Genomic DNA, 238,735 nt, shown 5'->3' with positions numbered 1-238,735 from the left:
CCAGGCCAAGTTAGGCCACAGTCTGGAAGGTGATACTTACAGGAAACACCCTATAAGTACAATTCTGGACATGCCATCCCTACCTGTGTGATGGTCATTTGATCTACATGTCTGCAGTGATCCCTGCTCTGTGTGTGGTGGCTCCAGTCTTATCACACGTGTGATGAAGAGCCCTGACAATATAAGCTATCCAGATTCAGGCTTCTCCAGTTCTTAAGACATGGCTGATTTGGGGCACCTACGTCAGTAATCGTGTGGCTTTCAAGTCGCCTGAGCAAGGACACTAATCACAACAGTGAAGGAAGGAAATTTTAGGAAGACATCTAAAATAGGTGGTGTTGTAAAAACATGAACACTTGAATAGGTGACTGAATGTCAGGCTTTTTAAAGCTCAGCCATGTTAGCCATCCAAATATGGTAGCACCCCCAACAACCAGCCTTAAAAAAACTGCAGCTGCTCAAAAATCACTTGTGAACATAGAGCAAGCCTACAAATACAGGTGGCTTACCTAAACCCAGCTAGGATTGCATCATTCTTCTACTTCTCAAGTCAGGAATGATATGTATAGAAGCAGGGGACATAGCTGAGACACCTGTCTGCAGCTTCTAGGCCAGGTGACACAGGATGAAGGGCAAGTTGTAGTCTGAGGACCCAGGCAGAAATAGGTTTCCCTCCTGTTTCAGGTGTTTCTTAGACCCATTTCTGTTCTACAAGGCTGTATCTTAAGGTTACAAATGTTTCTGATAAACAAGTTAAGACATCTGGTTTGCAGAACGGGCACATTTTTTTTGCATACCATGATCTTGGTTTTCTGAAGGTTCATGAGAGACCTCCTGAGAGTCATGCTAGATGACTTCTCTGCACAGCAGGATTTCTCTTGCTATGTCTTGCCATTTAATTATCCAATAAATTAATAAAGAGAAGGGGATAAGAAAGAAATTATTGACTATCTCAGTGAGACCTATGCATACAAAAAACTTATTGAATCATTATTTTCCTCTACTAACCCCTCCATGAGAGACAGCAGAGGGATAAGCAATTCATAGTCCATTCAGGCTACTCTTGATCCTACTTAATCCTTTGGTGCAACTTTCTGATATACCAGGGGTTGTTTTCTGAGGACAGGATACATTCAGACTCTTCAGAAGGGACAACAGTTTCTCTACTCTTGAGGAGGATCTTAACTCAGAGGCACACTTCATATTGGATACTCTTGGGCTCAAACATTTCTCAGAGCTCTTTGTGCTTCAGTGACTGTCCTGGGTCACGCCCTGTTGGGGATAGTATTGATATGATTATTACTTCTCTGTCTAGGTTCGATTTTTCTGTCTCAGTGAACTCCCCTTGGATTTGGTTTTACAAAACAGGAGGAGCTCTTGGCTGTGGTCAGCACTTGGGCCTGTTGCCTGGACTATGCAAATCAGGATTTGTAAATACATTGTTCAAAATAGCTCTGCAGCTGTCTTTGGAGGGTGGAAGAAGGATTTTCACTTCCTTTATTAAAATGGTTTAACCTTATGGGTTTTGGTAATATCAGTAGATGGAGTCAAATCAAGACCACATGCCATATCCTCCCACATTTAACACCTGATGTAATATGATGGTGAAACGTAATGAGTCTTCTTAGTTGAATTACAGAGAGGGAACAGCTCCAGCAAAGGTATTAACAAGCATGGTAGCTGGAAGGCTTACCATGCTTTCTTGCTCTGTTAGTCCCTACAATAAGCAGTTTATTGTTATAGAGATTCTCGATGGCAGGGTAGGTTCAGCAGTCTGAGGCATTTTGACTCAAGAAGATTATTTACTTCGGCATTTCCTTGTCCATAATATCCATAGCAGAGTGTATAACTATGTCTGCACTGACCTGCTACAGTCATGAAGGTCTCCTGAGAAAGACTCACTTCAATTCAGCCATAGTGTCAGAGGAGAGGGGGGGAAGGTGAGAGTTGGCTGCAAGTGGGACCATCTCACCCGACACGGGCAGCACCACAGCTCTGGCTGCTGTGGAAGGGGACAGGGGTGGACAGGGAGGCATAACTCCATTTCCACCCTTCCCACTTAAGGGAGCCTGTATGCAAAGCATGCATGCATGGGCTGGAGTATGGATATCAGAACTTTTTCCTTGGTCAAGTTTTCATTTATTAGCAAAAGCTTGTAAGAGGCAAGAGGCAAAGTATTTCCAAAGGATCCACAGCTTCATGACCTTCAAAGTTTAGAATACGTACTAACTGCTTTCACCCAAGTTTGTGCTTTAGGAATTGCTCTATAAAGGTACATTTCTAATTACAGTTATGTGTAAGAATGAGTTTGATTGATGCTGATTTGTTTTACTTATAAGTTTTAAGATTACTTTTTTGTTTAGTCAATCAATCTACAAAGAGCAAAGAAAGATGCACAAGCAGTTTTTAAGGAGTTCCAGTTCACTGTGAGCCACAGTAGGACTTTCTGAGATGCTTCTTTTTCCAAAGTTCTGGAGAAGACACTGTTTAAACAAGACCTGCTGATCTCTTACCCGAGTTCTTAGTGAAATATAAATGTCTGATTCTTTTGTTTCAGCCTACTACTGAAAGTAACTGCTATTTTGCATACCTTGGAAATCATGAACTTTTATATAAATCTTTTATAGTAAATGGCAAAAATATCTTAGGAAATGAGATGATGAAGATTCTCTTTCACAAGAGGTACTTTATGGGGGAAGATGAATAACCGTTGTTACAACTGAAACTAGTAGCATGAGGAGTAACCTATAAACTCCGTCTGGAGGAACATGAGTCATCAATCAAAACTCTCTTCAGTAACACTCAGAGCAATTTTATTTTGCCCTCCTCAGCTTTCTCTTTGAAACCTCTGACAGATTCACACATCAGGGAAGGGAAAAAGAATACTATTTAACTTCTTGTTCCCAAAGTATACCTTTCTTTTATTTTCAAAATGTGACTGAATTTCATAAGCAAAAGGGAGAATTGCAAATGAATGAGGCTAGTTTGTCATTTCCTTCAGATGCTTTCTTGTAACAATTTTTCAAGTAACAGCAGGGTGGGCAGCAGAAGCAGCAGTTGAGCAGTCTTCCCATTGGTAGGGACAGAATGCACATTCTTCCCATCTACCTGCTACTGAACTGAACAGCAAGACCAGCGCCCCTTGGTCACACCAGGAAAACCTAGTAGCCTGTGCCTAAGTTTTAAGCTGGCTGGCAGAATGGAGATTCACAGCACAGTGATGATGAGTATGCAGAGGAGGTTGCAAACATGAAAGGCATAAAGCTATACATTATCAGGACACAAGCAGCCCAATCTAACCCTATATCAATGGTTAAACCAAAAAAAAACCCACCCTATGGCTGTAAGGTAGTTGACATTCAGGGATATATACAAGGCCCACGGGTCTGTTCCTATAGAGAGCACAAAATACAAACAATATATTTCGTAGTTCTACCTGTGGATTTCAAAAGATAAGCCTGATAGCATCTTTTCATACTTTCAAGCACTTTTCCATATGCATTCCACTGAAGAATACTAAGCTGCCACTGTTTTATCAAATTAATGCAAAGGAAAAAATTTCCTGAAATGTTTTCTGAGCAACAGCACAAGTTTGTCTTTTTCCTGTACAGTTTAAACATTGGCCAGGGCAGCCTCCCTGCATGCTTAATTATAACCATTGAAATATTTCCATAGAAAGATCAGTTTTGCAAGGCTGGATTGGATGGTGGCCACATCTCTGAACTTTCCCGTTCCTTCCTAACGCTCACATTGTTCTTTATTAATACATTCAGCAATGTCTGATGCTATCTGCATTGAAACACAGCTTTTATTTACACTCCTGAGTTACACTCCTGAAGCGTAGGCTCTCATTTCTGAGGCAATCACTCTTTTTGTTGTGGGGAGGAAAAGTCACAGAAAAGTTTTTGTCTTGGCTGTTCAGCAGGCACAGATTCGGGGGGGGGGGGGCTGGGGGCGGGGGGGTGTGCATCAGCAGCCTGGTGCTCTACTCTTCTGTTTTGTCCAAACAAGCTTTTTATTTTTATTGCTTGCGGACAGTGAACGTGATCTGCAGTGATATCTGTGCATCCATCTACCTCGCTTTTCATCTGGTAGCACACCCACTTGTAGTCACCGCCCAAGCGCAGTCAATAGATCACCATCAGCTGGCATAAACACAAGGCCAGACGCTGCATGCCTCATGCCTCACTCGGGCAGGTTTCTAATGGAGACAGCAGCAACCTGGGCTGAGAGAGGACCGTAAGATTAAAGGCAGCGTGGAAGCCAAAAGCTGTGTGTATTACATGCATACCTGTGCACTGTTCCGTAAAAGAAACATCTTTCTTAGAAACGTGAGCACGGCTCGGAATGAGAGGGAGGTTGCTGAAAAGCACAACTGAGACCTGACTGCGGTGGCATCTCTCACAGTCAGGGAAAGGGGGAAGACAAAAAAAAAAGGACCCTTTCAGGCCCAGGCCATGATGTATTGAGGGGTAACACCCTTAACCCTGTTGTGCTCAGCACTTCCTCCCTCCTGCTGGGCTTCTGGGGCTAAGGAGGTCAGGTGGAGAAGCAAAGAAACACCCTAAGCCTGCCAGCAAGTTCCTAGGAGAAACAAGCAGCTACTCAACACCCATCACACACCATTTTATCGGCAAAGATCATTATCTCTCTCCCATGTTTGTTTGACAAAGGTGGGAGCTAATCCTGGCATCATCCCATAGCCCCAACAACTAAACAGGAGCATAAATCAACATATGTAGGATTGGAGGGGGTTGCAAAATTAATAATTAAAATTAATCCTAAATGGACTTCTGGCTTTTCCCATTGTGTAACTAACTTAACTTCTTGAACAATTATAATAAAATAAAAATATTTGACCAAGCCAGGGTTTTAGCCACTTTAGATAGTTGTTAAATTTTGCTCTTAGCCACTCCCTTCTACAATCGGTCTGGAGTAAATCTGTAGAAGTTAAGGGCCAATCCAAATTTACTTTCATGTAACCCGAGAGAGACATTGTCCCGATAAAATTAGTTAGAATCTTCTATCACTGATTTGTTATGTATGTCTTTTATTTTAGAAAACAAAGAGGAAGAAAAAGACCTACTTAAAATGGAAACAGAGCTCCACTTTCATGGGTGATGAAGGCAGTCAGAGGTGACAGCAGAGCATATGCCAAACGCGGACTAGGAGCAAAGATACACAAATACTTTTTTTTTTTTTTTAAGAAAAAAGGGAAATTGGAAAAGGAGGACACTGAAACTGAGGGACTAGTTTCACTCTTTGTAACACTGACAGATTTTAACCACTTGTGACAGGATTTCCAGTCTAGAAACCAGGCTGAAGGCTTCCTCAGGCTTTAAGCCAAGTCAGCCGGGACATTTCCAAGAGCAAGGCTAGAGGAATAAAAATCACTCCCCCCCACTGCTGCTTAAAACAGCAACAATGTTTATCCACAAAAAGTTTCATCTGAATGTGGGAAAACTTCCAGCACCAAAAAGCAGTGTGCATGCCCTCTCAGCACAGTACTTTTTCCGTTCCCATGCTGACCATCGTTTTGAACTGAATCGATATGCAGCAGTTGGGTATCAGCTCTTGTTTGTAGAAGAGCTGGAGGAAGAGGAAGGGAATGGCAGGGCAGTAGCTGGTGGTGAAAGGACTGAGAAACTGAAAACTGACAAATGTGTGAGTGGAAGGGAGCAAAACAACCATGAGGACAACAAATAGGTCTGTTGGCAGGAAAGGACCTGGCAGGGTCCGCCTGCGGGAAGGAGAAGGGTCCTTATCACGGCAGTTTCAAATTCTAGATCCTCCCTAGGCATTCAGTCTGTAAGCACCCCATGTGCACAACACCCTTTCGGGTTCTCTCACCTCCTCCTGCTCTCACTGAGAGTGGCACCGGGCAGCTCCACACAGACTCAGTGAGAGCAGGAAATTTCTCATAGCATGTTATTTCTCATACTTCCAGTGCCACTGAGGTGGGAGTGCACCTCTAGTCCAACCAGGGCCAGATAAAGCAGGGTGCTCAGCTCTGTGATCAGTTGGATTTTGAGTATCTCCAGGGATGGAGACTCCATAGCCTCTCTCCGTATTCAAATGCACTATTTAATGCAAAGTAATGGGAAAAACCAGACAACCACATGTCTAAAGGTGTAGCGTGGCGGCCTTCAGCTTCCTCTGGGAGAAAAAAAGGGGGGTACAACGTCTCAGGGTGGTTTCGAGGGAGAGTTACTCCTTGCAAAGCGCCGCGGGGTGCGACAGAAAGCAGCCCTCGGACTGGGGACGGCGCCGCGGCGGGAAGACAGGGGCAGCGGCAGCGCTCCCCACCCGGCCGAGACCCGCCACCCCCGCGCTGCCCCCGCCTGCCTCCACGGGCCCCCGCGGGGAGCCCCTCCGCCCCCGCGCAGCTCTGCGCTGCCCGCCCGGCTCCTCCTCCCGAACCCTGCGCGCCCCACCCGCCGGCGGTCGGCTCCTTCCACCTGCGCGGCGGCGGCGCCGGGGAAGCGGGGCGCCCGCGGGCCGGGAGATGTGATCCCCCATGGGCGCCGGCCAGCCGCGGCGGGGGGCGGCCTGGCTGCTGGTGCTGCCGCTGCTCCTGCCGCCCCCCGCGGCGCACACAGGTAGGTGTCGGCGCTGATCGCCGGTCTCGCTGCCAGCTCTTGCGGCGCGTCCCCGGCACCGCGGGGATGCGCATCTCTCCCCGGGACGGGGCAGGTGGGAGCCGAGTCCCCCGCGCTGAGGGTCCTCCGGGCCGTCACGGTTATCGTGGCTCGGCGGCCGGCAGAGGCAGAGGCAGGGGCAGGCGGGGCGGGCTCGTCTCGCCGGGCCGTGTCGGGCCGCGCTCCCCCTGCCTGCGGGCGGCCGGAGCCCGTGCGGGCGGCCGGAGCCCGTGCGGCGGCTTCTGTCGGGGTGCTGTGTGCCGTTCAGCGCCGCGGCTGGACGTGCGTGGCTCGGGCCTCCCGTGCTTAACTGGACGGAGAGGGCTGGTGTTTCTGTGATGTTGCTTTGCGTTTTCTTTTCTCTGTATCTACGCTGGAGTTCGGTTTTAGAAGCTGTACGTTAATTTACGTCTGTGTGTAAGTTGATAGGGTGCTCTTGAGATAGTCCTTGTTACATGCATCAGGGTATCCCCCAGATATCTTTGGTGTTTCCAGCTTTGTGCCGGATAGTTGCCAAAGCCCCCAGTCCTACCTAAGGTGGTCAAGGGACAGATTAAAGCAAAAAGCACGCTGGGGTTTTGGCAGAGGTGTTCAGCTCATGTGCCAGCGTCTGGAGGGGCTCTGATTCCCTTCTGCCCCCCGCAGACCAAAGCATTCCTCTGATGACAGCCAGGCATCCAAGCACAAGGAGTCAGAGGGAGCAGAGAAGGTGGCAGCTGGAGTGGGCTCTGGGAGCTCTAATAGCGAATAGTCTAGGGCACGAGCAAGGATGTTACCAAGTGGGACTGAGCACATGAACCATAGCTGTTGACTGTGTGTGCATGGTGGGTCCCCTGCTGCTGTTGAAAGCATCACACAGGTTTTTTTTTAGAATATCCCTCGAGTATAAAACTGGGCAAGACATTGCAGAGATTAGCAGACCTTCTGAGAAACCTACTCTGTCTTCGTGCTCTTGTTCTCTGCTGCAAACGTTGCCTCCAGAACTAAATACGTAAAGACAGTCTGCTCCCATTTAAATCCATAGCAAACCTTCCAGATCCCCTGAGAGCTGGATGGTAGTGAGGACTGTTCTTCATCTCCTGAATGCTCTTGAGGAAGCACTAAGTCCTGTGTCTCAGTTAACTCTTTTGACAAACTACTTGGTTATGCATCAGTAGAGTGGCTTTCACAGGTACCCATGCCAGCTCATTTTATGTAACTGACCACGTAATCTTTGCCTTATTTAAGTCTGCTGATCATCATTGCAAGTGTTTTGGAAAATCTGTGTAACAGACAATCAGTTGCCCTTTAAAAAAATTCAAAAACTGGAGGTTTTTCAAAAAAGGAGGTTTAGAAAAATATCAAGGGAGCTAGGTTGTTTTTGTCTAATGGCTGTTCAAGGGAGAAGGGAATCTGTTTGTGCATTCCTGAGGTTTTAGCTGGACGGCATTTCAGGGTTTTGTTGATAGCAATACTAGCACGGAAGGGAGAGCTGTGCTTTTCACTAAAGGCTTAGAGCTCCAATTGCCATCTCTTCAACCTGAGACAGTAAGAATTACTTTAATTCAGCCTATCAGTATTTTGGTAACAATGGAAAAAAATTCTATGAGGTGCAGACCTGTGACAGCAGCGCTCCTGCTCTTTGGAGAAAGTTAAGTAGAAGAGGAAAGTGGAGGAGGCTCTTTTGGGTACTTGATTCCAACAGAAGCAGCCTGGGTTGCCAGTTCTGAGTTGATGCAGTCCTGAAAATATTACAGTTGTCCTGAGGGATACAGGACAAGAACGGGCTGTGCAGGACCCCACGTGCTGTGGAAAGCAGTTTCACAGCAGGACTTCATGGGCTCAGGCTCTTGAATCTTAACGGGATCTGTGCTGTGCCCGTCCCTTTGGGCTCTCTCGTTGAGTTCCCATCTGAATGCTGTGGCAGCAGCACTTAAGTACTAACTTACAGTCAGACCTTTGCAAAACACCTTCTGTTTTCACTGTGGTGTGTTAGTGCGTACGGTCTTCCTCTGACAGGCTATCTGATCCTTACCTAGCTTTGCACAGGACAAAAATGTTACTTGCCACTGCACTGCAGTGATTTTTGTAAATTCATGTTTCACTCACTGTTTAAAAATCCGTACTCTTGAGTAAATGGAAAAGCATGAGAAATGCAAAAGGGGAAAAAATGGAAAATCCATTGTTTGATCAACAGGATCGAGAAATGTGTTGTGTTCCCCTTTACCACATGAGAGAGTTTAGCAATATTTGCATGCAACTCATAAATAGGAAGGAGCATAAATAGGAAGGAACAGCCTGAATTTTGGAAGCAGCAGAATCATTATCTATTAATTTACCAAACTCCATCTTAAATCCTTTCCCATACTCCTAATGGAGATTTCCCTAACCTCATTAATCTGAAATTAGAGAAATCTTTCAATTTCTACCCCACAGAGTCCAGTCTCTGCCTTGTGGATCTATACAGAAAGAAAAAAATAAAAGGCAACAGATACTACAGTATATACTTAATCAGAGGAAAGGGAAATGAGCCTGAATGCTGCGCTGCAAAAATAGAAGCTTTTTTTGTATATTTAAGGCATGCTTCCTAGTTCTGTTCAGGTACAGCATATGATTTTGAAGCAAATCTCTCAATCATTTCACTTTGCTGTGCTTTTGTCTGCCTTTGTGATGCAGTCTTGGGACCAGATTCCTTCTGGATGAAGCTGGCCTGGAAGGTGTGTGCCCTCGGCACGTCTAATGCAAGTAGAGCTAGTCCAGTGTTAAAAAGAAAAAAAAACCAAATTGTGTATAATGTAGCCCAGATTTTCTCAATGCCAACATGATTTTCTTGTCACAGACCTGCTCATACTGGATTGCATTAGCCACTAACATAGACATAGCCTTAGATCCCACTGGAACTGGTGTGTGGCTATACCAACTAAGTTTCTTATGATAGGACCTTGAAAGCTTCCCATTTTTAATGTTTTCAAACAGTTGCATAAGTTGCTTGGTCTGCATTGAAACACACAATTTAATTTACTGGTCTTTCATCTTCCACTTCATTGTACTGTTACTAATAAATAGATGTAGACTTTGAGAAGCAGCTTCAGGCCTCCCTTTCAGTGAACTTCAGTGTGTTTTCTTTCGTAGTTACCAGAGCATCAAAATGTATAAAACATCCCTTTTGACAGTGATGCTGTTCTGGTGAATACACAGTGAAAGGGTAAAAGGGGTCATGGGCTCCGTAGTTAAGCCACTGAGCTGGAATTCGGGTGCCACATTGATGCCCAGCCATATTTTCCTGTGTTAAAACCATCCAGAAGGCAGGCAGTATTTCAGGGGAAAGACTAGTTGCAATTCACTCCCTCCTGCTGCACAACACCCCCCCGCCCCCAAATGTGGGACAGCAGAAGTGACTTGCTCACCTTTTTTTTATAGAAACCAATGCTGAACACTCTTTTTTCCTTTTTTCCCTGCACTGAATACACCACCTTTGAGTGCCAGTTGTCATTTGTGAGGGACACGAGTGAAATGCTCAGCTCCAAGTTGAGCAGCACCAAGATGTTTAGGTATTGCCACAGGGTGATTTAAGGTACGTTTTGGATCTGAGAAGAGGCTGATTTGTTGCATTGGCACAGCCAGTATTAGCTGAAGTATTAAATAGCACACTGAAACGTCTGATTACTTCATATATAAGGCATACAGCGTGCATATAGGCTAATTGCCCTGTGGATATACTCTGTGATACTTGTGTCCTGGGAATTTTGTAGGTTGCACTTGATGGCTCTATGTTACCCAAGCACAGTAAGAACTCAGAGGAAATTTTCTTCTTTGATTAGTCAAATGTTTCAAAGAAAAAAAAAATATGTTTACACAATAGCAGAGATGAGAAAAGCAGTGGGGGAAATACCATAAAGTACAATTATTTTTGAACCTCAGAAACTGTGACCATTTTTTGTGCATGTGGTTTTTTTTTTTTAGCTATTACATGTCTGTATATTCAGCAGGACTGAGCTGTGTTTGTGGAGGTGGTAATCTTTGCTGGAGAGGACACTAAGCTTCCATAATAAGAGTGGAAGTACATGGGAGGGATGAGTTTGTGGTTTTAGGTGGTATTTCCAGGCTCTCGCCGGTGAGAAGGACAGAAGAACAAATGTAACATGCATGAAGAGGGATAATGGCATAAGGAAAACTACAGTACATGAAGGAGGAGTCCCACATTCATATCATCAAAAGGCTCGTCCTTATCTCTGCTTCTCCAACTCCCACTCTCATGCCAGGCTGTTTCAGCCAGTGCTGTGATCTGTGCCTTGGTGACTGGCTGTGCTTATGATTTCCCCAACTTGGCAAATTCCTATTGCCATAGGAATGGAAATGGTTAAAGGGGGTAGTTCGTCAATAGAGGAACTTTGTACGCTGTTGGGATTTGTGATTCAAGTTCAAAACTTCAATGTGCACCACAGTTCTCCATCTGAATGTTCAGGTTCACCATTCTAGCTGATAACCATACCCTTCCATGGCTGTTGGTCTCTCGTGGCCTGTATAGTCTTAATTCCAAGAGAAGCAAGTGGTTAGAATTACTCAAGTCATTGTGCGTGTGTGGTTCCATTTTATCTTTGTTTTTATAGTTGTGGCTTCTACAGATTGATTTCTGCTGATTGATTTCTGTCCAAGAAGTGGTGTTGGTTATTTATAACTACAGGATTATTAGCTGAGAGAAAGAAAAGTCACCCTTTAGAAGCCAAACGCAAGCTCCCACATTTTAACCAGCTTAGCTATGTAAGAGCCTGAATTCTGGAAGCCAGGTCCGTCTCTAGACAAAAAGTGAGGTTATTAGAGGTGTTAAAATGTGTGTTTAAAATATGTAGAGATCTGTTTGCCCTTTATACTTGGTGTACCAGTGACTTACAGGTTTTTATACACTGAAAAAAGTACATTAAAACTAGATAAAGCCGAAAGAAATGGAAACAAATTGTAGGACTGGAGGTATGGGTTAGTTTACATATGAAGATCAAGGGGCAGGAGGAAGACTGCAGTTCCTTCTTCCCTTTTTTATACATCAGCACATTGAGTTAAATTTCACCCTTCCATTTTCCACTCCTGTTTCTGTGATGGGAGCAGAAATGTGTCCAAAGGAAGTGCAATGATCTTACATGCTCTTTCCAAGTGTCCTGGTTTTGGCAGGGATAGAGTTAATTTTTTTTTTCTGGTAGCTGGTGCAGTGCCATGTTTGGGAGTCAGGATGAGAGCAGCGCTGATAACACTCTGAGGTTTTTAGGTTTTGCCAAAGAGTCAAGGACTTCCAGGCTTTTCATGCTGCCCTGCCATCAAGAAGGCGGGGGGGTCACCCAGGAAGCCTGGAAGGGACACAGGACAGGTGATCCAAACTGGCCAAAGGGATGTTTGATACTATACGATATCATATTCCATTTTTAACTGGGGGGAGGGCTGAGAGGCTGGGCAGCAGGGGTCTACCTCAGCATCAACTTTGGGTGGTGAGAAATTGTGCTGTTCATTACTTATTTTGTGTTTGTTGTTGTTATTGTTGTTCTCATCACCATCATCCTCAACCTTCCTTTTCTGTTTGTCCTATTAAGCTGTTTTAACTCAAGTCACAAGTTTTCTCACTTTTACTCTTCCAATTCTCTCCCCCATCCCGCTGGGGTGGGAATGAGCAAGCTTCTGCATGGGGCTTAGCTGCCAGCTGGAGTTAAAACCACAACACCAAGATTTATGTGCTTGAGTTTCATCACACTCCATGCATAAAAACACACAAGTGAGTATTGCAGCTCTGAGATGAAAGCCTTATTTCCAACTGGTTTCTTAAAGGCTGGAGAGGGTAGTTGAGCTAGTGTCTGCTTTGCAGAAGGCTTCACTTCTCTTGGCTTTCCTTGTCTTTTCCAAAAGCACATCAATACCCTGCTCTTAGGAGGTACTGTAGTCAAAATAGTGAAGCACAGGATGTGGCTCAGAAGCACTGAAAACTGACTGAGGTACATGTAGTTGCTGACAGGGCTTTTTCCCCACTCTAAGAAGGTAGCAGACAGACACAGAAATAGACCTGTTCAGCTCTCAGAGTCCAACCAACCTGCAGTAGGGTGAAACCATGACACTCAAACACGTCCAAGAGCTAGCTTCTCCATCAGGGTCCTCTCGAGCTCAAAGTGTGTTGGCCCTTGAACACCAGCAACACTGCGCTGTCCCTTGGATCCAGCTGCGAGTGCTGCCACCTTGAACTCCCTTTCTGAGGCAGTCTTTCATAACTTATCTGTAAAAGATGTAGGCGATTATGCCAAGTAACTTCCTCTGTGCAGCAAAATCACGTTAAATCTATGTGGGTAAATGAGTCTGAAAATCACGACTGGCGGTTTTAATAAAAAAATGCTTGTTGAGTACTGGAAAGATAGTAAAAATATTACTATACCTATAATTAGATACTGACTTATTCATGTCTGAAATTACTGTGGGACACGCTGCCTCAAAACACACCAGCCCGCACCTGCCAGGAGACCAACAGAAATGGGTGGGTATCGCAGGAAACCTTCATTTCTTGAGCGTTCTCTGCATCCAGTTGCTTCCCAAAGACACTTAAGTCCTTGCTCTTCTGGGGTCTCCAGCACTGTGCAAGTGACCAAACCTAGAGCTGTGCTGGCCGTTCCGCGGGGTGAACTTGAAATTGCCTCTCGCCATTTGCAAGCACTGGTTAGGGAGTGGAAACGGGCTGTTTATGGACAGGGGTAGCTGTGTGGCCCCATCAGCCGATTGCCTGTGAGAGATGAGGCATTGTAAGCTTCAAAAAACCCCCCACCAAACCAAACCCAAAACGCCTCTGATGGATTATGACTCTGAAAGAACGTTCTCCTGTTGGAATGCATCAAGGAATGTTTTTTGCAGCAGGACATGATTAGGTAGTATGAACTCTACTCTTGCACTTGCAATTCTTCAATGTGGTGGAAAGAAAATTCAGTTTATTCTGTTTCTGCATACAAGTTAGCAAAAAAGAATGGATGTGAGCTGCCATGGCACTCTCCAGCTGTCTCCTAGCAAGCCTGCAAGGGACTGGGAAGACTTTCTCCTCCTTTCAGAGGTTGGGTCTTTGTGGACTGATGTTCTCTGTAGGGATGTTTTACTAAGGTCCGATGTGGTTTGGATAGACAAGCACAAGGCTTCACATGGGTGGAGAGCATGTCAGGGATAGCCACAGCTTCACCCCCCTTCTGCATCTCTCCCATTCTTCAGGCTGTATTTCCTCGCACACTCTTCCCCCACATCACTACCTCAGGTTCATCTGATCCCACTGGGAGCCCATTTATCTCTTCAGAAACAAACTCTGCATGCCTCAGTCTCACCCTTATCTCACTTTTCCCCACCTCTTCTCTCATGCTTTCCTATCTGCTCCACCACATGGTTTTCATCTAGTCTCACAACTCTGTTCCTGTCCCTGTCTTTCTCTCCCCTGTGCCCCTTCTGAACAGGGAGTGACAGGCTCCTCTTCTGGGAGGGCAAGAGTGTATTTTGTGGTTAGCTCTCAGGCGCTGTTATGACTCGAACAGGAAATCACCTCCGTGCTCCTCCCCACATTCCCACCAGCTCTGCTTGAGTCAAAGGGTTTTGCTAGCCCAGCTTCGTACCCAGCAGTCCCAGAGCTTCAGCAACCCAGCAGGAGAAGGGCAGCAAGGCTGCAATCACTCCAACTCCTCTTCGTTATTCAGCCTGTTGAGTTCAAGTCAAAAAGAACCAGCGTAGAGAAAAACATTCAAGGCCACTTAGTTTAAATAAAGTCATCTAATTTGTTTAAATTGTTGCTAAGATGACTGACAGCAGGTTAGACATTTGCTAACGTGTATTCCTGGCTTTGCTGGGTTTCCCTTCCTTTCTTTAACTTCTGATCTCCAGTTTTGGCTCTGCTCCTGTGTTTACCACTTGGTGTACTCCCTTGCATTCCTGCATGGCTAGTGCCAGCTTGTTCATGGCTGCAGATGTGCCAGAAAAGCCAGCCCTGTCCTCTGCTAGCAAGTGCCACCATACACACTGCTAAACGGACATTTGTTCTGCCTGAATATGACCACTTTGATGTTATACTTAGGCACGGGATTGAGGGGATGTTTTTCACTGGGAACAATGTAACCATTGAAACAGATGAGACAGAGGAAGAAAAGTAAGCAAAAATTCCTCAAAAAATGAAGAGCACTAGCATAGAAGGCATCTGAGGTTGCTCCCAAGTTGCCTGATGCTTCACTGGTGGGTCTAAGCTCGCAGTGGGTAAAGGTGAACTGGGGACTCAGCCTGTGTGAGAGGCTGCCCTACCTCAACGAGTTGTGCGAGCATGGCTTAGATCCCTGACCTTGAAGTGGCGAGTGGTGAGGCGCAGGGAGTGTCCTGAGTCGCCTGTAAATCCAGTGCCCAGCACAAAGGAGCCACTTCCATCAGAGGTGCTCCCAAGGGCCGCTTTCATATAAGAAAAACACAGCAGTAATTGAGGCTAACATCTCTGTCATTGTCAGAAAAGGAGTTCCTCATTTAAATGCCGAGGTGATTGCAGGGGAGGAGTCCCTAGGTTTTACTGCCGCGGCTATTAGGAAAAGCTGCGTTGCAGTAAGGCTCACCGTTCTGTCTTAATGCTTTCCACATCACTCACTGTCTTAAATTATATCTTACAGCTGTCTAGAGAAGCCCTGTGACCTTCTTTGTTGTTTCATTTGATTGGATGATGTGCTGTTTGCACCCTTGTAGCCATGCCACCAGAAAGTACAGCAGACGATCGCTCTGCTTGAGAGCGGGGCCGGCACCAGCAGTGCTTGTACAGGAGGCATTTCTGTGCCAGTGGGTCAGCTTCCATTCAGTGGGTCCTCCGCCTTCTCCCCACCCCAGAACTACAGCCAGCACTCATTAAAAAAGTAAATCTATGTTTTTGTGTGTTATCTTTCCACTTTGCAGCTGCTAGGTTACCGAACTCAAGTGCAAAGCCAACACATCTGTTCATAGGGAGAGCGCACAGGTCGCTGCGACTGCGTGTGTTCCGCAGCGCTGTGATTTAACCGTGAGTTTGGAAGTGGTGCCTCCTAGCAGAGAGACAGCAGATACACCGATCCGCTGATAGCTGTAACATGGAAATGATGTGTGTGTGTATTTTTGTTTGTATGTGTGTGCATGTGTGGGTAACAGACCAGAGCAAGGCACCTCCCCTGGCAGGGAGCTCTGCACAATAAAAACTGACTGTGGTGTTAAGCCCGGCAGACGCTTTCGCAAAGGGAAGATGAGGCACCTGCCATGCAGTCTTTTACTCATGTGAATAATTTCACTGACGTCAGTGGGATTTTTTGCTCACACGTGAAGGTGTTTTCAGGCTAAGTCATGTCTATTTTGGAGAGTCTCGCAATAGCTTATTCTAAGATCAGGACTTGGCTCTTTGTTGCGGTGGCGAAGCTTGCAAGCCTGTATTATTACTTTCTTTCCAGTCCAGGTGTGTAGTGTCATGAAGATGTAAAGAATGATATTACTCAAGGTTTGATTTACAGTGTTTCCAAAGACAGTCATAAGGGCTCCAGGTTTTTCCATGCAGTAGATAAACTAAGTGACTTGGTTATACTGGGAAGTGATGACAGCCAATGCAGACTATTGATGAGACAGGCTAAGCCTAGCAAAGCAATGTGTGTGACTGATTTCTGCTCTCATATAGACCAGTACAAACACAAAATACTCCATGTGACACCCACGCCATTAATCCTGGTGAATGGGAATAAAATCAGAGTATAACTGGATGTATTGTGTTTAAAGACAAGATGTTGAAATAAGCAGCAGATGCACATACTCGAGTCCTTTCCTGACTGATAACCATGGTACATACAAGCTGTATGTATGTTGTGTTTTCTGCACGTGCTTCCTGATAGTGCTGAGCGTGGAATAGATATTGAACAAGTTTATTCTTATTTTTTCCTGGAGAAACAGCAGAGTTTTGTGGGTTTAGTCTTGTTTTACAGGTGCAGAATGGGAGAATAAAAAACTTGCATGATTTGCTTTTAAAGCCAACAGAAGCCTTTACTGAAGGGGCAAGACCAGAAATAAAAACCCAATCTCTGCTTTTGCAGCAAATGGAAAGTTAACGGCCTCAGTCTGTCTGCCTTCCAAGTCACAGTGAGCTGGGGGCAGGTGGGAGCGTGCCGGCAGGGTTGTAGTGCTTCAGATCTTGTAGAGATACAGCCTGTGGGTTCTGCATGCTGAGGTTGGCTCGTCTTCTGCAGCCAGTGTTTCTGTTTTGAAACTTAATTTACCACAGCAGAAACCACACTGGGAGGGAAATTTTTAAAAAAAGTCTACAGAAAACCTCCTTTACATGTTACTGGCTTAAAATATGTTGATGTAACAGCACGAGTCATGCTACTGTAAAATGTGATTGAGGAATATAAATGGTTGTATGCAAGGATGGGCAAATGTTGAAAGGTACAGGCAATCAAAAACTATTCAGAAAACCAATGGAAGTAATTTCCCTTGTCAGTGATGAGCTAGTTGCCTCTGGCCAGCTGAATTCAGTGATTACAGGTTAGCCAGATAAGCGGAACACATTTTAAAAGCTTTTAAAGAAAAACGGTATGAAAGGTGAGCTCTCAGGGACATTTTTGGCTGTCCTGTACCTGATTCAGTGGTACCTCTGCCAAATTTATTACCTGAGTCAACAGTTGCCCTGCAAAGCCAGATTTATCATATAAGACTTATCTTATAAGATTTATCTTATAAGAAGGCTTACCAAAATGGGGCTGGCGGTGACCTTAAGAGATCACCCACTCTGCCCCACTACCCCTAGGTAGAATCAGCTAAGTTAGTGTCAATTTTAGCAGATGTTTCCTCTATCTGCCCCACAAACCATCCAGAAACCCTCCCAGGTGACCCATCCTCACGTGCTGCTCCTCTTCATGCAAAGGGTCATTCCCTGTGCCTCCTCTCTTGATGAGACTGAGTTCTGTTCCTTTTCTTCCTTGTTTGGCAGACATGAGGGATAGATGATCCTTCTCATGTAAAGACTTAAGAGTGTTTCCTGCCACTCCTTCCTGGACAAGGTGCGTCTCTGATAAGTTTAACTGCTGAGGAACAGAGATCAAGGTTGATGGGCTTGACTACCATCTACACTGGAGGGAGAGAGGTGCTCCCAATCTGGTCCATCCTAACTAGAGAGATGTACCAACCTGTAGAAGAGTTTATCTTCTTCTGTCAGCTCTTTGTGACCGCTGCAAAGTATGTGCCTCGCTGAGAGCTCAAGTTACCGGAGACAAATCTCCTTCTCATCTACTGCTGTTTAAGAGCTAGAATGTTTTTAATCTTTCCTCTGAAGGACCATGAAGTGTATACTGTATTCTCCTCCAGACTTTGTTTTATTCTTAATTCTCTCCTTGTTGGGCTTTTTAGGTTTTTCCTTGTTGTTTTTTAATGAGAAGCCTTTTATGGCTTTGATTCTCATCAGTCTCAGAAAATAACTATGTTGTATTTCCTCTTACCTGGGAACTGCAGCAGAAAGTTTGTTTGTGCCTGCCTCCCTCCCTTCCTACATGGATTTCCACATTGCCTTTCTCTTGGCTTGGGCAGGATTGTGTGACTTATGTTTTGTTTGTTCTTTTTTTTTGTTTCATCTCTTATTCCTGGTTGTTGATTATGAGGTTGATGGGTTTCCAGAAGTCTCATACACTTCAGTGCTGGGATGTGGTACAAAGAATGAAATGATGCATGGATGATTTCTTGTAATCCATGTAATGCTGACTTTGGTTTGCTGTTAGCAGCATGAACATCAATGGTTTAGGAGCTTCTCTATTTACTGAACAGATGTTGCAAATTTTAGGCTGTTTTCATTGCTCCCTCTGGCAGGTCCATCTTTACCTTTGGATTAGTTTCACCTAAAGCCGTTGCAGAGGACATTTATTTGGGGGAAAACAAAACCTTTTGTTTTCTAGGTTCTGTATCTCCCTCTTAGAAGCAAATGTTGCAGTAAGACAGATTCATAGAGGTCTCTTTTTGCTGCTTTCTCATCTCCTGGCATCCTGAAACTTTTTTTTTATTTCATTATAATTGAGTCTATAGCTTGAGCTCTTGCAAGATGCCTGCCACTGGGCGTATCTGTGTCCAAGTGTTCAAAGAATGGCACTTTCTACGTACTTTTTGTAAATAAATAAGCTTGCCCTAAGGACTTTACCTGATGAAAATGGTTCTCTGACTAGAAAAAATTTGAAAGCCACTGAACACTAGCTTACCAATAGAGGTAGAAGACAGCAACATTGGAAATGCCTCCCATAAACAGCATTATGATCTGAAGATACAGATGCAGGCATATACTGGGCTTTCTGTCAAACATTAAGGTATAACCCACAGTTTCCACCAAGACAGTTTAAAGTAATTGGCTTCTAAAGAATAGCAAGATTTTTTCAATAGATATATTGAAAAGCTTTTACTGTTTGGCTCACAGATAGCTAGATGTCATCAAGTTAATCAAGAAAATGATGGTGACTTTGCCTTACAGTGGCAACTGTACATTACATATGCAGAAGGTTGAACACTGTTACTTTAGTAATAGTGAAATATTCTATAAAAAGCCCTGAAGGTCTGCTTGAGGAAGTAACAAGGGTCAAGGATTATTGATTCAGACAGGTTCCCACTGTTTGTGTTTCTTTGTCTCTTTTTCTTATCTTAACAACTAGAATTGCATCCCTAGAGGAAGAGCTTAAAGAGTTTTGAAAAAAGTCCTGAAGAGCCACAGATTCGCTTTTTCTCTTCCCCATTATGCTCTCGTGGCCACTCGCACTGAGAAGTTCCTTCCCAGCAGCTGCAGCTTCAGGACTGGTCTCCAGGTTGCTCCCATGGGTGCAGCTCCCATGGCAAGAGGTGCTGGGGATTGAGTCACAAAGTGGAGCTTGGGATTCTGCCCCTGGGCCCACGGGCCTTCATTTTGCAAGCACTTCAGCAACGTGAGCATCTCCATTAAATTTATTAGATCAGGAGTATTAGGAGACATGAAACTGAGTTTGTAAGAGCCCCAGTCTTACTTGTTTACTCATTCCAAAAGCTGGCACAATGAACAACAGTTCAGATGAGTGACCTGACAGTAGGTGTTCACTTTTGACTTTGTGGAGAATCGACATGGATGATCAAATGATACTGGGGCTATCATGATCATCCAGTCTGGTTCTCCAGTGTGAAGTCGTACTCCTGTTTGTAAAGCTGTGTTTGCAGTAGATTCCATGTGTCTTTTTGGTTTGATTTTTAAAAGCCCACTCAGCTACACTAAGAATTCTACTGAAGCATCATGGATATTTTTACAATTTCCAGTGTTAAATTGTTCTAATTTTTAAATACCTTCTAGGCCAAACTTTTCTAGCTTTAGCTTCCAGCCCCTGGATATTTCCATGCCAATGTCTGTCATAAATGACAAAGCCATTTTTGCTAGAGAATTTATAGGGATGAACTTCAGGACTGCACTACCAAGGGACACTTTTGAAAAAAAGGAATTTCCATGGCCAACAACCTTGTGCTTTTAATAATAAGAGAGGCAACGTGTAGAATTTTGTGGCTTACTTAAGAATAAGTATTTTTTTTGGAAGCATATGTATTTGAAGATTCTTAGTGTATGCTGTTCCCTTCTTATTTTCTTTCTCAGGAGAGTTGTATTGTTCTTTGCCCAACCCTAGGAATGTCCACTTTGAATCTATAAACATGAAGAATGTCCTTCACTGGTCAGCACCTGAAGGCACAGGAGAGGGAGTACTCTACAAGGTGAAGTATTCAGTGTAAGTTGGCTTGTTTATTTTATCCCCCTCGACTTTTGTATTAGCATTTTAAATAATAATTAAAAAAAAACCCAAAACCAAACCAAAAAAAAAAAATTATACCAGATAGGTCTGCTAAAAAAGTAAAGAAAGGAGAACAAAAATGTGGGTTAGACTTGAGCAATATGTGTTTTAACTATTACTTCTGGTACTCCTTGCTTCAGTTTCAGTTAAAAAAAAAAAGGAGACTTTCTTCCTACTAAAGAAATTTAGGATGCAACATGAAGCTTTCAGGGGCATTGCTGAGAAATGAGACAGAGGAATGAAGAAGGGCTGTGCTGTGGATTGGCATCTGTATATATCAGCCTTCTGTATGCTTTTAAATAGATCTGGAGATGCAGTATGTAATTCCTGAATTTTCCTGTAACCTGTACTGATATCGAAAAGCTTCTGATTACTTCTGCAATCAGAGACTGCAACCTCTTTTGCCCAGATCTTGCTCACTTTGCTACCAGGGGAGTGACATAGTCCACCTCCTAGAAAAGGGGAGAGTGCTGAATAATTGTGGAATGAACAATAACTGTGTAGAAGGTAAAATGAAGTCAGCACAAGTCATGCAGACTCTTCAGGGTCAGCTGGTCTGTGGAAGAGTCTATAGCCGTAGGTATGGCCACCTCTCACACTGAAGACAAAAATACTCATAGGTGCTGCTGCCCACCTAGGAGATCAAGGCCTTGAGCTAGGTGGAAAATGCTGGTGAATGATACTGTCCTGTAGTCACGTAGAAGCTGCCACATGCCCTTACTAATTGGAAGGGGGAATTCTTTTCAGAATAATGTGAATTTGAGGACCAAGAGCTTCTGTACAAATCCAAGCAGGAATTTTCTAAACCTTCATTTCTTCTATTAATGTATGAATTGGTCATTCCTGAGACATCATTGGTCGCATGTACATGCCCCCTTTTTAACTGGAAGGATTTTGAAGTTCATTGTATTCCAATGGAGCCTTTCTTTCAAACAAGAAAAAAGTGGTAACAGTCAGCAATGAGTAGTCTCCTGTCCACTCATCTTGGAGGCCCTGAGCATCATCTGGTTCCATACGCCAGGATGAACCCCTGACCATTCTGGCAGAACACTTTGTTTCTATATAGTTATCCTGGCTCTGTTATCCTGTGTTTAGAGTTTACCCTAAAGCTGTGGAGGCTGAAATTGAAGGATCTCTGGTTTGTGTAAGCAAAACTGGGCTAAGATTGGTATTGGCAACGTCCCAATTAGTTCCATGTGGCCTCTTCTGGATAGGCCCTACCCTGACTTATTTGACATTAAAAACTTGTGGATTTGTCCTTGAAATTTCAAATTGCAAAGCAAGCAAACTGTTTCATCAGCCATGGCATCAGTTTCTGTGCTGTATTATCAGATGACTAAAATCATGGCAAGAGCTTTTTTACAGCTCCTTTCTCTTTCTTTTTCAATGTAGGTATGGTGTTGGCAAATGGATTAGAAAGCCAGAATGCAGGAATATCAACAGAACATGGTGTGACCTCTCCATTGAGACCTCTGACTATGAAGAACAGTACTATGCGAGCGTTAAAGCGTTCCTAAATGGGAAGTGCTCTGACTGGATGGAGACCACACGATTCAACCCCCTCACAGACAGTAAGGAAAGCTAATCACACAGCCAGATGTTCAATGGCCTTGATTAATACCATGTGCTCAGACTGCATGTGCCCTCATAGTGTATAATATTTGAATTGTAAAGCAAGGTTAGATTTTTCTTGCAATTGTTTCACATTTATGCTTTTGGTGGAAAGAACTGAAATGATTGTATTAGAATTTGCCTATATGTATTTTATGTCTATGGTCTTACACTGAATACTCACAACTAATAGCTGTGGCCCATCCATATTATAAAGAACTCTGATTTTGAACAGCCTTTATTAAATCAAGCAGTAATCATACTTTAGAGCACAGTATGTCTTATCTGTGCCAGATAATCTGAGAACATACTGGTAATTTAGCTTGTTCTGGCAAATTGAGTTTCAAGGTTGTTTATCCCATGAAGTCTCAGGAATTCCTGGGCAAAACTCCAAGTCACTGTTCATCTTCTCACTGTATAATTCCCCTTAGTTATCTGATAAAATGATTTTCTACCAATATAAATTGTTTGAAGTCCTACTTAGTCTCCCTAAAATGTTACAAAAATTTAGTATCATTGACTTTAGGTAACTGTATGTTCAAATCAGTGTGCCTCTACTGTGTTTGACTGCTTTCTGTACTTGTTCATTTTTCCAGCTAAAATTGATCCACCCATGGTAAGTGTGTCTTCTACTGAGAAATCTATTTCAATCATTCTGACTGCTCCTGAGAAGTGGAAGAGAAGTCCTGAGGGAGAATCTGTGTCCCTGCTTCAAGTGTACCCTGGCCTGCGATACAACGTGTCTGTCCTCAACAAAAAAACGAAGAAGCGGGTGAGCTTTGTCAGGGCAGTAGCGCTGTGCTGGTTAAAGCTGTGCTCTGTGCTTACTGAAATGCACTTTGTCTGTAACAGCAAGGATTGAAATAGGATTCATACCCTAAGAGGAATTGGATCATTCAGGTTGGAAGGGAGCTCAGGAGGTCTCTAGTCCAAAGCCCTGTTCAGAGAGGAATGAGCTGCGAGCTCAGACCGGGTTGCTCAGGGATTGTCCAGGTGCATCCTGAAAACCTGCATGGATGGAGACTGCAGAACCTGTTCCACTGCCTGACTTTAGTCTTAGGGAAAAAAAGTGTTTATTTATATCCAGTCTGAGCCTCTCTTTCTGAACTCACGTCCCTTGTCTCTCATCCTTCCACCATTCCACACTGTATTGGGGGGAACAAAGCTGGACACTGTTCACTGGAACAGGCTCCCCAGGGAAGTGGTCACACCACCGAGCTAGGCTGAGTTCAAGAAGCGTCTGGACGATGCACTCAGTGACATGCTCTGACTTGGCTGGCCTGGTGTGGAGCCAGGAGTGGGACTCGATGATCCTTATGGGTCCCTTCCCACTCAAGAGATTCTATGATTCTGTGATTTTTCTAGATGTGGTCTGATGAGCACCAAGTTATGGGTTATGATCCCTCCCCTCCATCTGCTGCCTCTTCTCCTGTTAGCATGGCCCAGGACACTGTTGGCTTCCTTTGCTGTGAGGGCATGTTGGTGGCTCATGCTCAGCTTGCTGCCTGGCCCCAGCCCTTTTCATCAGAGCTGCTCCCCAGCCAGCCAGTCTACTGGCAATGCTTGACATACATCATGACATAGTCACCTTTGTCACCACATCTGCACACCTTCATTTGTCTGTCTCTACAGAGTTACGTTTCATTATCAAGTAGTAGTCCCCAGTATAAGGACAGTAGATGAGAAAGAGTTCAGGGATCAGTCACAAAAACATTAATTCTTCCATTCCCATCCTCCAGACACAACCTCTGTCTGGCACACCTCTGAATTTCCTGAAAAGAGACAGAAAACTTTGGTCCAAAAAGGTCCTCTGATGTGAAAGGGAATATTAAAATGCCAAGATTAGCAATTAGAGCATACAAAATGGGGTTTTGGTTAGTTTGTGTTGTTTTTCACTAAACATACTTGGCATAGGGCAATTTACTTTACCTTGAATTCCAAGGTCTACATAACACCCGTTATTCTGTCTCCTGCCTTTACCAGAAGATCCCAGTTTAAAAGCTTCTATGGAACTGTGGCTTGTACCTGTTATTGGCCCAGGTGCCAGGACAGGGCTGAAGTCATGCTTTAGCAAAATTGCAACATCAGCATGGGAATGTGGGCTAGTACATGGTCTACTTCATATAAAACATGGAATTGTTCAGTGGTGATAGAAGAACAATCGGATGGGAGATAAAATATTCAAAGAGGATGGGACAACTGTATTTGGAAGAAAAAAAGGATGAAGCTGCAGTATCATTATTCTTTCCAGAAAATTTGTATGCTTGTGATGTATTTTGTATTCAAGATCTTTACCATTCAGTAAGTAAGGAATTAAAGGGGAAACAAATTCCTTTATTATGTCTTCCAGTGGTTCTTCTCCGTCAGCAACAGCACCTTGGTTGTGCCCCGGTTAGAACCTGGAACAGCTTACTGTGTCAGCGCACAGATACACGTCACCACACCATTTCTGCACAGTGGGTTCTCTAAAGAATATTGCATTGCAACTTTGAAAGGTATGTGTGAGATGGCAAAGAAAAGACCATGCATGTTAGAAAACATCCCATGGTGATTAAGTTTGTAAGGCCTTTATCTATCCACTCGGAGAGTGAAAAGCTAACGTTGTTTCTCTCCTCTCTGCACGTTTGTATTGATGAGAAAAAACCTTTACTGTTAATAAAAGGTAGCTGGGGTCTACTGACTGGAAGGTAGGGCAGTACCTCTGAAGAAAAGGATCTGCATTCTTTGAATCTTTGAGAATACTTTTTTCTCCTTGAATGATGTTTGGAAGTGGCAGAGCTGGGCCAGTCTCAGGGAGCAGAAGTTAGCAACAGGAGAAACCAAGGGAGGGATTGTTCCTTCTTCTTAGAATTTAATGTATAGTTTAGATAATAATAAAAATTAATCCTTTAGCTCAATTTTTTTTTAATATTTCCTGCAAATTCCTTGTTTATCTAAAACATTTGCATCCCGTATCCCCCAAACAATACAGTGAATGCACATTACTCTCTGAATATATTAAAATATTGCTCTCTACAATGAAAACTTTTCTTTTGTTAACAGATAAAACGGCAGATGAGACTATGACAATTGTATTTGGCTATGTTCTGCCTATCGTGCTTGCCGTCCTTTTTATTTCAATGCCATGCTATTGTGTGCACAGGTATCTTCACGTCAGCAAACAGAAACATCCAACCAACCTGGTAAGTGTAGTCTGTTGCAGGAGGTTGCTGCCAGCCTTGGCACTGGCAGGAGAGCTGTGTGTTTTTCAGGGCTCACTGTCAGCTAGGAGGGAACCATGGCTAGCTGCAGGTAAAAGCTCTGGTTACCACTCAGATTAAGAAAAGAACATCACATTGAGGGTTATTAAATGCAAGAAAAACTGAGTATTAACTCAAGTTAGCAACTATGTCTCAAAAGATGTCCAGATCTGAAAACATGGCCAGAGCTAGTGAGGATTACAACAGAACTGTTGGGTTTTGGAGGAGTCATTGCTATAAGTAGGGTCTGAGGTGCACTGAGACAAGTTCTGTTAGGAAGTCAGCACTCCCTAAACTGATCTAGGAAGAAGGTCTCTAGATGAAGATTCAACAATAACAGAAGTTATTAATTGATTTAAATAATAAAAAAGAAAAGATGGATAATTAAGCAGTGCAGAACCCCTGTGATGTTTTCTTGGAGTATTACTGGGTATTATCACATTTTACCATTTAATGGTGATTGTGAAGGATTTAGCATGTGTGCATCACACAGATAATTTAATCTGGATTTCAAGAATACTTTCAAATACTACACCATTTCCTGAGACCCAAAACTGTGCCAACAAACACATTTACACAACCCAAATACACTTTATATGTAAAAATGCTTGCAGGATTCTTGGAGCTGCAAAGTTTGTTAATTTTTAGAAAGCACACATGAAGTCGAAGAAACACTGTTGGTTTCCAGCTCATGAACTCAGTAGAATTTTCTCACAGTTATCTCTAAACGTGTTGCTCAAGTATAAACATGCAATTACAACAACACTCTGATATTAATCCAGTCTGTATGACACCATGGGATGGGACATATAAGGGAGATGGTTTCAACATGCTGATCTTTCTGAAGAAATCTAGAGCAGCACAGAGGTGATAGAAGAAATGTTCACTTCGGGATTGCAGGTTTAGAAGGGTTCAGAAGAAGTAGAACAACTACTGCTGTTGTGTGTCCAAATGTGCAGACACCCCCTGCACTTGACGAGCTTTATCACAGAACTGAGGAATCACAGAGTGCTTTGGGTTAGAAGGGATCTTAAAGATCATCTAGTCCAACCACCTGCCATTGGCAGAGACATCTGTCACTAGACCACAGTGCCTAAAGCCCCATCCAACCTGACTTTCAACATTTACAATGATAGGGCAGCCACAGCTTCTCTGGGTGACCTGTTCCAGGGCCTCACCATGCTCAGAGGGAAGAATTTCTTCCTTCTATCCAATCTAAATCTACCCTCTTAGAATTTAAAACCATTGCCTGTTGACACCACAGACCCTGGTAAAAAGTCTTTCTCCATCTTTCTTAATCTTTACTCTTCATCCTGGGACACAGGGCACAGTAGGCAGAGATAGCTTAGTCTCCGTTGGAGGGTTAGCAGGACAGAGCTCCTTACAGTCCAAGAGCATGAAGGGCTACTTAGTGAAAAATTCCTACTCTGTAGCAGACTAAATTCCAACTCCAGTTTTTCCACTAATAAATGTATAATTTATGGTTTGATGGGGTTGGATTTTGTAATGGCCACTGCACTTTCTTTATGACCACCTTGAAGCTTCAATTTTCTCTCTCCACCTCTGGATTCAGTTGATATTAAGGTAACAAATTAATATAGAGCTGGTATTTTAATGATGCTGCCTGGCTTTCCTGACCTACGGACTATTCCACATGGGCACCCCATGCGGTCAGGGGGAGGTGGAATAAGCAGTTTGTTTTGGTCCAGCACTTCTGACCTGGGGGAGCTTTTAGATTACCTGCTACATCAACTAGTAGACTTAGTCTTCCAATCAAGCTTGAGAGCACTGAAATGCAGCTTCTGGTTGTCGCTTTCCTATTGCGTTTCCATTTAGCGACTGTGCATACAGGATTTGTTCCTGTTAGAAATGTTACTGGTTTCAGAAAGATTCCTCTTATTTAACTAGATGGTTTATCACCGAGTCACAAAAGCAGCCTGTGATGGATCACAGTACAGACTCCATGCACTGCATTCCAACCTTCTCTATAGCTTCCTTTCTGAAAAAAACCCTGATGTTATTTAATTCTCTGTAAGCTCTGCCTTAACATGGTACCTGACTCTGTGCTTGTGGGACGTGGTTTTGACTGCACTTCCCCTTCACTGGTTAAAAATAGTGGAATAGATTCTGTAGTCTGTGACACCAGGACAATTTTGATGTTTTCTCCAGTCACCCAAGTTTTTCCTGGTGGAAACAAAACCAGAATTTGATGAAACTGATCTGACCATTATCTTGACATGAGAAAGATGAGAAAATGGATATTAGAGCAATTTATAAATCAGTTTTACTTCAGGTAGAATGGAAAAAGTGGAGCATATTAATACTTCTGAAGGTTTTATATGATGAGCTTCCTTCTTCCCTAAATTGAAATAACCTCTTAATAAGGCCTCAGCTAGCCTTATATTTTAAAAATGTATGACAGTATAATAAGCAACAAGATGGTGCTTTTGTTATACTTCACTCAAAATGTGTTTTTGCTTTCCAGGTATGGCACTACACTGACAAATGCAAGGAAAGGGTTTTTGTACCATGTGAAAAAGTAGTGATCAACATTATTGCTCTTAACATGGAAGAGTACGTGCCATCTCAGAAATCCAGTCATCTATCAGAAAGGAAGAGTCCCCGTTACGACACTGTAGGGAAGGATCTGCCTTCAAAAGAAGTGCTGGAAAAAAGCCACTTGCTTGATATTTCACACGAAGAGGATATTTTAGTGGAAGGGGACCAAACTGGTAACTGGCCATCTTACGGCCAGCCTGGAACAAAGAATACTTTGAGACAGAAAAACGCAGGGACTGTAGAGTATGAGCATGATGTAAGGGCTGAGGACTTCAGTCCTGGTCAGAAACTAGAAGACTTCAGTTGGAAAGAGAAGACCTCTTCCCTCAAGGGATTACTGGGTGAGACACAGATTGCTTTGGAGGACTTTATTAATATGAAAACAGGACAGCCATATTTCCCCCAACTAGAGGTGAGGGCAACAGACCCTTGTTTGGGACAGGATATAGAGGAACTTAATTTGAAGATGGTTGATGCAGCAGATGAATTGCTGGGTGACACCCGTATCAACTTGGTGGATTTGGATACTGAAAAATCTGGGCAGACACCTTCTCCTCAGCTGGAAGAAATAGTACAGGGCCTCATGGAGAAAGAGGGTGAACAGACCATATTAGTAGATTGGGATCCTTGCACTGGAAGATTGTATATTCCTACTTTGTGCAGTCTTGAAAATCAGGTGTGTGAAGGAGTCCTCAAGCGTGAGGATCCTGGAAAAGAGGTAATTTTGTCTGGACTGTATGAGAAAGAGCTATCTGATAAATCCTCAGAGGACCAAGAAATTTGTCTCTTGCAGTTCAAGGAACAGTGGGAACTCCATGTAGAAATGGAAGACTGAACAGTAACTTTCTAAAATGTTCTAAAATGCAAAATGTTCTTTCCTTTGCCAGAAGAGAGTGATGGACTCAGTGGAGCGAACAGGTCTTAATGTATTGAAGTTTTCAAAACCATCACAGTTGAACAAGTTATGTTATTTATAACAGTTTCACGATGCAAGTGATTTCAACTCCCATCACAAACTCCTCCAGTAAAATATGATGGTTACGAGATTATCTACTTTTTAAAAAAATACCTATTTTTACAGAGGATGCTATTAGGATTTTCACATTGTAATTTTTACAAAAAAAAAAAAGATCAGCATTTGAAAGCCGTTATTTTTATCAAATAAAAAGCAACAATACAACATTTTGCTGGACTGTTTCATGTATCTTGACACAATGCAGTCTTTTCTAGGTCTCACTCCTGCTGCAGGTTTGAGCTGACTTTTGTGAAAGTTAAGGGCATTCCGGTGTAATTTTTCTCCATGGTTTATAAACATTCTTCTACTTTATAAAGTTCTTATGTATTTCTCTTGAAAGACTTTGTGTGAGGTGCGGGTTCCCATCCATAGTGTGCCACACAAATACACAGCCAGCAATGATTCTTTGAGCAGATGTGCCTACAGGCTCAGCAGGTGTAAAGGAGAAGAAAGGAAGCATTTTAAAATGTGGGGGAAGTACAGCCCAGAGGGAAACAGTGAAACCCCTATACTCTTACTGGACAGACCATGTCTCACTCAGCCTTAGACACTCATAGAATCATTCCTTTTGATCTGAGTTTGTGTTAAATTCAGAACTGATACATGATTATGCAAATAGTTCTTCTTCATATTTACTAGATATACTTTCACATAAAAAAAAAATGGCAGGGGAAGGAAAGTAAGCAAAGCTAAGAATTTGATGGGGCAGAAGAAATGGTGCCATTTGCTATCGGTATAATACCAATAAACTGTTGATGGTGGTTTCAATATCCTCAAAATTACTTATGTTTTTCCTTAAAATCTTGTCATTTTATTAAACAAATGAAACTAATTAGACATCATACCTTCAGCAAGCTAATCAGTCAGCAAGGAGCAATGTAAAACTGTAATTCTACCTCCAAGTTTTCAGACAAGTGACAGCTGTTAATTATGCATTAATTAATTAATTAAATTTAATGCAAGAAATAAGAGAACTGACATGTTTCGAGTCTTTATTACACGTAACTTTGGCTAGCCACATGTAATAGACTTGACAAAGCCAGAAACAAGGTCATGGATCTAGAAGCAAAGGCAACAAACTGTACTCAAACATAAGGCTACTTGTAGCCTTGAAATCTATTATTTTGAAAATTATGTGGGAGAGTGATAATGCTAAGTAGGGGTATGTTGAGGACAAAAGGATGTGTGTCTCTTGAAAACAGAATTTCACCTGTGTCTGCAGGCCTGATGTGCCAACCACTGGAAAAACAGCATCCAGTTTACAAAATCAGCCAAGCCATAAAAAGGGCAAATGCTACTGCAAAGGGATAAAATGGTCTTCTAAGCTTGAAAAACAGGAAGCTTAGCTATCAAAATGAGATCTAATGGTGATGAAACTGATAGCTTGGTGTGGGCACACACAGTTTTGGAAAAGGAACTATATTTTGTAAGTGTGGTTTTGCTGCCTACAACTTAGAGAGAGTGACAGGGTTCTTGAAGCAGATACTGAAATGGGCAGATACCCGTGGTCTGTCCTAGAGAGGTCCTAGAAAAGCTACAGCATGATGAGAATGAGCAGATGGAAAAGTCCAAAGACAGCAGGCAAAAATGCAGCATGAGCTGTGTGCCTGGCATGGTAAAGGCTGCAGATTGTGCCTGCTCTGTGTGTGAAGTTAGACAGGGGAGGAGTACCTGGTAACTGCCTGTTACGTAGAATCATAGAATGTGTTACGTTGGAAGGGACCTTTAAAGGTCATCTAGTCCAATCCCCCTGCGGTAAGCAGGGACATCTTCACTAGATCAGAGCCCCATCAAGCCTGAAGCTGAATATCTCCAGGAAGGGGACCTCCACTACCTCTCTGGGCAACTTGTTCCAGTGATCCACCATCCTCATACTGAAGAATTTTTTCCTAATATCCAACTTAAATCTCCCCTTTTCAAGTTTACAACCATTACCCCTTGTCCTATTGCTACATGCCCTTGGAAACAGATCTTACCCAGCTTGCTTATAGGCATCTTTCAGGTATTTATTGGAAGGCTGCTATAAGGTCCCCCCGGAGCCTTCTCTTCTCCAGGCTGAAAAAACCCAGCCTATCTTCATAGGAGAGGTGAGGTGTTCTCCAGGACCTTTTCCTTCACAGCCCCCAAAAGCTGCTGGTAGGGGCTGAGGGCACCCCTCACGCCTCTAACCCTTTCCTTCCCCAGGAGGGACTGGGGGGCCTGTTGTGGCAGGGCAGAACATAATGCAAGATAACCTGTAATGTGAAGCACAAGGGAAGTGATTAAACTGTTAGATGGAAAACCAAATTACACAGCCATTGGATGCACCAATCATCACCAGATGACCACTAAAGGAACGTGGGTGGCTGGACAAGGCTGAGATGACGGTGTTCTCTGCAATGCTGGGATCAGAAAGATTTCTTGGAGTGACTCGCTCTTAGTAGAGGGTAAGTGGGTATGTTTTGGAGATGCCAGCAATGTGCTAGAATCAATGATGGTCCAGTAATTTGCAACACACTGGTAATGCAGGTTAGAGGGAGAGGTGGTCTCTGGAAAAAGTAACTAACACTGCTGATCATCGCAGATATTATGGATATTAAGGTAGGTCCAGCAAGAGCTCTGAGAAACATTCTCAGGTTCTAGAAAATGCATAATATTAATATATCCTGAGCAAGAAATTATTTCAAATTACATTATTAAAAAGTGAATGCATAGAAATATGCTGAATTTCTACTGGTTTCAGATTAATTTTTAAGTTAAACTTATGCTTTAGCACTTCCCTAAAGAGCAATGAATTCCTCAATTTAGGACTGACAAAATCTATCAAAGTTTATCAGAAGACAGCCATGACTTCTGTAAGGTCTAACCTGCAAATGCAGGCTTAGCCAGACAAAATGATTGGAATGTGAAGCAAGGGAAACTTAAAACAGAGTGATAGTATGGTTCAAACATTTTAGAACATGGACAGTTAACTATATTACCAAGGGCTGTGAAAATTCTGCAGTGCCTATAGCTCACTCAAACAAGCTTTTCCTTCTTCAACAACAATGCTAACAGACAGATGATGTTTCTTGCTTAGAATATGCTGGATGGTCTAATGATGCTCATATGCTGCCAAGTCTTAAAACAGATTAATCTTTTTTCCTCCCCTTAAATAAGACATGTTGGTTCATCTATACAGTAGAGTTAAAAACAATTATTCCAAGTACTATGTTTTTTAACAAATCCAGCATCAATTTCTGACTGAATTAATTCTTGCAAACTCAAAGATTTAAACCTGTGCAGCTATCTCCCACTGTCCATTCAAAATACCAATTTTCTCCATAAAAGGAAGGCACAGCAACAAGTAAAAATTTTTCTACTTTCTTTTTGCATACGGGTTTCAAGCTTCATCAGCCCTGCATCACATAGCAGTAAGTGTAGGAAGTAATTTTCATGTTTAGCATCACCTAGAAACCATAAAGATTTTTGGTGATTTGTACTGGCAATAAGACTAAGCCAGTCTCCTTAATTTCTCACAGTCTTTTCCCTTTCTGGTAAACCAAAAAGAAAAAAAAAAAGAGAAGAAGAGAGAACAAAAAGTACAGACTTCTGGTTTTTTAAAGCCTCCAGAATCGGTTTAGCTAAGACAGATTTTCCTGCACTAATTTAGGTTTTAAGAAGAGGACCTGCCTCTTAGCACCATATAGCTATGAAAACACTCAGTTGCTGAGAGAAGACAGTTCTTAATCCTGGATCACTTGCAAGACAGACTCCGAGCTCTCACTCTGCCTTACTTGTTACCCTGTCAAATTTACAAGAGTTATTCAGCCAAGTAGAAAGCTGGCACCACTCATCTCTGACAGCAGCTTCAGCAACAGCAAATGCTGTCTACTGGCATCTGAAATTGCTGCAGTGGCTCCTGTAGTGCCAGAAGCCATCCCTGTTTCACAGGTACTGGCTGCAAGAGCAGCAGCCTGTGCCATAAACATGCATTGTCAGCCCTGCCTTCCAAAAACTGGCATTAAGAAACATCTTCCAGCTGTCCAAAGTAAGTCAGCTGGCTGACAGCAGCGTGGGCCAGCAACGGGGCAGAAAATTGCTTTGGGTTTCTAAATTCTCAAAGATCATGTTGATGCAGACCGCGAGTGGAGGAAAACATTCAGCAGGACCCTCTATTGAAATCAACAGGGAACAGGAACAAATACCTGGACTCTTTCAGTGCAACAGAAAGGGATCAAAAGATTTAAGCATTTTTGACTGTTATGGAATAGGAAAGTTAGCAATTCAATAAATAATTTGTGTATTTTAATTTTGGACTTGGCTTTTATTTCTGCTCATCTTTCAGTCCCTCCAAGCACTTCACAGTCATTAAATACAAAGAAAGAGAAGTTGCTATTCCAGATTTACAGACATGGAAACTGATACAAAAAATATACAGACATGGAAACTGGCTTTAAAAACCATCATACAGTGAGTGTGGGAGGTAGGACAGGAGAGGACAAAACACCAGTGCCATGTATTAACCACTAAGATTACTCTCCTTACCAGGAACCTTCCTCTCCTTACTAGTATGTCACCATAGTGCAGGTTACTTTGAGTTGTTGGATGTATAAGGCTATACATATCCACAGTTTGGCTTTCATTAAAAAAGTGAGTTTAAGGTGAAAATTTAGTATGTGAACCAGGTGTGGAATCCAGAGGTCTGGCAAACCCAAGCCACAGGACAAAGTCAGCCGAAGTAATCTAGGAACACTACTCTCTAGGACAAGGGAACAAGTGATGCTGTGCAGCCATCTTAGTGTGGCATTAACCTCTGCTGTGCTGAGTGGGATGAGCTCCTCACTGACCCCAGTGCAGGGCCATTCTGTCCCACCACCTTATTAATGCAGACATTAACGGTCTTTTGCTGGGTGCAGTTTGTTTTCTTGTTTGTTTTGTGGCACTTCTTGGAAGCAAGGAGGACAATCACCAGTGGAGTAGCCAGCCTGGGAGCAGTGGGCTTTTTAAAAAAAACAGAGAAAAATCAGTCAGGGGTGGTTTAGATACAGTTGATCTTGCCAGGGAGGAGGGTAAGAATCAAATGAACTGTTCTTCTTTTATATCAGCGAGTGTTGTGAAACAACACAACACTCTATAGCGAGCTGCATCAACCCAAGCAGCCAAGAAAAATCCCACTATGCAGTCAAGCTATCGAGTGAGAGGTGTTGCTTCACCTCTCCTTCAGTCTTGGCGTTGGATGATCCATGGGTTGAGGGAAGCCGTACTCTTCATGCAACCCCCCCCTCCCCCCCCCCCCCCCCGCCTGAACTGGGAGGGGAACCCTCTCCACTAGCATTCATTTTTAGCAGTCATGCCCTTCACTACCTGAATCAGCTTCCAGGCTTCTGGTCTTTAAGCCCTGAGTAACCATTTCATACTTAGGGCAGTGCTCCCCATCCTGTCTTTGGGAAATCATGTTCCTTACACTACCCCATGTTCCTTGTAATGCAACCACAAGATCCTAGGGACTCAGCTTGTGCAATGTAATTTAGAGACTGTTTACCCTTCTTCCACTGGACTTTAAAATGCAGTATGGTCACTTTGTCTCCAGACTTATACAGACATCCCAAAATAATTCTCATTCTAAACTGAACGCGCTTGTTTCCCTGTGTAGTCATAAAAATATTTGACTTTTTAAGCAGTTACCACAGGTTATGTGCATCCTAACAGAAAACAAAACTGTTTCTATGATTAAATAGGTTGTAAAGACAGATCTTAAAAAGGCTTGGAGTAAACTTTTCCCTGGTGTACAAGAGTGAACTTGCATAGGTCACAGACTGATAGAATCAGATGTTTGTTATATACCCAGCTCCACAAAGCCATAATACAACTTTTAGTGAGCTTTCATGGTCATTCATAAATTTTAATACACACATGCATGCACACACCCCCACCCACCCGCCTCATATATTTTTTAGCTGTGGATAAACATGGGTAACAGTCTGTTCTGCTGCTCAATGTTATCATCTCTTTTCCTTCCACACCTCATTTTCCCAGGCCTCACATTTTTATGCTGTAGCCAAGAAGTAGCCCAAGACTAAGGCAGCAGTTACCAGTCAGAAAGGGACAGTCAGCAATTGTACAGGGGGAAGTAGCAAAATTAATGTCAGGCAGTGCAGTAAGTTGTGGTGAAGATGGTATGCATTGCCAAACGGCAATGGAAAATAGTAAAAGCTATTTAAGGGTTGTTTTCTGTTCTACTGAATCAGAAATTTAATCATGCTGGAGATGAGCAGAGAAGCTCTGTGCCTGCCCTGGGGCAAAGGCAGGAGCTTTCTACCCTCTTCTTTTTGGCAGGGCTGGAAATAGGAATGCCTACATCCCAGCACGGACCTACTGGGATTCTCAATACACAGTAATGAAAGCATTTGGCAGAGGGCTCCAAATTAATTATAGCTACAAATTTAGCCTCTGAAGCTGGCACTCAAGCTGTTTCTGTAAGGATTACAAGCAAAGATACTTCCAGGGAACAATAGGGGTAGTGATGATACTACCTGAAAGGGGCCTACAAGAGATCTGAAGAGGGACTGTTTACAAGGGCATAGGGTGACAGGTCAAGGGGTTATGGCTTAAGCTGAAAGGAGATAGATTTAGGTTAGATTTGACACAGGAATTCTTTACTGTGAGGGTGGTGAGGCACTGGAACATGTTGTCCAGAGAGGTTGTGTCTGCCCTATCACTGCAAGTGTTCATGGCCAGGTTGGTGGGGCTTTGGGCAACCTGATCTAGTGGTTGGTGTCCATGCCCATAGCAGGGGAGTTGGAACTAGATAGGCTTTGAGGTCCGTTCCAACCCAAACCAGTCTGTGATTCAATGACAGTAAATCTGATTTCTGCTCCTTCCTTTCAGTCTCCTGCTCACTAAGGGACATTATTGTTGCTGCTGAAAAAGGGCCTGAAGCCCTGTCCACTGCAGCTATGTCACCTGCAGCAATGTCACCTGCCTTGCTGAGCTTCTGCAAACAGCAGTAAACTGGTCTGTAAGCCCCTCTCCTACTAAGGATGCAGAGGTTTTTCAGCAAACTGATCCCGTGGCTTTTAAAACATGAATGTGAGCATGAACCTAAAAAACCCTTCCAAACCATGTGCTGTATTAATTGATGAGTAGTCCACAATACCTTCAGTGTACCTTACACCACTTGTTAAACATTTGTGTCCTTTCTATATTTGGAACATTCTTAATTTCACATTATCATCCTTCAATTCTCATCCCAAATATTTCATCAGGATCTTTTTGGCCAATTGTACTTTTAGTTTATCAAAAACCTGGGTGTCAGAACTATCCAACCTCTGCCCTTGTCAAAACAGCCTCAGGTCTCTGTAAACACATTCCAGTCCAGCACACCAAGGTGCAGCAAGACTATCACCTTTTACCCAATTAGTAAACACAATTGATTTGTGTGGCAAAGAGAAGACACTTACTTCCATCATGCCAACTAATAAATTTCTCGTAAACAGGTCTCTCAGGAGGGACCAGTTCTACCCCACTTACACCATTATCTTTAACACGAACCTTCCCATAATCCACAAGTCCAATCTAAGCATGCTTCTCAAAGCCTGTTATTTTTCAAAATGCAGGCTATGCTTATGGAGCAAAAAATAACTCCTGTTTTCCCAGATTGTATCAATGCCATTAATACAAGCAAGCTGACCCAAGATAGAGTGATGCAGAGCCACCAACCCACCACCTCCCTCAAGGGGAGAATGGCTGTGCAACATTATGCTGCAGCTGTAGTACTATACTATAGGGTACTATTTTTTCCATTCTCCTGGCAGTGGTACACTATTCTAGCTGTAGATGTTCTATCGTGCTCCTTGTGCCATGCTGTGTTCCATCAGTTCTGTTAATACCAGTTTTCTTTTCCTAGCTAACTTCAAAGGAAACCTCAGCAAAATCTTAACATTTTGTTGTTTCTCTCAGATCCAGTGTGCACCCTGGCCAGTGAAGCAAGGACACTCAGAAGCCATTGTCAAATCATCAGCTTCCTTTTCATCACCAGTTGAAAAGTAAGAGAGAGATATCCATCACTTCTGCCAGGACATGAGAGTCTGAAAAGCAGCGTAGGTAGCACGCAAATCCTGAGATTGCACCGAGCACTGGACGCTCCTGCCAGGAATTGGAGTATTTGGAAGAAAAACTCCAGCTTCTCCCATGAAAGGAGGCTCAGTCCTATGTTTGATGGAAGATGCAGTGAAGATAGAAAATGGGAACTGCAGATTTTATTCCAAATGCCTGGAGCACTCTCTAACACCAGATAATTTCCTGACATTTCTGTGACATTCAGCAATGCAGAATCTCCCATTACTAGATGTCTTCCTAATACCTGTGATTGTTTTTCACCCTGTAAAATTAAACCATTCCACCTACCAACCATAGCTCATGCAGTGATCTGGTCATGTTACTACTGGCTCCCTTAAAAATAAGCGCTTCAAGTGCCCAACAGAGATGAGACATGCATCTTCAAGGCTCCTGACTGATCCAAAGCCAAATATTCCAGTAAATGGCAATAATCAAAATTCATTAAGTGGATGAACCAGTTGTGGCTTGCTTTCTCTAGCTTTTTACTCTTATGTTTTTCGTTAGTTAGAAGACAGATCTGTTCTTTGTAACTTTGTTAGCATTTATCAGAAAGCTATCTGCTATAGTGAGCCCATCAGGGGTCACGGGAGATACATATAAAGACCAAAACAAGCAACCTCACTGAGACTAGGTTTGTAAATTTGCTTATCTTCTAACTTCTGGTCACCATGACATAGGGCAGATGGCTAGATTTCTTTCAGTCTGATTTGATTACTACTTGTTTTTGTCTCTTCTGCAAGAGAGCACATGAGACTCCACACGGAGTTGGCTGGGAAGGACCCCATCCTGGCAGTCTCACCAAAGTAATCTTGTTACTCCATGATCCAGTGCTCTCTCCAGTGCTCCTAGTAGTAAAGAAACATCAAAACCCAGTGTAGCAGGTGAAATTCAATTAAACTGAACACCTGAACTAGGTAGTCTGAATTTATCTATTTAAAGTAGGAATCTCATAGCAACAAGCACATTAGAAATACCAACAAGGACAAGTAACTTCAGCTGGGGATGGAAAACTGTTAGCAGTTCAGATCCAGGACAGGGATTTAGCATTTAATCCTCAGGCTTGCAACAGACTTCATTAGGGCTTCAGACAAACCAAATGATTTCTTCCTGTTTTCTATTTCTGTTTCTGTTACTCTGTGTTTGTTATTTAGAAACTTTCCCAAACCTCTCCTAGCTTTTGTCTGCCTAGTGCAAAACATGCAAAGACTCAATTTCTGCCTCAGGCAGTTCTCATCCAACTGGAGCAGAACTGAAGGGAACAGGAGTGTTTTGGCTGCCGAGACATATTGCAACTTCTTACAGCAAACACCAGGAGCTGCAGGGGAAATCCTTTGATTCATTCTCTAAACCACGGAAGCTGCTTGGCAGAAATGTGTCACACTCCCGAGCGGGGAGGCCAGGGCAGTGCCTTAGAGCCTGGCTCCAGGTCTGTGAACATCCTGTGCTAACGAGACATCCCCACTTTTCCAAAGCCCTCACTTTCGCAGAGAGTGGGAGGGAGGATGCACAAGCGCTTTGTACGTTGAGGAAATGAAGGAGGCTTGAGTCGTCCAACATGACAGCTGCTGAGCAGTGCTAGCACACCCAGAAAGAATGAAAAGCTTTTCACAAACAGAATAAGAAAATCACAAAACGCATCGACTACATGGATGGACTAAATCTGCTGCAGCTTTTTTGACATTTACAGCTGTTGCCAGCAGTGCAGGAGGAAGTAGAGAGTGAGACACTTGACAGTCACAGAGTTTGTCATGACCGAGAATTTTGTCACACTGGCTTATGACAAACTCCACTGTTTGTCATCTCAGCTACTCCACTTCTGTATTATTTGTACAGATTGTAAGAGCTTTAGAGCATGGTTCAGACCCATCTCATCTCTTCTGCATCGTTTCAGTAAGATAAAAAGGCCAAAAATGGCAGAGTAGCAGACGCACCGTGAACCTTCCGGTGTGTCATGAGCACAGGTAGAAAGCCAAAAACTTGCAGTGGGTGAAATTCATGTGCTATTTCGATATCTAAAAATGTAAATCATGTGGATGTCTCCCAGTGGATATCTCCCAGATTAAAATATTACAATGTACAGTAATGTCAGAAGGCTAAACCAGACAGGCTGCTCTCAAGGAGCATGAGTGGGACACGTAAGTGAGGCTAGTGCATAAACCTGGGGCAGTCTTGGCTCTGTAACTAACCAGAAATGAGCGCCGACTCTGCTTGGACTCACTTTGATCCCTACATTTGTATTCATTTCCAAATGAGACCTCTTTGGGAAGGTTAGGTCACGTTTTTGCATCTAATGTCAACGATTGTTTCTAAACTTGTCTAATACTCCATCCATCAAAATTAGTGTCTCTAGCTAGTTCAACTAGCTGGATAGTTTTTTCTATGAGGTGTCCAACATTCCCAGGAATTTTTGTCTGCAGGAAACGTCTCCTCAGCAAATCTCAGACACATTCATCCAGCTGTATATCTGGCCATTCACCTATCCAGAAGCAGACCAGCAGAAACCGGAGCCTGAAGACAGGTGTTTGTATTCATTGAGGAGAGTCATCTTTTGGCAAAGTGGGTGGAAGAGAAGTGTAGAAGCACCTGCCAGTTCAGCCACAGTCCTGAGCTGGGGGCCCTTGGTCACGCTGCCACATTCAGAACAAGGATAGTCTTGGAACTCAGGGGAGGTGAAGGTAAAGGAAAGATTTGTTTCTCAACTGCTCTGTGTTTCAGTATTTCAAAAGCAGAAAGCTGAGCACCCAAGACATGCTCTGTGCCATTTTCCTAAATATATTTGTTCCTATCATTTCAGGGTTTTTTCCCTTTTTATTTCTTTCTCCGTGCCATCTGAGGTTTTCTGCTTATGAGACCTTACTTTGGGTGAACCCCTGCCAGCAGCTCAGCCTCACCCAGCTGCACACTCAGCACCCCCCAACAGGATCGGGAGACAACCCAAAGGGTAAAAGTGAAAAAACTTATGAGCCTAGAAAAAGACAGTTTAGCAGGAAAAGTAAAGCTCTCAAAACCAGGAACTGATTCCCCACTCCCCATGGACAGGAAGGCATCCAGCAGCCCCAGGAAAGGCAGGGGCCCATCACACGTAAGGGTTACTTGGGAAGACAAACATCATAAGCATGACTGTCCCCACTTCCTCCTCCTTTCTGTGAGCTTGTCTGATGCTGCTCAGCAAGAACTACAATACCCCTGTGTTACCAACACTGTTTTGGTCACAAATCCAAAACACAGCACTGCCTGAGCTACTGTGAAGAAATTTAACCCCATCCCAGCCAAAACCAGCACAGACCTGCTGGAAACTCCTCCAGGGACAAACACCAAACAGCACAGCTCGAAGCATGGTTGCAGACCCAGGACAAACAGCTCACCTGCCCTACCTGCACCCTTTCTGCAAGACTGACCAGCCCAGCATCTTGCTACAACAATACTTCTAATGGTCCTAGTCACCAACCACTCATGTCTTTGGCATGGGTATCCCTGAAATGCATTTTGGTTTGTAACTTATCAATTCAGAACCAGCAGGACTATTTCTGTACTTGCAGAATAGGTGATAGCCAGGGACTGAAAGACGGGCCTCTCTGCACACCAGCTTTTATACCTTTCCCTAATCTGCTCATCAGTGTAATAAAGATGTGACCTCAGCTACAAAACGTCCCCTTGGTGTAAAGGCAAATCATGTCACCCAGGACTTCTTGTAGAGATTTTTTAATGAGAAATGCCTGCTAAGTGTGGCATAGCACACAGAGAGGTGCAGATCAAGGATTCTGGAAAGTTTCAGGACTCAGTACTGCTGTATTAGCAGTTTTACAGGAAAGCCTGAAGACCTCAGAAGAACACATATGTCTAATATACACCTGGACTCAAATACCTTCACAGACCTGGCATATATGACCACAGGGCTCCACAAGAACTCCTCACAAACCTTCTTCCCTCTTCTTTTTGGTCCCTAGGTGAGGTGAGAAGCTGCTTCCAGGCTTGTCAGCACCTTTCTCCACCACATCCACGGGGAGTTTTAAATCAGGTAATTGGCAGCTACACTGTTCTTGGGATCCACACACTGCATGCCAGGCTGTCAACAAGCTTTTAGGTGATGAGACAGCTTTTTCCATTGCAGTACTCTGTGTGTGCCAGTTATTTTGAAGTGAGGTATAGCACTGAAACCCATTGGGCTCCTGGAGCTTGTTGTCCCCTCCACGCCTCAGCCATGACGTGCAGAAACGCCTGTTGGGTGGCTCCTTTGGTGCTGTGCTTGCAGAGCTCCTGAAGATGGGTGGGAAATGATCAGGAGTTTCCTAAGGCCTTTTAAGACATCTGCAAAAGCTTCAATATATTTTCTGCTGAAGTACTTGGTGCCTATTTGTAGAATGTTATCCTTGATCAACTTTTGAAAATTTACAGTGATACTTTAGCATTTACCTAAAATTTGCTTATATTTAGCTTGTTTAGGATGCCCAAGCAGAGACAACCACAGCCTCCAGTGCCTGTCTAAAACATTTGCCATTGACAACTCTTTGCCACAAGACAGTATTCTACTCTGAACTTAAGCCAGTAGGTTTTCTTATTCCTCTACATTCTTAAAATGCAAGGATTTTGATAAAGATCATTCCACCCAGAAACGAGGATTTCCTTGAACAGCCCAGGGTACATCCTTTTGTCACACATCCCTGAGAGGCCAATTATTGGCATTTGGCACCCCCAGCCCAGCCCCTGGCCTGGCTCACCACACTGGTGATGCACAAGGAGCTCGGAGAGGACACAGCTGACCCTGGCTGACTAAAGGAATATCCAAGACTATATGGTGCAATGCTCAGCATATAAAGCTGGGGAAAGAGGAAGGAAAGGGGTGGGATGTTTGGAGTGATGGCATTTGTCTTCCCAAGTCACCGTTAAGCATGATGGAGCCCTGCTTTCTTGGGGATACTAAACACTCCCCATGGGGAGTGGGGAATCAATTCCTGGTTTTGATTTGCTTGTACATGTGGCTTTTTCTTTGCTTGTTAAACTGTCTTTATCTCAACTTATGATTTTTCTCACTTTCACTCTTCTGAGTCTCTCCCCCATGCTGTTGGGGGGAGTGAGCAAGTGGCTGCGTGGTTGTTTCAGCTTCCTGTTAGGTTAAACCACAAGAGCTGCCTACTGTGGAAAGGATGGCAACTTCTCTAGATGTCCTGTAGGAGAACACAGCAGCCATCACACAGTTTGTGGGGAGACGAGACTGGTCAGTGTCTATGAGACATTCTCAGAACAGACAAATTGATAAATCCTTTAAGGAAATTTATGGGAAAAAATATTTTAAATTTGATTTCTGGATCTCAGTCAGGCTGAGCTATAATTGAAGAATATTTCCTGCCAAGACACAGATGTTTCCAAATCTGAACCTATCTATCTTTTTCACCATTGCAGTACCCCAGTTCCACACACCCTGTACCTCAAGCCACCAAAGAAATATTTTCAACAACCTTTTTTTCTTTCAACAAAGGAATTGGAACCACAGAAGACAGGGACATTCCATAACAAAAGTTTTTTTCCGGGAAGAGCAGAATTTGTAGCAACCATGTAAGAAAAGAATCCCATACTATTACAGTTTGAGAGAGTAGAAGGACTTGAACAACCAGGCGTAAACTCAGGGATAATCCAAGGATGGTAGAAAACCTTTTCTTCAGCTGTTAGTAGTGAGGATGATACAGAACATGATCAGTAGGAGGACATAGCCAAAATGGCTCAGGGAGATGGATATGCTAAACCGTAAATTGCTATCCATGATTTGGAAACGGAGCATATAATCACAGAGAGAAAAATTGGCTAGAAATGAGAACAAAGGTTTTCATTATTGGAGAATTAAAGCTCTGGAAAGGCCTTTCAGTAGCAGCAAAGGGCCCAAACCTGGCCATTTTCAAGAGCTTCATAAATAAGCAAAAGGGATTGTATTAAAGACTGTGCCAAAATGACCTTAAGCATCCTGAGTTTAGGTTCATGTTTATAAACCAGAGAACAGAGACTCAACAAAGCCCCTGACAGGATAATCACAACCACCTTTCTGTGGGGTCAAAAATACTGTTAGAACAGAGAAGAAGTTAAGCCAGATCAAATGATAGTGAAGACAAAGCCAATTTTTGCTTCCAGTTCTTCAGAGTTTACATTATGTATGAGTGAAGTTCCCATTCTTTGCTGTGGTCTGTAATTGATACATTTCGTGCAAATTTTGGACCGTCTCCATATATCCTCTCCTGAGTGGTCACATGCAGGCACAAGTCCTCAAAATGAGCAGGATCATTTTGTTGCCATCATGCTGAAAAATGGATGCTGACAGCAATCTTCCACAGAACATTAGGGACACTAGGAATTGGAAGGGACCTCAAAAGATCATCTAGTCCAACCCCCCTGCCAGAGAAGGATCACCCTGACTAAATAACACAAGAAAGCATCCAGGTGGGATTTGAATGTCCCCAGAGAAGGAGACTCTTCTGCCTCTCTAGGCAGTCTGTTCCAGTGCTCCATCACCCTCACAGTGAAACAGTTCTTCCTTACATTCATATGGATCTTCCTATGCTCCAGCTTGCACCCGTTGCCTCTTCTCCTATTGCTGGCCATTGTTGAGAAGAGCCTGACTCCGTCCTACTGACTCTCGCCCTTTACGTATTTATAAACATTAATAAGGTCACCCCTCAGCCTCCTCTTCTCCAGGCTAAATGTCCTGCTGCCCTTACCACAAGGAGAGCACAGTGCCAGCCCTTGTGGCTGTGATGCTGTGGAAGCAGCAGCAATGCCTTACCAGGTGATGTGTAGGGCACCTCTTCTACAGCAAACATTTCCCCCTTCTGCTAGAGCAATGCTAGTGAATTTGCAGCCCAGGAACAGTGTTCACTTTGCACTAGCACTTAGCCAGGTAGCCACAATACAGTCCTCTTGATTTCTCTGCCAGTGCATTAGAAAGATCAAATAATGGTGCTTCCATCATGGAGGAGCTGCTAGAAAATGGGGGCTCTGTTCCTGGAAGGACAAGCTACAAACAAGTGCCCTGGAAAATAAAGCTGATGTTGCCCAGGCTCCCTAGAATGATTTCAGATTGCTGCAAAGAGTCTGATTTTACTTTAAATCGATGTGTAAAGATTGACAAATTTTTAGAAGGCATGGACACCATAGGTAGGCTGAGGATGTGGACCTGGTAGCAATCCTGCAGAGATAATCATGCCAGCAATTTGGATTTTGCTTTACGTTTACTTTCTTTTTACGACTTCCTTAAGTAAAAGCAATCCCCTCTACAGAGAAAGCCAAATAATCAAGAGATCTGTCAAGCCTTCTCAATTGGTTTTCCCTTTGAAGATAAACCGTGTGCTTTTATGTTCATAAGCAGAACCTTCTGCTACGTAACTTCAGCCCATCGGAGACGCTGACAGTCTCTGAAAAACAACCAAAGGGCCAGCAGGCCAGCTTTAATCATTCGTAGCTAATACACTGTGCATCACAGAGAGGCTGGGGAGAATAATTCTACATAGGAAGTCAAAAGTACTGTATTCCTTACAATTACCCATCTTCAAAGGAAAGAAAGGCTTTGGTGGTATAAAAAAATAGCAGCGGTGCTGTAGTTATGCCATATTTGCTGCATCCTGTGTGAATTAGTTTCATTCAAGTATGAACTGTTGTGGTGGCTTTCTAATTTACATTATGCCTCTGAACGGTTTTCTATAACGCCTTTTGAGAAGAAAGTGGGGGTTTAGACAAATTGAATATTGTTCTCTCTTTCATGTAGATCATCCGGATCCAGTCAATGACTCAGGTTTTTTATAGCCCTTTTAAAAATTCACTTTATTTTTAGAGTGCAGAACTTTTTTTGCTTTGCTGGAGCCTATTCTTTTGCAGCGACTCACTGTTTGAGAAATCACAAGTGGCTTCACATAAACACTCAGGAAGGATTGGAGACTGGAAAAGCTGAGGCTGGAGCACAGCACTGTAATGCCATGCAATATATTACAGAGAATATCAGATAAAGCAGAAGAGCTACTTGCTGTTCAACATATTTGCCACGCTTGTTACTGTGGGAAGCGATGGGGGGAGCAGGGACCTACATTTGCTGCACAACTCAGCAGTGACAGCATGATCAGAAGAAAAGAATTTGCTATGCTTGGCTGTGACAGAGCAATGCTGCTGCTGCTGCTTTCCCAGGCCAGCCATCTGCTGCCTCTCACAAAATGCAAGGCCTCCCATGTGGGCTCCAGCTCCAAACTTCAAATTCTCAAACCCTCCAGGACAGGAAAATGGCAGCCTGATGCCTGAAGCTGTGACCCCGCTGAGGGCTTCTTCCTCTCTCATGGACACCCCCAGACTGAGGACCACATAGGGAGCCTCTGGGGAAGACAAACTCATTCTTTTGCAACTTTCTGATGGTCACTACCCCATCACTCTCTATCTACAGCACATGGTGCTCACATCCATTTTCACTTGCCTCTGGAGGCTACGTTGATCCCCATTGTAGAAGCAGTTTTCTGTCACAAGGACAACAGGTACACTGTCACAGATGTCTGGGTAGCCACTTACAGAGGCCCCATAGAATGCTCTCTGTTATCAGGAGCAGAAGACAGACAGCCTGGTTTAAAAAAAAAAAAACAAAGGAAAAATTAAAAAAAAACCCAAGATAAAACATTACAGAGGCCCTCAAAGCTGCCTTGCCAGGTCTTTTGGGGCCAGGCCTGTGTGTGAGCTGCGCAGCTCTGAAGCAGCACAGCTCTGTTCACATGGTGCTACACCCATGTAAATCAGCCCAATTAATCCCATACTGTCACACAGAGCTACCTCAGTTCTCTCTGCACCTCAGGCAATCTGTGCCTTAGATAATCTTCCCAGGAATAATAAGGAGTTATTGAGAGTAATTCATACACTAATCCCCAGAGCGGACCAACCCAGGAGTGTCACAACCCAATTTACAGAGGACGAATGAGAACTTCAAAGCCCTATGAGCAGCTTTGGGAATGGTAGTGCTGGGTTTCGAGGCTCCCTGTTGCTTGGTGGAGTCCTCTGGAGTCCTTGCCCCTGAGGAGTGACACGGGCTTGCAGGTGGCTCAGGGCACGGATGGGTGCCAGCACGTGGGTGTCTGAAGGATCACGCTGCCAACCAGGATCTGCTAGCATAGGAAATGCTAAATGAGGCAGCGCATCTGAAGATGACTGTTGGCAAGGTATTTCACTTCTTTTGTTCCCTCGGTGCCCATGGTAATTTGTCTAAAGCTTGAAGTTTGCCATTTGGTAATTTGTGCATAGCTAATGAGGACTAACCTGCATCTTCTACATCCTGTAACTGCTCTGTCTCTGCTATGTTCCCACAGAAAAAACGTCTTCAAAAGGTAGCTAGTAGAGAGCCTCCAAAACACAAGAGATTCATAGTGCAGAAGAATAGCACAGACATGCCCAATTCTGTGTGATCAGTAACTCGACAGGCAGGAGGATCACTTTGAAGCAAGAAACTGTTAGAAAAACCCTCCACTTCCCTCTGTCTTACTGAGGTTTACAGTCAGCAGCAGATTTTTTTTTTCTTTTTCTCCTACCAAAGGCTGCAAAGTGTTGTCAGAGGTAGCAGCAACATTTTCCATCTGCAATATATATGCTCAGCTCGCTGCTACGGAACTGCAGACAGTACAAACCCAAGTGACAGCTTGGCTGAGCCTTTCACCGTGAACAATACACCTTGGGCTCAGAGAACTTTTCTATCAAGAGGGAAAGAGCAGCTGGGCCACTGCCGTGCAGGACGACTCGCTGCACCTTCTTTATCTCGCTTCTGCACCTGTGAGCTGTTCATTAGTTCATCTTCCTCTCTTCAGATACAAGCTATTATGAATTGTTAAAGAATATTGCATAATATATTTTACTAATAAGCGGTTACCCACAGATACAAACCCATATTAGATGAGGTAATACTGTCTATCTGCCCTGACAGGTTTGTGAACTGTGAGCAATTTCATTCTGCACTTGATGCAGTTTTATCTTCTAGTGGCACATACGACCGCAGTGTATCACTCAATGTTTTATTCTAATTGCAAAGTCTTTGGGCAGGGACCATCTCTTGTATAAGCAGGGCCTAACACAATAGGGACCTGAATTTGTCTGTGTCCTTCAGATACTTCTGGGATGCAAATTCTAAATATTATCAGTCCACAAGACTGAATTATTCCTGCATCCTTCCACTGCATAAAGTTGGTATAATCCACTTGGTGTTGTGTCTGTTGCTTTACAGAATTAAATCTTTGAGTGGTTACTGCAAAAGCACAAGGGCAAAAATTGAAGCTAAATCCCCAAGGAGAAACACACACACATAAGTCAGGTGTTTGTATAAATGCTTCTCAGCCGCTGCCATTGAATCTTCTGCCACTGGCCCAACACAAAGCCACTTCAGTCAAATTGCCAACCACCTACAGCACTTTGGTTCTATGAGTTTCCACCTTCACATCCAACCATTGCCAGCAAGACCCAGACCAGGGACACCCATTAGTAGACATGGAGAGATGAGAAGCTGAACCAGCTAAGATTCTTGGCTGGATGAAAAGAACCAGAATGAAGGGTTCCAGCAGGACCAGGGATCTATTCAACTGCTGAAACAACCTACAGTCCTTCCTGCTCCTGGCACCACCGAGGGAGCATGTGCTGGCATGCTCTTGGATGGGCTCTGGTCTCCCTGCTGAAGCAGCTAGAAAATTCCCATGGTGAATGCAACAGTTTCAGCTCTCTCCAAGGCATGAGATAACCAGTGAGCTCTGAGCTGACTAGCACAGCCAGAGGGTGCAAGGTTAAGCTCCTGAGATCAAGCCTTAGGTGCAACACATGACTGCCCCCATCCTGCCTTTTGCAGCCCTGTTGGCTACCCATAGCTCAGGAAAGCCTACACCTCATCTACCCAGCGCCTATACAGGTACATACCTTTGGTCCCTGGGAGGGGGCTGGTCACCTTAATGTAGAGGTGGAGAGCTCGAGTAATTATAAGCAGGATTTGCCATTCGTGGCCACATGTCTTTGTACTGCTGTTTGTTTTGTGCCTTTGGAAAGTTCAGCCCTGCACGTGCCCAGCTTTTAGTGCTTTAACAGATCTTCCAGCCACGTGAATCAAATTGTCATTGAATCCAGTCATTTCAAATCAGATCAAATGTTAGTCTTCAAATTAAAATGTTAAATACAAAAATCAATGGAAGCATTTTACTACTGCACCCTTGGGATTGCTTTAGAGATGCAGTTGCAGATTTCAGTCAGCTGTGGTTGACTGCAGAGCCCAGCAGTATCCATCAATCTAGAGCCATGCCTCTGCTTAGCTTCTGCACACAGACAGCGTGCAGTTGCTCAGCTGGATGACATACTGCTGGACTGAGCACACACAGCAGAAATTTGATGCCTGAACATCCAGCTGCAGCCCGTGTTCTGTACTGATTCTCTGCTGCTGGGTCAGCAAACAGGCCTCACCAGCTGGGAAATTTTTAGAAAAAAAAAGTACTTGTAGATTGGTACTGGGCTGGGTGTGTCTTACTGGATACCAAACCATCCCTGAGTCATCAGGTGTAGGTTCATCACTAGGGAAAAACAGAGCAGAAGGACAATGATGGAGATGATTTAGTGCAGCCTGAAGCCTGGCTAGATTGAGATTCTTCTCCACTGACTTTAGGCCTTCAGAGAGGTCTAGGTATCAGCACTTACAGAGCGTTGGAGGGGTTTGGGTCTGGGCAGTGCTGTCATTAAAAGCTAATGGATGTAAAAATTGCTATAGGACTGGGCTGGTTTAATACTGTCCTCTGCTACCACATGTAAGCAAGATCTATCATCCAGAGCATGAGTTTGAGCATCTTTTGAGTATTATTTGTGCCCTGAAGCCCAAGCACATCTTTTCCATCCTGCGGTGTGAAGGGTTGGTGCCTGCAAAGGTCATGGGAGAAGAAAGCAAATGACGGATACAACACAGTGGAAGCAAGTAAGACTGTTCCCACTTACAGCTGCAAGCCACTGCTCACTGTTGCACAGCAAGTCATGAGCTCAATGCCAGTGAAGTGTTTTGTAGGCATGATGGGTGGAAGCAGTAAAATGAAGGTTTTGATGATTGTCTATTGACACAGCTCTGTGTTGTGCTTGTAAACTGGGTATTGTCTAGTAGCTCCTTGAGGAGGCTGGAGCAGGTACATCACTCACAGGGTATTCTTTCAGCAACATGGTGTAAGTGGGCAGTGCCCATCATAATTACAAATATTATAAGTCTGTTTGTGATTACTATGGTGTTTAATAGCTGAGGTGGCAGGGGATTCCAGTAAGGAATACACTCGAAAGCAGTCAGTGCTAGGTGTAGTTTTTCACCAGAACTCAATGGTCTTTGCAAGGACCTTTCTTTACTTCTAACCACACTGAGTTGCTATTATGGCACTGGAGAGGATTAAAACCAAGCCAGAGAGTGCAACAAAGACATTAACTGCAGGTAAGCACAGTTGTTAAAATAAGGATGGGGGCAGAAGGGAGTAAATAAATCTCTGAAGGACAGGTTTTCTAAGACCTTTGAAGATGGAGGGTATCTTGAGGAAACATTTACAGGTTTTCTTCCTAGAGAAGTCTTCATAGAAAACATACAAATGACAATACTGGGTTAAACCAAAGGTCCATCTTTCTTGGTGTCCCATCCTAAGCAGTGCATAAGTAGGTGCCCAGGATGAGGACAGGTGGCTGTGCTCCCCCAGACTCAACATATTTCCACCTCAAAGGACTTCCTTTTTTGATGTGTGGTTTTCTATATTTATTAACCCTCTGTGGAGTTCTCTTCCATGCGTGGAGTTAGTGGCTGCACACAGGGAATAGGGTGAAAACATTAACTAATGGCAAAATGACAGCAAGCTGTAGCACTTAGAGAAACCAGAGTAAAAGGGGCTCCATTTAACATCCCTAAATGCAAGTAGACAACAATTCCCACAGGAAACTGCTCCACAACATGGGAAATTGCAACAAGACAAAAAAACAGCACACTTCCTCAGCAGCCCCTGTGGCAGGTATATCAAATCTCCTCACAGCAGCAGCTTTGTTACCCTCCTTACTGCTGCCACAGCAGAGAACACTGCAGCTTTATGCTCATCATTTCCTGACCAGGAGAGTTGCTCTAAGCTCATGGGGGACCCATTTGTCCTGACACAACTTCTTCCCAATCCAGTTCATCGGCATTATGGGACCATGCCAGTGCAGCAGAATGGAATGGGCTCTTTATGTTTTTTGAAGCCCATCGATCTTACCAAACCTACAGAGTCAACCCACAGTAAATCAATGGGTGAAGCCCCTGAATACAGGTGCCTCCTCTCGCAAAAGCAAGTGACAGCACCATTTGGGAGGGAGTGCAGTACTGTTTAGAGCTGAGAAGAGCCAAGCAGTGAAAGTCCTGGCCATAATCCAAGCTTGACGGACTTCATTTAAACATAGAAAACCAGCCCTGGGGCACAGCAACTCCCACCACAGCTGGTGTGACAAAAAAAGTTGGCTTTGCTGGACCTTTATCTCATGTGTCAAACAGACCAAAAGTGAACAGAGCAGTTCAGCCAAACCCTCTCCAGTCTTTAAGAAAGCAAGTTAGCAGACACAAAGATGACTAAATTAGTCTGAAGGCTGTGGTTCAAAAAACCCCCAAACTTCTGGCTTGCTTTTTGTATTATTCCCTCCTGGCAATACTACAGTGTGAATGCCAGTTTTAAGCATCGTCAGAAAAAAATATCTGGGTGGGGAGGGGTTTGCCCCTGAAGGAAAGAGGGCAGCAAAGAAGACAGTTGACCTGAAATAGTTATGAAGTTTTAAATTTTGTCTGGATTCACAAAGGCATCCTAGGACAGAAAGAGGCAACATATTGATTCATTTCCAGCCTCCCAGGTCTCTGCATGCCATGGATGGGGGCTGCTCCAGCAAGCTGTAGGCTCCTAAAAGTGCTGCGGTGCGCTAGGGTTTTAATGGTTCAGACCCAGGTAGCTCCTGATGGCGCACCTCATGGGCTCCCTGCACCTACATTTAGATCAGATAGTGATTCTGGAGTTAAAATAATCCAAATTGTCTGTGTCTATCTCATTACTACTGAAATATTTATTCACTGGTCACACTGAAAAATGCAGAGGAACAGTGCTGTAAATCTTTGGACATGTGTCCATAGGATTCTATTGACTTTTTTTTTTATTTGCTTCCCTTGGTTTTTTCTCTTTCTCAATAGATTGTAAGACTTCCATATTATTACTTGAGTGTAGCATTTTAGTTAAAATGAGAGCAGTTTGCTGTGTGAATCTGCAGAATTGATCTTGTGTGTCTCTACTGGCAGCCACCCGCAGTCAGAACTCATGTTCCCTGACACTGGACATGCACTTACCTAAATTAGATATCCCATCACAGCAGAGTGCACCGATAGCAGGGGCACATCGGTGCTGCCTGCGCCCTGGGAATCAGCTGGCTACTCCTTATCTTGTGGGAGATCGAATTTATGGCATTTTGCGTTCTAGGCTCAACTGTAAAGATGCCAGATTTGTTTGTCAAGTCAGCTCGAGAATAACACCAAATCCCTGGCGTTCTCAAATGGGTCTGAAGGTTTGCTGTAGCAAAGCCACTTAACAGAGCTTTATTACCTTCACATCTTCGCTTTCCCAGCCACTTCTGAGGCAATGAAAATAAGGCAGCCACCAATCTAATCCATTCCATACACTGAATTATTTTGCAAGCTCAGCTGGTGCGGTATTGCCTGCAGGAACTTGCTTCTTATATAAAGCTTTTCTTCTATGAAGACTGTTAGTGGATTTGCATTTTTCCTTTCTGAAATACAGAGAAAGCTCTGATTAGTTTAAAGGAAAAAAAAAGTAATAAAGGAAGAAGCTCTGCCTGGATTGCACAGGTAAAATTTGTTCTGTTCCTCTCCCTTGCCAGCTCCAGAACGCCTGAGCTGACCTGTTACCCTGCATGGGGAGGCCACCAAGCTCCCTCTGAGATGTTTTGGGAAAGGGGCAAACCCCTGACCCCACAGAAGAGCGCTCACCCGTGCAACATTGGTGGCAAGAGCTGCCCCCAAAGCTGGCCCCAAAGCCGGCCCCAAAGCCTCTGCAGTTACCGATGTGCTTCTTCGAGAGTGCCGGCACACCCAAATGTTTTTGTAATGAGGGAGGGCTAACGAATGGGCAGGCATCAGTGATGGCAAACCAGGAAGATGTTCCAGTGACTGCTCTATATTGCCACCTAGGAATCTACGTTCACACAGCAGCCCGAGGCTTCAAGGCTTGTCACTTTACATGCCGTCACTTTGGGTCTATAAAACGCACCAAGAGGAGCCCAGTTTCAACTCTTGCTTTAGATGCAGGGGTGCAGTGAAGCCTCCTTGGCTCTGAAGACCTTACTCACTGTGTTCGTGATCGGTATAAACCAGTATAAATCAGTATAAATCAGTAATGAAGCTCAATCACACAACAGTGTGTCCTTGTCTCTGGCCAGGAGAGTGCAACCTGCAGCTGGCTGCGGCTCTGATTTCCCTGAAGGTGACTCACAAGGTGCATGCCAGGCCCAGGACCACAGTGTGCCCAGCCTGACCAGCCATGGGGACAGGCAGAGGTGACGTCTGCAGAAAGGGAACACAAGAAGAAAGGTACCAAAGCTCACTCAAGAACAAAATTTGGAAGTTTGGAGGAGAGGCACTGAGGCACATAAAGCTAGGAAAAGCCTAGAGCTTGGGGAGCAAATAACCCAAACACCTCCTGAAGAATCTTTTGCCAAAAAGCCAGTTCTAGGTCCCATTTTCATTTTCCACACCTGAAGGGAAATCACGATAAACTAGAGGGAATGAATTTCACCTGAAGCCAAGACTGTCATACAGTAGCTGTTGCGTAGTATCTTTCCTAAACTGTAGCACTGAATACTCAGAACAGCTGATTCTGCTTTAGACCTTCATGAGCACACAGGTATATATAATCACTGTTAAACAGATCCCTCAAACAGAAGAAGAAACTGTGCTGGCTGTGGTGGATGACAGGGCTGGATGCAGAACAATTAGCCCTGGTCTAATCAAGCCAGGGCAACATTCAATTGGTTCAGAGGAAATCAGCACCCAGAAGGCACTGCAGGACGTGATCATTCTGCTCGTGCTGAACTGATATTAACAAAAAACTCCAGCAACTCAAACAGAACAGTTGAGCAATCCTGCCCTGTGCCAGGAGTCTTTGACATGTGTTGCTGGCTTGGCAGTGATGCTTCTTTGGAGGGGAGCTCTTCACAGAGACCTGCACCCCAATTTGCAGTATTTTTTTTAGTTTACAAACTATTGTGAATCCCAGGGCCAAAACTGTGTGACTGTTGTGGTGTTGTGTTTGCATCAGCCTCCTGGTGCTCAATGAATACTCCGACCTGGCAGCCTGGCAATGGCTATGCCTAAGGAAATGCAATTTTCTTCCTGTAAAATTGTGGTAAGGATGTATTTATCCACTTTTTGCATGGTCGTAATAACGTGCGTTGTGGGACCTCTCCTGTGCAACTGAATGGTCACTCTCTCAAGAAGGAGCATTGACAGAGGGAACCCCTCTCCCCCTTGGAGCCTGGGTTGGCTAGCAATGTGATCACCAGATGGGAAAATCCACATTTTACATTTTAATCACGTGTACACAGTTTGGAATTGGCCAGACCATACGGACGGATTTGCAGAGACACTCTGAGGACCAATAATTCAGCAAAGAGAACTAAGCTGATGCAAGATGCAAGGAGTAAACGGTGCCATACACAGAGCCCTGTAGCTGGTTTTATTTATTGATGACACTCAATATTTACAGCAGCTGGTAAACCTGACTGCTCCTGACCTGTTTCAGCTCATTATTCTTTCTCATTTGGCCCCCTCCCACATCAGGCAAGAAACAGTCTGTGACTTTACCGGTTATCGCTCCTTTTCAGAGAAATCATGTATTCTGTTAAGAACTTGTTGAAATCTGTCTTGTTTTGTCAGGAACAAAATCAATAGAGCCTAATTAAAAAAAATGGTACCGTTTTGAGAACAGAATTGACATCGCTTTTATTTGATAAGGGACAAACTTATCAATCAAAATTAATGTGCCCAGGGCAGAATTTCCTACATCTGCCTGGTAAGAAAACATCACAAGACCACAAAGAGCAAATCCATTTGTCCACTGCCCAGCCAGGTCATTCACTCTGCCACTTTCCTTCACATGTATCGCTTTTCCAGGGCCTGAAATTCAAGCGCAGTCACTGTTGATTCCCTGTGCTGCTTGGCCCTGGGCTGCTGATGGATGACCTCACTATTTCTTTCTGTGTAAAAACAGCGAGAAACGGCAGTTTGGTAGAGGGGCTGTCTTCCAGCCTCACTGGGATGTGGGTCTAGGAGAAGGATACGAATGGAAACATTTTGCCTTTTTTGCAAACTCTCTTATTTTCCCCATCTGTCCTAATTTGTAACTCTCATATTTTTCCCATCTGTCCTAATCCCAATTTCATGTACCTCTTTCAGCAGGGTTTTCATGCTCTCTACTCTGACTTTCATCCCAGGCACAGTCTCTCTCCTATTCACACTCAGTGTTTAGCATTTAAGTGTGCCTGGCTTTCCTAGTCTCCACCTATAACAACAATTACCCTGGCTTACCAGGCATAATGATGACAACCCCTTTCCAGGTATAAAGCTTCATTACTCAAACCCTTCTTACTGTGAAAAAAAATTCTCCTTCTGGTTTTACATGTATAATAAATGTCTGCGCTGGCGTGTTTGACCTGTAGATTTCAGTGCTGGCTGGCTCAATCCTGCGCCCATCCTGCCCACAGCCCAGCTCCGCAGGATCCTGGTACGCAGCCCTGGCCCAGCTCCACAAGAAGCTGGTACGCAGCCATGGCTGAGCTGTACAGGGACCTGGTACGCAGGGAGCCGTGTGTGTGCAGAAGCATACACGAAGGTAGGAAGAAGCAATCTGGACATGCAAGATCCTGCTGATCCACCCCTTCCCTGCCCTTCTAGACAAGAGAAGAGAAAAAAATAGGAAAAAAAATAATGGAAGAAGCTTGTGTGGCAAGTCCTCCACCACTGGCAGGAGTTTTCAGGCTGGACACTGGAAGTAAGATTTGGGAAACGCAGAGGGAATGAGGGAAAAGAGGGCATGGGCATGCCCATCAGCTCCCAGCAGGAGCGAGGTTGAAGCGAAAAGCTTCCTGATGACCTCCAACAAGCTGCTGAAGCATGAACACAGCAGCTAATTGAGAAGCTGAGCTGATTGCCTGCACTGCACTTCAGGTTAAAAAAACCCCATACACAGAAGAAACCACAAAGCGGTATGTGAAATTACCCAGGGCGCAGGCAGAGAGGGCAAGGAGGCAGGAGTCTGTGGTGCCAAACCTTAGCCACTGCAAGCAGCAAAATGTTCAAATGTTAATTTAGAGCCCAGAGCTGGGGGGCTCACACCTTTATCCACCTGCTGGAACCGTTGCCTGAAGTAAACGGATGCAATCAAATTACTGCAGGCTGTAAAGCGCTGGCAATAAACTATCCCTGGACATACACAGGGCTGCAGAGTGTTGCTTAATAAACCACCAGATTTCTTTCACCTGTTTTTTTGTAGGCTGCTGCTAATTTTCCTTCTGGAAATAATGGTAAGTGCAGGATCAGTTTGTCAGTGACGTATGCAGATTTATCATTTATCTTTTGAAATTTTAGCTGTCTCTGCCTCCAAATATTCTTGAGAACACTATATATATTTGAGGAAAGATAGCCTGTCTGGCTTTCATTCTCCTGTTGCGTGTGTACTTGCGTGCGTGCGTGTAGATGTGCGTGCGTATATAGCGGTGCCAGGGCAGGTGTTACTCGATGATGTGCTGACACTGAAATTAATGTTTATTCTCAAAGAAGTCATTGTGTACCAGGTTCATTCATTATCCTGGAACAAGGACAGTTTCTTTCTCTAAACTGTCCTGCAGGCACATCTGTGTGGAGCAATAATCACCAGCCCCAGTGTCTGGCACAGCCCAGTTTCAGCCATGGGCACATTACATACCTTTCACCTGAAGAAAATAGGCAAAAATTAACATTTAAGTCATCACCTAGGGTTGCCATGTGACACAGATGGCAATACAAATATTTAACATTATAAAAAGAAATTAAAAGTAAAAAAAAAACCCCAAAATCAACCAGTATTAAGTCCTTCAATAAATGCAATGATTTTATATATAACAAAACCATTAATAACAAGCATCATCTTATGCATTCCATAGTTACAGCGGTTACACGTGTGATACTAAATCATCTTATATATGTGACCAAAGAAATCACTGCTGAGAACCACAGATGCTTCAAGCTGCAGCCAGTTCGGATTCTTGTGCTCCTTTGCCTGTCCTCAGTCCCTCTGTCCGTGACAGTATTTATAGTGTGTGGTCACATGTTGAGGAAACTTGGACAGCAGGAAGGCACAGGAATAACTATAAATGAACCAAAAATGAGCACCCCAGAGTAGCAACAATAAGAAAACCAGAAGGCTTTTGGAAAGCAGTGCATTTTATTCCCACATCTCATTCTGCAGTCTTCCGCTGATGCTATTAAAATACCTCAGGACGAGGCAGTATTTTTATTTTATTGTGCAACAGTCTCTGTTACTGAAAAAAGAGGATTGCATTTGCCAAATTCCCATTTTAATTTAGGGAATTCACAGGTATAAATAGAACACAATATCATCACATCTCGACTATACATGCAAATGTACAACATAGTAACAGCAGCTTTTTTCACAGTCAAAACTGTCTGAATTTCTGCAAGTTTCTACTAATACTTCAACAACATTAAGCAGCAAAACACTGAACCCCCCCCAGGGAAAAGTCCTGCAACCAGAGTCTGGTGGGAGAGCTTTCTACAGCAGGTGCCAAACACGGGGACTACGCCACAGGGTCTAAGACAGGCATCCGGGTGGTAAAAAGTTCCACCTTTCTCATGGACAGGAAACACTGAGCACGGTGAGGACAGATCAGAAACATGGGGGTTTTTTTCTTCAGCCATCATCAGTATAATTGCAACAGAGTTCAGTATCATAATGAGTTCGGTAACACGGCAACTATAACTCATAGGCACAAACTTCTTGAGACTAGGACAGATTTGAAAAACTAACAATCCCCCCTACTGTATGAGCCTATAAGCAACAAATAGTGCTTTTATTGAAAAAAGATGCCATATGGAGCTTGAACAGAAAGTAAATGTCTTTTGGTACACAGCCAGCATCTCCCAACTCGTAAACACAACTGCAAGGTACAGATCTCCATGCCCTGTCCCCCAGCTGAGCCTGCATGTCTTTACAGCTGCCTCTTTCAACATCCACAGGTGATGCCAGGTCACCCAACTTCTGCACTCATTCAAATAAACCCACCCCGTCACACCCACCATTTCTGCCTGCATTTACTGATGAGCATCTAAAGCTCCCCCAGAGATCAGTTTTGCAAATATTCCCTGCTGGGTAAATTGCTCATTTCAGATTTCAGCGCTGAATGCACTGTGAGACTAATGCTGCCTTGCCTGACTTGAGAAGGCATTGGGCTAGGCACTCATTTATTAGGGCTGTGGTAATAATTGCTTTTCAGTTCAGTGGCTTTAATAATAATAATAATAATAATAATAACAACAACAACAACAATAATGATATAACTACAGCAAACTTGGTTCATTTTTTCAGGCGCTGATAACAACTTGTTTCAGCCTGTGGTCAAGATGGCCTCATGGCTGGGGAACCCTTTCTGGCATGAGGAAGATTCAGATCCCTTCTCAGCCTGGTCCTGAGCAAATGTTTGACCCATGGACTTCTGCCTCCCAAAAGGGTACCCCAGGCTAAGAAATGTTTCCCTGGCCTCTTCCAGTAAATGCATGTTGGACAGAGGCCTGCTTCCTGCTTCCCACAGGAGCGGTGGAAGGGCCAGGGGGGAGAGGCAGCGCTGCCCCTCGCAGCCCATGGGGAGGGGTCAGGCACAGCTTCCACCAAATGCACGGAGCATCCTGGCCCATGAGCGAGTGCCTGGACATGTTACGTGCCGGGGCACACCACAGCTCCCGCCTGCATCCCACCCCTGGGGACAGCGAGGGCTGATCCGCAAGAAGCCGTGTCCCAGTACGTGGCCAGGATACAGCAGAATGGTCCTGCAGAAGCACCCCTGGGAACCCCAGCAGAGGCCGTGTCCCCATTTCTCCTACCATCGTTGTCCTTCTGAGAGAGGGAGATGGAGAGGACACATGGGTTCCAGCCTAGGCTCCGATTCACCCAAATTTAGGGTACAAGCTGGGGACAGCACAAGGCACACACTGTCTCCCTACTTTTTTATAGCCCTCCCAAACCAAATCAATATGGTCCAGCATTCCCAACCCCTTTTATTTGGGTCAAACTAATGTTCCCGATGCTACATATAGTTAAAGCTTATAGGAAAACATCCTCCTGTTGCCAACCACAGCTTCTCCAAAGCTCAGACCTGGTCCTGCTCTCTTGTACACCACAAGACAAAAGTATTTTGCCTTTCTACTGAAGACACAAACTGCCCAATGTAAATCAGATCCAAGGCACAGCCTGGTCACAGGGAGACCTTCAATTCTTCAGCTAAGAGGGTGATTTCACACCGATGTAATTGGAGTGGCACGACCTCTAGCTCTGTTAACAATTGTGTTGACACAGAGGAGCACATAAAAGTACAGTTAGTAGGAGTTTATATATTGCAGGAATATATTTATATTGAGTACCTATAATCAGAGGGATACAGTTACGGAAGCACATCAACAGAGCCTCCGAGTGCTGTTAAAATCAGAAGGCTCCAGACACAAGCTAAGCTACGGGCCACTGTCATGTCACTGGCACTGCCAACCCCATTGGTACTGGTGTCCCCCATGGCCCAGGCTGCTGGGCAAGCGCCCCGTGACTTGCTGTTGCCCAACTCTCTCTGTATCCACAGCAGAGGACTTGGCACCATTAGCTGTGGTGGGTGTAAACTGATGTACTGAAAGCAGCTGAAAGCAAGCCCAAAGCATGAGCAAATTCTGACCTTTTGCTCTTTGACAATGAGGTAAAGTCATCCTACATGATTTGGCTTTGTCAGGGTTGATGTGGAAATGTATGCTCTGCCTTTCCCCCTGTACAGAGAACCAGGTGTCTGTCCTCAAGCAACAGGTTTTCAATTATGCTTTTTAAGGGTTTGGTAGCTCTTCATTTTCTATCAAATAATCCTTCTTTATGTAATTAGCACCCCTCACCAACCTCCATACTCCAAGATAGGTATCCTTCAGCAAGCTCTTGTTCACTTCTTGTGTGCCAGTGGCTTTTCCCTGGACCGCTGGTCCCTTGTCAGGTTTCCCAGTGCCGTCCTTCTCTTCCTCTCTGCACTGGCTGTCCTCCACGGCTGATCCTTCCACTGCTGCTTCCTCAGCCCCCTTCTCCTGGGAAATTGCCTCCATCGCAAACAATGCTTGGTCCCCAGCCTGCTTGCTCCCTTCCTCTTCTCTAGCTTCTTTCTCCAGGTCCTCATAATTGCTCTGCCGTCTGGTCTCAATGTACTTGGCCACGCAGTAAATGACAGACCCCAAGGTGTTAACCACAACACCAGCTATAAACAACTTTGTGGGCTCCACATCATTGAACGCCACCATGCCCACCGTGATGGTTGCTATGCTCTTCACCACCCCTACAAAGCTGGTGGTCACGGCCGAGTTAATGTAAGTGCAGTGAAGGGTGGTAAAGTTCATGGCACAGCTAATCAGGACGCAAGCAATGAAGATGCATACCATGGCAGGGTCCTTCCACCCTGGGAATGACCAGACGTTGATGGAGTCCATGCTAGCAAAGGAGCAGATGATGAGGAAAGGGGTGGCCGAAACGGCGATGGCGTACTGAGCTGTCAGGGGTCCATATTCACTATCTACACTGGTCTTCTGAATGAGCACCAGGTAGGCGGCGTGTATCAGCACGGCCAGCACTCCTGTCACATAGCCCATAGCATCCCCAGTCAGGTCACCAGCTCCTGTCGGGACAGTCACAGGAAGAAAGAAGCATGGTTTTTTTGCACATGAGACAGAAAGAGAGCACCAGTTTGGGCTGGGAGGATATTTAGGAAATAGGCACCAGTGCCCTTTCCTTAAATCCTAAGATTTGTCATGCTTTTCCCAAGGCTGGACACATTGACCTCCCAACAGATAGCATTGTGTGTGTGCTGCAAACCTATTGAATATCATCTACTCCCCCTAAATCACACAGCCAAAATCAGAATGCGTTCCTCTGTTTGTAAAGATGCTGTGGGAGATTTGCCGCTGAAACTGCACATATACACGGCAACGCTTGGCATCCTCCTGCCAGTGCGGGCACACCAGCTCCTGCTGGCCAGGCTGCCTGGCCTCCAGCTCTCCTGGTCCCCCTGCCCTCCTGCTCCCCGTAGCAAAGCCGAGCTGCATGGGGCCCTCACAGCGAGAACCTCCCTGCTGAGCCCCCTGTCAGGCTTCCTTCAGATTAAGCTATTCCCCATGCGTGCACTCCCTGTTCCCTGGGGTGCCATGCAGAGCCAGCTTTGCCTCCCACCCCACCTACACCTCGATTGGAAATCACCTCAGGTAGGTCTCACAGGGTTGCTGCTGACCCCCGAGGTTGCACCTACCCCTGTAAGATTGCACTTACTCGAGCAGGGCTTGCAGCTACCCCGGATGACTACATGTACCCCTGTGAGGTTGCACCTAACCTCCCCCTCCCCACCTCCCGCCTCGTAAGAGCACACCTTCCCCTACAGGGTTGCACCTTCTCCAAAAAACGGTGCAGTAAGGTTGCAGGTACCCCCATCAGGTCGCACCTACTCCCATAGGTTTAAACCGGCGCCTGGGGGGCTGCACCATAAGGACGCACCTACTTCCCTAAGATGGGGCTGAGCCCTGTAAGATCCCACCTGTCACAGCGGGGCTCCAGCCCCGAAAGGTCCAGAGACCGAAAGGTCGCACCTGCCCCCGGTAAGGTTCGCCTGCCACAGCGGGGTTGCAGCCGCCTCCCCGGGGTTCCACGCCCGCACCTTTCCCCCCGGGTTGCCGCTGTCCGTCCGGAGAGGCAGGAGCTGTCGGTGCAGAGGCGGCACCGCCGTCGGGGGTCCCCGCGGCGCAGCACGGCCGCCCGCCCCGTCCCGTCCCGCCCCGTCCCGTCCCGTCGCTCCGATGCGGTCGCGGTCGCACTCACCGGCCAGCGCGGCACCGCAGGTAGTGATGAGGACGGCGATGAGGACGCCGGGCGAGGGCATGCCGTCGCGGAGCACCAGGGCGCCGGTGAGGAGGGTGACGAGGGGCAGGCAGCGCTTGAAGACGACGTACATGGGGAGGCTGAGGCCGCGCAGGGACCAGAGGGTGAGGGTGGACTGCAGCGTGGCCAGGGCAGCCACGGCGGCGAAGGGGCGCGCCAGGCGGGGCCCGAAGGGCGGCAGCGCCGCCAGCCCCCGCCGCCGCAGCGCCTCCAGCCCCAGCGCCGCCGCCGCGCTGCTGAGGCACTGCAGCAGCGTCAGGAAGGCGAAGTGGTAGCGGGCCAGCAGGAACTTCAGCAGGATGTTCAGCGAGCCCGAGCACAGCCCGTGCGCCACAGCCACCGCGACGCCCCGCGCCCGGCCCCGCCACCGGCCCATCCTCCCCGCGCACGGCCCCGCCGCCGGGGCCCGCGGCACTGCCGCCTGCCCGGCCACCCGCCGCGGCGGCGGCGGCGGCGGCGGCGGGGGGGTGACACAGGGACGGGCGGAGGCAGGAGGCGGGCGGAGGCAGGACGCGCTCCCGGCAGGGCGACCGCCGTCCCCGACGTGTCCCCCCCCACCGCCCGCGACGTGTACCCCCTCCTCCCGTGCCCCCGCCCCTCTGTCCCCTCCCCGCTGTCGTCCTCGGCGTGTCCCCCCGCCATCCTCAACGTGTCTCCGCCGCCGCTTTCGGGGTCCCCCAAGCCCGCCGCCCCCGGCGTCCCTCCAGCCTCGCCCCGCGGTGTCCCCCGGAGCGCGCCCCGGCTCAGAGAGGGCAAGGGGGGGAAAGTCGCTCCCGCCGCCCGCAAGTCCTCTCAGACCCCACCGGGGCTAATCGCAGGGCGCCCGCAGCATCGCGACCGGCCCGACAATAACAGGGGAGACCCGTAAGGAAGAAACCCCACGTCTCCCGCAGCGGGGAGCTCAGCGCAAGCCCACTCCCTCCGGCGCGCACAAGCAGCGATGAACAGCTTTCCTCTCCCAGAAAGCGTACGGCCTCGCGGGGAAAAGCATCTGTCGAGCCTACCGGCAGCATCCATCCTGCTCTGCTGTCTCTCTGCTTCCTCGCGTTGGGGTCCCGGCCTCCCTCCCCCCGGGTTCGCCCCTGCCCTGCTCGCTAAAGGGAGCCCCGGGAACTGCTGCTAAGAAAGCAGGGAGAGACTATGTCTTGCAGGAGGATTTTCCTTGAAAAGTCAGTAAAAATCGGAACCACAGTGTTTTTGAAAGCAATGTTTTAAAGCCCGGTAAAGTTTAGGTAAGCTCATCCCTTCCCTGTACTCCTAGGGCTTAATAGGAGACTGCAATAGATCACTTCGGCTCAGGAGAAGCAAGAGCAGTTCTCTTGGACAGCCGGGTCCTCTGTCGGTCTTTGCAGCGTCAGGCAATGCAACGGAGTGAAAAACTGCACTTCTCTTGGGAGCTGCCTCGAGTCTTCTTTTAACATACATCCATGTTAAGTCTCTCCCATAAGACTACCTTTCACCCATCAGTACGAGATTAGCAACGTTATTCTTTAGTTTAACAGAACCAGCCTGCCCCCTCTCCCCAGGAACAGTACTAGAAAGCACCAGCCCTGGGGAAGGCAGCAGGCTGGACACCCAAAGCTCGGTTTTGAAAGACTTACCGCAAAAAGAGTGCACCAGATCCTGCTAAGGCTTGCTAGTTCTGGTGGGCTTGTATGGCCTTTAGCACAAGCACAGGATGCATATCAGTGGTACTGAAAAGACACAACTATTTTTGGTGAGTTTTCTGCAGAAAAAAGTGTTACATTTCACTCTGAGTTCAGTTCAGGGAGCTTACCAGCCACAGCCACCTTCCAAAGCCCCTTCCCACCGGTTACGCTCCATGTGCTTGTACAGCTCCATGTTCGGGGGCGACCCGTGGCAACTGCAGGGAAGGGGTGCTGACGCCAACAGCTCTCAACAAGAGGAAGGCAGGTGTTCAGACTGCCAGGGGAGCGAGTGTGCCCGAAATGACCACGCGGGTGTGGAGGGGTGCAGGGAAAACACACCGTGACCCCAGCACTGGGCTCTTCACTGAACCCAGAGGAGCTGCATGCACCCATGGTTATTGCTGGGACCAGTAAGGGGCTCTTGGTGGTCGTGGGGATCAGTCACACCAGAGGATGTCTTATAAATTTCCTGGGCTACAACTAGCAGTGGAGCTGGCAGGAGCAGGGAAAGGAGGCAGGGCAAGGTTCATAAAATGCAACGGCAGAGGTACACATTAAGGTATGAGCATCTGAAGCTGAAAACTGTCAGCGAGGGAAAGGAAGCCATGGGCACCATTGAAATGAGACATGAACCACAACAGAAGTTAGTATTTGCTAAGCAAAAACTAAGTGAAGTTCTTTTTCTTCAGCCTTCAGGGTAAATGTGGATGGAGACAGAAATGATGTTGGGAAACCCACCCTGCAGGCAGCTTCCAAAAGCCAGGAGCTGAGTGGAAGTCCACCTTGCACGTTAGTGCAGTCAGCCGTGCTTGTGTCACAGACTGTGACTGACACAGACATAACAGTGCTCCCTTCTGCTTTCTGACACGTGCTCCAGGATAAGTATTCTTTCTCACCAGAGCCTGTCTTTGGCTTGCCTGTGTCTTATTTTTCAATCTTTAATTGATTTATATTTTATCAAGCTACTGTTCTCACTCCCTCCCTATTGCCCGGCATTTTCTCACCTTCCTTCCTTTCCCCATTCCCATCACAGAGCCTGGGAATAATGGAAGGACAAGACTGACTTTGGGAGGACCACTGTTGTACTCACCTGACTCAAAACTGCAGCCTCTCTTTTCCTTCTTTGTCTCCTCTCTTTTTCATCTTTACAGAATCCATGGGAGAATCCTCCTGATATCTGTCCTTTTGAATTGGCTTTTTCCCTTTTGGGTCAAAGTGTTCTCCAATTACTTTCCTCAACAGTAACAGTTTATTTTCCATTTCGTTCTGTTTCTTACCGAGGCAGTTGTATTTTCATCTTCTTTTTACATGCAAATTTTTACTTTTAATGGTATTTGAGTGCTTGCTATTCTATTGATTAACAACTCCACTGATTGCAATATTGAAACAGTGGGGAAAAAAGCCCAACCCAGGACTCTGTGTCTATGCCTCCTTTTGAAAGGTGAGAGTAATACCTATCTGTATTCCTCAGGTCACCTCAGTCACTAAAGCCATGGATGCAATCAGGGTACTTGGAAATTTAATCTTTGCTAACTCAGGGTGGCAAGAAAGTATGCACCAAACCCCAGAAATTTTCAGGCAAAATGACGTGTCAGTTGTGGTCAGCTCCCTGGTATCGTGGGGTGTTCCACTTCGGGGGCCTTCACCTACTTCCACAGCTGCACTGCAGCATAAAATGTAAAGGTATATAAAGGTTGAAACTTCCATTTAAACTGGAGACCAAGTTTGGCTTCAAAACCCAGTGAAGAGCTGTGCCAAAGCATTTACATCAGCCTTCACTTGGACTCATCCCAAGTCCACACACAGCACAATTTAAAGGAACGTGTGGATCATTGTTGGTGTTTGCACATGGGAGAAAAAAACCAGCTCCTTCTGCCCAGTAAATGAAGATGGGAAAAAAAATATTTGTGCTTTCTGGAAGTATTGTAGGAATTGGGACTTGACTTAAGCATAACCTCTGGAAGAAACAATTTTGTTCCCTCGTCAGTGAAATTATCCCTAGAAAAGTGTCTGACAAGGATCAGGCTGCAAGCCTGTACTGGGGGCTAAATACTCCCCTATTGATGTAAGCGTTCAGAAGGATAAACATTTAGAACAGGGCTGACCGAAAGCATGTTGTTGAGGGAGTTTTCCAAATGCCTCAAACACTGACAGACTTTGGGCATCAATCACCTCTAGGAAGTCTGTTCTAGGGTTTGGCTACACTCTCAGTAAAGAAATACTTCCTAATGCCCAGTCTGAACTTCCCTCACACAGCTTGGAACCATCCACATGCATCCTATCACTGGATCCCAGGGAGAAGTGCTTAGCACCTCCCTCTGCTTTCTCTCCTTAGGAAGCTGTAGAAAGTGGAAGTTGCCCCTCAGCCACCTACTCTCCAAACTAGACAAACCCAGAGTTCCCTGCTGCTCCTCAGAGGACATTCCTTCCAGCCCTTTCACTAGATGTATTGTCCTCTTCTGGACACATTTGAGTACCTTCACATCCTTCTGGGGCCCAGAACCACATATAGTACTCAAGGTCAAGTTGCACTAATGCTAAATTGGGAACTCAAGCACCCATGCCCCAAGTACCATATCCTATCTCTTGGGTCTCACCAGCTTCTCTGGCAACATCTCTCATATGGCGGTCCTATTGTTGTCTATACACAGCAAGGTGGGGCGGAGGGGAAGCTGCTGTCCCTTGCCAAACCACTCCTTTCTCAACAGAGATTCAGGCCAGGCTGGGTGCTGAGCTCCCACTGCCTCCCTACCACTCCACACTCAGAAAAGATGAGTTCTCCTGCACTTCTACTGGGACGGAATTGGACAAAGCAACAGAAGAACATCACTTGAGGTAGCACCGCAGTGAAGGTCCTTCCCTCACACTAGCTGTTCCCGTGCCCAGAGTGGGTGCTCAGTTTGGAAGCTGTTAGAAAATGTTGACCCAGCAGTGGGGCACAGATGATAGTCATGAATAGCTCTGTGAGTCCTTACAGTAGTGAGATGATTAAGATGCCTTAACTCTAATCCTTTGATGCAAATTGTGTTCAGCTCTGCATTTTCACCTAGATACAATGACTTGGGTGAGAAAAGAAAAATACATGTGGAGCAAACTGGTGTAAAATTCCTATGGGCATTTTTTTTTTATTAAACAGTTTCTTGGATGAAAATGGTAAAGATCAATATAAAATGTTTAATGTGCAGTTTGCTTTAATTAGGGTCTAATGTAGCCATGAGTTATATAGGGGAAGCGCTATGCAGAGCTGTGCCCATTCCCCATCATATGACCCAGGGCAGATTCAGAATGGAGCAGCACTGCTGAAAGGCTTCGTACGCCCATGCCTATGCAGCAGAAGTGGAGAAGAGCATGGTGCTGGGCTAGAAGAAAGAGACCACTTCATCACTGACATGAAGTCTGCACAAGAACACATGGAGAGTCATTTAAAATAGCTTTCCTTTATCAAAATGCAGACCTGATGGGGCACACAGATAGACAAAGCTGCATAGGGTACGATCTCTGAAAGTAGAGAGGAAAAATGCAACTGTAAACCAGTATTGATACAAGACATAAATCACAATTACAATACCCTCTACTTAGAAGACACTCTCTGTCTTTCTGTAGAAGACACTCTCTGTATCTTTCAATTTACTGCTTGATCAACACTTCTTAATTGGGAATCGAATACAATAGTATAGCCAAAGATACTGTGTGCAATTAATTTAATAGTACTGTAGAACAGCAAATCCACTCCTTCAGAACATAATTAATCGCTGTGTTTCTTGAACCAAGGAGAAACCTACGGTGTCCCATAAAACAAAACCTTCCACAGCAGCAAATTTGAAGTAGAATACATTACATCTTTAAGATTGTTGTCATTAAAGGGTAAAAAAAGCTCAGAAGCTAGTAGTATGGTCATAAAATAAGAAGTCTTTCTTTAAAACAATCATAGCAAGCGTTCCCTGAGAATCAGGACTCAGCAACACCTACTGCCAGTTGGCTTTTCTGTTTCAGTGCAGAAACATTACAGTGCAGAAACGTTCAGCACATTCTCTCCATCCGAAGGCCACACGGGAAGATTAAAGGCCACATTGTTTATTTACTATGTGTATCTTCTGGTGGTTTTTCAAGGGGATGAAGTCTGGATGCAGCAACCCTCAGCACTGAAGCTCACGAGGGCATGAGAGGGCAGTTAAGAAAGAGTTTAATCCACATGTTGAGTGTGTGTGTGTGTGTGTATTCAGAATTACAGACACGCAGAGACATGCCCCCCCAATCACCCCATCATCCCCCCCCCCCCCCCGCCATTTCCTAACTTTGCCCTTCCAACTGATACACTATGGCAGCATTCTGGGAGATCCCCTATGCCTTCCCCCAGAAACACATGTATGAAATACATACCCACCACCAGAATGTTCCACTCAGACAAGCAACTTGAAGTCTGAGCGTAAAAGGGAGATAAAGCAGGAGAATGGAGGAACTATTGAGGTTGATATAATCAATTTTAATGCCTAAAATTAGATTTGATGGCCCATGGTATTGCTGAAAGCTGTATGCAGCACAGCTTTATCATTGCATCATTCCCCAGCAAAGTGCAGTAAATATCTGGAATTTGGTGCCACACATTGTCACCAAAAAGATTTTTTGTTATTAATTAAGCCTAAGATGGCATTCCAGGGTCAGTATGCACTGACCCAGAAAAATGTATTATCCTACCTGAATCCAAATTCTCAGGCTGCAGAAAAGGGATTCTTTCTGTCTTGCTCTAACACCAAATCAATATATGCCTACCACCCCACACCTACCTGCAAGTTCCCTGGCTTGTTCCCAAGACAGCACAATCATTCTTTCCTTGCAACCTGAAAGTCTTAGCTCCACTGAATTCTTTCTCTCATTTCTCTGAAGCATCCAGCAGATCTGGCAGTGCCTGCTCCTGCTTGATATATGAGTGGTGCAACCCAGAAATGTACAGCATTCATTAATAGGAGACTGTGAAAACCCGACTGCAGAGTGTGTTGATGGTAAAGACTGATGATGTGGGGTAACAGCAGAAGGGAGACAGCTTTAAGAAAAAAAAGGCCAGCAGGAAACCAGGAGAGGAGCCTCACATGCACCAATGAACACTGCAGGAGTATCATAGCCGGATCCTCAAAGAGAGGATTCAGGAAGAATTTCTTTACCAAAAGGGCTGTCAGGCATTGGAACAGGCTGCCCAGAGAGGTGGTGGAGTCACCATTCCTGGAGGTATTTAAAAGACATGTAGATGAAGCCCTTAAGGACATGATCTAGAGGTGGACTAGTCAGGGTTAGGCTGTGGTTGGACATGATGATCTAAAGGGTCTTTTCCAACCCAGGTGATTCTATGATTCAAAGGAGATTCTGAAATTCTGTGAGACTAGAGAAGCATACAAACTGAACATCTCTACTTGCCCCAGAAAAACTCAGATGAAAATATCAGCATGTGGGCTGAGGAGTCAAAGTGGCATGCAAAGTACCCAACATACAGATAACATGCTGGCAATGTTCTTCTAATTATAATAGCTTGGCCACACAGAACCTGCTATGTTTATGTTACGTGGTTAATCCACATGTATGTCAGCTCACAGAATCACAGAACATTAGGAGTTGGAAGGGACCTCTGGAGATCATCTAGTCCAACCCTCCTGCCAGAGCAGGATCACCTGGAGCAGGCTGCACAGGGCAGGGTCCAGGAAGGTTTTGAGTATCTCCAGAGAAGGAGACTCCATAGCCTCTCTGGGCAGCCTGTGCCAGTGCTCTGCCACCCTCCAAGTGAGGAAGTTCTTCCTCATGTTGAGAGATGGAACTTCCTGTGTTCCAGTTTGTGTTTGTTGCCCCTTGTTGCTGGGCACCAAGGGCCCGACCCCTTCCTCTTGACTGGTCTGGACATCAGCTCCCACTTTGGCCAGGCTGTTGGGGGTCCAGAAACACTGAATTTATGACCACATTTCTCTTCTATCTCTTGGAAAAAACTTTCTAAGTGAAAATAGAAGACAGATCTAATAAAAGAGATGGTTGTCCTGTTCATAAATCTTCAGGATCGTGATCCAATTAGTGTCATATATATTTCATTTTTTCCTAAGTGTTTTCTCTATTATCAGAGTATCTTTCTGCATGACTTCATCAACTCTTCTACTCAAGGAGATCTAACAGAAAAAACGTATGAAAATAATCTTTACCATCTCTGTGAAGGAGCAATCAGAAAGGTCAAATAGCTGGCTATAAACTATGACATTTACTGTCTATCAGGAGCACTTGTCATATTGCATAAGATAATAATGCAATGTGAGTCACAGCAAAACACGTTAAGTATAAATGCATCTGAGTGATACAAACCTCAGGTTGACATTACAGTGCTCTACAGCAAAGAAAAGCTGCTCTTTTAATCTTTTCTTTCCTTTTCCTATCTTCTCTTTCTTCTTTTCTTTTCTACAGTGACATCATCTCAAAACAACACTGACAGTTACTTTAATTTTTTCTAAGGATCAAGAAGATTCAGGCCTCTGCTCTCATCATTAGCTGGACAGATCACAAAACTGTACTGGTGATTCTGGTCAGAAGACACCGGCTCACATGTGCTACGGCCACTCTTTGGCACATTTTGCTGTACTACCTGTACAGTAAACCCTGCCCTGAAATCTCCACATGCTCTAGTGCACAGCACTCCATTCAAGTACAGTTTCACTTAAAAAGAAATGCTAAGGTCAGTGACACAGTTGACACTTTCAGCACAAGTCTGGCTGCAAGGAAGAGAGAAAGGTTCCTGGTCTGCCAGATGTTCTTCGCTCTTTCTCTAGACAGCAACTGCCAGGCATGATGGAGTATAGATCTTGACCAGTTCATCCCAAGCACAGTCCACCACCTACAAAGCAAATAAAATCTGTTTAGAACCTTCATGTCATTTTAACCAAAAATGTGACTTAGAAGAAATTAATGCATATTGTGGAGTCAATGCTGGTCGGTACTCTGATTTACTATGCTTCAGGATTATACAATAATGCATGTGGTTTTGGTTTATTAAAACTTTGGTTTTACTGAGATGCATGAAATTAACAATCTCCTATTTTCGATACTCCCCATGAGGAAAGTGGGAAAACCTTTGGGTTTCAACTGACTGTTCCAAATAGGCTAAAGAACATAACTGAGAATGAAATGATGGAAGGACACACGAAAGTCCAGACCTCGTGGTGTTTCTTCTCTTTCCAGGGTCTCGCAATCCTTTTACCATGGTATCTAAACACTCTACAATCAAATCTGAATGACTTCCTGATACTTGCAGGTGTGTAAAATTGTTATAGCCATTTTCCTAATGGTGAGCCAATGAATGGAAAAAACAAAGTTGACCAAAACAACGTGGGAAGTTACTTAAAGAATTAAGCCAGAACTCCAGTCTTGCACTGATAAGCTATGACATCAATGTATTGTCTTTTGTTGGGAAGAAAGATGTCTATTTGCTGTGCATTGACAAGTGGGGGGTGGTGTTGCTTCAAGCATTACCTAGACCCCATTGGTCTGATGATAGGTGATGCCGCTGGTGCCAGTGGCATTTTATAAACACAGTGACCGATTCCAATGTGACTAAAACTTTTCTGAACTGCAAGTCCCAAGATCAAACCTACAAACAGGCTTGAACCTAAAATCACAAAACCAGAAGGTTAAGCTAAGTCTATATAGCATTAAAGATTTTAATAAATAACAGCATTCCACAGAATAAGACTACAGAATACTTTAGGTTTCAAATTTGACAATGCACTTTAGAGCCTGTAACAAAGTGAAAGAGTTAACCACCCTAGCAATTACTCACATGGATGACCCATAATATACATTCACAAAATACTGTGGAAGGCAAGAACTAAGGCAAAGGGAAGGATAAAGAGGAGAGCTAAAGGAAAAACGCTGATGATCCCCACAAATCTGTGCCAGTAAATCTGGCTGAATCCATCCTGCATTATCTGTACGATGTTCTTTCCAGTTGGGATCACAAAGGATACAGTATTGGATCATCTGCACAACAAGCTTCCTTCTGCTGCAGACTGCAATTCCTGTTCTCTTCTAGAGCCAGAATGAACAGCTGCACACTAAAAATTTGGAAATCCAACTTCAATATTTGATTTCAGACTATAATTAGCCCATTTTGTGTTTACTATACTGCACTATTATTCATTTTTATTGCTTCCTTAGCTGGTTCTACTTAGTTATTTGAAGTGCTTTCCATATACATCTAAATGGATCAAAAATCTCTTGACAACGTGTCTTTCTATTCACAGGACATAATAGAGCTTTGTGTAATATAATGTTCTGCTGCATTGCGGTCCCTCAAATCAATCCAAAAAGAAAATTTGAGTTCTCCACTAAACACTATGTAGGAACTAGCAATCAGATAAAAACACTGGGTTTTTTAACATTCTCCACAGCTCTGGATCAAAATCTGTATTTCTATAGGCAACACTTTCTACTTTCATAAAGAAACAAGAAACAGAGATAACATTTGGAAAAAATCCCATGAGAATTCCCACCTGTTACCAATGCAATTAGCATCCTTCACGTAGCCTCTGAACAAATATAGTTACAGAGCCATTTAATCTAGAAACACTAAAAATAAACAGGGGATATTAAAAGGGAGTTTGAAAAGGATCACTTGCAGTAATTTACTGAACTCATTGACTTAATGATAGCACATGAAAGATGAAAACATACCCAGCAAACAAAAGGAAAATAAAAGTTACAGCAAATAACAGTGTATCAAGTTCTCCTGTGCAGCAGGAAGTCTATAATGGAATACTGGCATCAGAAACCTGGATTGAAAATCCACATGTAAAGAACAACAAGCGGGTATGTATGGGAAACCAGGACACTACAGCATGGAACAGCATTACAAAATGCAGTGGTGCTTCCATTTCTCTGTTATACTTTCTCCAAAATACAGCCAAGACCGTAAGAGAAAGGGGACAAATGTAAGCTAACAGCATGAACTGATGGACAGCTGCTACATGCCCCTTTGTGATGTCTCAGAGATTATCACTGCCGCAAATACAAATGACTAAAATGAATCCTAGGACAGAGAGAGTGCCTGTTCATGCAGCTGCTGCACCAGTTTACAAAATGCTTTCTCCTTCCAATTTGCCTTTTTTCTTGTTGCCATTGTTTACCTCTCCTCAGAAGCGGGGAACATAGGATACTGAATTTAAGTGCTTTAACATCATTTAGGTATGCCAGTTCACATGTAACGTATGAACAGTTTCATATATACCTTAAAGTAATTTATACATTTAAAAAACAATAAAACAAATACTACTTCATATTAAAACAGCAGCAGGAATTCCATTGGGATCAGGGCTGATCCAGCACACCACAGGAAATAAATATGGCAGAAAACTCCCTGCAAGTCCCAGTAGTTTATATGTTATCAGTGAGATCATGGTACTAACAGGCGGACAAAATCTTCCTGTGGTATGATGAAGGACAAAAGCAAATTGAAAGTGGACTGACATGTATTTTCATCCTTGATAAAAGCTGTTGCCATTAGGAAAACGAAGGCATGGAGCTTTGTGCAAAAAGGTCCACTTTTGGGGACAAATTTTATTCTCAGACTGAAACAAATCCCACTGATTTCAGTATCTAGATGGTGCAGGATTTACATTTTTTTTAAATTAAGCTGACACATAAACATAGTAGAAAACAGTTAATTTCAGTTGTAAAGAACTATATAAATTATAATATCCTTATGAATGCTAAATTGTACTTCTAACTACAGAATGAAATTCTACTGTAGCAAATTTAACCATCAGAAATTGCAGGGAAAGGGAAAAAAACTAGAACTTAATTGTTAAACATCAATATTCTACCTTACACTGACTGGTAAATTACATTAAGAAATAATGTGAATGGAAAAGACATTCTAAATGTGGAAATTTTAATTATAACCAAAGTACATTTACTACTTGTCTCTAATGCTTTTATTTCGGTATCAATGTAGCAGTACTGGTACATATGCTGGGGTATTGTACTGTTATTACTGCAGAATAAACATTATGTCAAGTTATCTGCCAGTAGAGACTTAAGCAAGTGTGTCTGAAGAACATAAACTAGGGATCGCTGCATTTCCTTCAAGTAATGTCAAAAAGCAAGCAAACAAATGAAAATCTGCAGTCATCACAGGAAGCTGAAACTAGAAATTGTAGTTTAATTCAAATGAAACAGCTATCTTGTGCTTTATTCAAAGTGTTTATCCTTGTCTCACAGTAAAACAATGTTTCCCAACAACTGATTTAATACTGACATCCATTCATTTATCAAAGCCATTTCCACCTGCTCACTCACTTAGAATCACAGATTGGTTTGGGTTGGAAGAGACCCCAAAGACCGTCTAGTCTCCCCTCTCTGCTGTGGGCAGGGATACCCTTCACTAGACCGGGCTGCTCAAAGCGCCATCCATCCTGGCCTTGAACACTGCCAGGGATGGTGGAGCCACAGCTGCTCTGGAAAACCTCATAGTAAAGAATTTCTGTCTAATATCTAATATAAATTACCCTATTTTAGTTTAAGCCCTCTCTGTCTTTCCTGTAGCCCCCCCTTTACGTACTAGAAGGCTGCTATTAGGTCTCCCTAGAGTCATCTCCAGGCTGAACAAGCCCAACTGTCTCAGCCTGTCTTCATAAAGAGGTGCTCCAGCCCTCTCTCTCATCACCTCCGTGGTCCTTCTCTGAACTTCCTCCAACAGCTCCAAGTCTTTCTTGTACTGGGGACCCCAGAGCTGGATTCAGTACTCCAGGTGGGGTCCCACCAGAGCAGAGTAGAGAGTGAGAATCACCTCCCTTGACCTGCTTGTCACACTGGTTTTGATTCAGTCCAGGATACGTTTGGCTAACACTTCTCAGCTTCTCACACCCCCCACCAGCAAGTAGCCTCGAGGTGCAGAAGCTGGGAGGGGAAACAGCAAGGGCAACTGTCCCCAACTGGCCAAAGATAATATTCCATCCCATATGACATCGTGTTCTGTATATAAATTGGGGGAAGCTGGGCAGAGGGTGGGACTACAGCTTAGGAACTAGCTGGGAAGTGGTGGTCTGCAGATGGTGAGCAACTGTTCTGTGCATCACTTCTTCTGTGTATTCTTCTATTATTATTACTACTATTATTCTTCTCTTCCTTTTCTGCAATATTGAATTGTCTTTATCTCATCCCACAAGTTTTTACCTTTTTTCCCCCCTCTTTCTCTCCCTCATCCCAGTGCAGGGGACTGAGTGAACGACTGTTTGGTTGTTTTATCTGCCTGCTGGGTTAAACCACAACACTCACTGATTTACTCCTCTGACAGGCCCTCTGTTTCCTATTCATCACAATCATCTTACTTTTCAATAAACTTAGACCTTTTTGAGCACTCAGGAGCAGTCCATTTAGTCTAGTGTAATTACATACATGACATTCTGCCTCTCTATAGTTCAGAAGAAGTAAGAAAACAAGAGCAATCTCCCCAGTTGGTAGCTAACTTTTTTCCTGCATTTGAAGGCATAATAAAACCACATTCAAAAGAATAACTAAAAGCTTTAAGTTCAGTAACCTCTTTTTGAGGGGGCTTAATCACAAGAAAGTACAGCCCTCTCTAGACGACTATTTCCAGAAGTAGCTTCGTGCCATTCGGCTTCCAAAGTGCTCATGGTAAATCACAGGATAATATGCACATGCCTCTGAGAGGGACCCATTTTTCCTCTCAGCTCTTCTCCACCCCATCCCATTTTCAATAAAGCTAAGACCTGTCTTTTTTCTGTGGAAGAGACAGCGGAAAAAGTATTCAGTTCTTTGCTTCCATTAACGCCGCTTCCCTTCCTCTCTTAGTCCCTTATCTTCTGTGTCTTTTCATACAGAATTTAATAGTCTATTTATGTAATTATTACATATATTTGAGGGGCCCTGAGCATCCTCTGTAAGTGTGTGGGATGGAGATTAAGGGGAGATAAAGCAAGCTATTAGGTTTGCTACTCATCAAATTACTTCCACAGGTGATCATTAAAACTGGCTGGCTGACTGCATAAGGGATCATGCTATGAGTTTAAATACATTCAATGGCTATTTTGTAATAGAAAATCAAAACCACTTGCATGGCCTTTTGTTTGGTCAACAGTTGTCAGAGTGAACTGTAAATGAAAGCCTTTTATTTTCAATGTGCAATAACACCAATCATTTTTTAGTTTACTTTTGAATAAATACACACTGATTTATTTACTATTTCCAGCAAAGACAATAAAACAAACCTTGAACCACAAGTTCTGATAACCACAGGAAAAAAAGATGCTCCAAATACTGTTGAAGAAATCCATTTGTTTCTCAAGGAAAGAACAAAGACTTTGGGGGCATTATTTTTCAGACTGCAAAGGTATGTCACAAAGACCTGATCTAAAAAATAGGAAGCTGTGTAAATATGAGTTTCATTGCTCTGGCATGGGTGACAGAAAGATGACCTGGTAGTTGTGATACGCATTTCTAAATGCAAGTCTTCCCAGCGCGCATTACAGCAGTAAGGTGTAAAGGAAACTGAGATACAAGTTGCAGGTTAGAGAGAAAACCTTGGAATTTCCACAGGATCTGTAACAATTCTTCTGAACTCTACATATAAGGGGAAGGACATCTCCCCAGTCCTTCAAGAACTAGTTTTAATTGGGAAATTCTAAGTTCTGTAGAAGAAACACTGGACCTGCAAAATGCCTTTCTGTGCTTACGCTAACCATAGTCACCCCAAATGCAGTCAATTTACATGCAGTGAAACTGCATTTTCTAATGATCCTATCAAATCTTCAAATTCATCCTTCAGCTCAGTGTTAAGCTTCCTTTTGGGATAGAACCACAGACAATCGTAAGCCCAACAATATTTTCTGTAACAGCTGCAAAGTCCCGATGTCCTCCATTGAGTGTCACTAATGCAATTCACTGAGACTTCTCAGATTGATCATGCAGAAAAGAAACAAAATGTCTGCTACACTGACCACATGATGTTCACAGAAGTGGAAAGTATTTGTAAGCCCCTGAAACAAGTACAGTGCACAATCAACCCATCTGAGTATGAAACTCCTGCCTCCCATGTCTTCCCAGTCCTTCAGAAACAAAACTGAAGTGCATTTTCCTCTCCTTACTCTTGCAGCTTGTACAGAATCGCGATGCCTGACAGCAACCCTTCCAAACACCTTAGGATGAGACTTGGGGGCCTTGGTCGACAGCAGGGTAAACATGAGCCAGCAGTGTGCCCAGGCAGCCAGGAGGGCCAACTGTGTCCTGGGGTGCATCAAGCGCGGCACTGCCAGCCAGTCCAGGGAGGGGATTGTCCCGCTCTGCACTGCGCTGGTGTGGCCTCACCTCAAGCACTGTGTGCAGTTTTGGGTGCCACAGTACAAGAGGACACAAAAATATTGGAGAGTGTCCAGAGGAGAGCAACGAGGATGGTGAATGGTCTAGAGGGGAGGTCTTATGAGGAGAGGCTGAAGTCCCTTGGTTTGCTCAGTCTGGAGAAAAGGAGACTGAGGGGAGACCTGATCAGGGTCTGTGGCTTCCTGATGAGGGGGAACAAAGGGGCAGGTGCCAATCTCCTCTCTTTGGTAGCCAGTGATAGAACCCAAGGGAATGGCATGAAGCTGTGACAGGGGAGGTTTAGGTTGGATATTAGAAAGAGGTTCTTTACTCAGAGGGTGGTTGGGCACTGGAACAGGCTCCCCAGGAAAGTGGTCACAGCACCGAGCTTGGCTGAGTTCAAGAAGCATCCAGATAAAGCTCTTAGTCCCATGCTCTGTCTTGGCTGTCCCTGTGTGGAGCCAGGGGTTGACCTTGATGATCTTTATGGATCCCTTCCAACTCAGAAGATTTTATGATGCTGATGATAAGAAGAGTGACCATTACTCATGAATGGCTAGCTTTGACTTACACAGTGAAAGTTGAGTTTTAATGGGAAGACATACATCGGGGACCAGCAAGAAATGTCACCTCATTTCTCCCCCTCCAATTCAGTGAAGGAGTTCAAATTGGTTTAACATTTGCAGCTGGTTAAATTTGATCTTTCCATGCAAAAATCCACTCTGAAATTAAGTAAAAGACCAGATGCTGTAGATCTTTTTATCTCAAAGGATCACTAACTGCATAACTTTAGTAGCATCCTGGAGAAGGACCATAAGGAGAGATTAAAATGAAGTACAGATAGTGCTATAATTATAGCAGTGTGATAGCCACAACAGCTGGGTGGAAGCTATCAGTTCCTTGGCAATTAAGTGTAAAAGATAAGAGCAAGCGATCAAAAGAAAAAGCAGAGAAAGTCTCTGTTTTTCTGTACATTTTCACAAGCCATAACTCCACTTTAATACAAAACAGTCAACATCTCTGGGCCTGTTGAGGGTGCACAATTAATTTAAACAGCAAAACGCACAGCAAAACAGCCTCACTACTGACATCTTCTGCATTTATATACGGTTACACTGCTTAAAAGCCAACTTAGCCCCTCTCCTGTCCATCCTCCTGTTCCTGTTCTGATCAACAGACTGATGCTATAAAGCAGACACCTCTGCTCAGTCCTAACTGCCTCTGGCAAGGTGGAAGGAAGGAGCAGACTACGGTACAGCACAACCCCACAACTTGGGGGAGAAGAAAATGGAGGTTCAGGGAAGCTGGATCACAAGGACGGCGTAACACAGAACACAAGACCAGTTACAGGGGTACTGCACTGGTATTGTCACTGGTTCTGTGTGTGCATTGCCATATCACCCCTCACCATCTCCAAATGCAACACAAATTGTGGCCAGGCTCCTTCTTGCATCAATGCATCTCAGAGGTCCAGGTGCTTTGAACAAATGAGAGACACCAGTTTTATGTGAATTAATATCTGGGGGAATATTTACACAAGGAGGTACAGTCACATGGAGGGTTACAGAATACAAGTTTGCCACCCAAACTATATTGACACAAACAGCTACTTAGCCAACTGCTCATTTGTAGTATAATTACCGAACACACACAACCACAGTAAAAGAAAATTGTAAGTGATCACAATTTGTGTTGTACATATGTTATTCTAAAACCTAGACTTTACCATGCATTCAGATAAACAGATGCTGTTGGACTAGAAAAATGACATTTGGTTTATCCTCATTTGGTGCAGAAAAATTTTAATATTCAAAGGGAGCACCTCAGTATCATGTATCACTGAAGTCCTGTCCTGATTTGGCGTGTCACAGATGTCTAATGGGTTCTAAGCCACTACATCACTTCCCATCACTTCCACTGAAAATCACATAGGAATGTCATTGTTCACAGCGTAGAAGTACAGAGAAATTGAAAGATTCCTCTCCTGTTCCCATTAGATACTTAATCCTGTTCTCTCCAGCAAGATAAAAAGCCTGGCTCAGTGGAAAACATTAATTTATACTTTCCACTGGCTGCTTTACAGATGTGAGATGTAGACTGAGAAAGGTTTTCAGACAAAATTTGGAGCTTCGTTTTTCTCTTAAATTTGTGTGAAGCAAAAAACAGCTTTAGCACTACAACAAAAAGAGCTTGTAGTTCTAAAGCTATATTTTAGAAATACAGGTTTCTGTATTTCTAAATACAGAAGAGGCTGGGTATTTTTTTATACATCATTTAAAGAAATTCATGTCACATGCATTTTCCATTGTTTACATACTTATTGAAATTATTTCAGAATCAAGACATCAGGGTTCATAGTATCTGTACTTTTTATCTGTCATTGATGGATTGCCTAAAAACATTTAAAATTCATTTATAACTTCCATATCACATTAAACTTGTAACAGAAATAAAAGGCTGCCTTTAAGTAAAGCTGCAGAGATAATACCAGAAGTTACATTCATGCTTACGTGCCGTAGGTAAGCACAGCAAAGGAGTACTATATTTTAATTCAACAGAGCATTCACAGATCACATGCAGGGAAAGTAAACATCAGGAGAGAAATAATAAATCAAATGAGCTATAGAGTGCAATTCCAGTATGTGGTCTAACATTATCAGGCCCTAGTGAGGAACAGTACACAGCTGATAACCCTTTTCATGTTCTCTACATATACATCCTATGCCTATCTAGTGCATATAGGAAGGAGTAAGCTTTCATTTGATTTTCTTATCCCTGAACTTTGCAAAGAACTATCACATCTGATTTAAAAAACTGCACACTCTGAATACTGCTGACAAGGTAAATGGATTTGTTCAGTTCTCTTACAAATTTAAAAGACTTTTTTGTGCTTACAATCTTGTCGCTGTTCTCGTGCGTGCCAAAGCTACTTTGGCTGAACCCTAGATTTGGGGGTATTTTCTCCTGGACAGCATGCCTTGCAAGCTCTCACATCAGTGCTTGTTCTTCTCTTGAACTGCACTCAGAATATTGTGAGGATCATTTCTGTTATTGCTTTGTGCTGTAAAATGCACGGTTTTCTATGCACCTGAGAGTTTGTTGGTCAGCTGTCTGAAATTGCGATGAACTTGACACCACCATTATGGTGGGAAAAAGATCCCAAACTCTCAACAAATGCTTACTTTCTGTAGATACCCCAAAATACACATCAGAATCTTACTTAAGCACAAAGGAGTATTCTGGTTCATCTCGTCAATAATAATTACCCTCATAACCTGGGACCCAGCCCTTACGACCAGATCTCTCTTCCCCTTAGCAGGAGACTGTTCAAGAACCAGTTTGTCTGCATGTACTTATTCACTGCCTGTGGATTCTATGCAAAGCTCCATCACTTCCACAGGAATGTTCTGTAATTCCTAGATTGGATACTTATTCACAGTACAAATTTTTAACACTTTTTTCAAAAGTACACATTGAAATGTAAAGTATACTTCAAAAATGCTGAAGTTCATTGGACAAAGCCAAGGAAAACATCATCTGCCTATCATTAAGAATGAAAGAAAAGGTTAATGACCAGAATGGTACTTAATTTGACTATAAATGAATAGCTTGTCCATTATGAATAAAATACCCTGCATGCATGGAGAAGCAGTTCAAATCTCAAGTCGTAACTCCTTATAAAGCACACAGTGAAAATCACAAATCATACAAATGCACGAACAACAACAATGAATGGGGCTCATTATCAGGTCTTGATAGAGAGCAGACTTGAAGGCAACTGACATATTGGGAACAGCAGCATAAATTTAAGCAAATAAACTTTGTTGGATTGATGCAGAAGCCAGAGAAAGGCTGCAAGTGCTTGTACTGGAAGCAACTATGAGCAACTGGAAGTGTTTGTTCTTTATATCTTGGAGCTACAGTTTAATTCTATCACAGGTTTTTAAACTTCTTTTAAAAACCAGAATGTTTCCATTTTGCATAGCTGTGATACCCAGCCCTAAAACCACATTAAGTCGACTCAATAGGAAAAAAACCACCAGAATATCAAAGCTGTTGCAGATGCCAACCTTCCGTTTGCAAGGCAGGCTGGCACACAATGTATGCAGATATGTATCCCAGATACTGTGCATTAAGTCCAAAACTGGACTTGTAGAATTTCTGTGTGGATCAATAATACCTGGATGCACGAATGCCCGAATATAGATTGGTATGCACACCATCGTTCTCCTTTTTCCAGTGTCAAAGTGCATGTGCAGCTGTTTGCTTTCAATTCATTATCTAACATCAATGAGCATTTCCTTGGCTTTGTTTCAAGAAGGCTATTCCTTACATTGCAGTTACAAAAGAAAGAACATAAACATAGCAGCAACTCCAAGTTTGATGGATAAATCATACAGAAATAAGTCATATGTAGTCAGACAGTCAGAAACCCCGTCCACTGAGACCCATTCTGTAACACACAGGGCACTTAGGGACAGGGTTAGAATCAACATATAATCACAGCATCGATACAAAATGGAAACATCTTCTTGCCTCATTCAGATACAGGGCATAACCCACACCAACTTCACGGCAAGCTGAACCGGGCTCAGAACACGCAGTGACGCAGCACCACCGTAAGGCCCTAACATACCATGCTATGCTTGCTGCTCCCTCTGGCCCCAGTTCAGCCAGGCTTGTACCTATGCACTCACTTGGGATGGAGTTTTCATTCCCAGGAACTGGCCTTCCAGGTATTCTTACCCTGCTCTGATGAAAAATAACCTGAAACTTGAGAGGCTTTTTTCAGCCTTACAAATTCCCCTACGTGGTTCACAGCAAGGCCTTATGAGGTTACTGCAGCACCTCTGAGGCAACAATTAAAAGAACCAACCAGGCAGGAAACTCTTCCTGCTAGCATTTGGCTAGAGTGGTTCCACATACATTACACTAAAACTTTTGTTAAACTTACACCTCTAACCTGTGTCCCTTTGTCAGTAGCAGAAATTATGATGGTTGTATTTGATCTGTCCAATCAAAATTTCAAAGGCAGATGTTACATGTAATTTTTTATCTGGGGTAAAAAATTAATTTCACTGTGAATTAGAAAGGAATCTAGATGGAAATGATATCTGTGGCACATTAAATAGTGCATTAGTTACAGTTAACTCAGTGGCAGTAATTTCTGTGTGAAATCTACAGGCTTTCTTCTTTAAAAGCAAATCATTAGCTTTAGTTTTTCTGCCTTTCTTGGCTGAAAAAACCAGTTCATACTACAAACAACAATCCCCTGTTTACAGAACAGAAACCAGAAGCAGGGGAGAATCCTACCACAATCAGTACATACATAAGTGCCCCTGATAAAATGTGAAATTATGACAAATTATTAAGCCTAGAGGAGGCTTAATACGGAGTTAGAATGCTAAAACCCGCAGCTATCGACATGAGTGTGGGGAACACATATTACGGCAAACCAGGTCTAGGTATTATATGTGGCACTACCAATGTTTAACTTGACATTCTCAGCAGATGGAGGAAAGTGATGTATCTCAGCTTGGCATTCTAGGTGCTTCTCCATTTCTCTTCCTTCATTTTCCCTGTACTCACTGTGGCTTTCAGCTATCTGATTTTGCAGTTCTGTCTGTCCTACCCAATGTAAGTAACTGCTTTATAAATAAAAATGGACCTGAAGTGAGGTTTATTAAATAAGCATTCAGCCAGACTCACTTCCAGAAGCTTTCTGAATCTGGTGACTCTTATTTAGGATCTGAGTCCTGCAGTCCAGCTATGACCACAGTGGCTATAAAAGGCATGTGAAAAGTACACTCATCCCAGCTCTTACCTGACCACGATTGTGAAGGCTTAGATCCAGTCCACATGTAAATTCCGTATGATGCTCCACTGTTTCCAGCAAAGGGTTAGGCTTGGAAAAGTCCCAGAATCTATAGAGAGGGAAGGGGGGAGGGAGATGGGGAAAAAAAAAGAAAATAATAGGAAAAAATTCAAACAAACCACAATTAAAGTAATTGAAAGGCCATTTCAAAAATATAATGCAAGATATTGACAAATCTGTTGCTGCCAGGGTATTTAAAAAAGCAAACTCATCCACTTAGGAAACATAACAAATCATATTCCTGCAAAGCCATCTGCTGGTTTGCATAAATTAAACCCCACTGGGCAAAACCATCTTTCTCTCCAGTTACAGAAACTGAGATCAAAGTTGGCACCAAAGAGCAGCCGTTGGGACATTATTAAAACAGAACAAAATGTAGGCTAGAATACTCTTGTATTTCTTGATGGCTGGGGAATTTTATGCCTGAAAGACATCATCATGATTTATGATTTTTTCAAGTTTTGGTATCATGCATTAAAGGGTCTTTATTTACTGAAAATGACATGTTCATTTGGAGATTGTGGTCATTCCCAATCTCAAGTTTGAGACTCTGTTCCTGTAAAACAGAATTTAATGTTGTAATTTAATAACAAATTTGTTCTACAAAGATCAGTTGCATTACACTGTTAATTCCAGCAATTCATATTTCAAAAAGGAATTTTTCTTTCCAGCCTTGGTTGACATAAATGCTTAGAAAACAGATTTCAGAAGTGCTCTACTACTCCTATTAGATGCAGTGTCCATCACTGCAGCTGATAGCAAGGATAAGAGAAGTAGAAGAGAAGGTGGGATGAAAGTATAGGCACAAGAAATCTCAGTCATGAAAACAGGCTGCAGGAATAGAACTATCAGATAATAACATGCTGACAAGACACGATACGATGGCACAAAAGAAAGATCAGTTTTTCCTTTTGTGTTGTATATACTGCTTAGCAAAGGCCATAGGCTGCAAAGGACAGCACGTTTTGTGGGTTGGCAGTTGTAATCGAATTTTCTCCAGCTTGAATTTTCTCACAGTGGTCAATCATATGCTTTACTACTTCTCTAACAGTTACAGAGGTGTCTCTACCTTGCTCCAATTGAAGAAAGTGACAATACTTCATAAGAACAGTTCATTATCAGACCAACTACACTGAAAGCACTGCATGTTCAAACCAATTCAGGTAAAATAGCAAACACTGGAGCCAGCAGGGTCAGTTTGTTTAATGTGTAGATGTTATTTCCTTCATAAATGAGCAGAGTGGTATCAGCACAATGGCTATGCCATAGCAACAACCCTCTTCACATTTTCCTAGTACCTGAGATGTAAGATAAACAACTTATTTTGCAGGAGAGAAGAGCACAAGACTATCTCAGCACTTTCATCCTCCACATTTATTTGTAAGAATGTAAGGAAACAAATCTTGTTGGTACTAAGTAATAGTGGTAGCTCTCCTTACCACATTAACACTCCACAGACTCCTGACAGACAGATGCTCGTAACTGAAAACTTAAGATTAAAGGAGACAACTTCAGATTTACATGGACAAATACTTGGAAAAGGCTTTCTGAGTAATTTTTAAAATAGTATGACAATTCCATGTTTTGTTGTATGGAGTCATGCTTGCAAAAAGTCAGAAGCAGTACTGAGTTAAGAGTACTGCAACTTGGTTCAAGTTTCAAAGCCTGGAATCTTTGGGGTTTTTGATATAAAAATGACTACAAGTCAAAGTCAAAAAAATGTAGAGTCTCAGGACTGAGAACCACTGATGACCAGTCAATAATGGCTCTCATAACAACTTTGCATTCCAAAGTGAAAACCCCTATCTATAGTCCAGCTTCTAAAACTAGCATGGTGGCAACAGTATTTTGTTCAGTTTGAACTTCCATCATGTTCTGAAGACCTAAAGCACAAGGCAGGTTTTCGAAGGCAGTGTTAACCCCAGCAGGATGGCTGTAGCTGTACAGCCAAATGGAGATGCATTCACAGCACAAATAGGTGTGCTTGCATTACTGCAATTGTAGGTGCATCCACGTGGTTGGCAGCATGAACTTCAGCTGTGGGCCAGACAACCACATATGGCTTTAGGGTCCACTAAGGCTTGTGCAGCCCGTACACCACAACGGAACTGCCATTTTTACACACATTATGTACATTAAAACTAGCAGTCACAACTGCAGCCACATCTGCACCAACTGTAAGCACCCTGCAACCCACAAGAGTGCATCTCCTTAAACTGTTTTTCACAGGAACTGGTGAAGGTATACCTTTTCCCCCATTTCTTGATAGCCTGTTTTACACGTAACTTCATGTGCAATTCATAAACTGCACGTGCATTACAACTGAAGAGAAAAAAGCCTGTCATCCCATGGATTTTGTACTTTGTGCCACTCATAGCAGTATCACAGAGATCTATCTTCCTACATACAGCTCCTGTGCTCCCCCACCCTTCACCACTGGCTGGGAAAAAAAAGGCAGCAAGCACCATGCCAGTGTCTGTACAAGTCAATACAGTGCATGTGTTGTGGCAGCTGTTCCTCCACGCTGAAAAGCTAGCAGATTACCAAGAAGATTACAGCACTGGTGAGTGCCTGCTATGTCCTTTGCCTTCATTAAGGTAATACTTTGGATTTCCCCCTCTTGTAATCTAAATTTACTAAACTCATGAGCATACAATTCTCCTGTCTAATTTAAGGTTCTGAAGTTACTTCAAGAATGATGCAGGGAAAATGAACAGATGGAAGCACAAAGACAACAACTCCTCAAGCCCATTTCCTTCTGAGGAACAGCAACAAAATTATTATTAATACTTATGCACGGGAACTTTACTATTTCTCTTAGGTTTCAAACAGAAGATGTCTTTATATTTTTAGGTGGGTGTGAATCAGCTATTTATAGTCTGATTTCCATAACAGCCCACTCAACAACTCATGCCACCATGCACATGCGACCACATCAGACAGACATCACAGTAGCACACAGATATATACAACCAAGACATTTTCAAGAGCAACCCAGAACACCTGTATCACACCATTTTGCCCCCATTCTCTAATCCCTGTGCAAAGATAGCTACCTGCAAAAGTTCTTGTGAAATAGAAAAAACTTCTGTCCAAACTTAGTGTCGAGCTACTTTTGGATACAGGCCAATCAGGGCAATGTTGTTACTTCAGGCATTAGCTGGGGACATCTAACTATTTCCACAATGATATTCTTAAGAGATTATTTCATTACAGTTCCAGTAAAGTATCAGTGTTATGAAGGAGCTCAGGTATAGAAGAAAGCCTTTATTTGAAGTATTATCTTCCACAAGCATGACAGAAAAGAGGAGAATTGAGAGCCAAATCAAATGGAAGAGGATCCAAAAAAGTAATTCTGAAATAGGTTTTACTTTTGAGCTTGCTCCAGTAGCGTAGTTCTTCCCTAAGGACTTGCACCCTTATTTCAATGTAATCCTCGCTGAATTACTAAATTCTTAGTTTATTTCCTATGTCCTATATGGGAAACCAAAGCACACCACTTACGACCCTACTCTAATAGAGCTGCATAAGCAACATACTTTTTTCTCGTTACATGAGCTGATGTCCTGACAATGAAATCCCACACACTTTTCTATAAGGTAAAATGGCAGCTTGCAAATGATGCTTGCTTCAATTCTTCTGCCACAGAAGAACAGAGTAGCTTTTATGAACAACTAGTTACTAGCTTTGCTAATATCCCTTCTGCTTCTGAAAATCTTAAAATTCACAAAACTACCAGTAACCTTAGTATTTTCCTTCAGACAAAATTTGAGAATAACCCTTGTGATCATCATCACGGGCTTAAAGCCGGCCTGAGAATGCAGTTGTATCATCATTCCACTGAGGTATCAACTGAAGATCCTAAACCAGAAACAGAGTGCCCTGAAACAAAGGGCATGCCCACAAAATGAAGATATTTCTTGGCAATAGGAAGTTCAATCTGATTTAAGAAATGCAAGTGGGAAACGCCATTTAGGTAATTACATGGCTTCTCTAGTACTTCTAGCTCTAATCAGTACATGGTGCAGCCCAAGACATAGCATCACGTGCTGCTCTGATCCTCAAGGATGGGCAGGTTGGTGTACAAGAGCAGCAACTTCACTGCTGCTGACACACAGTGTAGTTAAGAGAGTGGAGTTACCCCAGCTGATTATTTGTTCCCTGATTTCCCCCCAGAACACAAACTAAAGGGCATGCAAACCCCCCACTTAGGGACATACATAAGAACTTCCAGGTATTCCCTGTCCTTTAGTATCATAACTCTAGACCGGAGCTTCACTTCACTTTGACACATGCTCCACTCTTCACCAAGCAATGGGAAAGATCAGTTGGCTAAAAATGGCAAGTCCAATGCCTGAGAAATACGGAAGTGTCTGGCACAAACATACAGATAATGTACGTTAGTGTGTAGGTATGTGTGGACTCATCATCTGTCCACATAAAGAAAACCCCTAAGTTTGCCGTTCAGACAGAGAGAATACATTTTGTGTGGAAAGATTTAAATATATTCATTACCAAAAATTTAAAAAGTATTTTTTTAGAAGAAAAAATACGCACTTTCTATAAGAAAAAATATTTAGATGCTGCCATAGTTAAATATTCAAGCATAAATACCTGAAGGTTTTAATTACAAATATTTAATACTTATACAGACCTGTTTATTAAGAGAAATGGAAAAAATCACAGATATCGCTTTACTGAATTGAATTCTTCAGCAACATTATAGTGCTATTCATAGTGTCAGAAAATTTGGGTTCCTAGCTGAAAGATATTAATCTATTTATGAGTTTGCATCATTCGATGATTAGCTCCTGCAGCCAACACTTTCCTAGTTTTAAGAGAAATTCCATCTCATAATATTTATTTCAAAGCAAAGCATGCAGGCAGGAAAATTCAGCTTTGAATTTTCTTAGTTTCATCAGATGTAATGCCTACAGCTCTGACTATCACTATCAGCTCTGCTATCAAGGAGACTTTTATAATGATGCAGGAGCCACCATCAAGCAAGACGTTCTAATTAACAGGTTCTTCTACTGCAGTTTTCAGTGTCACACTGGGAACCACCAGTGACAGCAAATGGCAAACACTCACCTTTTCACCTTGAAGAAAAGCAAACAAACAACAGGATAATAAACAAGTCAAAAATTTATTTTATAAGCAGAATTTCTTGAGAAATTCTTGCACACAGTGATGGAGAGCTGGAGATAATTCACAGAATCACAGAACTGTGGGGGTTGGAAGGGACCTCCATAGATCATGGAGTCCAATCCCCTTATTGGTGAACCGATAATGGTTCACCTTATAGTGCCTTGCAGAGATGATGTCCAACTTTCAACCAAAATCACCTTTTTGCCTTGGACGCAAACTTCTGTGAATACATTTCAAGATCTGGCCTGATATCAGCTTAATGAAGTTCTGCAATTTATCAGATCTTCTCTTTAGATTTTGGTGAGCACTGTCTGTGCCTAATGCATCAAGATTTTTTTTTAATACTGAAGTCTAAAACAGCGATTCCAGTAAGGGATGACACTGATGTTCTTTCAAACTGAATTTTGATAGAGATAAGGCTTAAGAACATGCATGCAGACCTAAATAAGTCCTGGAAATGTTACAGTACTTTGTGCATTTCCTGGCATTTTAATGATTCATTTGTATTAAAACTGCTCTTTAATTAACCTACATTTTTCTTGAACTCTTCCAAAGGGTAAGGAAGTGGCACAGAAAAAAAAAAAGTCTCAATGAGACATTTACTTCTCAGACAGTGGTAAAATCCAAATCATTACACTAAAGTATGTAAAAACTCAAGTTCAAATCTACACTCTCTTTTTCCTAGCTCCCAGCATGAAGTTGGCAAGTGAACTAGTTTTCTGTAGCTTGACTATAGTGCACAGAAATAATCATTATACTCTTTGCAAAGGAGGAAGCTAAGCATTGTTAACTCTGCTTTCAACCCACTATTTTTTGCTTTTAGATAGCCACTTGTGATTATGTGCCAAACTAGCTTTTCTAACTGAAACAAACAAAACCCCTGCCTCTTACATGGCAGTTTGTAAATAATTTTATCTGAGATTTGTGTTTGAACTGTAAATGTTCAGTAAAATTTAAAATTACAGAACTTAAAACAGTAAGCTATGCTGTATCTAGTTATCTACTATATGCTCATGTTTATGGACAACCCTGAGCTTGAAAGAGACATGTTAAAGAAAAGAACAATATCATAACTAAGTTGCTATTAAAATAGCACTGCTTGAATCAATGAATCTGATTTTAAAGGGCTGCCACAGCACACCATTCTCTGAATTATTACCAAATGTGGCTAAGTAGTCGTGGGTCTTGAGCTGATTCAACAAGATCCAAAATTAATAAAATGTACTAGAATCCCTGCTTCTCTTCCTCCTTTCATATATTTACCAAGTTTTTCTGTTCTTAATTCAAATGTTTTTGTTCTTAATTCAAATGTATCTACATGTAGCCATCTACATGTGGACACACATGTGTGTGGAGCATATGGTGTGAACACTCCTGAGTGAACTCTACTTCTGTTGTGGTGCTACACGGCTGGCTTCTGGTGGAGATGGGGGGGCTGCGGGGGTGACTGCTGCAAGAAGCAGCTAGAAGCTTTCCCTAGACCTGAGAGAGTAACCACCAGCCAACTCAAGGCCAGAGTCATTGCTGACCAAGGCCGAGCCCATCAGCGATGGTCACAGCACCTCTGGGAATCACATTTAGGAGAAAAAAACCCTGCAAGCAGCTGCTTTTTGCCACCAGAGAAGGGAGTGAGAAGATGTAAGAAACTGTGCAGACACCAAAGCCAGTGAAGGAGGAGGGGGAAGGAGGTTCCCCAGGTGCCAGAGAGAAAGATGCCCCTGCAGCCCATGGGGAAACCCATAGTGGAGCAGCTGTCTCCCTGCAGCCCGTGGAAGAGGATGGGGAGCAGAGATCCCATCTTCAGCCTGTAGAGAGGCCCCATGCCGAAGCAGGTGGAGACATACAGAAGATGCTGTGACCTGCATTGGAACAAGCCTCTGCCAGCACTTGCAGCCAGTAGAGAGAGACAGAGACACAGATGAGACACAGAGAGAGAGATCTGTGACGGAACAGGTTTGCTGAGAGAGGAGGCTTGTGGCTCCGTGGGGGACCAGGTTGGAGCAGTCTGGGCCTGAGAGACTGAGACATGCTATGATTTTATGACTGCACCCTATAGAAGTGACCCACACTGGGGCAGCTGGTGAAGTGCTGAAGACCCGTGGGGAAGGACTCATGTTGAAGTTTGTGGAGGACTGTTTCCTGTTTTCCCCAGCTAGTAGGAAAACAACTTGTGAGGAACTGACTAAAACCCCCATTCCCTGTCCCTCCCCATGCCACAGTTGAGTGTGGGGGACAAGGGAGTGAAATCATGAATAAATAAATCTGCTAAGAATGGAGGGGTGGGGGGAGGTGCTTTAAGATCTGGTCGCACTTCTCATTACCTGACTCTGGTGTCACTGGGTGTGCAGTGCAGTGTCATAAATTAGAGTGTTTCCTTTATTCTGTGTTGAGTCTGTTTTGCCCAGGACACTAATTGTGGAATGATCTCTCCCTGTCCTTATCTCAACTTCTAAGCCTCTCAATATATATTTTCTCCCCTGTCCAGCTGAAAAGGTGAGTGACAGAGCGGCTTTGGCAAGTGTCTGGCCTCCAGCCAGGGTCAAACCACCACAACTTCTTACCATGAGCTACATTCCTTCCTGCAAATGGTAGTACAGGATACGTGGTAGAGGTACAGCGGTTATCATATTACATTCTTCAAAAGAAACATTCCCAAAGAGCTGTGGTAATGAGTTTCCTCCATTATACAGAATATCTTGCTTGCAACTCCTTTTCCGAAGGCTTTCACCTGGACTTCTTGTTTGTTGACTCATACCAAACCCAGCAACTAATAGTTTTAGAAAATTGCTAAAAATGTGTATTTTATGTCTTCAACCCTGCCTCTCAGTTTCTAGTCACAACAGGTAATTGTTTGGACAGAAAAAAATTATGCTTGGAGTGGTATTTTGTGGAAAGGTCCCCAAGCTCTGCATTTACAGACAGCCTGGTATATGAGCTAGGAGCTCTCTTCATCTTTACTGACAGCTTCCACATAGCAACATGTCAGAGCTGAAATTGCACTAGATTTCAGTACTGCAAGAAGCACTTTAGTGCCCAACCTGAGGATATATAGTTGGTGTCAAAAATGGGAAGAGTGTGACAACACAATCAAGTCACTTCCACGCATCAGCATGCTGATTATTAATCTTATTCTCAGGCAGGGCCACTGGAAGAAACCATTTACCACTTTTTATTTTAGATCTAGAAGCCTGTGGAGAAATGATATGCTGCAAACTGTCTGGCACTACATCACTAAAGGATGTTAAGTAAGATCCCATAAATAACCTTCCACTGAACACTGCGCCATGTTCTATGAGAAGTTCATCTTAAACATAAATAAAATTAAGTACTTTATATAGAGACAGAATGCTGGTACAGCAGTCTAGAAAGTTATATACGTATGGACATCACAGCACTCACACTGTCAGGCTCTTGGCACCAGCCAGACAGCAGTGGGTACCACTGGCAAGGCACTACCCCTTATTACTGTAACCAAAAGAGTAACAGCTAACATAAACTTAGGGAAGGTTCTCAAGCACCTAAGTCCTTTACTGAAATAGTGACATGCCTATGGGGACAGGAGTATTATAACAGCTCACCATACAGTTCTGATCTATAAGGGGAAGGAACAAGCACATATAGGGACAGAAAATTTCAGGGAGTGGCTAGACTGCTAAACTCACAGATTTAGCACTACCACCACATCACCTTCCTACCCTTCCTTTCTTCCTTTCTTCCTTTCCTAAGGAGCCTTTATCCATTGCAGCACTCCAGTCTTGTGAGCGGTCCTACCATCTGTCCTATCACCTATAATCCTCAAGAGGCCACAGCTCTGCTGCTGCACAGGGATTTCTAATTGTCTATGAAATTCTCAGCAGTATCAAATGTACTGGGCAGGCAGGAGAGCTTGCAGAAGTACTGTCAGAACTTCAGCATACACACTTCCTCAGATACCGGTAGGACAAAACCTTTGTGCTTAAAGATATGCCACAGGAACACATGAAATCACCCACCTACATTCATTTAAGAGGTTATTACCTTCTTATCAGACACTATCACAGCTAGATGCAATTCAGCAGAACGATGTGAAAAGGATTATAGAAAGCATCTGTCAGAGCAGACATCATTTAAAAGAGTAACTGAACTAGCCTTTAAGTGAAGAACCCATATGCATTTTCAATGTCACTTATGGAGAGAAAACATCCAATGGCAATATTAACTGACTTCACTATGCCCACTCTAAAACAGCATTCTATCACAAGCCACATTGAAATAGATTCTATTTCCATTTTTATCCAATAAAAATGTAAATACTGTACCTCACAGTAAAATCATAGGAGCAGGAGGCCAATAGGGTTGCATGGAATGGTGAAAACTGGAACAAAACAAAACAGAACAACTTTTAAAATAAAAAAATTAAGGGTACACACAGACTTACTCCATGTACAAAGTTACCAAACTTTTAACTATTTACACTGTATTGGTCATCATGCTGCAACACAACAGGCTACCCCAACAAATTTCCCTGACATACTTCTAGATAGAAGGAATGCTGTATGAGATCCTGTTTTGGTTTTATTTCATTATGGAAGTGCTGAACAACTCTGCTATAAAGTTAAGAAGTTTCAGAAGAGTCATATGAAGAGTCATTAAATTCTCATGGCTGACAAGCTGACTACCACCTCGTTATATACAGTAAATTTCAAAAAAGCTATGTGATCAGCTTATTATTTTCAGAAAGAGAAAATTTGTGCCCTACTGCAGAGAATGTAAGATATATTAGTCATCAATTCCATGTCCTAAAACTTTGAAATTACTTACAGAAATGGGAGTATTTGAGATTAGTCGAAAAACTGAAGGTAGTATAACATCACTTCATAACTTTCCCCTCTCCTACAGGGTATTTTACAAGACACAGTCTTCTACGGACTCTTGCAGACAGGTCTAGGAACAGCAACAATAAGGAACTTGTTCACCTCAACATCCACTTTTTGGCAACCCTGTTTCCAACTATTTTAAGGTCTACATTTCTCAACAGGAAGTACCCAAGTCATTGACATAACTTCAGTTTGAAAAGCAGGCCACCCCACATCATGGTTCATAGGTAAGATTCCTCCTGCAATACTTCCAATTATTCACAGCTACTAAAAAGTCAGAAGTTAAGCCCAGGCTATTGCCATAACTGCCCAAGTTGTCAGGAGAGCAGCGTATGCTGCTGCCTGCTGAGCTCTGCTGACAGAGTTCTCTTTACTACAGCGTAATGCTGCTATGTGCATGCTTGAACTTTATCCTCCCCAGATTTCCTACAATTTCTCTGGAGGGGAAAAAAATAAAAATCAGATCAAAACATCTTCTGGACTTCGGGAATGTGAATAATAAAGGGGAAGAAGCCTGATGGGCAGCAAAAAACGATGACACTCTTCTTGCATGCTCCCTTTGCATCATCATCCACAGATTTTCGGGTTAAGCAAATCCACCTTGCCAAGGCTGAAAAACTTTATCATTAATGTTAAATATTCCAGAAATTTACCTAAGCAAATGCTATCAAAATACTTAACAAGAGTGCTACATATGGAAGTTGAAAGAATTTGCGCAATGTCTTTCTGCTAGAAAGACACTTCTAAAATTCTGTTCCACTTAACTGTAAGATGCTACAATTTTGTCCTTTGACCAGTTGTATATAGACAGAAGAGACCAACATATCATTCAACCTAACCTCTGATATTTCACAGATGATTCATTCAAATATCTCTTCAGTTTAACTCAAAAACCATAACTACATTTCAGTGTAAGAGATTAAAGCCAGTTATGAGAAAGCCAATGTCAGCACCTATGTCAAAATCTCCTGAAAAGGGCTCCAGATGACCTCAGTGTGCTGCTAATGCCCTGTACTGCAGTGAAAGACCACAAGAAATCCACAGGAATCCTAACAGCATCATGCTGGGTAGAGTTCCTTGCCAGCTTCAGATCTGATCACCAACACAACCCTTGAACAAGTAACAGAATACAAAAGACAGGCAACTGAAGACTCTGATTTCATGGTTGGTTTAAGCTAATTTAAAAGTGCACTGCTGTCAAGACTTGTGGACTTCCCTTTCTTTTACACTTCAGGTCGCATGGTCTTGCCCCCCTCCTTTGTGTTAGGGTTTGCAATGGTGCGGTTCAGTGACAAATCGAGACAGCTTAGTGATCCAGACAGAAACTGGTCACTTTTAGTGACAGGATTTTCAGTCAGAGTAATCAGCTGAGCCAGCCTGCTACACAGCTTTATAACTGCTAGTGTCAGTACAATGGAGGGGAAGGGACCCTGGTAGGGAGAGGGGCCTCTGCAAACTGGTCTTTCCATTTAGCGTGACTGGTGTGTTACACCATACCAGTGTAGATATTCTGTACCACCTCTAAGTGCTGGCTCATATTCTCACACCTTATGTCGACAGGGACCACATCTATCATAAAAACCTGCTGTGACAGAACAGAAGCCACATACTGTCACACACCTCTCCTCTGCACATGTATGCATTTACAGCCTCCCCACCACCTCCTTAGAGCAACTTAGTGAACTGATCTTGGAAGTTGGTGGAAAGAAAGTTCTACTGCTGGCCCACTCTTAATAATCACTTCAAGACATTTTAAGAAAACAGGGGAGCATGATGGGCCATAAAACAGAAACTTAAATGAGACAGTATAAGATCACGGAACATACCCTACCAGGTCAGGCTCACAGTTTTGAGCCCAGTGCTCTATGCTTACATGGCATTGTCTGTATTTTCATTCGTACCAGTCACCTCTGGTCCTCTCACTAGATACCACTGAGAAGTGTCAGGCTTTGTCTTCTCTATTTCCCTCAATCATTCAGTGATAAGATCCTCCCTAAGCCCCTTTCTCACATCCCAGCTCTCTCAGCCTCTCCTGGTAGGACAGAGGCTCCAGCTGCTTAATCTTCTTTGTGGCCTTTCAATGGATTTACTCCAGTATGTCCATGTCTCCCTTGTATTGGGAAGCCCAGAACTGGACCCCGCACTCCACAAGTGGTCTCACGGTGAGTACTGGGGAAGGATCACTTCCCCCAACTTGCTGGCAACATTCTTCCTAACGCAGCCCAGGATGATAGAGAGCAGAAAAATGACACTGCCTGCCTATGTAACCTCTTGTGCAGAAAGCTCATTCAAGAAGTCTATCATCTGATGTGTAGAAGAAGTGCTTCCATCTGTTTGTAAACCCATCTACTAGTTTCATGAAGTGTCCTTTACTTCTATTATCACCGGTTACAGTAACAATTCTGCATTAACTTTCTCCAGTTTATTATTAAGACAATGTGCTATGAATACTGTAGTGGCAGAGCTGTTTTTAACATATCCCACTAACTGTCAAAGAGTAAGAATAAGTCTGTATTGATTGCTACCGTATTGATTCATCTGTCTTAATGGCTGTCAAATTGGAGTTGCCAAATGATCTTGTTTAAAAAATAAGAAGAAACAAACCAACTCAAACATCATTGATAAATGTTCTGTAATAAAGAACATTTCCCAGAGCCAGATTAGTGCATGGTGAAGCAGGAATTTAATTAGGAAAAAAAAAGACTGGGCAGCCACCACCAGTGGGGACAGCAGACAAGGGTAGCTGGGAAAAGGAGCAGCAGGAGCTTCTCAGGCTGTCTGGCCACAAACAGGATTTGTGGTATGGAAGCACTCCCTGAGTCACATCCTTTTCTGATAAATTATAACCCAAGTGCAGTAACTTCTGAAGTTGTTAGAAACACATAAAAAATTACAAGGCCAGGTGAAGCAAAATACTGAATAATTTTTTTCTGCCCACTCAGACTTCCTACCAAATATTAATAAACATACCTGTTCCTGAAAGACTTTTAAAGGATCGGGTATTATCTGGCTAATATGAAAAAAAAAAAACAAACCCCAAGTACTAATATGAAAAAAAAATTCATTGTGCATCTAGGTCATCCACTGATAAGAATCCACTATAGTCATGGGTAGCCTTTCATGCACAAAGTCTGAACATCTCTGAATTTACTAACATTTATTTTGTATACACAATGAGTTCTATACCTTGCCTTAAGTGAATATCAACCCTTTGTATAGAAAAAGGTACAGCATCAATAAAAAAAAATATTAATAAGGGAAGCCATGTAACTTAGCTGAAGTAAACTTCCCAGACTTCTCTCAAGCTCTCAAACACTCCTCATGGAAATATACTGACTTTGAATATGTTGCTTACTTTGAAATCCCAGCAGTTTGCTAAACATCAAAATATTTTACAGTGTTAAACTGAAGGTTTCAAAGAACAGTTGCTGTAGCACCTAAAATCTTAATACAAAATATGACTGCTTTCCAGAAGAAATAATGTCTAGTGATTCAGTGGTGGTCAATAGGGAAGAAAACACAACCTACTTTTACTCTTCTGATAGCGTAGGTGTGACCAAGCAAGGCGAATACCGGTTGCCGGATGTTCCGCAAATCCCAGCCTTTCAAGCTGCAGTCAACTGCACCAGTCACCAGCAAGTTCTGATGATTGGATAAAACACAGATATACCAGGCAAATTTAATTATTACACTGCAGTGATGCATATGTTGGCTACAGAAGTTTGATAAATCAAACAATACAGAAGAATAAATCATAATTGAGGTCTCCAGTGTGTAAAGAAAGAGAACAGAGAAATACAAACTGTTTCTCCACTATGGACCATTCTGTCTACTATACAAAAGAATAAGCAAAACCTCTGACCTACTTGGGTTGTCTCTCTGTTGGAACAATTTTCTTCTGAAGATACAGCAGCTAATGAGAGCAACAGAGCAGCTAGGCATGTTTTTATAAAGAGAAGATGCGTAAGGTTGCAGTAAAAAAACCCCACAACCCACTATTTCATGAGTGGTTCAATTAAGAAAACAACCGGATGAACAAGTTTATACCTCATCATATTTGCACCAGTCACAGCTCAAGATCTCAGCCTGGTGGGCAGGTATCACAAGTTTGACTCCTGGGGCTTTCACATCCCAAACTCTTAAAGTCTGATCACCTGAAACAGAGAAATTGATTCAACATTGTTGTATCAGTTATGGGATACAGTTAATCCGGAAGTGTTTAGTAGGCAACTGCCCCTCGGCTGTATGAAATACCAACTATTACATGAGGACACTCATGCCAAATAAAGCAAACACATTATAGACACAGAGGTCAGGTTGATGCAGAAAAGGAATCAGAACTTACTACTGCTTTCACCAGGGAAAAAAGCTCAACACCTTCATTTTATTACTAATGCTTTCATTATAAACTCTTATTTGAGTAAAAGGAAATAGTGTAAATTAAATAACATTAGTTAAAGTGGGAGCTTAAAGTCCATTGGAAAATAAGACTTTGAAAACCAGAATCATGAAAAAATTTTTCTCTTCAAGCCAGCTGAGAAGTACCTAGACACATCCTTTCGGCACGCAAGAAAGCAAAGAGTTAAAATGCAACTTATCTCCAAATTCTTTCAATGGAAGAAAAATTTAGGCACATTCCTTGCACTTAACATGTGCAAAAAGTCTCATTTATTGAAATATCAGAAGATAAAGTCATTCTGCTGTAACTGTTACACATATTAAAGGCAATGTCTGCTTTAACCTCCAAGGACTTAACACACACCTGCCTATGTGTGTGCACACACAGAGACACGCAGCGCTCTTCAGAGACCAATGAAGGGAGTCCAGCTGAATGTATAAGCTGTGAATCACCTGAACCTCTCTCTTTACCTCCAGCCATACATTGCCTTCTAGCCCTAAAGACCTTCAGCATTTGTATACACCGTTCTTACAAATTCAATTCCTAAGTGGCTTACAAAGACATGAAAAACAGCACCAGCTGACAAGATAACCATGATTTTCAATTTTTTTAAAAAATTTGAATATTTAGCTTTGTATAAGCAAAAATAAATTCTCCACCTCATTTGTTTACAGGAAAAAAAAATCAGAATTCATTACTATGCATGTGTTTGCTCAAGACACATGAAATCACTAGAATCTGTATCCAAACACGCAAGCTTTCCACTGAAAGCATACATCAATACTACCTAAATGAAACAACCACTGTTTTACCTTGCTACTGAAGAAATGACTACTGTTTCTTTACCAGAAACACTTCTGAAAATCCTCAAATTGGTTATCATCAATAATGATGATTTTTATGCTGTTTAGATACAAGCATTTTGATGGGTTTAGTGCCCACTTGGTCAGTGGTCTTAAAATAAACAGCTGGGCACACAAAATCACAGCTCTTTTCAAGAAACTGGCTTCAGTTCAAACACAACCATCCCTAGAGCCACAACAATACTCCTATTGCACAAGCTGCTAGGCCTTGCTTTTCAAAAAGAGATAAAACATTTGGAAAGTTTGAATACAAAGACTGAAGCTAGAGAGAGCTTGGTTCTGCTCCATGACACAAGACTGGCCTTATGACTATGGTACCACACAGATCACGGGAACCTTTGTTCTGATGGTCAATTTGCTTTTCCTCAAACTCTGTGATTGTGAGAGATGCTGTCCTCTCTCTGGATAAATTCCCTACCTGTAAGGTGGAAACACCATGGGATTTCTCACGGTTTTCACTCCTCCTTGCCTATTTTAATACTGTCAAGAGCAAGACTGATGCTCAGTATATGTATAGCACTCCTGGGTAGGACACCCTGCAGTCAGCTGAGGCCCCAAACATGCACACTGCTTATAAAAACAGGGCAACATATGGAGAGGAAGGAACAGAACCAGCAGGGGCTTGGCTAAAAAAGGAAAAAAAGAAAAGAAAAAGAAAAAGAAGGTAGGAATACTCACCCACCATTAGTTTTGCTAATCTGCCAGTCTGCAGAGGACAGATTTCAGTGCGAGTCTTACATCTTTCAGAGATACTAGAATGGACTTCTTAAAAAGCTTTTCTTTTAATTTCATCAGATAACATAGATTTGAAAGGGAAACATATTTCACTACAGACAGGGACATTTTCGGCCAAGCAAATAAATACATAAAACCAGGTGAACTAGAAGGAACTGCTATAGAGATGGGCCACAGTACCATTATGTGGGGCCAAAAACATTTTGAAAAGTAAGTTCCTCAGCCAATAGCAATTTTGACACTAAATATGCAATTGCCCCAATTATTTCCTTTTTAATAGAAAATGCTGATGCACAAGAAAAAGAGTTATTTTCCCACTTTTTTTTTTTTTTTTGCTTTAATTTCTTTGAAAATGCTAGACTTAGCTGTTATTAATTCTGGTTGGCACTGTTTGTGAAATGTTGTTTTTTTTAATGGAGTAACATAACATACAAGCAAACCTTACTGTGAATAGAACAGACTGAATTAAAGCCAAAGGCAAATCCAATTTTTCCATTTCAGCTGTAAGTGGAAGAATGAGATTAATAAAAAAAAAAGCACTGATAAACAGTGCAATCCTGGCACACTGCACATTTTAACAAACTTCTTTTTTTAACCTCACCGTGGTCTCATAAAATTGATTCTTTTTTACATTTCATTTCAATAACAACTGCTGTTAAAAATGTTAGAATTTCCACATTTCCACGATTCCTTCAAATCTGCATTATGAAGATGTATTTCTTCCATATGGTAAAGCAGAAGTAGGATAATAAAGTACAAGTAAAGCACACCTAGTACAATCATACTCACTAACAATCGCTTCCAGTTGGCACCCCAGACTAAGCAACCACAGAAGTGGCCAACATTTCTCCCACAAAATCTTTCTATTTTTGCAAAAAGCAATTTTTCTATGGCAACAGATTTTTGCTGGGCTGTTAGATAATTATGATTCCAGATTTGTTTGCATATTGTACTTGCTTTCTTTCATTTTAATGAATATTTGTGAAATCTTGGACGAATCAATAGGGCTACACAATACATACTCATCTATTCAAAATTTTTGAAAGAGATGCTAATCTACAAGTAGATCATCCCTATACATGGGATAAAGACTGCTAATGTGAATGACAATGTATGATAGTGAAAAGATAGTTTACTTAAGATTTAAGTTTCATGTAGGTTTCCTACTGGCTTTTTACTCACAGATGCATTTTACCCAAATCCATAAATCATAGTCTCCTGAGTCCTGTGACAACAACTAGCTAAGCAATCATTGCCTGATCGTGCAGTGGTACAACATTAACTATAAGTATTTAAAATATTAATAAAGCCCCAAGAAACCTTAAACACTGATCTGAAGGCCAGAAGGATTCTAACCAGGACAGATGAGTATTTTTCAAGAACCAAACTACCATTACTGTAAAAGTTTACTTAAAAAAAAAAAAGCAGGAAATTTGATCTTCTGACCCTGTTCTCTTGCTAAAACAGCACACACAGAAATCTTAAAAATATTTTGCAGTGCCACTAAGCGATTACAAGTTGACACTACTTGCTTACTTTTCAAATCATAGACTACCAGGTTAGATGTGACCTCAAGGATCATCGGGTCCAAACCTTTCATGGCAAAAGCTCCATCTAGACAAGATGGCCCAGCACCCCATCCCAGCTGAACACTCAAAGTGCCCCATGTAAGGGGGGAATCGACCGCTTTCTATTGTTCTCAGTGTGAAAAATGTTGCTCTGGTGTCCAACTGGAATCTCCCCAGGAGGAAACTGCACCCCTTACCCCATCTCTTTTCCACATGACTGACTTCTTGTAGAAAGGGAGTCTCCACCTTCTCTGCAGCCACCCTTTAGGTATGGAAACATGGTGATAAAGTCTCCCCATGGCCTTCTTTTCTCAAGGCAAAAACCAAACCAAATTCTGTCAGCCTTTCCTCACATGGTAGGTTTCCCAGACCTTTGATTGTCTTTGTGCCTTTCTCTGGACCCTCTCCAGCCTGTCCACATCTTTTTTGTACAGCAGGGCTGTAAAAAAACTGAACAGTAAAAAAAACTGAACAGAGCACTCCAGGTGTGGCTTGACAAGTGCCCAGTAGAGCGGGATAATGACAGCTCTGCCAGTGATGTCCTTGTTGATGCAGCCCAGCACACTGCTGGCTTTCTCTGCCACTGCAGCACACAGCTTGCTCATACTGCTTATATTGCTTGTCCACCAGGACCTCTAGGTCCCTTTCTACAGAGCTGCTCCCCAGCTGGGTGGATCCCAGCCTGTGCTGTGCTCCTGGATCATGTTTTCCCAGGTACAAGACATTTCACTTGTCCTTGCTGAACGTCCTAAGGTTCTCATTAACCCACTCTTCCACCCTATCCAGGTCTTCCTGAAGGGTGTCTCTCCTTTCTGAACTGTCTACTTCCTTACTCGGTCTGGTATCATCTGTAGACTTCATAAGGGTGCATTTGATCCTGTCATCCAGATCTTGGACATGTTTTTTAAATACTGAACCAGACTAAATTATTTAGCCAGAATCAGATAAAAAATCTGTGGGAGAATAAAGAGCAGAACCCAAATCTAATGAGTCTTAAAAACAATCTTTTTAGACATGTTAAAATGATCATCACATAAATAGTGGAAGCAAACCTAGACCAGGATGAATAAACCTCATGAGATTTCACTCAAAGAGATAGAAATAGAGTGATACAAATAGCAGCTTTATTTCAGTTGCTCAACAGAGACTCTACGGAATGCACAAAGTCTATTTCCATGTAACAAAACCCAGATATCAAGTAAACATAATTACTAGTGGAAACATACTTTCCAACTGGAAATCTCTTGGTCTGATACAAAATGCTAAAAAACTACAGAAATAAAAATTGAAAGAGCTGTAAGTTATTTCAGAGAAGACCTCAGAGTCACTCTCTGAACAGAGTAAATAGTTTAAAAAAAAAAACCCAAAAACAGTGAAAACTTCTCTTATCTCAAACACCAAAAAGATGTGCTAAGACTACACACCAGCCTGATTTGTGAAACTACAGCTTGAAAACCCCTTGACTACACATATTTGTCACTAAGAGACCAGCAGGCAAGGAAACAAACCTTCTCAAAGGCAGCTATGTCAGAGCTAGCAGCAAAACAGAATATGAAATAAACGTTTTTAAATTTTAACCTTAAAGTCTAACACTGAATGCAAAGGCTTACAAAGCATGGAGGCTGTACTTAAAAATTCATGTGTAAATCAGAAAAGCAAGAGTTCCCCAACATTTCTGTCAACTTAATGAAAATGTCTGAGAAATAATCACACCTTGTGGCATAAGAAAAATTTTTGCTCTGAGCTTTCAGTCTGAAAAGTTATGTCTTTGAGTGAAGAATATAATTAATTGACCTAAATACTGATGAATACCAACACGATCTTGCGGATTTAAGAAACACCTTTTCCCTTATTCATGATTCAAGATGGAATGAAAAACATGTATCTGCTCTGATCAGTAAACTTAAGGAGCATATTAAGGATTTAAAAATTAATGTAGTATTATAACTGAGGTCCCAGCAGCTAAGATAAAAGCTAGCAGTCATTCTCAATCTGGGCTTTGTTGAATCCAAACTATTCATATTTTTATTTGCCTGTGTCATATCTGTATCAAACTACACTACAGTTATGCAGATAAAGGCAGACTGGTACTCATTACTTCCCACTGCTAAATTTAAAGGGCAATAAAACCAGTTGATACTATAAAGGATGCTTTCCTTATAAAGCACAGGACTGAGCAAGGCCCATCACTCCACAGTTACGGCAAATCATGTAGTAGAACTGATTTACACTTGTCTATATGCTAACGTTGCATGCATTTGGCTCTTCCTTTACGTGCTTCTCCACAGTTTGCTTTCTGGGGAACATAAAAAGAAATCCCAAACAAAAAAACCTCCTTCTGGGCAAATGACACAATGACTCATTAAACCCTTTTAGTCTTGAAGATGCTGTTGAACATCTATGTCACTTCATTAATGATATTTTCCACATCACTGTTTTTCAGTGTAAAGCAGACATTTACCAGGGCTCTGGTTTGGTGCCACACGTACACCTGAATATCCTGCTTATTTTATCAGCTCAGAAATTGTTACTGACATCACAACAGCAGTTATTTACATATACAGAATTTGCAGTTTGTTCTGTTACTCTTAACTCACAATTAAAAAAAAAAAAAGCCATTTACTTGCTTTTTTAGAGTACAATACAGTTGTCTTCATACACAATCATTTGTAAAGTACCTCACACATCCCTCTAAATGTTAAATAGAAGTGTATTAGATGCTGAATAAAAGCTAATTTAATTGAAACATCAGACACATTTATCTTCTGAAATTCAATTGGATTTTATTGTCTACTGCCGACTGACTTAGTTTTCCTGTATATGTTCAGATCAGACACCTAATGAAGCAAAATAACCACACTTGGTGTCAAATTCTTTTTCAATTGCTCTATACTGTAGTCTTACTTTTCTCACTTTCTTCACTCATATTAATTTCTTAGTCTCATAACAGTTTGAGAAAAAATCAGATTTAACCTCATTCGCTTCAGGCAAAAGTTGTCCAAGCACATAACAGTTCTTCTGAGCAGCTATTTTTTTTGTGGCTTGTAGTTGCATTTGGCTTTCTGTTTTCAGTTTTCATAAACTAGTTAAGTGTAAATTAAACTTCTGCTGGCAGCTATGTGGATTCAAATAAAGGCAGAAAAGGGGCAGAGATGAAGCATGCAAAACATTCCTAAACCTTTTTCTCTATTGTTTACTTTCTTTAAAATAAAATTTTAAAACATCACATTGCTTTACTTAAATCTTCTTAATTCAGAAGCCAAGCTCTTTTCCTATCAATGGTTAACAACATACCTAACAATTTCAACACCCTTGAAAACGCTTCTTTTAAAAAGTTAAAGAAACCCAAGGGAGATGAAAGACGGTACAAAAGGTTTCCACCCATACACATACTCAGCTACTGATTTTCACGACAACACAAAGCTGCAAAAGATCACAAAACTTAAGGTCAACTCTTCCAGCAAGAGTATCAAAGAAGAAACCAGCTGTAAAGTCAATGTAGTACCAACATGTTATTCTCCAGCTCCAACTGGAGTCATCTTCTATTGAGCTCATCAGTGCAATTAAGCTTTCTGTCCCATAATTTTCTGTCATCCTTACAAAGTGTGTGGATCATAGCAAATTTCAAACAAGGAGGCCCAGCCTCCTGAACAGTTCTACTTGACGTTTATCGCCTATTTTGACTGACAGACTAGAATGCCATTAAACACTGAACAGTGAAGTAAATCCTCTCAACATAAACTGTTTGATATGTCTTTCTTACAATAAGGAAATGGCATTTAATCCCACAGCTAGAGGGTCATGAGTACTTTTATTACCCACAGTCCTGCTGATCAAAGGAAAACCTCCCAATAAGTATTTTCTGTAGCGAAGTAACCTAATCAAATCATGGGAAAAATCCCAGTGCAAACTGAACATAAACACAAATAAAGAAACCTTTTCCACATTGGCATGTCATGACTTCAATACAGGATCTTTGCTTTCAAGTTATTTAATTCAGAAGCACACTGGGTGTTTTATTCTGGAAACCATAAGAAAGTTCACCTCACCATCATTCTGAAGACTTCATTCTCTTACCTAATGATCTTCTCTTACCTAATGATCTAGGTAATAAAACCCAGCATTACATGGTAAGATTTTTACTTTACCCCTGAGTAATACTTATAAAAATAAATATACTGTGTCTTTTGTATATGTTGTTTTTCCTATAAAATACTATCGAGTCATCAATTGGTGAAAACTGACTGCATTTAGACTCAGGCTCCAGCAGGATGTTAGTCCTTCTCAAGAGTCAAAGTTCACAGAAGAAGAGGAACTCTTTAGCTTTCTAGTCAAAACTTCTAACATCTTCCCAAGGAACAGATCAATGTATGTTGCTGTATCCGCTTTACTTATCACCACATACAGCACCGAATAATCAATGTTTCCCAAAACTGTTCAAGTGGCAATGTATTAGAAAGGAGTTTGGCTTCACAGCCTAAAGACTCAATTTTGAAATAACTAGTTGGATCAGTAAAGCCCATTTGTACATCTAGAATGTCAGAAATTTTGTATGAATGAAGCTACCATGGAGGGGAGGCTTCTGAGTAGGGCTTTAGAGAGATCCTAACTTCCCCCAGAAGTTGCAAAAAAACACTAAGCACTGTTTTCTCCACTTACCTTTGATGGAATGGTACTTAACTAGTATCCTGTAGTATACAGCTGCATTTAAGAAGAACTGTTCATACAGCATACAGGGCTCAATCCTGTAAGTTTCTGCACATCCTATTGCACAGGTACCTGATTGTTACCTCAATGAATCTTCAAATAAGGTGGAAGTATCTGTGCACGAACATCTGGCTTTCAAGTACCACTATGTTAGAACAAATACATGTAACTTCTTAAGTCATTCTAGTTCAACTCCACAAGCCAAGTCAGATGGAACTACTCAGATTGAAATTTTATTAAAGCCATGTGCACTTTTTCATCAAACTCTCCACAGAATAGGGAAGACAAGTACCTGTGTGTACTTACTTCAGTAACAGGAAAACATATTTATACTTGCCTACCCTCTCAATCTAAGAGCTGAACAATTTCCATTTAAATCAGTACAGAAGTTCAACAGACCTGAAATCAGAGAAATTTCAGCCACTGGAGTTAATATACCAATATTTGTACTAAGGCAGTGTCCTACTGCCCCTCTATTTCCCAAGCAAACTGTGAGACTCAGCATCCCTGGCCCCGTCAGTCACCAGCGAGGCTCTGGGTCTCACTCCAGAGCTCTCCCTGTGCCTCTGGAGCAGGACTAGTGTTTGGAAAACTGCTGCCTCACCACACAGTCTCTGTGCCTCTAGGTACACCCGACTCAATTATGATTACATTGACCAACAAGATTCACAGCACTGGCCAAGGCAGAGAAGTAAACTCAATGATTACCCTTCCCAAAGATCAAGGCACCGAGATCTCCAGCAGTACTTGAAGCAGTTCAACGGGAACTGACTGTGTATCTCTCAGAGCTGATGGTCTACTGACACTTGAGATAATTCAAACAAAAATGTAAACCAGAACACAACATGAAGCATGTAACATGATTTAATGGTCAGTAACAAGAGGGAGATGAACGGAAGAGAGCTACATAAAGTAACAGAAAAAACCTCCACAAGGTCACTGAAGTGAGTGCTAGAAAACTGCTGATCCTTGTTTAAATGGCCAAGAGGATGATTTACAGATCGCAACAAAACCTACAAATTCAGCAGCAATGATACATTTATCTTTCCTTCCTCCTGTTTTATGTATGACACACACTACCACCTGCTGGACAAAGTGCAGAACTAATCCACTAACACAGAGGGTTTGTTTTGCTGTGAGCACCCCTTCACCATCAATCATGTTTACCTGAGGCAGATGCAAAACAACCTGGGATGTGTGGAGACCATATAGTGCTGTAAACGACCCCTTCGTGGCCTTTAAAAGTGCATAATGACTTCCCCACAGCTGGATCCCACTGAATGAAGTAAAAAGAAAACTGTTGAAGTACACATTCAATAAGGAGGGAAAGGCTTTCATACATAAAAAAGCTTTATACATACAGAAAGGAGTAATTAACTTCTTTTTACTATGCATCATGAAAAGCATTTGTATACTTAAACTGACATCAACTGAGGGATAAAGCAACATCTCAGTTAAAACAGGATTTCAGCCTCGTTGTAAAAATAAAGAATAAAAATGAATTAATGCAGTTTCTTAACACAAGGAACTATTAGATCCAAAACAAATGATATTTTTCACCTTTATATCAACATACCAGCTTGGCTGTTTGATCCCATGAACCAGACACCACTAGCTGCTCTCCTCTAGTTTGGCTCCAATCAACACTATATGCCTATAAACAAAGTAAAAGCCTAGTTTAGAAAGAGCATTAGAACACAAACTGAGATTTTAGCTAGCCAAAGCTTCAGAAAATAGACTTGGATTTGCAGATTGCATTATAATCAGCCGAAAACCCACACCAGTCAAGCACCACAAAGCTGTCAACAATACCATTCACCTGAACAAAAATTAAATTTAACATCTCAGTCTGGCACTAAAGGTACATACATGCTCAGAAAAGTATCCAAAAAAGTAAAGATGGGCCAAGTTGAAGGAAGGGGGAGAAGAAGAAAAATGAAGAATCGTAAAATAATCCCATAGACCTACCACAAGCAGAAGTTTCTATCACTGTAAAAAGCCATAATTCAGACTGAGCCAATCTTATTCAATCTCTGAGCCAATTTTATTCAAGTATCTACAGTTTCTAATTGCTAGCAATGTTAATCTCTCTTCAGACCTCATTATGTGAATTGACTTCGATGTTCTAGCTGACTAACAATAAATGCTTATCATCTCTAAATCTCCTAAGAAATGTGTGCCATGAAATACTCCTGGGTTTCACATTTTCCAGGCGTATGACACTTTTTTTTTATCATACATATCCTCAAACAAATATCTTCCCCCCCTGAATCTGTATGATGTCCTGTGTTCTACTACTAAGCTGTTGCTGTTTGGAAAAGCCCCTAAACGTACTGCTACATAGAACGCCTCTTCTTCCACACAAACAACAGTCAGCTCAGTTGAAGTGTGTGCTGCCATTGTTCATCTCCAAGGTTTCCCAGGAAGAAATGTGTCTCTGAGAAATGCACACCCATGTCACACAATTCACTTAGCCCCACGTATTTGGGATGTATTGGAATGCCTGCACAGGTCAGGCGAAGGGTGTGTATGCCTGGCCGCTCGCTTGCGAGCTCTCAGCGCACCGATGCGCTGGACAGGTGCTGTGACAACCTGGGCACAGGCAGGAGAAGTGGCTGGGGCTGCCCAGCACGCAGCAGCTGCACTGGAAGCAACGGGACACCAGCAAATCCTCCTTCGGACAAGAACTACACACAGAACTGACAACAGGCACAGAAACAGCAAGAGCTATTTTCCATTTGGCACGGGATGAGTCCAGGTAACGGGAAGAGAATGAAAAGAAAAAGGTGTGGAGAACCCATCAAGGTTCACTTTTATTCTTCTTTCCTATCCATGCTGTCACCCAACATAAATTTACAGGCGCTTCAATAGAAGCTGCATTAGGCAACTGGGAGAGACTAACAGCACAGCATAAACCCTAGTTGTTAATCTTGTAGTGCTTTACCTTCAATCATAAAATACATTAATACCAGTTTATGCCTAAAGAGCAGCAAGAAATGCCTTGGGCAAGATGAAAATATGATGGGGGGAAAAATAATATGTAAACCCCATAAAAATAGTTCAAATAACTGTTCAGGCTCACTTTACAAGACAAATTTAATTCAAGCATTCTATTGTCTCACATTCCAGTGAGACTTCATCAAAACCAAAGTAAATTACACTAATTTATTCATGAGATTCAGCAGTTGGTTAGTGCTGAAATAAAACTCATTGTCCTTCGATAGTAAAGATGTGCTTTTAAATTTAAAACGCACATTCTTTTTGACGAGGGACAATGATCTCATTTAGGAAACAAGAAACAGATCCTCCTTGTCAATCTTGCAGCAGAAATAGCATAAAATGCAGTGACAAAATTGACATTAGAAATGTCAGACAGGGATTAAGGATTAGGAAGGTAGTCAGTAATTTTTAAAGAGCACTGTCTGCCAGTGTTTATGACAAACTATTAGGTATGTTCCCTCTGAGATCTATTCTCTAAATGCATATTTATAAAGAATCAATATAACCTTTTTGTATGTCACAATAAACACTTGGCCCATGTTTCCTATACTGTCTTTCTCACTCATGGTTGAATGCATCCACCTCCCCGTGGTACCTGCTAAACTAAAACTTGGACACAGAAATGTTTCCTTCACAAACAACAGATGGTACAGGAGAACCAAAATAAACTTATGGACAGAATGCCTATGAGAAAATGATAGACACACACACACAAAGGTATTACGCTTTGGCTACATCTTTCTGTTACTGCCACAAGCCCTTAACTCTATCATAAAAACCTGATCACAACTACAAACTCGTCTTTCAAAATTCTTCACGTAGCATATATATTAAACCACAGTAGCAAAATTATAAAGAAATACAGTACAGAAGATTGACTATCATGTTGCTGCAATCACTCAGTTTTTAGCTTTGTGCTTTGTATCTGAAAAAATCTTCAGGTCTTTATGAATACAAAACTGGATTTACTCCATCATTTTCACTGACCACATATCCACTAGGTTATTTCATTCAGATTTATGTTATTTAGACAACATGTCAGTAGTTCAGCCTAAAACTGATAGCATCTAAAGTTCAAAGACTTGACAGAAGCAAGCAGAACGTTAGAAGAAAAGCGGGGGGGGATGGGGGGGAAACTGAGTAGAAAATTCACTTGGGGGAAGATAAATATACTAAAGCATAAATGTCTTCAAAATATGCCAATACATTTATGATCATGATTATAGTATTTTTCTCCACCCATACTGCACTGCATAAAGAAACCAAGTCCAACAAAACCTAACACAACGCTATCAAAGCAAGGCTAAAAAAAAAGATTGCTGTCCCAAGATCTGACTACTGTTATTTCAGTAGGATCTCACAGGTGTTAGCATGGAAAAGGATAAGCAGTTCCCAGGTACAACAGAAGTCCTAACGATCCACATAATGCATATCACTCTATATCCCCAGGATAACACTGTTGTATATAGATCAGCTGTCTGATTTAGCAATCATGCTCTCTAAAAATCACGGAATGATTGCATTACTTTCATGCAACACAATGATTACCTAGCCTGTAAGAAACAACAAACACTATTTCTGGACATAGTGTGACTTCAGTAATTAAGCTGTATCTACTACAGTGTAGGAATGTACAGACGAATATGTACAACAGGTAATTCACTTTATATTCAGAATAATGTTGTAAATTCAAACCACGGACCCAAAGTTAAAAACAAGACAACAAAACACAGCTTTGGTTATAGTCCATAAGTAAGTCTTTCCATAATTCAAACATTAAATTGTCCATTAAATTTTTAAAGTTTGCCTGGTTTACCTCCTGAGTGTGTTCTTTATAGACTTGCAGTGGACCTTTAGTTTTAGCTGTATCCCAGATCTGCAGAGATCCATCTCCACTACAAGTGATCAACACATGTTCGTTGTTCTCACTCCAGGTCACGTCAAACAGGCCATCATTCCAGTCAAAACTAAACCAGAACAATGAAGATGCTTGTCCGTGAGAAAGCACAACACAGAAGTCTGGACTGGTGACAGGCAAAGACAGTATTTCTTTAAATCAGCCTCTTTACCATTCTAAACAGCACTTTTATATATTTCAATTTCTAGTAAAGCTGCTTACAAATTAAATACTTGTTATAATGTCAACTTTTACAGTTGTATGCCAGAATAAGTTAATTAAGCTAAAGCATAAATGAGCCAAGGACCTTCCACACACAGAACGAGAGAGAATGAAATCTGATTGCAGTCTTAAACTTGCCAGGCAATCAGAAACAGGGTTACCACATTCAGCCTCATCTACAGTTTCTCCAGGATGTTGCTACAGAGGTAGGAGCCCTCTGTCTTTAACAACTATGGTAAACAAAGAAATAAAACTATTTGTATTGGGAGAGCTCTATCCAATTCACACCACCATTAGCAAGCTGAGTCACAATGAAAAAACGACAGAAAGACAGTGATGAACACATTAAAGACCTCTACACTCCCTTAAAAGGGCTTTCAACACACCAACAATTCATCATATGGGATCTGGTACCATGTATTAGTTGCTCTGCAACAACTATCAATGACCATGCTGTTATCTGATGGCAAATATGAATTTATTTACCCCCTTTCCACTGAAGGTTCAGCTAAGCTAAGGTTAAACTTCATGGCACCCTGGAGTAATGATGAGGGAAAGACACACAGAGAAAGTTTCAGTAGAGAAAGTGACACAGTTTATGGCTCTGGAAGTTACAGACTTTCTACCACAAAATAAGCGGAGTCACTGGAAATGTAGAAATGAGCAGTGCTAGAACAGAGCGCTTAGCAGAACTAAGCATGTTGAACAGCTTCAAAGAGCCTTGCTTAGTAATTATGAATTAAAAACAATGTACCTGAATATGATTAACTATTTGTTAAGCATGTCTACTTCGGTCTTCTTAACCTAAACAAATGCTGCTTCAAAACTTTATTTTTAAAAAAAATAAGTCAATGACAGTCAGGTACTAAACCTCCTCCTTCCTAACCTTATTCCTCCTTCCATCCAGAACACAAACCAAAATTCTCTCAAGCTTCTAGAATTTTAGATCTCTTAGGAAAGACCTCTATGACTTTATGCTGCTTCCTGCTCTATTTTCAGTCAAGCATAAGGGCATAAAGTTAGGTGGCAATGTGCTGCTTGTAAAAAGCTAAACCTCTTAATTTTAAGCAAGGGCAGAGAGGCTGCCTTTAATTTACATGTCATTTTTCTATAAAATGTTTTACGCTACTGAAAGGATGCAATCCGGATTACTTCCTATAATAAAGTCTATATATTTGTACATAAACACAATGATATGTACTTAGTAGATACTTATAGCAGAGATTCAATATTGTTTATTGCTAATAATTTATTTCTAATGATAACCCTAAATATTTGGGTTGTGTCTTGTACTCTCAGATACCTAAGTTTTTCTCTTGAAAAAAAAACAACCCAAAAACAAAGCATAAACTTACGTTACCTCCGGAGCAGAACAATCCCAGCTTCATTTTGTTCCAGCACTGCCAGAGTTCCACAACCTAAACCAGCAAAACAAAACATCACAACTAGCTCCCCTATGCCAAAGGGAACTACTGTTATTCTGTGTGAAAACACAAAGGGCATCTGAACAACTAAGAGGCCAAACAATTAACTGCATAAATAAATACTTTCTTGTCTGGTGTTCTCTAAAACAGTAATTAATTTACACCAGATTTTTTTGTGGATTTTTTTAGGGTTTTTTTTTTAACTCCAGTAAGTGAGGTTGAAGAACATAAAACTCACAAATCTTGAAAGCATGTTTTCCACACAAGGCTTGTGTTACAGACATACTAGTAGTGGGTTTCTTTTTATGTTTGTAATAACATAGGAGACATAACACTCCCTGTCCCCTTTGTATTATTAATCTAGTAATACAAACATAACTCACCAGAACAACAGAAATTAAACAAGTAATTCAGTTCTGAGGAAACACACATGAATACTGCTCTCCCATACAACTGGGATACTGCTTAAGTAATTCAGTGTTTAGAAACTTTATTGAAAAGGGAACCTTTCAGGAGCAGTAGACAGACTGGAAGGGGAAAGATGCCTACCCTAGGGGAGGGCAGCTCAGCTGGTCTCCTCAGCCAGTTGCCAAGGGCCTGCCCAAGCACCCAGGAACTGAGATTACATACAAGTCCCACTTTAAGGAGAAAACATTTTCAGACATCTCAGTCACAATGTGTATTTCTCTGCCATTATATTTATTCCCAGCTCTATTAAGATCAGTACTTCTCTGAGAATACAAGCAGTGAGTTTGTATTTTTGCCAGCAGGGTGCCCCTGGGGCAAGCACCGGGCTTGCAGCCTGCTCTGACAATAACCCCAGCCCGGCTGCAGAAAACACAGCATCACTAGGTTGGAAAAGACCTTTGAGATCATCGAGTCCAACTGGTCCTGGCCTCTAATAAACCCGAGCCCCTCACCTACCCATACTTTAAATATACCCAGGGATGGTGACTGAACGGCCTCCCTGGGCAGCCTGTTCCAGTGCCCGACAACCCTTTCAGAGAAGAAATGTCTTATGTTGTTCCCAATGTCTAATCTGAATCTGCCCTGGTGCAGAGCTTGAGCTCACTGCCCCTCGTTCTATCACCTGTCTGAAGAGACTAACACCCATCTCTCTACAACCTCCTCTCAGGCAGTTGTAGGTGGTGATAAGGTCTCCCCTCAGCCTCCTCTTTTCCAGGCTATACACCCCCAGCTCCCTCAGCCGCTCCTCGTACGGTTTACTCTCCAGCCCCCTCACCAGCCTGGCTGCCCTTCTCTGGACCAGCACCTCAGTGTCCTTCTTGCAGTGAGGGGCCCAGAACTGAACGCCGCACTGGAGGGGCAGCCGCGCCGGAACAGAGCCAAGCGGAAGGGAAATCCCGCAAGGCTTTTACGGACGCAGGATAGCGCTGCGGGCACCCAGGCTTCCAGCCGCAAGCAGAGCCCCCACGACACGCCGCCACCGGGAACGTACGCTACCGGTTGTGTGTGACCCCCCCCCCTCCCCGCCCCTCCGCCGCGGAAGCCCCGCCCGCACCTGCGATGCCATAGTACTGCGCGGCCGCGCAGGCCACGCGCCCTGGCCAGTACGGCGAGAATTCCGCCGCGTAGCCGTGCAGCCCCGGCAGCCGCAGGACGCCGCGGCCGCCTCTCGCCGTGCCCATAACCCCCGCCGGCGTGGAGGAACCGCGGCGGAACCGCCGCGCGCGCGGCCCCACCGGAAACGCCCCGCCCGGCGGGCGGGGCCGAAGCTGTAGTGTCGCCGCCATCTTTGATGGTGGCGGGGGGGCGGCGCGGTGTGTTGTTGAGGTAGCGGGCAGTGCTGAGCCCCTACCTCTGGTCTGCACCGGCGGGTGCGGCTGGAGAGGGTGTTGCTGCCGCCTTAGCTACCCCCTCCAGATCCAGGGGAACTGCTGCTGGCCCTGGGTGCCTGTCCAGCTGACTCTGCTTTCGGCCTCTCTGGGCTGGTGCGGCCTTGTCCTCTGACCCCTGGAGAGGAAAGCTGCAGGAGGCTTCGGAAGGCCTACTGGGAGATGTATGGTGTGGTACTGCAAGGCCTTTGAATTGTAATTATAAAGGTCTTACGGCCTAGACCAGGCTTCTGACCTCTCGCTGCCCTTGACTCATGATAAACAATTAGCAAATTCACCTTCCAGTGAGGGGATTGCTTCCAACTCCCACAGACATAGCGTACTCTTACGTGCCATGTTAGTCATGTGCTGCGTGTGCCCAGCTTGCACATGAGATGTTTCAATTGTTTTATGTTACCTGCTGGTTATCCTTTCAAAAAAGTATTCCAGTTTCATAATGTGATTTCTTCAATAGATCTAGGTATGATTCTTCTTTTGATGCAATTATGCTTTATGGAGGTCCCTTTATGAACAAACAAAACCAAGTTTTCTTACACCCTTGACAGCTTCTTTGTAAGTCCATGTGAATTTTGCCTTTGAAAGGAAGCATGCAAGGGGTTCAGGCTTAGGAAATTATTTTTGCAGAGCAGCAGCTGCAACTTTTGTTACAATCTATTCTGTGTGGATATACAGGACACAGGGACTACCCTTCATACCCGATGACACGTATATGTGTGTAGAGAGAAAAATACAAAAGTATTATTTTATACATTAGGAAGGTAGAGTAAAGGCAAATTATTTAAATAAGGTAATATCAAGGAGCTTGGAGGATAGTTACATACTCCTACTACTCAGCCTTGACTAAACCTTGACTACAAAATCTATTGTAAAATAGTATTAGTTGCTTAAACTGGCACTCAAATGCAGATCACTGGATTAGACGGTCCTAGTAATTCTTTGATCTCATGGTAAAAATGGAAACAAATACATTTATCAAACACCCTCCAGGATTTTAGAATAAAGTAAATCCAAATTCAGTGCAAGTGGAGCTCAATTTGATGTATCCTTTGCAGTATCACAGCAGCTCACAAAGCCTCATAAGTGGCAAGGTAAGGGCTTATTGACAGACATAATGTGAAATCAGATTCTTTAGCCATGGGGCAATGAGTTAAAAGCCTTACTGAATCCAGGCTAAATTCTGCCAGTTTTAGGCTCTGTGGAATCTTTTTAAATCGACGCATCTTCCCAAAATGCAAGTTCCGAGGTAGTTTCCTGAGGGAGGGTTGTTAAAGTCATTGCCCCTTGTGACTGGGATGCCAATAGCAACACAGCGGTGGGGAAAGTACATTTGGACACAGCTATTTGTGAGGTGGTGTTTGGGAGTCAAGGGCTTGATGGTGTCAAGTCCAGCTATTCCACGGACCATCTGTCACTGATATTTCTGAGTATGGGGGAAGTTTCATGAAGTGCCTTTTCAGCTCTGGTTGATCTTTTGTAATGAGTGAAATTCCGCCAAGAGCTTACGCAAGCAGGAAGCAGCTCTTATCACTGGCCCAGCTTTGTTTTAAAGATGGATTAAAATAATTTTCATACACATAAAGATCAAGAAGCGGATAAAAGGTTACAAGGAAGTCCTGTGAGAAGAGCTAGTTCACAAAACATTTTGGGTTTTTGGTTGTTGGTGTTTTTTTTGTTTGTTTTTTTTTTTTTTTTTTTTCCTGCAGAGGAGCTTGTGAATTCAGGTTTTGAAGATCCTTTGAAGCAGGAGGCAAAAATAACACTGAGTGGAAGTATTTACATAGGAATATTTTGAGGCAGAAACAATAGCAACTAAAGAAGCAAAAGCTATTTTACAAGCAAAGAGAGAAAGCCTCAACAAAGCAGCTAAACGTGACTGTTTTACCTCCTCAGCCCCTGGGTAGCCGAGTAAGTTCAAGAAACTCAAAGGATCATCGATCGTAGTGGCGTTTTCTAGGCAGCTGTTGAAACCCGCCAGCCAGCTCTTTCACTAAGCAGGCGTACCTCACACCGAGCTGTAGATGGCACCCACGTTCCACGCAAAAAGTGAGCGTCCTCCTTTAGGAAAAAAAATCTCCAACTACAATGTGATGAGTCGTTTCCTAACCCGGTATCACTTCGGTGACATTTAAATAAATAAATAAATAAATACATAAATAAGTAAGTAAAGCTGCTTAGTAATGTAACTTTTAGGCTATATTTATGCTGCGGTCACCTCTCTGAGCTCTACTCACAGTCGTTAGTATTGCGATTGGTGACTGAGATGCTTACAGCAGTCCCTCCACACCCAGTTCTCTACCCTTTCTGTCCAGCGAGCTCTGCTCTGTTAAAAACACGTCCCTCATTTCCCCAGCTCACAAGCTGGCAGCTAGCTTAGGTGTGAGTTGAGCTGGTAACCATCGCTGCTCTTTACACCAATCATGAAAAAAAAGAGCCAAACCAAAATCTGACAGGTCAGCAGAAATAAATGTCAGTCCAAATATTTAAAGAAGTTATGAAAAAAGCTTTTCTACTAGAGAAAGTAGGTTGTGAGCTATTCCCTCACGTGCAAGGGCAGTTGGCTTAAAACCCTGAAAATACTCAGCATAGTGAATGTTTACTGACTGAAAGAAACGGAGAGTTGTTTCCAGCTGAAATACCCACGCAGTCGTAAAGCTGTGTGAGTTGAAGCTTTAAGAAAAGCACTGAGTGTCCCAAGGCTCAGATTGCAAAACTGCCAACGACTGAAAATAAACAAAATCGAAGTAACCGAGGGAGCTGCAGGAATGAATGCAAAGGGGAAAGGCTCCCCTCCTCTCATGAGGAAAGTCAGGGCTGTGGAGGTTGGAAGGGAGACACAGGACAGAGAGGTTTCTAGCAGTTTAAAAGAACAAAGGAAGTAAGAGGGAAAGACGCTTGAGCAGAGGAAGATTTCTATGAGGACATTTAGCAAGAAGCATGAGAATTGTTGTGGGCAAAAGGGGTATGGAGCAAGAACAGTGCTCATTCTTCATCATCCTCCAGCGACGGTCCAGGCTGATGAAATATCCGTCCCCCATGATGTATCCACACTGCTGCGTCAGTTTTTGCTCACTGCTCTATGTGTGCACCATGCCACAGTTTGGTAAGCGGCTTCCTCAGGTTATTACTGATCAGTGGCATCCCTACACAATGGCCACCAGTCTCTACTTGCCCCTTTGTACTGAAATATTGCTTTAAATGTTCAGTGTAATCAAAGATTTACCTCATCTTAAACATTGGCAGCTGACTGCCTCATAAGAAAATATTGCCCTCTCTCTGTGGAATGTAAGGGCTACTTCTGATTGTCCACAGTGATATGCTTAGGCTAACATTTTAGGACAATTTTCAGAAACAAGTTTTTTATTTCAGTTTATAATTTCTACTGCATATGAGAGTTTTGGTCTCAAGCTTATAGAAATTGCATCAGTTTGTGTACTTTCAAGATCTCATTTGGATGTTTGTGTTTGTAAATTTTGTGTTTGTGTTTTGTGTTTGTAAATTTCTTTTTTTATTATTTTTACACCTCTAATTGAAGCCCATTTGACTTTACTCCTGTAAACCTCTTTGTCTTGCTCATGTCCAAGCTCTTAGTTCTATGTACGATCCTGTAGTTAAATAAGAGGGCCTTAAAGTATTGATGGATGAAATTTAGCATCCATTTTAAAACCAGCATCCCTAGTTATGTATTTTAATCCCTTCTATGACTTCCATCAGGACCACCAGATTTCAAAATGCAGATTAGTTTAGAATAATTTTTCTCCCTCTGCTGGACACTGATGGCCATAATATATAAAAAATGTAATTTGTCAAATGCACATATGTTTAAATTTAACCTCTATAAATCAGGATACATTAGAACTACCTTTTTTTGAAGTTGGCATCTTGTTTGCACTAGTTTGAGAGGCTAAATCAAGCCTATGGCATCTGCCATATGCAGTTTGTCACTCATCAAAAATTACATTTAGATTTGCAACTAATTAAGATGGCAAATTATCAGGTGTTAAAATTATAATTATGACTAAGTCTAGAGGCCAGTGGTATATAGCTGTAAAAACATAATTGAAGAGAGGGTTGATATTTCAACAAATTTACAGCTACCTGCTTTTTACAAGTTTTTGTCTTAAAAAACCCCATCCACAACAGGGCTGGAACAAGGTGATAATGAATAGTGATTATATGCAAACAACCTGGTGCTAAAGATGTTAATTTTACAGCACTTGAGAAACAAGTGGACAAGTGTACTTCTGATAACAAATGGGGTGTTACTTTGTTTTTTTAAAAAATCCTTGGAATTATTATCTCCTAATGAAACATTAAGGCACAAGAGCTTCTAAATGTCTGTTCATTCACTTCAAAGAGTTAACAGATTAAAAGATACGTTTTAATTTTATGAAAAAGTGAGCAATTTGTGTTTATTATTTCAGATTCAACAGCATTGTGGTTCTTTTTTTTTTTCTCTCCCCCCCCCCCCAGTTTAGGGCCCAACCTCACTCCCAGCTAAACCTATAGAAAAACTCACTTGCACTTGGAATAGACACAGTGCTAATAATGAAGGAAGCCTCCCAATTCAGTAATGCTAAGTGGAATAGCATGCTGCTTCCCTCTCCTTTCAGCCCATGACTTCCTTCTGCACTTGACAAACACGGGCTGTTCTCGAGAACAACAGAGACATATTGTTCTTGCTTCCTGTAAGGTGATGTAACTGCAGTGCTGAGTGGATTAACACCGATTCTGCATTTTGTGGAAAATGACATTATTTAGAAAAACACTGATTGCCAGTCAGACTGTAGCAAGAAACAATAACCTACTGTATCTGGCAGATTAGCAAATATTAACTTTTCCCTATAAATTAGTCTTCAGTTTGCTTGTCATCTTCCCACCCCATTTACCCGTTTCTTATCAGCAGAAGCAAATGCCAGGCGTATCTCATCGAGAAAAGGGGACTGCTCAACACAAAAGCAAACAGAGCTACTGAAGGGACTGCTGTGACTAATTTTTTTAATTATTCCAGAATTGATCCTCTGTCTACAGAAGTAATGGAAAACAATGATACAGGAGCAGGCTTTGTGCCAACAAGTTGATTAGTCCTAACAAGATCAATTTTAACAGGATGGGCATATAAACTTAACTATAAATATGTAGAGTACTGATTTCCTCCTTTTCTCCTGTACTTAACAGAAAACCCTAATAAAATTGAGAAAGAAAAAACCAGTTTCACAGCATTTATGTTCAAAAACAGACTGCAGAACCTCTCAACGTCGTTTCGTTTTCAACTCCATTTTGAATTAGAGATTCACTCTTGGCCTGCAAATACTCTGAGAGTTTGGGGTGTTCACACTTCACATTATGTATTATCTCAAATGTCACGGGATTTTCCCTTGACTGTGTGGCCCACCACAGGGAGTTAGCACAGCTTTTGGCTGTAAACTAGCTATCCCAACCAGTTTCCTTTTCTGTGAAGGGCCACTTTTGCTGTCAAGCGTTCGAGTGTTCTCCACTGGTCATTTCCAGGTGAATGTGAAGAACCGACGTCGTCAGTCCGCATGCAGGGGGGTAGTTCCCCGGTTTCCAGGCGGAGCACTTGAAAGGCAGGAGGCTGGTGGTCCTGAGAGCAGCCACAAACCCTCCTTCTGCGGACTTGGAGCTGCTTGGGAGCACAGAGCGGCTGCAGGAATGGTCACGAACAGCTAGTTAGATCACGTAGATCACTTAAAGAGAAAAATAAAATAAAATAAAGGCAGTGAACGGTAAAAGTCCCTTTAACAGGACCAGGCTTCACGCCGAGTCGTTGCACGCGAGAGCGCCGTCTCTTCACAGGGCGCGCCGGGGCTGAGGGCAGGGGGCTCGGGAGCAGCCCCGCGGGGACGCGCCTTGACTTCCCCCCCTCTGACTCCCCCACCGAGGGCTCCCGCTTGGACGCGAGGCAGCCGGGGGTGGGTGCCTCTGCCCGGAGGCGGGGCCGGAGGGAGGCGCCCGGCGCTGGGGCCGCCTCAGCCCGCGCCGACAGGGGATTCGCAGCTGTCGCTGGGCTAAAGCGGGGGCGCCGAAGAGCGATCCCACAAGTGGTTTCTCCCCGCGGCCGACCAATTTTGCTCCGGGAGCGAAGCGGCCGCAGGAAGAGCGAGGTCCCGGGGGCGGCAGCAGGAAAAGGAGTCTGAGCTGCCGCAGGTCGGCTGGCCGGGTAGTTCCCGCAGGTGCGGGGGAGAAGGGAGCGGCGCGTCATGGTGCTGGCGGCAGACGCCGAAGGAGGCTTTGCTTGTCTCCCCGCCTACGGCAGCCTTCGCTAGCGCCCGAGGGAGAGACCCTTGCTTCAGCCCGGCCGCCTCTCCCCTCCAGCAGCTCGGCGGGACCGTTCCGGGGCGGGCGGCGCAGTATGGCATCCGCCTAACCTCGGCCAGCGCAGCAGATCCCGGGACGCGCCGCGGCGGCGGCGGCGGCTGCTCCTCCGCCGGGATGAGTGACAGTAGCGAGGGGATCATCAGCTTGCCGGTGCCCAGCCCTCCCGGCGGCGCCCCCCCCTGCGAGGAGGTTCTCGGCAGGCGGGCGCAAGGGGCCGACGCTGGCGCCCGCAGCCTCCTGCCCGACTTGGCCGCGCCGTCGCCCGGCAGCATCTGGGCTGAGGACGGCGCCGCCGCCGCCGGCTCGGGCATCGCGGCGCGGACCAAGGGTGGCGGCAGGCGGACCGCCGTCACCTACGTGATCAACGAGGCGAGCCAGGGGCCGCTGCTGGCGGCGGAGAGCGGCGCCCTGCAGAGCCTGCGGGAGGCGTGCGAGGTGGTGGGGGCCGCGCTGGAGACCCTGCACTTCGGCAAGCTGGACTTCGGCGAGACGGCGGTGCTGGACCGCTTCTACAACGCAGGTGAGAGCGGCCCGCCGGGGCGGATCGCTGGGGCGGGAGCGGCGCGTCCCGGGTTCACAGTCACCTCCCTGGCCCGGGCCGCCCTGGGTTCACGGCGGGGCGGCGGGAGCAGGCGCGGCCCTCCCCCGCGGCGGGGTCATCTCCGGCTCCGGAGCCCTCCGGGGGCTCCGCTCCGGGGTGCGCCCGCTGACCCCGGCTTGTGGTGACACCCTTCGGGCGGCCGCGGTACTAACGTGGAGAGGCAGAAGTGCGTCTGGACCTGTTTTTGTCCCGCACCAGCGTGTTTTGGAGAAGCAGCTCTGTCAGCAAGCGTGCCGGTGAATCAGCGCTTCTGACTGGTTATTTTTTTACCTGTGGGTTAAACGCGACCTGGCTGGCGTCTCCCAATATCCCGCCAAAGTGCAGGGGTGCAAGTTCCTCCTAACACGCTGAGCTCTGGCTGGAATAGGCAGGAGCTGTGAGGCCCTGGGAGCTCCGAAAAGCAGCTTTGGTACCAGCCAGGTAGCTCCACAATTCCTCTGTGCTGACCTGGTGCCTGGGACGCTCCATGTGTGGGTGCCTGGGAGCCTGTGCTGCAGGCACTGGTTGCATTAAACGTTTGTGGTGGACGGGCTTGAAAAGTTGTGTGCCCTGATGCAGCAGTTGGTGGGAATACCCTGTGCTGCATCCTCTGACCCCAGTTTGCCGGCTTTCCCAGTCTTGTAACAGCTTCATCTGAAGCTGTGGTGACCCGAGATTGTGTGTTATGATTTAATTGCCCCCATTTTTAAAAACAGTAACAGAAAACTTCCCCATCTTTGTTTTTTTTTTTATATTATCAACAGATATGTAGTGTGAATGTAGACTAAAAAGACCTGCTTGCTCGACACTTAAAGACTTTGTAACACTAAAATTATTGTAACAAATGTCTCTTTGTCTTAAAGTGGAAGCAGGAAGGCGCCCTGACCTACAATGTTAAGCTTGTTGTGTGGTATGGTTTTTGTGTGTGTGAAATACGTGTAAAAAAGTTTTGTCTGAAACTGTAGTTTCCCTCTCCCCTGGAAAGGGGGAGAGAAAGGTAACAAAACTGAAACCCTAACCAAAAAACCCCCACCCTAATGGTACAGTAGCCAGTTTCCACAAAAGACTCTTCAGCATGGACATGCTTTCAGGGCTTCTCTTCCTAAGGTGGCAAGCTTTGCCTCATGGGCCGCTGCTTTCAGTTCAGCGAGTGGGTGACCCTGGAGCATGCAGTCACAGCTTCTTCCCTGTGCCTCTTGCAGAGCTGTGTCTTTAAAGGTAACGCTCTCTGAAGTCAGAGGAGCTGTCCTCGCAGGTGGAAATAAAAAAGCCATAAAGCTTCATTGTAAATCCTCTATTCCCCATATACTTAAAATTTCAAGCACTCTCAGATTTCAGTGTTCCAGAGTGGGTAAAACTATTGCTTCTTTTGTGGAAGCTGTCGCATAGCCAGGCTTAAGGTGTTGAATCATCTGTGATGTTTTTGTGCCTCTTACATTTTTAGAGTCTGAAGTGGGGGTCCTGATAGTTCACAAAGGTAGTTCTTGTAATGGGAGATTTGTCTTGAAATGGGCCCCTTTTAATTCTGGCAGTAGGCGTCTGGCATATAGTGCTACATAACTGCACACTTATGTAATATGACTTGCTTATTTCAATGGCTTTTGAGCAAACTGTGTAAATGCAAAAGCTTTTTCTTTCAGTACTGTTTAGCTGTGGGAACTTAATCAAAATATTGCAAAACAGGAAAAATACTTTGCTGTTCTGATTCAGTAGCAAAGCCCATGAGCACATAAAGAACTGGGAGAGATGATTGTCTCATCCCACACCTGGGCTGAATAGGGCAAGATGTCAAAGTTTGTGTCTGCTCCACTTATATTCTGTAACATCGAGTCAGAAGCCATCTGCAATGCCCAAACTGTGGTATGCTGTTAAGGCTGAACTCAGGTCTAGAAGGATCTGTGAGTTTTTCATACTGGTTTTGTTTTTTGTTCCTGTTGCATTTTTGACATGCTGTCTCTATATATAAACTTTTGAGAAGTAGTGGTTTCCCAGAAACTTTAAGCTAGTGAAAAAATGCCCCTCTGTTTAGGAACAGAGCAACATTAAAGAATAGATGCTGTGTAAGCTGAAGAATGCAAATGGGGAGCAGCGTAGGGAAACAAAACCAAAATGGTCATGGAGGGTATAACTATTGCACAGATTATTTGTTTTTAACTGCTTAACAGGGTGGTGGGGTGGAGCATCTGCAGGTGACTTAAACTCCTTCCCTATCCCCCTTCTTGTCCTTTTTCTTGATGTGTGCTTTCAGTGATCAGAGATGATACTAGCAATATAGATAGAGAGTGCCTTGGCAGTATATTATTCAAAAAAACCCAAACCCTAGTACACCATGACTGAATGTCAAATAAGAATTCAGCAGCAAGAGTACTTCCAAATTAAGAAATAGTTAATTGGCTTTACTCAGGGTGTCAAGTCTTACTGGACTCATTGCAAAGTCTAGCTAAGTTACAAGTGTAAGGAATGGTGTAATTTCATGAAGGGTTGGAACTGTTTGAAATAAAATAATACACCTCAACTCTTGTAATGTGTATAAATTCACTCTGATTTTGGGGGTGGTGGGAGAGCTACAGTGTAACGTATCTGTCTATCATCAAGCCTTGCCTTCTTAATATCTTGTTCCTGCTTTGTATAACATAGTCTGAACTCTTGGTGATCTCTGTAGGTTCACTTCGTGCCTTTCACTGCTTCAAACAGAACTTCAAGGGGTATTAAATAAAATCTAATCTCACATGTAAATACTCATCATCCGCTCTAAATGTAGATTAGCCTACTAATAATCTTCTTCTGTCAGCTTCAGTCAACTGATGGTCTTTAAATGCTGAGACATAATTAGCAGCACGTATGATTAGTGAGTAGCTCTCAGCTATGTATATTTGAACCATTCAGGCACCCAATATTAAGAATGAGCTTATTCTGGTGTTTCTGCTTCCATGGTTTAAATTCTGCTTGGTTTCAGGCAAAAAAGAGGCGGGGGGGGGGGGGGGCGGGGGGGAAGCTTATTGAGAAGCAAGTGTCAAATCAACCCTAGAAACTGTTGGAAAAGTGTCTGACACAAATAGAGATTTTGACATTTATCACATTTTCCTCCAATTAAAGAGAGAGTAGGGTGAGGAGAGGAAGATCAAGTCCGGTTTCCTGCAGAACAAAATGTATCTGAGTTTGATCAGCCATCTCAAAGCCTTTTCCCCTTCATGAAGAGGGCACTTAGAGTTTATGGTTTGGCAGTTTTTCTGTTTTATTTTGTTGAGTTGTTTTTTTTCCACTCCAGTTGGATTAAGCTGCTGCAGGTGAATTTCATGTTTCTCTTAAACTCATCTTAATTTCTAAACGGTTCAGAAATGTTCAGAGTCAAGCAATTAGAGACATGCCAAAACATAGCAGGGAAACCTTTCTACTATGCAGTAGATACTCATAGTGTTTTAAAAGTTACCATAGCCTTTGCTATCTCTAATTAGATGGTATTTTCTGTACATAACAGGATCTGCAGATCCAGTCATTGTAGACTTTTTTTTTTAAATTGTTTAGTTCCTTTTGAAAACTGAGCCTTAAATGAGTATAGAGTACCCAAGAGTCTGGTTTAGAAATAAAATGAATGCTTACCTATCTCTTTCAGGCAATTGAAATTAGGATGATGTGCTATCTGTGCAGATTTTTACATGGTCATTATGTATTGTACAAATACATAAATTACACAAATGCTGAACAGAGTGTTTTAGGAAAAAAAAAGGTAAAAGTAATATAAATGAAAAAAAATAGCATGAATCAGTAATCTGGGTCATCTCATCGAGGGAGGGAAGTGCTTTGTGTCAGGGTAACTTCTTCATACCAGCTTTTAGGATTGGGCATATTTTTGTTGATTATAGAAATGTCTTGTTTGACTTGTAACTGGTGTTTACTTTTTAAATTGTATTGATTTTAAAGGGTGGAGTAGATGAGAGGTGGCTGGTAAGTTTACTAGCAAGACAAGTGGTGTGCAGGTGTCAAAACCAGGGAAATTAATAAGGTTTTTGGAGTGACCTGTAGAGTACAGACTGTAAAGGTGAAAGTGATGCTCCTCCTTGAAGAGGTTCGCAATATTTTGAGGGTGATAAACCTTAAAGTTACAGAGAAGCCTCATGAGAAATTTGTCTTATTCTGGAGTATTTTGCACCTTCTTTTGGAGAAACTTGTGTTTGACTTAGTGTGTGGATAGAAGGATCATTTGTTTAGTTTTCAGATGTGTGTTCCTTCTGTTCATATGCCTTGCAGGATTAAGCTACAGAAATTAATTTTTTTGAGGAATTAACGTCCTTTTAGAAACACAGTATCGAGTGTTCTGGCTTCTGTGTGAAACCTTGGAGAGACTGGTTGGAGACTGAGGATGATCTAGGTTTTCTAATCTGTACAGTCACTTGTTTCAGGATGGTTCTCAAGCTAAAGAGCTTGACTGATGTGCTTCTCCTGTAAATCCTGCCTTGTAACTTTAATGTTGTCTTTTATATTTGGGAATTTCCTTTCCTTCGGTTTCTTATGCTCAAGTTTCATGAATCAATGGCTCTTGTTTTATGGGTCTATTGAGAGAATTCCCCAGAACACCAATGATCACCTAAAACAGAGTTCATAGGATAACAAAATAGGTTTAGCCTCTCACCTTTGTTTCAGGAATTCAGCATCATTGCTTTTAGGATTCATTTAGGCTTGGACTAGAAATTGTCAGTGTCAGTTTACTGGGCTTAGAAGCATACTGTGCAGTGTGCTTGAGGAGAACCTTGGCATGCAAAGTGACAGGATCTTCAGAGAGCCAGTACAGCCACTTGTAGATTGTGCAGTTATGCACACTGACAGGCACATAGAAATGTGTAAAGCAGTACCAGGGTTCAACTGCATTACTACAGTTTCTTCCTAATTTCCTCCAAATGTGCATAATTCTAGGATGCTAAATTGTTTTTTGAAGTATTTTAAGCCTTTACAGAAGTTTCCTGGAAGTTCTGTGATTGTGATGCGTTATTGCAGACTCTTCTCTTAAACCCCAAAGAGGTGATGACCATTTCAAAGCTGATGCTCTTGATTCTAGCAGCTGGCATAAATGTTATCCCTATTGTGGGTTTTTTTTGGGGGGGGAAGGGAGTGGTGTTTTGAATTTTTTTTTTAAATGCCTCCTACCACATTACCTGTTTATAGGAGCAAAAAACCCTGCTACTATAGAGTAACTAGCACCTTTAGTCTGTTCCACATTGTCTCTCAGAACAATTAGGGGTGTGTTACCACCTTTTTCTCTGTATTTCTTTACTGTTAGTGAAATAATTAAAAAAAAGGCTTGTCAGACATTTGCAATTCTGTACATGCTTTCTGTGATTACACAGCACTTGCATCCCTCAGTTGCTTTGTTTTTTTGACACAACACCCTACCCCCCATTCCCTCAGGTGCTGCTGAATCACCTCTACTGCTTCTGTAGCATCATGACTGGAGAATCCCTGTTCCAAATTATAGTTCTTGTTATGTAGCAGAAGAAATTATTCTGATGTGTCATTCTTGTCCAAATTCAAGGGCAAATACTTAAAGAAAAGTCTGGTTTCAATGTCAGTGGGACCTGTGTTGAAAGAGCTGTGCATTTCAGCAGTTGTATGTTGCAAGTGATGAGCTGGAGCAAGAAATGCTGAGTAATTTAGTAACGCAGGTAGTGTGCAAAGTAGAGTTGATGGTTATAACTGTGCTCTCAAGATAGACATGTCAGTGATGTGAAGTATTATGAGTACAGACTCTTTATGTCTGGATGCTTAGTAATGTTTAAATGGGGTGGGTTATATAGCTCCTATTGACTCTGGATATTGATTCTTGACTCTATTAGAAGGCAGCATTAGAAACCTTAAAAAAAAAAAGCATAACACATCTTCACCATAAACCAGTATTTCATTCTGAAGCACAGGAACGTGGTCTACATCTACAACTAAAATGACGGTGATGAGTCTGGAAAAAACCAAAATAGCCCGGAGATCAGGTTTCTTCTGTCTGTTCATGGTTTGTGCTAGTGGAGAGTTTCTGAGTTTATGAGGAAATGATGGGATTTGAAACAATGTATCAGTGTATTCACAAATACTTTCATTGGTAGGCCAGCAGTATGTCTATATAACCAGATTGCATGATTGGTAGTGTACCCATAACTTCCATTAGAAGTCAGTTGCAAGTCAAGAGACTTGGGTCTAAGAGACTTAGTCACCAGCTCATCCCAGTGGTTTGTAGTTCTGCTGGGGAGCAGGAGCTTCCCTGGGGCTCTGCCACAGCCGAGAGGCTTGTAGAGCTTCTAGCTTGGGTGCCCTAGGCACAGGAGCCCTGATCCCCGTGTAAATTTCCATCCATTTCTATAATGTAAATGACATTAAGGGATGTTTTTACAGGACTTATTTGCTAAATCTTCCAGCAGTATCAGTGAAATACCTGGATAGATAGTAGGCATCCAGGCATTATTGGGTTTAAGAAGCTACGGGCTTTTAAAATGCTACCTTCCCTGTTCAGTGCACCAGAGTGTTAGAGTTGGCTTTCAAATACTGTATGCTACATAGTATTTGAAGTGGCAGGAGAAATGTGGGTTATGAAATTATTAGGATCTCTTAAAATACAGCAGAGGTACAAAACTCATCATGAGGCATCTATATGAGCAGACATTATGCAGATGTATTCCCCAGTGGAGAAATCAATGAAGCTAGATAAATGCTTTTTGGGAGTAATGCAGAAGGCCTGTGACTGATTTTTCTACAGTTTGCATTTCTGTAGCTCTGAACAGGATGTGTCATACAGAAATGACTCCTGAATTCACCACAGCCATGATAAGAATTTAACTTCTCTTTTTAGTTGCTCTTTAAAGTATATAAGCACAACACACAAACCAGTATGTATGGCAAGTGACAACAAAATGCAACAAATTGTGTCAAAGCCTAAAGGATCAAGTGAAAAATAAAGGCTTTAACATATCATTTAACACCATTATCCTCAGTAAATTTTCCTGTCTTAGTCTTAAATAAAATTAAAGGAGTAAAGGGAGTAACAGTTTCTGATCTATGGCAGTTAATTTTCTTTTGCCTCCAGTAGAGAAAGGCTGAGTTTAAAGCCTGTTCTGTAGTGCTAGTAATTTTAAACTTGTTCCTTTTTTTCTCTCCAGCCTTTTGGAGCAATATGTCTGCATAGGAGCCTGCAAGTTGTATTTCTAAGTTATACCCAAAGAAACTAAAAAACTCAATGGCTTAACAATAATGATAATTTTGCACATTTGTGGTTAAGTTATTGCTGGGATTCTCATCTTTCATCATATGTTCCCAGCTTGAGATGGTCCCCTGACATCCACTGCACAGATTAGTCTCCTACCACTTACTGCGTATGGCTTCTTTCTGGGGGGTTGTATTCAGTGATACAGGCACACTCAGAAGTACAGCATTTTGTTAGAATGAGAGAGACATATGAAGCAGTCAGTGAAGTCATCTTGCACAGCAGAATGTGTTTGTGACACACGACAGCAGAATCTGTTTTGACAATTGGGGAATTTTCTGCTAATCACTGATGGGTAAATTTCAGTAAGAAATTTGTAATTGTTTGTATTCCAAGAGAAAATTAACCTCAGGCTGAGCTTGACACACAAGCACAGGCTGCATTTTTTTTTTATAGTATATATTACTTTTTTTCCTCCTCTGAGACCAAATTTATTCTTTGACTGGAGCAGATGTAATACTTCTTTCAGCTATTAAGAGCTGCTGATGAACTACTAACAATGGCATGCTGGAGTTGAATTCTCTTCTAAATAGTGTCTGCCTTTATTCATGACCTTTGGGATGCATTTAGGTGCAGCATAGCGCTTAAAGATTTCCCACAGACTGACTCATTTGAAGTCAGTGGGAATCAGCATTCTTTCAAATCCCACAAGCAATGTACGTTTTGATTTAGGAACTAGATACCCTTGTAAAAATTTGGCTCTGTGTTTCTTCCTTACTGTAATAAAGTAAATGGGTTGCACTGGGACTTGCTGATGGCATCGGTGAATGTCTCTTGCAGAGGGTGCGCTCTGGGTGACTAACCAGCTGATGCTTTCAGTGGTGAAGACAGCTTTTCAGTGATGTCTTCACAGAAGAGTTATCCACAGCTTTTGCAGAGAGCTTTATCTGATCATCTCTCCCTTTGCACAGTACCTGTCTGACAATGGTACAGTAATGCTGCCTTTCAAGCTTCCAGGGGACTATAGACTGAAACCTGCAGTCTGTGAAGTGTGAAGATGCAGGTTAAATAATTATCAAGAGTTGAAAGTCCTCCAGCACCTTCCCAGGGACCGGTTGCTTGACCGTAGCAGGGGGGCTCTGGGTGTGTGCAGGGAGGACTTGGTGATGTACCCAGAGGGCAGGAACGCTTGTGCTGCTGTAGGTATTCATTTATGGTTCTGAAGTGGGGCCTCTTGTGCTCGGGATAAATTTATCCGGTTATGTTGACACGGTAGCAAAGTGCTGCATTTAACTCCCCTGCAGAGGCACGCCCATATGATTAAAAGCTCTTACTTCCACTGCTCCACCTTCAATATGATTTTTACAGCTACACAGGCTTAAAAGCGTGACCGTACTGTTGGGTTCCCCCCCCCGCCCTCTAGAAAACCACCTGAGGGGGAACATGTAGATGGATGCTATAATTTTGTGTTTTATTGGTTTGTTACTGCTTTTCAGTGCAGTATCTAAGATAAGGTTTCCCAGCTTTCCTCCAGGAACCTTACGGGTGACTCACACCAAAATGGGTTGACTTTAAGCTGGATGTACGTACACTGACCACTGGTGCTGCTTCCATGTGCTGGCAATAACGTGGCATGCTGGTGAAAGCCAGGTTTTTGGTTGTGTGCTGCATCCTGACGTCACTTGTTCCTTGCAGTTTGTGCCATCAGTGGAAGTGACATGTGGCATCTGTGGAGAAGGGCAGGAGCTATTTGCCTCCTGAGTGTAACCTGGTCTTCCAGATCACAGTTGGAAACGAGAAGTTTATGCCAGGCTGTTAGTGTGAAGAACTGGGAATCCTTCCAGGTCTCCTTGGGAGCGGAATTTGGTCAGTTCTGCGCAGCATCAGCATTCCTGGGTCAAGTGCAATTGCAAAAGGCACAGTGCCACTGTCCTGATCACTTTCACTAGAAAAGAAGTGGCTGTTACCTCTGTAAATAAACTGAAGTCCTGTTTATTTATGTTCTCTGTTTCTCTGAGGTCAGTTTCAATTTTTGTTTTGTGCAAAGCTGAACTCCACTGGTAATGGTACTTTCTTTTCTATTGCATTTTAAGGTTGTGTAACTCCAAAGCCTTGGTAGCTCTGGATTCAATTTATTTCTGCTGGAGTTTTTCTATTCCTTTTATGTCTTTCAGGGTTGTCACTGAATTTGGGAATCTTCCCAATTTATTAACCAGGAGTAACAACTCTGGTTATAGTGAGTGTTGCACATATGAAGCGTAGGAGAGATTGCAGGGCAAACCAGGAAAAAAAGGCACTTCCAAAATATCCTGCACAGTTCAAACATTAAATCCTGCTTTGCACAGCAAAGCTGATTTTGAAAGGGTGCTGGTGGAGGGAAGAGGGAGCAAGAGCATGTTCCCTAGTGCAGCAGCTCCAAAGGGCAGAGAGGAGAAAAGGCATTACCCTTGTCAGGGGAGCAGGCTGATGCAGCCAGTGCTGGTACCTTTGAGGAAGTGCAAGGGCCCTGCAGCACTGCCTGCTTCTGGTCTGTTCTTGAGGGATTATGTTCTTTCCTACCCCTAGATCAGAGTGAGCAGAAGACTCTTTCTGGTTTGGTTGGAGGGTTTTGGTGGTTGTTTTTGTTGTGATCGTGTGTTTGGGTTTTTTTTTTCTTGCTCTCACGGTCCAAGGGCAGTACATGGGCCCTCTGATTTACTGTAGCAATAGAATGCCATGTCCAGTGGTGAAGTTTGAACTTCAGATGGTAGTCACAGAACAGTAGGGGTTGGAAGGGACCTCTGGAGATCTAGTCCAACACCCCTGCTAAAGCAGGATCACCTAAAGCACATTGCACAGGATCATGTCCAGGTGGGTATCTCCAGAGAAGGAGACTCCACAGCCTCTCTGGGTAGCCTGTCCTGTGGCTCTGCCACCCTCAGAGTGAAGAAGTTTTTCCTCATGTTGCAGTGGAACTTCCTGTGTTCCAGTTTGTGCTCATTGCCTCTTGTCCTGTCACTGGACACCACTGAGAAGAGCCTGTCCCCATCCTCTTGGCATTGACCCTTTAGATATTTATAAGCATTGATAAGATCTCTGTCTTTTCTACAGGCTCAACAGCTGCAGCTCTCTCAGCCTTTCCTCATATGAGAGATGCTTCAGTCCTCTCCCTCATCATAATTGTAGCCCTCTGCTAGACCCTTTCCAGTAGTTCCCTGTCTTTCTTGACTTGGAGAGCCCAGAACTGGACATGGGACTTCAGATGTGGCCTCACCAGGGCAGAGTAGAGGGACAGGATAACCTCCCTTGACCTGCTGGCTACACTCTTCTTAATGTCCATTGGCCTCCTTGGCTGTGAGGGCATATTTCTGGCTCGTGGAGAGTTTGTTGTCCACTGGGACTCCCAGGTCATTCCCTGTAGTGCTCCTTCCTAGCAGGTCAACCCCTAACCTCAGCATTGCTGAGCCCAGGTCTGTAGCTGAAGAATGAATGCTTCCTGAAGCTGTCAGCATGAGTGAGGAAGCCCTCTCTGGCCTGGGTGAGATCTGGGGAGGGGTGGTGCCTGGTGGGTTCTGGGAAAGCCCTTCCCAGGTCAGATGCTGTGTTGCCAGCACTGTCCAGGGTTGAGACTGTTTGATGCAGCCCAGCTGGGCTAGCAGCTTTTTGCTGGACCCCTCGGGGTGTTTAACAGAGCTCTATTTGCAGATGTGTTGTCAAGCGTCTCCTGGGCAGGATTCAGCTGCCACTCAGCTTGTATTGAAGCTTTGCTCTGATGCACTTATTTCTTCGAAGTTTAATAAGTGTAAAAGTTTGCAGAGGTCATTAAATGTGAAGCAGTTTTAACTTGGTTTAAATACCTCAATGTACTTGGGTGTATTTCACAATTTAGATGAAAATTGAGAAAGTGTTAAAAGTTTGCATTCTAAAAGTGTTCCACAAAAGGAGCAAGAAAATAAGGATTCTTGCCAGTAATTCTGTTACCAGAACCCATGATCTTCCTTTTCCAGCTGATGCAAGGAGGCCAAAAGGCAATAAAAACACTAGGAAAATCGCCTAATCTAAAGCAAGAGCTTCTGTAACAAACCCTGCCAGAGGGGTGTGTAACTGGAAAACTTCCAGTCCTTTTTGTTGCTTAACTGCTTGGATTTTGGTGTGTTCTCTGCAGTGTCCCAGAAGTGTCCCTGGTTTGAATGATCAGCATGTTGACAACCTTATATTTTGTCTCACTTTTCTGTTCCAGTACTTTAATGGTAGCTCCAGTGGAAAAATTTCCTTGTAGGCAGACTGTGCCTGAATGGAGTCGGTTTGTGCTGTGGCTGGTTGCAAGCTGTCAGGTACCTGTTTCCAGGGTTTAATTCAGTTCGTAACAAATTGTTTCTTTGGTCCCTATTATCAACTGAAGCTATTGATTCAGAGCTGCTGCTGTATAAATTTCTAGCTGTACTTTTGCAGTAGAACTGTCTCAGGCTAATCGATATGGCATATTTTCACATAATCTTTAGTGCTGATAAATACAAGTAAAGTGACAGTTACTGTAATATGCATATCAATATCTGGAAGGGTAATTATCCTCCTGATAAGAGTACTGTGCTGCCTCCTTCTACCTAAGAAGGGAAAGAGGATCCTAAAATCCTCAATCAGTAGGAATGCTGGAAGAGCGGGTATGCTGTATTCCTTTGAGGTGCAGTCCCATGGCAGCTTAAGTGGAGGCAAAACTGGACTAACATGCTTGTCCTTGGTGCTGCTTTCAGTGCTCAGAGAGTAATGTAATGAGGTAGGTCAGGGAGCCAACCTGACTGCTACCACACTCTTTATTTCATTCTGGTTAGCTTTCTGTTGAGTAAGGTCTCAGAGCTGAGCAGGCATTTCTGAGGACAGCAGCAGGACTGCAGCAACCTGAGTTGAGATTGCCTAAAGGTGTGGTTTCATGTTATTCTTGATCCTGTCTCATTGTGGGTTGCCTCATATCCTTTCCTCTTCCGGCAAGGGTGGCTAAGGAGTGTATTTCATGTTGGCTGTGCCAGCTGTTTGTGCTCTCAGCCTGATGTTTTTCAGAAGCTCTGGGTTTACAAGAAGGTATGAAAACATTTGGGTTTTGCTCTGGATTGAAACAAACTTCAGGGCAGCTCATCAGCTGAAAGTTCAAAGATTCTGCCACTCAGGTGGAAATTTGTGAACGCATCTCTGATATCAAGTGAGAGCATTCATGGAAACGAAGCTGAGTTGCTTGCGCTGCTAAGTTCCCAGCTCTGGCAGGTTTTTGGCCTGAGCCAACTAGTGCAGTCTCAGTAGTGTGTGAAGGACAGCAGCCTGAGGCTAGGGGAATGTAAGATGGGTATAAGCCATTCCATTCCGCGTTGTCTGTGTGCTGAAGTGGAGGCATGTTTAATCAATCAGCATTGCTTTACTGTTTTCCTAGTTTAAGTGTAACAGGTGTGCCTCTCTGAAGAGGTTTGAAGCTTGAGTTGACAGCTGAGGATGTGCAGAGTTGCGGTACCATATCTGTTCAGGGAGGTGGGTGAAAGGTATTACATCTGTGAATGCACAATTCCAGCAGCTATCTTGGCTTCTAAATTCATGGAATCACAGGCTGGTTTGGGTTGGAAGGGACCTCAGAGCCCATCTGGTTCCAACACCACTGCCATGGGCAGTGACACCCTGCACTTGACCAAGTCGCCCAGAGCTCCATCTATCCTGGCCTTGAATTCAGAGTCTGTCATGGGGCTCTTGAACTAACTGAAGGGCAGTGGGTAGCTATTGCAAGTTTAGCCCTCAGTAGCCATCAAGCAGATACCCTGCTAATATGTACTACCTGTTGAAAACAAAACTTTCCAAAAAATGCCTTATTGCAGGTACAGCATTTGTGTGTCTTTCCCAGCACGGATCATCAGTTCCTTTGTATCTGAGTGTAACATACCAAAAGCCATGGGTGAATGGGATGTAAAAAATTTATTTTCCATTTTAACAAATTTGGACTTCTAGCCCAAGTGCAAGACAGTCATAACTGAGAGCATCTCTCAGTTCATGTTTTGGTAAGATACACTATTTTTTCAGTACTAATTTAATCCTATTATAATGAATAAGCTTGATTGTGGAAGAAATAAAGTTTCAGGAGCTTAATTTGGACTTGTGCTATTGCAAATGATTTGTTCAGTGCTGACAGAAACTTGTTCGTAGGTTTCATGGTTTAATGTACTGGCCTTTGTATCCAGACATTTTTTTTGATCAATCTCAGTATTCTGCAAAGTGAAAGAGGGGTTAATTTTCTCAAAATGAATGTGTGAGTAGGTGCTGGTTGGTGTCCCTTTTTTTTTTTTGTGTCTTTTAATGTTTGTTAATCCTAAATTATTCTCTTTTTCTCTTCGAAAGTTGAAGAAGAGGCTGAAGTGTTGAGAATTCAAGTGTTAATACAGTGCAACTGCAAACTGAGATACATTTCTTAGCAGCTGTGTTGGTTATTTGGTTTCTGTAAAGCTGAATATCTATTTTGCTGGCAATTATTCAAAGACTTGCATCTGCATAGCTTTCCTATTCACATCAGTAATTGTTGTAGGAAAAAAGATTTCTATTTTTATCATAAATGGCTGTTATCTTACTAGTTCATCATTTCAGCTTGAATGGAGGCTTGAAGCCTATGTTGAATCTTGCAGTTAGATCTTGCATACTGAGTTATTTCAGTTAATTGGTACCAGACTGCTTGGAATACTAATTGAATTCTAGAAATTATTTGGAATGAAAACACTTCTACTCTTACATAGAATGCAGAAGGAATAGAAATATAAGATTAAATAATTCAACTGTTAAATGCACAAATGGGCATTCATACCATTTCAGGTCTACTAACCTATGCCAGTCATCAAACTTTCACTGTACCACTGATTTAGCCAGCTGGAATTGGTTACTTCAATAGCTGCTTCTGGTATAATTTCCTTTAGCTAGATCAGTAGTCTACTTTCTCAAGTAAAATGTTTGACTGTCTTTCTATCCTTTTTGTTCCTTGTTACCACTCAGAAATACGATGCTATGCAAGACACTTAATGTGTAACCTCATTTGTAGCTTTGGTGCTAGTTCTGTTTCAAAAACTTATTACTGGAATATACTTTTTTTTCTAAACATGGAGTTTGACACTCTGCTAGGTTGGTGAGTGTCCATGTATCATTACATCAAAATCCAAGTCAGCACTTGCAGCATTTCAAGTGCTTTATCTCATGAGTTGTTTCTACCAGCCACAATGCTGGCCGCTCCCATTTGTGGGTAATATGTTTACTTTTGGATTTCATCTGTAGATTCCAAAGGACTTCTACGGAGGGAACAAATAGCAACCTCATGAGAGGGATAGAGAACATCCTGACTTGCCTGAAGTTTAGTAGTGGACTGTAGCTACTGCTGAGGAGATAACAAAGGTTTCCTGAGCTACATCAGATGTGCTGCTGCTGTGGTCACTGGGCATGAAGATAGGATTTATTTCTGTTAAGAAGACAAGAACATCTATGGTCCTTCAAATCAGAAGAAAAGGTGTTTTAAACTCTTACACAGTTGTCGAATATTGGATTTTACTGCAGTAATTCTGGATCCACATTGTAGTAAAATAAAAGCAGGCTTTGGTACTGGCATTGTATGGTTTGCCTTTGGAAATAAAGTGTGAGTGTTTGTGTATTCTTATAGAGAGTAACAATAAACCAAGGCTATTCTTTTTGCTGTAAAATTGGATTGAATGAGGATGAAATCATAGACATTGCAGCCACCTGGAGTTACCATTGACAAAGCCAAATGTGGACCTGCTTATCAGACCTGTTTAATCTCGTTTTGCAGCAATTAGCAGCCATCATGTCAAGCGTTAAGAATTTAACTCAGATGAGTCATATCCGTTTTTCTGTTGTGGGATGCAGTAGCGCAGTTACTTGTGAGGCTGGGCAGTTGGTACTGCCTTAGTGGCAGATGGTGTGGTGGTGTCAGCAGTAGTAATTTTAGGTATATAGTATTTTATGTATTGGTTTGCGAATTAATGGTTGCTTCTCAGGAAATCTTGAGTGTGAAAATCCATTAATTTAAATACTAAATAACTCCTTATGTGCACACACAGTTATTTTGGTAGAGCAACCAGTGTAAAGTTTTGGCCTCCTCAGTAAGAGTGAGGTGCACATCTCCTGTCCTCTCTTCCCCTGACAGGCAGGAGATGTGAGGGGTAGGCATGTGATCTGTGCTCTGCCTGGCTTGGAAATTAATTTCAAACTTGATTTATTTAAAAGGGAGGTGAACTTAAACTGAATAAAGCAGCCTGAATGAACTTAAGTTCAGGTTCTAATAAAGCTGCTGTGCAGCCAGTTCCAGCACCCGGGGACGCTGCGCTCCCTGTGTGTAAATTAAGAAGTTGGATGGGAATGGCTATTTGCAGGAAAAGCTGGTATACTCCAGGCTGAAGTGTGTCTTCTCAAGGAATTTAACTTTTGTAAGCCTAACATTCGCAAAATGTCAGGCTTTCCAGTTTGTCCTAGATGAGGGCTACGTTTTATTTTATCCAGAACTTTAGTAATTACTGTCCTCAGGAACTGGTGCGAGATCTTAGGAAAGGCCAGCCGTTCCAAACTTTCGGGCAGATGGCAATAATACTTGCACTGTAACCGAACTTGCGTGCCTGCAACTGTGTACAAGGCTTCCTTCTTTGTGCTGCAGATAAGCTGGTCTTTGTTAGCTTCTAACAAGGCCCTTTAAAATTTTAAGAGAACTCCAGGCTTTTGTATCACAAGGCAAGATAACTTAATACACCATGGAGCGCTTTGTGAAGCAGGACACTGATTCCAGCAAGATCTGTGGTGAATTGTTGCAATAGAAGTAAGTAGTAGTGCCATTGCTGTGTTAGTGACATACGTCACGTTCTGATTGAGGGTTGGTTTTTAATTTTGGAATACTCCAAGCTGTAGTCTCATCTTTAAACCTGAGAACTTGTTTGGGTTTGGTGCAGCTCACTGGATCTTTCAAGTCCAGTTTAATCAGGTCTGTGATGTTTACTCTGCACTTTCCCTGTGTTGACTGAAGTAAATTGATTTGTGCAGCTGAGTGCTGCAGGTGGTACAAAGGCTTCAGATTTTTCCCTGCTAAATGGCAAGGAGGGCTGTGTGCAAAACTCATGCATACTTATGGATCCGTAAGATCTGATCAAACCCTGGGAGGATTGTCCTGTGTGGCTTCAAATCATAGAATTGTAGGGGTTGGAAGGGACCTCAAGAGATCATCGGGTCCAACCCCCCTGCCAAAGCAGCTCCCTAGCTCATATTGCACAGATAGGCATCCAGGCAGGTCTTGAATATCTGCAGAGACAAAGACTCCACCACCTCCCTGGGCAGCCTGTCCCAGGGCTCTGTCACCCTCACTGTGAAAAAGTTCTGTGTGTTGGTGCAGAACTTGCTGTGCTCCAACAGCATGTTTGATTTGTGAAGCCTTAATATTAGTGTTAAGTGGAAAAAGCAACTAACTTTAATTCTGTAGCTTGCCTTTGATAAAAGAAAGTGGTGATGTCTCTTGGTTTTTTATTTTATTTTGTTTTTCTTTTTAAGGCAATGGAGAATGTATATGAGGTATGGGAGCGGGTGACTGGTGTATCTGTTTTTCAAGGATTTATTTGAAATGGAACATAAATAGGCTTTATAAGGTGCAAAAGAGAAGGAAAATTAGAAATCATCTTTTGAATTTAAACAATGAATACTTAGGTTATTGCACATAGACAATAAATCATAATAAATTCATGTGCTACAGATGGTGAATTTCATGTTGTGCCTGTAGGGAAGGAATGTGCTTTGCTACCTGGAAACCTATGAGCAATGAAGCAATTGATTAAACCAGTGTTTATGTGGGTTTATTTTGAGAAATATTGGTCATTGTGGTCAGTAGACAGATTTTAAAAGCAAATGGATTGAGAGACACACCAGAGGACTAAATGCTGCTGGGCATGCTTATTTTCTAATCTATTAGAGTGCCTAACAGAGGTTAAAGCTATTGTGAATAAAACTCTGTAAATCTCATGGGAATAATAAATAAAAATGTCAGGAGTTACTAGTAAAGAAATAGATGAAAAACTCAAAGTCACTTGCTCTATAAATCTGATGTGTCATGTCTTTATTATTGCATGCATCTCTGCTCATCTCATTTCAAAAACTGAACTTGTGGTGGAAGACAGAAACAAGGGAAAAAAGGTTTATCAGAAGCATTCATGGAATTGTTTCCATGCAGATGGAGACTGAATAGATACAGTTTCTTCAGAAGGAAAACGAAGGGAAAGGTGAAGTACTTTAAAAACAACAATGGGAAGGAAAGAATGATTAAGGAACAATTACTCCATTTTTGGCTTTCAAGATCTCATCTGCAAGCAACTTTAGATGAAGCTAAAGGAAGCACTCTTCCATACAAGGACATAGTTAAATGATCTTCAGAGGGAATAAAATTCATGAGGGATGGGTTTGCTGATACCTCTTATGTGGGGTGGACACATGCAATGACTCAAGTTCTTCAGGGTGTTGAATTTCCAGAAGCTTCAAGGTTGTACTAGCTGGCTCTGCAGTTGCTCTGTTTCTTTTCTTTTCCCTAATAATTGCTTTTGGCTGTGGTAGAGATAATATACTGGACTAGATGGACTTTTTGATCTGACTTAATGATGCTACCATCAAGACCCAACTAACACAGTTCACTGACAGATGATATAAATTTTCTACCTAATTTGCTAGACAAATGGAATTGTAAATGTATTCCAGAAGTAGATGCAAATGATGAACAAGGCCAATATATTTAATGCCTGGTGGGGACAGATAATCAGCTAGTATGTGATGAATGTATAATAATATTCAGAGAAGCACACTGGTTTACGCTGGGTGGGGATCTGGCATCAGTCTGACATCTGAAGCTGCAGGAAAATTGTCCATGAGTGTAGTTACCAGATAGGCAACACTGGGATGTGTTTTCTGCACACTGTTGTGCAGCCACCTGACTGGCCTCCTTCCCTTCATCACAGTGGGGCTCTGGGAAGTCTCCTGTCAGGATGCTTTTCCCTGCCAGTGGCTCTGCATCTTTAATTTGTGGGTCACCTTCAAAGTGAAGCCAGGGAATTCCAAATTTAAGCTCATGTCTTTTGAAGCATGGATTCCAGCGACTTGGAATTGTAGACCTTGTAGAGTTAAAGCAGGAGGAGTGAGACTAGGATCCACTTGTGATAGTATCTGAGAGGACGTCTCTAGGAGATGCTCATCTTAGCTTGATTTCACAGAATCACAGAATTGTAGGGGTTGGAAGGGACCTTGAGAGATCATCGGTTCCAACCCCCCTGCCAAAGCAGCTCCCCAGGTCATATTGCACAGATAGGTGTCCAGATGGGTCTTGAATATCTCCAGAGAAGGAGACTCCACCACCTCCCTGGGCAGCCTGTCCCAGGGCTCTGTCACCCTCACTGTGAAAAAGTTCTTCCCCATGTTGGTGCAGAACTTCCTGTGCTCCAACTTGCAGCCATTGCCCCTTGTCCTGTCCCCACAGACCACTGAAAAGGGGCTGGCCATTTCCCCCTGCATCCCATCCTTAAGATATTTATAAACATTAATAAGGTCCCCCCCTCAGTCGTCTTTTCTCAGGGCTGAACAGTCCCAGCTCACTCAGCTTTTCCTCGTAGGGGAGATGTTCCAGGCTCTTAATCATCTTCGTAGCCCTTCTCTGGACTCTCTCAAGGAGATCCCTGGCTTTTTTTATACCAGGGATCCCAGAACTGGACACAATACTCCAGGTGGGGCCTGACCAGGGCAGAGTAGAGGGGGAGGGATCACCTCCTTAGACCTGCTGGCCAGGTCACCTCTTGGTGACAAGGCCCTGTAATGGTAGGGATATCTCTAGGGATGCTTTAGCACACATTTTACACAGTCCAGTCTCTGACAACTATGTTTGTGGTTAAAGTGATGGCTTCAGATGTATTTGAGGTGGATAAAAGCAGTGAAAAGGATTTCTGTTGAGGTAGCTCCTGTTCGTAAAGGATACATACTAATCATGGTGCCCAGAATGGCAATGAATCTCTGGGTATCTTGGCCCAGGACAATTTTCTACCAGTGGAAGGATTTTTGGTTGTTGTTCTCAAAAGCTCTTATCTGTAACTTTGACTTCTTCATTACACCTCCTAGAACATAGCTTGTCTTGTAACTGACACAGCAGGAAGGTTTTGTAGAAGGTGCCTCTTTTAGGAACTTCTTCCAGTTGTGTGTGTAGGAGTATTATTCAACCCCTAATTTGTGCAAAAACATTGAAAGTCCATCAGAGACATCTAGAACGCTCTGGAGTAAAAGGAGCACTTCCCATGGGACATCTTGTTTTATTGTTCTGCAATTTGCTTTCTGTGCTGAAATGAATTACAGTGAAGGCTGAGCATGGTCAGAGCAAGTTTTTCATTTTGTCTTTTCATTTCATAGAAATCTGAAAGGCAGGTTCTCTACTTGATACCTATAAAGCAGCATTTCCCACTTTATGGGGACAGAAGCATGTTTGGGTTACTGCTCAGATGCTGTTTAGCTTAGGGTTAAATGTACCTTGCTTTGGTAGTGGCTGTACCGCTGGAAGAGCCCGAGGCTGGTAAAAAGCTGCTGTGCTAACAAGTATCCTTGGAGAAGAGCTGACAGACTGATGAAGAGGAGACCCCCTGACCGAGAAGCTGGAGAGTTGCCAGAGAGGCCCCTAGTCAACCAAAATTGGCAGTGACTTTAGGAAGGGAAAGGTGGTGGTGGGAGTTCGTGACCACCCACACAATTAAAGGACTATGCAAATCCCCCCCACACACCTTCAAGGAGCATTTAAATACACTTGACCAACAGTAGATGATGTGGTAATTACAAACCACTTACTGTAAATTTAGGTGTGTTTTTCTAATCCTGTAAGGAGACAAATCTGTTGGGGATTGTGTGTGGGCTGTGCCAGCTTTGTGGAAGCTCTCATAGGATCATAGAATGGCATGAGTTGGAAGGGACCCCAAGGATCATAGAGCCACAGGCCTGGATCTACACAAGATTGTCCAGAACCCCATCCAACCTGGCCTTGAACACCTCCAGGGACAGGGCATCCACCATGTCTCTCTGGGCAGCCTGTTCCAGCACCTCACCACTCTTTGTAAAAAACTTCACCCTGATATCTAAACCTTCCTTCCTTCAGTTTTAATCCATTCTCCCTTGTTCTGCCATTGTCTACCCTTTAAAAAAGTTGATTCCCCTCCTGTTTGTATGTTCCCTTCAGGTACTGGAAGGCTGCAATGAGGTCCCCCTGCAGCCTTCTCTTCTCCATGCTGAACAAGCCCAACTCCCTCAACCTGTCCTTGTAGGGGAGGTGCTCCAGCCCTCTAATTATCTCTGTGGCCCTCCTCTGAACCTTCTCCAACAGTTCCACATCTTTCTTGTATTGGGAGCCCCAGATTTGGACACAGGACTCCAGATGGGGCCTCACGAGGGCAGAGTAGAGAGGAACAATCACTTCCATGTCCCTGCTGCCACCCCTCTCCTGATGGAGCCCAGGATACCATTGGCCTTGCGAGCTGCAAGAGCACACTGCTGGCTCATGTTAAGTTTCTCATCCACCAGAATTCCCAAGTCCTTCTCAGCAGGGCTGCTGTCCAGGAGCTCTGCACAGATGTGGAATAAATCAGATGCCTCTGCTCTGTGTGTGTATTGGGGGACAGCATATACATTTTGATCCAGTCAATCCAGATAAGAGTAAATAAAATGAGGTCTCAGGCTCTACATTCTGTGTTCTAGCTCAGACCCATATGCACAGGCTGGATTACCTGCAGTGCAGGTACTGGCATAAAAGCATTCTTGTTTTTTTTTTTTTTTTTCTTCCCTCCTCAAATACCTAAATGGCAATGCAAATCCAAGAAAAATGTAAGTTTGAAAGGGAGTCCATGGAGTCGCTAATCCACCTTGAACTCCAGGGATGGGTCAGGTATTGACTCTACCACCCCACCAATTTCCAATAGGAGGCTTCAACCTCTCTCGAACCCTGTGGACCCAGTTGCCTTTAAAGATAGACTATTTTCCCCCAACATTTGTTCTAAATCTCCTTCCTTTGGAAACAAATGTATTCTAAGAAATGTTCATTAAAACCCTGTTGTTCTGTGTTTTAATTAAAAGTAAATTTTGATTTAGTTCAATTGTTCTTTTATTGTTCAGAAACACAGAGAAATTTAATTGCTCTTCTGCTTGGCAGGAACTTTTTGTGCGGTGAGCAGTTATCATGTGACATGTCCTGCAATTATTTTTTTTCCTTATAGATGAAACAACTGTAGTGTGTTTACTCATTCCTCAATCATGTGACTTTAAATCTCTTATCATTCTTATATTTTTTTTCTTTCTTCTGGATATCTTGTATGTTTTTCTTCCTTCACCTGTGACCTGGATTGTGCACAGTATTTCACTTGATGCCTCCAGCATGCCAGGTCCAGGAGAATAATGACGTCTTGTATTTTTCATATGAAACTCTCCTTCACAAAGTACTGAATGTGGGTAGCCTTCAGCAGTGCTGGCTTATTCATTTGGTGACTACGAGTATGTGCAAAATAAATGTTACTTTTTAATTCTTTCCTGTTAACCCAGTCAGCAACTAAAGCAACCACACAGCCATTCCCTTGCTCTCCTCCAGCAGGATGGGGTAGAGCATTGAAAGGAGAAAAAAAGTAAAACACATTAGTAGGACAGAAGAGAATAATGATAATAATGATAAAAGAGCATGCACAGCAAGCAGTGAGCAGCACAATTGCTCACCACCCCGAGTAGATGCTTTACAAGACCCTTAGCTGCTGCACCGCCCGGCCTACCCCCTCAGTGACATCATATGGCATGGAATATCCCTTTGGCCAGTCTGTGTCAGCTGTCCTGGCAGCCTCTTCTCTCAGCTTCTTGGGAAACCCCCACCACCTCATTGGCAGGATGCTATGAGAAGCTGAAAAGTCCTTGACTGCTTAGCAACAACTAAAGCATCAGTGTGTTATCACTGCTCTCATCCTGGCTCCCAAACGCGGCACTGCACCTGCTGCTAGGAAGAAAATTATCTCTATACCTGCTGAAATGGGGACAGTTTTTCACTTTATTTCAACATAGGGTATAGTAAAAAATATTAGTCTTGCTTCAGAACAAGTTCCTCTCCTGTCCTTCAGGGTACTTCCCAGAGGGGTGCCCCAGGCAAATTTTAGCCATATCGCCATATAAGTCAGGAAGGCAAGTGCAACGGTGCGCAGTTCCTTGTGATGCTGGGCTGTGGTCTGGCAGTGAATTACGGGTGAATACTCTCATCCTGTAAAGAAAAATTGCTTGATTTTTATGGAATGTGAAGTTTATCTTAAAATGTTCAAAAACAAACTGTAAAGGAGTGAGCAGTTTAAATTCCCAAGTCCTGGATCCAGCCTTGAGTTTAACCAACACATCATATTGCCAGCTTAATAGTTATGTTCAGTACTTTAGGTGAGACTTCTGTCTGTTTTTTAACAGAATAGGAATTGTTAGATTGCTTTGCAGCAGAGCTACTAGTCTACATTCTGGATCAAGTCCAGTGAATAAAGATTTGTGTGGTCTTTAAGAGTTGATGTGTTTTCTATCAGAAAACATGGCACATGAGACTTCAAGGGCCTTGGGATTTTAGTTGACTCAGTCTCTTTTTGTTCCTGGGAAAACACTGGACACAGTAGTGAAAATGCTACAGTGCAGAGATTTTTCTGGAGAGGGTAGGGAGAACCAGGGATGGTAGATGTATTTTGTAACTTTGGTTATGATGAGATCTGGGGCATAAAAGTTCTCAAATACTGTATTATTTATAAGAGAAATTTTCTTATTAGGATAGCGATATTTTCTTGACTATGTGAAGCCATTTAACAAATGTGTTTACATCTTTTAGAACACTTCTGCTTCCAAATTTTCAGAAGCCTGGTAAAATCTCTATTTTGTACAGGCATTCCAGATGATGTTCATCACATGCTTGAAATACAGTGTATTTATTTTTCAGTCTGTGCTTGCTGCTCCCATGTTTAAACCCTTTTTTGGTATTACTGTATTGCAAAACCTTAATTCCTGTGACTTCAGAATAACGTTATAAGAAAGAAAATTATATTTTTGTATTAGAAAATCTCCTGAATTTTTTTTTAGCAGCTTCATAGGCATGGCTCTGGCCTTCCTCAGAAGGGCCTCAGTCTGTCTTAGCCTTTTAGTTTGGCTTGGTGCAGATCACATTTCTACTAGAACCTATGTAAAAATGAGCAAGCTTCTTAACAAGAAATTGAAAGAAGTAATTAAAAAGAGGGAAAGCTTTCAGATTGTACGAAGACATCTTAAGGAAAACTGCTTTCAGAAAATGCATGCTGCTACTTAAAAGAATTTTTGAAGTAACCCACAGAAGGTGGCATTGCCAAGAGGATGAAGTAATGGAATGATGCCCTTTGAAAGGAGAACTTTTGTCCAGATGAGGAAACAAGTTAAGTTAAAAAAACCATGAACAGTGGCTAAATAAATGTGAGCCTTTGTACGACAGTTTCCAAAAGTGTTTCAGAGACAGGCTGCAAAAAAAAGTCATTTTTGAATGCTTTACATGTAAGAATCAAGGTAGGGATCCTATGCAGTCCAGATGGAAAACAAGAACTTGAGAAAGATGCAGTTTTCCTGCTATGATCCTAAGAAAGACTTTTTTTTTTTTCTTTTTAGATGTAAAGCTGAGGTCTTGCGTCAGATTTAGATTGCTATGAGGAGAGGTTTAAAATATGCTGATAAGATGAACAGGAACTTCTTCAGCTCAAAGGAACTATGTGATGATGACTCAAAAGTTCTCAAGGAGCTCTGAAATAAGCTGAGCTGTTAATTATGGTCTCTGTCTTCTGACTTCAGTTGATGTTGGCAGCATAGGAAAGGGAGGTGATACCAGTAGGACAAATGGGCTGAAAATAGAAGAATACATTGTGTAGACACATGGATAAAATCTGGCAGTTGGGAAGAGCTGACATAGCTTTTTTTTTTTTTTTTTTTTTTTTTTTTTTTTTTGGTAGAGGGAAGTCACAGTCTTTTTGTGAGCCTGTACTTAAAGGTGGTTCATTCAAGATAGTATATAAAAGCTTTTCACAGGATACCTTACCAAAGACTATCTTAGCAGAGACAAAATAACTGGAGATGACATCTTTACTTCCTTCAGGTGAATGGGTTCTTAAGGGAATGGAACAGAAGATGAGTTTTGCAGTGAAGCAAGGCTGCTAGTAGAAAAATGTGCTGGTGAAAGGATCGTGCTGTACTTTCTTTTTGAATTACCCTTTTCAGAGGATTCATGGCTGATTTGGAAGCTTCCTGCTAGTGAGCAATGTGATGACAATGTTTGCTGATGTGCAGGCTAGTCAAAACTCTAAAGAATTCACTGTAAATAATTGCAGAAAAGTATTACTGTACCAGGTAAATGTGCAGGTAAAGGATAGCTGAAGTTCAGTGACATTGAATGTAGAGTAACATATATGGAACTCTAATTATCCAGAAGCTCTAATTATTCACACAGTATTAAGCACTACAGTGGTTCTTGTTCAGCTTTCTAGTTAGCTCAAAAAGTCTCTGGATTGCTGATGGAGAAAGGTCAGTTTTATTTGCCTCATTCTTACAGTCTCTGCAGCATTGACTGTTGGCTTCTGGCACAGGGAAGCTATTGAACTAAACAGAGCTTTGATCTGACCCCTCCAGTTGCCCAGCTGAAACCCGGGGTTGGTCTGTGAAGCTTAAAGTGGATCTGCCTAGACAATTCTCAACATAGTGAGCTGCTGAAAAAAGCCAAATACATAACTATGTTATAAATGAAACCAGTCACATTTTATTAGAATAAAAATTAGAATACTTCTTAGGTAGAGAAAACTGCAGGTCACTAAAGGCAGAAATAAACAACAGAATGAACAGAAATAAGAAGTTTTGACCAACTTTCTTCCTGCCCATCCTGTCCTTGAGGATGATTGTTGTTTCCTGACTAAGTTTTAATGAACTCTGCACCTTTGGAGCTGTACCAGACTCTACAGTTCCTTTAGACATTAGGAAATCTTTCCATTGCCTCTGAGGCCTGGCTGTTTGCTTTTCGTAGGACTCTCCTATCTTCTCTGAGCGTTTCTGTTGGCATACCTGTGGTCCCACAAGTACTTTCTCCTTGGGTAGTCCCAGTCACTTTTCTGGAGGATGAATAGTCCCTCCTTCATCTCATGCTTTAAAGGCATATAACTTGGAAATGTAAACCAAAATAATACATCTTTGGGGAGTTTTGTTTTCTTAAAATCCTGTTGAGTGCTTGGTCTTGATTGCTGTGATGCACAAGTACTGACTTGCTACAGCTTGCCTTGTTTTCCTTGACTTTTTCTGCAGTTGTGTTTGTAAATTGTTTAAACGCACATTAACATTTGTCCTAACACTCACTAGCCCTGAAACATGCTCTAGCCTTCAGCTGAGCCTCATAAGTTAACTCTTTGAGCTCTGAGTACTTATTACAATGCAGTTTTGGAGTTGAGGTAGCATTTAGTGTTTGGTGTTCTTGGCACTAGGGAGTCTGTTTTGCTGGGATTGATACAGATGCATTGAGCCTGAACGCATTGAGGTTATTTTTAAATAAATGGCTCTTTGTTTGCTTGTCATCTTTTATTCTTGCCTGATCTTGAGTTCCTCCCACATGCATCAAGCTGAGAGTAGTTTTTTATCAATTGTTGGGGGTTGGAATCATGTGATAACATAGCAGTCCTTTGTCTTGGGCCAAGAAAGAGTGTATTTTTTTTTAATCTAAACTTTCTTCTTTTATATTTTTTCTTCAGCTGAAAGCCTTTTCTATTGTTCCAGTTGTCTTCAGATAAGAGTCATTTAGATTTTACAGGGTAGTTTGCTGTGTTAATTCCTGCACACTCATCTTTTATGTTTGTCATCTACATATCTGCCCCCCTCCCCCCCCTTCCTTTTCAAACTTCTGCCTGAACTTTCTCTGTATAACCAGTTAGTTGCCAGCTTCTGCTGTTTTGTTTTGGAAAGTTGCCCCTGCCTTGCTCCCATCAGCCTTGGGTCACAGAAGCAAGAGGTTCTTTTCCCTTCACATCCATGAAGTGTTGCGCAGTGAACAAGTCCAGTGTCATTCGGAGGGTCTCAGCCTGGAATGCTGTTGGTGTACAAACACCCAAACAGATCAGATGGTTTTGTTCTCCTCCTGCTCTGGATGGTTCTGCTTGGTGAAGTCTTGCACTTGATTTTGTGAGAACGACCTGAGCCAATTAGCTCCACAAGCTGGCAGGAATTGATTAGCACAGGTTTTTCCTAGAAGCACCTCAATGTGTTGAGGGAGAGTACACGTTTTGCAGTGCTCCTATGTGACAGCAGAGCAGACATCACAAATCAGTTTAGCATTTGGAGAGGTGCTCCAGAACATCGTGACCTGTGGGTTATGAACCTTCTTGTGATTTCTGGTTTAAATTTACACAGGACAGCTTATATTTGCTCTTGTGCCACGCTATAATACTTTAGCTTAAGTAGTTCTTTCTTACCTTATCTTATCTATCAAGTAATGAGAAACTATCAATGTTTTTTAAGAGGAAAGCTTGCTTTCTAATTGATTAGCTAACATTCTTGTTATTGAGTAGATTCCCAGACATGCAAATTGAGTCATGTACAGAGTCTTTCAGTGTGGGTATAGACGCTGAGTTTGTATCTGTAATGAGGTTGATTGGGTGTGTGCGTGTGTTTGTGTATTGTTCCTCAAGGAACTCCTCCTCCTGTGATGATGATGTGTCTGGGGTTCCTGAATGAGTGGATTTGCGTCCATGTCTGTCTGTAGGATAAAGCTTCCTTACCCACTGGAACCATAGATGACGCTCAATCTTAAGCTCTAGGGAGGTATCCAGCTGCACCCTTGTGGATATTGTGGTGTCTGGTACCTTCTTTGTGTAGGACTTACTGTGTGGGTGGAAAGTGAGTTTGTCTAACTGATCCAGGAGGCAGGTGATCCTGTTCACTTGCCCCACCTCTCCAGGCCAACAGATGGACTTGCTCAGTTGTCTCATTGGGTATTAACCACGTGAGATCTGGTACAAACATGAGGAGGGTCAGGACCACCCCTAACAGTAACAGCTTGCTGTCTGAAGAGTTTATCTGAACTGAAATCATACCTTTTGCTTATGAGTCTAGGTAAGGTGTAGAAGTTCATTTTGAAATTAAAGAGAAGTTTAACTCAGCTTAGATACTCAGCGAGCGGTAGGCTTAATACCAGTGTGAGAGCAACATTTTACTATTGTATTTAAAGATAATGTGTCTTCCCTTTTTTTGGTAGGTATTAGGTGCTCTAGTTATTTCTATTTCTACTTTGTGCTATCCAGCATCCAGAAAGGGACACTCACCAGGCTGCTGGGCTTGTGTTGTGTCTGCTGGGAATGTGTGCTTGGAAATTCCCCTTTGAGTGGCTCTGGTTTGTACTTCAGTGATCCAGGATCTCTGCTTCCATTGCATTAAAATGGAAGTGCTTGAGCCAGGGCTACTGTAAGGATCCTAAACCGTAATGCTTTCTGCTAGATCATACTAGCTTTATGCTAGATCAGAACTAGCACATACCTGTCACAGGCCTCTGTCTCAGCACCCTTGAACATACTTTGCACATCAGTTGGAGCTTCTGCAAATACTGTGCTTTTCCTCTAGTTTATGGCATATTTAATTCACCTGTATAGTCATTACCTGCTTTTCCTTCCATATAGCCAAGCCTCAGATACCTTTATAAAGTTATCTTCTATCTAGCCACTCCCAACAGACTGGCTTGGCTGGACGGATTTCCTGGGAGGTCATCCATTCCCCTGTGTTTAGGTGTTCTCACCCCAGTGGCTCCCATCAATTGTTTCCGGTCTTGGGAGGCACGTGAGGTGCCCTTGACAGGAAATGTCTGATTCCAGTGGTGTTCCCAAGTCAGTGACACCGTGGTTTGCATGGTTGAACCAGAAATACTGACCCTTACTGACGTGGTGCTGGGATTTCCCAAGCAGGATTCCTACCTCACGCAGGCAGTCCCTGGCAGGCAGGTAAAGAGGAAGATATCTGCACCAAGTCTAGGGAACCATGAAGTAGATAAGGATGTTCTGTGCTTGTTTCTGAAAGCTTACCCAACAGTAAATGTCATCATGGCTCATCATAACCATTGTTTTGATGCTGAATGAAAAGCTACTACTGCAGTATGAGAAATGCTCAGTATTCAGTCTTGTACTGAAATAAATTTTGCCACAAGCCCTTTTCTTCCTGTATCTCTCTCGGAAGAGTTTCTTACTGGGTCTTTTTAACGCCCAAGTGGAAAAGATCCCTAAATATTGGCCTGTCTCAGGAATTGCTATTATCAGCTTTCCATTTGCCCTCATTAATTGTGGGACAATGAATGTAAGGCAATGGCCATGTGTTTAATACCAATTAATCAGAAGATAACAGCAAACATAAACATTCATTAGTTTTATAGCTGCTCTGTTTGTGTTTCTTATTTTTCCAGGCAGCACTGTATTGAGCAGGTAGTATCAGAAAGTAGGGTGTACATGTTTGATACCTTGGTGCATTTGTTTAAACATTCTTCTTTGCCCTGTTATATTTTAAACAATGAGTAGGAGATGAACTTTGACCACTGCAATTCATTTATCGCTTTCTTGGTGACTAAAGGCATTGCTAATAGCCAAGAGCAGAGGGCTTCAGATCCACTAATGGACACTTGTGCTTCTTGATCATGTTATCCTGTGTAATCTTAAGTTTCTACCCTCTCTTAACAAAAGTTAATTAGTAGAGATTTTACATGTGAAGTTCTCAGTCTTTGCACAGATAGTTTTAAAGAGCTATGTGGATTTACACTGCAGATAAGAACAGTGGTAACACAGATGTAATATGTGCCAAGCTTAAGAGATGATGTGTCCTTTTCCCATGCTTCTCAGGCAAGAAGGGTCACGATGAGTGCCTCCAGTCTATCACATGAATCTGGTTTCCCAGGATAATAAGAAACTGATTTCCAGTGTAGTGGTATTTTGTTTTCTTGAATGTGTGATGGTGTGTTTTAAGCTATTGTTGGAATAGATGTTAGTTGGCCTAATAACACAGAGTGTGACTGCTCTGTGGTTGTTGCCATGTCTACAGCTCATTGTGTGGCTACCCAGGTAATGTGTAGGTAGACACCTTCATTACAGGGACCTTGGTTGCTGTCACTAGGCAGGTGGAGCTCAGGGTGGTTTAGGAAATGGATACTGAGAGCTTACTGAACTGCCTGCTGCTGTGCTGATGTTGCTTCTGCTACCTTGGCCAGAGCTAAGCTGTAGATTCATGCTAGACACTCTTTGGCCATATCTGCATGAGCACGCCAGTTGTTTAAGGAGATGGCAGAGAAGGTTATGGCTAGGCTTAGTTTATTCTTCATAAACAAGCAAGACACAATAATGTACTATACAGGATTTATTGTAAGGCTTTTTAGCTGTAATGCTGATGATGACGACAGAGTTTTCTTTAAAAACTCAGTGATCTGTAACCAGGTCCAGTTTCAAGAAATTTAAAAAAATCCCCAACAAACTAAAGCAAGATTTAATCTTGTGCCGAAGACCACAGTAAAGGGTAACATTTATTCTTTGCTGGAAGCTGTGGGGCGGAGGGAACTGCAGTTCTTCCACTTCTGTCTCTGCAGTGAGCTTCCCTACTCACCCTGCGCATTAGTCTGCTGAAGCCAGAGCAAACTTACTTTGCTGTAGCACAGAAAACGTGCAACAGCATTTGGAGTGAATGGTCAGTTCCTGGTCTTCAGGGTGCTTCAACCTGAGAGTTTAAATGTTAAGAGGAATCTATTCTGATTCTTGTTCTTGGTCAGTTCTTGTTTTACTTTCCTTGAAGCTGAAACTGCAAATACTTTAAGTGGGGTTTATTCCAGGGTAACTGTAGAGATTATTCTTCCACTGTTATTGAAATACTGTTTTGCCACTGGAAAATACAATTCCACAGTGAATGGAAAACATATCTTTCATTGTAGCAGGCTGGTAGATTAATTTCATTTTGGGAAATGAGAGGAAGAGCCTGATAGAAGGCAATCTGGCAGTTTATGTATTGATGATCAAACAGTTCTTTTTGGTTTAGCCAAATCCTGGCTCTTCTGAACTAGTGAGAATTTTGATGTATTTTTTTACTCAGATTTGTCCTGAGAACCATTAAGTCTTGCTCAGCTTTGCAAAACTTCTAATCATACTTTATGGAACTGAATGTAGTATTTAGCAACTTTATAGTGCACGTGACATTTCAGGTGCTTTACAGGAATCATTACCACTATTTCTTTTTTTTATTATTTTTTGAGCTTCCATTTGCTGTTTTGTATTTGACTTCTGAATTTCTGGCTAGTGCTCAATACACTGATCCCTCCTTGGGTCAGAGGAGTTTCTCTCCTGATGTGAAAAAAAGTACCCAGGTTTTTTATTGGGTAGATACCTGGTCCTGAAAGTGCAAATGTTTTTGATTGACTTGTTGGAACTGCAGGTAAGAATTTGTCTGTTCCCCTTGAAAACTGTGGTACCAGCCCTGAGGGTTAACCTGGACTTTAGAAATCTGATTTCTGCCATGAGTGACAGCTTCATCTTTGCCAGAGTTTAACCCCAGCTGGCTGCTAAGCCCCACACAGCTGTTTGCTCATTCTCCCCTGGCAGGACAAGAGAGCAAATTATGAAAGTGAGAAAACTTATGAATTGAGATAAAGGCAGTTTAATAGATAAAGCAAAAGCCATGCACACAAGCAAGGCAAGACAAGGAATTCCATCACCACTTCCCATTGGCAGGCAGGTGTTCAGCCATCTAAAACACAGCCCCACACTAGCTGCCATGAAGAAAAACACTATGCCAACCAAATGAGCATATTCTTCACCCCTTATTTCCATACCATTTATGTCATGCTTAGGTCCCACACTCTCCAGTGCAACCTCAATAACCACCTCCTTCTCATCCTTTGACATAATTTGCAGGTATCATTCCCTTTCTCTATGAACCACCCTCATAAAATATCCATAAAATGTTCACAGAACATCCATTGAGTTCATTTTGCCTGTTGACTTTGGGCTCCATCTGTTACAGTGGTCACTCAGGGCAGGGGAAACGGGATGTTGTGTGTGATGTTACTGGGCACCAAAACCAGCTCAGGTCAGGTCACTGCTGCACCTACACTGCTTTTTGTAAGGCACGTTCTCTGTTCAGGCAGTTCTTGCTGTAGTAGTTCCTGTAACATGCAACTTATCCTTGCTTGCAACAATTTAAAGGTGTTCCTGATGCCTTTGGACCAAACTGGTGGCTTTAACACTGCAGTGAACTCCTTCCCTTGCCCCTGCTCTGGCTGGGACTTACCTGCAGACTGCAGTCCTTTAGGGGTGTACCGGCTCCAAGTGCAGCATTATCTATAAGCCACAGTTTCTCCAGGGGTATTCCTGCTGTGGCATAGACTTAGCCACAGTCACTTTGAGCTGCACCTGTTCCAGTGCTCTATCCCACCCAAAGCCAGCACAATTTTCAAATATATAACTGCTAGAGCAAGAAGGAAAACTTGGCAGGACTTTGACTTATTGTGAGAAAGATACTGTCTTATAAAATGAGATTATCCAAAAGGCCCGGGTTTCACAGACGTCTCAGCAGGAAAGAAATCCTCTTTAGTTACTTAAGAAATAAAACTATCACGACAGAGTTTATAGCAGTATCTTAGTGTAACTTTTCTTACAAATGTTTTCTTATTCTTGTGGCCCTTGTCTGTTTAAAGAACTCTGGGCATTTGTGTTTGTTTTCGTTGCTACCTTAAGCATAGGACAGGGCCCAAGATGATTTCTTACATGTTGACCCTGAGTCAGATTGTGTTAAATAGGTTTGGCTAGCTGATCTTGACAGCGATATGTACACACACACACACACACACACACACACACACACACACACACACACAAACACACACACACACTTTAAGAGTTATTCCTTCCTTCTTCATGGTTCTGGGAACTTGTCACTTTAACATAGGATTTCTCAAGTTTTTTTCCTGTATTCTGACTTTGATCAGGCTCTGTCACTTTATTTATTAAGTCATATTTCTCTTTTAATCTTAATTTTGCAACTCTAATGAGAGCATGTTCTCTTGCAAGATTTAAGTAATGGAAACTTGACCACAGTCTTACAGTTGCTCAAGATTAAACTTTCATACCAATAAGTGTAGTTAAAAATAGAGCTTGTATTGTGACAACTTCCTAAAGAAAATAAGCAAGTCCTCATCTCACCCAAACAAAATATAGTAGCAATACTGTTGTTCTTGTTTGGCTTTGGCAATCTCTCAGTTTCCTGAAATTAATGAAAGTCAGTGTATGTAAGGTCTTAGCAGTGCACTGCCTTTTTTACTTCTGTTTGATGGTGGAATCCACACTGCAGGTATTTCTGTGAAATTGGACAGGGGGAGATTCTTAGAACACCAATTATGAAAGTTGTAGAAAACACTTAATACTAGATTTTTGAGGGGGAAGAATGCTTTTTTTAAAAACAATGTTAGTTGCACCTCCTTTAATCTTGTTTCTTGAAGAGCCTAAGCTTGTTTTGGCAAATGTTGGCTGTTCATCCCCCTGTATCTATCCATTTTTCAATTTCTTAATAGTTTTTAAGCCTATAGGCCAGTTACAGCAAAATATGACTGAACATACAACAAGTTGTAGAAGTCACCCTTACTGCCTTCCCAGTTGAGAGCATGGCCACAAGGCTTATCTTTTATTGACTATCTTTGTTATGGTTATGATGATAGATAAGCAAGGTGAAAAGTTGTGGCTAGAGGTAGAAATTCTTACTAGATTGATTAGAGTTGAGAAACTTGAAGGTAGGTAAGTTTTTTGCCTGTCGAGCTTGTCTTACTCTGTCTTTTCCATCATCAAAGCATTTGCAGGATGGAGAAAGAAGGGAGAGAAACTGGAAATTAGGCTACTTCCCCAGCCCCTCTCCCCATCCCTCCTTAACCTGTAAGAGAAGTACATTTCTTTTGGAAAAGAAATCTGAAAGAAAAGCAAAAACTGAATTGGGTGAAGTGACAGGCAGGTTTTTGCAGTAGATGAGGAAATTTTCTTTTCCTCTCTTGATCCCACAAGCCATTTGCAGTGGAAATGTGTTGGCTGTTATAATAGAAGCCTTTACTATTTTTGCTGACACTTGATAATTGTCTCTTGTTTTTGGTGTGAATCTGGGCAAGTGAAGCACATGTTATATGAGAAATTTGGCCTGTGTTCCCTGTTCTGTGAATATTTGTGTGTGTGCTTAACTTTATTGATGCAGGTAAAATTTACTATGAACAGCATTCTCCACCAAGTTCTTATTTGTGTGGTGGGGTTCTATACTTACTCATTCCCCTCCTTCCTTCTCTTCTGCTATGCCTTGCCCTTTTCTCTTTCTAGTCTTTCTACATGAATGAAAATAGATCTGAATGGTAATTTATTTTGGAACTTTATTTTTGCTTTTCTTTGGATTTATATCTGTTTTCTTCCAAAGTTCTAAACCAAAATCTGTACAGTGGGTTCTACACTGATGTAAATATATTGCATGGATTTTGATTGCAACAGGCACAGAGGCTGAAAATACACATCCAGTGTAATTTTTTCCCCCATAAGGTCATCAATTGTCATGTCTAGATTAGTCAAACGTTTTATTTTCCAAGGCACCAAATGAACTTTTTGCCTTTTATTGATTAGCAGTGTTTTTACCTGATGAAATGAAGGTTTCAAAGAAAAAAAAAAGGGGGGGGGTGTGAGGGAAGGAAGAAAGAAAAGAGAAAAAAAATAAGCCACATCCTGCTGACTATATTAAAAATTCAGACATAACAGCTAAAACGGGGAAATCCCTCTAGATCTCTTATTTCCTCCTTCAAATTGGGCCTTCTTATCAAAGCAAATTGTGTGAAGAGACGTGGTGTAGAAGTATTTGGCTGTCAGAAATGTGTGGCATTGACAACTTTTCATTTATTTCTGCAGATATTGCTGTCGTAGAGATGAGTGACGCCTTCCGTCAGCCTTCCCTGTTCTACCACCTGGGAGTCAGGGAGAGCTTCAGCATGGCTAACAACATTATCCTCTACTGTGATACAAACGCGGACTCTCTGCAGTCACTGAAGGTACCTTGGAGTGGAAAAGGAGGGTGTTTTGGTGTGAAGTCACAGTTGTCCCAGCTCTTGAAATACATTCTCTGCTTCCATAGAAGATACAGATGCTGCTTGTTGTTCACAGAATAGAATCACAGAAAGTTTTAGGTTGGAAGGGACCTCAAAACCCATCTAGTTCCACTGCACCACCCCCCCACACACACCCCCAAAAGCTGGAGAGGGCATCACAGGGAATGTGGTGATAGGCCAAGGTATTGGGTTTAAACTAGAAGAGAGTAGATTTAGATTAGATATTAGACAGAAATTCTTCCCTGTGTGGGTAGTGAGACCCTGGCACAGGCTGCCCAGAGGAGCTGTGGCTGCCCACTCCTTGGCAGTGTTCAAGGCCAAGCTGGATGTGGTGTTGGGCACCCTGGTTGAGGGCTTTTTCAACCCAAACCAGTCTGTGATTCTAAGAGATTACCAGCAGTGTAGTAGAGCTAGTAAAAACAAAACTTGTGCCTGGTCCTGAGGGCCGTAGTTTCACAGTATGGCAAGATGGTGGTTTAAGATAACCTACAGGGCTGTGAATTGAGTCAGCCCAGGAGTTGATTCGTGCTTCCTCCTGCTAAACTTTATGTTTTAGTAACTTTTATGGGGGTGAGGGATGGCAGACAACTCGGCAGCCTTTTCAGTTACTTCCCCTCCCTCTTATTCATTGGCCCTGCTGGGGAGGTGTTTTAGGCCATTGCACTTCCATTATAGGCATTGCTGAACAGTAGCATTTTTGTAAGCAGCTTTGTGAGTCAGACTGCAATCTGGGCACTGCTGCCTCTCATGAAGGGTTTGCTCACACTGCTTCTGGCTAGTGCAGGATATTTGGTTTTGATTCCATTCCGTTATTTGCAGCTTGGCCCTCTGTTGGGAGGGACATACCTTCAGTAAATCTGTTTCTTCCCCTTGCTCTTCCCTCCAAATTTTTTTGGCCAACTGGACTGGTTGCAATCCAATTACTTCCTTTCTCTTTTACAAACAAAGAGTATATAGATAAAAGCCCTAAAAATAAAACCGCTAATGACAAAAGACCTATCTGTAGTTTGGATTCAATTATGCAAGTACAATCATCTACAGTATGAGCAGAGCAGAATTTCATTGTCCTGGGTAAGGAGCCAAATACCCAACTCCCTTTGCAAATCACTGGGACCGAGACAACAGGCTTCCTCGGGTACTTCACAGAACTTTTTATTAGTTAAGACCTGGACTTTTCTAATGGGTCACATGCAGGGGTCCCACTGATGGCAGTGGAAGTCCCATTATGCAAAGGGAGACTTTATGAGAAAAGGCTGGAGCTGGATCTGGTTAGCCTGGAGCAGACTGAGAGAGGGATCTCATAAAAAATTATAAATATCTAAAGGGTCAGTGCCAAGAGGATGGGGCCAGGCTTTTTTCAGTGGTGTCCAGTGACAGGACAAGGGGCGATGGGCACAAACTAGAACACAGGAAGTCCCGTCTCAACAGGAGGGAAAACTTCTTTATGCTGAGGGTGGCAGAGCCATGGGACAGGCTGCCCGGAGAGGCTGTGGGGTCTCCTTCTCTGGAGACATTCAAAGCCTGCCTGTACATGATCCTGTGCAACCTGTTCTAGGTGATCCTACATTAGCAGGGGGGAGGTTGGACTCTATGATCTCTGGAGATCCCTTCCAACCCCCATCTAGTATTCTGTGTGATTCTGTGGATGTCTCAGTTGATGCTGGACAGTGCCCACTGAATGACAGCTTTGAGTTTCCTTTAGCTTTGAGCTGAGCCCATGTTTCTACTTTTGATAGCTTGAAAGGAAAAGGAAAGTCTACAGAGTGCAAGACCCCTTCAGTATTATTTAGTGGCTGCTGAGAAAAGTAGCTGTGAGCTTGCCTAGGCATCTTCTGAGGCAATGTTTCTTCCTGTGTTGTTACAGCTACTAGATAGAGCAGAAGCAATGCAGGACTGCATGTGCTGTTTTAATCTTGAACAGATAGTGGTGAGCTCAAAAGCTTAAAAAAAAATTTTGAAAAATACAAAACTGCAGCACATGATTTAACTTGGGGAAAAAGCAAATGTAGGTAAACTTTTGCTAGTGTAATATTCCTCTATATGAACATTCAGATCAGGGTAGATGGGACTTTGATCAACCTGATCGAGTGAGACATGTCCCTGCTCATGCTACAGGATTCAGCTAGATCTGTAAAGGTCATTTTCACCCCAAAATTATTCTGTTATTCTACCTATATACACATATAGGTTTGTATATTAATGTATATAAACATATATATGTCTCACACTTCAAAAGCTAGCAAAAGTCATAGGTGAAATGTCCCTTCAACAGGGGAAAAGCAGTTTTATGGAAGCCTGACTTCATGGAAAGTACCAAGTGCCTTGGTTTGACACTGTGTTTTTACTGCTGTGGTGTAGGTGAAGCTGCTCATCAGTCCCAGTGGCAGAGGTCTAGCGTAGCTGTCTTGGTAAATCTGGCAGGGTTACCAGTTGCTGGGATCAGAACTTGCTGACATATTTTCCTGACAGCAGTGTCACTGTCCAACAGGCATGCAGTGGGTTGTACCACCCAGATCTGAGTGCAGGCACCAGCTCTTGCCTTCTGTGTGTGTGCTCTGGAGGCTTGTTCTTTGAGACTTTACATTTAAACCAGGAAGATACAGTCTTTTCATCAGACTTATTGGTTGAAACTCATGTTCTAATTTTTGTAGCATTATAAAACCTCATATAAGTATTTTCACTGTTTATGTTAGATAGAAATGTTTTAGTGGTCTTCACTGCTGCTTCTGCTGGCAGCAAAACATTGCTTGCAGTATTTAACTTCTCAAATACAAGTGCATGTGTATTAATAGTCAACTTTCTGGACAACATCCCTTTTAGGAGAATTTAAGTATAGAGGAGTATGTACATGAGTGCATGTATGTACACGTGTGTATATACAGATTGCATGCACTACACATGTTCCTGTGTGTATAAGGTGTATTTATCTACTCAGTTCCATAGTTGAGTTGTGTCTCCTGAGACAATACTTGATCTGTATTGATTTGACAGGCATAGCAGACACCTATCAACCAGCCTTTTCCCCTCATATGTCTGTAAACATTAATATATGCAAGCCATACTGATCAGATACCTTTCCTAGTAGTTGTTCAGTGCTATTGACATTATTTTCTCTTCTCATTTATTCCAGGAAATTATTTGCCAGAAGAATAACGTAAGTATGATTTCTGTGTGCCAGTTGAATTCCAGGCATTCCAAACTTATGTTCCATTTAATGTTGTTTATCTTATGTTTTCTCCTTGAATCATTTAACACTCTCCTACTGTATTTTACAGAGTTAGATGCAGAATTCTGGAAATCCTAGCAGCAAGTCTGTGTATATCACTTTGTTGCTAGGTACCACGTTCACTTCTTACCTTGCCTCCATCTATCAGTGGTGTTTTCCTTGCTGCCTTTACTTGTCTGTCATATTTTTTCACACACAATTTACATCTGTCATCTTGTGGGGGTTTTTTTCTGTACAGTGTTCTTTAGTGTTTTTAAAAATACTGTATTGAAAAGGAGAGTTATTTGGAAACTGATGCTTATTTTAGAAACCCATAGCTGCAGCTATGAAAATATATAGGTTTATAAAGAGAGTGTGTGTGTGTATTTATTTCTGGAACCTGAGCCCTGGAGTCAGCTAGTCCCAGTGCAGTGCCGATCCCAGCAGCCTGCCTATGACTGCCAGTTGTTTGTAGGTTTCTGCACCTTGGCATCCTGCTGGTTTCTGAGGTTGGCTTTGCAAATCCCCCTTCCCTCTTTTGCTCCCAAGTTCGAGGGAGGCAGACCTCTGACTACAAGAGCACTGCCATCTCAATGTGGTCTGTGCTGGAGCGGCAGGGCCAGTCCTGTCAGAACGTATATCCGGGATGTTGAGTTGTTCTTGGCTTTATTTGGGACTTACTGTTAGCCATATATGCTAAGATATAATCTTATAGTGGTTAGTGCAGTGCTGATAGCCTGAGGTGCTATGTGTATGCTGCACAACTCCATACACTTCAATAGAGTATTCTAAGGGGCCTATGAAGTATTTGATTTTAGAAATTGGTTAGGTTTTACTTCCCACAGTGTCAAAACTGCCATATAATCAGGTTTTACTTTTTCATTTAATCCATGAATTTCACTGTTAATTACTGACTTCTTCCAGTGTGAAACATGATTCTTTGAGCAGCATGCAGTCATCTGCTGTAGTTGATAGAGTTTCGAAACCAGTGCAAGCTTGGCCCTAATGCTGCATTTTAATATACATACATATATACATTAAAAAAAAAAAAGCAGCAGGAAAGAGGGTTCCATACAGAGCTTCTGTGTAACTCTTAACCAAAAAGTGCTTTTCAGAGACTCAGGGAATACTGCAAATGATGTGCTAGACTAAACTCTTGCTGCCTCTAATGAAAGTGGGGTAAATGATCAGTTAGGCTTTTACACAAAAGGAAAGAGAAAGAGAACTGTAAGGTCTTTCTTGTAAATGAATGCATTGCATTATTGCATTCTGTATTTTTGTTCTGGTGGCCCAGGATCTAGGGAAAATGAAGTGTGACTAATGTAATGTCCCTAGGAGGGTAGGGGGAATAGCTCTGTTAGCAGGAAACCAGCAGGAGATGACTTGTACAGTCAAATGAAAATGAGATGTTGCTGTCTTATTCTGTTTTTAAATGACAGTCCCCGAAGATCAAGGAGAGGGATGGTAACTTGACCTTCATCTCCTTGGGAAAGGATTGTTCTGTTTTCCATTTAAATTTGGATAGGTGGCTGTGAAACTGTCATTTATCACTTTTAGAAATGTCTCAATGTATGCCACAGAAAGAATGTGTTCCTTGAGAGTCTCAGATGTTTTCAAGCACACCCACAGAACATCTTTTCTGGGAGGAAGTATTTTCCTGGGGATTAGAACAGGGAAGTCAGTAAAATCTTGTTTCTTTCCAAATGGTTTCTTTACTCTGATAAATTGGTATGACAAAGGTGCTGTCCTTGAGAGGATGTTACTGTTATGCCCACCCTTCCCAAAAATAGTCATACAAATGATTATGTGAGGTTGAAAATATGAAAAACTGAAGTTTGCATATGAATAAACCAGGAGTTTTGTCCTGCTGGTTTTTAAGAGCCTGCAAACATCAGCTGTAACAGGACAATGGTATCCCTGGCACCAGGGGATTAAAAAAGTCGCAAAACAAGTGCATGTGTATCTATATATATCTGTCTAACTGAAGTGCCTTGTGTTTGCTTTTCCTGAACCTTGTATCCCTAAAACTAGTAGGGAGGAAAAAAAAATCCATTACCAACTGTTTTGTTCTTTGTTCTGACTGGATTTTTGTGCTTCCTAATAATAGTCAATACAATGTTGCATGGCTGGGATAAGCTGTCTGGAGCCTGTCAGGGCAGAGCAGTGCAAGATAACGTGGGCTCGTTTCCTGTTATATGTGGTTTTATAGCTATTTAGTTGGACCTTTTCCAAATGTTGCAGTAATACCTAAAACATACTTTTTTTTTCCAGGGAGTGATACTTTGACAGAAGGCAGTTACTTTGATATTTGAAAGCTTAAGTTTAGCTTCTGCTGTTATCTGATTTCTGAGGTGAACCAAGCAGCAGAGGCATTCTAGAAATTGCTATAAAGAGTTTCAGTCACAAGGAGATGTTGGTATAAAGGTTACAGTTCTAGGCTGTACTTTGCTTGTTTTAGCTCACCAGTTTTTAGTTCATCTTAGTTCTCACAGTTTGAATTTAACCCACTTTAGAGAAAAGCTGCATGCAAAAGGCCATTTATTCTTTCTTTTTTAATATCACTTCTTGCTGCATCTGAGGAAGTTCAATGTACACATAGTATACCTATGGCTTACAACCCGTTGCGTTAAAGTAACGCCCTGACATGGTGCACACCTCTCAATTCAGGCTGCCTGCTTGCACCAGGTTGGAGTGATAGGTAGCCTTGGAAGCTGCCCGGGCTGTGGGATCAGGGTACAGCAACTGTCCTGATCCGGGGGCGATGGGAACCATTCTGCTGGGCAGCAGACTCACAGGAATCGGTGATTAACCAACAGGGTTAATGTTGCGTGGCTGGGGACTCTTGTTAGTAGTGTTCTCCTTTCCTGGCACTTGGACTGATCAGAGATGGTAATTTTTACTGCTTTTCCACAGCCCTTCCTGAGTGTAGTACTCCTTCAGCCGGAGCCTGAGCGACTCAGGATGAGGCATGCCAGAAGTGCCTCTGCTAGAAGGCTGTAAATCTCATGGGATAAGTTTAACTATTGTCTCTTTCACTGTGGAAATAGGTGAAATATTTTTAATGCTCCTCACCCAGATGACAAATGATTTGAGGGCAGTTGATTTTTTGGTATCAGAGTATGTAAAAATGCTATTTAGTAATGTTCAGTAAATGTTTTGTTGATAAAGGCAGCTGTGGTATTTATTGTTATTTATGATAGGTTGCTATCTCTTGCTTGTTCTTACATTAGCCAAAGAATTTTAAAAATCTAATTTGGCACATACTTTCCTTGGAAAAAGTTAGAACTCTTTTTCCTCTCTGAATGTGATGAAAGGACCGTATGAAGAGTATGCTGATTTTTAACTAGTAGTTAGGATGTGCTGTGGCTCCAAAGAGGATGCTATTGCAGGGCATATAAAGAATATAATCCCGTAGAAAATGGGAAATATTTAAGAGTGTGCTCAGGCTCTGTGCTTTGGTTCATTTGAGGTGTGAGGCCTACTTATGTTCCTTTTCAAATCAATATCAAGGCTGTCATTTGTGTGAGTGGGATTTGAAGTAAACCCAAACTGAGCCTGTATTCATTAAAACATCAGCACATGTTGATTTACTGAGTGTTCAGGGGATGGAGGGGGAATAGATTTAATAACTTGGTTTAGGATTTTGCCATCTGCTACATGTAACACCATGTGCAATCAGAGAATTACCTTTAAGAAAAATCTCATCAGAGGAATTGAAATAAGAGCAGATATTTCTCAAAAGAACTAGTAGGAGAAATGCTAAAATGCTGATCTTTAATTAGAGAAGAGTCAGCAGGAAGAACAGTTCCTACTGAGAGAGATACTGGCTATTTTTATTACCTTGGCTGATTTTATTTATTTAAAAAAAAGAGAAAGTGAGGTTGAATGCTGACCTGAAGCTTAGGCAAGTAGTGGGATTCTGCTGGATTCTCCCATATGAGTAAAAAAAGCATCATGGGTTTGTTTTGGGGGATTTTTGTTTCCTTTGCCACTTACGATCTTTGAAGGCAGCTTTCTCCTGTGAGTGGATGTGTGACTGTCAACCGATTCCAACAGAACAGTCCTGATAAAAAAACCTTAGGGAATGGAAAGGACTGCGTATCTTTGACTCCCTGGGATCTTGCAGATATTTCTCCCTCCTTTTGAAATAAGGTTCAAGATCAGAGAATTAATTCAGCAGAACTCAAATGCTCATGTGTATAGCACTGTCTTCTTAATCTGTCCAACTTTCATTGTTTAACTTTTTATTTGTGGGAAAGAGAATAGTGTTTACCTTATTGCATGATGAACTTTATAAGAAGACATGGTCTCCAAATGAATTCCCGAGGCCTGTAGGTCTAGCTAGGGCAGCATAGTCTTAAACTCTGTGGCTGGAGCTGTGAAGACAGTGTTACAGCTGTATTTAAACTATGACTATGCATACTCTGGAATTGTTTTAATTTTGCACAGTGAAAGAGGAAGGGACATTGGAAGAATATAAACCAATTAAAACATTTGTGAAAACGAATTGCAGATTTTGTCACTTTGTGGTAAGCATTTCTGCAGGTGTAGCTGGCCTTGGCCTGTACTTCTGCCTTCTGGTTAGTCTGGCTGGTCTGACAAAACAGGCTGTGGCACAGCCAGCCTTTCAGAAGATGGCCTGATGTTGACAGGTAGTGAGTGTGCTGGTGCAAAGTCTTGAAAGATACTTAGGTTTGTACCTCCTGGACATAAGCAGTGTAGCTGATCTGAGTGCTCAGGCCCAGTTTACCTTATCTGATGCCCTGAGTTCTTGTGCATCCGTCTGAAACCACAGTACCTATCTGCGTGCACACTCATGGCCTGTCCCAGCCCCTGGTAGCTGCAGTAATGCCTTTCAGCTTACAATTTGTGTGACCTGCAATCACTTTGTAACATTCATTAGTGTAAATTGAGCTTCTGAACCGTAAATAATGAGGTATTTTTAAAGGAAGAGGGTTGGAAAAAGAAACTTCTAGCATCTCTTGCTGATTTCCACCCACTTTGGAAGCCCCTTTATGCTAGGCTTTTGGTTTTTTAAAGGGTGTTAACATAACTGAGACCATTGCAATTGGATTTAAGGTGTTACTCCTTCAAAAATTGCCCATTTTTCTTGAATGATTTGATTCTCTTGCTTACATTGTACATGGTCTGGCAAGTCAGAGGACTGGGCCAAAGGAAAACAATAATTTTATATTGGGTACTCAGCAAACATAGAATTCAGAATGAAGGTAATTAGTGTTAGGAAGGAATGTCAGAGTCTGAGATCCGAGTTGGGATGGAGTGTTACAGGGCAGATTTTAATATGATAAGTGGAATATATTTAAATTTCCAAGTAGAATAATGTGCACTAAGTCAAAATGTAAAGCAGCGTGTGAGCAGATAGGAAGTGTGTATCAGAAAGACCACCTTTCTAACTTGTCAGATCCTTTCTGACTTGTTAGGGTAGCTTATATTTAGACAGCTAAAGTTAAGAAGGGAAGTAAAAGTGGCTGAACCAGAAGTTGCATAGCCTGGGAATGAGGAAAGAAGCAAGCTGTGCACTTTGCTTTGGGGAAGAAGGCTTAGAGCTGTCTGCCACTGGAGCAGCTCCTCAGCTACTGCCTCCCCCTGCCTGGTCCAGTCCCAGTTGTTGCCCAAGTGCAGTTGGGGTTGGGCTCTTTGAAGTTAAAATTTGTGATGGTGAGAAAATATGTTTCTTCATCATGCGAGACCACAGATTGTGTTATACAAGAGCAGTCTTGCCATCACTGTTATCTGTCTTTCACCACCACCTTTAGTAAATAATACATAATTTTTCATTCTTTTTTTTTTTTCTCACCAGAGCTACTGCATGTCTACCTTTGCCAGGTTCAGCCGTTAAATATCTAATGTAGTCTTTAGCTAGGAAAGCGAAATTTAGGTCAATATTTCTTAACTTTACTGCATGTGGGGGTTTTTGTTTTGTTTTTGTTTTTTTTCAAAGGCTATTTCCTAAGGAAATGAAACCTGAGAGCTTGTACTCTGTTTTTTTCATCCTCCACCCTCTTGCCTGTTTGTCTGTCTGATGAATTTCAGCCAAACTCGAGAGGTTTCAGGGTTAGAGCTCCCCACAAAACATAAGTCTAGATTAAGTTAACAACAAATTCATGTCCTGGCTGAGGTAAAGGCCACTGTGTTCCTACGCTGCTAGCCACCCAGCGTCAAGGTGAGGTTCTACCTGGAGACAGTTCCCTGAGATCTCTGGGGGCTCACTGAACAACTGCAAATTGATTTTTGTTTTCTTCCCAAACAGTGGTTTCTCCTGTCTTTTTACTGTTAAGTTCTTAAATGTCTGCTGCTTCCAAAGGTGGCTGGGTCTGTGTGTCTTCTATGGAAGCTTTACAATAAAACCAGCTTTTTCTGACCCCTGCCCCCTCACTCATAGGTAACAGGAAAAATGCATGTGGATACCTACTTCCTACAGAAGGTGCATTTGGGATCAGTTTGTAAGAGCTCTCGCTCCGCAGTGGACTCAGGCACTTGCAGGAAGAGTAGTTTTCCTGCTCATAGGATTATTTATGAAGTCTCCAGTACTGTCTCTGTAGGTGGCCTGACTGCTATGCCAGGATAAACTTTGGGTTCTGTGGATTTCGAAAGCTGGAAACATCCTTTTTCAGAGCTGATTTTTAATTAAGACCTTTGGAAGCAGCATGCCAGAGGTCTGAGAAGGCCTTCCTGCAAGCAGTCTTCAATTTATTTTTAATGCATTGAATAAACACTAGGAAGTAAAATGCTTGCCCCAGGATATCTGTAGCTGCTTCACCCTTTCTCTTGCCCCTGACTTCCCGAGCTTTTTCTTCTTTATTTTAAAAAAGGAAAGTTGGAGAATAGTCTGTCTGTGCTTAATAGCAGCTCGTGTGCCAGACACTGCCCACCCTCGTCCTGTAATTGCTGAAACCAGTTCCAGCAAATTCACCATTTCCTCTCTGCTTTTGACTGTGGGACTTACCAGGTTTTAGCAGGGTCAAGGGTTCATCCAGTCACCCTTGAAAGCGTGGGATCACCTTACATGCTAGTATATCCCTGCAGTTCTCAGTCATAAAGATGAGTAGTTTGTGTTCTAGCATCTCAGTCTGTAACTGCCTGTTAAAAATATTGTTATACACTTCCCAGTTCTCTATTCCTTTGGAATTGCTACAGTCATGCACAGAAAAATGCATTCCAGCTTTTCAGCTCTAATAGTTGTGCACGTCTTGTGTATACAGCAATGTCCAACCAAATTCTAGGTTAGTTGAGCTCAATGGACTTCGTGTAAATGCCTGTATCCATTACTGTTAAATTGTACAGATTGTCTGTTTCCAACAGAAGTGGGGATGGGATTGCCTTTGTAGTGAGGTCTTACACTTTCATAGTATGACAGGGAAATTAAAAAAAACCCAGTAATTCCTGTACTCTTCACAGCTCATCTCTGATCTGTACACAAACGTATGTTTACTGACCTGTGTACGTCTGTACACATACATGGACTGGAGCACCTCAATCCTTCCATGTTTTTAAAACCTAATAATGCATGTTAAAAAAAATGCATGTTTTAAGCACACAGCTGGTATTGTGTGTTTGAAAGCTATTCAGTCACTGCACTCTCAATGCATGGAGCCAAGCTTGCCTGGGGAGTCTCTGAAGTGATGTCCTCATTGCTGTACTGACTTTTCGGAGAGAAGAAGCAGCAGTAATTAACCTTGGGTAGCAAAATGATGGGTCTCAAGAATTGTTTCCTTGAGGCTTTTCTTGTTGAGTTGCTGACCACGTCAGTAGTGCAGTCTGAGCTTTGAGAAGCAAGTGGTGGAACTACTCTGGATTCTGGTGGTGTGCTGTCTCATAGTTGAGACCCATCAGAACCACAAATATTTAGCAATCTTTAGGTATGTAGATCTGTACTTGCACACATACCACAGGCACCAGACCAGTTTACCATACATACCACAGGCACCAGACAGTTTCCTCTTTCCTGGAAGATAATCTGATTTTTTTTTTTTTAATTGGTGAAGTATTTATCATCCTTTGATATACAGAAATCAATACAGTTTAGCAATGCTAAGAAGTTCTGTAAGTGATTATTCTGAAATATGTATGGTTTTAAGTCCCACTGACCAAGAAGGTTTGCTACCTAGCAGGGAATTAAATTTGTTTTTGTTATACTGAACTATTCAAGTCATTTTGCAGCTCACAGGAGAATTAGGGTTTTTTTCAGCTTTCCTGTTGTGAGGCAACTAGCTTCTGGTACTGTTTTCAACATCTGTGAGCCTAACTATACTAAATTACAGAGTGTTTGCTCTCTTCCAAACATCAGTCACCTTGAAAAGAGTGTACGTCAGCTTTACCTGAATCTGCCTGCCGCTTTGGGGTGACTAGGGCGTGCCCGCAGAATTGTTTTGCTGTTGAGCTGATGACTGTTTTAAGGTCAATGTGGTGCTTCTAAAGACTCATCTTACAGGAAGCGGTTCAGAAATCGGAAAGAGTATATTTCAGGTGTGTGTCATATTTGAGATGAAAACTGTATTTATGCAGTCCTGGGCTTCACAGGTACAATACTGTTCTTGCAGAAGTAAGCAGTAGATCTCCCTTTAACAGGAGAAATTCTGTGCGTGGTATATGCTTTTATTGTGTGTGTGTGCGTGGGCTTGTCAAACCATAACTGCCCTAAACATTGTGCTTTGTTTCCTTACAGATGTGCACTGGTAACTACACGTTTGTTCCTTACATGATAACACCACATAACAAGGTGTACTGCTGTGACAGCAGTTTTATGAAGGGACTAACAGAACTGATGCAGCCCAGTTTTGAGTCGCTGCTTGGCCCTATATGCTTACCTCTGGTGGATCGATTTGTCCAGCTGTTGAAGGTGGCACAGGCCAGTTCAAGGTGAGTTGTCCTGTTGTACCCATGCGTAAAATTCATATATTCCTGCTGGCAATGTAAATGTCAGACCCTTGCTTCAGTGTGGTGTGATGCTTTGCCTTCTGGTGAAACGAATTGATAGTGAATAATTTAACTTGGCCATATTTCTCCATTGACACTGCTCTGTCAAATAAATGTTCCACATAATACATTGTGGGAGCACTACCAGGCCAGAAAAAGCAGATGCAAGGGACCCATCCCAAATTGCTGACGCGAGGCTGTTCCTCTCCAGCCAGTATTTCCGGGAATCCATTCTGAACGACATCCGGAAGGCCCGTACCCTCTACACAGGCAAAGAGCTTGCAGCTGAGCTGGCAAGGATTCGACAGCGAGTGGATAGTGTTGAAGTCTTGTCTGCTGATATTGTAATAAACTTGCTGCTGTCCTATAGAGACATCCAGGTATGAACCCTATGGTCTAAGATCATCTAAACCATAGTAAATTAAACCACAGTCTCACTGAATTTCGTAGTGTATTTTGCACAGATTTGCTAACAAACTGTATGAATAGTGCCTACTAGTAGAAATCTTATACAGTGTCTTTGCCAATGCTTTCTACTTTATTTTGCAGTTACACTGTTTGTAGTGTGCCTTTACATAGCAGAAAGTGTTGTTTTGTAGCAGCACCTAAAAAGTACACAAACTATAACAACTTCTCCCCTTCAGCGTTACTACGTGATGAGCCGCCCATACTATACCTACTTACAAGCTATAGTACCATTCTGCTATTGATTTGTATAGGTATTCTTTGTCACCATGCTTGTGGCATTTCTCATGGCAACATAATGTATTCCTATGCATTTCAGCTTCTGGAAGGGTGCTGGTAATTGCTTGCTTTGTTCTACATAATGTCAGCCATTGCTCTATAAACATTTTGAAGTGGGTTTGTTTTGTTTTAGTGGGATTTTTTTAATGTATCAGGGATTAAGCTACTCTAAAAAAAGGTGTTATTGAAAGATTCTTCTGTTGTTGTGGCTCCTGTTTCTTTTAGAGCTTTGGGATGCCTTAATTCACATGCAGTTAGAATTGTAATGTCTGTACAGTATGAACTTTGATATGTGTTCAGCCCTTGAAGTTAATTTTAATCATGAAATAGATACACTGTAATTTCCAGTGGTCCATGTTGAGGCAGTACAGGCGATCAGACTGAGTTTCCCTGCTGTGCATATTCACATTTCTGATGAGTGCCAGGCTATTTACCTGTTGAGACCAACCAAACTGAAATCCAGGAGACTTACAATGAACTGACAATACTTTTTAATATTAAATAAGAGGTGCTTAGTTAAAAGAGGAGTTTATATACAGCTTATTAGTACAGCCACCTAAAATTTCATTACTCTCTTCTTTTGGAAGGATTACGATTCCATTGTGAAACTGGTGAAAACTTTAGAGAAACTGCCTACCTTTGACTTGGCTTCCCACCACCACGTGAGGTTTCATTACGCGTTTGCACTGAACAGGTGAGAATCTACCCTTCTGGCCCTCCCCTGTTGATCAGTAAACCAAAACAGCAAACTTTACCCAGGGTTGGGAATCCTGGATGAAGTTGCCAGCTGGAATCTTCAAACACAGATCTAGAGTCCTGGCTCAAGCAACTTTGGAGACTCTGAGCTTCCAGATCAATCCAAGCTTTTTATTTCTCTTCCACTGTCAAATTCCATTCCTTTTCCTGTAATGTCAGTGTCTGATTTATCTTTCCATAGGTTTGCATAATTTTTTTGTTTCAGTACCTGAGTTGGAGAAAGAAGTACCCAGCAGTCTTTTTTTACCTGTGTAAAACACGCTTTTAACATGGCTGTGTGAGTGGCAGTGCTGCAGCATTTCTGCTAACTTAGCCAACATCTCATTCAAGTCTGAGATCTGGTAGTGTCAGGAGACAGGAGAACTTTCATCAAATGTCTGTCAGAAGAACTTTATTATAATAATAGACCAATTTTTGTGTTCTCTAGTAACATGCACAGTATGTGCCCGTGGAGCAGCACGCACTATTTGCTTGAGTTAAATGAGAGCCAAACCTAGATTATTATTTTTTTTTTCTAGGATACTGGAAATTGGACAAGGCACTAAAAGGGGAGTTTTTCAAAGGAAATGACAGAACCTTTCTACTCCCTTGCTGTTACCACAATGAATGTTTTGCTATTGACATTTAGAGAGGTAGACCAGGTGTTAGTAGGCATTGAAATTCTCAAACATAGAAGTAGTCTACAGATCCTTCTGCTTCTCACAGATTTGAATACTGTGATTCAGGTTTGCTGAGGAGCCTTGAAAATGCCTTGAAAGTGATGTCAAAATACATCAAGTAATTTGTGGAAAAAATAAACCTGTTTTTCAGACAAAGCCAAAAAAAACCCACAAAAAAAAATGAAAAACATGTATCTGGCATTGTTTTGTCTGAATAAAATGTCCAGATCCTTTCTTGCTCCTTTATACCAGATATATGAAGGTATGAATACTGTGCATTTTTTGTTCCTACTTTGCCATAAATGTGTGGAGTTTTGCAGATTAAATAATCCAGCATGTATCTGCCACTCCTACATAGCCTTCACAAAGATCACTAGGAGTACCTAGTACCTTGGAGTTTTAACAAGTGAGTTATACCCTGAGCTCACCATTTTCTAAAACGAAAGTTACTGCTGAAAACAGGACTTTACTAGTTCACTGGGGCACTAAAAAACCTCCAAAACTGCAGTATATATTTTTCAGGCAGATCCTTACACTTCACCGGTTCTGTTAGGATTTATTGCAGGCTGAAAGGTCTGCTTTTATTGATGTGACTATGAGATGTAGCCTTTGATGGTATCTGTCAAAGGGAAAGGGTAGAATCATAGAATGGTTAGGGTTGGAAGGGACCTTAAAATCATCAAGTTCCAACCCCCCTGCCATGGACAGGGACACCAAAGGAGTTATGCAGGTACCTCTGAAGGAGTTAAGATCAGATTTTCCTCTCCCTCCCTCTATATTGTACATTCAACTGGAATCCATGACAGCCTTGAAAATCTTCATGCTTTGGTTTATGCCACTTGGGCTAATTGTAGCTTTCTCCTTATTGGGAAGCTAGAGGATGTTTCCTGAGTGAAGGCAGCTCTGGAATATTTGCTGTGGAAGAAGCTGTCGCTTTTGCTTCTAATCGAGGTCACTAGTACGGAAGGATGGAGCAGCTCAATTAATCAGGATTAGTCTGACCTAAATCAAGAAAGTGTGTGAGGGCATTGATGATGGAAGAGTAGTAAACAGAAAAGTAGGGAGCTTTGGAGACCAGGAAGGTGTAAATAACTTATATCAAAACACCATTGTGCCTTAGTGGTTTCATTCTCATTAAATTCAGATATCTATTGGTTTGATCTGGATTAGTGATAGTTGATACAAGATGTGGAAGAGTTATCCACTTGAAAATTGCCCTTCTGTCATGAAAGTCAACTGAAAACTGTAAAGCAGCTGTAAACTTCACCTTGTTGCTTTGCTTGACTGGTCAGTGTGAGAAGAGAAACCAAAAGGAAGCAAACCTTCAACAACTGGGCTAGTGATCAGTTGGCTTGGGAACTAAAATAACAGACCTGAGGGAGACTGTTACTTGCTCAGCCAGGAGCACTTGATTTCTCTCCCTGGGGCTTGGGAGCACTTGCCCCTCTCAAATGAGTCCAGCAGCCTTGCTGTGCCAGTCTGGAAGTACTTGGGAACCCTACTGCAGGTCTGTGGTCTGAGAGTAAGACTCCTAGAAATGTGACTGCTCTGGAGGTTAGGCAGAGATAGCAATGGGTTTCATTTGTCTTTCTCATCAGGCTGAGACGTCGATATAGGTTGGCCCAGCATGTAGACTTGTGAACATTTTTCCTTCAGGAAAGGAATTTACACTGTTTGCTCAAACAAGTGCTTTTGCTCTATCATCTCTCCTCTGTTACCTATTCTGCTTGATTTAAACCTTTTGTTCCACATAGCTCCCTTATGGAGCTGCATATGTGAGCTGAGGTATCACTTAGAGTACATGTGCTCTGATGTGAGGTTTGACATTTGCCATTGCCTGTGGAGATGCATCAAAACTTTGGTATGCTCTTGTAGAGTGGGAACTAAGAATCCATTACCAAACCTTTGATTCAGTAGTATCTGCTTTAAGATGACTTTTGGTGTGGGGTTCCTTTTTCTTTCCAAGACACAAAGCTTGCGAGAGAGATACAAACCCACTTTTCTATAGCCCCCCCCCAACTCAAGTTATAGCCACTCAAATATTACAAGTAATTTCTTCAAAAGAATATAATACTGCCCCAAACCACCAAAGAATAGTTATTGCTGAGAAAGGGGTCATTTGCTTGTTCAGTACACAAATATGTCAAAAATTCTGAAGTCTTGATACTGAATGATGTATGTATCCAGGCTGTGAGTCACCAGCAAGTGTCTCATGCTTGTCGGAAGTACTTTTATTAATATTACCTTACTGGCTTCACTCCCTAACCTTCCCTATCATGGGAATGCAGTCTGGTTTGGGGGGAGGGGGTTCTGTTTCTTGGCTTTTTGCTTCGCATTCAAAATGTATATTAAAAAAAACTTGCACAAACACAGCATGGAGTATTTTTTCCTTTAAAGCATGAATTGCTATGAAAGAAATGTTAGAGACAGAGTGGGTATCTTTCTGTTTCGTAAAGAAACCAACACATGTTCTTTCTAAGAATTGCTCTTGAGGCGCTTATTGCTGTTGTTGGTACTTTCCTCTGGCTGATGCGTCATGAGAGAGAAAATGTCTTTGGGACATTTTATAAATGCATCACATGATATTAAGAAAAAGTGGGGGAAGGAAGAAGTGAGGAGAAGTGTGTATATATAATATTGTTACTTGCATCTAGAAGTAAATTTCACATGGATGAAGTCATACATTCAAACATGGTCATGAAAATGTATGTCTTGTTATCTTCATTGTGCTTTTAATGAAAATTTTCATTTTTAATAGGCGAAATCTGCCTGGAGACAGACAGAAAGCTCTAGAAATTATGATTCCCCTGGTAGAACAGGAAGACCAAGTAGCTTCAGATATGTACTGCCTGGTTGGTCGGATTTACAAGGATGTGTTTTTGGAATCTGGGTTCATAGATACAGAAAGCCGGGACAAAGGGACGTTCTGGTGAGTACTGTTTTCCTGGTTTATGTCCTTTTGTTAGCTTTGGGAAAATAATCCTTAAAGAAGAATATATTCAACTGTCTTACATGCCAAATACTTGGCATTCTTAAGCGATACGCTGAAACTTCTAATCGTCTTTGCTTATTTGTTAGGAATGGGAGCTTTATGTTCTTGAAGTGCCTTAGAGACTTGAAAGTTTAGGTACTTCTCACCAGACTATTTTCTTCCTTCCCAAATGTCATCTCCTATTTATTTTCAGGAACCTGGGCCAGAGAGTAATCAGCCATTAATCAATTGGCATATCTGCGGTCTGATAGATAATAACTAGTTCGGCTTAAAGGTGCAGAGGTTTATCTCTGCGCTGATGCTGAGATGTACTATTCTGACTTCTTTTTCTTTGGCTTCCATGCTCACAAGCAATATGACTGTTCTAAATTCATGCTGGCAAGTTTTGTCACCCCATCATCACTATATATTATATGCATATTGCAGTGGAATACAGTACCATCAATACTTAAGAACATGGTAGACTAGACAGATCCCTATCTTAATTTTAGAGGCAAGTATGTTATTTATCACTTTTGAAATGCAATAAAATGCTTTTAGGTGGAATAGGTTAAAAAATTGAGGCAGTGGATGCCATCCTAGTCTTCTATCAGCATCAGCAGCTTTTAGAATCATACAATACATAAAAATTTTTAGTTTGGAAAAGACCTTTAAGATCATCGAGTCCAACCATTAACCCAGCACTGACTGTCAAATCCAACCACTAAACCATGTCCCTCAGCACTACATTTACATGTCTTTTAAATACCTCCAGGGATGTTGACTCCACCACTTCCCTAGGCAGCCTGTTCCAATGCCTGACAACCCTTTCAGAGAAGAAATTTTTCCTAATGCCCAATCTAAACCTCCCTACCACAACTTGAGGCCATTTCCCCTTGTCCTATTCCTAGTTACTTGGCAGAAGGGACCAACCTCCACCTCGCTACAACCTCCTTTCCTGTAGTTGTAGAGTGTGCTAAGTTCTCTCCTCAACTTCCTTTTCTCCAGGCTAAATCACGCCAGTTCCCTCAGTAACTCTTTGTAAGACTTGTGCTCCAGACCCTTCACCAGCCTGGCTGCCCTTCTCTGGACATGCTCCAGCACCTCAGTGTTCTTGTAGTGAGGGGCCCAAAACTGAACACAGTACTCAAGGTGCAGCCTCACCAGTGCCGAGTACGGGGGGACAGTCACTTCCCTGCAGCCGCTGGCCACATTCTGATATAACCCCCCGATGTTTTCCATTATGATTGAGACAAGGAAACAATCTGTGTTTATGTATCTTGCACATCAGATCCTAGTTCTGGTCTTGTGCTCATCAGCTGCCTGTTGAAGTAAATGCTTAGAATGGAAAGTTTTCTTCTCCCTTCATCACTTATCTCTGTTTTTCAGATTAGAACAGTCTTTGGTAAAAGATAAGATATAATTGTTTACCATTTATGGCCTTGAAATACAAGTACAGTTTATAATTGCTGGTCATGCTTTACAGTTTTGCAATACTTACTGAATTTTTTTAAAGATGTTGAAATAATAGGAATGCAGCATGTTGTGTGTGTGTGTGTCCCTTCATCATTTTGTGTTAAAGAAAAATACTATCTCCTCTGAGGCGAAACCCATAAAACAATTCCAAGATTCTGTTTAAAAGAAAAATAATTCAGTAATGTGATGAATTAATATAAAAACTCTAGTACAAATATTAGGCATTATCACAGGCTAAATAGAATAAATAGCCATTACTTTTGCTGATGAACATCTTGCTTTTTCCTCATTCGTAGTGCCTTATGAACAGATAAACTTTGAGATATTTGAACTAAGAATAATTATATGTAGAATAGTAGTAATTAGCTTTATTTAGGATATTTCATGCAGCAATTTTAAAACACTTTTAATATATGCATCTTGGCAATCATGGTATTCATATATCTGATGAGGGGAAGTGATTGTGGTCAGGCATAGCAGTTTGGGAAAGGGCAGCAAGCTGGTAGCTCCTGCAGCAGGGCAGGATGCTGACTGGCCAGCCCCTAAATATCCCCTGAAGTCTCTGGCAAGTAGGATATGGTCCGTGCTCTGGCTGCTGTAGAACAAGGCAATCTCTGTTCAGTCAAGCTAGAGCTTGGCCAGAAGCTGCACCGGATGGGCCACTTGCTTTTGCTGTGTGTTTCATGCTGGATATTGATTGGAGTTCTAGTGTTAGTCATACAGCGGGCTTGACGTGGCTGAAGGGGTGACTCATAACTCGGTGAAAGGCTCTTGGGAAGGAGCTGACCTACTCTAGAGCTACAGCAGGCAGCAATGGGGGAAGGTGTGTGTGGGAGCAGTGCCTTCATGGAAGTGTTACTTTGTGTGGTGATAAAGGTCATTATCTCAGAGAAACAAGGATGTAGGAGAAGTATAGTGAATTGTATAGGATAGTAAGAATTTGACAGCAGAACCTAAGCATTGGTTTTGCACCTACTAGTGATGTCAAGGTACTTTGGTCTATTAAACAAACAAACAAACAAACAAAAAGAGGTGGGCAGTGTGCTTTCCTGACAATTAAAAACCAGAATAAAAGACATCTTTCATACAAATAGGAGAGAAGACATGAAAGATTAATTATTAACTGTCACTTTCTTGTTGCATAGTGACAGAGTAAATCAGACTTACCCAAACTATCAAGTCTATTAGAATATCTTATCTGCTACCTCCCTAGTGTCTGCACTGCAACATTTTCCCAAATGTCACCTTTCAGTTTCTTGATGGCATTTCTAATCACATCAGCTAAGCCATCCTCTACTTTCTAGGCAGACTTTTAAACCTTGCCACCTTTCCATGGTACTGCATGTGTCCCTCCAATGGTACTTGGGGCGTGACAGTGTGCACAGTTGAATTTAAATCAGGTCAGTCAACAGATGTGACTTGTGAGTTATTTGGGAAACGGTGAATATTTTCATTTGTTCAAAATCAATTATTATGGGGGTGGAGGGGAGGAGGTGTTTATTTGTTTACAGATTTTGCTGTCCAGGCGATGTGGATATAAGGCAGATTTAAGAATGTCAGCACAGGATCACATGAAATATAAAATTACATTATTGGTTCTAACAATTTAGGAGAGGTAAATAGGAACCAAGATGTCTTGGTGTGAGTAGCATGCAAAGGCAGCTACACAGCATTTCTGCTGTGGGAAAAAGGAAATTTGGAAAGAAAAGGCAGAACCCAGGAAGACAAATTCCCAAGATGTCCCTTCTGTTCTGCTTGGAGTAGGTGGCCAGGTCCTGGCAGCAGGGGACCACAGGGGTGGCCTGTGATGCCAGAGGAGCTGCCCTATGTCAAACAAAGCCATTTCTAGTCAGTTTTAAGAAACTCTTCAATGGCCAAAGCAGATTGGCAATGCTGGTGGCTCCTCTATGGTAACATATTTAAGAAAGGTGGTTTTTTTCAGGCTGTTTCGTCAATGTTTTGCAAGCAGTAACTATTTTGCAAACTTAAGATCATGTCCACCTCCTTTGCCTGTATAGTTAAAATTGGTTAGAGCACAGATATGCCCACCTGTTCATATGCATGAGAGATGGTTATTTTATCTTTAAATTTTGAAGTTTTGTATGTATCTATCCAAGAACAAAAGAAATGTTGATCGTCATGCCAGATATTACGTGTTTTCGGGCAAAGCAAAAGAGTGAAAATACAGAGGCTCTTGTACTGGAATGAAAATCCTTATTTTCAAGGTGTTTTTCTTCTGTCAATCTTTCCTCCCTCTTTTTTCGGATATTGTGTGAGGATTACAGCATTGAAGATCTCTAGGGCAAAAAACGGAGGCAAGTTCCCAACACTGCTATGTCTCCAAGCAGATTACACCAGTCAGTGGGTCTCTTCTAGAATCAATGAGCCTTGTCCTGTTTGGTTGGCCTTTTTTTAATGACATGGGGGGTTTCGTTGTTGTGGGTGTAGTTGCTTTTTTAAGTAGAGCAAAAATGTTTTGCATGCGCTTTCTTCTTTGTTTTGTTGTAACTTGTAGTACAAGAGGAAAGGTAGATGATAACAGTAATTTACTCTGTCCATCATGGCTTTTGGAGTGGTTTTTTTTAGAGAACTAGACTCTTGTCTAATGATAGAGATCTTTGTAGGTGGGCAGCTAAAGTATAGAAAGAATATCTATGAAGCAAATTGAAGAGGAGGATGTCTTGTAGTTTTAAAAGGCAGAGCTTATGTTAAAGGATGTAAAGTCCTGAATTATTAGAGCAGGAAGAACAAGAACCAAAATAAATTAAAAAATGAAAACGTGCCATATTTTTGGCCTGATAGGATCTAAACGCCTTGGCTTTGCTTACATGTCAAAGTGTGGCCTGGAAGCTAAATCCTTAGATTACTTTTCTTTCCATGCTTATGTATTAATCTAAAAACCTGCTTAATTTTATTTTATATGATGCATTTGTTTGGCTGGATTTTTCCCATTCTTTTGAAAATAGCTTTAAAATATATTGCTTCTATGGCAGCAGAGTTGTGTTGACTGAATCTTGTGGGTTTTAACTCACATATGATAGTCCTGTTTGCCGCCTCCTTAGAAAGGGGTCTGTGTGCGTATATTACACATATATATGCAACCAAACATGCTCTTATTCTATAGAACAAGTTTAAAACACTGTAGCCCTGCTGTTGCTGTTGTCACCACAACTTGGATTGCTAGCACGAGGATAGTCTGTGCTGTGTTGGTGTGACTCCCCTGCAATTCTTTCAAGACAGTATTTGGGCTCGGCAAGTACCACTGCCATTCCTCTTGCTCACTCACTTCCTCTTGAAGTCCTTTTTTTATGTGAATATACTCATAAGTGTATGGCCAAGTGTAGAGTGCTGCACATGGGACATAACAACCCCATGCAGCACTACAGGCTTGGGGGAGACTGGCTGGTGAGCTGTCAGGAAGAGAAGGACCTGGGGGTGTTGGCTGACAGCAGGCTGAATATAAGCCAGCAGTGTGCTCGGGGGGGCAAGAAGGCCAATGGCATCTTGGCTTGTATCAAACCCAGTGTGGCCAGTAGGTCTAGGGAGGTAATTGTGCCCCTGTACTCGGCATTGGTGAGGCCACACCTTGAGTACTGTGTACAGTTCTGGGCTCCCCACCATAAGAAGGACATTGAGGTCCTTGAGCAAGTGCAGAGAAGGGCAACCAGGCTGGTGAAGGGGCTGGAGGGCAAATCATATGAGGAGCGGCTGAAGGAGCTGGGGATGTTCAGCCTGGAGAAGAGGAGGCTGAGGGGAGACCTTATCACCACCTACAACTACCTGAAGGGAGGTTGTAGAGAGGTGGGTGATGGTCTCTTCAGCCAGGTGAGAGAAGATAGAACAAGGGGAAATGGCCTCAAGCTGTGCCAGGGCAGGTTTAGATTGGATATTAGAAAAAAAATTTTTACTGAAAGAGTTGTCAGGGCCTGGAACAGGCTGCCCAGGGAGGTGGTTGAGTCACCATCCCTGGATGTGTTCAAAAAAAGGGTTGATGAGGTACGTGGGGATATGGTTTAGCATAGGATGGGAATGGTTGGACTTGATTATCTTCAAAGGTCTCTTCCAACCTTGTGATTCTGTGATAAGGACAATGTCAGTTGAGACACACAGTAAAGAAGAATATTTGGTCTAGCTGAAATCACAGCTAAACATTAAATGCATTCCTGTATCACTTGCTTTTGTGCTTATGGGTTCTGATGTGCTTGTATATCACTGTAGTAGATCCACAGGAGAATCTTAGGTTTCAAGTCAGTGAAAATTCATGTATTTGAGAGTAAATTAATGAGTTCATGAATAAATAGAACTGTGAAACGTATCTCTTCCAAGCTGATATAATTACTTTTTTTCTTTAAACTCAAAGGAGATTGGAAACCCAGTAAGATACTGTAACTTTGCGGGGGCTGGATGAGTAGGGTCTATGCTTATTGTGTGAGAAGAAAGAAAATAGGAGGAAGATGTATAAATAACAAACTCCTAAAAATATCTACAATGCATGTGTGGAAAACTGTTAAATGTTTTTGCTTCCATGGATTCTTGCTGTGTAAACAGAAGATAAGCATTTAAAGTACCTAAATGTATAATTATGTCCCTGTTAGATCACATTATTTAGAAAGTAAACTTGTATGTTTGTTTTTTCTAGGTTCAAGAAGGCATTTGAGTCGGAGCCAACTTTACAGTCAGGAATTAATTATGCAGTACTCCTCCTGGCAGCTGGACACTGCTTCGATACTTCTTTTGAGCTGCGGAAAGTTGGTAATTATGGCCTGTAAATTCACAGTGAAATCACATTCTAGTGAAAAAGCGCTGCCGCCTGCTGTCATGGAGGAAAACCTGATGGTTGTGTAGGAATGCTTTGATAGTGAGCATGTGAGTAAGTTGGTCACCACCACCCCTGATGCCACTTGACTGCAGGTGAGCGCTGTCATAAAAACCTGGTTCCAGTTTCAAGGTATTAACTGCTTACCAGGCCTTAGTGAAAACCGACAGCCCTTCTTGATAATGGCATCGTTTCTGTGAAATGGGGAATCCAGTTATAGCTACTGCTCTACAAAACAAACAAACCCCCCTCTAGAACTGTAGGGAAGATGAACAGAAAGTCCATCCTAAGAGTGGAGAAGATGCACTTGACTTGAACTTGTAATGGGCTGAGAGAAAATGTTTCTCTTCTGGTCCTCCCTTTGAGGTTACTTCAATGTCTCTATTCATAGAACCACAGAGTGGTTTGGGTTGAAAGGGACCTTTTAAAGACCATCTAGTCCAACATCTCCGCCACAGCCAGGGACAGCTTTCACTTGCTTAGTTTGCTCAACCTGACCTTGAACACTTCAACGATGGGGCATTCACTGTGTCCCTGGGCAACCTGGTCCAATGTCTCACCACCCTTGTCATGGAAAGTTTCTTGCTTAAGAAGGAAGAATGAGGTGACCCTTTTGTTTGTGATTTTGCTGGATTTGAGGAGAGTGAAAAGTCCAGATTATTCAGTAGGTGTTTTAGGGAAAGTACGAGAGAAAGCACCGAATGCTGTAATATGCAGTAACGTATCCTTTGCAACTGGCAGTCTTCTCTCTGAATTCATGTAATTCTTGATTTAGTGTAAAGTCTTTTTTATCCTACTGTCTCCTGAGGAGGTTTTCAAGTGAAAAAGAAACAGTATTCTTCACAGTATGCATCTAATTAACCACTGCTTTGGTTTAGGAGTTAGGTCTGCGCTATGTTTCTGAGAGAAATATTCTAGAAAGAGGAATTTTTTGGGGTGTGGCCAGAGTAAGATGGTTACTTTCACATTGCTAATGGAAGTGACACTGAAATTCTCATGTGTGAATGGTGTACATTTGGAAGGGATAGGCTGTGTAGAGTTGATTCAACTACTGTGTTTGCCTTTCTGTGAGTGGGTGAGATTTTGCTTTTGGGGACAGATCAGAATTCTTTCATCTCCTACACAAAAATTTGAATTACTGTGCTGGTGTAGGAGGTAAAAAAAATACATGTTTTGCTTTCTACGTAGCATTTGCAAATACTTGGCTGGTCTAAATTTAAATTCGATAGGTTAGCAAAGCTGGACTATGTTTGCTGTGTAGTTTAATTTGAGTTCTTCCATATAAAGCAACTTTACACAGGCTACAGCCAACTAGATTTGGACAAATTAGTTGTACGGAGGAAATCTGGGTTTTGTAAGGATCAGATGTTTGGTATCATCTTCTCCTGAGTTTTTCTAATGTTGTTTTCCCTGTTGTTTGTTTGGAGAATGCCACAGAAATTCAGGTTCCATTCATGGCTGAGGAATGATTTAGTGGAGTTGATGCCCAGTGGAAGGGTTTGTTTGTGTTTGAGCTGTTGGTGTGCCTCTCTCTTATGTAAATATTTACTTGGTGTCTACTGAAAACCCTTGATATACCAACCCTTCCTGTTATCTACTAGTGTCTGTCTGTCTGTCTTATTTTGTACTGTCAAAATTCTTTAAGCCTCAGACTGATTTAGCTATTTTGAAACAAGTTTTCAAATACATATATAAATATAGACCCTATGTGTGTCAGTGGTCATTGACTTCTTGTTGGTAAGACTGGTCACCATTGATAGACTACCAGATTGGAAGTGACCTCAAGGATCATCAGGTCCAACCTTTCATGGTAGAAACCCCATCTAGACAAGATGGCCCAGCACCCCATCCCAGCTGAACACTCAAAGTGCCCCATGCAGGGAATCCACTGCTTCCCTGGGGACATTATTGTTCTTAGTGTGAAAAATGTTGCTCTGGTGTCCAACTGGAATCTCCCCAGGAGGAAACTGCACCCCTTACCCCATCTCTTTTCCACATGACTGACTTCTTGTAGAAAGGGAGTCTCCACCTTCTTTGCAGCCACCCTTTAGATATGGAAACATGGTGATAAAGTCTCCCCATGGCCTTCTTTTCTCAAGGCAAAAACCAAACCAAATTCTGTCAGCCTTTCCTCACATGGCAGGTTTCCCAGTCCTTTGATTGTCTTTGTGCCTTTCTCTGGACCCTCTCCAGCCTGTCCACATCTTTTTTGTACAGCAGGGCCCAAAACTGAACAGAGCACTCCAGGTGTGGCTTGACAAGTGCCCAGTAGAGTGGGATAGTGACATCTCTGCCAGTGATGTCCTTGTTGATGCAGCCCAGCACGCTGTTGGCTTTCTCTGCCACTGCAGCACACTGCTTGCTCATACTGAGCTGCTTGTTCACCAGGACCTCTAGGTCCCTTTCCACAGAGCTGCTCCCCAGCTGGGTGGATCCCAGCCTGTGCTGTGCTCCTGGACCATGTTTTCCCAGGTACAAGACCTTGTATTTGTCTTTGTACAACAAGGTTTGTCAGCTGGCTTGAGCTGTGCTAGATTCTGAGGATAATTTAGTATTTTCTTTGTCTTGGGGTAACACTAAGGTTTTTAAACAAAAATAAGCAAAACCACAGAGGATGTGTGGGGGGAAATGTTTTGATTTTTTTTTTCCTGTCCTTAGAATCTCTTAAATATGTGTCATGCTTTTGAAGTCACCTCTGTGTGTACAAGACCATTTGTTAGCTGTAGCTCTATTTGCCTGGCAGTGCTTTCAGTTTGGTGTCCACCCACAGCATTATCTGTAGCCCATAGAAATTAGAGGAAGTCTGTCTTCTGGTGGGACATGACGAGAGGAGCGAGAGCAAGCTGGTTACGTTCAGTAGAGGTTATGTAGAAAAGATATTGCTAGGTAGGGAAAGGCTAAGGAAGGATACAGTCCCTAACAGCACTTCAAAGGGTATACAAGGCTGTAAATAGAAGATGTGTATCTGATTACACTGGCAGTGATGTAATAACTCCAATAAAGCTACGAATAAGCCCCGTATCCAAAACAATTTTTAACAATCTGCATCAGATAGAAAATACAGAAAGCAAATTTTTCAACCTCTACTTGCCAGGTTCACAACTAAAACGTCAGGTGGAGCATTAATGAACACTCCTCCACCCGTTGTCAGAATAATATCGTTTTATGAACTGTACAAAATCGCAGAGACCATTTGGAGAGCAAGACAGAAACGCAGCGCTTTGCCTTGGCAGCAGTGATCTCTGCAGGCCATGCAGCTGGACACGCAAAGGATCCTGTAATACGGATTGGTCTGTCAATATTTGACCAAGGCAGGCGGTTTGTTTATACAGCCTTCATAGTAATATTTAACTGGTAGTATGCTTTCTGTGCCTTGCTTTCTTTGCAAGCTGTGGGTATATTCTTGGCATTATAAAAACAATTACTTTTTTGGCTTTTTTTTTTGAGGCAAATTTTTTAAAATAAAATACACTGAATTCAGTTGCGGCTTTTCTTCTCCCCACCCCCGCCCCCATGAATGCCAAGTTTGTCATGGAAAGAGAATGTTTTGACTTTGCCTGAACTTTCTTATACTCTAAAAACCTTAAAGATGGTGAAATCAAAATAAATTAGAGAAGAGAAATTATACAAGGAGACCACAGACTGAGAGTGAAGGTTATGAAGGTATTCACTTAGCAAGTTTACATAGAAAGGTGGGGGGGTTTTATGCCCCTCTCCCAGACCAAACCCACTGGAAAGCAACATAGCACAACCTCACCTCTATAAATCAGAGCTACAGTCTTTTGAGCCTATTGCTGATGTCTCCACACTGCAACTGCATTTTTCCTGCTTGCCTTTCAGGGATAACTTTGTAGAGGGAAGTCAGCAAACTAGAGTGAGTTTTTGTAGAGTACCTCATGTTTCTCAAAAGAACTTGATGAGAGGCTGATGTTGCTGCCTTTAATAGGATCCACTTCTCCCTGCTGAATGCCACACCAGTAATCCCAGTCCCTTCCCCTGTGAGTTGTACTTCTCACCAACGCCGTGCACTCAGCTTGTAGCTTGCTTGGGCTCTGTTCCTGTGTCTGGAGCATGGGAGGGAAGTGACAGGCGGGTTCCTGCAGGTGCAACGAAGCGTGGCAGAGCATGTAGGCCTTGTGAGCCTCAGAGCAGTGCTGCTGCTCTCTGTGACAAATAGCTTGCGAGAGCCTGTCAGCAGCCGCTGCCACTGCGAGTGCCATCGCCCAGTACTCAGCGAAGGCCCTCTGCGCAGCTGAATCGCTCCTTTTCCTCTTCCTCCCAGCAAAGGTATACCTGTCTGAAGTGACTTATTATCCCTGAGATCCCAATTCCTTACTTCCATTGTGGTGAGGTCTCATTCAAAGCCTGCGGAAGTTAGTAGGTGTCCATCTGCTCTTGTTTATTGCTGTCATGTGCATGCAAATGTTTTAGATGTTCTAGCAGAGCTGTTCAGCCTTTGAGAATACCACTGAGTAGTGTTACTCCAGGGTCTTGGGGGAGATAAATATTTTCCATTTAGTGTGTTGTGTGGATAGTTTGGTTTCTAGAACCCAATATAAATTGAAGACATGTTACAGAAATTCCCCCCCTTCTTATTCTACATCAACAAGTGTTGGTGTACATCCTCCAGTGGTCCCCTGACAGCGTCCCTCCTGGCTTAAAGCCCTGCAGAGTTGATGTACCTAGAGGTGATCGCTGCTCCAGGAGTAGTGCAGTTGATGGAGGTGGTGTACCTTGCATCATGTCTCAGATCTGAGATATTTTGTAAAATCTATTGCAATTTTTTTCCTCTTCTGGAGTAGCTAAACAAACTTCTTTCCCAAGAAGTGAACAAATAATGTTTTTATATGATTGAAGTATTATTTTGTCTGTGTGTTACTCAAGCGTGAGAATTTCTTGTTAGCAAGAGAGCACAAAGAGTGAAATACAGATGTGAAATAGGCTTTAGACCACTTGGATACAATTTCACATTTTAAAAACATTTATTGTCTGCTGTTGATAACACAAAAATGAGAATAATGTGAGAAAACATGAATTTTGTAGACTGAAATGTAGCTAATGTAATGATAGCCATTTTGTAAGATTTATCATGGCTTCCAGCATGGAGTTTAGTCTGCTAGCTACGTAAGATGGTTAAGGAAAAGAAATAAAGATCAACAGTTGCATTGAAATTTCTTGTGAATACTGAGCCTTAATTTCAAGGACAATGGAAGGTGATGTGGGAGGGAAACTGTCACAGTGGAGTAGTGTGGGAAAAGTGAATAAAAGACTATGGTGGTGAAGAGGCTTGTCTTGTAAGCCACAAATTGCTTTATTTGCAGGGAACGGTGTAGCATATCTCCCGCTAGCTATAAATATGTAGCAGCTAATATGAAGGAAAAATCTTCCTGAAGGCCACAGGGAAGTGTGTAGTCATCAGAAAATTTAGCAAGTCAAAGTAAAACCTGAGGCTCTCCATAGTCTTGAGTTGCCGAGGGACTTACGAATATTAATAGATGTCTTTCATTGGGGTAGGACTTGCGGCAATTAAAAGAACATCACTGCTGGAAGAAGCCCAGTGGATCATCTGTTCCTTCTGCATGGGACCTTGTCTATAAAGGTAAGTTTGGGGCTTGGGGCTTGTAAGTTAAAAAAAAAAAAAAAACAAAGCAGAAAAAAACATAATAGGTGCCTTATTCAGCATCTGTTAAGTTTTTACAGCTATGTTATGTAGCCTAAGGCCCCAATTTACCTTTACAGATGAGGTCCATGCAAGAACATAGGTAATCAGACTGTGGCCTTGTCCTGACAGTGATGTCCTAAAGTTCCTTTCTTGAGAAGCCTTTAGGAAGAGGGGGAGGGGAAAAAAAATCTGCTGCTGCGTAGGGTGATTGGAAGGCATATAACATTAACCGGTAAGTATGGTTTCTGTCTTACTTCCTCAAAATGGAGAGGCTATAGTAATTTAAACAATTCATAGACTTCAAATCAGGGAAATGGTTATTTTGAAACTGCATTAATGCATTCCTGTCACCTGTTATTCTTTTTACTACAGGAGTAAAGATCAGCAGCCTGCTTGGTAAAAAAGGGAGCTTGGAGAAGCTGCAGAGCTATTGGGAAGTAGGATCCTTCTTGGGGGCCAGTATGTTGGCTAATGACCACATAAGAGTGATCCAGGCTTCAGAAAAGCTGTTTAAACTAAAGACACCAGCATGGTAAGGTGATAAGCGAAATCCTGTACTTTGTTATGTATAAAACATCAGACTCCTTCTGGTCTAACATTTGGTATCACATTTAGCTGACAAGAGATTGGTTTTGGGTTTTTTTTAACAGATTTTGCTGGCTGTGTATTTTTTCACCACACTTTTACCCGCACAAGGGGCTCTCTTCTTCTTTTGCCCTTATATGGGAACAGATTTTATTTGGGCCTTCAATTTGTTGTCTGGGAAGGGCAGATTCACCACTGCCTCCAGGTTTTGAGGACTAGGGGGAAGGGAGGAGATGCATGCAGGCACTGTACTTGAGTGGTTATATTACTGAAGTGGTAGTGGAACATGGATTTAGGGAAGGCAGAGAGCCTGGCTATAGAGGCATGGATATACCTTGGAATACTGTGATGGTTATTGCACATGCCAGGTATTTTAGGAACTTGATGATGAGTGAGCTGTAATGATGCAAGTTGCATCTCATTATGTTTGAGAATAATGCAGATTAACGTCAAATTAACAGGAAGGTTATAAACCTAAGGTTAAGAACAGCCCGGTAGACTTCATATTTGTTTTGTAAAGGCCAAGAGATGTGTGGTCTGACAGCAGGCACCTGTCCTGCTTTGGGTATATATAAGGCAGCAAGTAAGGACCAGTGACCCATCAAGGGCTGGGATACTGTTAGCTGCAGAGAACTCAGACTCCTTTCTGACTGAAAAACTTGTCACTCTGCTGATTCAAAGACTGTATATGTCACAGCCTATGTATTTTTGTCTTTTTGTAAAGAGTAGAAAGCATCTCCAAAAGCTATCAGAAGGTGTCATGGTTTAATCCAGCAGGTAACTAAGCACCATGCAGCTGCTTGTTCACCCCTTGCCCTCAAGGGGATGGAGAGAAAAATAGAAAAAAACCCCAACAAACATGGCTTGAGACAAAGACAGTTTAATGGGATAAAAATAGAAGAGAATAATAATAGTAATCATAACAATAATTTATAAAACAGGTGATGCACAAATACAATTGTTTATCACGTGTAGGAAGGAAAAGAAACTAACTTGATGCCCAGCCTGTTTCCAGCAGCAATCCCACCTCCCAGCCAGCTTCCCCAGTTCTATCCAGAGCATGATGTTCTGTGACAGGGAATAATGTCCCTTTGGCCAGTCTGGGCCAGCTTTCCTGGTTGGGCTCTCCTGGCTGCTTCTGCACATGGCAGGGCCTGGGAAGTTGGAAAGTCCTTCACTTAGTGTAAGCACTGTAACTAACCAGCAACAGCTAAAAATATCAGTGTGTAATCAATTTTGTTCTCATACTAAATCCAAAACACAGTGCTATACCAGCTATTAGAAAGAAAATTAACTCTATCCAAGCTGAAACCAGGACAGAGGGGAATGTATTTCTGTTCCAAAATACGGAAATGTAAAACTTCTATATTGGCATAGTATAAGAAAATGTCAAAATCAAGAACTGCTTTCCTGACCAAATGTTATATAAATGCTGTTTACAGTATATTTATCTGCAAGGTTTTCCATTTTTACTGTGTGCATGCTTTACTAAGCTGGATAGCACTCTCAGGAAGTCTCCTGGTAGAGTTTTCTGGAGTTTATCAATGCCTGGCTGTCAGGATTTAATGTACTGGGGCCTCCAGGGTTTAAGTCTGTGGATTAAACTCTGAAAACACAGCACACTCATTTGTGCCGTGGAAAGGATTTCTCCTGTGAGCAATTCCTTCCCAGTCTGTTGCCTGCTGTTCAGCAGGGCCCACCTGATGCGAAGAGCAGATACAGCACCTTAAGCCGGATATCCCCATGGCCTAAGAAGGATGATTGGAGAATGTGCAGCTATGGAACTGTTCCCAATAGGCCCTCTGAGTTAACGCTACACCTTCTTGCTGTGAGCCTGGGACAAAGTTTCCATGCATAGTCTAATTGTGATAAGGTGATAGCCGTGATGTATCTTCTTTAAGCATGTATATCTCATTGCTGTAGTAGTCATGAAAATTGCACTATGTTATGTGTAGAACACTTTTTTGGAATGGCAAGAGAAAGCAGCGTTACCAGGAGCCCCATAAATCAGCCTCAGAACAGCAGAAAGAGGGATGAGCTGCTTTTAGGGGAGGCAGTGCTGAAAGGCCGCTTTGCGAAGCTGTTGCTGCCTTTATAGGAGAACCAATTCCAGACGCATCGTGTTTTAGAAATCTGTGTTAAACAGCTGCCAATGCAGACACAGAAGGCAGAACAGTGAAGAACGTTAAAACTAGTGGACTTTTCACTTGGGTTTTTATTTGAGATTGCTTGCTACTGAAACAAGGCTGCCATGGGCTCAGTTTGGCCCGTAGGCAGAACCTTTAGCTACTTCATGAAGCTTTCATGGTTTAAGAGACAGTATGTGGCATCAGGAATAAATGCAGGAGGGGGTATCCCAGGACTCATTTTTATTTCAGGTTAGCAGCTACATTTCCAGTTCTGAATGGGGAACTGCTGTTACTCAAAGCAGTCCTGGAGAAACAGTAAATTTACCTGCTGCTTCAGTGTTGCAATGGAGAATGCTTCAGTTGTGATTATTACTTACAAACTGTATTAAACTTACTATCTGTGTGTGCTTGGATGATCACAGGTACCTGAAGTCTATTGTGGAGACTATCTTGATTTATCAGCATTTTAAGAAACTGACTCCAGAACAACATACAGCCAAACAGGAACTTGTTGACTTCTGGATGGACTTCCTTGTTGAAGCCACAAAGACAGATGTGTCTGTAGTTCGATTTCCAGTAAGTGGTTGTTCCGTTGTTGGGGTTTGTTGGGTGTTTTAAATAAATTGTGACATGAAGGAAATGAACACAAAGCACTGGTTGTTTTTGTGTTGCCAGACAATGAACTGCTTGTCCAGAAGAAATGTATTTGGCCTGCATATTAGATTGGTTTTAATTGATTGCACATGTCTACAATGGGATTGCACAGTGTGTTCCATATGAAAGTAACAAGGAAAAAAGATAGCACTTTGCTATTTAATGTTTGCTATTGTTCCAGCTAGTAGACAATGTATTTCATCAACATTGCACTATAAATATATATATATGTATACACTCACTCTCCTTCTTCACACAGACATTTTGCTGACAATTTTTATTGGATACCATGGTGTTATACAATGTCCTGAAGTTATACTGTAAAAAGATCTTTGTGCCCTGTACATAGTAACTGTGCATGTATGGGAAATAATGTCTTGGGTATTCCTTTTAGCTAACCATTAACAAATGCAGCTTTTTGTTTTAAATATCTGGGAGGCAATAGCAGCTGCTACTTGAAGTGCATACTTGTTGTTTTCTACTGTTCTTTTGACTTCCATGCGTAGATGGGAAAATAAACCATAAGGAAGATTCTAGTGTTGAGCAGCAACAGCTTGAAGCAGTAAAGTGAAATCAACATGAGACTCTCTGAAGAGTCTGGTTCTCCTCTCAGGACAACGGATGTAAAGTTTTGCAAGGAAGCAAAACATATTTTGAATCCTCTTTTTTGTAAAAGACAAGATGGTATTCCTTTTAGATTTTTTTTGATGATGAAGTGGTGCAATTAGGTACTTAAAATAGGCTCTGGCTTACAAAATTGCCCAAGTCAAGCGGTTTGGTTTTTATTAATGTTAAGAGACAAACCAAAGCTGGTCATTGTGGTAGCATGACCCAGAAGATAAACCCAGTGACCACATTGGTTGTGTTGTACAGGAAACTATTCTGCTGTTGCAGACAGACATCCATGATCTTTCATAATACAAAAATTCAGAAGGAAATTCACACCGTTTCAACAAGTCAACAAAATGAAACACAATAACTATTTTTCCCCTCCTTTCACTCAGATTCTTGTAAGTAATTTATTCTAAAATAAGTGTTTTGCCAATTTCCTTATTGTAAATTGGTTCTCAGATTTTGAACTTGATGACTTTGCTGTCCACCAGCACTAGCTTAGCTGTCAGTTACTCTCTGACCTGGTTGCATCTGTGCGATTGTCCTTTTTTGGTCTTTAGAGGAAGAAGCATCACAGTGTGTGGTTAACTTGCTCTAGGCCAAAGACCCTAAGCTGTGAAATCATGTAAACTGGATTTTAGTAGTGTCTGGAGATGACACATTGGAAATCCCACTGGATGTTAGTTACAGAGTTAAATGCCCAGGTGCTTTTCAGAGTACCTCATTTGTATCTCAGATGTGTTCTTTGACTCTGTAGGAGGTGAATGGCTTAGCTTTTACTCTAATCCATGACTCTTTCCAAGGTTTTCTGATTGTTTATAGTTTTTTTTAATAGATGTAGATCAAATTACATCAGTCATCTTTTCCTAAAGCAATTCTTTGAACTTTAAAAATTTTCAAATGAGCAATTCCGTATCTCAGCTATTTTGAAGATGGTGTTTAATTGGAGCTTTTATGGGAGAGAGAAGAGCAGAAGAAAGGAAGGAGATTGTCAGCTTGTTAACCATCTTTAACTTAGTCCTATTTTGTAAATGTCTTTCAGCTAAACACTGAGGGGTAGAAATCTTCCTATGTATGTTGCAGTGGAAGTGAGTGGATTTTTCATAAATTAATAATCAATATTTTACATTCTGAAGAATGAGAACAACTTCAACACAGACAATATAGATTCAGAGTTTTAGGCATCTGTTTTTAACCACTGAAATTCTAAAACAAGTCGTTCTAATGAGCAGCCATGCAAACTTGGTTGATTTTTTTTCCTTTAAAGCATGCTGGAAGCTTTAAAGTTCTTGAAGTAATTCTGGCAGAACATTATTAAAGTGGCAGAGCAGCTGGCTTCATTTACTAAGTGATTATGTTAGGTTAAATCTTGCGATGTTGCATCCCATCTCTTTTAAATGGTGTTTCTAGATTTTGTTTTGTTTATTTCAGGAACTGTTCTGTAATCTTTACCTAGCAGTGCTTGTTGCTTTTAAGAAAATCCTTTGGGTTTTTTTGTTTTGGCTACATTGCACAGTGGTCTAAATCAAAAGCAGTTGAGTCTAGCTCTGGGTTGATGTGTTTTTCTCATTTACCCAAATACGCTTCTACCAAAAGAGATGGTAAAGGTGTACCGTGAATCCTGCCCACATGGGAGATGGATGTCCTTGAATGGCATTGCCAGAGAATGAATTGTGATAGAGAGATTTCAAAATCTGGTAATGGGCAGAGAAATAATTTGGAAAATTATGATACATGCTACCAATTGACACAAAATAGCTTATATAGAAATACAAATTTAAAATGGCTTTTTTTAAAAAAAATCTTAACTTACTGTCAGCCATACAAATCTAGGACTGCACCTAAAGTTTTACCTTTAATTTAATTTTACGTAAGAATTTATATTTACCCTGGTTTTTGTGCTAAAGTTCTACATGTTTTGTACAAACTATTTCTTTCTTTCTACAAGGTTTTAATATTAGAACCAACAAAAATCTATCAGCCCTCGTATCTCTCCATCAACAGTGAAGCCGAGGAGAAGACCGTATCTATCTGGCACGTGCTGCCTGATGACAAGGTATGCCATGATGTTGTCTGTAGTGGTAACTTGTTTCATGATTTAGAAGTATGCTGGGTGCATCTGGCATAGAACCTGTGAACAGGAACATCTAATAATACAGAAGTATTTTAGTAACATGAGGGAAGATACTCTGCATATATGTTGCTGTGCAGTTTTTACATATGTTTTTAATACTCATTCTTAACTTTCTCTTACATTTGTCCTGTTGTTCAGTGGGTCTTTTGTCTCTATTTTTAAAAGTACCTTGCATCTTCTTTCAGGTTGTCTTAAACTAGTTTCTAATGTACAACAAATCTGTTGCTTAAGATTACTTGTAATCTATAACACACTGTCATCATATGCATAATGTGGCATAAAATGACTTCTTACAAACAGAATTATCTTCTTCCTGTACTTGCAGGATTACTTTAATGTGAAAGTAATAGAGACTGCTGCCTTAAAATAGAAGCAGAATCAATCAAAAGCCAAAGAAGTATTTGGCAGAAGGATGCTCAGAAGGTCTAGAAATTAAAAAAGCCGGGAAGTCCATATGTTGAGGTGTGAGATAGCCAGACATGTTTGGAAGGGAGCTTAGAAATTCTGGAGATGAAAGGAGAGAGGAAAGCCTAGAGTGATTATTGCATTCTGGGATGTTGAGGAAGCAAATTGTTAATAAGAGTGAAGTCAGGGAGGACATCATAGAACCTTGGAGCAGGACAGGAGCATGGATACATAGGGGGAGTGTATGAAGAGTACATGGAGCTTGAGTCAGCTGGAGGCACAGCACTGGAGGTGGTGTGATTTAAAAGGACTAGCAGTCTTCATTCTTCCGTGGCAGCATGTTATTTGTCTGCAGGATAGGACAGTGAAGACGTAATTTTCGGGCAATCCATCCTTCAGCTTTCATGCTTATAGTCTGTTAAAGGAGAAGCATTTTTGCTTGCAGAGTATCCAAGGCTCTACTGCTTAGAACTTTCACTGGGAGTTCCTGAGAAAATGTAAATAGACAGTGGCTGAAATATTTAAAGGTGAACTTTTCAGTTTGCCTAGACGAATGAATTTCTCATTATTTGTGGCTTGTTCTATCTGACATTTTTCCAATGAGGCTTAGCCTCTGAGAATAATACAAAAAATACATTTATGTGATTCTTGGACAAACCTAAAATTTACTGTGCCGTAAATAATGATTTGTCAGTACAACAGAACAAACCTCACTGTTGTAAAATATCTGATCTGAAAGTGTGTCTGTATGTATGCAGTATTTAGTCTGTTTAGAAACTACTTGTACATGCATATTTTTTGTTTGGTTTCCTGTGGGCTTTTTTGTGTGCATTCAGTTCACCTCCAATACTTCCCATTCTGTTGAGTAGCACATCCATAGCGTAAGAAGGAACACAGGACTAGAAGGGATTTTCTGGACTATTGAGTCCTGCTCACCTCTGTTACAGACACTCTTGGCATGCAGTGTTTTGCATAAAGTGACCAAGCTCCATCTGAATACTAGTATAGGTTACATGGGTGACCATTTGTGCTGGACAGTGGTTTGAGAATGCCACTGCACCTCTAGAAGAGCCTGGAGTGGAATACTACCCGTGAAGTAGAAGAGTGTTACTTCAAATCATCTGGCTTTCAGTGTGAATTTGTTTCATACTCATTTTGTAGAATCACAGAATGCTTTGGGTTAGAAGGGACCTCAAAGATCATCTAGTTCCTACCCCCCTGCCATGGGCAAGGACACCCTCCACTATACCAGGTTGCCCAAAGCCCCATCCAGCCTGGCCTTAAACACTGCCAGGGATGCAATTCTGGACAAACTGTTCTAGTACATCACCACCCTCGCACAGCGTTCATGTTACGTGGTTCCTTTCTCTCTCTGATGCTTACCCTATGGTATTTTTAAGAAGAATCCTAGTACCTTGTAGTGGTTTGGGGTTTCTTAGGCAAAACAAGTAGATTTAGTTGTACTGGCCACACATGGCAGCTCATTGCTATGACTTCTTTGTTCTGGTTGGAGTTAACCTCACTTGAGCAAGTCCACTCATATTCCAAAAATAGTACTTCATGGTGCATTCATGTATCTTTTAGCTACTGGGATATTTTGCTTGATACTTTCAGCAACGGCCTTTTTCATAGCTGTTCACTCGGCTGCCCAGCTATCCTGTGGCTGGGAGAAGGATTTGGATGTGTTAGTCTGTACCTGTTTGGTGTTTGGTAGATAGGTATTTTGGCTTTGCAGAGTTTGCAACCATTGCTTTGGAACGTTTTTCCATTATTGTAATTCTGTTGTTCCATTTAAAAAGTTTCTTTATAGTATGATGTGCCTTTTTATTTTCCCCCTCCTTCCTGATTTGGGGAGTGTAACTCTTTATTTTTCAGCAGGCTGGTGTTTTCCTATTTTTGCTGTCCCAGCGTTAATCCCTAACAATAGATAAGGTCAGTTTTAAATGCACTCCTGTGTACTTCTGCTCTGGCCAGAGTCCCTACTGTGGTGAGCCCAGGGTCTGATTGGTACTCAGTGCAGCCATCCTTGCCCTGCCAGCTGTAATACCTGTCAGAAGAACACAGTGGGCAATTTGGTGGTTACCCCTTCAGCTGTACAATTATGGTCTGTTGTTGCAAGCTTGTCCAAGTCCTTTAAATCCACCAGAAACCTTACAGGGAGAAAAGGGACTGGGAAAATTTGGAGACACCGGCTTCCTTTTCAGTTGAATGTAACCAGTATAATATTTGTCTTTAAGAGATTTTGTGAAGGAAATAGATGTATTCATCTGTTCATCACACTGCAAAGAGGAAGACTCTTACTGGAATGCCTACAAGTCTGAAAATGGGCATTTTAGGGGCTGCTATCAAGCAGAGCCCACCAACCCCTGCTGCTAGGGCAGACTAGATAGCTGGATTTAGAAACAACTTCCAACTATCCAGTTTCAGCCTACCTGCCTGAAGTCTGCCCATAAATTAATGGTTCTACTTATCAATCAGTGCTCTTAAGGAAAAGCAATGAGAATTATGAAGTGAATGAACTTCCTTTCACGCACAAAGAAGCTGAATTCCTGTTTCAAATCCAAACTAGAGCTCAGTGGAGCCTGCAGCTGGCGATGTTGTAATAAATAAATAGGCAAGTCACAGTCAATACCAGGGTAAATAATGTGGCCTCTTCCTTTTCCGTGGCTTTTTTTAACAGCATATCTTAACATCTATGCCTTTAATAATGCTGAATTTAACATAAACAAATACCTATAAAAATCAGATAGCATTGTGTTTTGTGAAACATGGGCTACCTTTGCCATGCAGATCCCTAATTTTAGCAGCCCTTTCTGCATGGGGTTAGAGGAATGAATGCAGCAGCGCTGTCTACGAATTTGAAACAGAACAGCCTGTCTCTGTTTCGCCTTGGCTTCTGACTACATTTTGAGTTTTGTTTTGGGTGGTTGGTGGGGTTTTTGGACTTTTTTTGGCTTTTTTTTTGCCTAACCAAAGAACAGATGCTGAATTTGGATAGCACGCCTGATATATTTACTCCAAATGTATTAAAAACTTGGCAAGATCATGTGGGACATAACTTTTATATTATTTCACTGCCTGAGAACTTTGTGTTGTAAATGAAAGATGTGTGAGTCTGTGAGAGATTAGTGGCACCAACGTGACAGGTAAACCCCACAATTCTTATGCGTCTTGTTACACTACTTGAGCATTTCTTCCCGTGAGGGAGTATATTTTAACTCCTCTAGATTTTTTAGATAATCCACAATGGTGGGAATTGGACATGTACCAATAGCTAAGCTGTGAAGAGAGTTTCCAAGTGTGGAAAATTGGAAAGTGGCAGAGTTTGTGTATGGGGGGAGGAGTAAAAGACAGTGCGGATACACCCGCTTTATTGGCTGGGGGATTGAGTTGGCGACCTTTCTTCATGGAAGAGAACAGGCAACTCACATAGGAGTTTTTTACACACTTCATACTCGCATCAGGTAATGCTTCCATGTCAAGATGCAATCCTGTCTTTTCTTAATACCAGACTGGTCTGTCCCGTACCCCACTGGAGAAACTCTTCCCCACATTTAACATTGAAGAGATACTGGAGTTACCACATTGTACTTTATGGTAGTGTGAAACTTCACAGAGGATGTTTACTTGTATTTTTTTGGTACGTGGTGCTAGGCATTTTGTATGAGCATCACAAACTTTATCGTGATTTGAGTGGGAAGGAAAGAATTACAGAGGAGGAGAAAATCGGTGCAGGGAGCCGTATGGAAAACTGGTATAGGTGGGAGAATAATTTCCTCTACTGTTTCCTGCACATTGTGCAACTATTTTGTCAGTGTATCTGTCCTGACTTCTGTATATTTCATAATTTATGAAAATTTTTTATAAGCTACACATCTTTTGGAATGTGTTTGATTGTGTTTGACACTCTGCCCTTATGCTATAAATTACCTCTCAGCATGAAATGTCTCTGTGCTGCTCAGGTCACTAAAATGCCAAATGAAATACAGCTCTAGAAAGCAGAGGTTCTTCAAATATGTTGTTCATTGTGGTGGGATCCCAAGGTTGCCAGGACTATGAGGTGTTGTCCCACCTTTTCCTGAAAGGAGACTGTTTTCATGAAAAGATACAAACGGCTTCTGTTTCCTACAGTAAAGTTGTATTAGAGCATAAACACGGAGCAATGTGACTGTCTACAGAGAGAACTCAGTTCTGCTGAATGTGACAGATGTAAATGTAAAATATCTGAAAATAAGCAAGGCCATTTGTGTTTTCATAGAGTGGCTACTTTCTTCCAGCCTTGCTTAGTACTCTTGGGAGTGTTGGTACATCCTTGCTGCTCTCTTCTGGATTCCTAGGGAAATAGTCTTTTCTGTTTATTTGGACAATTAGCCTTTAGATTTGCTCCATCCCTGAGCAATTCCTCTTTTTTCCAAGGATTTCCTACTTTGGTCTCCAGTGTCAGACTTCCTGCCTGTAGCTCTCTTCCCCTGGTCTTCCCATGCACTAGGGCATTGAGCTTGTGGAGCAGACTCTTGTCATTCTCACAGGTAGAATTTGTTTCCCCCACTTCTCAGGGTGTTGCATGTGACCCCAAGCTCAGCACCCAGACCAGGTTATACTGGCAGCCCTTCTGATTGTGTTTGCAGAGAAAGAAACCAAAACTTCCACCAACAACTTGTGTTGCTTTGGTTTGGGGTGGGAGGGGAATGCCATGAAAAACAACTGTTAAAAGGGTTAACAGCCTGTAGCTATTAAAGTGTTGCCATGTCTTGAGTTTCAGTCTAGGATATACCTACTGGTGCTTCATTTATAAAAAGGAATTATTTATTTAAATTTCTTCTGCATGTTACAGAAAGGCATCCACGAGTGGAACTTCAGTGCTGCTTCCATCAGGGGTGTAAGGTAAGTTGTTTGCATTTCGTGTTTTGAAATGAAGAGAGTAACTGAGTGAGTGTTGCATTAAGCTGCTGCTGGGCACCTTGGTGGAGTAACAGGCACAGAATCGGAGCCGAGTATCGCAACTCCTGTCTTCTGACAGTAAGAAAGTAGTGTCCCAGCACTGCCATCACCGCTTCACATCAATTCTTTGTCTTAATAACTTTTTTTCTTTTGGGTAGTTTTTTATTTTCCTTAGGATTTATCTGTACTTTGGCATCCTGCAACTTTCCACTTTGGGGCTTACTGTTAGTGTAACTTAAAAAAAAGTCCAGAAATACTTTTTTTTTTTTTTAAATAGTCATTGCTCTGTTCTAATAATAACTGTTCCATACACACAAAGCTGTTGCTATGTCTGCAGGACATTTTTGCACAGATGGATGATTTTTTTTCCTTCCAAAAAGTAACTTAAAAACACAAACTATCAATAGGCACAGAAATTCAGTCCTGTGGGATTCAGCTTATTTTAGGCAAAAATTGTGATGATATGCTTAGTTCAGTCTGGTTTGGGGTTTGGTTACAGTATGTTTTTGTGTGCTTCTAAAAAAAAAAAGAAAGTATTTATTTATTGTCCTTTTGTTTTTGTTTTTGTTTTTGGTCCCCTTTATTAAACAAACCGTGCTGTGGTCAGTACTGTTTCTGGTGTACCCTCCTGCATTGGTTATATAAACTGTCAATTGTCTTTTAATTTGTCAATTAAATTTCCAATCTGTTCATGTGGACAGATGTCCAAAACAACTTGGAAGACTTTACAGTGAGCTGAGAGTCACTGTGGATTCTTAGAAAACTCTCAGGCTGCCTCCGTGAGGAGCTGCAGGGGAAATCTTTATCTTATGCAAGTATAAAACTGAATAAGCCTTTTTACGTGGTTGTTTTTTCCTTCCAAATATATGCAAGTTTATGATCTCTTAATTTTTCAGCATTTTTCAGGTGTTTTCTTAGTTTCATGAAGGCAGGTATTTGCTGGAGTGAGACAGCCTTCAGAACCAGGACTGCTTCTAAGCTATTTTTGTACCAAGACTATTTTTGGTTCCTTTGAAGCTCCTAAACTTAAACCGGTCAAGGAATGGGCAGCTCCCAGCTTTATGAGGATTCTCAGCCTTTCTAGGCTAGTAAGGGCCAGCTTTAGAAGTACAAGGCAGGCCTTTGTGTGTGATCTGGGAGGCTTTTTCATAAAAGAGCCTTCATAAACACTTCCTGCGTTACTCTAAGGAGGCAGCAGGTCTGAAGAGACATCTGGCATTGCAATGGCAAATGGGTTTGGAAAATACTTGGAGGAAGTGACTGTGAGGGGTCACTACTTCTATGCCCTGTGTATCAGCTGGAGTAATCAGAATCTTGTTTCACAAGTAATAGAGTTCAGCCTTCAACAAGTGCAAGGGGACTTTGGAAGGTATATGGCGTTGTCTGGGCAGCGCGGTGCTAAATCACACCCTGCGTGCAGGCAGTTGTGGGAACTGGGTTTAACTTAACAGGTTCATTTATTAGCGGTTTGTGTGCTGATGTTAAATAACTCTGCTTTTGTCATATGCCTTAAACAAACGTTTATTATTGAATTGGGCCAAAAAATGCCGTTCATCTTGAAGGCTTCATTAGGCCTTTTGGAGCATGGCTGCTATCCCAAGGTGCTTTGCTAGGTTATCCAGAAAAGTCCATAGTGTTCTGCAGAGCTGACTTCATTTGAGCAAGAAGGATACCATCTTTATTTTTCCTATTTGGAAACAAAAAATAAATAAATAAAGGAGCAAACTGAGGTTGCTAGACTACGAGTTGGCTTTTTCTCAGTGTTCGGGACGAGTCCTAGATTATGAAATAACTGCTACTTCTGTTGTTTCCGTGGGAGAGTGCCTCAGAGGTCATGGTGATGAATGTAGTGTTAGAAATAGTAAAAAAAACCGATTCAGATCTGCATCCAGTTTTCTTCATAGCTTAAGGGTTGACAACAAGGATGTTTGTCTGCCATCCCAAGTTTTTGGAGCTTGGAACCTCGTCAGACTATTTGATTATGACACTGGGAGTTGTCTATACTGCTTACACATCTAGAAAATGGACAGAAGTTCCACAGAGCTGCTTTGCTATTGTTGCTGCCAACACTCAACTGTTTTATTTGCTGCTTCGTCCGGAAGCATTAGTGAGCAGTAGTTGACAGCATTTGCGGTATTTCTCACTGACTAAGGGGAGTTCTGGATGCACATGACCTTGGCACAAGGCCATGCTACATCATGCTTCCCTGTTTGTCTTCAGAGTTTCACAAATTCAGCCCCAATTCTGCCATCGTAGAAGTCAGAGAAGTCAGAGGGTACCCACGTGTGCTCGGGACCTGTCAGAATGAGGCATTTCCTGAGCAAATTATCTTGGCTGTTTTTGTACCTTGGTATTTTTTTAGTCTTCCTTTTTTTTACTTTAAAGACTGACTTTTTTCAGGGAGGAAAGCAACATATAAGCAATGCGAAAACTCACTTAAAGGCCTTAAATATTTATGCATTTGCCTGCCCTCTGTGTACACTCCACATTCTTACCCTTTTATTCACTGCTGCGTTAGTCAGTGCTTTCTGTGCACGTCAGGTTTGAACTGACAGTTTACACAGGAAAATGTTTAAACTCACATGGAAGTCGAAATGAATGAGTAATTCTGTTAGTATCAGTTACTCCATATCTGGAGAGTTCGAATTAAAAGTTAGTTTATAAACTGTGGACAGTGACTGACTTTCCCAGACGTGTATATTACTTAGCACTTATGAATTTTTCCTAACGTAAAAATGAATGAGTCACTGCACCCAAAGACAAATGTGCTTATAACGAAGCTCGCTCTTCTCCTAAGTAGCTTTCTGAAAAGCAGCCCCCCCAGCTTGTCTGAAGACCCAATTATTTATCAAAAGCTACAGGAGTCTGCAATACAGGAATCCTAAAAGGAAGCAAGGATCAGGCAACCTTAGATACCTGTGAAAGGTTGAAAACTGCAAGTATAAAAGAAAAGCTGTTACATTACATCAGTCCTTTGGCACAACGTAGAATACCATTCTATTTTGCTGTGCTGGAAATTTAATTCCAAACATGATGGCTGTCTTGATCCAGCTAAAATAGATGGATTTCATTAGGATTGTGGATTCTGTCAGTTTATTAATGTTAATAACGAGACTTGGTTTGTCTTGTTACTCAAGTACTGCATTTTATTCCCTTGTAACACTGCTAGCCAAAGCAGAATCGTCAGGGTTGGAAGGGATCTCTGGAGACGATCTAGTTCACTCACCCCCCTCTGCCAAGCAGGTTCACCTGGGGCATGTCACACAGGAACTCATCCAGGCAGGTTTTGAAAGTCTCCAGAGCAGGAGACTCCACTCTGGGCAGCTGTTTCTGGTGCTTTGTCACCCTCATGGTAAAGAAGTTTTTACTCATGTTGAGACGGAACTGCCTATGTTCCAGTTTGTGCCCGTTTGCCTCCTGTCCTATCACTTGGCACCAGTGAAAACAGACTGGCCCCATCTTCTTGACATCTTGACAGATCTCCTCTCAGCCTTCTTTTCCCCAGGCTGGACAAACCCAAGTCTTTCATAAGAGAGGAAAAGTTTTCCTTCTTTCCTTTTCTAATGTAGAGCCGATCGGTTACAGTGCATCAGCTCAACACCTGGCACTCAACATGTGACAGAGTTGGAGCAAGAGCTTTTTCAAATAATCCTTTATTTCTATAAGGATCACAGTAAGACACAAGTATAAAACCATTCTGGTGAATGGGGCTGCAAGAGCTGCAGTCTGCTTGGGGTAGAAAACTGACAGCTGCACCAGAGATTGCACCTCTTCTGCTCCTCTGTTGAGACATCTGTGCATCCATTAAAAAATGGTACACGTACTCTTTCGTTATCTTTGTTCTGTTAAAGCAGATAAAGCCAAAACTAAAGAAGGTGTGAGTGGGAAGGGTGGTAAAGCCATTCACCCCATTTTTTGATGCTGCCTTAATATTTAAATATTTTCCCAACATAGTATCAATCATGTACCAGTTCTTAAGGAACCGATCAGAAATTTTTGTGTTCTGGATTGAGCTGTGGCTGGTTTGAGTTCAAAGTCCAGCTTTCTAACGTGAACCTGAAAGGATGTCTCATCCTGGCTGCAGGAGTGGAAATTAAGGGTCTTACCTAAATGCACTGAAGACAGAAGTGACTCAGGTCAATGGAAATAATCCTATTAACTTCTTTGCTCCTACTCTTTTCTTGGGCGATGTGTGAACTAGGTGAGGCAAGCTGAATGGTAGCAGGTGGCAGAACGTGAACTTCTGAGGATCCTAAACTGTAATTTTACAACAAGGAAAAACTATGGCTGCTTAGGTTTAATCAGGTCCTTTCCCATATTGGGTGGGTTGGTCTGTATGGATTGATGTAGCTGCCAGGAGTCCAAGTGCATCTTGCCAGTAACATGTTCTGCTTCGCTGTTCTTTCAGCATTTCGAAGTTTGAAGAACGGTGCTGCTTCCTCTACGTGTTGCACAACTCAGATGACTTTCAGATCTACTTCTGCACAGAACTGCATTGCAGAAGGTGTGTCACTGTTGGTTCAGAAGCAACCATGGCCTGTGATGGGGTAGATGTCTGCATGCACAGCGGGGCCCGACTCTTTCAGAACTATGGTGAAAGTTGATCTGAGCATCCTCAGTGATAACCATCTTTCATGTGAAAGCTCTGGGTACTGCAGCACTCTGAAGGTGCCTGAGGTTTGAAGGGCCAAAGTACAAGCTCAGACACATTAGAAACAAATATGATTACAAAATTAATTACTTTTTTCCCACATCTTGTGGGATTTATTTTCAAATATATATTATGTTAAGACTTACTACATGGGATTGTTGCCCCAATCCAACAAAGCACCCCAACCTTAAAATGGACCTCCTGAAGTGGCACATTTGGGGTGACAGCGAGGTCTGGTCAAGAGTTCTCTTTTACTGTAACTAAAATTTTATTTAGGATTACAAAGAAACACACTTGATTTGCTTTACATTAGCATGTGTTTACATAAATGAGATTGTACCAGTATCCCTGTGAGAAGTGTGGCAGTGGTTTGTGGCAGAAAATGTGGGGTGCCTCAGATTCTCTAAGCTGTTTTTCTGCTCCATAAGCTTGAAGGGTCTTTGCCTCGAATTGATCCAGAATGCATTCCCAGAGAAAATGTCATGGCTTTTTGTGCTAAAAAAGGCTGTGACTTTACCAAAAATCACAGCGGTGCTCTGTATTAATGGTGCTCTCATCCATTCTAGTTCATACAGCTCCTTTTGCCATGGTCATTCCTCTTTGTATTTGAGCACTAGGCAACACCTGAGCATGACATGGTATTTGTGCTTGCATTCTTTCAAAGGGATCGAAGTCACGTGTAATAGTGTGTGTGTGTGTATATATATATATATTTAATGGGAAGTTGTAGAATAGATTCCCTTTTCATTCAAGCAATAACTTGAAGCCAGCCTTCCTGCGCTACAAAAATTCCTCCAAGCATTGTCAGGACTTTAGGGACTTCTTGTGGTGCTTTAGTGCTTTCATTGGGCATAAAGAAACAGCATCAGATGAGAATTTCATCTGATACATGGACTTTGAAAAACGAATTGCATTAATAATTTCAAGGGTCATGGTTATCTTGAGATATAAAAGGAATATGTGAAAGGAGGAGGCAAACTGCAGATTCTGTTAATTCACCGTGTAAACAAAAATATCTCTCTTCTTTTTGCCTATGAACAAACTTCCACACTGAGTTTATACTAAGTTCTCTTTTGGGTCTTTCATTGGAGAGAAATGTGCTCTTTTGTCCCCATACTGTCTCAGGGGTATATTTGTTTTTCTTTTTTTTTTTCCTTTTAACAGGTTTTTTGATATGGTGAACAGTATCACTGAAGAAATTGGGAAGGCTACAGAGGAAGGGGAATGTGAAGGAGACTCTCTAGAGGTACTTTTACTTTTTTTCCCCAGCACACTGAGAATTTTGGGCTTCTTGTATAGCATTTCACTGAAGGGACTAAATTGCTCATCCCTTCTCTGGAAGAAGTCAGACACGTTACTGTTTACAAAATTTTATCTTCTACTGCTTATAAATTAATGATTCTTTTTAATGGTCCTCATGTTTTTATAACCAGCATAGCTAAATCGCTCGTATTCCAGTTAGCATACTTGCTTGAGAAGGTTCTCAGCTCTGGAATTCTCTGGGCGTGCTTCTTAACAAAGTGACTCTTGTAACAGTTACCTCAGAGTGTAATGGTAGTCAGCCAGCATTAGCATCTCTTTAAATTTTAAAGGCTGTTTGCTCTCTGCTTCATGCCTCGCTGGAATCATGTACACTTAGATTATTGGCAGATTGTCTGCACAACAAGCAAAGGTAGTAGGGGAGGGCTTGTCCTTGCAAGTTGCCATCTGTAGGCAAGCGTGGCCGTGAACAGCGACCAAATCAGATGGTGTTGGTGCTGCTGGGAGGGAGCCTGTGTATACCCTTAGCCTGGTAACTCCCCGTGAAGTTTAGATGGCCTGTTTCTGCTGCCACTGTTAGCTAAGCTACAGCTTGCCAGGGCATGCCACTGCACACTGTACTCTCACCTTGGGCTTTCTGTTTGCGCATACGCATGGTTGAACAGTGAGTACAGGGCTGGTGGGTGCATTGCTGTACTTCAGGTGTAGGCTTTCCTTGAGGTGGCAGGGAGCAGGGTAGCGTATCTGAGCCCACGTGACACCACATGAAAATCTGGTGTTCTGCAGCTCTAGAGAAACCCAGAACGAACTGAAGGAGTCAGTCCTGGGGAATGAATGCAGCCCTCTGCCCTAGTTTTGATGTTCACGTTTTATAGTACAGCTGACATCAGAGATGGGACGATCAGAAACCCCAAGAGTGGCTTTAGGGATAGAAAAGCACCCTGTAATGAGAACCTGAGGGTGCCTATGTTATTTAACTTGGCAAGAAGAAAAGCACCAGGTTACTTAATTACAGTGGGTAAGTATTTTTACGGGGAAAATTACTGTGTGGTAACGGTCTTTTTAATCTGTTGAAGAAAACTGAACTGAAACACAGTGACACCAAAGACATTTGAATAAGAGGTATGACTTCACCATGAGACTAATGCATTGTTGAAACAAAGTACCAAAAAAAGTAGTGGATTCTCTCCTTTTAATAAAAGATAGCAGTCTTTATTGGGAGGAAAAGAAAAAATACTCTGCCAAGGCGTGAGCTACTGGGTTTAGCATGGGAGTGACCGTGTAAAATTACATGTCTCTGTTACACAAGAGGACAGATCAGATTATCCAGTGACTGTTTCTGGACTGGCCTTGAACTCTTCAAAACTCAAATTTCACCTGAAACCACGCTTAAGATGCTGCAATCCTGACCACCCTCCGCTGGCTGACCTGGCACTGGCAAAATTGAGGTGGTGCTTTTTTTTGGAAGATGTGGTCAGCTCAGGAAAGCATCTAGAACACACGAAGTGTCTCCTGCCTTGCTTTCTGAGTCTGTGTGGGAGCCGAAGTTGTCCCTTTGGCAGGGACTGCCCTCTGTCGTCTGCTCCTGTTGTTGCAGCACCTGCCAGTGGAATTGAAGGTGCCGCCGAACAAGGCATACAGTTGCAACTGCACGGAAGGAATGAAGGCTAGCTGAGCTTTACAGGCTTACCTGAAGTGGCTACCTTGGAAGCCCGTGTAGTCAATGCAGAAATAGAGGCATCTCTGCACGGTATCCATTTGTCTTCAAGTGCTCGTCTTTCCTTCTTGTTAGACTGCAGAAAGCAACTAGCGTCCTACCTGCCTTAGTTACGAGCACAGTGTGGATAGAATAACTCTTATCCTCTGTTTCATTTAATTTCATGTTGTTGTTTGCTTTCCAGTACGATTATGAATATGATGAAAATGGTGAGCGAGTCATTCTGGGGAAAGGAACTTACGGCATCGTCTATGCAGGACGAGACTTGAGCAATCAAGTCAGAATCGCTATTAAAGAAATCCCAGAGAGAGACAGCAGGTACAGTAACTGTGGCTGTTTCCAAGTGTTGTGCATTATATAACTCTATCAGTAACGTGAGCAGCCAGCTGATGGAGTACCTCTTCTGCAAAGCTGCCAATGAATTACCTGTCCCTTGTATGTAACAGCGTTCCCTGTCTTTGTAACTAGGCATTTCCAAGTTGTAGAATAGATTCTGATCACAACTGAGAATTTAGATGTTCACTGGTTTTGGTACTAGTAGTTTATAATACTTCATGTTTCCAAAAGAAATATTGCTGAAGTACAGAATCTCACTGGGATACCTAGTGATGAGCCCTACCTACTTCACGCTTATAAAGGAACTTTTGAAATTAATGATTTGCTGAGTTCTTTAAAATCCCAAGACTGAATTGTTGATAAAGACATTTTATTACAAAGTCCCTTAATGTTAGAATAAATCACGTGGAATGTTCTTTTTGTCCACGAATGTTAAATGAAGAGTCTCTTTATCTGTGTATTGCCCCCTCTCATTAAGGTTCCCATGTAGAGACCAGACACTTGATGTCCTTAGTGCCTGTATATCTCAGGCTCACAGTGTATCCTATTTTGAATACAGACATTTCCACAAATATTGTGATAAAAGTGATAGCTAGTCTAATGAAACTGTATTAAATTCTCAAGCCATTCTTATTCATAAGTTCTACATTAGCCTTTGGGGTTTTTTGTCAGGTGTTGTAGAAGCTGCTGCTTAACAGGTGACTTGAATGCCTGGATCTTTAAAGCCTTTCAGACTGTAAAATATTGCCAAAGGCTGTGACTCGGGCTCATGTTCAGAAGTGACTATGGAAAGTAGGAAATAGTCATTGCCATGGTTGGTAACAGAAAGATAAATCTCTTCCTTCCCAATGGAGGGAATAATCCCGATAATTTTTATGAAGGAAGCTCTTCTGATAAAGACAGAACACTACTTGATAGCAGGAATCTCATATTAAATTAACAGAGGTAAAGTATTGAGAGTACCAACTGGTGAATGCTTGTCCATTGTTTTGGTTGGAACTTGGAAATGCGGATTCTGTTCCCTTGTCTTTAATCCATTTGGCTTTTTTTGTTTACTGTTATGATCTAATAGATAGCTTGTCCTTCTGCAGGATTTCCCACATCCTGGCATACTGCATTTCCCCTGCAGTAGGCAATAACTGTGCCTTTGTGCAGTGTTCAATCTACAACTAATATTGGGAAGGAAGCTGGTTTTACCTGTCCCTACGTAGTGGTCATCTTAGTGATGGCATTTAAAGCAGGATGCACAAGAGGCTATTTTAACCCACCACAGTGGCTGTTACTCTTCTCAGTTTTATCTAGAACCCATGTCCCTGGGGGTAAAACCAGGGAAAAGGAGCATTGTTCTCTACAGCCTGTCCAGCATCAAGTACTGTTACTTAGGTTGTACTGGAGCCTAGATGTTGGCAGGATGCTGTGTGAGAACTGACAAAAAGTTTCTTGCTGTAATGTACAGACTGGAAGGTCAGTAAGGCCACTTGGTGCCCCAGCTCAGGTTTTTTTCTCATGGGTCTCTTGTGGGCCTACCTTCCCATTATTCTACCCTCACTTCAGTTGTTCTTTTCCTTGGTGTTTAAAAAATGAATCATTCTGTTTCAATCCATGTATATGGTGGCTGTTCAGTATAGATGTGTGGTGGTCTAATATTTTTTCTGTAGTCATAATATATTATTATGGAAAGGGGAATCCTTCCACCCTCTATATTGTTACTTAAACTTCCAGGTGTGTAACAATTTCTCAGAAAGTTTGGCCCCACTGTGTAAAACAACCTCACGACTCAAAGTTGTAAATTTTGTTCGTGCCAAGAACAACTCTAGAAGGAGCCTGAATAGAGCAGTAACTAAAGGGTGAGGGGGAAAAAAATCCAGATTTTTCTTCTCTAGCACACATTTAGAAAAAATTTCAGTGCAAAAGGTTTCACATTCAGTGTGCAAAGCCTGCTGGAAAAAGAGGTTATTAAGAAGCTATTAAGTCTTTAATCTAGGTTTAAAAAAAATGTTTATGGGCTCCCAGGAAAAGATTTCAAGTGTTAGTCTTTCTTTTAAGGGCAGAGAAAAAAATGTTAATTCATTTCTGATTAATTACAACCTGATTTTTTTAGCAATTTGAAAGAAAATCTATAGAAATAAAAAGATTAATCTCTAAAGTTAATTAACTTTCAAGTACATTTTCAAAGTAAAAATTACCTTCTTTTGGATTCATAAGTAGTAATTAAGTTCTCAGTCAGGGCATGGCCAGAAATGAATGATTTCTGTGCAAAAGCAGTGAGTCTTTGATAGTGCTATATATTAATTAGTAGTTGAATAACCTACTCTCTGACTGACTTCATGGTCAGGAAATGGTAGACTGTGGAGACAGAGTCTGAAAGAATGGGAAACCTTCCTGCAGTGCTCTTGCCCTCAGTACTATGAAATAGTACAGTGGTCATATCAACTTTCCAAGCTACAGTAAAATCATGTTAGGTAGATAATAAGATCTAGCTCTTTAGAATTTAGATTTTTTTTCTTTCTTCATACCATTTAAAGTCTCCTAATGACTAAATTCTTAGATAACAAATGCTTCATCCTACACTGGAGAATTGTCTTATGGCTTTATTTTATTTGGTAAATTATTTCAGTTGCTCAAGACTCGATTAACTGTGCAGTTTAAAAGTGCAGGGGGAAGAATTACAGTGTTCTTGCTGTTGCTGCTTTGAATGAACATCCCATTAGTAGAATGCAGGAATACAATCTCCGATGCTTTGGAATTTTTGAATGACTACCAGTCAGAACCTTTAGTGATTTGTGGAGAGGCAAGCCGAATCTCAGATTAGTTTTTAGTTGGTAGACTTGGAGTTGTGTAATCACACTTTAACCATGTAATTTCCTTGTATTCTGCAACAGTCATGTTTCAGAGGGAGTTCCAGATGCTCACTCTTTTTCATTTTTTCTTTTCCCTCCACTTTTTAAAGAGTTCAGCCTTTGCTTGTAGCTTGATGCTGTTGTTAGGGGAGATGGTAACTAACCAGCCCCAGAAGGGAACAGAGCTCACAGGCACTTCTCCCCTAACAACTTCAGTTGTGCCTGTGCTTTGATTGCATTCCTGGCACTGGCACTCAGCTGGCTCAAGGGAGAGATAACCCTGGACTTGAGGCAAAAGGCAGCTACCCCTCCTCCAGATAAATAAAGTAAAAGTTTTCTGCCAGCTCCTTATGGGAGGAGAATGTACCAGTGTTGGCACAAAGTCTGTGCTGAGAGCAACCCAGTGAGAGTGGCAGTAAAACTGTTCCTTTTGGTGCCCAGTAGCTGCACGGTTGAGTTTGCATTTATGTTTACTACTCCCTCAGGTATAAGCATCTGAATATGTCTTCTGCTTGCTTAAGACTCTGCAGCTCCATCTTGCATCTGGACTGAGGGAAAGAGGTCTGCATCCTTCATCTATCTCAGCTGCCATGGAAGCCTGACTGTAGATTTTAGTGTTTGAGTGAAAATAGCCACCAGCCTCTCGGCATTTTGCCGGACAGCCAAAACACAGGCTCTGGCAGCTGACCTGGTAGGGTGTGTGCAACTTGCCCATGGTTGGAAGAAGAGCGTTAGGGCTGGCCCTGGGAGCACATCAGCTGCAGCAGTGTTCCTCACTGGAGAAGGATCCAGACTCCAGAAAACTTCTTGGCAAAAAGACGACAGAAAAGCTTACATCTCTGACAAATATTTTACCTCGGACAAAATCATATTTGATGAAATGGTTTTGATTAGTTCTTCTGAATATCTTCCCCTGAAATGATTCCTGTTTTCATACTCTGATAGCTATCTACTCGTGCTTTCAGATAAGACTTTCACTTTAATTAATTGAAATTGAAATGATGATTTGTTTTCATTATTGAGGTGATTTTAATTATACGCTACCTTTCTGGGTTAGTAGTTTGCTTTGGCACTAGCCTGAATCCAGCTGCCTGACCAACTGTTTATTCTCTTTGATTTAGGCTGGAGACGAGTTCTTTTTCCACAAATTTTGTTTTGCTCAGTTTATTTATGTACATTTCTAACACTTTGTATATGTATGTATACACAGCTTTGTATGTATTTTATGTATGTTAAGTATATTTATATATGATTACCTAACTTTTTAGTGTATGTTGGTCACACCCACTGTTGTCAAATGCATCTAACACACAGTCATTTTCAGTGTAAACATGTTTCATGGCACCTAAAATAGAACTTCAGCTACTACAGTAAACACAACCTTCTTCCTGAATGTCAATATTGAATTAAACCGCTTCTTTTCTTTCCAGATACTCCCAGCCTCTGCATGAAGAAATAGCTTTGCACAAGCACCTCAAACACAAGAACATTGTCCAGTATTTAGGTTCTCTTAGTGAGAATGGCTTCATTAAGATATTCATGGAACAGGTGCCAGGTGGTAAGTTGTGGGGAGGCTGTTTTGCAGGTTGGTTTGTTTGGTTTTAGCATTTTAGAAGTATAAAACCTACAGCACTGCAACAAGATGTGTTTCATGTAAATGTAGCATTATCTATATATCGGTCTCCTAAATTAATGAGGAAAAATCTGTTGTCAAAGTGCATGAGTCCTCTCACTTGGTATTTAGACAGGATATGCTACAGATACAGCTCACATCACTGCTGTGTCAGGTGAGCTCATCTTACCTACAAGTGGTCTGTGGTCATCCTGCTGGAAAGACTGTAGCTAGTCTCAGGTGGCTGAGCCCTCCTCAGATACCCAACATGAGAGAATGGTGATTGATGTTGCTTTTGTTTGAGACCAAAGAACTTCCAGCAGCCAGACGCGACAGAAGTCCCACTTGCTGACCTCAGTGTAGCTTTTCGAGAAACTCTGGAGTTCATATGTGTCCCAAGACCAACCTTTTTTCCCTCTTTCACAACATCCCTCTGGAGCCACTTCAGGCATGGGAGGGAGATGAGAGTGTGTAATCGAAATGGGTGCTGGCCTGCCTGCCTGCCTTAGGAAGCACATGCTTCTCTGCTGCAGCTGAGGCCAGAGATACTGATGATGCTCTTGTCTTAATTACTCAGGCCAGTAAAGATGCAAGTAAGCATTCTCTTCGAGGGGCCTTTGGTTATAGAAGAGGTGTTTACACTTGGTTTGAGATTGATGCTTGTTGTTATTATTTTTTCCTTTGGGGGAGAAGGCAGGATTTAATTAGACTTTCACTCTCACTTCTTTTGCTCTTCCAAATTGTAGGCAGCCTTTCTGCACTTCTACGATCAAAATGGGGACCATTAAAAAATAACGAGCAGACAATTGGCTTTTACACCAAGCAGATTCTAGAAGGATTAAAGTATCTCCATGATAATCAAATAGTGCATCGAGACATAAAGGTAAGAATTTGTGGACAGTTGAGCCTGACAGTGTTATGTAATTGTGTAGCCAGTTATTTGTCCTGTAATTTTAAGCTTTTGCAAATAGTTCTTCTTTGTTACACAACCATCTCTGCTATTTGGAACTGGGGGTTAGGTAAGGGAACCATTGTTAATTTGAATTTGCAACAATGAAATACTTCTTTTCATTTTAGAAGAATTGACTTATAGCCACTTAAAATGTGATAAAGTGGGTGTTTGCATTCCTGTTTTAAGTGGAATGATCGAACTCTCATAAAGCTTATTAGCAGTGAAGAAGATTGTGGATGGGATATTAACAGATCCTTTTCCAAGGAGATGGCAAGATGAAAAAGTTCCCTTAAAAATAACAAAGCCCTTTTCCCTCTCCTGATGTTCTGTAACAGAAATCCTGTAGTGGGGAAGTTCACTTGGAGATGAAGTTCCTGATAACAGGATTACATAAGGCAGGAACACTATTTATTCCTCTTTCATCTCCACTCTCAAGAGCCCTAGGAAGTTACTATTGCTTACTAGAGAGTGCACTGTAGGAGCAGGCTGTGCAAGAAGTCTTCAATGAAGAGTCAGCAGAGAAAAATAATTGCTCTGACTGTTCTGTTCCCCAGGGTGATAATGTGCTTATCAACACGTACAGTGGAGTGTTAAAGATCTCAGACTTTGGAACTTCAAAGAGACTTGCAGGAATCAACCCCTGTACTGAAACTTTCACTGGTATGTTCCCAGAGGAGAGACTCTCCTCACTTGAACTGTGCATGTAGGGTCAGACTACACAGCTGCTGAACTTGCACTGACTTCAGTAGACAAAGTTGCTGCAAGAATAACTTTGTATATACCTAATCTGAAGCAATACTGTTTTGGAAGTTCCACTTGAGACATGAAAGTCCAGTGCCACACAAGAGCTGTGTCTTTCCTATGTTGTATTGGAGTCTGTCTTCCCTGTGCATAGCTTCATCGCTGATCGAAGGTTAACTTTTACTGTCATTAACTTGATCCCTGTTCTGCTTGATAATTTGATTTGGATGTTCAATCATGCAGAGGCACTCTAATAAATAATTATGCAGAATGAGAAGTGACTGTTACTTTATCCTCTGGTCTTCCATTTCTGCTCCAAATGGAACAGAATGCAGAATGATGCATCAGGTTGGTTGATTGCCCTTACTTCAGAAAAAGCGTTCATATCACCTGCTGCTTTAGGTGCAGATTTCAGGTTTCGCTTCCTTTTCCTCTCTGGATGCAATTCAAAGTGATCTGCCTTAATTTAATATTAATCCATAATGCAGTAAATGAAAACTGTGTCTGATCCAAAGCTCATTGAAACCTCTTAATTGTCATTGACTTTGAAAAGCAGTGTCATCAAATCAGTAGATGATATCAGATACTTTTAGCACAAGTAGTATTTTAAATAGTATTTTGAGTTTTATGTAGAGTGCACGTGGCAATTACTGACTTTTTAATAATAAATAGTTGGGTTTTTTTAACTCCTGACATTGCTCACTTCTCAGTGATTTTGTTCCTTTTGTCCTTTAGCCATCTATTTGCATCATTATGCACCTAGTTCAAACAAAGTGTGTTTTTAACAGGTACCCTTCAATATATGGCACCAGAAATCATAGACAAAGGGCCACGTGGCTATGGCAAGGCTGCAGACATCTGGTCCTTGGGATGCACGATCATTGAGATGGCTACTGGGAAGCCCCCCTTTTATGAACTGGGAGAACCACAAGCAGCTATGTTTAAGGTCAGACACCTTCCTTACACAACTCAGACCTGTATTTGTAAAGATAGGGAATCTTATGGCTGTTTCAGAGAAGCCACAATTAGAGATCCCAGGAAAAGAAGAAAAGGAAACACATGGTTAGTGAGGATGCTAAGAAGAACGAGCTGATGCAGCTGAGTGGTAGTGCTGGGTAGTTCTGAAGAGAGTGATGGACCAATAGCAGCTGTTCAGCAGCCTGGGTCCTTAAAAACAAAACAAATAAAGAAAATAACAGAAAATAAGCCGTTTTCTGCTTTGTAAGAGCCTCTACATGCAATTGTGCAATGGGTTATTAATATAATGTTTACACAGTTTGTAATAGTTTTGTGTTTTTCCTCAGAACTAATAAGCTAGTTTCAGAGAGATGAGAGCAAAACTTGAGAACACTATGCCACTTTTACTGTCTGAACGCTGTTTTAATGCTATTCATTGTTTGGGGTAAGAGTGTGGGCCACTGTTTCTCCCTCTATTTGTCTCAGGTGGGAATGTTTAAAATACACCCAGAGATTCCTGAATCCATGTCTGCAGAAGCCAAGGCTTTCATACTGCGTTGCTTTGAGCCGGATCCTGATAAACGAGCTTTTGCTCATGAGCTGCTTATAGATGAATTCTTGAAGGTTTCAAGCAAAAAAAGAAAGTCCCAGTCAAAGCTCTCAGGTAAGCATTGCTAAAAGCAGTCTGGAATTTTTCTCCTTTTGATAATACTGTTTCCTGAAACTGCCGATTTAGTCTCAGAGGATGAACAGGCTGGGTGTCTGTGCCAGGTTGAACCTTCCATTGTAACCTTCTGCTCCATCAGCTTGTTCCACTGTTGTAGCAGAATTCTGTTACATTGTCATAGAGATGATTTATGAGAATATTTTTAATAAGGTTTCCAAAAGTCTGTTTATAGCTTTGCATAGCTTCTTGGGGGGGTTGTTTGTCAGTGGCTTTTTTAATTTGTGTATGTTTTCATACAAAGGATGCTTGCAAAGGGTACATTTTGGGGAAGGTTAGAACATGTTGATTGAGCCTCAGAGGAATTTTGTGTATGGGCAAAATAATCTTTGTCCCATAGCAAATGTGCATGCACTATGTTATTTTAGTTTCCTGTAGGGTTCTAAATTATGAAAAGTAATAAAAGGAATTTTGAGAGTATGACACATTCTGTGTCTGCACCTATGAAAATATCTTCTGTATATTTTTAGCATGATATCTACAAGAAATAAAAATACCAGGTAAAAGAGGTGGCATTGGATGATGGCTTTTAACGTGGTTTCCACCCACTACCAGATTAAAGGGAACTTTAAATCCAATAAATCACACTTAAAGATTGCAGACAGGAGAGTCCAAACAGCCCACAATCATAAGCTATCCTTTAGAAAATGCCTGTTTTCTCAGTTAATTTCAGCACATTTAACTTTCTTTTTTTCTTTGCTTTTCTCCCACAGTTCTTTCAGCTAACACAAATGGTGAGTTTTAACATACATCTTTATCAAAACATCATTCTGTAGGTGCTGTGGTTATCACTTACTCTGGTATAATTTGTCATGCTAAAATGTTGCAAAGAGAAGTGAGGACAGTTGTGAAAATACGTGACCTTTCTCTGAAAAGAACCTCTAATTCACTGTGCAAATTTAAACTACTGTTTGTAATCCTACTGAACTAAGTCTTCATTGTCTAGGCAGGTGGATAATACAGGCTTGAAGAGCTGTGTTGTTGTTACAGGACTGCTTAGTGCAAATCTGAACAGGAAACCAAGTTGCTGCCTTCTGGTAGCAACAGAGACAAGGTGTGTGGGGAAAGATAATGTAGGTTTTTATTAGGCTGAGTTCTGTACTCAGAAAAAGCAGAATACATTTGAAGACCCCTTGTCAGTCCTGGGTACAGGATACTCATCTCTTCCAAGAATTGAACTGTGGAGAGTGGAGGCAGTAGAAACTGAACAAACAGGTAGTTGCCTTCATGCTGAGCTGCTATCAAATTATGTTTTGAAATGTGCCCATGAGGCATAGGTAGGAATAGTTTCTTGCAGAAGTAACACGGGCTCTGCATTTAAAAACAAAAGCTCTGACCTTACATGCATGTTTATTACTAGTCAAAAGCTACAAAATAATTAAACTTTTTCAAAACAATCTGATTTTAAAATGCATCTTATGTGTGTTACATATACTTATTGTACATATAGATATACCTATTTTTATACACACATGAAACTGAGAATTTCTTTGGAAGGTGCTTGGATGACTTACCGTGTCAACATTTTTGTTACTGCTGAAGGTGCACACTGCTGATAGGAGATGCATGTTCACTGCAGTGGTGAAGTTCTGAGAGTGAATTTGCAAAGAGCCCACCGTTTCCACATCTCAGGAAGCTTTTGAATAAAAACATAACTGAGAGAGAACTCTATTCCAGAAGAATAAGCATTAGGAGTGTTTTGTCAGTTTTGTTTTACTGTTTTGTATCGGTGTGTGGAAAGATTGGAGTCTGTTTCCACTGATAGAATAACCTTTTTACTTCAGGACTATGATGAGACTATTAAATTCTTATTTCTGAATATTCCTATATGAATAGAGTATCTTCGGAGCATTTCCTTACCTGTCCCAGTTGTGGTGGAAGATACAAGTAGCAGCAGTGAATATGGTTCTGTCTCACCTGATACAGAATTGAAAATTGATCCATTTTCTTTCAAAACAAGAGCCAAATCCTGTGGAGAAAAAGATGGGAAAGGAATCCGGTCCCTCTTTCTGAGGTAAAGAGATACCTGGTTTATGTTTACCGTAGATTAAGAATGTGCACACTGGGAAGGGTTTTACAAAGTTTCCTTTTGCTAAGTGTCTTTCATTCAGCATCCCAGATGAAAATTTTGAGGATCACAGTGCTCCTCCTTCACCTGAAGAGAAGGATTCTGGGTTTTTCATGCTGAAGAAGGACAGTGAAAGGAGAGCTACCCTTCACAGGATATTAACTGAGGACCAAGAGAAGGTGGTGAGGAACTTGATGGAAGCTTTGGCTCAGGTAAAGGCATTTCAGAAAGCAGCAAAAATTGTACGTAATTTGAAGACTTATCTGCAATTACCTAGAATTTTTGAAATTGCATACAGTAAAGCAATTAAAAAATAAAGCTTGATTAAATTGGAAAGCATATGCCATGTAAGCTTTCATGGCTTATTGTTTTATTGGGGCTATTTAAAAAAGACTTTAACATTGCTTGTGCTGCATTATGTCTGCCTGTGGTGGTGTTAGTAAATACTCTCTGTGTACCTGGGTTACAACAGAAAAACACGTTTTTGTGACACTATTTTGCTGGTGTTTTTCAAACAGGACGGAGGCTGTCAGGTCAATGCATGTAAAATAAGAGCCTCAGCAGATGATTGCCATGGCCACCTTTTAGAGTTCCATCTTCTGGCAGACTGGTTTGCTGGAGGGAGGTCTAGGTCTTCTGTCCAGCTCTTGCCTTGTGTTAGGCTATTGCATAGAACAAATGGGGCTGACTGGTGCACCGTTGCCTTCTAGCCAACAGCCATAGAAGGGGAAAGACGGGGATAGGGAGAAAATAATTGCAGCTTATTCCTCACAGCAGCTGGGAGCACATATGGAGGGGAGGGAAGATGGAATAAGAGTGGGAGCTACAGCAATCAACAAAATAATTGTGGAATGACCTTTTGGCACTCCTTTGTGGGCATGACTCATGTCGGTGTATCAGTTCAAGATGACACTGAATAAATTACAGGTCATGACCACACGCTAAATGTTGCAACACTGTAATTGGGTGACATGGTTTCTTTTTGTTGGTTCTTGTTTGTAATGTGTGTGTTAGTAGTTAATTGACTCACTTCTTCTCAAGGCTAAGTATTGCTGGTCTAAAGCTTGTTTGTATAAAATGTGACAAGTCATCTTCTGAAGATAGTACTGTTTAGAAACTGATGCAAGCCAGTGTGATTCTTATGCGTGCATTATAGTTAACGTAATTGGAAACTGCTGCCGTACCAATAAAAAGAGCTCCTAACTCCTGGGGGGGAGGAACCCACTGTTGTCCTGGCAACTATAGAAGGTGTTAAAATAGAAGGCAGTAAGAGAGATGCCTGTGATGTGTGCTTTGCCTGAAGTGTTGCTAAAATAGGCACAGTTGTTAGCATGCGTACAAGAAGAGTAATTGGTGATTGTGAGAGGCTGAAACTCAGTCACAAGATCCAGGGAGGGTGCTTGGTGCTTCATGCTTTCCTTGGCTGGGGCTGGAACAGCCCAAGATAGGAGCAGAGATACAAGAGTTGTAGAGTCAATGAGTTTGAGGTTGAGTTGGCTTCTTGTTACATCCTGCAACACTGCAGGCTTAGGGAAAGGGGCTGGAAAGCTGCCTGGCAGGAAAGGGCCTGTGGCTGTCAGTTGACAGTAGGCTGAACATGAGCCAGCAGTGTGCACAGGTGACCAAGGCAGCCAACAGCATCCTGGCTGGTGTCAGGAATAGCGTGGCCAGCAGGACTAGGGAAATGATTGTCCCCTTGTACTCAGCAATGGTGAGGCTGCACCTCGAGTACTGTGTTCAGTTTTGGGCCCCTCACTACAAGAAGGACATTGAGGTGCTGGAGCGTGTCCAAAGAAGGGCAGTGAAACTGGTAAAGGGTGGGCATTGGTCAGTTCTCCCAAGTAACTAGGAACAGGACGGGAGGCAATGGTCCTAATGTGTCAGGGGAGGTTTAGATTGGATATTAAGAAAATTTTTTTCACTGAAAGGGTTGTCAGGCATTGGAACAGGCTGCCTAGAGAAGTGGTGGAGTCACCATCCCTGGAGGTGTTCAAAAAATGTGTAGATGTGGCACTTCAAGACATGGTTTAGTTGACATGATGGTATAGAACTGATGGTTGGACTTGATCTTAGAGGTGTTTCTCACCTTAAAAATTCTGTGATTCAGTGAATTGCTACCAATAGATGGAAGCCTGACTTGCTTGTTAGGCCTCAGCAGCTTTTAGGCCGTGATAGTGCTTTTCCCTTCACAAAAACTTTTTGAAAGTACAGTTTCAACAAAATCATTGGAAGTGGGGCCTAGGGGAGGAGAATGACTCTCTCAAAATAGGCCACTGTGTGTTCTGAGGGAGCCATGCTGGTTGCCTTGTCCCAGGCATGCCTTGATGGACTTGGATCTTAATGGTCTAGGGGTACAGTGTGTTGTGTTCACCTCTATGCCCTAACGGCTACTTAATTACTTACATAAAAAAAGAGACAAGCAGGACAGACTGAGGGATCCACTTCAGTATAGCCAGCTGTCAGGTGAATTCTCCAAACCCAAGTGGATCAGGATCACAAGGTAGGATCCTTTCTCTCAGACATGGGTGCTTTGGTAGTAGTAGACTGCTCTAGAGATTTCCCCTCTCTCCTTTTTTAAAGATTTTCTCTCTCTCATAATCAAATTGTTTATGTTTCATCCTGATCAGAATTAATTAACTACAGTTAAAATCTCAACATTATTAGCAAACAGTTCTTGATGTCTGGCCAGCTGTAACGTTCATGACATAAAATTGGCAAATACAACAGAAGCAAACACCGTATGTCTTTCTGTTATGGAAATCAATGTTCCATATCTTCAGTCTATATAAATAATTACTTAGCTTCCTTCAGAGCAAGCATCTCATACTTCATGTTGAACAACTAGTATGGTTTTCTCTCTCTGGCTTGATTTCAAAATTTGCAATTGAAATCATTATTCAGTCGGCTTAACTTTGCTGTAGGGAGCAAATATGGTTCTCTGCATTCTAGTTACTTACGCTGGTTATTCTGATGAATGCTTTGGAGCTTTTTGCTATGTTGGTAGCTCATGCAGAACCCCAAAAGCTTTTAAAAATAGGCATATATAAATATGAGTATTTATAGTAGAAAGGTGAGAGATGTGTAGGTAGACTTGCTGTAATAAGTGTAGAAGTTCCGTATGGAGGGAAATTATGTAGGAAAGAACTGGTCTTTTCTGAGCCTTCTGTGTAAACTGACTGATCCCTTCTCTTAAATGCTGTTGTGGGACTTTGTTTGTTGTCCCTCAGAGGCACTGTGAAATTAAGAGGCACTGCAGAGTACGTGTTTGTTTGCACAGAGTGTTTCGTAGCCTTCAGTGCCCAGAATATTTATTCATATAATTTTTCTCCTCTGCAGTGAGACGTACAGACTATAGTGTGCACATGTACTTCAACAACTAATATCAAATGAAGTCAGCTACTTGCTCATCAAGTAATCTGCATTGTCAGGGAGCTCAAGGATAGATCTCTGTGCTGCTGTAGTTACGCTGCCACCATTATCTGACCTGCAGCTGCACCTTTCCCTTAACCATAGCAGCAGCGTTTCTGAAAACCCATCTGATACTGGCTAAAATCCCTCTGGCTATGCATTTCAAAACTATTTCTTTTCCTCTCCTAAACAGGGAGCTGAAGAACCCAAGCTAAAGTGGGAACATATCACAACGCTCGTCTCCAGCCTCAGAGAGTTTGTACGATCCACTGATCGTAAAATCATCGCAACCACACTCTCAAAACTGAAACTGGAGTTAGACTTCGACAGCCATGGTATCAGTCAAGTGCAGCTGGTGCTGTTTGGCTTTCAAGATGCTGTAAGTTGTTCTTTTTGCTAAGAGCTTGCACCAAAACTGCTCTGTGTGTGCGTCTCTGTGTGTGTGTGTAATCTAGAAGCCAGAAGCAAATAGAACTTGATTAACTTTCCCCCAGAGTTACTGAAGCTATAATATTTGAGGGCTTTGAAGCTGTGATAACAAAAACCCAGCCCACAGCTGTAACTTGGTTTGGTTGCTTTGGCAGGACACACATTTTGCTGATTAAAGATCTAGATGGTTCAGCATAGTTGTGTAAACATTATGTCATAATACTAAAGCAGGAAAGAGTTTTTAAAACTAATTTTGGAGGGTTTTCTGGTAAATAAGAACAACACTGAATGTCAGGTTTATTCTACGTAAATTAAGATGTCTTGAACTTGATTATTCTAATAAACCGACAGATTAAACCAATCTATGCCCCCAGTAGTGGTCTGTCAACTTGTAATATTGTATTGAGTTCTGATTCTAATATCTTGGCTAGGAGCTTGACCTTTGCATTTATAGTAAGTAGGATAAGAAGGAAGTAAAGTTAAATTTTCTGTCAATAATTAATACAAAATTTATTATTTCATACAGTGAGCAACATGGATACCTTCTTTTTCCTTCTTCTTAAGCTATGTCTTCAAATGTTAGTTCACAAGCAGTTAGACTTAATGCTTAAGATGAATAACCAACATGGGAGGGTGCAGTTGTGCTGGCATCACGTGTTCTGACTGAAGTCATGTAGTAAAAATGAAATGACAATTCAAGTAGGCATTTGAGGTGGATGATTCTGTTAGCATTTAAACCTGGGGCACTCTGACAAGTAAAAGAGCTGTCAGGAAGGATTGTATAGCATGTAAACTCTTTGCTGCATAGACTACACTGGCAAGAATTAGATGCTATTTGGAATAAACCCAAAAGAAACCACCCAAACTAATATATGAAATTAATCTGTGAAAGAGAGGTTTCTGCAAACCAATTGGGGTTTTTTTCATTGAATCTTCCCTTTGAGTGCATTTCAGCTCTCTGTTTGTTCTACTTAATCTCATATTAATACAGTTTTGACCCTTGGAAGGAAAACCCAAACATACTAGGTCAAGAAAAAAATTGAGAGGGGGAGAAAAAGTACAAATATCTGGGTTAGTTTTTTGGTGGAGATGTTGCTGGTCATCAGCTGTTCAGTGGTAATTGCCTGGCTTGTGCTTTTTTGAATAAAAATGTTACCCTCTTCTGTTAAATTCATCACTACAAGTTGCTGCTTTTTAACTGATGTTGCTTGCATCGCTGGTGTGTTACTACGCCCACAGAAAGCTCAGAGAAAACCTTCGGTTTCTCTGTGCCCAGCCTTAATTCTGTGGGACATCCATTAGGCTTCTGCAGCAGAACGCTGACTCCCAGGTCAGTATGCAGATCTCAGGTGCTAAAAACACTGATATACCGCTGATAGCGAGGGAAGGTAGTTCCCGTGTTCCTGGGACTTGAGGTAGGCTCAGGTAACAAGGTTTAACGATCGGGGTCCGGCTGGGGAGCGGCAGAGTGCTTGCGGCCGGAGCCGCGGGCAGGCCTCGGGCCCTTCGCGGGGCAGCTGCTGCCCCGGCGCTGCTGGCAGCGGTGTCCGGGTGCCACCTGGTGGCCGCTGGCGGCAGAACCGCGGGGGCACGGGCACTGTGCTGGGTTGGCGCTGGAGGGCAGGTACAGGAAGGCCCCTTCCCAGCCCGTCGGTCCTTCCCTCCCGGTGGGATGGGGGCACAAGGGCGAAAAGGGAGGAAACTTGTAGGGCGAGATAACGGCTCTTTAATGAGCTAAGTGGAGGGACAACCCAGCCTGAATCTTCCACGTTGTGACAGCAGTCACTCACCACCAGTAGATGAATGCCCAGAGTCCCTGAGCGATGCCTCCTCTGAAAGAGCTGCCCCCCCGGGTTTTACTGCCGAGCGTGATACTCTGTGGGAGTAATCCTTAGGTCAGTTCAAGTCAGGCGTGCCAGACGTGTGCCCCCCACCCTATTCACTGGTGGGACAGTGTAAGGAACAGAGGTGGCCTTGGCACTGTGTGAGCTCTGCTCAGCAATAGCTAAAACACAGGTGCGTTATCAAGGCTGCTTTAGTCACCAGTCAGAAACATGGCACTGTGTGGGCTGCTGTGAAGAAAATTAACTCCCACCTCAGCCAAATCCTGTGCAGGTACTTTAGATACGTTACTGCATTGCTGAATAATGCTGCTTTGCAGCAGTGAAAATTATAGGATAAATAACTTTTATTAACACTTATACATCTTCCAAAGACATCATTTGTGTAACTTCAGTCGTCTATTTTTTCATGGAGAGGTTATCCCAGAGTGAGAGAATTAAACTAACCCCTCCTTTAGGAAGACCTAAGAGTGAAGTTACTTTGCTACATTTTTCAGTAAGCAGTAGTTGCTACCTTTTGTATAAGGCTTTGAATAACTTCATAACTTTCTAAATCCAATTACATTCATTTCTTCCTGCAACTTCTCGAGTGTTGCTCCTACGGAAACTGTTGCCTTGGGCTGCTTCTGTGCCTGGAAAGCAGCACCAAGGCTGTTTTATGCTGTTGCTGCTTACCCTAGTGAGGCATTTCGTGGTAGCACCATCACCCCACCTGTCCTTTGGGAGTTGCAAAACAATTCCCCTGAGGTAGAGACATTCTTACAAACAGCGTCCGCAGAGGCACCTGGCAATATGGCTAAAAGTTGTTTGAAAGCAAGCCTGTAGGGCATTAGGAACAACCCAGTGCAGAAACCTATTTGATTGTATGAAGTATAAAGCAGAAGAAAAGAGAAAATACCACAGCATACAAATTAAGTCCCCTGACTATTTAAACTAATGTTAATTAACTATTTTATGAATCAAGAAGAAGCACCATTACATTAGCTCTTTGATATTTCCTACAATTTTATTTTAAAATATGTAAGTATTGCTCAGAGAAAATGATGCCAAATAGAATTAACAAGATTAATTAGCTAAAGTTACAAGCCTTTTATAATGTGGTCCTTGATATTTGTCTTGCAATCTTTTTGCATTTTATCTCCACGCCCATGAAAGTTAAATAAACCTCAGGATTGCAGTCATCAAAAGTCACGTAGCACAGGAACTAGTACTTGATAAAAAATATGAAATACTGGATGACTTGTAAGAAAAGGGTAGAAGTTGGCAACATTGCTCTTTTCTTTCTTTAATGACACCATGAAATAGCTTTAACCAGCTGCTTTGATACAGCATCTGTAATTTCAAACACTTTGTGTAGGGCTGACCTGTATTATGGCTTTATGTTGAGGGGGAATATAATATCTGAACTATCTGTTGCTAGGTCAATAAAGTTCTCCGAAATCATAACATCAAGCCACATTGGATGTTTGCATTGGACAGCATAATCAGAAAAGCTGTGCAGACTGCTATTACTATTCTGGTCCCAGGTGAGTCATTTGTTAATAACTCAGCAAATATTTATTAGCTGTCTCTTGAAACATGCTTTAGAGCTGTAATTATGATGCTTCACTTCAGATTTTGAAATGAGCAGTGACCTTTTTCCTGTTTTGCAACTCAAAAACTAATGAGTGCATTTGGGAAAGCACCTTTCCAAGATGTGTAATCGAAACAACCCTGCAGCACTGAGCAGTAGTAGGCTAAAGTGTTCTGGGGCCTAATTTTTTGGAGGTGCACAATGCTGCCTCTTGAAATTCAAAAGGACAGGCCACTTACCAGCATATGCTGATTTGGGAAGGTGTTTTTCAAAGTGCAGATTAATTGTGTGCTTTTTGGAGCACTTGAGTCTTTCAGAGTCTCTCTCGCTCCTCATCAGAAGCTGTATAAATAAATAATAACAACAACAACAACCCTGCTGTGCCTGCAGTTTAAATACTGTATTTTGAATGTTGTGGAATCAGAATGCATGGTTTAGCTGAGGGAAGGAGTCTGTGTAGAAAAAAAACTGTAGCCTGTTCTGTTATTACTGCACCTATTGCCAGAGTTAGTTTCTCTGCTGCTTTTTAACTTCTAGGTTTGCGATTCCCCTGTTCCTTACATTGGAATTAATGGTGAAATTGTCACATAAATGATGTAATGCTTTAATTCGGAAGTCAGAATACTTAAGTTCCTGTTTTCTGCAATGGGTTAGGTCTTATATTATCAACCAGGGGATCTTAGAACTCCAAGGAAAGTTACAGCTCTTCGTGTTCTGCTGGGTATTTTCCATATCCCCAGCATGACCAGCAAGGCATAAGTAAGGGTTTCTATGTTACTTTCAAGTCATAAGGAAAATCTGTCTTCTGACCAGAATGCCAAACACCTTTAAAAGGCGTGTATTTTATTGCTGTAAAATAGGAGTACTCTAGATTTCTTCCTTAATAGACTCTTCTTCCCTATAAGCTCAGTATCAGCATTAATTATACACTGTCAAGCTTAAACAAAAGCCTCTGTGCCCTAGCTGTTGTTGGGCACTGATCATCTTCCCCTTCCCTAATGGCCTTACCCAATGTCTGATTGCTTCCTTCTGCCTTTGTCTGGCTTCATTTGCTTTGTGGTTTGTTGTTGTTGTTTTTTTTCCCCCTATGAATGTTGTGAAGTTTTATCTCTGGCCTTAACATTTTTAAAAGTTATGGGATATTCTGGAAGTGGTAAGAAGCAGATGTTGTAGTTATTCAAAGCAAATTCAGATATATTTGCTCAGCAATGTTTGGGTAACCGCTATATAATAAATCTTTAACTTAGAGGAAGCACAGCTCTGATCTTTCTTAGTATGTTCATCCTTGAAAAAGATCGGTAACATTGAAATTAAGGGACTTAAATGGATCAAGGAGCAAATGTTCCTTTTGTAAAGAGGAGAAATGTAGTTGCTCTTCAGCAGAAAGGACAAAACCCAAGTGTGATTCCGGAAAAGTGTGCTTTAGTGAGGAGACTAAAGGGAATGCTCAACAGTAAGAAGCCACAATTGAAGGAAGGAAGGAAGAAAGATTGATATTAAATGGTTAGAATTAACAAACAGATGTTGCAGTAATGGGCTTTGTTGGAGTATAAGATCTTCTGTACATATCTTACATACCTGGAAAGCTCTGGTAGGTAATTTAAGCAGGGAATAACAAAAACCAAAGTACATGAATAGCTTTGTATCCACAGTGGTATGGATTACAAAATAGGCAATGCTCTCCCTGATAAGTAGAAGGGAAGCGTGCTACTTTTAATTGTTGGGAAGAGGGGTCTGGTTTTTATTTCCTCCATATATCTTTGATACAATTTTTTGGTACACACAGTATCCTTATAATGAGAGAATACTAAATGTGCCAGGATAGCAACAACAGGAGTAGCTGGGTATAACAGAAATAATGGTTGGTTGGTTGGCTGTTTATTAAAACAGTTCAGGTCAGACACACAAGGAATTACAAACCGTTGAGAATGGAACGAAGAAGAAGAAAGTACTTCTGCTGCATGTAGTACTTCAGCACAATTTGACATGAAATATTAACCAAGTCTGGACTCATATTCATCCAGAACTATTATTTTCTTTTTAGAGCTTTTGAACATTCAATCAATGGAATAGTAATCAGCATAAACTAAGATGTTGTTATTGTCTGAGTGGTCTTAAACCCCTAGAAAATGGAGCTGCTTTCTCTTGCTACAGAAATCTCAAATATTTCTACCCAAGCAAGCTGTGATGATCTGTAAACAGTCACTTGGCTCTGCTTTTGTTTTAACGGTTGAACGTCTTTAACGGTTGTGTTTGTTTATCTCTTAATGCTATGCATAGAATTGAGGCCACATTTTAGTCTTGCATCTGAAAGTGATACGGCAGATCAAGATGATATAGAAGTTGAGGAAGATCAGGATGAACCACCTCAGAATCAAACTATCCAACAGCCTTGCATTGTCCTGGAAGATGCAGTAGCTACCTCAGGTGTAAGCACACTCAGCTCTACGGTATCCCATGACTCCCAGGCTGCTCACAGATCACTGAGTGTCCAGCTGGGCAGGCTAAAATTAGAAACAAACAGGTAAGTCTGTATATCAGGGGACAGTGGCCTACTCGTGCCAGTAGGTATTGTTTGGCTTTTAAAAAGACATGTGCTAGAACACCGGTGACAGTATCAAAACTCTGTAGTACTGCAAGTCATTCATTTAAATGATGGTCATTGTTTAGCTTTGGTTTTATTCCTTTCAGAACAATAGCAATGCCAGTTAAGGTCAGACTTGACTTCCAGTGCCTTTTCAAGGAAGGTCTGAAAAAAAAAAATCATCGAGCTCGCTGCCAAGCTTCTGCTTTTTCTCTCCTTCATATGCCGTGTATGGCTGATGAATGGTGTTATGGTTTGTTTCCATTAAGGCAGAACTTGCTGTTCTTTTCTATAGTTATTCTTGGGGAATGAACTCAAGCTAGTCAACAGCCACACATGACCTCCATAAGGAAATGGCTTCAGACTTGCTTTGTGCACAGAATTCGCTGCAGCAGGATCTGTGCTTACCAGCAAGCATTAAATTTTTATTAACTTACTTTTTTATCAGAGAAAGATAGGGAAAATAGCTGTGTTCCTTGAAAGAAGAAATAAGCCAGAAATTTCAATACTGGATTTTTTTTCCCACTTTAAACCTGAGAATGTGGCTCTTCCAGGCTTTTGTTTGTTTAAGAAATGTCAGAAACAAATCTTTCTCCATTATTTTATCTGAATAATTTTCTACATAATTTTGTCTTCATTAAAAAATACTGGATAGTCTGTTTAAAGTAGCTACTTTTGCAGAGTCCAATTTATGACCTTGGTTTTCCTACTGACCTCAGTAAATTTTGAATGACCTTGACAGAAAGACAACGTCTTCAATAAGATAGTTATTATGCTGCTACAACATTCTTTGTAGTTAGTGTTCCAGTTTAAATGAAATTGCACTTTGCATTTAAACGTTTCCAAGAATTTTGCCACAGAGTAACTCATCAGACTACTGTTTTTAATAAAGTATCACTATTTTTGAGTTCTTCTGTTACAAGGAATTTTTTTCCTTGTGATGATCACTGAGAAATATTTTGATTCCTTATTGATACGCTTAAGAGAACCTAAATTACTTAATGTATTTATTTTACTTCCCAAGTTTAAGACAGGGAGTGACATCAAAAGTGATCAATTTGTGGAGGTGCTGTTTTCTAGCACTTGGCTTTTGTGTGTTTGTCCAACGTAAAGCCTTTGGCTCAACAATCACATCCTGTCATTCATTCAGAAATGTTGAGGTAAATAATAGAGACAGTTATCTAAGTATTAATTAAAGCTATGTTGGCATAAGCAGCAAGCTGTTATCAAGAGATTATTTTATTGGACCTAGAGGCCTTTTTTTAACCAGAATGGATAGAGGAGGAATAAATTAACTGAAAGGTGACTGTACACCTGTCTGGACCGAATCTCAGTCTGCACTGAGATCAGCCAAACCGTGGGTGTGCGAAGAGGCACAAAGCAGCTCTGTTCCCATGCAGACTGGACGTGGGAATTTTTAGCTCAGGTGTGGAAGGACTCAAATGCTGGTAGGCCTGCACACAAGCTGAAAGTAGGGCTGGATGTTTTTACAAATCAATCATGAGAGATGCAGTTTAGGTCTGTGCAAAGACAGGTAGGGCACATTTCTGGCACATTTGCTAGATGACTCCCAGAATGCCCCTTTTTTTCAGTGTCCCAGAAAAAAGTTGCAGTACTCAACTGATAAAAGGAGATATTAAAAAAAAAAAAAAAAGGCAACAAAAATCATACTAAAATGGAACAGTTACTGCATAGTTCTCAGGCTGACAAAGGCTTCAAGGAAAGAATGAAGGTGCTGTAATTCTTTCAAAGCAGAACTTGCTAAGACTTGGAAGTTAGTGACAGGTTTATGAGTTTGTTCTCTGACCAAGTTCCTGAATACAAACTGTTTGTGAGTCTTCCTTTCTAGTAAAACACTAAAAAAATAGCAAATTGCAACAGTTTCACATACTTTGATCAGTTTGAAACATACTGGCCACTGAATCTCTCTGGGTTTCTCTCTGGGTTTGTGTTGTGAAGGAAATCAAATATGGGTTCTGATTTGTTTCTTCTTCAAGTTCTCAAAAGTAGTTGCTTAGGAGAGGACACAAGGTATTTTGCCTACTCTTTTCTCACTTGTATAACATAGGAGGGTAGGGACAAAGTGCCTAGTATGGGAGGGACAGCCCTTTTGTGGATGAGAACTTATTTTCCCCATTTAAGAAATGCAACCTTAAGTTTTCACCACTTTTTCATGGCAGCTCCACCCTTGCCATACCTTTGAAATTGTCTGTTGGAGAGATGTGAACTGGCATTTTTTTTAAAGGATCATGTCACAAAGTTTAGCCCTTGTTTTATGAAACACTATGATACTCGTTCCTCTTAATTACAGAGTTTTGTCTAAAACAGAATGCTGGCTGTAGAAATTTCACTGAAATTTTGTACCATACCACCTGTTTAGTGGGTGGATGTGTATATGGAGGCTGGTGTGTTTTGTTCTGGTTTGGTTTTTTTAAGAGCTATAGCTTTAGGAACCAGTGAATGTTTATGTCTTGATACAGGTCATAATAAATCTATAGCAAGAAAATATACCTATGAGAGCTGAAATCTGTTCTTCTATCTATAAAGGAAGTTTCCAGTTTAAGTGGAGCAAGATCTTTGCTTTCCTAGACATTTGAAACTACTTAAGGAAATGCGTGCTTTTTTTTTTTTTTGTTACTTCAAAGGTTATTGGAGGAGTTGGTTCAAAAGGAGAGAGAATTTCAAGTCCTCTTACACCAAGCTATAGAAGAAAAAGATCAAGAGATCAGAAACCTACAGCTTAGGTCACAGCCAATAGGTAAGTGAGAATACTTTTCACATAAAAGTTACATCCTACAAATGAAGACAGTGGCAGTTAAACTTCTGGGATTTTTTCATTGAGCTAGTCTCAGCAAAGATGCTTTATTGTGCTGCTTCTGGTAGGGTTTGCTGTGAAGAAAGAACATAATTATGGAAATAAAATACTGAACTTGTTAATTGCATGAGTTAAATATCTTTGTGAATACAAGGCTGATATCCTACAGAATAAATATTATTTCCAAAGAAGACAATAATCATGTTTAGGTAGGTGTTCTTTGAATTGCAGACTGTTCTGTTACATGGAAAATTCATGAGGATTTAATTGTTGAGATGTAAATACAACTTAAAGCTTGCTGAGGGAAGCTGTGTTTGATATGTATCTGCCCTGGAGAAGGTGGAAGTGCTAACACAGTTCGATGTGGTATAATGCATTTCAGAGAAGTGTTGTTTTCCAAAAGCAGCTGATCCTCAATCTAAGGCACTGCCCACGCACCAATTGTGTGACTTACACCGAATAGTTCAGTTAAATCAATACAACAGCCTTAGTGTAGAAACAGTTACAGTGAAATTGATGTGTCTTGTACTAGTGAAGTCATTTTCTGAAGAAGACAGAAAGTGTATCTCTATCAGTGTGCACAGTACTTTAGCTGTACCCCTAAGCAAGTGGAGTGGCTGGTGTATAACTGTCTGTTAACTGTAATTAACTGCATGCTTTGGGAATTGACAATTATCTTTCTCTGTGGGGATACTGGTATTCTATGCTTGAAGGGAAAGCTCACTGCACAAAGTGCTTCAGCAGTCAAAAATGACAAGAGGTTGCTCTGGCAACACAAAACCTTTTCTCAAAAATGCTTGTTCTTAGATATTCCTGGGTTGTCTGTCTGTCATCGTCATTCCACTGGCACAGGGACTGAAGACCCTGACCTCATAAACTGGCTGAGTGTTCAAGGAGCTGATGAGGCCACGATAAACAAGGTAGTGATGGTTCTGTTCACTGACACGACTGTAGTCCTATTTCGTGACTCCATACAAGGAGATACCAAGCCTTTTTGATTAATCCAGTGCATTTTGAGGGATAGATTTATTTTCAGGGGATAGGAAATGCATGAATATGAAAGCCTTCATAAAAATACAGCACTGTTGTTAATTCCTCTATCCCATTAGGAAAAAGGGAATAAAACGTCCTGGTGTTGATCTGGTTCATAATTTTTCAGTGTCATTACACATTGCAGCAGTTCCTGCTGATTATATCCCCTAGCTAGCTGTGCTGAAGTGAAATCTCCTGAAGTAGATCAGTCTGCTCTGCAGCAAATTATATAATTTTAGAGGTGTTGAGCACATCAGAATTTCAGCTCAGGAAAACCTGCATGTAGCTCCCACTCCTACAGATCAGATCAAAGGCTCCCTGAAATTCAAGTACATCCAATTTAGATGCCATTTTTTAAAAGGTGGGTCTTAACTGTTGTAATTTTGTCGTGGGTGAAATATGGTATTAATTATGCTCTAATTTGTGTTCATTAAAGTCTGTGACTGTGATATCAATGATAATGTTACAAATACCACTTGGCAGAAGTTCTCAGTAGCTGTAAAAGCATTACACCTTTCAAGTTGTGCCTGGCATGCCAATTAAATCTGGATTAATCTGTTGCATGCAGCACATTTTGGCCCAATTTCTGGTTTCTTCTAAACTTAAGACTTTTTTTTTTTGTAAGGGCAGATGGTACATAAAACCTAGAACATTGGATGACATTTCTAACAAAATGTTCCTTTAAACTTCTTTTTGTAGTTCCTGGCTGAAGACTATACATTGATGGATGTTCTCTGCTACGTTACACGAGATGATCTGAAATGTTTGAGACTGAGGTAATGCTGAACTGAGCTGAGCAAGAGTTGTGTTTTGTCACAGGAGAAAATAACCAATACCAAACCTCTATTTATTGTATTGGGCAGAATTAATTTAAAATAGGTAACGCTTTACAGTATGTAAAGCACCTCCTCTACGAAAAGAGGCTGAGGGAGCTGGGCTTTTTCAGCCTAGAAAAGAGAAGGCTGCTGGAGGACCTCACTGCAGCCTTCCAGTACCTGAAGGGAACATACAAACAGGAGGGGAATCAACTTTATAAAAGGGTGGAGAATGGCAGGACAAGGGGCAATGGACTAAAGCTAAAGGAGGGAAGGTTTAGATTAGATATTAGGGGGAAGTTTTTTACAGAGAGAGAGTGGTGAGGTGCTGGAACAGGCTGCCCAGAGAGGTGGTGGATGCCCCGTCCCTGGAGGTGTCCAAGGCCAGGTTGGGTGGGGCCCTGGGCAACCTTGTGTAGATCCAGGCCTGGAGGCTGATGGCCCTGCCTGTGGCAGGGGGGTTGGAACAATATGATCCTTGGGGTCCCTTCCAACCCAGACCATTCTACGATTCTATGTTGTTGAGTACTGATGCATTCCTGATAAATACTGAATACTATTCAGCTTTTAAATTAAGCTTTTCTATTAAAGGAAAGCAAAGGGGAAATTTTAAAGTAAAGCTTTTTACCTTGTGCATGGAGACACTGGATATCCCATTACAGACTTGTTTTTACTTAAAAAGGTAGAGATAGCAAAATGTTTTTGCAGTTTATCATAATCGTCAAACTTTGTAAATGCTACTCATGGACTGCAGCTAACACTGGGTTTCACCTAACCACAACAGGTGTGTGGGCTACTGCAGAACCGAGTTCAGGTAGAAACAATGGAAGTTATCAAACACCCTGTGTGTGCCCAGCCAGTTTTCAAATAACGAAGTACAAGTAATTTTTTTAAAAGGCAGGTGTTAAGATTTATTTTTTCCCCTCATCATGTTGGAGGGCTGCTGTGGGTTACATAAGTCCTTTGGACCAGAAGTCTGAATTCCAGAAAGAAGGCATCTGAAAAGTGGAAAGATTGCCCTGTACTGTAATCAGAAAAGGACTCTGTTCTCTATTTGAGTATCACGTGTTGAATTTCACCTTTGATCAGCCTTCCCCCTGAATTTCACTGGTCAAAACCAGAGCAAGAATACCGGAAGGCACCTAAATGGGAATGTTTTAAGGCTAGAGAGTATCTTTGTACCTGAGCATCTATGATTTTTCTTCACAGAGGAGGAATGCTATGCACGCTTTGGAAGGCCATCACTGACTTCAGAGAGAAACACGCCTGACACTGAAATTTTTCTTCGCTTCTCTGCAGAGAGGGAAAGATTTCCTTTCAGCACAGAGCAGGTGTGCTGTCAGAAGGACTGTTGCACTTTAATCCAGTATTTGTTTACCAATGTTAAAAACACTGCAGCTTCCTGACTGCTTTTACTCCTGTAATCCATAAGGAACCTGTAAACAACCTGCAACATTATTTTACTGAAAATGTTTTTACATGCAACTTTTTTCAAAAATTAAAAAACCACCAAAACCCCCCACATTATAAACTCATGAAATATTGTAGCTAGAGGAACCTGTTCGTTTCATGAAAAACTGATGAAAGATTTCATGTGGCTGTTGTACATCACTGGAACAAAACCAAAATGTGACAACAACTTCTTGAGTTTCTATTTCTTTGTAATGTATCTCAATAATCTGTTGTAGAACTTCATAATTTCAATCATAATTAGATATTTTTCTTTTAGTATGCAAGACCTAAAGGTAATTGTTTTTACCTACTGCCCTATATAGTTTAATATTGTTTATTTTTGGTAATTTAAGTTCTATGGTCCATTTGTTTTAGAGTTGTTTATGTACTACTGAACTGTACCAGTTGCATACACCTGAACCACAGTAATGTTAGCTTGTTCTAAAGCTATCTCTGACATACACAGTTGAAAATAAAAAGAACCTAAGACTTACTTTTTTCCTATATTTTTGGACTTTCAAATTAATAAAGTTGTAGAACTGGAAAATACTGGAATAAAAAAAAAAAAATCATACTGAGTATCAAAGGAACCTTTCTGACATGTTAAAGTTACTGTGCTTTGAGTTTGATAATCACAGCCTTGAATATTTTCTTGGTTTTCCTGTTCAGACTTACTCCCATACTGGCAAGTTAGGGGCAAACAAAATTCTTCTCTAGTGCCGTACTGGAGAAATGAACTCCAGTCCTGGCTCAATGCACTGAGCAGTCACTGGGCCCTGTTGTTTTCTTCTGCTTTTGTTTATACAATATGCCTTTGCTCACACACAGTGAAAAGGATGGTGGATATTCCCCATCATCGACTCTCATTGTCGCTCCAGTTTTTTAGCACTCAGATTCCTAATCCAGCAGCTGCAAAAAATTCCATTGTAAAACTTGCCTAAACAGAAGCTGCTTCTTTCTTCACAAACGTTGGTAATGAGTGAACAGTTTATGCCCTGGATTTTTCAGGTCTAGCAAGTTTTTTTCAAAGAAAACGAAATATGTTTTTCTAAACATAAACATGTTGTCCTAACGTGTATGTAGTAATTTTTGCTGACTAAACAGCAATTATATATTAAAAAAAAAGTCTAAGCAAACAACAGTAGATTAAATAATTTTAGTTAGATGTAGATTTTGTGGTTTGGTTAGGTTGTTTTTTTACACTGAAAGTGGTTCCACTGATGTTTGTTTTCAACTCATTCCAAAACATAACTACATTTTCAAGGGAAACATAGCTACTGGTAAACAATTTCTACTGTTATTACAGCAGCAAACAGTACAATTTCAAGCAGTTCCGTTTCCAGCACTGGAAAGACCAGTGGTGGAAGGTGACTTGCAAACCCCAAAGCAACTGAAAAAAAAACTCTACCCCTGGAAAAGTTAATCCTGGGACAGTAACACCCTGAATTTTGTGTGAAACATGATCTTGTACCAGTCCATGACTACAGTTTGAAAACCTCTACTTTCATGCAGCGTGAATAGACCACAGTGTAACTGCATTGCTTTATTTATTATACTTTGAAAGCATGCAGCCTGTTCTCTGTTATCTATGACTCAGGGTGCACAGCAATTCCAGCTATGCGTAAGGGAAGGGAGTGTGATCAAGGAATCATTTTAATGTCCCTGTGAGACCTAGCCTGGTGCTTAGCTGGGAGTTTATTCCTACAGTTAAGGCCTGTCCACCTCACCAGACCAAAGGTGGTTTCTGCAGAGCTGCTCAGCAGTCGGTTCTGTATCCTTCACTGTGAGACTCGATATCGAGTCTGATGTGTGCCTGGGCTGGACCATGTATACTTGTGCTACTTGAGACATCATGAACTAGTCTGAATGTGGTTCCCCAAACAGCACAGCTTATTCCATATATATACTAGATCTGTGCACAAAAACTTAGGTAATAATCCCCACTTGAGGCTACATCATATAGATTGTATTATGCCAGACGTTACTTTCTATATCCTTGGACAGAGCATCGAGGAAACATTTTGGCACAGGGTGTACTACTGGGAAAGTCAGCATGGGATTCATCATCCTAGCTCCCTGAATAAGCTGGTGGATGCATACGTGGACCCTAAGTGAGGGACATGAGATTGTGTTGTTATGTTTTAATGATGGATTTTGCTGAGAACAATGTTTTGACTATAGGACATACGTTCTCTTTAAACTGGGATAGCTTCTTGGTCCTTGACTGCTGTAATCCAAGGCTCGGGTTGACTGAGCCACATCTATCTCCTTTACGAGACCCAAGCAAAATGCAGAAGTGAAAACTTGATATAGGCAATACTGGGTTTGGAATATCTCATGCCTCTCTTGGTGTAGAGTTCAGACTGTTCTTGTATTGCTCCCTTCTCCCCACAAACCACAGGGCTTGTTTATCATGGAAGCCCCGTCTCCTGTTTTAGAGCACAGTACAAGATGACATTAAGCCTTCCTTCCCCTGGAAAAAGACCTCTTGCCCTGAACTTAAGCTGTTTGTGGAAAAAGGACACTCTGTGCAGCGGTGGAAGTTTGCTTTGTCCAGAGCACCAGGCCAAGGGAGCTGCACCTCTTGCCTGTATCTGTGCCACAGCTGTGTACCAGAGGTTCCCCAGTTCACTCACAGTTTTGACTGCGGCTCTGATCTGCAAGGAGATCCAACATGAAATTATGTTTTAATCCAGACCTAGAACATTTTTGAGGGAAGCACTCTGCAAGCTTGGAAAGCACCTTAGCCTAAGTTTAGGGGAACTCACAGGAAAGGTAATGAGGCAACGTCCTTTACAACAAGGGCTGATACATTGATAACACTTTGCAGAGCCCTTTTATTGGCAGCAAAGTGTCACAGGCAGCCTAGGGTACATACCCTGCTGTTCAGAAGCTTGTACCGTAATAACGAGACTACAGCAGTACACAGTTCTCTTCCAAACGCTGCGGCACGCTGCCTGGGCTCGGGAGGTGCCCCCACCTCCCACCTACCTCCGAATCCCTGGCGAGGAACTGGTAATGATCCCGGAAAGCCTGTCGTTTCTCCCCGAGCCGGTACCTGAGGAGCTGCGCCAATGCGGCGGGAACCCCTCTGAGGGGGGGGTGGAAAAAACCCACCAAAACACCTGGGGAAACGCCGGGCTACCCACTAGAGCGGGGCTGCCGAGGGAACCGGCTCTGCGGGGGGTGGTCGCCGCCCGCCCCCGCCTAGGGGAGCCTGCGAGAGGCGGCCGTTACCCGCCCGCGGGCGCTGCTCGCGCTGGGCCCGCCCTCACCTGCTCCCGGGCAGATCCCGCCGCCGCTGGCGGCGAAGGGGGACGTGGCGTTCTCACCTGCCCGCGGCCGCAGATCCGCGGGGCGGAGCAGCCGCGCTCGGCGAGGAGACATGGCGGAACCCGCGGGCAGAGGCGGCGGGAGCCGGCGTTCTGCAGGTGAGGTACCGCCTGCGGTTGGGGTGGTGGAGGGAGCGGTGCGGCTCGGCTCGGCTCTGCTCGCTGCGGGCGGCCCTGCGCACCCGGCCGGTTGCGCGCCGGCTGTGAGGAGGAGCGCGGCGGGGCCCGGTGACGGCCTCTTGTCGCAACAGGTGCGGAGCCGCCGGCGTCGGACTGCGAGGGGGCTTTCCTCCCTTCCCTCGGGTGCCACTCGCCGCCGGTGGCCGCCTGCAGACCCAGCCGGAGGGGCAGCCCCCCGCAAGGGAGCCGCGGTCCGCCCGGGCGGCGGGCAGAGGCGTGTTGTGCCGCGCCGACGGGGGCGGCGCGTTCGGCCCGTGTGCTGCTGTACCGGGGAGACCCCTATCCCCCGCCTCCGGTCTCACGGAGGGGTGTCTGCGGGTGCGCGTCGTCTTGCCGAGAGCAGCGTTTGCCGTTCTGAAACCCTCCGCTTTTAGGGCTCGGTGTGCTGCGGGGCGCCTTCAGCGCCGCGGGGCTCACGCGGGGGTGCCGAGTCGTGCGGGGGAGGCCCGGCCCAGCCGGCGGGAAGCGGGCCCGTGAAGGCGGCCGCCGGGCTGCGGCGCTGGGGCGCGGGCGTGCGGGGCAGCGGGTGTTGAACGGCAGTTGAGGCAGAGGCGAGCTCCCGCGGTTAGGGTGAATGCCTGCAACGCCCTTCTAACGGGAATGGGGGCGAGGTGAGGGCCGTCTCGGTGGGGTTAAGGTACCTGATGGAGGCGGCGGGCGCCTCTTGGAGCGAGGCCTGTGGCCTGCGCCCCGCTGCGGGAACCGGGGTTTAGGCTGCGCGTTAAAAACGTGGAAGCGCTGGGCTTCTGCAACCCGTGCTTCCTATGGGGAACGCAGGGAGGTGCCTTTACATCCCCTCTGATGAGGGACGTACCCTGCAAGAGCGTTTTAAAACCGTTTTATTTTGTCCTAAGGGCGAGGAGGGTGCAGGGAGGAGATTTTGGCTTACGCAAGCGCTGGAGCGCCCGTTGTATCACTGTTACAGACACAGATGCTGTTTGCTTTTGCAGGCCATAGACCGGTTGCCTTTCTGGCATGTTAACTGGAAGTGCTGCTTGCTGGACTGTGAAGTCTGATTCCAGCTTTCAGGCTTCTCCTTTCTTCTGTTTTGCCTCTTTCCACCATACAATTGCACTCGCCCTTTGCCAGTACTTCAATGTACGTCCAAGTTTATTTCTGAATCACAGAGGGAGGTTTTTTCCATCTAAACAACATATGAATAGGCCATATGGCTTTTGGTTAATAAAATGTGTCTCCACAGCATAATATTTTTAATACATATTTTATATAACATGGGCGTGCAGTCACAAGCAACAACTGTGGGCAGATCCATCCAAATGCTGCCTGTCTCTATTAAAGTTAGAAGTAGGGTGCCTTTGCTCAGAAATCCTTTTTACAAATCATTCCCAGCCGTGACTCTGAAGTTCAGCTTCAGAAAGGATGTGCATCTGTTGTCCTGTGTGTTTCAGAGTTTGCAAACACATTAACTTCACTTTCCAAGGGAAGAGCAGGCTATCGGTGCATTTTTCTAGCCATGTTTAACAAACTCTTTTCAAGTTCTCTATCTGATGTTCTTGATGTGATTATATTTTTACCTGTATTATCAGGGTTTTTTTTTAATCACTTACCAAAACTAGCGATGAGCTGCCAGGTGATCTATACATATGTAAAATATATTTTTAAAAGGACTACTTACATGCCTATGTTTATTCTGAGCTGCTGTGTATTTTCATTTCATGTTACTGTGTTGAATATTTACTCGTTGGGCATATTTGTGGACAGGGGGTAGATGTGCTTGCTGGACTTGTGTATTTCGAGTTTAAGTTGCTTTGTGCTGTCAAAGTTCATTCAAAACCTCCTCAACTGTGAAATGCCTGAGGTAACTTCTGTGAAGCTGCTTGTTGTCTGTTGAGGTTCTTTAGGTCTCTGAGCTATCACAGGGGCTTCTCTCCAGTCGTTCACAAACAGTAACACCCTTGTAGCCTGCCAGGGAGCTGCTCCGCATCCGTTTGGTCCATCTGCGAGCAGGCAGATGTGTGTGCCCAGGGAGGGCCGCACGGATGGCTCTGGCTGCAGCCTGCTCTGCAAGCACAACGCCCATGCCTGCATCCGGCTTCTCAGGAAGGTCAGCCTCCCGTTCTGCTTCGGTGAAATTACCTACTGGCTGACTTATTGCTCTTGTCTAAAAAGCAAAACAAACCGGCTGAATAGCTGTGCGCGCTGTCGTGTGTGCTGGGTCGGGCTGTTTCCCTCCTGCGGCTGGATGTACGTACAGGCTTCTGGAGCTAATCCTGGGGAAGGCTTGAGCAGCACCGTGACGATGGTACAAGCGGGTCCCTTGGTTGTCGGGCAGCTGCTCTGCTGCACTTAACGAGCTTTCTCCAGGCGAATGGTTTAGTTATAGGGGCGAGGGTTTGGGGTTTTTCCCACGCTGCCATTCATAGCCGCGGAGATGGCAAAACGAGTCCAGTGCCGGGGCGGGGGGAGGGGGGTACGCTAACTTAGGGCGGTTAGAATTTTTGAGTACAGCTGCTTTGAACACCTCACCGTGCCGCCAGCCTTCCCGGCGGCTCCCCAGATGCGGGGAGGGGTCCCTCTCGCGGAGAGCACCGGGCAGGGACGCGGCCGCCCGCCCACCGACGGGCCCGGCCTCCGCCTGTGACGCCGCCTCCTCCGCCCGCGGGCGCTGTGCGCGGGCGGCAGTTCGCACAGGCGCCGGGAGGCGGCGGGGAGCGGGCGGCTGGGCTCGCTGCAAAGGACACCCCTGCAACCCTTCTGCCGGGCTCGCTGTTACGCGCTTTTGAGCGACAGCTCTTTGCAGCGCTGCAAATGATGTCAGAGTCAGCTGGTTGGTGAAGTCAGACACCGAGGTGTTCTCTCGCTTGTTTATCCCGGTGTTTGCTCCATCCGAGAAGTCTTGTGTTGCCGTGTTTAATTTGGTAGCAAAGGGATGGCGTTGCAGGGGAGAACACCTGGGTACGGCAGGAATGCAGCAGCTGGGAACGAAATACGCTCCCCGGTTTCTCACGGCTCCTTCCCAGCAGGGGTGAAACTTTTGCTGGGGAGGAGTCGTACGGCGCCCGGCCGGCACAGCCGGATCTCGGCCCCGGCGGGCACAGGGTTACCGCCCCTCACCCGCCACCCGGTCCCGCGCTCCGCCCTCGCCCCGGCTTGTGCCCGGCAACCGGCACCGGGGGCGGGCGACAGTCCCGGCCCGACCCGGCTCTCCACTGGGTGTGATACGTGGCCCGAGAGTTACCGTGCTTCGGGAATTGCTCTTTGCTCGGACCCGTGTCTTAGACCTCGGCTGTCAGGGTGTCACGAAGCACAACGTTGTGTTGCCGTGACGGTGTATGCTTATTAACGCTCGGGGTGTCTGCTGTTAGAGTGCTCTAATTTCCATCCATAATTACTTAAACGTTAGCCCTGCTGTGAATATTTCCTGTCTTTTAATACATACATTGAGATCTGTAATTCTTCTGTTGCCACCCTTCTCTGATTAAAACCTATTTAAACTTTGGAATTCTGTGCCAGAACTTAACAGTTACTTAATTGGTCCGATGTGAAGAGTCTCCTGAGTCAGTACTGTAGCTCTGAATCCGTAGAGAATGATTTATCAGTAACTCATAGAATGAAAATGATACAATTAAATGTAAAAGTGTGGATGAGAGGGTTAAAATCCTTACAGAAGCCATCCCTCGGCTTTAGAAAGCTGCTGAAACATTGTCTTTTTGTATCTTTCATGGGTCAAGTAATGTTTGTGCAAGGACTGTGGAAAAGTTTGAGCCTTTTTACGCGGGTATTGTGTAACATGAGCCAGGCTGTCATTCCCCGTGCACCTAGTCTCAGCGTTGCTGTTGTGTAAGAACTGCAGGGTGGGAAACAACAAACACAAAACCACCACCAACAAACACACTTGCAAAAATAAAATAGCCAAAACCAACATATAAACCTCAAACCAAACACTACCACAAAAAAAACTCTGGGGTCTGTGGGAAGAAAATGAGGCCTGCTAAATGATGCTGGAGCAGCTGGGTTATGTGCCACTTTCTCTATAGGAAGAGAAGCTGCTAATCTAGATGAAGTAGTACACGTTGTCATTTTATTTGGGTTGCAATGTGTTCTTGTGTGCCTGCGTTTTCAAACTGTAAGAATTGTAAGTTTGCAGTGATCTGAGATGGCTGCAGTCTTATTTGTATGATGATTGGTTTACTACTATTCGAGGTAGCTTTCAGCTGTGAAGTATTAAACTTGTTTATCTATGGTATTAGAGGTAATTAAATATGATCAGTGCAGTAATTGCCTCAATTATGTAAATACTGTATATTCTTGCAAAATATTTTCTTTTCCACTTGAAAAACTGCGTAAGTCTAGACCCACAATACAAGCCACAGCATGCTGCTAATATTGCACACCCACCTTTCCTCCCGGAAGGACATTCTCTGTGTGAGACTTCTGTTAAACAAGAAAGCTGGAGAGGACTATTCATAAGGGCACATAGTGGTAGGACAAGGGGTAATGAATTTAAGCTGAAGGAGAGGAGATTGATGTTAGACAGAAATTCTTCTCTATGAGGGTGGTGAGGGGCTGGCACAGGCTGTGCAAAGAAGCTGTGGCTGCCCCCCTCCCTTGCAGTGCTTTCATTAAAATCAATATTTTCTTTCATTAAAATAAGTACAAGGTATATCTATAACCTTTGTGGCTTTGGAGAAAAATATTGAAAATACTTATCCTAGGACATCTGTTAGGGTTCAAGGAAAATGACCCTAAGTTGTCTGTTAAAATGATGGGGGAGGGTTGGGGGGGGGGAGTGATGGGGGTGTGTGTGGAAGGCTGCCTCACTACTCAAATGGAGTTAGCAACCTGACTCTGTTGAATTTGAGATTCTTCAGAGATGTAACTGATGGCATAATTAATACTTTGGATTAATAGTACTTCTGAGACTAGATGACAGAGAGGGGAAATAAAGGATTGATGTCTCAGTATTTCACGTCTGTGTCTCATACTCTAAAGTCTTCTCTCATAAAGTTAACAGAATGCAAAAGTCCAGATTTCCTGCTGGCTTATCATGTAAACGTTTAGCCCAGGTGGCAGTTAGAACAACCACACAGTCATTTGCTCCCTCCCCACCTCCCACCTGCAGTGGGATGGAGCAACTTGGTTTGGGTGAGGCCAGTGTTAACCCCCCAGCAGCTGGCACAGGTGAGCTGAGCTGACCACAGGTGTTCCCACACTATGTAATGTCACATCCCATAAAAGGGGCTGGCTGGGGGGAGGACAGGACAGGTCTGTGGGGCTTCAGGATGGGCTGAGTGTAAGTAGAGTATCCGGTTAGTCATTGGGTTGGTAAGTGCTTTGCGTTGTCTCCGTGTGTGTGTGTGATGGGTCCTGTTGTTCCCCTCTCCCCGTGCTGTCCCAGCAAACTGTCCTTCCCCCACCCTGCTGTTCCCCTTTCTTTGCCCGTGTCTGCTCCCTGCCCTGCTGTGGGATGGAGGGGGGAGTGAGTGGTGCTGGGGCTGAACTGCAGCAGTCCTTTCTGGCCCCCAATGTGGGGCACAGAGGGTTGGGATAACAGTAAATGTGACCTGAGAGTGTTAGATAGCAAGCTGTGATACCACCATGTTGTTTAAACAGTCGCTGGTCACAATGATGTTATGTTTGGTCACATGGCTGTGGTATGTAGACACAGTACTTGCTCTTCGTAATCCCTGTTGGGTCCTTTATCATCTCTGGGAAGGAGGGATCCAGACTCTCACTTTGTCATACTCTGTGATATTGACTTATGATAACATCAATGGTCATGAGCCTCAGCTGGTAATTATATTTCTGTCATGCCCGTAACTTGGACAACAACTCAGCATTGTTTAAAAATTGCACCCTTTTTTGGGGGTGGAGGTGGGAATGTCCTTTCTCTACTCTTTTACCTTCCCTTTTCCCTTCAGGCTTGTTGCAGTAGCTTTTGAGACTTTTGAATTAACCCTGGGATGTTCAGACCAGTATGTTCCTGTTGCTCATTCTCCTGAATGATTTTCAAGTCCCATTTAGGATTACAAAAAATTGTTTTAAGAGTATCACCCAGAGATCTTCCCCAGGGCTGAACAGTCAGGGGTGGCATGCCATGTGGGAGAGTACAGGCAGGTATCTAGAGACTTTCTCACCCCTGATGGGCTGGAGCTTCACCCCTGAACAGCTACAGGTCCCTGAAAAAGTGATAGAAAATTTGAAAAGGAAATGCTGTGGCTATTCAGAGGAAGCACAATGCACTGTGCTGCGTGGGGAAACCCCGTTGGCTTTCATCCCACTTCCTCATGTTCTACTCCCCACTTGTACAGGTTGCTACTTCAGCTATTAGAAGATACCCACCATGGGGCATCCTGTGGTTTTTATTTGTGTGACCACGGAGAGGGCAGGAGGAAATGGGAGTGGGAAACCTACCTCAACCCTCTGGGCATGAGTAAATGAGCTGGAAAGCAAAACAGTCATCAAAAGGGATTCCTTCTGGGAAAATGCTACACCTGCTTCCAATGGGCAGCCTGTTGGAGTATGTTAAAGGCCTGATAGCACCTGTGATCCTTTTGAAAGGACCTCTGAGTCCTTTTGACAAGAAGTGAGTAACAAATATGATAAGCAGGATTAGAGGGGCCCTGCAACTGCCAGGGGAAGGGTGAGCACAACAATTGAAGGGGGGTGGTGGTGATGGAGAAAGTAAAACTAATGGGGTGAGAGAAAGACGGTTTAATAAGACGAGAAACAAGATGACAAAAGAATACACAAACCAAGTGATGAAGAGCGCAACTTCTCACCACCTGAAGCTGATTTTCAGATAATTGCTGGGTCACTCT

The 238,735-nt window shown here is 42.5% G+C and overlaps 4 protein-coding genes across 4 annotated transcripts; 2 read left to right on the top strand and 2 right to left on the bottom strand.

The window, feature by feature from the left end:
- Positions 1-6,517: 6,517 nt before the first annotated feature.
- IL20RA (interleukin 20 receptor subunit alpha) lies at positions 6,518-28,672 on the top strand (the record flags this gene model as incomplete). Its single annotated transcript, XM_084261304.1, has 7 exons — positions 6,518-6,599; positions 20,236-20,365; positions 21,821-21,999; positions 22,636-22,811; positions 24,390-24,534; positions 25,082-25,221; positions 27,764-28,672. 7 exons carry the CDS (start codon positions 6,518-6,520, stop codon positions 28,670-28,672), a joined length of 1,761 nt encoding a protein of 586 aa, XP_084117430.1.
- A 30,397-nt stretch (positions 28,673-59,069) lies between these two features.
- SLC35D3 (solute carrier family 35 member D3) lies at positions 59,070-61,525 on the bottom strand (the record flags this gene model as incomplete). The annotated part of the gene is made up of 2 exons (XM_084261036.1): positions 59,070-59,899; positions 61,090-61,525. The coding sequence occupies 2 exons, from the start codon at positions 61,523-61,525 to the stop codon at positions 59,070-59,072; spliced, it is 1,266 nt and encodes a 421-aa protein (XP_084117162.1).
- A 7,509-nt stretch (positions 61,526-69,034) lies between these two features.
- PEX7 (peroxisomal biogenesis factor 7) lies at positions 69,035-112,476 on the bottom strand (the record flags this gene model as incomplete). Its single annotated transcript, XM_084262101.1, has 10 exons — positions 69,035-69,657; positions 81,958-82,057; positions 91,455-91,510; positions 95,541-95,654; positions 96,060-96,166; positions 105,452-105,560; positions 105,861-105,938; positions 109,101-109,251; positions 110,764-110,821; positions 112,350-112,476. 10 exons carry the CDS (start codon positions 112,474-112,476, stop codon positions 69,589-69,591), a joined length of 969 nt encoding a protein of 322 aa, XP_084118227.1. The 3' UTR covers positions 69,035-69,588.
- Positions 112,477-119,133: 6,657 nt separating this feature from the next.
- Positions 119,134-228,856, top strand: MAP3K5 (mitogen-activated protein kinase kinase kinase 5; the record flags this gene model as incomplete). The annotated part of the gene is made up of 30 exons (XM_084260968.1): positions 119,134-119,539; positions 153,752-153,891; positions 157,079-157,102; positions 165,840-166,033; positions 166,302-166,470; positions 167,422-167,528; positions 171,008-171,178; positions 177,336-177,448; positions 183,547-183,706; positions 186,311-186,464; positions 189,103-189,210; positions 194,528-194,577; positions 199,043-199,138; positions 200,450-200,531; positions 202,447-202,580; positions 206,869-206,996; positions 207,797-207,933; positions 208,557-208,662; positions 209,532-209,689; positions 210,187-210,364; positions 211,138-211,158; positions 212,261-212,438; positions 212,536-212,704; positions 216,094-216,279; positions 219,591-219,696; positions 222,024-222,267; positions 224,973-225,085; positions 225,950-226,062; positions 226,874-226,950; positions 228,199-228,856. 30 exons carry the CDS (start codon positions 119,134-119,136, stop codon positions 228,257-228,259), a joined length of 4,083 nt encoding a protein of 1,360 aa, XP_084117094.1. The 3' UTR covers positions 228,260-228,856.
- Positions 228,857-238,735: the final 9,879 nt, after the last annotated feature.

The sequence above is a fragment of the Gallinula chloropus genome (genome assembly GCF_964237585.1).
Source record: "Gallinula chloropus genome assembly, chromosome: 3".
In the NCBI taxonomy this organism is placed as follows: Eukaryota; Metazoa; Chordata; class Aves; order Gruiformes; family Rallidae; genus Gallinula; species Gallinula chloropus.
The sequence above is the reverse complement of the archived record's forward strand: the minus strand, read 5'-3'. Positions and strand labels throughout refer to the sequence as shown.